We start from the raw sequence: 288,358 nt of genomic DNA, 5'->3' as shown, positions 1-288,358 counted from the left end.
CCCATCCACTTCGTAGAACTTGTGGAAAATGCGCCATGAATGCCTGAAGACAGAAGACCCAAGACACACTAGGCGCTCGAGAAGAATGCGCCGTAACAGGGAAAACAGGAACCCGATTCCTGACAGAATAGCCCAGAGTCATCAACTGTCTGATCCATCCAGAAGAAGGTCGCAGAAGAAGCAGACAGCCCCTTTCTTGGCCTGTCCGTGAGTACAGAGAGCCTGAACTCCAAAAGACTCAGTGGCTGGCAACTAAAACCGAATCCCCCAAACCACATCCGCAGATAAGGCAAATTCCTTGGGATGTGTTGCCAGGGACATAAGAAAGGAAACACAATGTCCTTGTTCAAATGGAAACCCAGGGATGGAACTATAGAAAAGGGCAAAGCACCGCCTAAACCTGGGTAAGGTGAACGAGAAGATAACGTCACCCTTTTCGACAACCTGTGAGCAGAGGTGAAAGCCACCAAGAGGCCACCTTCCGAGACAGAGTAAGCACCTGACCCTTGATGGTACTCGAGGCGCATTCCCGCTAAACCCCCATAAATGGTTCGGAATTGGAGCCACCTAGAAAGAACAAAGATGAATGCCCGGTGATTCACACCAGGATATATGCGCTCTCCACACCCGGAAGTTAAAACCTCCTAAAAGATGGACTCCCTAGCCTTCAACAGTGTCGGAACTGCCGCACCTGGTTCAACACAGCCAGGCCGTTGAAACCAGTGACTCTAAGGCAGGATAGAAGAACGGCCCTGGGGCCATAGATCCTTCCTGAGAGGCAGTCGACAAGGAATTCCGGCGACCAGGCGCACCCGGTCGGCGTACCCAGACCGACTGGACCCATCCGGGGATAATAGAATGACCAGAACCCCCGCAGCCATGATCCTGCGTAAAAGACACAACAAGCTGGAGAGGAGGAAAGGCATAGGCAAATGTCACTGGCCCCATGGGCCACCAGAGCTGCCAAGCAGCCCGTGACCTTACCAGAAACCTTGGTACCATCCAGTTGAACCAGGGCACCAAGAGAACTACCTCATGAGTGTCCCAGTGGGAACAAACCCGAAGAAATACGGCCCGGTGAAGGGCCCATCTGTGGTCTAACCCTAACTGAGGTATCCGCCTGTCAGCATTCCACTCCTGCAATGCATACACCGGAAAAGGGCCGGACAGAAACGTTCTGCTCTCCGGGGAATATTAGCAACAGCCAGGGCCGCCACAGCCTATTTGACCCACCCTGACGAAGGACATAAGCCATCGTGGTTGCCTTGTCCGACTAGAACCGTACCGGGAGCCCCCGCAGTCGATCCGTCCATGATCCAGACTTAGCCTGATCGCTCAAAGTTCCAGGATATTACCTGGTAGTCCGGATTCCACCAGTGTACAATGACCCTGAGCAGAGCTCAGTCCCAGGACATCCTACCCGGACCGACTGGCATTGGTGGTCACCCTGTTTATTACAAGGGGAGAAAGGATTTATCCCGCTGAAGAAGAAGTGAGCCAACAGACCAGGGAACCCTGGTTTCCTGACTCAGCTGAATCTGATTGTCCCGAGACCTCGGGCATTTGTCTCATGCCAGGATTTCCCCGAAGGGAGCTTGTATGGAACTGCGCAAATGGAATCATTTCAAAAAGGTAGAAACTCTCAGATCCAACACCCACACACAGGTCAGCAGAGGGCCTACCTGCCGGACAGAGAAATAAAAAATGCAGCATGCAACTTCTGGAGTTTGTCCAAGAGAAGAAAACATGCTGGCCAGAGCTGAAGCTCGGGCTTAGACAATCCTACGTTCTGGAAGGGCCCAAGCAGACTTCAGATAGTATAGATGCCTACTGGAATCAGTCAAGGTCTGTATAGAAACCACCTTGCCCATTGGGGTAGCCGAGCAGTGGCAGAAGAAGATCGTCCGACAGATGCAACCATGCCCGATCCGGGGCCAACACCTCGCGAATACCCGAGGAGTGGTGGCCAGACTATGGGTTGATCATGCACCGCACCCACAGCAAAAAGGAGGAAGTGCTGGAGTCGGGCACATAACGGAATGCGTAACAAGCATTCGTGATGTGGATAGAAACCAGAAGGGGTGCTGCCGCCATGCTAACAGACTCCATCCTGACCTTCTGTACCCACAGAAGGCAGGTCAGGGCCTTAAACTGTTCCTGACATGGGAACCGTGACACTCTGCAGCAACGGAGCTTGCACATCCCCCCCTGCCAAGCGGTCTGGCAGTAGACGCCCATTGGAAGTATTGACATCCAGGGTAGCCCCCAAAATACCTGTCTAAGCACCACTGAGGAGACCTTAGAAGCTCAACAACCAGGGGAACTACGGCTAAGAGGCGTAGCTGACATACTGCAGTGCCTAGACCATAGGTCCAGCAATGCAGCAAAGGCAGGGGAATACCCAAATGGGTACCTCACAGCAAGCGTTTTTTTTGTTTGTTTTTTTTTAGAAACACAAATGCACTCTAGACCCTCCCAGTCTTCAAGGACAATATTGTCAAAAATTGGGGGCACAGACCGGGGCCCCTCACAGGGGGCACATACCAGGGCCCCACACGGGGGCACAGACCGGGGCCTCTCACAGGGGGCACATACCGGGGCCCCTCACAGGGGGCATATACCGGGGCCCGGTGGGCTAAATTTTGGCCGAGAGCGTGTGGCCCACAGTGGGACCGGACCGCCCGACCGGACAGCCAGTCGGTAGGCCGCAGGACCGCAGCCTAAACTTTCAGACCTCCAAGCCGGTAGGCCGAAAAGCCGCGAGTGCGGTAGGCCGCAAAGCCGCAGCCTAAATTTTCAGCCGCAAGAGCGGCCCCCCAGCTGGTAGGCCGTTCTAAATTATGGCAACCACTCACTCCCAGGCCCAACCCTAAATGCCCCCCCCAGTAACAACCTGAAGGTGGAAAAGGGGGGCCATGTCCACAAAGCCCCTAGGCTGGGAGCCTGGGATGGGGGAGGGGGGAAGGAAGGGGGAGGGGGGTGAAGGAGAACGGAGGGACCGACCACCCAAGGGAGTACCCGCGCCCCACACCACTCTGGGGAAGGAGAGGAGGGGACCCCTTACTTACCTCTCCAGTGAAGAGCACTCCCAGATTCTCCTCGCCACCGAAGTGGGGGGGCTGTCGGCCATGAGGAACGCTGTGACACAGGCCGAGACCCGGTCGTATGCAACCTCGCGAGACTTTAACTCGCAGGGCCAGCCCCTGACCACAGGTCCAGCAATGCAGCAAAGGCAGGGGAATTCCCAAATGGGTACCTCACAGCAAGCGTTTTTTTTGTTTGGAAACTGAAGATAACCAGGTACAAATTACGCCACCCCTGACCTGTATTACCACCTCCGCGCTATGTTTATAAATGTCAGAACCCTACCAAAGCTGCCACTTAACAATAGAATAATGTAAACTGAATTCACCAAAAGGAAATTATGGATGAAATAGTGGCGCTGATCCCCAGTTGGGGAGATGCCAGACACTCTTATCCAGCCAGTGAGCTGAATACAGACGTGACTAGATCAAAAGAGTGAAAAAAACATAAATTACTAGATACCCCAAAAAATGAAAATTAATATTAAATAAAATAAATTATTCAATAAATACAATATGAGCTAGTAAAAATGAAGACACTCAGTGAAGGTGATATACAAATATATAAATCCAAGAAAAAAATGTAAAAAATTGAAAAAAGTAAATATCTATAAAGTCCAGAAACCAATCAATCGTGAAAAAATTAATCGTGAAAATATTTGAAGAAAGTCCAAAAAAGAGTGAAGGTGACTCCAAAACTGCTCAGCTGTGTTTTCAAACATCCACCACACCTCTGTGACGTGAATCCACTCCCTGCTGAAGTTCAAACTCACCAGCTATTAAGGCCTCTCACTCTCGTGTTTGGCCTGACAGAGCCTCTAACCCACTTACATGGGGGTTAACATGCGAACATATACCTCCACTGCTCCATAGGAACACCGCTTTTCTCAGGTTGGTAGTATGACACAAAAATAAAAGTTTCTAAAGAAAAAATTTGCGCTAGGTGTGCAAACAATAACTAAGTAAATATAACCCGTGAAAGAATATCCTGCAGCTAAGCACTATACCTTGATAAGGGCACTACTAAATAGATATAACAAAAAGTGCAGCGCTGGATATATATACAAAAAAACAAAGATTGGTATTACTATTAGAGCACCAACAACTTTCATATGTGATCCATAAATGATGAAAGAAAATAAAATGAACAATAACATAAATGGATGCTTCACTGTAGTGATATATGTGCGTGATTAATACCAATTTTTTATCCACATATTTTGAAAAAGTCCAATGCTTCACTGTAGTGATATATGTGCGTGATTAATACCAATTTTTTATCCACATATTTTGAAAAAGTCCAAAGATACAAAAAAAATATACAAAAAAATGTGTCCAAAAGAGCGATTAAATGTGACTTTCTATAAATATAAATCCGTGACTGTCACCGTGTTGAACTCCCGTCACCTTTTATAGATTGAAGGCTTACCAGACAGCCTCTGATCAGAGGCATAAAGCTAACAGCTTGGGGTTTTCCCTCCACAGCGGCTGGAACTTTATCTGGGATGATGAATGTAGATCAGCAAACGATCACCACAGGCCTACAGACAGCGGTACAACCAGGGAAAAGAGCTCTCACCGATATGGTGACCATATCTGAGGTTCACACTAGGTGGGACATAGCATATCTGGAGGAATATGTTAGATTAAATATGGTCCCTAGGAGCCTCCGATGGGATATTAACCCTCAAAAAGAAGACAGTGAATTAGCCGAATGGTTTAAGTATTTTAACGAAGCAGGAGTAAATTTTTTACAGTTCCTAATAGCAAAAAAGAAACGAAACGAAAGTTGACTGCTCTAGATTTGGATATTAATAATATTAAGAGCAAATTAACACCCTTTAAGAATGAAACTGAATATGTGCAGAGATCTGAGGCTCTAAAAAATATTTTAATCAAGGTGGAATCAGAACAAAGAATAAAGAAGAAAAGGAAATATAACAGAGATATTAAAGACTATAGTGATAATATAGTCTTTAAATGGCAGGTTGTAGCTCCTCCGGAACCATTAAAAGTTCCCACTGGAGTGGATCTGCGCCCCCCCCCCCCCACAGTTAACAGTGGAGTTACCACATATCATGCCTCTCCCAAACCCCCAAGGGGTAGAGTAGGCTTACACCAATCTCAAGGCCATCCCAGGGGAGGAGGTAGAGGTAGACGCTCTCTTTCTCGCCCTAGCTACCAATCACCACCCCCATGGAGGCATTGGGAAGAACAACACCCTCATTCTAATTATAATGGGGTACCTAATCCCCATGAACATAATGATCCACAAGATCAATATGGGGTGGTTACCAGGAACAGATTTATCCCCCTATCTAATAACACTAGAGGATCCAATTCGAGGGTAGGGAGGGGTTATGATGCCCCCCTTCCCCCCTCGAATCAGCAGGATTTTCAGAAGGCCAACAGGGGAGGTCTGAAAAGAAATGGAGACGGAAGAGAGGGAGCAGAGGGGGGAGGAATCTTTACTCCAAAAAGAAGAAGAACTTAGATACTAATGGTATTATTAATCTTAGCAATAAGGAGTTAACTAAGGAAGAACGTCTGACTTTAAGTAAGGGGTTTAAGAACGGAACTTGAATAAGTTCCAAACCTTCATAGACGTCCATAAGTATACAAGGAAACTAAATATCAAAAGGTATCTTATGAGCAATCCAACCAGACAATCAATGAGGGAAACCTCTACTATCGTTCATTCAAACTTGTCCAATGCCTCACTTTTTAACCCCCCGGGGAATTTGGCGCCAAATGTCAATATTTTCCGGGATCTGGTTATTAAGGATTTGGCAAGTTTGAATACAAGAGTTACTCGATCTAAGCAGGACATTAGTGTTGGAATGGAATCTCTCTGTAAGAGGAAGGACATAGTGGTTCGCCCTGCGGACAAGGGAGGGGCCATTGTTGCCTTAGATAAAGAGTCATATTCTAATGAGATGATACGGATCCTCTCTGATTCTGAGACATACTCCCCCTTGCCCACAGACCCCACTTCAAAATTTAAACAAAATTTAAAAGCCTTGGTTCAGAAGGGCTCAGATATGGGCATTCTGAACAAAAAGGAGAGAGAATATTTGGTGCCTTTGGCACCACGGCTGCCAATTATGTATATATTGCCTAAGATACATAAAACCTTGGTTAATCCCCCTGGAAGACCCATCATCAGTGGGATTGACTCAGTTACATCACGAGTCGGTAAGTACATCGACAAGTACTTACAACCACTGGTGATGGGGACCCCCTCCTTCCTAAAAGACACTAAACATGTCATCAACCTACTAGGTGAGATAGAGTGGAAATCATCATATCTGCTGGTAACCGCAGATGTAGCATCACTCTATACGGCCATTTCCCATCACTTAGGCCTTGAAGCGGTGCAGCATTTCCTTTATCGAGACTCCAGTATCTCCATCACGCAGAGTAAATTCGTGTTGGATCTACTGGACTTTTCGATGAAGCACAATTACTTTTTTGGTACAGTGGTACTCACTATCTGCAAATAAAGGGAGTAGCCATGGGAGCAAAATTTGCTCCAAGCATGGCTAACTTATTCATGGCCAAGTGGGAGGAGGATGTGGTTTTGAATGAGAGGCGCGATGAGCTGATCCCATGGAAAAGGTTCATTGACGATGTCCTTTTTATATGGGACGGTGACATCGAATCTGTCATGGCCTTTTTATCATTTTTGAACAATAACGATAGGGGTATTGTCCTTACACATGAAGTGAATGCTTCGCATATTCACTTTTTGGATTTGAAAATAACCATAGAAAATGGGAGGCTCATTACATCTACATACTTCAAAACAACAGACAGGAACGGGTACATTCCACTAGATTCTTGCCATCACCGTTCCTGGCTATCAGCAGTCCCAAAGGGACAATTTTTGCGACTCAGGCGCAACTGCACCAATCTAGAGGATTACAAAAAAGAGGCCTTGGTTCTTAAATCTAGATTTTTGACCAAGGGCTATGAAAATCAGACTCTAGATTTAATAATAGCAGAAGTGGGAAATAGAGATCGCCAGTCCCTTCTAGTTGACAATTCACCACAAGTAGAGAACAGAGAGGATTTTGGTTTGGCCTTTTTGACTACTTACTCCAGTCAGCACTGGGCCATCAAACGAATAATTAAGAGACATTGGCCCATTATAAAAAATGATAGGGTCTTGGGGCCTTTGCTGGCAGATAAGCCTTGCGTATTGTTCAGGGGAGCTTCAAACCTTAGGCACTTTATAGCACCTAACGTCCCGGATCCACCCACAAGACCCACCTTCTTTGGTGATCTAAAAGGTTTTTTTCCTTGTAAAAAATGCCAAGTTTGTAAAATTAACGAGTTTAAGGGTAAGAAATTAACTGAGTTCACATCAACTGGGACAGGTATCACGTATCCGATTAGATCTTTTATCACCTGTACCACAAGATGTGTAGTATATCTTTTGAGGTGCCCTTGCGGGTTAGAATACATAGGGCGTACTACCAGGAAGTTACAGGTCAGATTGGGTGAACATATCGCCAATATACGAAGGGGTTTTGACAAACATAATGTTTCAAAACATTATGACCTTAAGCATGACAGGGATCCTCCCCACCTCTTTTAATGTTTTTTTAATAAAGTTTTTATGAATATTAAGGGTAATGTAATAAAATCCATTGCTCAGAAGCAATATCATGTTTGTCCACAAGATGGCACCATGATGACTCTATGGAGTTTTAATTGTAATAGTTAAAAAGCAGGGGTGTGTGTAATTACCATTCCCCTGTAATGGTAATTGTTTGCAGCTTTAACAGCCTCCTAGTGTAACCAATGGCTGAACCTCTTCGTTTTGCCGCTCGGATATATAAGGTGTTTCGTTTTAAAGCTGTATTGGTTCCTTGCAAGGAAAAGTGTTTTATGGATGCCAGTGTGGCGTTTTTTTAATAAACAAGAGTTAAAACGTTCTACACCATTGGAGTTCTCTCTTTTCTTTTGAATACCTCCATATCGGTGAGAGCTCTTTTCCCTGATTGTACCGCTGTCTATAGGCCTGTGGTGATCGTTTGCTGGTCTACATTCATCATCCCAGATAAAGTTCCAGCCGCTGTGGAGGGAAAACCCCAAGCTGTTAGCTTTATGCCTCTGATCAGAGGCTGTCTGGTAAGCCTTCAATCTATACCAGGTGATGGGAGTTCAACACGGTGACAGTCACGGATTTATATTTATAGAAAGTCACATTTAATCGCTCTTTTGGACACATTTTTTTGTATATTTTTTTGTATCTTTGGACTTTTTCAAAATATGTGGATAAAAAATTGGTATTAATCACGCACATATATCACTACAGTGAAGCATTGGACTTTTTCAAAATATGTGGATAAAAAATTGGTATTAATCACGCACATATATCACTACAGTGAAGCATCCATTTATGTTATTGTTCATTTTATTTTCTTTCATCATTTATGGATCACATATGAAAGTTGTTGGTGCTCTAATAGTAATACCAATCTTTGTTTTTTTGTATATATATCCAGCGCTGCACTTTTTGTTATATCTATAAACATAAAAGAAGCTCCAATAGTGTAATCCCGTTTAAAAGATTTAATCACACATAAAACAACTTGTAATGAACTCACATTTGAAAATAAAACAACAGGCAAATCACTTCACGGCAAATGGAGAAATCCCACAGCGCAGCAAGCAATAGCAACAGGTGGCCACGGCGGACCCAGGCAGTGTGTGTGCTCACGTTCGTCTCACCCGTCCGCAGCACTCGTCCCTTCACTGGAGCTCCGCTCTGTCCCCCTTCACTCCCTCCTCTAGCACTCGTGTGAGATCGCCGTGTAGCCACGCCCCGACATGTTTCGTCATAAGGACTTAATCATGAGGTTAATTTTTTCACGATTGATTGGTTTCTGGACTTTATAGATATTTACTTTTTTCAATTTTTTACATTTTTTTCTTGGATTTATATATTTGTATATCGCCTTCACTGAGTGTCTTAATTTTTACTAGCTCATATTGTATTTATTGAATAATTTATTTTATTTAATATTAATTTTCATTTTTTGGGGTATTTAGTAATTTATGTTTTTTTCACTCTTTTGATCTAGTCACGTCTGTATTCAGCTCACTGACTGGATAAGAGTGTCTGGCATCTCCCCAGCTGGGGATCAGCGCCACTATTTCATCCATAATTTCCTTTTGGTGAATTCAGTTTACGTTTTTTTTTGTTTGTTTTTTTAGAAACACAAATGCACTCTAGACCCTCCCAGTCTTCAAGGATAATATTGTCAATATCGCCACGCAAGACGGCTTATGAGGCATCGGCTCTCCGCTGCAGCCACCGCTGCATCCCCACCTTGAAAGGTTCCTGCACAGATGTAATAAGTGCGATAACCAGCGCTTTTTGTACCCTACTGCAGTCATCCTCACTCCCTGACAAGATAGGGAGCGTGGCCACCACCCCGCAAGGTGGGCCACGTCCTCAGAGCCAGATTAGGAGACAGAGGGGGGAGGGGTGGGCAGGGGTGCCATATACTAGGCTATATGCCTAAGTGCTACCCCAAAAAACACAAGGGGAGGGGTCCACCAACTGGAACCCCCCCTGCCCGAGGTCCACATATAGGATGTTGACCGAGGCCCCTCACAGGGAGCACAGACCGGGGGCCCCCTCACAGGGGCGCAGACCGGGGGCCCCTCACAGGGAGCAAATACCGGGGCTCCTCACAGGGGACAAATACCGGGGCCCCTCACAGGGGGCGCAGACCGGGGGCCCCTCACAGGGGGCAAAAACCAGGGCCCCTCACAGGGGGCGCAAACCAGGGCCCATCAATGCAGCCTCACCAGTGTCCATCAATGCAGCCTCACCAGTGTCCATCAATGCAGCCTCACCAGTGTCCATCAATGCAGCCTGATCAATGGCGATCAATGCAGTCTGATCAGTGGCCATCAATGCAGCCTCAGCGTTGGCCAACAATGCAGCCTCATCAGTAGCCATCAATACAGCCTCACCAGTGGCCATCAATGCATCATCACCAGTGCCCATCAATGCAGCCTCACCAGTGCCCATCAGTGCAGCCTCACCAGTGCCCATCAGTGGAGCCTCACCAGTGCCCATTAGTGCAGCCTCACCAGTGCCTATCAATTCAGCTTCAGTGCCCATAGGCGCAGCCTCATCAATGCCTATCAACGCAGCCTGATTAGTGCCCATCAGTGCAGCCCAATCAGTGCCCATTAATGCAGCCCGATCAGTGCCCATCAATGCAGCCTGATCAGTGCCCATCAGCGCAGCCTCATCAGTGCCCATCAATGTAGCCTGATTATGAATAAACTTGTAGATCCCCAAAGCTTCACTTCCTACAAACACTGAACGCTCCTGGGTGCAGTTAAAACAATAATGACAATTGTGCCACTGACACTAATCAGTGTCACTGAAAAGAGACACATACATACAACAAATCTGATTGCAGATCTAAAAAACAGACCTAGAAACAGCTGCTGCCATAAAGAGAAGCTCAATAATAGAATCAAAATGATCACAAATTAAATATCTGCGAAAGGCAGCGCTATTAGTGTTCTTAAAAATCAACTAGATAGTGTCCTTCTGTTAAGTCAATAAAACAATTCAAAGTGCAATACGTTTCATCCAAAAAGATGATCCCACGCCAAAGCCCGTGAACCCAGAAGGAAGGCCAGGGGAGGAGATGATTGAGCTGCTCCGAGTAAAAGACCGTCCCACTTGTCAGTCATCGCCCTTCATTCACCGGACGCCAGTGGACGCCAGTTAACGGCAGTGATTCCTTAGGATGACAGCTATTTGAAATGAGCCCAGCTTGTCTGTATGCCGTTTACCCATTATGGTCTGGTAAGGTTTGAATCTATCAGAGAATTGCGATATATGTGTGTATTGGAAGCCGAGGGAGCTTATATGTTCCGTTCCATCACTTCAGCCACATCCACTTACCCACAGGGATTTTTTGCACCACAGACTGGGAAGGACAATTTATAACAGCGTTACTATGTCTTTTTGGATGAAACGTATTGCACTTTGAATTGTTTTATTGACTTAACAGAAGGACACTATCTAGTTGATTTTTAAGAACACTAATAGCGCTGCCTTTCACAGATATTTAATTTTTGATCATTTTAATGCAGCCTGATTAGTGCCCATCAGTGCAGCCTGATCAGTGCCCATTAATGCAGCCCAATCAGTACCCATCAATGATGCCTCAATGCAATGCAGTGGAATTGGAGGCATAGGTATTGGGGGGGAGGGGGTTGATGTGGAATTGAAAGCATAAGTATGATTCAGACCTATGCCTCCAATTAACCCCCCCTTTCCTCCCAGCACACATCTTGTTAAATTTCCCATTCAACGCCTTCAACCCCCTCAAGCACATGTGCTGCTTTCAATCACAGCACACTGACAGTTACCTTTCTCCTGCAGCCAAGGTGTCAGGCGGACTGCTCTTACTGAAATGCCCCTCATCGTGAGCCTGTTCAGGGGCGGGGATGAGCGGCAGGAGAGAGGTGGAGAGGGGCGGTCCCAGGTGGTGGACTGCTCCTGTTGAAATGCCTCTCGATGTGAGCCTGTGCATGGGGTGGGTGCAGGGGGGCAAAGATGAGTGGCAGGAGGGAGGTGGAGAGGGCAGTCCCAGGCAGCTGACTACTCCTACTAAAGTGCCCCTAGCTGGGAGCCTGTGCAGGGGGCGGAGATGATCGGCAGGAGGGAGGTGGAGAGGGGCAGTCCCAGGTGGCTGTACAGTTGCTGAAATGCCCGCACTGCGAGCCAATGCGCGGTGGGGGGGGGGCACTGGCTATACATTCCCGGCACAGCACAGCCCTGTCCATACTCGCACTCCTCATAAATTCACTCGCCAAATGCAAACAGGCGAGTTGAAATTTTGAGTGCTACAGTAATCAGTGCTAAAAATATGCACTGTCACTGTACTAATGACACTGGCTGGGAGGGAGTTAAGCATCTAGGGTGATCAAGGGGTTGAATGTATGCCAAGCCAGTGTTTGGTGTACTGTGTAAGGTGCTTTTACTAGGGGAAGTAATGGATTTTATTCCCTGGTTCCCTGGTTTCCCTGCAGGGAAAGAAAATCTATTACTTCCCCGCTGACAGGACAGGGCTCTGCCTTGTTTACATAGTAGTGTAAATTCATGAAGATCGCCTCTTGCTGGTGGTAATCGGCCGGCACCCGATGATCGACATCTGCTGTGTTTAGTCACAGCATAGCCAGGTAGAAAGCTGCTTGTGCGCGCCCCCTACCCAGAAGTGTCAGATCACGTACTAGGTAAGTGATCTGACACATCGAGCCTCCTTGCCACAGTACAGTGGGGACGGAAAGTATTCAGACCCCCTTAAATTTTTCACTCTTTGTTATATTGCAGCCATTTGCTAAAATCATTTAAGTTCATTTTTTTTCCTCATTAATGTACACACAGCACCCTATATTGATAGAAAAACACAAAATTGTTGAAATTTTTGCAGATTTATTAAAAAAGAAAAACTGAAATATCACATGGTCCTAAGTATTCAGGCCCTTTGCTCAGTATTTAGTAGAAGCACCCTTTTGATCTAATACAGCCATGAGTCTTTTTGGGAAAGATGCAACAAGTCTTTCACACCTGGATTTGGGGATCCTCTGCCATTCCTCCTTGCAGATCCTCTCCAGTTCTGTCAGGTTGTATGGTAAACGTTGGTGGACAGCCATTTTTAGGTCTCTCCAGAGATGCTCAATTGGGTTTAAGTCTGGGCTTTGGCTGGGCCATTCAAGAACAGTCACGGAGTTGTTGTGAAGCCTTTGTTATTTTAGCTGTGTGCTTAGGGTCATTGTCTTGTTGGAAGGTAAACCTTCGGCCCAGTCTGAGGTCCTGCGCACTCTGGAGAAGGTTTTTCTCAGGATATCCCTGTACTTGGCCGCATTCATCTTTCCCTCGATTGCAACCAGTCGTCCTGTCCCTGCAGCTGAAAAACACCGCCCACGGCATGATGCTGCCACCACCATGCTTCACTGTTGGGACTGTATTGGACAGGTGATGAGCAGTGCCTGGTTTTCACCACACATACCACTTAGAATTAAAAAGTTCTATCTTGGTCTCATCAGACCAAAGAATCTTATTTATCACCATTTTGGAGTCTTTCAGGTGTTTTTTTTAGCAAACTCCATGCGGGCTTTCATGTGTCTTGCATTGAGGAGAGGCTTCCGTCGGGCCACTCTGCCATAGAGCCCCGACTGGTGGAGGGCTGCAGTGATGGTTGACTTTCCCAACTTTCTCCCATCTCCCCACTGCATCTCTGGAGCTCAGCCACAGTGATCTTTGGGTTCTTCTTTACCTCTCTCACCAAGGCTCTTCTCCCCCGACAGCTCAGTTTGGTCGGACGGCCAGCTCTAGGAAGGGTTCTGGTCATCCCAAACGTCTTCCATTTAAGGATTATGGAGGTCACTGTGCTCTTAGGAACCTTAAGTGCAGCAGAATTTTTTTGTAACCTTGGCCAGATCTGTGCCTTGCCACAATTCTGTCTCTGAGCTCTTCAGGCAAAATCTGCAAAAATGTCAACAACGCTGTGTTTTTCTGTCAATCTGGGTTGCTGTGTTTACATTAATGAACTTAAATGATTTTAGCAAATGGCTGCAATATAACAAAGAGTGAAAAATTTAAGGGTGTCTGAATACTTTCCGTTGCCACTGTATATCTGTGTTATATGGTCGGCAAGTGGTTAAAAGTTATAATAATTTTAAAAAGAGGGAAAATGCCATTAGAAAAGAAGAGTTCAGGTGTTGATAATTGAAGAGCTAGCTATCAATCAGTTGTTGTGAATAGATATTTGTCCTTAGAAAGATTTTGTGGTGTATAGATCTGTGTATGCAGGCAGGACCTAAAAGAAAATGTACCCTAGCATGACAATTTATAGAAGCCAAGTGTAGCAGGCATGTTGTAATGCAATTTCTCTTTTTGGCCACAAGATGGAGACAGAGAGACGCTGACTTGTCCTTCCAGAAAACTCAGAGACAAAGAGCACACTGGGGAAAAAGGGGAGTTTGAGGAAGTGCTGAGGTGACTGAAGAGAGGGTAGTACTGAGGTGATTGAAAGAGAGAGAGAGAGAGGTTTTCCACACAGCACTACAGAAGGAGTGCTGACAGGAGACTGAAGAGAGGTGACAGGCCTGTGTGGTGAATCTCCATCTGAAAGAAGAAGAAAGAGCTACACTGTCTAGCGGCACCTGCTAGCCACGCTTTTCCTGAGACCACTGTGAAAGTGCTGACAGGAGGCTGAGGGGAGCCAAGAACAGTGGCAACACGGTTCGCCACTGTTCAGCCCAGGCACCCTGCTCAGCAACCCAGTGCCACCCAGCAGAGACAATCCACACCACTTAGGGGATCGCAATATCCATCCAGGTGTTTAGTCGGCCACTGTCCGGTCACCTTGCTAGTTTAACTACCAGCCATCCTGATCGGACGACAGGAGGTGATCCGGTGCCTTACAATATTGCTAGGAGCCTGAATCAGCATTTGGAATTTCCATCGTGTCATTGCACAGAGGATGGGTGAGCGGGTGAAAACCCAAAATGTCCTTCTTTACACAGTACAGACACTGCATGCAGACACCTATTCACTTTTCTAGTGTCAGAGGATGCCTGTTTGGTGCTACCACTTTTAGCCATTCTGTTCTTACCAACCATTACCTAACGGTATTTCCTAGAGGATCACTGTCTCACTTTGCTTGATTAAACCTACTTTCTTTTCAAAGGGCCCCAACTTTGCTAGCAGAAGATACTAGTACACTTCAACCGAGGACCCCCCTTACAAAATTGTGCTTACTGTACCTGTTAACCCATTTCTTCTTTTTGTGTTGTTACCCAGAAGGAGCTGAGAAGTTGACCAATCTTCTCTCCTCCCTCTCAGCGTCTGTGTTATGGGCATATAGATTACTGCCCTTTTCTAAATTTACAGTTGCTAAGTATTGAAGGTTGTCTTTTCTCTTGTATTAATTCTTTGCTGAAAGATTTAACAGTGTTGTAAGCTTCCATATGCTTTAAACCGTGATAATATATTCGATTTGTTTATCACTACCAGGTGTGTGTCTATTTTTGGTGATAATCCACAGCCAGGATAACAGTATTTTCCACATGTGTCCTTCAATGTGTTTGCAGTAATTCTATTTAACCAGGTGTACCAGAGGGGCTGAGGTCATTCTAGGAGTTGAGGCGGAGATCAGAGAATCCAAATTCACCAAGCGGCTCCTTCGGGGGTGACGCTACAAGTAGGAGGTAGCTCAGGATCCTCTTTTCTACAAGCAAACCTCCAAGAAAATGTCCCAGAGAGTGTCAAGATGGACCCTGCCATTGAAACCCAGTGGTCTGAGGAGGAAAATGGGCGAACAGGAGTCAAGTGTTGTAATCTACATCCCTGGGGTGACCTGGACTGAGAAATGGATCAGTGAAACTGTGAAGACACTAGTCCCAGATCAGAAGGCGTGGGTGATAGACGTGAAGCCAGTTCAAGAGAACTCCCACATGTATGCCCTGACAGAGTGGAGCAAAGGGATCCTACTTGTATCCAAAGGGCCAGTGTATGGTTGACTGGCGTTGTCGAAGCTCGTCTGATCCAACTGAATGCATTGGATGTGAGCCCAGAAAGTTTGGGCCAAGCAGCATCATCAAAAGGCGCTACCCCACCGGCACCTGTTGCAATGATAGGACCAGAGTTTATTGCTGCCTTGGGAGCCTTCATGGAAAGGTGCCAAAAGAGTAACCCAACATACACTGGGTCCGGATATAGAAAACGGAGGGCTTTTTCAGGAAAGCAACCAGTGCCAGCCAGAAAGCACAGCTTTGAGGAGTGGCTGGACCAAGCCATGCAAGCTGTAGATGAATGGGACGTTCCCAAGACCCAGAAAAAACAGAGAATTACTGAGAGCTTAAGGGGGCCTGCCTCAGAAGTCATTCACAATTTAAAACTCAGCAAACAGGATTGTACCGCTCAGAATTACTTGAGTATTCTGCAAGATGTGTTTGGGCGAACCGAAAAGGCCTCTGACCTTATGTATCAGTTCGAACATGCCTATCAAAATGAAAGGGAGAAGCTATCTGACTATATGAGGCATCTAGACAAGAAAATGCACCAGCTATTACTAAAGTGCTTGGATCTCAGGTCAGTAGATGAGGTCCGGGCACAACAGGTTTTGTGGGGGGCTCAACCCCTAGACCCTATCACAATACGGCTGAAAACACGAGGAGACAGAGGAGTTTTAAAATATCCTGACTTGTTCTGGGTTATACAAGCAGAGGAGGCCATGCTGTAAAGCAAAAAAAAGACCCAGAAGTCAGAGCCTGTTGTAGGGGTTAGAGTAGCTAGTGCGACTGATGGCAACACAGAGGTAGAGCTTTTGAAAACCCAGGTGTTACAATTGATGGAGATGATGACTCTACTGACAGCCAGAACCACGGAACCACTGTCTCACATGTTGGGGAAGTCTCGGGGTCCAAGCAGTCTGCAAATCCTATGGCTGTCCAGGTTGAGAAGCCAATGAATCAAGGGGTTTGCTTCAAATGTGGAGGAGTGGGACACTAACAGCGTGTTTGTCCAAGCCCACCGAAGTCTGAAACCTGGCATCCAAAGCCAGCGGGAAACTTCGGAGGGCCCTGGTGAAGGAGCCAACCGGGTGCTCACCTACAACCGTTAGCTCCATATTTAAAGACGCAAAGAAACCGCAGTCAAAGCCAAAATGTTTACAAAGGGCCCCCGCTGCTGTTTCCCAGTGACTATACAACCCCCTCTCCCTGACCTCAGGTGCTCAGTCACAGAGAGTAGATGCACACCAGCCCTCTGGGGCCCAACAAAGACACAAGCAAAACCCGAGGCCCATCAAGACGGGGGGACAAATACAGACGACAGGATAAAATAACTACCCTACTCTTGGTAGATTCCCTGACAAACTAGTGGGACCTTCCCCCCATCATGTCAATTCAGGTAGAAGGCATCTATACAAAGGCCCTTCTGAACATGCAAGTTACCCTGCTATATAGACTTTTACAACCGTCACCTCAAACACTTACCCCTGCAGAGAGTGGAGAAACTGGAGATATGGGGTATTGGAACCCAAAATTTCCCATATGATGGATACTTACCGGTCAAGTTGACTTCTGACCCCTCTGTGACCGGACAAACAGAAACGTTTGATACCCTAGCTGTTGTATGCCCTCGCCCATCAGGAGCCAACAACATCTCTCCTATAATAGGAATGAACATTGACCTTGTTAGAAGGCTGCTCACTCCTCATGTATTGGAGTCTGACACCCCAAGCAAGGACATACACCCTATGCTGAGATAATCAGAACCTAGTCGAAGAACAGAGAGCCCCAGCTGAAGGAGTGGGGAAGATTTGGCGATTGGACAGAAGTGAGAAGACACTACAACCTGTTGAGGTGGTGTGACTACAAGCTTCAGTTAAGCTCAGTTGGGAACAACAGGGCCCCTTTGTTCTCCTTGAAGCTGACCTCCAGGGAGAGAACACGGGAGTGGAGGTAATCCCAGAAGTCCTATCAATTAAGGCTCTGCAACGGAGTCGTGGGAAGATCTCTGTCAGCATCTGTAATGTTACGGCCTTGCCGTTGAAACGGCGGGCCCGAATGCTGTTAGGACAAGTAAATCCAGCCACCCCAGTCTCACCATTTGATTTAGAGAAGGGAGAGAGACGGATGGAATCTCCATAGAGCAGTTTTACCCACAAAACACCACACTATCACCTGAGTGGAAAGAAAAGGTCAAAGTCCAGCTCCTGAGATTGCAGGATATATTCTCGAAAAATGGGTTTGATGTGGGGTGTGCAAAAAGTGCCCAGCACTGGATTCGCCTTCAGGAAGACAAGCCATTCCGAGTCAGACATATCCCTTTGGGGACCTAGAAGATATACATGAGCAGCTGGCAGAATTGAAGCGATCAGGCATCATCAGGGAGTCTAGGACCCTTATGCCTCCCCCATAGTGGTGGTGCGGAATAAAAATTGGTCCCTGAGGCTGTGCATCGATTATCGGATGCTCAACAGGAGGACCATCCCTGATCAGTACACCACTCCAAGGATAGAAGATGCCCTGCAGAGCCTATGGGGGGCGAAGTGGTTCAGCATGCTGGACCTGAAGAGTGGGTACTATCAAATCCCCATGCACCCTGAGGACAGGGAAAAGACAGCTTTTATCACCCCAGTAGGGTTCTTAGAGTTTGATAGGATGCCTCAAGGTCTCGAGACTGATGGAGAAGACAGTAGGAGACATGAACCTAATGGAGGTATTGGTGTATCTAGACGATATTGTCATCTTCGGCAAAACTCTCTAAGAACATGAAGAGCGTCTGGAGAAGGTTCTGAGGAGTTTCCGTGATGAGGGGTGGAAGCTGTCCCTGGAAAAATGTCAATTTTACCAGCCTTCAGTTAACCACTTTAGCCCTGGAAGGATTTACCCCCTTCCTGACCAAGCCATTTTTTGCTATACGGCACTGCATCGCTTTAACTGACAATTGCGCGGTCATGCAACGTTGTAACCGAATAAAATGTCTATTTTTCCCCACAAATAGAGCTTTCTTTTGGTGGTATTTGATCACCTCTGTGGGTTTTATTTTTTGCGCTATAAACAAAAGAAGAGCGACAATTTTGAAAAAAGCACAATATTTTTAACATTTTGCTATAATAAATATCCCAAATTTGAAAAAACAAATTTCTTCCTCAGTTTAGGCCAGTATATATTCTTCTACATATTTTAAGTGCAATAAGTGTTTATTGATTGGTTTGCGCAAAAGTTATAGCGTCTACAAAATAGGGGATAGATTTATGGCATTTTTATTATTTTTTTTAATAGTAATGGCGGCGATTTGCGATTATTATCGGGACTGCGACATTGTGGCAGACAGATCAGACACTTTTGACACATTTTTGGAACCATAAACATTTTTACAGCGATCATTGCTATAAAAATGCACTGATTACTGTATAAATGTCACTGGCAGGGAAGGGGTTAACATCAAGGGGTTAAACGTGTTCCCTCACTGTGTGTTCTAACTGTGGTGGGATGGGACTGACTTGGGGAGGAGACTGATTGTTGTTCCTATATAATAGGAACACACGATCTGTCTCCTCTCCTTTGATAGGACGTGGATTTGTGTGTTTACACACACAAATCCTGTTCTCGCTCTGTCAGAAGTGATCGCAGGTGCCCGGCAGACTTCACGGCCGCCAGGCACGCGCATCGGCTCCCTAGGGACGTGGCAGGCACACACGCACCCCCTATACTCCTTAAAGCACCCGCCGTACAGCTATGGCAATTTGTGCAGGAGTGCCATTCTGCCGCCGATTAACGGCGGACAGTCGCCAAGTGGTTAATTACCTCGGCCATGTGGTCTCTGCTCAAGAAGTGGCTACTGACCCACAGAAGTTGAAAGCTGTCACTTCCTGGCCAAGGCCTACCAATGTGACTGAGCTTAGGTTATTCGTGGGGTTTTGCTTATACTACAGGAGGTTTGTTGAGGGATTTGCTAGAATAGCCTGCCCCCTTAATGAGTTACTGAAGAACGAGGATGAGGATGACGACCCAGACCTAACGAAGCCAGTCAAACAACATGGAGGGTCCAGGAAGCCTCGGGAGTCAATCCGAGAACAGTGGACTGACCCGTATGAGCAAGCCTTTTGCAGCTGAAGTGGAGTCTAACAACTGCTCCTGTTCTGGCCTATGCCAATCCAGCCAAGTCGTTTAAGCTGCATGTTGATGCCAGTCAAGATGGGCTGGGCGGGGTACTGTATCAGGAGCACGATGGACACCTGTGGCCTGTTGCTTATGTGAGACGAAGTCTTGCACCTGCTGAGAAAACTATCCTACACACAAGTTGGAATTCTTGGCTCTGAAGTGGGCAGTGGTGGACAAGTTGAAGGACTACTTATATGGTGCAGATTTTGTGGTCAAAACTGACAACCCACTCACGTACATACTTACCACAGCAAAACTGGATGCCACCGGGCACAGGTGGCTGGCCGGTTCCGCTTCAGCCTTATGCCCCGTACACACGTCCAGATTTTCCGACGGAAAATGTGTGATGGGAGCTTGTTGTCGGAAATTCCGACTGTGTGTAGGCTCCATCGGACATTTTCCATCGGAATTTCCGTCACACAAAATTTGAGATCTGGATCTCAAATTTTCCGACAACAAAATCCGTTCTCGGAAGTTCCGATCGTGTGTACACAGTTCCGATGCACAAAGTTCCACGCATGCTCGGAATCAAGCAGAAGAGCCACACTGGCTATTGGACCTCACTTTTCTCTGCTCGTCGTACGTGTTGTACGTCACCGTGTTCTTGACGTTCGGAATTTCCGACAAGATTTGTGTGACTGTGTTTATGCAAGACAAGTTTGAGCCAACATCCGTTGGAAAAAAAACATGGATTTTGTTGTGGGAATGTGCGATCGTGTGTACAGGGCATAAGATACCGCCCAGGTATTGGGAACAGAGATCCTGTCGAGGAGACCCTATGACTTGGGGATTTCCTCTGAAGAGTGGACTCAACTGACTCCAGAAAGGAATACAAGCCTTGTGTCAGAGAGCGGAACATCGGGCCAGAGGACCAACTGGGACAGAGCAACTGGGGAAGAAACCATCGGAGTCTCAGTGGCATGTATCCCCAAATATTGCTTTGATTTGTCCCAGGTCAGGGATAATGGTCTACCTAAGCTTTCAGATTTAGATTAAGGGACTTAAGAAAGGACCAGATAGCAGATCCCCACTGAAGGCCCTGGAGGGCCAACGCCCGAAGCTACTGCTAACAGACTCTCCAACAGTAGCACGACTAGCACACAAGGAATAGGATCGACTGCAGTTACACAATGGGGTGGTCTACCGAAAGAGCCCCTCAGATGATCCTGAAGATAAGTGGCAGCTATTCTTGCTGAGGATGCATAGAGAGACCATGCTGACTGCCTTGCACGACAATCATGGCCACTTAGGGCCTGAGAGGACATTCAAACTGGTGCAAGACCGGTTCTATTGGCCCTTATGCGCGTTAAAGTTGAGGGATATTGTCACTCCTGCATACGGTGTATACAGAGGAAGACTTTGCCCCACAGACCTGCCCCAAGGGGTCATCTTCAAAGTCAAGACCACTGCAATTAGTGTGTATTGACTTTCTCTGTCTGGAGCCTGACTCAAGTGGACATGGAAATGTTCTGGTGGTGAATGACCACTTCACTCGGTATGCCCAGGCATTCCCAACTAAAGACCAACAAGCACCTACGGTGGCCAAAATTCTGGTAGAGAAGTTCTTTGTCCACTACGGCCTACCTCAGCGTATTCACTCTGACCAGGGGAGAGACATTGAGTGTAGACTCATTAAATGACTGTTAGACCTGTTAGGTGTTCAGAAGTCAAGAACCACTCTCTATCACCCTCAAGGAGATCCTCAGCCAGAACGCTTTAATCGCACCCTCCTGGATATGCTTGGGACTCTTACAGCTGAAAAGAAGCAACATTGGAGCAGGCACATTGCAGTTATTGTACATGCCTATAATAGCACTGAAAACTATGCCACAGGTTAATCACCATATCGGCTGATGTTCGGAAGAGAAGCTCGACTGCCAGTTGACTTAGCATTCGGCACATCCCTGGACAACACTTTGAGGATATGTGGACCGTTTGAGAAAGAGTCTGAAAGCAGCATATGAGAAAGCTCTGGCTGCCTCAGATGCCCAAGGCCAGCGAAACAAAAGAAATTTTGACTTAAAGGTGAAGGTACATGATCTGCAGCCTGGTGACAGAGAGTTACTAAGGAACTTAGGTGTCCCTGGGAAACACAAGCTGGTTGATCGCTGGAAGTCACAGCTTTATATTATCTGTAAGCAGCTTCCAGGACTACCAGTAAACCAGATCCGCCCGGAAGGAAGTATGGACCCACGAAAGACCTGGCACCGTAATCATCTACTGCCGCTATCAGACGCAGTTCATGTGCCTCAACAACCAGATCCACAGACTACTCAAACTAATGTCCAATAACCAGGTCTCAGTCTGTGCCACTGAACACAGATGAAGAGGACAGTGAGGATGAAGAACTGGGCATGGACTGGCTGTGGCAGTCTACGCTATCAAAAACTGCCACTCTTCTTCCTTCTAGAGAAACAGATACTGGAACCCTCAGACCTGAGGCACCAGAGTTCATACCACAGAGCCAATAATCGACAGGCAAGGAGGATTTTCTGATTTCCCTAACTGTAGAGGACAAAGAGACTCTTCAACCTTCTATTGTGCAAGAGGAAGAGGCTGCTATACCAGAACTATCTGTGCCCAAAGAGCAAAGAGAAAAACAAACACGTCACACACCAAAAAGACTGACTTCTGATACTCTAGGTGAAAGTTCTGAGGAAGCTATCTATACCTCTCAAAGAACTCACAACACGCTGACCATTCCCACTACAAGTTTAGTGGAGGGCGACTCCAACTCACCCCCTGGCACATCTAGGTGGGCCATCCCAATATCGATGGGTGGGGGCAGGGCAACCTCACATCTTAGACAATTGGTGGGAGGTTCCCTTGCAAGGTTCATACGTGCATGCCAATTGCTTGTTTTCTTACATGTACTAACCTGTTTTTGCCTCCCATTGTATTTTGAAAGCATGTAACAGGTTGTGGACATATTATGTTGATAGACTCTGTCCTTCCTTTGGGGATCAAAGGTTCTTTGGTGGGGGGGTTGACTTAGCATTTGGCACATCCCTGGACCATACTTCGATGATGTCCCACAGAGGATATGTGGACCATTTAAGAAAGAGTCTAAAAGCTGCATATGAGAAAGCTCAGGCTGCCTCACATGCCCGTGGGCCGCGAAAAAAAAAGAAATTTTGATTTGAAGGTGAGGGTACATGATCTGCAGCCTGGTGACAGAGAGTTACTGAGGAACTTAGGTGTCCCTGGGAAACACAAGCTGGCTGATTGCTGGAAGTCACAGCTTTATATTATCTGTAAGCAGCTGCCAGGACTACCAGTATACCAGATCCATCCAGAAGGAAGTACGGGCCCACTAAAGACCTGGCACCGTAATCACCCACTGATTGTATAATCGTTTTGACATAATGGCGGTCAAATTTATGGTCCTTGAGGTTGTCAAACAGAGCCCAAGAGGGGGTGACTGGGATAGGGTTATTTTGCAACAAGAAACAATGTGGATCGAATGTTTAAATGCCACCATTCCCCCTGGCTTTAACAAAATTATCTTGTATAAACCCTTCTTATAGAGATGTATCTGTGCAATTTAGATTTTTCTCCCCATTCTTTCTTTTCCCCTACCCTTTCTTCCTTTCCCCCTTTCCCATTCTTTCTTAATTGCTTCCTATATACAGTCCCTATTGACTGAATGTTGGAAATCCCATATTGGTCCACTACATGCTCAGTCCATTGTCCATTACAGCTATCCCCTTATTAGGTTAGAATTCTGTCAAAAATGTTTTATGATACATCTTTAACATTATGTTTATGTTCTTGTTTTATTTAAATGGGAAAGATTTAGTCTCCGGTTATTTTACTGTATTGTTAACTTGTTACCCTTTTTGTATGTGACGGTTTGTAAATGATATTGTATTGAGTTGTTGCTTGCTCTGTACCTTGGTCGTATGGCCCTTAATGATTCCTTCTTCCCCTTAAAAGTGGACATGTAACTTCCCTGGTGGGAGCGGCCCACCCTTGGGAGTGCCACCTCCCACTTGTACTGCCTTCATTCTGGGCCCACCTGCCCACTTGACAATAGGCGATTGTGCGCTTGCGCGTTAGCATGGACCACGCACGCGCGGTGCGGGGAGCCAGTCCCGGTGGCGTCTGAACATCTTCCAGGTTGGGGAGCTCATTTACGTGCCTTTACCCGCTGATGAGAAGCGCGGACATCTTCTCCAGGAGGTTGGGAGGCCAGTTACTTGGACTAAGGTGAGACCTCAACTTTCTGACCATCTTCATGCTCAGCCTTTGGATCTTCAATATTTGACTACTGTTTGTTTTCTAATTTCAGACCTGACAGATACGATCGGGCTGTCTGCTGGTTGTACCAAACTCCTTATCAGGCTTTTCTTTCCTGTATAATATTTGATCCATTAACCTGTCATTGCATAAGAAGCGCTATTCCACTACTACGCTCAGCTGGTACCACCATCGATGAGAAACCCTGTTATCTTCCATGGTAAGGAGCCAAACACCCCCCGGTTCGGTTCGCACAAGAACTTGCGAACAGGCAAAAAATTCTGATGAACACGCGAACACCTTTAAAGCCTATGGGACACGAACATGAAAAATCAAAAGTGCTCATTTTAAAGGCTTATATGCAAAAAAAAAACGCCCGTTATTTTAGGAGCAGTGATTTTAATAATGCTTAAAGTGAAACAATAAAAATGAAATATTCCTTTAAATATCATGCCTGGGGGGGGTCTATAGTATGCCTATAAAGTGGTGCAGTTTTCCCGTGTTTAGAACAGTACCACAGCAAAATTACATTTTTAAAGGAAAATAAGTCATTTAAAACTGATCGTGGCTGTAATGAATTGTCAGGTCTCGGCAATATGGATAAAACGAATTGAAAAAAACGGCATGGGTTCCCCCCCCCAGTCCATTACCAGGCCCTTTGGGTCTGGTATGAATATTAAGTGGAACCTCAAACCAAATATTAAAAAAAAAATTGTGTTGGGTCCCCCCAAAATCCATACCAAGCCCTTCAGGTCTGGTATAGATATTAAGGTGAACCCTACGCCAATTTTTTTTTTTAAATGGCGTAGGGGTCCCCTACAAAATCCATACCAGACCCTTATCTGAGCACGCAACCTGGCAGACCGAAGGAAAAGAGGGGGGAACGAGAGAGCGCCCCCCTCCTGAACCGTACCAAGTCACATGCCCTCAACATGCATTTCCCCCAAGCATTTTGTCCCCATGTTGATGGGGGCAAGGGCCTCATCCCCACAACCCTTGCCCGGTGGTTGTGGGGGTTCTGCGGGTGGAGTGCTTTTAGGAATCTGGAAGCCCCCTTTCACAAGGGGACCCCCAGATCCTGGCCTCCCCCTATGTGAATTGGTAGCAGGTACATTGTACCTCTACCAAGTCACAAAAAAAATGTCAAAAATAGTAAAAAAGACAGAAGACACTTTGGGACAAGTCCTTTATTAAAAAATAAAAAGAATTAAAATGTCTTGCGATGTAGATCCATCTCACGCCGACCGACAGACCCAAAAAGAAAAAAAAGCCGCAACAGCTCCGCCTCCATGAGAGGCTCCCGCCGAGTGATGACAAGGTGATTTGAGGGACTACTCCAAAGTGTGGCCTGGTACGGTTCAGGAGGGGAGAGGCACTCTCTTGTCCCCCCTCTTTTCCTGCGGCCTGCCAGGTTGGGTACTCCGATAAGGGTCTGGTATGGATTTGGGGGACCCCTATGCCATTTTTTTTTTTAAATTTGGCGCAGTGTCCCCCTTAGAATACCATACCAGACCTGGAGGGCCTAATGTGGATTTTGGGGGGACCCCCACGCAATTTTTTTACATTCTTGGTTCAGGGTTCCCCTTAATATTCATACCAGACCCAAAGGGCCTGGTAATGGACTGGGGGGACCCATGCCTTTTATTTCAATGATTTTTATCTATATTACTGAGACCTGACAGTTCATTACAGCCGCGATCAGTTTTAAATTACTTTTTTTTCCTTTAGAAATGTAATATTGCTGTGGTACTGTTCTAAACACGGGGAAACTGCGCCACTTTACAGGCATACTAAGGACACCCCCCAGACACGATATTTAAAGGAATATTTCATTTTTATTGTTTCACTTTAAGCATTATTAAAATCACTACTTCCGAAAAAAACAGAAGGTTTTAAAACTTTTTTTTGCATTGATACATGTCCCCTGGGACAGGACCCAGGTCCCCAAACACTTTTTATGACAATGCATTGCATATAAGCCTTTAAAATGAGCACTTTAGGTTTTTCATGTTAGTGTCCCATAGACTTTAATGGGGTTCCGCGGCTTTCGAATTTGCCACGAACACCGCATATTGTTCATTGATCGGCGAACGTCCGAACGACCAAAGTTTGGCCCAAACTTATTCTCAGGCTGAACCGTTCGCCCATCCCTATTCCCTGGTCTTTGCTCCAATTGTCCCCTGCCCCCACCTCCGGGAATTAGAATTTCTCTGAACGCATGTTGCAGAGTATTTTTATCAGGTAGTTTTCCACAAATTTGTATATATATCCCCTCTTGCTTACTTTGGTAATTAGACTATTACCGCTCCTTCCATTCCCCTCCCCTCCTTCCTTCCCTTTTCCTCCCTTTCCTTCTTCCCTCCCTCCCCCTTTCCCCTTTCCTCTTCCCCTTCCCTTTTTCACCCCTTCCCCCTCCCTCTCCTACCCTGGCCCCTCCCTTCCCCCCTCCCCTCCCACTCCTACCCCTACCTACCTTCCCCCTCTCTTTCCCCTCCCCCCAAGTTGATTATTGTCTATCAGTACTGGAATAGTCCACAACAATTTTTTCCTTGGTAAGAGTGAGAGGACAGCCTCGGCAACTGTCCTCACCCTCTTTCCTCCTCCCTTATTTCTATACAATAATTGGATGATGGTACTTTTTTATGCCTAAATTGTAGGCTGTAATATCTATACTCACAAAATTCTTTATATATCTGGATGTGTAGTGGTTGCAGCTTACCCCCACTAGTTGTCTGTACAGTCTTTTGCTAGGTATATGGTCTAAGCACACATTTGTGTGCTTAGACCTTTACCGTAGGCTTCCAAAGTCTGAAGTGTATATTTTGGACCATAAGATGTACTTTTTTCCCCAAAAAATATGGGGAAAATGTCTCTGCGTCTTATAGTGCGAATATACGACAGGCACCGCCCCCCGGCACTGCCCCCCGCCCCCCTGCTGTCATCATCACCGCCCTCAGTCACCATCACCATGCTAGTCCAGGAAGACAGACATCCCAGGCCCCCGTGAGCACCAAGCAATCTCCTGGCTGGGCCTGATACCTGCTGAGAAGCAGCCCGAGCAATGGCACAGGTCAGCTGCATTAATGGCAATAGTCAGGCTGAATTTATGGCAATAGTCAGGCTGCATTTTTGGCAATGGTCAGGCTGTATTAATGGCAATGGTCAGGATACATTTATGGCAATGGTCAGGCTGCATTTATTGCAATGGTCAGGCTGCATTTCTTTGACACAGGTCAGGCTGCATTTCATGGGCACTTGTAAATATGTTAGTACACCATTTGGTTCACAATTTTTTTTTTGTTTTCCTCCTCTATAACCTGGGTGCGTCTTATGGTCAGGTGCATCTTATGGAGCGAAAAATACGGTATGTTAAGAGATCTTGTCTCTTCATCTGCAGGTTTAACCCACTTTGTTTTTCATGAACAGACAGCTTTTGCAATTGTTCCTATTATGCTGGCTAAGGCTGTGGAACTGTACAAGCCATACATGACAAGCATTAAAGATGGGCCAAACACGCCCCTGGTTCGGTTTGTGCCAGAACTCTCGAACATCACAAAAGTTCGGACCCGAACCGGGAACCCTATTGAAGTCTATGGGACCCGAACTTGAAAAATCAAAAGTGCCCATTTTGAAGGCTTATATGCAAGTTATTGGCTATAGAAATGTTATGGGGGCCCGGGTACTGCCCTAGGGAACATGTACCAATAGAAAAAAAGAAGATTGTTTTTAAAGGAGCAGGGATTTTAATGATGCTTAAAGTGAAACAATAAAAAATTCCTTTAAATAGAGTGTGTGGAGGGTGCCCTTAGTCTGCCTGTAAAGTGGTGCATCTGTACCATTTATAGAACCTGCTGCAGCAAAAATAACTATAAAGAAAAAAAATTTTATTTAAATTGCCAGCACTACAATACCATTGCCGACAATACAAAAATGTAAAAAAAAACACGGTCCTATGGGTCTGGTATGGATTTTAAGGGGGACCCCACACCAAAATGTAAAGAAAATGGCGTGGGGTCCCCCATAAAATCCATACCAGACCCTTATCCGAGCGTGCAGTCTCACAGGTCAGGAAGGGGGAGGGACAAGCTAGAACCCCTCGAACCATACTAGGCCACATGAACTCAACATGGGGGGTCCCTTGGGGCAGGGGGGCTTCACCCCCCCACCCCAAAGCACCTTGTCCCCATGGTGATGGGGACAAGGGCCTCTTCCTGACAACCCTAGGCTGTGGTTGTGGGGGTCTGCGAGCAGGGAGCTTATTGGAATCTGGATAAGCCCCCCTGCCCCAAAGGAACCCCCGTTGTTGAAGGCATGTGGCCTGGTATGGTCCAGGAGGGGGGGTGTTCGCTCACCCCCCTTTCCTGGTCTTCTGGGCTGCATGCTCGGATAAGGGTCTGGTATGGATTTTGGGGGGGACCCCACAGCTTTTTTTTTTTACATTTTGGTGTGGGGCCTGGTATGGATTGGGGGGACCCCCACGCTGTTTTTTTTTCACATATTTGTATTGCCGACAATGTTTTTTTCATTTGGCTGTCAGCAGGGAAGCCCATTAACAGTTAATGACTTATCCGTTGTTAAGGACACAAAGGCCGGCTTTCCGGCCCATTTCTTAACAACCACCTATTCATTATGCCCTGATTGGGCAAGGATTTTCCCAATCAGGACTTAAAATGCACTGTGCAGTGCAAATTCCGGTGTTTGTCGAACGGGCGAACAGGCGATGTTCAGGCCAAACTTTTGCTCAGCTCAAACTGTTCGTCCAGCTGCCAATATCTGTGTGGAGTATTTTAGATACATTGCCAAATTTGTTACCTACGTGGGCAAGCTATTGTTTAAGTTTATCTGGAACTTAATTTTGCTGTGTAACAGGTACAGCACAGTATACCTTAAGTAGACATCAATGAATGGGAGAAAATACCTTTTCTTTTTTGGCGTCTTTAATGGGGCCCCATAGATCTAGGTGAATCAAGTCCAGGGGCTGTTGGGATCTGCTCTTGCTACTTTAGCCAAAATTTTTCCTGATCATTTTTCCCTTTATGCATCTGGTACACTTTATTTGACTGAATAGGTAAATTTTTATGAAAGGCACACCCATTATCTAAACATTGTTTATTCTTTTGTAATACTTTTGTTTTTTTTGTTGTTTAACTAGTCTCTTTTGTTGATTCATTCTAGATTTCTCATTTCCACAGTTTGCCCTTAAAGTGATGTGTCTTTTTTCACACAAAACATTCATGTATTTCATGCTACATATTATTATTAATGCAGTTGTTGATTCTTAGTGAAGATTCTGCCATAGGAATTATTTCCACTTTTGGCACTTTGTTTTTCACTTATATTCATCCATAAGCATACCTTTAGCTTATTCTAGTGTAAGCTCACCATCAAGTGTTCAGCATCAAGAGTTTTTAAGTTTCTCACAGCTGTCTGGGAGACCACTGAGTAGCAGTGCTGCTATATGGAAGTCTTTTATTTCTTCTCCTATAGCTTGCAGGTATTCCACTATTTCAAAAGTAATTGTTCTATAGCCTTACTTATGTTGGCCTTTGATTAGCTTAGTCTGGTATAGCTTTCTAATTAAGTACAGTTCATTGCCAAGATTTTCTCATGTACTTTCTTTTGTAGTTTTACACTTACATATGTGTACAATTTGATCATCATCATGTTCAGAGATATTATACTTAAAACTTTTTGATCTTTCTCTGTCCATTCATCTCCATTCATCTGTGGGTAAAGTCAAGTACCTTTTCTTATTAACAGCATCTTCATTTTATGTTTCAATGTTTTTTATTGAGATTTTCACAAAAAAAACAAAAAACAAAGTGTGAACATTGTCTTTCATACAGTTGAGTTGACAAAGTAAATTAAATAATTTAGTTGAATAAAATGACAGATCAAGATAGCAACAAAGTGAAGGTTGGAAAGAATTCAATTGCTAAATTACCAGGTGAAGGGTGGTATCCACTCCCTCCCAGACACCCCTATGGGATCAAACTGTGTCAGAGAGGGGAGACAACACACCAACCTACATTGTCATCACTCCTTATATAAGCTAGTAAAGTAATGTAGAGACAATTAAGAGGAAAGAGAATGAAAAATAAAGGAACAGGAAATAGATATAGTTAGTGTAGGTAACAAGATACACAGGTTGGTAGAAGAGTCAGTATAACAAAGTACCCCTTGTTATGTTGTCAATATAAACTGTTATAGGCACTTGCACCGGGTATTTATGTGGGTAGGTAAGGTCCACTTGCAGGCTGGGAGGTGAGAAGAGGGGAAGAGTGAACAGGATAGTCACCCTATGTTAGACATTAGATATAAGAAATAAAAAGTATATATAAATGCATGGACTGGGTTATTAGTTCATGGTGAACAAGTTATCATTCTTTGACTGTACATTTTGGCTTCGCAGATATCCTATTTAGCTCTAAATGGTTTGATCTTGAGGTCGGTGATTGCTAACAGTTTCTCCATCTCACATTGGTGGTATAGAGTAAGGATGGTATCAGTAGGAGATGGGGATTCTGCTGTGTTCCACAGCATTGTGATAGTTTTGCTGCTAACAAAAGTTGTGTAATCAATACTCTTAATTTGAGTGAGAATTTGGGTATTGCTAGGTGTAGTATAGCTAGTTCAAGGTTGGGATCTATATGTCAGTCACATATGTCTGACATTATTGAGAAGGTTTTCTTCCAGAAGGATCGTATGAATTTGCAGGACTATAGGATGTGGTACAATGTGCCTAGTTCTCCGCAGTTCCTCCAGCATAGGGCTGTGAGGTCAGGGTAGTATTTAGAGAGTTTGTAGGGGCTAAGGTACCAGGAGTGTACTATTTTTTGCAAATGTTCCCAATGGTTTATACATCTGGAAGATGAGTATTTGGTGAAGAATGTTATTTTTCCAGTAGTTATCTGGAAAGGTTCTACCCAGGTTTTTTCCTATGTATTAATAGTAGTAGTTTTGGAGAAGGAGACTTGGGCATTATAGATGTGGTAGAATAGAGTAATTTCTCTGATCAGAATTGTAGGGTCCTGGAAGAATGTGTATATCAAGGCTGGTAATTCCAGGTAGAAAGGTAGGGGGATGTTTCTGCAGAAAGGTTTGAATTTGTAAATAGAGAAAGTGTGCAAAGGGGGAAGTTAAATCGAGAGGCAAAATAATCAAAATTGTGGAGGGATGTGTCCTGATAGAGATCTATCAGTATGTGTCCTGATAGAGGTAGAAAAGGTTAAGATCCTTTGATTTCCAAAGTTTCAAATCAAGCCTAGGTATGAAATTTTGGATCACTGGGATTGAGGTAGGAATTTTACAGAATGATCTGCTTGGTGAGGAGGAAAGAGGGAGCTCTGACGACAGTCTAGTTGACACCTGTACTGTTGGGATAGGAGAGGTAGGGACTGGGGCTCCTAATTTGATGATAAACAGGACCGATTTGAGGTGTTTGTGCGGCGTACTGCTAGCTTCCATGGGTGTCCAAGATTTTTGTTTGGAAGGGGTCCACCAATATTTAAGCTGGTCTATGACACAGGCTTTGTAATATGCTGTGACATTGGGGACTCCCATTCCACCATGTTTTCTATACTTTAACATAATAATAAGAGAGCAGGTTTGCGGTTCCATATGTACTGGTTGAAATTTTTTTGATCCGAGAAAAGGAAGGTGCGTGGTAGGAGGATTATTAGGGTGCGGAATAAATAGAGGAGTTTAGGGAGGATCAGCATTTTTAAGGCCACTATTTTCCCTGCTGTTGACAGTTCTTGGGTAGTTAGGTGGGGCAGTTGTTGGGATATGGATTCCAGGAAGGGCTTAAAATTGTATCTATAAAGTTGTGAAGAGTGTGGGGTCAGTTGAGTTCCCAGAAAGGACAGAGAGTGAGGAGACCAAATAAAAGGGAATTTTCTGGTTAAGGAGGATTGTATTAGAGTAGGGACATTGATACCTAGTATTTGGGATTTGGTGCCGTTCAATTTATAATATGACACGGCACTAAATTAATTTAATAGTTTCTGTGTCTCAGTCAACGATGACTTGGGATTAGAGAGCATGAGCATGACATCATCTGCAAAAACACTTATTTTATATTCTTTAACGGCTATAGAGAAGCCTGTGATATTATGGTGGGATCTGATACTCTGCTAATGGTTTCATGAGAAGCGTAAAAATGATTGGTGATAAGGGTCATCCTTGCCTTGTCCCATTGGTTATGTGTACCAGTTTGGAGGTAATCCCTGAAGTAAGTGCAATAGCAGAGGGAGTGAGGTAGAGGGATAGATGGGTGTTTGTATCTAACCCGTTATTCCAAAAGTATTAAGTACTGTCTTAAGATATTCCCAGTGGACTCTATTGAACGCCTTCTCCACGTCCAGGGAGAGAAGCAGAGAAGGCGTTCGAGAGGGTCAGGCCTGTGAGATCAGGTTGATCAGGCTTCTGAAAAATAAATAAAAATAAATAATCCCAACAATGAACGTACAAAATAAAGTGCTTCTGTGCTGGTGAAACCAATTTTTGATAATTTCCACTTTTCAAAGGTGATCATAGCATGTGTGTCTTATCCGTGCTCTTATTGTGGCTGCACTCACCGGAATTCCCCCCCCCCTTCCTGGGGTGTGGAGCATTCACAGTATCTGCCACTGTGTAGCACTTTGGAGGCTGGATGTTCCCCGATATAATGGCAGTTTCCACTCTTGTCTCATATACCATAAAAGCATACAGGAAAAAGGATTCCAAATAGTGTAATATTGTTTCAACTAATTTATTGCTTTAAAAGCACAAGAAAGGTACTCACATTCAGTGAAAAACATTAAAGCATTTGTTGCTGACACAAAAAACGGCAACGGAAGTGATGCAGGAGTGTGTGTTGACCCCTCCCTACGCGTTTCGTCACTCTGACGTCCTCTGGAGCGTACAACGCACCTGCCTCATCTCCTTTTTATAATGGATCGTGACCTAAATGATTAGTAGTGACGGTGGCCATTTTGGGTGAGGTATTGCAGACTGAAGTCCGCAGCTGTACAATATGTATATATGTGCTTACCGCGAGGGCCATTTTGGGTGTGGTAATGCAGACCGAAGCCCAGAGCTGTATAGCTTTATTCCATTTTGCGCAGCCATTTTTGGTGTGATTTATGCAAACTGCAATCCCATGCTATATCTGATTTTCTCACGGCCATATTTGGTAGAATAACACAGACCAAAGTCTGGATGGCCTAGATCTATGCTAATTGCGTTCTATCACGGGGTTCATTCTTTGTAAAATTAATTAGAACATAATGTAAATGGTTGGACACTATATACTGCTACTAGTAAACGGTCACGTTGCACTATGGGTCAAACTCTAAAAATATTTATGTATATGGGTTTACATTTTAGTTTATTTATTAAACGATTACCAATAAGAATGATCTGTGTTTAAAATAAAATACCCTACATATAAAAATAGCAAAATGTATTTCTTTAAAATAAAAACATTCGAAAAAAACGCTATAAGAAGAGAGCAAAATTTAGGAAAAAAAGGAGTATTGAGTATAAGGGGGGACCCAAGATTAAAACTAATATAATAAAACATTTTAAATTTTAAACTTGCCACTAAATAAAAAAATAAATAAATAAAAATAAAAATAAATAAAAATAAAAATAAAATAAAAATAGAAATAAAAATTAAATCAAAATTAAAATAAAATTGAAATAGTAGAAGTGACATAAAATTTTTGGCAAGATAGATGTTATGGTCTCGGAGGAATAGGTATACAAGAACTTATCTGGCTATATACCCTACTTAATTCCCTTTCCTCTAAGTAGGGGAATATACCTCTAAAAATTTGTTAAAAAAACTATTTAGATCTACATCAATATTCATTCCTGTGGGTTGGAGAGTGTCTAATTGGAAAATCCATTTCATTTCCTTTTGAGAGATCTTGATTTTCTTATTTTCCCCTCTCCAATGGCCCTTGATTTTGTCTATGCGATAGAAAGTCGTACATGTTGGATCCCTATTATGATGGTCCCTGAAATGTCTGGAAACGCTATGTTTATTAAAACCATTCTTGATGTTATTTATATGTTCCCAGATCCTTACATGTAGTTCTCTTGTGGTCCTGCCCACGTATTGTTTATGGTAGGGGCACTCTAATACATAGGTTACATGTGTACTATTACATGTAATAAACTCTCTTATGTTGTATTTAGTTCGATTTGCCATAGAGGTGAAATCTGTTTTTTTCTTACTAGTTTTTTTGCTAGTCCTACATGGGAGACATTTTCCACATTTGAAGAAGCCCTTAAGCTGACTTGATATCTTTATTTGCTTTGGTGGGTCCAGGGCATTGTGTACCAATCTGTTTCTAAGGTTTGGCGCCTTTCTGTAAATAAAAGTAGGTCTTGATGGTATGATGGTTTTTAAGATTTTATCAGATTGTAAAATTCCCCTATGTTTCTTTATGATCATTTCCAGTTATTTATGCTGTATATTATATCCCGTCAGGAAAGCCATATCCACATTTTTATTTTTATTTTTGTTTTCATTTGGTTTGCCTTCTATCATCATATTCCTATTCATAGTTTTTACTTTCTCCTTCAATAGCTCTAATTCACTTTTCCTGTATCCCTTTTCCATGAATCGTTTTATGATGGTATCTGCTTGAATGTTATAGTCGTTAATATTACTACAATTCCTATACAGTCTCATTAGTTGGCCCTTTGGTATGTTTCTAATCCACTGGCGATGGTGGCAACTATTGGTCGGAATATATCCATTTCTTTCCGTCGCTTTAAAGAAAGTTCTTGTGCTAATGCATCCATTTTCCTTATAAAGCTGTAGATCTAAATAATCTATTATCTGTTTATTCCACGTGCCCGAGAAAGTGATACCATATATGTTCTGGTTAATTTCATCAAAGAATGCCTGTAGTTCCATTTCTGTTCCCCCCCAAACGATCACGATATCCTCAATGAATCTCTGATACATTTTTAGATTACTTCTCTGTACACTAAATATTTGTTTTTCTTCCCAGTGGTTGAGGGATCCAACATGTATGACTTTCTATGGCATAGACAAAATCAAGGGCCATTGGAGAGGGGGAAATAAGAAAATTAACATCTCTCAAAACGAAACGAAATGGATTTTCCAATTAGACACTCTTCAACCCACAGGAATGAATATTGATGTAGATCTAAATTGTTTTTTAACAAATCTTTAGAGGTATATTCCTCTAATTAGAGGAAAGGGAATTAAGTAGGGTATATAGCCTGATAAGTCCTTGTATACCTATTCCTCTGAGACCATAACATCTATCTTGCCAAAAAATTTATGTCACTTCTACTATTTCAATTTTATTTTTATTTTCATTTTTATTTTTATTTTCATTTTAATTTCTATTTTTATTTCTATTTTTATTTTTTGTTATTTTTATTTATTTTTTTATTTTTATTTTATTTAGTGGCAAGTTTACATTTTAAAATGTTTTATTATATTAGTTTTAATCTTGGGCTCCCCTTTATACTCAATACTCCTTTTTTTCCTAAATTTTGCTCTCCTCTTAAAGCATTTTTTTCGAATGTTTTATTTTAAAGAAATACAGTTTGTTATTTTTATATGTAGGGTATTTTAAACGCAGATCATTCTTATTGGTAATTGTTTAATAAATAAATTAAAATGTAAACCCATATACATAAATATTTTTATAGTTTGACCCATAGTGCAACGTGACCGTTTACTAGAGGCGGTATATAGCGTCCAACCATTTACATTATGTTCTTTTTTTTTTTTCTCAAATAATTTCTTTTATTTATATACAAAATCAGCATTTACAGAAAATTTAAAAGAGAAATAACCAAAGAGGATACATGCAACACCAAAATACCATCAACTGAAAGACACAAATTCTTCAACTATAATTCCTAATTATGAAGTATTTGGGCCTGATCTGTGTTTCTCTTAGTACATGTATGTTTTAGTTAACTAATCCCAAACGGTTTGATGACCAAAGAAGCAGTAGATATCTGGGGCTGATGGCATTGTAAAAAGAGGCATTCGTTTATTAGATATCTTTCAGGCCTAGTATCTACTGCTCTGGGAAGTGGAGATGTGGTAAATGTAGGATGTTTATTTGGAACTCAGTGTGAGCTCTGTCGTAGTACAAGATGAAGATGAATGTGTCAGCTTGTGTGAGCCTGTATGGGAGGTTGGTAAATGGGCCAAATATCTCTAAAGAGGAGGGGGCTGGGGGAAGGGAGAGGGAGGAGGGAGAGTAGTCATGCAGTGGGGAAGGGGAAGGGAACTGGAGAACGAGGGGGAAAAAGTGGGGAGGCGTGGGGTCCTCTCTGACCTCCCTTCTCAGTTCATTTGTAAAATTTGTGTAGTTTGTGAAATTTGGAAGCTTAGTTAGAGGTGAACGTCCTATGGGGGAATGGGATGATGAATTAAAAACCAGATTTGGTAAGGTGTTGGCAAACCTTCTGTATAGGATAGTGTTTCAAGTGTGTGTTTGACTATTTTGGTTAGTAGGTTTGTTGAGAATGCGATATTCAGGCGTTGTTTGAAAGTATATCCAGCAGCTCTATTTTCTATTGAATTTGGTAGGGTTATCCTGAGCAATATGTATTAATTCTTCCATTTCTGAAACTTTTCGGATTCTAGTAAACCATTCTCGGATCGTGGTGGTGCGTGTCGAATTCCAGTGTATAGGGATGCATTGTTTTGCAGCATTTATCATGTGCATCGCTAAAGATTTATGGTATGACCTGTGTGATAGGGGGGAAAGATGGAGCAGAAATTGAGCTGGGGAGAATTCTAGATCGTATGAGGTGACCTGAGACATGATTCTGTGTACCTCTTTCCAAAACCTTTGTATAGAGGAGCAGGACCACCAAATATGCAGTAAGGTGCCTTCATCTGCTTGGCATCTCCAACAAATGTCAGAAAATGCGGGGTTAATTTTATGTAAGAGGGATGGTGTACGATACCATCGAGATGTAATTTTGTAACCGTTTTCTTGTGTAGTGACATTTCTCGATCCTTTATGTATATTCATAAATGATTGTTCCCATTGTATTGTTGAAGGTGAAATGGAGAGATCCTTTTCCCATTTTCGGCAGGCTAAAATCTGAGTCGTTTGATTATCTGTGAAAGGAAGGTTGTGTGTGGTAGATAATAAGTGAGATTGGGAGTTTACTTGGTTACAGAGTATTTCAAATGGGGTGAGCGACCTTGAGCATTTGGATTCTTTATCTAAGGATTGCAAGTAGTGGGCTAATAGTAAGTATGTCCATGGGGAAATAGGCGGTTTCCCCTGTTGGGTAGCGATTTGGGAGGCAGTGAGGATTTTCCCCTGATGAAAGAATTGGTGGGCTCTAATGTTATCTTGCGGGAAGTTGTCAGCTAGAAAGTGATTGTGCATTCCCGGAGGGAAGCCTGGGTTTAGTTTCACTGGAGTTAGTGGGCTTGGGATGGAAGAAAGGTTGGTTCGGGAGCAAGATTTTTGGAAGCAATTGAGAGTAGGTCCTATTAACGGGTGGGTAAGGAGTGACGTAGGTATGTGATGTGGATCCATCCAGGGCAGAGAGGCCAGGGGTAGTGTCGTGAAGGATGCCTCCAAGGCAACCCAGTCTTTGTGGCCTGAGTGAATATTCCAGTCCAATATTCTGGTAAGATGTGTAGCCGTGTAATAATTGTGGATGTCACGGAGCCCTATGCCTCCTTGGTGTTTAGGCATTGTGAGTTGTTTAAAATTAATTCTGGGTTTTTGGGTCCCCCATAGAAACCTGGAGCAGGCTGAGTTGTATGTTTTAAAGAAGGACAGTGGGATTAGAATAGGGATTGTTTGGAGGATATACAAAAGTCTCGGTAGGGCATTCATCTTCAGTATAGCTGCCCTGCCAAACCATGAGAATGATGGATTCTTCCAGAGCTTAAAGTCAGAGGTTAGTTTGTTTAGGATGGGTATGTAATTTTTTTGCGTAGAGGTCAGAGAGTTTGGCAGGGAGCTGTATTCCTAAATAAGTAATAGAATCCTTATTCCAGTGAAAGGGAAAATTCTTTTTACATTGTTCTGCTAAGTGTTGGGGTAGGGAAATATTAAGCGCAAAGGATTTTGATAAATTGATTTTGAGATTGGAAATTATTTGGAATTGTTTGAACTCTGATAGTAGGACAGGTAAGGTGACTAGTGGTTGTGTCAGGAATAGTAGAATATCATCCGCGAAGGCAGCGTATTTATATTCTTTGGTGTGCGTGTGTATGCCATGGATATCTGGGTTGAGTCTCAGCTTTTGAAGAAACGGTTCCAGGGTAAGGACAAAGAGAATAGGGGATAAAGGGCAGCCCTGTCTCGTTCCGTTATAGAGAAGGCATCCGACAGAGTGTTGTTGACCCTCACTTTAGCTGAAGGGTTCGCATACAGGGACATGATCAGATCTGAGAAGCAAGGTCCTATGCCTATGGCCTGTATAACCACTGCCATATAGTCCCATGCCACTCTGTCGAATGCCTTCTCAGCATCTAGCGACAGGAGGAAGCCCTTCTGTTTGGATTGGATCATTATGTGGTGTAAATGTATTGCTTTCGCGGTGTTATCCCTAGCCTCTCTGCCCGTGACGAAGCCTACTTGGTCTTTGGAAACAAGAGAAGGAAGGAGAGGGGTAAGTCTGTTTGCCAATATTTTAGAAAATATTTTAATGTCTACGTTTAGTATTGAGCTGGGTCGGTAGTTTCCTGTAAGTGTGGGATCCTTACCCTCTTTGGGGATAACTGTGATATGGGCTTCAAGCATTCCCTTGGTAAGTGGGTTAGATGGAGATAGGGATTTGAATGCATTTAGAAATGGGGTTTGAAGTATATCTGCGAATGTTTTGTAGTAGACAGCCGAGATCCCGTCTGGGCCCGGGCTCTTTCCTGGTTTCAGTTGTTTAATTGCATGTTTCCATTCTTCAGGGGTGATTAGGGATTCTAGGGATGCGGAAGTCTCCGCTGATAGTTTTTTAGGGGAAAGGTGTTCTAGAAAGGCTCTAATGTCACTGGTTCTTTTTGAGGGGTGAATGGACGAGGGCTCTGTTGTGTTTAGGTCATAGAGCGATGAGTAATAGTTTTTAAACTCTTTTGCTATCTCACAGTTTTTTGTGAGTGCTGTACCCGTGGGGGAATGTATTTGGTGTACTGTATTGTTTGCTCTCTTTGTGCGTAGAGCAAGGAGGTGACTACTTTTGTTTCCAAACTCATAGAAAAGTTTCTGTGAGAGTGTATATTTTTTCTTAAGTTTAAGACCTAGCTCTTCCTGGATACGTGTGCGGACGTCAATAAGTTCAAGGTGTGTCTGTCGAGCTAGGTTTCCTTTGTGTGAGGCTTTTAACTTTCTGAGATTGGAAAATAAGTCTTATAGTACCTTCTTTTTCCTTTTTTTTGCCGCCGCAGAAATAGCTATCAGTTTGCCTCTTACTATGCATTTATGAGCTTCCCACTGCGTCAATTTCGAGGTGTCCGTTGTGTCACTTTCAGTAAAATAGTTGGTTAGACACGTGCGCAATTCCGTTTCCGACGCTTTGTCCATTAAGATGGATGGATCTAATCTCCAGATGTGAGTGTAGGTGGTCTTTTCGGGGAAAACAAGAGTGAGTGAGATAGGGTGATGGTCTGATAGTGTCATCGGTTTTATGGTCGCTGTAGATAGAGTTGGAAGGTCCTGTTGTGTGAGAAAGAAATAGTCTAGGTGGGAATATTTGTTGTGGGGGGCTGAGAAGAAGGTATAGTCCTTGTCTTTTGGGTGTAGGGTACGCCAGGTGTCGTGGAGTAGTAAGTCTTGAAGACAGTGTCTAATTTGTTTAATTGCCTTGTATGGTAAGTGAGATTTGCCTGAAGAGGTGTCTATGAGAGGATCTAGAGGCACATTGAAGTCCCCCCTTAGTATCAGAACCCCCTCGTGGAAGGAAGAAAGAAGGCGATTGATCTTGCGAAAGAAGGGGATCTGGGAGGAATTGGGGCTATAAACATTTGCCAATGTAATTGGTTTGTTTCTGAAAGAGCCTTTGAGAAATATGTACCTACCTTGTTCATCAATGAGAGAATCTGTCATTTCGATGGGTACCGTTTTGGAAAGTAATATGGAAACCCCTTTGGATTTTTATTTTGGAGAGGTGGCATGATAACTGTGGGGAAAGAAGTGATTATAAAGTTTTGGTGCTGAATTGGTACGAAAGTGGGTCTCCTAAAGGAAAATTATGTCTGCTTTCATGTTTCGCATGGAAGATAGCAGTTGCGAAAGTTTCTCTGGGGTATTTAGGCCTTTGGCATTAAGGGATAGGAGCTTCAAGGATACGTCCAATGTTTTGGATCTCGGTGGTGTCATAATGAAGGTGTTAGAAATGGTAGAATAATCTTGAGGAAGGGAGGTCAGAGAGGGCGCTTAGTAGGGGGATAGGTGGAGGGTGGGGTGTAATACCACGGAATGTCAGAGGAGGGGGGTAGGGGGTTGGGTTACTAAGTGGAGAATGTGGTGGGGGTGTTAAACCGGGTGTGAATGTGTGTTTACACGTCCACTCAGAATATTAGGGGGGATCCAGTTGGAATCAGCGGTCACTGCCAGAGACCACTGTGTTGGGGTGTGGTAGGTGTCGTTCGACTGGTAAGGAAAGAAGTATGTCACCACAAGGTCAAAAGAAATTAGGAGTGGTGCTTACTATGGTTATGTTCTGAGGCCAGAAAGAGAGGAGAGGTGCAGAGTCTCGTTCTCTTCTTACATTATGTTCTAATTGATTTTACAAAGAATGAACCCGTGATAGAACGCAATTAGCATAGATCCAGGCCATCCAGACTTCGGTCTGTGTTATTCTACCAAATATGGCCACGAGAAAATAAGATATAGCACGGGATTGCAGTCTGCTTAAATCGCACCAAAAATGGATAAGCAAAATGGAATAAAGCTATACAGCTTCGGTCTGCATTACCACACCCAAAATGGCCGTCGCGGTAAGCACATATATATTGTACATCTGCGGACTTCGGTCCGCAATACCTCACCCAAAATGGCCGCCGTCACTACTAATCATTTAGGTCACGATCCATTATAAAAAGGAGACGAGGCAGGTGCGTTGTACGCTCCAGATGACGTCAGAGTGACGAAACGCGTAGGGCGGGGTCAACACACGCTCCTGCATCACTTCCGGTCGCCGGTTTTTGTGTCAGCGACAAATGCTTTAATGTTTTTCCCTGAATGTGAGTACCTTTCTTATGCTTTTGAAGCAATAAATTAGTTGAAACAATATTACACTATTTGGAATCCTTTTTCCTGTATGCTTTTATGGTATAAGAGACAAGAGTGGAAACTGCCATTATATCGGGGAATATCCAGCCTCCAAAGTGCTACACAGTGGCAGATACTGCGAATGCTCCACACCCCAGGAAGGGGGGGGGAATTCCGGTGAGTGCAGCCACAATAAGAGCACGGATAAGACACGCATGCTATGATCACCTTTGAAAGTGGAACTTATCAAAAATTGGTTTCACCAGCACAGAAGCACTTTATTTTGTACATTCATTGTTGGGATTATTTATTTTTATTTATTTTTCGAATGCATATATTAAAATTAGGTTTTCACTAGCACAAAAGCACTTTATTTGTACATTTATCAATGTGATTTTTTATATTTCCATGGAAGTATTGGCACTAATTTAGTCCCATTATCTATTCATTATTTGGGATTGCATATCTTACATGGATATTATATATTTATTTGGTTCTTTTTGTTCTTTTGGTTTGGAATTAAGTTTTCCTTTTTCTTTAACACATATCTGAAGACATGTAGTATAATATGTTAATGCACCTTTATGCACATGCATGTATCAGTGCACAACCTTATTTATCGGATTAGATATATTTTGTTTACATCAGTAGTTCTTTGGCTTATTAAGGATAGCTGCATAATAGAACAGCGTCACATCTACTTCGTTTTCTTTTTATTTTAAGCACTCTACCTAGTGGTAGTAATTAGTAGAGGCAGCAGTTCTTTTAATTAACATTTTCTTTATTAGTACTTATTTCTTTTGCACGGAATCATATATATTTCCTATGATCAGGCTTCTAGTGCCATCAGGGGCTGGATAACCGGGTACAAAACCCATTTGGTCTGGGTGAATGAGGTGAGGTAGAATTTTCTGTAGTCTAAGAGCTAGGGGTTTGGCAAATAATTTTACATCTGTGTTGAGAAGGGATATGGGTTTATAGTTTGCAGGACTAGTAGGATCTTTTGGTTTTGGTAGTGTCACTATCACCGCTCTCAACATTTCAGGTGGAAAGGTTCCTGAGGATGAAGCAAGATTGACGACTGATTGCAGATATGGGGCAGTTTCTTTGGAAAGGTGTTTTACTACTCGTTTGAGAAACCATCATCACCCTTAAACTTACTGTTAGGTAGTTTATTGTTTGCTAAACAGATTTCCTGGGTTGTAAATAGCTGGGAGATAGAATCAAGTTGATCCTTAGTATGGTTAGGGAGTTGCACTTTACGTAAAAATTAATTAATAAGTGCTGGTGATGGTTGAGGGGTAGATCATTGCGGAGGTCATAGACAGACTGATAATAATCTGCAAAAGTATTGGCTATTTCTTTCGGATTAAAAAAGGTGTTATGATTTAGTGGGTGGGTGAGGGCAGTTATTCTGTGCTTGATCTTTTTCGCTTTCACTTTCCTAGCTAACCAAGCTCTCGCTTTGTTGTGTAAGCTGTAATAACTGGCTTTGAGGAAATTAAGGTGGTTTTCATGCTTGCAAAGAAGAAGAGATCTCAGCTGCTATCTGTCCTGGAGAATATTTTGTGTAAGAGTCTGGTTTAATTTTGTTATCTTGTTCTTTTAAGGTTATGGAATTGAGCAAGTCTGCAATGTGCTTCCTCCTCCGTTTTTTAACATATGAATTCATTTTGATAAGTACCCCTCTCATATACACCTTATAAGTATTCCACAATATGAATCTATTGATTTCAGGAGAGTCATTGTAAGTAAAGAAATTCTTATGTTCTTATGTGGCACAGTAGCTTGTCCTCCATAAGGGAGGTGTTTAGTCTCAATGAGTGGAGGGGGAGAGTTATGGAGTTTATCATCAGATTTTAGGGTAATCGGTTCATGGTCTGACCAAGATATTGTGCCAATGTCCGAGCTCAGGACATTTTGGAGAGATCTTTTTCCAGTGAAGAAATATCAATGCAGGAATAAGAAGAGTATACAGCTGATTAGAACGTATAGTTCTTTTCGGAGCCGTGGAAGCCCCTCCATATGTCGTACAATTCATACTTCTCGAGCAGGAGGACAATAGAGTGTATGGGTCTCCTGGCATGGGTAGTGGAGTTCATAGAGGGATTCAAGACTGTGTTAAAGTCTCCACCCAGAATGAGGGTGACCTGTATTACATCTGAGATTTTGATAAAGGAGGGGGCAAGGAATTTCCGCTGTTTAGTGTTAGGAATGTAACGGTTGCTTGGTTCAGTTCGCAGATAAGAATGATATACCTGTTTGGGGATCTGGAATAGTGCAGATGTGATGAAACATGACTGAATTCTTAATAGCAATAAAGACTCCACAGGCTTTTTTGGGGCCATTAGCTGTATACAGGAGGGGGTTGCGTTGGAAGTTCAATTGAGGGCATTTATGGGCAGCAAAATGAGTTTCCTGAGCAAACATTATATCTGCTTTGATGGAATTGGCTTCCTTCAACAGCGCAGCACGCTTAAAGGGACTATTGAGGCCCTTTGAGTTTATGGACATAAACTTCAGAGGTATAGTAGAAGTTGGTTATTTACTGGGATAATGCAATGCAAGGATATATTGTAATACTGAAGGTCAGGAACAGAGTACCTGTAAGATGGAAACCTAGGGATCTAAAGAGTAATTCTGCTTAAGATAACAGTAGTTGAGTAGTTCATAGTTATCTCGATAGGTAGAAAGTCCTTGATATCAGAGATCAACATATGTAGCGCAGTCAATAAACCAGGTCCAGTCATAGCTGGTGAAGCATCATAGGCGGTGACTAGCTGGGCATAGGGTGCTAGAAAAAAAAATAGGTAAGAAAGGAACAAAAACAACATGTGTAAGAATCACCTGTCAAGCACAGGTACAATGGTCAGCTTAAGCTGCTGTGGTAACGTGGGGGGTAAGCAGACCAATAGTGCAATGCACTAGGTACAGGGAGGGGAAGACAAACCAAACCTTTGGTTTCCATGCCTCATGCTACTGAGGAGTTGTAGTGATAGGGAGAGGCTCATTACTGAGTAGGGAGAACGGATTAAGTCCACTCCGTGTCCAGACGTTCTGGGGTGAGTTAAGCAGGAGGCTGTGCATCTGGAGGGAGCAATTGCCATTGTTTGAAGAGTAGAATGCCTTTTTCCACACTGTATATAGGGAATAGTTTGCCATTCCAGGTGACGGGATCCCACTGATTTACAGTAAAAACTAATAATCAGATTTAAATCTGATTTTTACCCAGTGGCATCCAGGGGCAAAGATCTTGATGTATTTCAGAGGTTGGTGGAGGGGGAATTAACTCGCTTGGCTCTTTCCTATACTGTTTGAACATGGTCATAACACCTACACTATCATGAGTCCTTATAAAGAACATTTCATGTTCATTTTTTACATTTTCACGTTTTGTCAGCCATTTTCTATTTCCTCTTGTTTTGTGTTCCGGTCAGATGGTGCCAAAATAGGAGTTTTTTCCATCTATTGACCATTGGGGCCTATGTACAAACATATCCAATCTTATACATGAATATATAATATTTACCACCTTGATTGGTATATATGCCCGACAAGTTCCCCTACTCTGCATACTCAGTATAGTAACTATGGCAGAGCAGGAATTCCCAGGGAACCATGGCCAACAATAGATGTATGCAAAAGGTCATATTAATAATAGCAATATACAATATCTTTTATTGTTTCGCGATATCCATCATGTTCGGGTGTTTTATATACCTGACCAAAGTACAAGTTAATTTTATCTGAGGATGCATATCGCGACAATATTGAGATAAATAGTTTTATTCTATTTCGTTTTCTACACATTTCTGTGTTATTATATCTACCTTTTTTATCGTTTTCTTTTGATAATTATTCATGATTTGTATCATGAGGTTCACAATTTTATCTCATTATTATTACTTTTATTCCAGCTCATTTTTCATTACATAGATATATATGGAAACTTTCATTGTCCTATACATCTTTCTAGTTGTGTAGGAAACACCTGATATATATATTAGGTTTTTACGCAATATGTTTTCACACTTTTTTACCTTATTTTATTTTATTCATTTATTTATTCTTATTTGTTCACATTTTGTACACCCTGTTGTCCATATACATATTTTTTTGGACACCTTGGGATCATAATTCAGATATATTAAGCTTATTTATATGTACATAAACTGACATACATTGTATCGTTTGTGTTTAGTGCTTATTTTGTGAGTGTAATGTTGCAATATGAATATGTAGTTGTTTCTCTTTAGAATGCAGCATTATAACATTTCTTCTCATCGTCTTCATAGATTGGATTCACGTCGATCATTATATGCCTGTTTTCATCTGTTTCACTTGCCGGTGTTAATATATGAGTATTGTATTAGTGGATTCATAAGATGTATTATTCCAATATGTTTTGTTTGGAGGTCTTGGCATTTGCTGACACACATATACTGAGACATGCTTTTATATGAGCCACCCGAGACGGATCACAAACTAACATATTTTAACATTTAGAATCACTACGCTACAAGTCAGTCTACTGGGACCCTGCATATATCACTGCCATTTGACCAGATTAGGGCTACCCTGATCAGCGTGATTTTATGTCTTCGTATCCCAGCCTATAGTATCTTACTTGTTTTTCATTTGTCCCTTTTTGTGATCCCTTAAACTTGGGTGACTGGCCGAGACCTCTACCAACTTTATTACCATCACTATAATTCCATCTAGACATTTAGTGTGACACAGACTAGCGGCGTTCTATTACTTTGAACACCGCTGCTTCATTCTTGAAATTCTACACACACCCTGCTCTCGGCCAGGCTCATCATTTAGAATCATTACGTTACAAGTCAGTCTACTGGGACCCTGCATATATCACTGCCATTTGACCAGATCAGGGCAACCTTTATCAGCGTGATTTTATGTCTTTGAATCCCACAGTTTATTTTTATTATTATAGGGCCCTATATGTACCTTGTTATCAACCGCGGGCATATCACGCATTATTTCAGGTCACATTGCTCTATATTTCACCTGTATTATTCCGGCTTATTATAGAGAGCTTCATCCACTTCACCGGCATATTATAGAGAGTCTCATCATATTTATATATTTTGTTCACATATAGTTTCATTACATTCACTCTTCACATTTACTTTGCACGTTGTCTGAATATTTTTATCAATATATTTTCTCTTTTTTTAATGAGAAATATTTTTTACACATTTTTTCCTTTCACTTAATAGTAACCCCTTTTTTTGATACTTATCACCTTTCATATATACACGTTATAGAAGTACATTCATTATTATATACACGTTTATTGATAGGATTCACTATATATATATACACACATATATATTTTTTGCCTACACATGTACATATACACATCTTTTTTCACATTCTTTGTCATCTATTTACATGTCACGGTTTTGAAAACATTTCTCAATCAGTTAACACACCAAATAGCCAGCAGATGCCGAGACCTCATTAAATTGGCTTCCAGCTGAGACTCAATGACCATCTAATTGGGCAATCATGTGATACTCCATTGAGCTATATAATAGTTTGTCTTTTTAATATTTGTTAGCTATGAGTAAGCACTCAGTCCTGAGTGCGAAACGCGTCAGCTTACCTGTACTTTCTGCATGACAGTCTTGTTGTTTTGATGATCCCATTTTTTCAATAAAGTGAAGTTTTTTTACTACATCCAGTGTGCGGCATCCAAATCTTCTCCTCCATTCAAGCCTCCAGGTGACGGGTAGTTTGGTGGAGAATCCCCAATGGTATACAACACTATTGTTGCGTAGAATCTTTGTGAGTGGAGTGAGCTTCTTTCTGTTTAATGCGGTCTGTTGTGATATATCCGTGTATAAGGAGATAACAGTAAAGTCGTCTGGGACTGCTGGGTTTTGTTTGGCCACCGCTATGACTCACTCTTTCACATAATAATAGTGAATGCCTGCCAGGGTATCTCTGGGTGCCGTGTCTGGTTGAAATTTTGGTTTGGGTATGCGGTGGGCCCTGTCAACGCATAATTTAATATCATTTAGAGACTTCTTTCATGAGGTGTTGAACAAAATTGAGTTAATTTGGTGGAATAGATTCAGTAATTCCTCTAAACGTAATGTTATTCTGCCTTGAGCGGTCTTCTAGATCCGCTATTTTATTTTGAAGGCGCTGCATCTCTGATTCCTGATCAGTATATGTGTCAATGAGGTCATTGTGAGCAGTATAAAGATCCCCCATTTTGTATTCTAGGTACTGGATTTAGTTAGTGTGAGTTTGAACCGTATTGTTTAAAGAAGCAAACATATCTAAAAAGTCATTAAATAGGGTTCTTCTGAGGGACAGAAGCATATATTTCATAGTGCTCGCTGATATGGCTTGATCTGTGGCTGGGAACACATCAATCAAGGGCTCTGAGTGTGTGCTCTGTGTTAGGGTCTGTTAGGTGACATGCTACAGCCCAGGGGAGAGCTCCTCTCCCTCCCTGAGGTACCTGGATTTAGCTGGGCTGCGCATAGTGGGGGTAGAGGGAGGTGAGAGCTCTCCCATCTCCACCTGGTGATTAGAGGCATGGCTCACTGCATTGTGGCGGCCGTGATGCGAGCGGGTCACTCCGCTGGAGCAGAGGCCGGCACCATCTTTTCTGTTTTGCAGTGCCGCCACGGGATAGAAGTCCATGAGGCACTGGGGAGGCTTGTTTCCTTTCTTCCTCTTGGACATGGTTGCTTAGGGTGACCGCTGGATCAGTGAGTGGTTTTAGGGCTCTGGGAACCTCTCCTGGGTGTCGTTGTGCAGTTGTTAAAGCGTGAGGCGGCAGGAGCTCTCAGCTATGCGGCCATCTTCTCCGCTGGCCGGACACGCCCCCAGCATCTTAATTTTAAATTCCCACTGTTAGTAGTTATTAATGTAATTCTGATTCATCAGATTAGCAATTAAAATAATAACTGAACATTTTGATGAAACACTGTCGGAAACCATCATATATGCTAACCTTTTTCTTTTTAGGAGACATATTTTCTGTAATACCCCGTACACACGATAGGATTTTCCGACGGAAAATGTGGGATTGGACCTTGTTGTCGGAAATTCCAACCGTGTGTAGGCTCCATCACACATTTTCCATCGGATTTTCCGACACACAAAGATTGAGAGGAGGCTATAAAATTTTCCGACAACAAAATCCGTTGTTGGAATTTCCGATCGTGTGTACACAAATCCGAAGCACAAAGTGCCACGCATGCTCAGAATAAATAAAGAGATGAAAGCTATTGGCTACTGCCCCGTTTATAGTCTCGACGTACGTGTTTTACGTCACCGCGTTCAGAATGATCGGATTTTCTGCCAACTTTGTGTGACCGTGTGTATGCAAGACAAGTTTGAGCCAACATCCGTCTGAAAAAATCCTAGGATTTTGTTGTCGGAATGTCCGATCAATGTCCGACCGTGTGTACGGGGCATAACAGTACCTGCAGATATGACTCTTACCATTCAAGATGTTGCTGGATTAATGCCTGAGCCCTTCCTGTTTTAATAGAAGCAACAGGAACACAGAGACAGGAAATTACATCATAACCATGTGATTGCAGGACATTACATCATAAAAGGATGAAACATAACACACACTTCCACTTAGTGGTATAATTACTAATCACAGTGTAATATATGCTGCTCTTGCACCTGTCTGTATAATCAGCATGCTGACAGTTTATTAAAGCAAATGTAAACCCAACCACTAAAATGTCATATACACTTTAACAGCTGGTAATACTGATATTAAAGCAATAGTAAACCCCAAAACAAACATTTATTATAATGCAGCTTTTCAACTCACAGGTGTGATGTCTGCATACGTTTTCTCTTTTTTTGTTACATTTTTGGCTTTGGGTTTACTACTGCTTTAAGGCAATTGTTTGGACACTTTGGGTTTGATTTACTAAAACAGGAATGTAAAAACTGGTGCAGCTCTGCATAGAAACCAATCAGCTTCCAGTTTTTTTTTTTTGTCAAAGGCCAATATAAGTTTACTTGAAAAATCTCCTTTCAGGATGGGATTGTTGCCTGTCTGCTGGCTGATCATTCCACAACTTCCAGGATTTCCTGTATACTTTGACACCTTGCTGCCTGCAAGCAGCAATTTCTATACTGACTCCTCTCCAGGGTTGCCAACCTCAGCACATTTTTTTACTGATAACCTGAAAAATGACAGAACTCCGATTGAAAATTAACATAATCAATATTTAAACAGTATAAACATGATATGGAAACCCTGACAATACCCATGACAAAAAAAATTGCCAGATTTACACCTAAAAAGTCAACACAGCATGACAAATTATCAGCTCCTAATTTTTACTGACAGTTGTAAAAAAAAATCACAGATTTTTACAAACTGTCCATAAATTTACTGACAGTTGGCAACACTGCTACTCTCCAGAAAATAAGCACCTTGATGGCAGGCTCTGTGAAATGTACAATGTCAAAGAATTCAAAGATGTAAATGTGTTGGATTCTTCTCAAAGTAAGTGCACATATGTAAAGATTGATTTGATTATCCCTCTCTATCCCTCTCATCATTTGAAGCTCACTGTATAAGTCTATTTGCTCCAATTTCCTTAAGAATTGCTGTGATCTACCGACCCCTGGATCATTATTAACTTTCCTTGATTACTTTTCTGCCTGGCTACCCTACTTTCTCTCTTCTAAAATTCCCACAATCCTTCTCGGCGATTTTAACATCCCTGTTAACACGAACACTCCTGCTACTTCTAAACTTCTTAGTCTAACCACCTCCTTTGACCTGAAGCAATGGCTACAGGCTTTTACTCACTCTGATGGCAACACCCTCAACCTTATATTCTCCTCCCTCTGCACTTCATGCAACCTCTCCAACAACCCTTTTCCTCTCCCTGATCACCATCTTATTAGTTTCTCTCTCTCCCTGTCTTTCACCACCTTTCCCTCCAATCGGCTAACAACCACCCATAGAAACCTTCACCACTTCAACCCTTCTCTTCTCTATTCTGCTACTGAACACCTCTATGACAAAATCTCAACTCTGTCCTGCCTCAATCTAGCCACTTCTGTCTACAATAGATCCTTATCCTCCACCCTGGACGAGCTTGCCCCCCACACTACACACAGAATCAGGCCCCGACCCCTACAACCCTGGCAAACAGAGGAAACCAGTAGTCTCAAAACATGTTGCCGCACTCTTGAGCGTCTGTGGCGTAAGGCTAAGTCTCTCAAAGACTTCAGCCAATACAAATCTGCCCTCCAAAACTACAATTTCTGCCTCATCACTGCCAAGCAGACCTATTTTATCACTATCATCAACACCTTCTCATCCAGTCCCCATCAACTTGTCTCTACCTTTAACACTCTACTTTGTCCTCCACCTACTAACTCACTCACTGCCCAGGAGATCGCCAACCACTTCAAACATAAGATTGATTTAATTTGTGATGAAATCTGCATTCTACAGGTATCTCCCTAACTTAACACCCCATGTCAACAGATACAATCAACACTCCCCTTATTCAAACCTGCTACTATAGATGAGGTTGCTAAACTCATTTCTAACGCCCACCTGCCCCCTGGACCCTGTTCCCTCTCTAATATTATGGTCTTACTCTGACTCTATCCTACATTCTCTAACCCGCATCTGTAATCTCTTCCGCTCTTCTGGCATCTTCCCCAACTCTCTAAAACATGCACTGGTCATCCCCATATTTAGAAAGCTGTCCTTGGACCCTACCAACCTTAACAATCTCCTTGCTCCCCCTTTACCTTTAAACTCCTTGAATGCCTGGTCTACAACCAACTGAGTGACCACCTCATTAAAAATAACCTTCTTCATCCCCTTCAGTCTGGATTTCACCCTCAACACTCCACAGAAACTGCTCTTTTAAAACTCACAAATAACTTACTAACAGCAAAAAGCAATGGACACTATTCTGTATTCCTACCTCTGGACTTTTTGGCTGTCTTTGATATGGTTGACCACCCCCTCCTCCTCAAAAAAACTTTACTCCTTTGGTCTCTATGACTGTGGTCTTTGCTGGCTCTCTTCCTTTCTCTGTCGGGGTCCCCCAATGTTACGTTCTTGGACATCTCCTATTTTCAATCTACACCTCTTCTCTGGGTCAACTGATAGCCTCCCATGGCTTTCAATATCATTTCTATGCTGACGACACCCAAATCTATCTCTCAACCCCTCAGCTGACTCCATCAGTCTCCTCACTCCTCACTAACTTACTAATGGACATATCTGTCTGGATGTCACACCACTTCCTCAAACGCATTTTGTCCAAAACCAAGCTCATAATATTTCCTCCCCCACGTTCCTCTTCCCCTAACTTCTCTGTCAAGAGCAATGGCACAACCATCCATCCATCCCTGCATGCCAGGGTGCTAAGTGTTATCCTGGACTCTGAACTCTCCTTTCAGCCTCATATCCAATCACTTTCCAAGGCTTACCACCTCAACCTCCACAATATCTCTAAAATACGTTCCTTCCTAACCATTGAAACCACAAAGCTCCCTGGTTATCTCTCTCCTCGACTACTGCAACTCCCTCCTCATTGGCTTACCTTTAAATAGGCTATCCTCTTCAGTCTATCATAAATGCTGCTAGCAGACTCATCCACCTTATAAACCGCTCAGCGTTTGCCACCCCTTTCTGCCAATCCCTCCATTTGCTTCCACTCACCCAACAAATTAAATTCAAAATACTAACAATAACTTACAAAGCCATCCACAACTCTGCCCCAGCTACATCACTAACCTAGTCTCAAAATACCAACCAAATCAACCTCTCCGTTCCTCTCAAGACTCTCAAGACCTCCAGCTCTCTAGCTCCCTTGTCACCTCCTCCCATTCCCACCTCCAGGACTTCTCCCGAGCCTCTCCCATCCTTTGGAATTCTCTACCCCAATCTGTCCGACTATTTCCAACTCTATCCACTTTTAGGTGATCCCTGAAAACGTTTCTCTTCAGAGAAGCCTATCCTGCCCTCACCTGTTTTATTTTCTTCATCAGCTCACCCCCCACAGTTATTACCTTTTGTATCACTTGACCCTCCTAGATTGTAAGCTCTAACGAGCAAGGCCCTGTGAATCCTCCTGTATTAAATTGTATTGTAACTCTGTATTGTATTGTCTGTCCTAATGTTGTAAAGCGCTGTGGAAACTGTTGGCGCTATATAAATCCTGTATAATAATAATTATTATTAGGAGTATACCAGAAATAATTGAAACACAATGTGGAAATTAAAATATAATTTATCATTTTGACTATAGGCAGACATTGCTTTGTTACCTATATAATGAAGTATGTCACAAAACACAAATAACTCATATTTTAACCAACCATATTCAGGACAGCTACACACTGTCACACAGCTACACAATGTCAGCAATAAAAGCTTTAAAAGGAGAGGTCAGATTGAACTTACCAGAAAAGCTGTTTCCTTAGATGCCTTTCCTGTTAGAAAGGGTATCCCATTCTTTATCTATATCTAGTAGAATTCATCAGTGATGATGGATTTTTTTCTCTAGTATGGCAACAATTAGCGGGCCATCCCACTGAGGATTCATTACACAAAAATAATTAATTTAATGACAAAATAATTTACTCATCGGTAATAAGGAAATTTAAGTTCAATGGCCTTAGTCCAGATGGTACACAGTAAAATATACGGGCACATTAGTAAGAAGGAATTACGTTAAGTGAAAACAAGTGCATGCAGGGGGCGTACAGAGCTGTATGTCTTTCAAGAGGTCAGACCACAGCTGAGACATAGAACAGGTGGTGAAATCAGTTCGTAAATCTTCAGTATGTAATCTTTTCAGAAGAAGGAAGCAGTAAGTAGAGTAAAATAGAAGCTAGGTAGTATGAAAATGTAGAGAGAACAAACTTCTCTTATAGCAAAAGCAGTAACAGTGACCACATAAATCACTTAGTAACAGGACCTGTATCCCTGCCACCTAGTACCTGTAATTCATTCTGCTATTGTTCCCTTCCCTTCAGCACATATATTGGCATTGACTATTGATGATCAAACCTACCCAGATTCCATTTGCAGTTGTCTGGCAAATCCTGTTTGCTCCACTGAAGTCTTTTGGTAGGAGAGGGCGAATCTTGTTAGTCAATTCTGTCCATTTTTATGGCTAATAGGCTAGCTATCTTAAAAAAGAACGTTTTGGAAAGCTGGGCACTGCCATGGGGGCATGTACTAATCATGGTACTTCAAGACTAACATGTAAAAACACAAATCCTTTAAATTACATGTTTGGGGATGCCTTAAAGTTGTTTGTAGTGTTACAAAAAAGTGTTATTTTAATGGTCAGCCTGGGTGTACTCTGAATACAGCCTCAGAAGCACAGTATATTCCGGCAGCATATATTTGGGCGTGGAATAGATTTTTTCTTTTTCAATTAGCTTGGCTTACATACAGCAGCAGCACCCCAGTCAAATTAGTTTCAGTAAAAAGAAAGTAGTAAAGTATAAAGTTTTAGCATCAACTCATTTTTTTTCATTAAAGCCCAAGTACAACCTAAATGAATAAGCAAAACAAAACCAAAAAATTAGCTCAAGGGGCATAACTTACGGTCAGTCGGATGTGACCTTTGTGCTGATGCCTCTTCTTTTAGTAAAAATCCTCTTCTGTCCATGTCTCTCACCCCTGTAGTAGGCTCCTATCAAAAGAGACTTTGTCACATGTTGCTTTCTAATCTAGTTATGAGGTCCAACCTGCCCCCCACCTTCCCTTCTCCCATGCTGTGATCAATCTAACAAAAGAATGAGAAAGGGGACAGGGAAAGGGGGAGAGAGGAGCACTCAATTTGCCACATCTGTAAATATAGGGAAAAAGGGGTACTACATGGTAACCAGAAAGTCGGACTTTGGAGGCATAGAAACAATGGAGAAGTATTGAAAATATTGATCACATAATTTATTGAAAAAAATTCATAATATTCACATAACAATCAAACAAAAAGAATAAAACCATAGACAAATGATACAATTTGTACAATGAGCCCTTGTGCATCTAACAAAAGCTAGAAGGATGACAGCTGATTCATAATGGTAGCTTAACCCTACTCTGAGCTGCTGTTATGCGTCAGCTGTTGCCTTCCTAGCTGTTGTCATATCAGCTATGACAGGAAGGGGACAGGCAGTTAAGTGTCTGCAGATGATAAAGCAGTATAAAACATGGCCAAAAGCAAGACATTTTTAAATATGGAGAGTATGGCAAAATTTACTAGAGACCAAAGGCACAGGCTGTTTTTTACTTTCAAGTATTAAGACTGTCAAAGCAGAAAGGATATAGTTAAGCTGTGTAAAAATTTGCCAGCCTCAGGGCATGTTTTCGAGCAAGAGTACGCTATATTGTGCTAAAGATGCAGAACACAGGTAAGTGTTTTTTAAAAGAGATAAGAGACCAAAAAGCAGTGGTAAAATTCAATGTAGAGACACAAGATACAGACAGAAGGTTTCATACATGTAATAGGAGCATCAGCCTAGAGAAGTTAGTCAGCATTAGGGATGAGCCGAACAACCCCTGGTTCGGTTCGCACCAGAACCTGCGAACGGACCGAAAATTCGCACGAACGTTAGAACCCCATTGACGTCTACTCGAATTCGATCGAACATTCAAAATCAAAAATGCTCATTTTAAAGGCCAATTTGCATGGTATTGTCCTAAAAAGGGTTTGGGGACCCGGGTCCTGCCCCAGAGGACATGTATCAATGCAAAAAAAGTTTTAAAAACGGACGTTTTTTCGAGAGCAGTGATTTTAATGATGCTTAAAGAAAAATTTAAAAAAGTGAAATATTCCTTTAAATATCATACCTGGGGGGTGTCTATAGTATGCCTGTAAAGTGGCGCGTGTTTCCCGTGCTTAGAACAGTCCCTGCACAAAATGTCATTTTTAAAGGAAAAAAAGTCATTTAAAACTGCTTGCGGCTTAAATGTAATGTCGGGTCCTGGCAATATGGATGAAAATCAGTGACACAAAGGGCATGGGTACTCCCAAGTCCATTATCAGGCCCTTTGGGTCTTGTATTGATATTAAGGGGAACCCTGCACCCAAATTAAAAAAGGAAAGGTGTGGGGCCCCCAGGCCCTATATACTCTGAACAGCAGTATACAGGCGGTGCAAACAAGACAGTGACTGTTGGTTTGTTGTTAAGTAGAATCTGTTTGTAATTTTGAACTGGTACATTTTTAACGTGTTTAGCTCCAGCCAAAAAATCTATTTTAAGCTTTTTGGAAAACCTAGGGAAGGGTTATCACCCCTGTGACATTTGTTTTGCTGTCTGTGCTCCTCTTCAGAAGATTTCACCTCACTTTTTGTCCCAATGAGAAATGTTTTTTGAAAATTTGGGTTTTTTTGTGAAACAAGGATTGGTGATAAAGCATCAGTGGAAAGGAGAAAAGTTTTTTCCCATATTAACTCTTACAGGAAAGAATTTCCCTTCCTAGGGGTAGATTTCATCTCACTTCGTGTTGTCTCCTTCCGTTTGCAAGTAGGAGTCATTTGTAAGTTGGATGTTTGAAAGTAGGGGCCTGCCCTATATACTCAGCAGAAATTTGGGCCTTAGGCGTTGTTGTGGCCACAACACTGTAAGCCCTCACAGGGCCCTGTTGTGAAATATTAGATCAAGAATTGTAATTACATGCCCCTGTTGAACAGGGGCAGAAAAATTGGGCCTTTGGTGGTGGTGGGTGGTGGTGCTAGTGCTACAATACTGTAAGTCCTCACAGATACTCTTGGTGGGCACAGAAACGGGCCCTGCTGTGAAATATTAGATCAAGAATTCTAATTACATGTCCCTGTTGAACAGGGGCTGAAAAATTGGGCCTTAGGCACTGGTGCTGGTGCCACAACACTGGAACCCCTCACAGATACTCTAGTTGGAGCGCAGGAATTAGCCCTGCTACAAAGAATTGCATCAAAAATTGTAATTACGCGCCCCTGTTGAACAGGGGCTGAAAAATTGGGCCTTGGGCACTGGTGCTGGTGCCACAACACTGCAACCCCTCACAGATACTCTAGTTGGAGCGCAGTAACTAGCCCTGCTGCAAAGAATTGCATCAAAAATTGTAATTACACGCCCCTGTTAAACAGGAGCTGAAAAATTGGGCCTTAGGCACTGGTGCTGGTGCCACAACACTGCAACCCCTCACAGATACTCTAGTTGGAGCGCAGGAACTAGCCCTGCTGCAAAGAATTGCATCAAAAACTGTAATTACACGCCCCTGTTAAACAGGGGCTGAAAAATTGGGCCTTAGGCACTGGTGCTGGTGCCACAACACTGCAACCCCTCACAGATACTCTAGTTGGAACGCAGGAACTAGCCCTGCTGCAAAGAATTGCATCAAAAATTGTAATTACACGCCCCTGTTAAACAGGGGCTGAAAAATTGGGCCTTAGGCACTGGTGCTGGTGCCACAACACTGCAACCCCTCACAGATACTCTAGTTGGAGCGCAGGAACTAGCCCTGCTGCAAAGAATTGCATGAAAAATTGTAATTACATGCCCCTGTTAAACAAGGGCTGAAACATTGGGCCTTAGGCACTGGTGGCGGGACTGGCGGCGCCCAGAACCAAAAATGTTTTTACAAGCTATCATCATGATCATTGAGGAGGAAGAGGATAATTACTCAGTATAACAGGATAGTCACTCAGCATCAGCTTAGGCAGTCTTTGAAGGGATCTGACATTTCAAAAAAATTTATTCGGTTACATCAGCATCAGGTGCTTGGTAGCTGGTGGTGATCCAAGACTGATTCATTTTTATGAAGGTCAGTCGATCAACCGAGTCGGTGGACAGACGCACCCTGTGATGGGTTACAAAACCTCTCGCAGCACTGAATGTGCGTTCCGAAAGAACGCTGGATGCAGGACAGGCCAGTAGCTCAATTGCATACTGTGCAAGCTCTGGCCAGTGATCCATCCTCAAGACCCAGTAACTCAGAGGATTTTCGGTGGGAAAGGTGTCCAAGTCAGATCTTGTCCCTAGGTATTCCTGCACCATGTAAAACAGATGCTGGCGATGGTTGCTGGAACCGATCATACCTTGGGGCTGCGGACTAAAAAATTGTCTGAATGCATCGGTCAGACGGCCACCTTCTCCACCGCTCCTTCTTTGACTGACTGAAGCCTCAGCAACACGTTGTCCAGAAACAGGAGTTTGTAACCTCCCAGTCTCTGGGAACGCGTTGCACAGACTTTTCTGCAAGGCCTCCCGAAGATGTTTCATCCTCTGCTCCCTCTGCGACGGCAAGATAAGGTCCGAAACCTTACCCTTGTAACGTGGATCAAGGAGGGTTGCCAGCCATTAACGATCCCCCTCCTTGATACCACGAATACGAGGATCCTTCCGCAGGCTTTGCAGGATCAGGGAGGCCATGCAGCGTAGGTTTGCTGAGGCAATCGGTCCAGAGTCCTTTGGGTCACTAAGGACTACATGATCCACAGCCACCTCCTCCCAGCCATGTACAAGTCCATGTGTTTCTTGGGACTGTAAATGATCCCTTCAAGACTGCTGCTGATGCTGAGTGCCAGGCTCCACCTCCATACTGACACAATCCTCCTCCTCGTCCTCTTCCTGTGTGATCGGCGGGCACGCAGGAACACTGTCTGGATAAAGGGGGCCTTGAGAGCTAAGGAAGACTCCTCTTCCTGCCTCTGTCCATTATTCCACGCAGCGTGTGCTCCAACAGGTGGACAAGGGGGACAGTGTCACTGATGCATACGCTGTCACTGCTCACCATCCTCGTGGCCTCCTCAAATGGTGACAGGACAGTGCATGCATCCCTGATCATGGCCCACTGGTGTGGGGAAAAAAAACAAGCTCCCCTGACCCTGTCCTGGTGCCATAGTCGCACAGGTACTCATTGATGGCCCTCTGCAGCATGGCCAACATTGAGTTCCACCTGGTGGGCATGTCACAGATTAGGCGGTTCTTGGGCAGGTTAAATTCCTTTTGGAGGTCTGCCAGCTGAGCACTGGCATTATATGACCGGCAGAAATGCACACAGACTTTCCTGGCCTGCCTCAGGACATCCTGTAAGCCCGGGTACCTACCCAAGAACCGCTGCACCACCAAGTTAAGGACGTGAGCCAAATAGGGCACATGGGTCATTTGTCCCTGTTGGAGGGCGGCGAGGAGGTTGGTGCCATTGTCGCAAACCACCATTCCTGCCTTAAGTTGGCATGGCGTCAACCACCTCTGAACCTGCCCCTGCAGAGCTGACAGAACCTCTGCCCCAGTGTGGCTCCTGTCCCCCAAGCACACCAGCTCAAGAACCACATGGCATCTTTTGGCCTGCATACTTGAGTAGCCCCTTGAACGCCTACGGAGCACCGCTGGTTCCGAGGACAAAGCACAGGAAGAGGCCATGGAGGAAGAAGAAGAGGAGGGGGCAGAGGAGAGAGGTGTGACAGAATCATTAGTAGTGGCATTTTGGAGGCGTGGTGGCGGAACAACCTCCAACACTACTGCACGTTGTCCTGCATCCTTCCCAGCTGCCAGCAGAGTCACCCAATGCACCGTGAAACTTAGGTAACGTCCCTGTCCATGCCTGCTGGACCATGAGTCAGTGGTAATATGCACCTTACTGCTGACCGCCCTATCCAGCGAGGCATGGACATTGCCTTCCACATGCCGGTAGAGAGCCGGAATCACCTTCCTTGAGAAAAAGTGGCGTTTGGGTACCTGCCACTGAGGAACCGCACATTCCCCAAACTCACGGAAGGGGGCAGAGTCTACCAACTGAAAAGGTAGCAGTTGAAGTGCTAGCAATTTTGCCAAGCTAGCATTCAACCGCTGGGCATGTGGATGGCTGGGCGCAAACTTTTTCGGCGGTGCAGCAGCTGGGGCAGGGAAATTTGCTAGGTACATTCTGACGTCGGTGTACCAAAAGCAGATTGCCCACAAGTACTTGGCTGTGACACACCTAATTTTACACCTTCATTCCTCTCAGTGCAGGTCTCAGAGAGGACTGAAGGTATAGTGGGGTTGGAGATCTCAGCTGATGAGGAGCAAGGAGAGGTCCTCTTTGTTCTTTGGTGTGGGTCTTTTAGATACGCTTGCCAACGAACTGCATGGCAGGTCAACATATGTCTGGTCAAGCATGTGGTGCCCAAGTGGGAGATGTTTTGGCCACGTGAGATACGCTTGAGACATATGTTGCAAATAGCAGCGGTGCGATCTGATGCACTCGTCTCAAAAAAGGCCCACACCAAAGAACTTTTGGAATAACACACAGAGACAGCAACGCCCTGCACATGTGGAGCTTTGCGGTGTGATTCAGTCAGTGTGCTGCCCTTAGGCTGGCCCCTGGAGGGCATCCTGCCTCGGTGATGTGCCTCCTCCTCCTCACTCCTATCAGGCACCCACGTTGAGTCAGTGACCTCATCATCCCCTCCCTCCTCATCACTGGAGCAAACCTGGCAGTATGCTGCAGCAGGGGGAGCATGACTGCCAGATTGCTGTCCTTCTTGGGCACCCCCTCTGTCCGTGCTCAGGTTACTGCCTTCATCTAGCTCAGTATCATCATCAGAGCCTTCTAAACGCTGGGCATCCTCCTGGAGCATGTACCCAACACTGTGGTCAAACAGTTTAAGGGACTCCTCAGGAGGACATGGTGATGCTACGGAAAGAGTCACTGATGCCATTGAGCCGAAGGAAGAGGCCGCATTGGCAGCTGCTTTGCCAGACAAAGTACCCGGAGCATGGGTGAGAAAGGATGAGGAGGATGAGGATGGCTTGGTCATCTACTCGACCAAGTCTTCCGCATGTTGCGGCTCAACACGGCCAGCTGCCGAAAAAAAGGCCAAGCATGTCCCACGGCCACGTGCTGATGAGGATGCACCGTCTCCATGACCAGCACTGTTGCCTCTAGACAAAGAGCCTGCTTGCCCTCTTTTATTGGCTTGTGACTGTCTGCCTCTCCTTGTTGGCCTTCCAGACATACTAATGGCCTGCAGTGAGATGTAGCTGCACTAAGCTGGGATATATATATATATATATATATATATATATATACTGATACTGCAGCTAGCAAAATCAACTGCCTGCCTGTAGTATGAGAACACCACCTTCTACAATCTTCTACAGGTAGCTTTAGATGAACACTGTGCAGAGGTCGCACTACACTAACTTGTAGCTTTAGCTGACCACTGTGCAATAGACGCACTACACCAATGTTAAAATAATGTAGCTGCCTGCGGTAGTGATAGGATCAGGAAAACACCACCAACCTTCTACAGGTAGCTTAAGCTAAACACCGTGCAGGGGTCGCACTACACTAATGTGTAAATAATGTAGCTGCCTGTGGTAGTGATAGGATCAGGAAAACATCACCAACCTTCTACAGGTAGCTTTAGCTGGACACTGTGAAGAGGACGCACTACACTAACGTTAAAATAATGTAGCTGCCTGCGATAGTGATAGGATCAGGAAAACACCACCAACCTTCTACAGATAGCTTTAGCTGAACAATGTGCAGAGGACGCACTACACTAACATAAAATAATGTAACTGCCTATGGTAGTGATGGGATCAGGAAAACACCACCAACCTTCTTCAGGTAGCTTTAGCTGAACACTGTGCAGAGGTCGCACTACACTAACGTTAAAATAATGTAGCTGTCTGCGGTAGTGATAGGATCAGGAAAACACCACCAACCTTCTACAGATAGCTTTAGCTGAACACTGTGCAGAGGACGCACTACACTAATGTTAAATTAATGTAGCTGCCTGCGGTAGTGATAGGATCAGGAAAACACCACCAACCTTCTACAGGTAACTTTAGCTGTACACTGTGAAGAGGACACACTACACTAACGTTAAAATAATGTAGCTGCCTGTGGTAGTGATAGGATCAGGAAAACACCACCAACCTTTTACAGGCAGCTTTAGCTAAACACTGTGCAGAGGTCGCACTACACTAACTTGTAGCTTTAGCTGAACACTGTTCAGAGGACGCACTACACTAACTTGTAGCTTTAGCTGAACACTGTGCAGAAGTCACACTACACTGACTTGTAGCTTTAGCTGAACACTGTGAGGAGGATGCACTACACTAACTTGTAGCTTTAGCTGAACACTGTGCACTACACTAACTTGTAGCTTTAGGTGAACACTGTTCAGAGGACGCACTACACTAACTTGCAGCTTTAGCTGAACACTGTGCAGAGGTCGCACTACACTAACTTGTAGCTTTAGCTGAACACTGTGAGGAGGATGCACTACACTAACTTGTAGCTTTAGCTGAACACTGTGAGGAGGATGCACTACACTAACTTGTAGCTTTAGCTGAACACTGCAGAGGTCGCACTACACTAACTTGAAGCTTTAGTTGAACACTGTGAGGAGGACGCACTACACTAACTTGTAGCTTTAGCTGAACACTGTGAGGAAGACGCACTACACTAACTTGTAGCTTTAGCTGAACACTGTGCACTACACTAACTTGTAGCTTTAGCTGAACACTGTGCAGAGGTCGCACTACACTAACTTGTAGCTTTAGCTGAACACTGTGCAGAGGTCACACTAAACTAACTTGTAGCTTTAGCTGACCACTGTGAAGAGGACGCACTACACTAACTATAAATAGTCTAGCTGCCTGACTGTGGTACTAATAGGATCAGAAGAACACCCGCAATTTTCTTCAGGTAGCTGTAAATACTGTAACAACACAAGCCTGCCTGTCAGTAGGAAGATAATAACAGGAACGGATCTAGCTAAACTGAATACAGTGTATATATATATATATATATATATATATACAACACCCGGGATGCATATATACACAATACACTATAAGTGCAGCTAACTGACTGACTGTCCTGCCTAATCTATCTAACTTAAATCAAATGACACTGTCTCTCTGCCTCTCAACGCCGGAACACACACTACACAGGGTCGCCGTGCAGGGGGCCTTATATAGTGTGGGGCATGTACTAAACCCCCTGAGCCAAATTGGCCAAAGCCACCCTGGCATTGGCCAATTACAGCTCTCTCTACAGACGGCGCTGTGATTGGCCAAGCATGCGGGTCATAGTGCATGCTTGGCCAATCATCAGCCAGCAATGCACTGCGAAGCCGCAGTGAATTATGGGCCATGACGTGACACACGAATTTGGCACGAACGGCCCATATCGTTCGCAATTCGGCGTATTGGCGAACAGACGATGTTCGAGTCAAACATGGGTTCGACTCGAACACGAAGCTCATCCCTAGTCAGCATCAAGAAAGTATATTTACAGATAATATACCTAACTGAATAATGCCTAACTTTTATTTTTACTATTGTAGTGGAGAGCCCATGTACGCATTAAGCTCAGATGCAGGCGCAGGCCCCTTTAACTCCTTTTCATGCCTGGAAAGGGTAAGGTTCTCAGTTTTTGTCTATCAGAAGCTCAGATAGGCCACAACTGATGAGGCAAATGTAGCTGGGCATGTAATCTGTATCCAGTTAAAAAGACTTTCACTGTCAGAACCAGAGTGCAGAACCTAATAGCATGCAGCTTTTCTGGAAGACCCAACTACTGTGGAGAGCCCTTCTCTTATTGCTTCTGCAGTTCCACTGGGGTGGCCCTATGTCCTTGAAGGACCATGGATACCTCTAGGTGTTCCCCTGTGTTACTAGAGCTACCCTGGGCTTTGCTGAGAGGGATGCTGTCTGAAAGGATAATTGCACGTATCTGAGTTTTGTGCTACTTTCCTGGTTTCTCGGCTACCCCCATTGCACCATAGAGACATTACATAGTTAGTCAGGTTGAAAAAAGACACAAGTCCATCAAGTTCAACCAAAAAAAAAAAAAAATACAATCCCATATACACAAACCTACACCCACAGTTGATCCAGAAGAAGGCAAAAACCCCCAGCAAAGCATGCTCCTATTTGCTACAGCAGTGGAGAAAATTCCTTCCTAATCCCCCAAGAGGCAATTGGATTTTCCCTGGATCAACTTTACCTATAAATGATAGTACCCAGTTATATTGTGTACATTTAGTAAAGAATTCAGGCCTTTTTTAAAGCAATCGACTGAGCTTGCCAGAACCACCTCTGGAGGGAGTCTATTCCACATTTTCACAGCTGTTACTATGAAGAAACCTTTCCATATTTAGATATGAAATCTTTTTTCCTCTAGACATAAAGAGTGCCCCCTAGTCCTCTGTGATGACCTTAAAGTGAATAGCTCAACACCAAGTTCACGATATAGACCACTTATGTATTTGTACATGTTGATCATATCCCCCCTTAATCTCCTCTTCTCAAGAGGGAATATATTCAGTTCCTCTAATCTTTCTTCATAGCTGAGCTCCTCCATGCCTCTTATCAGTTTGGTTGCCCTTTCTCCAGTTACCCGATATCCTTTTTGAGAACTGGTGCCCAAAACTGAACTGAATATTCCAGATGAGGTCTTACTAATTATTTGTACAGGGGCAAAATGATATCTCTCTCTCTGAAGTCCATACCTCTCAAAGGACTTTACTCGCTTTGGAAACCGCAGCTTGGCATTGCATGCTATTATTGAGCTTATGATCTACCAAAACCCCCAGATCCTTCTCCACCATTGATTCCCCCAGTTGTACTCCCCCTAGTATGTGTGATGCATACATATTCTTAGCCCCCAAGTGCATAACTTTACATTTATAAACATTAAACCTCATTTGCCACTTAGTCCTCCAATTAGACAATGCATTGAGGTTGGCTTGTAAATTGGAGACATCCTGTAAGTATGTTATTCCACTGCATAGCTTAGTGTTAGTGTCATCTGCAAAGAATGTTACTTTTAATCCCAGACCCTACATCATTTATAAAGATATTAACTGCTTCCGGACCAGCTGCTGCAGTCATACTGCGGCAGGTTGGCTCCCTTGCGTGAGCCGTCGTAGCTGTACATCGGGTCTTTAAGACGCCTCCGGTGGCATGCGCACTCCTGAAGCATGTCCCCGAAGTGGATGTGACCGGTGAGCACCCGCGATTGCTCATTACAGAATGGGGATGTGTGTGTGTAAGCACACAAATCTTGGTTCTCTCAGGGGAGATGAGATAGATTGTGTGTTCATTCTAAGTATGAACACTGATCTATCTCTTCCCCTAGTTAGTCCCATCCCTCCTACAGTTAGAACACACCTAGGGAACACAGTTAACCCCTTGGTCTCCCCTCTAGTGTTAACCCCTTCCATGCCAGAGTCATTTATACCGTAATCAGTGCATTTGTATAGCATTGATTGCTGTATAAATGTCACTGGTCCCAAAAATGTGTCAAAAGTGTCAGAATTTGTCCGCCACAATATCGCAGTCCTGATAAAAATCGCAGATCACCGCTATTACTAGTAAAAAAAAAAAAAATAATAATAATAAAAATGCTATAAATCTATTCCATATTTTGTAGACGCTATAACTTTTGCACAAACCAATCACTATTCACTTATTATGATTTTTTTTACCAAAAATATGTAGAAGAATACATATCGGCCTAAACTGAGGCAAAACATTTTTTTTTTTTTTTTTAAATTGGGATATTTATTATAGCAAAAAGTACAAGATATTGGGGGTTATTTACGAAAGGCAAATCCACTTTGCACTACAAGTGCAAACTACAAGTGCAAAGTGCACTTGAAATTGCACTGAAAGTGCACTTGGAAGTGCAGTCGCTGTAAATCTGAGGGGTAGATCTGAAAGGGAAGCTCTGCTGATTTTATCATCCAATCATGTGCAAGCTAAAATGCTGTTTTTTATTTTCCTTGCATTTCCCCCTCGGATATACAGCGACTGCAGTTCCAAGTGCATTTGCAGCGCACTTTCAAGTGCATTTTGCACTTGTAGTTTGCCCTTGTAGTGCAAAGTGGATTTGCCTTTCGTAAATAACCCCCATTGTGTCGTTCTTCTTTTGTATATAGAGCAAAAAAAAAAAACCGCAGAGGTGATCAAATACCACCAAAAGAAAGCTTTATTTGTGTGAAAAAAAGGATGTACATTTTGTTTGGGTACAGTGTCACACAACCACACAATTGTCAGTTAAAATGACGCAGTGCCGTATTGCACAAAATGGCCTGGTAATTGAGCAGCCAAATCTTCCGGGGCTGAAGTGGTAATAAGTAAAGGTCCCAGCACTGAACCTTGGGATACACCACTAATAACCTTAGACCATTCCGAGTAGGAGTAATTATTCACTACTCTCTGAATTATGTCTTTTACCCAGTTTTCTATCCATTTACAAATTGATCTTTCCAAGCCTGTAGACTTTACCTTACACATGAGCCGTGTGTGGGGAACTGTATTGAATGCTTTTGCAAAGTCCAGGTATAACATGTCCACAGCCACCCCTCTGTCCAAGGTTTTACTTACCTCCTCATAAAAAGAAATCAGGTTTGTTTGACAACTTCTGTCTTTCATGAATCCATGCTCTCTGTTGGTTAAAATCTTTTTTTCCCAACAAGAACTCATCTATGTGGTCTTTTATTAAACTCTCCAGTATCTTCCAGACTATAGAAGTTAAACTAACAGGTCTATAGTTACTTGGTAAAGACTTTGATCCCTTTTTAAATATGGGCACCACATTGGCCCTACGCCAATCCAATGGTACCATTCCAGTTAGTAACGAGTCCCTAATAATTAGAAACAATGGCCTTAATACTTTTAGGATCCTTGGTCGGATGCCATCTGGTTCAGGTGCTTTATCCATCTTAATTCTGTCTAAATATTTCTGGACCATATCCCTTTTCAGCCATTGTGGATCATTCAGGGCTGTGCCAATACCACCCCCATTATGGACATGAGCTCCCCCTTGCTCCTTTGTATATACAGAGCTGAACAAAGTATTTAATAAATGTGCTTTCTCTTTGTCCCCAGTCACCCACTCCAGATTAGTTTCTAAAGGGCCTACATGCTGAAATATTAATATATTTGCAGAATTGTTGGGGGTTTGTCCTACTATCTTTTGCAATCTGTTTCATTTTGAATTTTTGCAACCTTGATTTCCTTTTTACATATTTTGTTATATTCTTTTTAACATTTAAACAATGATAGCATTCCTTCATTTTTATATTTTTTTAAAAGCTCTTTTTTTTATTATTTATAGCCATTTTAACTTTGGCCGTGAGCCACATAGGTTTTATTTTTAGCCTTTTAGCCAACATTGTGGGCAAGAGTCCATGTTTGCATCGCTTTCATAATCTGTTTTGTATTATTCTGTAGTACAGTATATGCTTGCTTTTTGCTATACTGACACTGAGCATGATTTACTAAAACTGGAGAGTGCAAAATCTGGTGCAGCTGTGCATGGTAGCCAATCAGCGTCTAGCTTCAGCTTGTTCAATTAAGCTTTGGCAAAAAAACTAGAAGCTGATTTCTATGCAGAGTTGCACCAGATTTTGCTCTCCAGTTTTAGTAAATCAACCCTACTGCTTTGCATGGTTCTACTTTGCACCTGTTTAGTAAACTGAAAGTTACAGTTACTCTCTGTCTGATCATTCAGTTGATTATACAGGTGCATCCTGTTACTCTATAAGGATAGAGAGATGCGATGAATGTGAGTGAATATATTGTCAGGTGGTTTAGGTACACATCGTTTTTGCACTTATTTACTTGCACTTACTACAAATGATGCAATGGTGTGCAAACAAAAGGCAGATTCAAGATTTTATAGACAGTAATAAGCCGGAGTAGCCAGTCCATAAGGGGCCCAGGGGCACTGCCCCTCTAGTTTGAATGCGGTGTGCTGGACTCATAGCTTGCTATGAGTTTTTTTGGTTTTTTTTCACAAGCACATGATTAGAGCCTAATTGGCTTGAAAAGGGTCGTGCTTGGGGTGCAGAACACTGCACCCTGAACCCACCCACTTGGTACAATAGCGAATCAATATTGGCTATTGGTTTCTGGCTCCTTCTCCTGGCCAATCAAGACCGTGTTGGCCGGGTGGAGAAGTTGGGGAAGCACGAGCGGTGGAGGGTTGAGTGCAGACCTGGGGGGGGGGGGGTTGTTTGACATCCCCCAAAAGTTTAGCACCAGCCGCCACTGGCAATAAGTGAATTGAACTTCTGTAAGAGGCAATGGGGGTTATTTACTAAAGGAAAATCCACTTTGCACTGCAAGTGCACTTGGAAGTAAAGTCGCTGTAGATCCAAGGGGGACATGCAAGGAAAATAAAAAACAGCATTTTACCTTGCACATGATTGGATGATAAAATCAGCAGAGCTTCCACTCATTTCAGATCTACCCCTTAGATTGAGAGCAACTGCACTTCCAAGTGCACTTGCAGTGCAAAGCGGATTTGCCTTTAGTAAATAACCCCCACTGTCTGCACTTAAAGTGGACCTGAACTTAAAAAGTGAGGATTTACTATGATATAGGGAACGAATTGAGATGTTAATCTAATTGTACCTATCAAATACCCTAAAAATCGTTTGTATAGAAATGTATCTGAAAAAACAAACAAACAGTGCACTTCCTGGTATGTGAGTAAATATCTATAGTGTGACATGGAAGATACTGCTGCTTCTGACTGCCAGTCTCAGGAGATTTGGAGAGGGATTTGGTAATGTCACTACTGTGCTGCTAACTGTTCTTCTTGCTGAAGGATCTAATATGAGAAAGCAAAGCCTTGCCTTTACCACATTGTCCACCTCTACACTGTAAAACTGTTAATGACGGACAAGGATTTGGGTGTTGTGGTAGATCATAGGCTTAACACTTTTACTGTCAAGGATATAAGGCTTACTTCTTAACAGAATTGCTTGCAGCTGGCCAGCTCAATATGCCTTATGTCCTTTGCATTTTGTTCTGCTATAAGCTTATGATTGTTACTGTTTCCACTGCTGCCACCCCTGCCCCTTTGGTGTGCCCTGCCTGTCAGTTCCTCTCAGCTGTGTGCTGCAATTCTTCCACTGTCTCTGCATGCCTCCTGTGCCCCCTCTGTGCTTTCGATCCCCACTGCTCCCCCTGCCTTTCCTGGTAGAGACAGTGAGTTGTGGCATGTGGGCATTCAGGGTGAAAATCAGAGAATCAGTAAACATGTCTCATATTTACTGATAATTTCACTTTCCTGAATGAAGGTTGGAGTGCCCACTGCTAAGCGCTCCTAAATTCATTAGTAACTGGAGGAATAGTAAGCAGATTGAGCCCAGGGGAGCTCATCTATCTCTGTACGCAGGTATATGGGGGCAAGATTATCACTTCTTCTTGAGCCTATACTTCAATACAAGGAAATATTTAGCTTGTTCTAGAAGCTGCAGATTGACATTGTATGTGATCATTAACACTTTCAAAGCCAGCCTCTGTTCTCCACTTTAAACCCCATCCAACCCATGCTATAGCCGAATGATGGCTACAGCGTGTTCAACACAGTAGTGTCCAATGACAGCTGATCATGGATGTCAACACAAGCCGGTTATCGGCTTTCCTTTCCTCACGGTGACAGCGTGACTTGTGTTAAATGGACAGTCCTAACAGTGCCCACCAGTGCTGCCAATCAGTGCCCACCAGTGCTGCCAGTCAGTGTTAATCAGTGCTTCCAATCAGTGCCTATCAGTGCCTCCTCATTAGTGTCACCTACCAGTGCTGCCTATCAGTGCCCATCAGTGCTGCCTACAAGTGTCCATCAGTGCCACCTATCAGTGTCCATCTGTGCCGCCTATCAGTGACACCTATCAGAGTCTATGAATGCCACTTCAGTGCTCATCAGTGCGTCCAATCAGTGCCCATCAGTGCCTCCTCATCAGTGACACCTATCAGTGCTGCCTATCAGTGCCCATCAGTGCTGCCTACCAGTGTCCATCAGTGCTGCCAATCAGTGCCCACCAGTGCTACCAGTCAGTGTCCATCAGTGCCCATCAGTGCCACCTATCAGTGCCCATCAGTGTCATCTATCAGTGCAGCATCATCAGTGCCTCATCAGTGCCCACCAGTGCCGCTTCATCAGTGCCCATCAGTGCCACCTATCAGTGCCCATCAGTGCAGCCTATCAGTGCAGCATCATCAGTGCCCATCAGTGCCACCTATCAGTGCCGCCTCATCAGCGCACATCAGTGAAGGAGAAAAATAATACCTCTTTGTAACATTTTATAACAAACTATGAAAAGTATTTTTTTTATTTCCAAATTTTCAGGTCTTTAGCAAAAAATAAAAAACTCAGTAGTTAATAAACACCACCAAAATAAAGCTCTATTTGTGTAAGACAAATGATAACAATTTCATTTGAATATAGTGTTGCATGACTGAGCAATTGTCATTCAAAGTGCGACAGCGCTGAAAGCTGAAAATTGTCCTGGGCAGGAAGGGGGTGAAAGTGCCCCAGTAGGCAAGTGGTTAAAATGTAACTCCACTTTTGCTGAGAAAAAAAACATTTCCACTGGGTGGTATATGTACATTGCAGGGACTTTTAACAAACTTTGCTGCAGATTCCTACCTTTTGTTATACTGAAGAAAGTCATGTGTGTTTCTCTGTGCCCATGTGGGAAAGTGAATCTAATGGTAGTGGTTTCATATTTATCAATAAGCTATGGCAGCTGCAGGACACTAGTGAGAAGAGCTGCTGAGTCTGCATCCCTTTAGACGTGATAAATAAATCATAAAATCTTATTCAAAAAGAAGTGAAATAATAAAAGTCCACTTGTGTCAACACACTAAGAAAAACCGAATGGATGATAGAGGTCCTAGGAGGACTGGCAAGGATGGTGTAAGTCCGTAGATGAAAGGCAGCGTCAATGGTACTTAACATCAATGAGTAGAAAAGGATGGGTACTCTTACTGGATGAGGTGGACTCCCCTGTCTATGACATGGAGTCAGTAAAGCAGTAAGCCCCACCCGGGCTATAGAGGGATGTCCGGAAAACTGGAACTGGCAGGATGCACTTCAACCAACGAACCTCCAAAGATCGTCAGGATGGGTCATAAAGGCAGGAATTCCAAAACCGTGTAACACAGATGGCCAAAAATATCCAATCTCTCTCATCAAGGTGATATGTAAGAGAAAAATCAAAGCTTCCGCATGGTGCAGGTAAAAACAGGGATTTTTATTGCTAAAAAAGCCATACAAATAAATAAAATAGTGATCACTGAAAAAACAAACAAAGGCAGCATGGAGAGGGGGTGACCGACTGACGCGTTTCGACCAAGGGGTCTTCAACTGGGGCATGGACTACCCACTCCATGCTGCTGATATTTATAAATACTGTTAAAATACATGACCTATGAGAGAACGGAATCCAAAACACATCCCATTGGATAAGTGGCATCAGACAGGTCCGGAAATGCATCACTTTATCAGAAGAACCAATGGAAAACAGGGAAGAGTGACAAGCGGGTGTGTTCTCCAATGTCGCAGCCGACCCCGTAGACCGCGCCCCGGAGTCTTCAACCCGCGTGTCAAACAAATAGAAATGACGTGGTGGTATAAGCCCGCCAAACGTCACTTGCTGGTCACGTGGTCGGAAGGGAGGCGGCATCACATGGCCACACAACCAAGCCATGGAGTCGCCCCGACGCACACTGAACAAAAGGAAATGACGTGGCGCCGTCAAATCACCGCACAGCATTTCCTGATCCCGTGATCAGGGAGGGAGTAATGTCATGTGACCGCAGGGGGAAGAGACTAAGCAATCTATTGCGTGTCATCACCACGGTCAGGTGAATGGATCTCAGCCAATAAAGGCCACAGGTACAACATCATAGCAAAATGATTATAAAACCATATGTGTAAAAAACAAAAGTCGTCCATCAAACCAGACAGGATAATGTCGATACTACATACATGATTAATATACAAATATATATGGAATTACCGACATAAAATGAATATGTCCAACAAATGAATGGATGAAAAAATAAAAGGAAATTATCTTAACCCCCCTGGTGGTATTCCCGAGTCTGGCTCAGGGTGGATTTTCAATACCAAAAGCGGTATCCCCCAGCCAGACTCGGGATCGCATTGCAGGATCCAGGAAGAGTTTACTTACCTTGTACCCTGGTTCCTGCGATGTCTCCCCGATGTGATCGGCGAGCCACTGTGTCTCGCTCTATTCACAGTGTCGAGCTCTGTTCCCTGCGAGCGTTGTGACGCACAGGGACGGAGTTCGGCGGCAAATTCAAACAGTAAAACACACAGTATAGATACAGTATACTGTAATCTTACAGATTACAGTACTGTATCAAATAATTTCACATCCCCTTTGTCCCTAGTGGTCTGTCCAGTGTCCTGCATGCAGTTTTATATTGTAAATACTGTTCTTTCTGCCTGGAAACTGGACATTGTCCATAGCAACCAAAACTGTCCCTTTACATCAAAAGTGGCTTTAGACCAGATAGAAAACAGCGATAATAAATTAGAATCACTTGCTGAATTTGGCGATAGTGATTTGTGGGGAAATCCGTCACCAAACACTAAAAGTAACGAAAGCGACAATTCTGCAACTGAGCACATTTCAGTGTTTTTGATTTGATTACATTATTGAATAATTATTATTATATTATTATTTGTTATGATTATTTATAGCTATTTATTATATTATAATTTTTTATTTTGTTTTTCAAACTTTATCATACCCGGGATGTCTACTAGACTCTTGTTTGGACATATTTAAGTGAATTATTCCTAAGAATTACAGGCCTACAATATAAAACGCCAAAGTTCTGTGCAAAATAATGGTACCACTTTCAGCACCTAAAATCTGAAATAATCATACCGCCAAGGAGGTTAAATATATTCCATAATAAAAAATAAAAAATAAAAATGAAATGTGTTAAGGGGAGATTTATGTAGGTTACAAGTAGCTAACCTAAGAAACAAAAGGGGGGGTTTTCCGGTGCTCCGCAACATGTGATGTTTAAGGTAAATAGTACAATGGTAGCTATAATAGCACATTAAAATAAGGCAGGTAAATTCTAGAATGAGGAGGCAGCCATCCTCAGAGGGTGTCCATTACCTCTGTTGATAATCAATGTTGAAAAAAGGAGGGGTGTGGAGGCGCCAACTGTGGTAGCTTGTTTATGCAAAAATAAAAGTTAGTGTAACAATTACACTTACTGGTTCGCAGGGTGGAGGTGTTTCTTTGAGATGGAAAAGTGTCCTGGGATGTGCTGTTATCTTGTTTCCGGCTCGGATTTCATTCCTTCAGGCGTCTGGGTGTGGAGTCTGTACACAGGCTGAACCACTGCATCCAGTGCATGGAAAGCTCCACGCTGACCACTCTGGAGTGCAGAAGAGGAAATGACGTCACTGATGCACGGCAAACGTCCAGGCTGGTGTTGGGGATAATGCAGGGATAGTACAGGCTACGTGCTCGGGGCTCACAGCTCCTTCTACTAGGCCAGTAGAAGGAGCTGTGAGCCCCGAGCACGTAGCCTGTACTATCCCTGCATTATCCCCAACACCAGCCTGGACGTTTGCCGTGCATCAGTGACGTCATTTCCTCTTCTGCACTCCAGAGTGGTCAGCGTGGAGCTTTCCATGCACTGGATGCAGTGGTTCAGCCTGTGTACAGACTCCACACCCAGACGCCTGAAGGAATGAAATCCGAGCCGGAAACAAGATAACAGCACATCCCAGGACACTTTTCCATCTCAAAGAAACACCTCCACCCTGCGAACCAGTAAGTGTAATTGTTACACGAACTTTTATTTTTGCATAAACAAGCTACCACAGTTGGCACCTCCACACCCCTCCTTTTTTCAACATAGCTAACCTAAGAAGCCCCTGAAACCAGTAAGAGGGAACAAATGAAAAGCCCAAAAGGGCATACATCAAATGGGGAACCTGAATAGCAACCAGCTGAAAACAAATAATAAAAACAGCCACTAAGATAATGCCGTGGTACCGTATGTTTACTTTTCCCATCTTTGATTCCGGCCACGTGTTCATTGACACGGATTGAAAAGGTCCTGATAGTGCGACCAACATACTGTTTATGACAAGGACAAGTCAATAAATAAACAATATATTGGGAAGAGCATGTGGCAAACTGTTTCATATGATATATATGGGACGTCACAGTGGATGTGAATGTTAGCATCTTTTGCCGCCCGCCGATGTTGTGATGACACACATTACACCTGCGACACGGATAGTAACCCTTGCAATCTTGAAAAAAGAATACCTTTTTAGGAGGATCGATCACATTCGGGGCAATCTGCCCCTGAATGGATCGTGCACCTCTGAAAATCACTGCAGCTTGCTCAGGAAGAACTGGGCCCAACAATCTATCATTCAGGAGCACTTTCCAGTGTTTTCTAAAGATGTTTCTAATTTGTTTGGTATGTAAAGAGTGGGTGGTTGTGAAAGCCCATTTGAATCTCGAGTCGGAGATATTCTTAGGACGCTCCATCAATGTAGAACTTCTCTCCAGTGACAAAATTGCATTAATCTCCCTGTCCAAAAGATCTGGATTATAGCCTTTTTCAAGGAATCTGTTCTTAAGTAACTGAGACTGGGACAAAAAGTCAGAACTTCTGGTGCAATTGCAGCGCAACCTCAAAAATTGGCCATGTGAGATCGCCTTAAGCCATTGATCTTGATGGCAACTATCGACCGGAATGTAACCATTCCGGTCGGTAGGTTTGAAATAGGTTCTGAATTCCAAGTGGTCTTCCATCGCCAAAATCTCCAGATATGGGAAATGAACTTTAGAGGTGCTAGCCTCATAGCTCAAAGAGATTCCCCTATCATTCGAATTAAGGGTGGTCATGAAGTTATCCAAGGAGATGCGATCTCCATCCCACAGAAGGAGGATGTCGTCTATGTACCTGGCCCAGAGAACCAACTCCGGCCTTCGGTCAGTATAGACGACATCCTCCTCCCACTGTGCCATGAAGAGGTTGGCGAGGCTGGGCGTGAATTTCGTCCACCTCATCCGGTACCCATCCTTTTCTACTCATTGATGTTAAGTACCATTGACGTTGCCTTTTCATCTACAAACTTGCCTGTCCTCCTAGAACCTCTATCATCCACTTCAGTTTTTCTTAGTGTGTTGACACAAGTGGACTTTTATTATTTCACTTCTTTTTGAATAAGATTTTATGATTTATTTATCACATGATTCACCATCAGGGTTAATACTTATGGACTGGATACATTGTTATATATTCACTTTATCTTTATAGCGCTGCATTTTTCCCTTTTTTATTTTCACTGTTTGTCACAACGTATGCGGCTGCTGTTTTATTTTTGTTTTACACTATAGAACGCAGTGTTTTGTATATCTCTATCCCTTTAGACGTGTTCCTATTGGGAGTATCTCACCAAAAATGACATTCTTGTTCCAGGGGATGCCGGAAATCTGACTTGTATCTTAGTGCAGACTTCTTGGGAAAATTGGGGAGCCAATGACACAAGCAGGAGGAGCATTTTGTACACATTCTGTGTACAGAACACCTCCAGGTAGCCATATTGCATTGCATTTTCAGAAAATTATGCAGCTGCAGATTGAAAAGGAAAGGTAATTTTTAATAGAATTCAATTACAACTTGATTTGTGTTGCAATTGTATACGCTATATTGTTTTTTCTTTATTTGCTATTCCCCCACAAAAGTAGAGTTATTTTTTAAACTCAGGTGGCCAGACCATTTTGTGCTATTTTCCACTTTTTTATCATCTTTCACTATTTTTACTTATATATTTGAATGCTTGTATAACACTTCCAAACCATACATTTTCATATCACCAAATGATGTATTACAATATAAATGTAACCATATAAGATAAGATACTCTGTTTATTGGTGTGTTAAAACCAGGGCTTTTTTTTTTGCTGGAATGTGCCGGAACGCCGCTCTACCACCTCTGGCAGCCCTTTCCTCTGCAGCCTGTCACATAACGCAGAAGCCAGTAGAGGAAGTTTTCTAGACCATTAATTTCCTCCACACGCTTCTGCTCCAGGATCCAGGGCATGTTTCCCACATCTGATTAATGGGTGCCCTGGGACTGGGTCCTGATGCTGCAAATGTCTGCATTTAATGGCCGATTCCAGAGGCAGCTATACCCGCCTGCTGCCTGTCAGATCAGTGTAGCACGGAGATGAGTGAAGCTCTCTAAAACTCCTCCTTGGTTCTGTGCTACACTGACTTGACAGGTGGAGCTGCATGGAGGAGACTGCAGTAGGCTGAGAGAAAAAAAAGTCGGCTGCACTGCTCTAATGCCAATGCAGATGAGAGAGCTATGGAGGGAAAGGGGGAGGGGGGCTGGTTGTGCAGAGAGAGTAGAGACTGTGACTGTGGACAAGAGAAGAGAAGGTAACCGGTGTATGGAGTAGGGGGGTGAGCTGTGGAGAGGGAGGGAGACGGTGAGCTGTAAGGGGAGAGGGTAAACTGTGAACCAGAGAAGAGAGGGTAACTTGAGGATCGGGTGGAGGAGGTGAGCTGTGGAGAAGGAAGCGGGGGTGCACTGTGCACGAGAGAAGAGAAGGTAACCTGTGGATGGGGTGGGGGGTGAGTTGTGGAGAGGGAGAGAGAGGGTGAGCTGGGAGGGGGAGAGGGTGAGCTGTGAACGAGAGTAGAGAAGGTGACCTGTGGATGGGGAGGGGAGCTGTGGACAGGGGGAGAGAGGGTGAGCTGTGGATGGAGAAAGAAGGTGGGCTGTGGATGGGGGAGGTGAGCTGTGAACGGGGGGGAGGTGAGCCTTGACTACACCCATTATATGGCAACACTTTACTTCTCTTTCCCGAGGAATGGCAGGGTTGGGAATAGGGGCAGGGTTGTAGGTGGGTGGGGTGGGAAGTTGGCTGGGGAGGGTGAGTTCCTGCACCCATTCTATGATAAAAAAAAGCCCTGGTTAATACACAGTGAAACCTAAGTGTGATGTCACTGCCTCCCACATAGCATATATCACACCCTCCTAGATAGGTGCTAGGACTAGTTAGTGTGATGGACCGCCTGGCACCCTACCAGGGTGCCTCTGTCAAGATACAGCTTCCTCCACTCGGGAACCAGGAACCAGATATTATAGCTGAGAATTGCATCCAAGAACTAGACAACACTAGCTTAGGTGCAAACTGAAACTGTTCCTTTATTGTAAATTCACACAGAATTTCTACCACACAAAATTACATAAGAGTTTGATCACATTATCCTAAACAATGCAAACTTTAAACAGTAACATCATCGGTACATCTAACAGTACATCTAGTGAAACAGTAATCTAATTAACAGCTAGCAGCTAACAGTGATCTAACCATAATATAATTAACAGCCAGGCACCCAAACTTTGATTAGAATTGGAGTGGAACATAGGTATGGAGCAATGCAAATAACAGCATAAATGAATGGGAGAAAAAAAATACTATTAAAAAAAAAAATCCCAGGGAAGGTGACCTTGAAGGCTGCTGGCAGTTTGAATATTTACTCTGAGACACAGAGTTGCTGGGAAAGTGCCTGAGGAGGGGGAAGTCCAGTCTGGAGGCCTTGCTACCCTCTGGGCAGCACTGCCATGTTTTTGCTGTTCATGAGTAGGCAAGAGCTTCATGTTCGAATCGAACGCATGTTCGACACGAACATCGTGTGTTCGGTCATTCGCCGAATTACGAACGATATTGGTCGTTTGCGCCAAATTCGAGTGGCGTGTCACGGCCAATAATTCACTGCGGTATCGCAGTGCATTGCTGGCTGATGATTGGCCAAGCATGCACTATGACCTGCATGCTTGGCCAATCACAGCGCAGTCTGTACAGAGAGCCGTAATTGGCCAATTATGACTCAGGGGGTTTAGTACATGCCCCACACTATATAAGGCCGCCTACACGGCGGCCCTGTGTAGTGTGTTCCGGTGTTGAGAGAGAGATAGATAGACAGAGAGACAGTGTCATTTGATTTAAGTTAGATTGAGTAGGCAAGCGAGTCAGTTAGCTGCACTTACAGTATATTGTGTGTATATATATATATATATACATATATTGTATATATATATATATATATATATATATATATATATATATATATATATATATATATATACATCCTAGGTGTTTTATATATATATATATACACACACTGTATTCAGTTTAGCTAGATCTGTTATTCTCTTCCTACTACTGACAGGCAGGCAGGTGTTTTTACAGTATTTACAGCTACCTGAAGAAAATTGCTGGTGTTCTTCTGATCCTATTAGTCCTATTAGCTACAGTATTTACAGTTAGTGTAGTGCGTCCTCTGCACAGTGTGCACTTAAAGCTACCTGAAGAAAATTAGTGGTGTTCTTCTGATCCTACTAGTACAGTACCACAGGCAGCTGCAGTATTTACAAGTTAGTGTAGTGTGTCCTCTGCACAGTGTGCACCTAAAGCTACCTAAACAAAATTAGTGGTGTTCTTCTGATCCTATTAGTACAGTACCGCAGGCAGCTGTAGTATTTCCAAGTTAGTGTAGTGCGTCCTCTGCACAGTGTGCACCTAAAGCTACCTGAAGAAAATTAGTGGTGTTCTTCTGATCCTATTAGTACAGTACTGCAGGCAGCTGCAGTATTTACAAGTTAGTGTAGTGCGTCCCCTGCACAGTGTGCACCTAAAGCTACCTGAAGAAAATGAGTGGTGTTCTTCTGATCCTATTAGTACAGTACTGCAGGCAGCTGCAGTGTTTACAAGTTAGTGTAGTGCGTCCCCTGCACAGTGTGCACCTAAAGCTACCTGAAGAAAATTAGTGGTGTTCTTCTGATCCTATTAATACCACAGGCAGGCAGCTACAGTATTTAAAGTTAGTGTAGTGCATCCTCTGCACAGTGTGCACCTAAAGCTACCTGAATAAAATTGGTGGTGTTCTTCTGATCCTATTAATACCACAGGCAGGCAGCTACAGTATTTACAGTTAGTGTAGTGCGTCCTCTGCACAGTATGCACCTAAAGTTACCTGAAGAAAATTAGTGGTGTTCTTCTGATCCTATTAGTACAGTACCGCAGGCAGCTGTAGTATTTACAGTTAGTGTAGTGCGTCCTCTTCACAGTGTGCACCTAAAGCTACCAGAAGAAAATTAGTGGTGTTCTTCGGATCCTATTAGTACAGTACCGCAGGCAGCTGCAGTATTTACAAGTTAGTGTAGTGCGTCCTCTGCACAGTGTGCACCTAAAGCTACCTGAATAAAATTGGTGGTGTTCTTCTAATCCTATATTAATACCACAGGCAGGCAGCTACAGTATTTACAGTTAGTGTACTGTGTCCTCTGCACAGTGTGCACCTAAAGCTACCTGCAAAAATTGCTGTTATTCTGCTCCTATTAATACCACAGGCAGGCAGCTACAGTATTTACAGTTAGTGTACTGTGTCCTCTGCACAGTGTGCACCTAAAGCTACCTGAAGACAATTGCTGTTGTTCTGCTCCTATTAATACCACAGGCAGGCAGTTACAGTATTTACAGTTATGCCCCGTACACACGGTCGGACATTGATCAGACATTCTGACAACAAAATCCATGGATTTTTTCCAACGGATGTTGGCTCAAACTTGTTTTGCATACACACGGTCGCACAAAGTTGACGGAATTCCGAATGCCAAGAACGTGGTCACGTACACCACATACGACGAGACTATAAAAGGGCAGTTCAGAACCAAGCGCGGCACCCTTTGGGCTCCTTTTGCTAACCTTGTGTTAGTAAAAGTTTGGTGAGAGACGATTCGCGCTTTTTCAGACTCGTGGTTTTCAGATCGTATTTCTGCTGTTCAGTTTGTGCTTGTGGGTTTGTATCTGGTCTTCAGTGCGTGCAGTGAGTTACCCTTGACTCTGTCATTGTGTTCTTGTTCGTTCGTTACTGATTTTCAGGTCACTCTTCACAGGCCTTGCTGTTCTTCAGTGCGTTCTGTTACTTCGTTCTGACCAGCCGACCGTTTTCTAACCATGTTGTGTATACGTACTCCTCGTAGAGTTCGTGCTGTGCGGGGGCTTGGTGTTGGAGTCCTTACTTTGACACAAGCCCAGTCCATGAACAGGGTGGGGAGGAGTTCATGGACCAAGAATTGGTTACTCCAGCGTGACCAGTTCTGGAACAATCCTTTGCTCCATGAGATCCATGAGAATAATCCTGACGATTTCAGGAACTTTCTCCAGATGACGGACCCTGTATTTCACCGTTTGTTGGCTTTGCTGACCCCCTATATCAGCAGGCAGGATACCTGCATGAGGCAAGCCATCACTCCAGAGCAGAGGCTAGTCACCATCCTGCGGTACTTGGCGACGGGGAGAAGCCTGCAGGACCTCAAGCTCTCGACAGGCATCTCCGCCCAGGCTCTGAGGATCATTATCCCAGAGACCTGTTCTGCCATCATTCAGATCCTGCAGAAGGACTATATTAAGGTAAGATTTGTATCCTTTAACATCACATTTTATTGTATTTAATATTTGATAATATATTGTATTTCTTTCCTCATTCCCTAATTACCATGATTGTAATATGCTGTGAATGTCCCCTTTGTCCTCATGCAGGCTGGATTTTTATGTAATTTTTTTTTGTCCTTCATACATATTTGCATTCACTTACCTCCCCAGCATGCTCTCCTGGGCCTATATTCACCTTGTGTAGTCACTTAACAATGTATTTTGTCAGCTCCATAGTAGTGCTTTATCCTAAACAACCCCTAAAATGTGTAAAAATGTGATGTGTGCTTTAAATTCAGGCCAGAGGTTTGTTTTTTTGGGTCCCAAAATCATTTGGAACCCTCCCTCCCCCCAACTGCTAACTCAGCTGATACCAATCCTCTATCTGCTGACTTTGCCAAACCCATACACACTATACCCACCTCTTTTGTGGTCAGATTTCTGGATGAATTCCCCAAAGCATGTAGTGCAAGGGCCTGCCTGAATACTTTCAAATGGTACTGTTTAAAGTTTTTGTATCCTATTATTACCTTGATAGGTAATAGCAGAATGTAAAAATGTGCTAAAATGTGTACAGTGTGTATTTATATCTTTTTATTATGACACTTCTTACCTGTCCAGTGGGCTGCCATTAGTGTAAGTAAGGAGGAGCTGACCAAAGTAATACACATTATTTATGCATTCATCTCTCAATGAAGTGGAGAGGGTTACCTGTCCAAAATATATCCCCCCCCCATAAAATTTCAAAAATGGCCCATGGGGGGAGGAATCTGATAAGTGGACCTTATACCTTTGTCTTTGAATAGTCCCTAAAATAAATGTTATACTGATGTTGGCCAAGAATGTTTGTGTCTAATCTGCTTTCCATGTTTATGTGCAAAATGAATAATTTTTTATTCTTGCTTGACTCTACAGTTTTCTTCCAACCCACAGGAATGGCAGACTGTGGCATCCCACTTTGCCCAGCGCTGGGACTTTCCTAACTGCGGAGGGGCAATTGATGGGAAACACGTCCACATCGTCCCACCACCCAACTCGGGGTCATACTATTACAACTACAAGGGGTTCAATAGTATTGTGATGTTGGCGGTGGTGTCAGCTACTTACGAGTTCCTGTATGTGGACGTGGGGAAGAATGGCTGGGTGTCAGATGGTGGAGTCATCGCCCAGACGGAGTTCTACAGGCATCTCCAGAATGGCAGCTTGGGCTTGCCACCTCCAGAAGACAATGCGGAAGGACTCCCATTCGTCTTCTTTGTGGATGAAGCGTTTTCACTGGGGGACCATCTTATGCGGCCATTCCCTATGAGGACCCTCACCTCAGACCAGAGGTTTTTTAATTACCGGCTGGCCAGAGCCAGAAGCGTGGTGGAGAACACGTTTGGAATAATGGCCATCCGGTTCCGCCTATTACTTACACCGATACACATGGAAGAGTATAAACTCAATCACATCATCCTGGCTTGCTGTGTTCTCCACAACTTTTTAAGGAGAAATTCTGTGAACTATGCTGGCTCAGTTGGGCCTGAGGCCGGAATTAATCTCAATGAACCAACCCTGACGGCGCTTGAAACTGGCCGTCCTGGCTTGCCCCCCCTGAGTGCCCGCAAGGTCCGTCTAAGATACCTTGAATACTTTGCAGGTAGGGGGGCCATCAATATGCCAGACAATATCTGAGACATTTTTAAAAAAAAAATAACTTTGGAACTTCAAAAATATTTGCTGACATTTACTGCTTATGTTTCTTTTAGCTGACCCTGACAGAAATGTGGGGAGTCGTGAAAATGGCGTGATTGTGTAACATTATAAAGCACTGTTGAGTGTTATTTACTAAAGGCAAAGACACTTTGCACTACAAGTGCACTTGAGACTGCACAGAAAAGGCACTTGTAGTGCAAAGTGGATTTGCCCTTAGGAAATAATCCCCATTGTCACTGAAAACACCAATTTTGCCACAAAAAAACTTTAGTACCATTGAAAGAAGAAGCCACACATTGTTGATTATCAATCTTTTTAATCAAAGCACAATCACATGTGCATTTATAAAAGGTTTTTAAAACAAAACAACATGTTTGTTGTCTAAAATATTTAGAGGTGACATTAACGTGTTTGGTGGGTGTAACCCCTTCCTCTCAGCTACTTTATTATTGAGGAAGGGGTTGCCCCCCCAAAACGCATATATTGATCTTCCGTGATGGCAGATAGCACATGTTGACACACTGTATGCATTTTCAAAATTTGGCTTTTCGAGAATATGTCAAAAAATGTGCAACAAATTTTGGGAATTAAAATCAGAAAAAATTAGGGATTTCGAGAGGTTTTAAACTCTCCCTAAAACATCAGTGATGTTCTTCATTTTGTTTTGAACATCATTGATGTTTTGCTTGATGTTTTCCAAGTCCCTATTACACTCCATGATCTCCCCGATCAGGATCTGGGCACTTTCACTGGTGAAATGACCTTCATCCACAACATCCCTATCACCTAAAAATATAGAAACAAAAACACACCATATATTATAAATATACCGGCATCCATCTTATACCTGAGCCTGTGGTCGCAGACACTCACCCGTTGTGGTGACAATTTCCACCACTTCTCCCTCCTCCTTCTGCTCTGCTTGTCTTTGTGGCATTTCCACTTCCTCCTGAGGTGGGGGGTCTGTTGTCTCCTCGGATGAGTGGTGTCCTCCGATTCTTTTCTCCCCTATGTAAAAAAATATAGATATACTTAGCACACAGGTATTTGATGGCAGAAATAGGAATATGAAACATTGCTTGGAAGTGGGGTACAATTGTCTGTTTTGGTAGAGTTCCAAGATGAAGAAATATTGTTTTCCTTTAACAAACTTGAATACTTACCTGTTTTTACAAGCTTCACAGATGGAGACAACCCTATAGTATACACTGGAGCACCTGTGTGGGCCCCCTAGTAAAAAGGGTGTTCTGGTGTCCCACACTAGTGCTCCAGCATCCAGATGTGTAAACAGCTGCTGAGTGTCCTCTCCTTACACAGAATCTAGTTTGCATTACATTCTAGTTACAAACCCATGTAGACAACTAAATTATTTTAAGAGAAGTAGGCTAGAAAAAATGTATTGAAATGCATCTGGCCAAAACATGGTGTTTTCTAGGCCGAAAGAACAACGTTTCCTACGAACGAATAATATGTCCATGAACATGAAAGATGCCATTTTAAACTGTACAACAGTAAAGAAAAGCACATGGAGCAGCACGAACGTTATAAGAATAAAGAATAGGAACACAGGACAACTACTTACTTTTTTGCATCCCTCTCCTCATCCTTCTGTACTGCTCGTGCTCCCTTAATTTGAGGTCCGACCACCGCTTCCTGAGTTGATCCTTGGATCAACGTACCCCAAAATTCTTCTGCAGACTCTTCACAACTTTCGCCATGATCTTGGCCTTTCTGACATTGGGGTTGGGTAAGGGCCATACTTCCCGTCATAGTCTGCCCTCTTCAGTATGTCGACCATCTCCACCATCTCCACAAAGGCCATAGTTGAGGCCTTAAATTGTCTCCTGCGGGATCGGGACGTTTCTGGCTCCGGGCTTTCCTCCTCCTCCTCCTCGTTGCTATAATTAGAACGCACTTGTTGTGTCTCCGCCATGTGCTCTTCCCCCACTGCACCGAACGAGAAGGGGCGGGGAATAGACTAGAAAGAACGTCAGGGGCGGGCGGAGTTTCACGCATGCGCAGTGTATATAAAGCGTAACGCGCGTGCGTAGTACGTACAATCTGTGAGCGGAGGAAGGAGTCTCTGAAGCGCCGATTGTGATAACGAATGTAACATTTAAACTTGAGCCTATACTGCTTAGAGATTGAGGCCTATATTGGGACAAGATTAGGAGACTTTAGCCTGACATTAGGGTTTGTCTTGTGTATTGCAGATAAAATGGATGGCTTCAATGACCACAGCTTCCTCCCCCTGTTCATAGACAAATACAGGGAGCTGCCCTGTCTGTGGCAGATCAAACACCCGCAATATAATAATAAACAAAAGAGGTAGGCAGCGCTGGAGAAACTGCTGGATTTGGTGAAGCCGGTGGTCCCCACGGCAACCATCCCCTATTTAAAAGCCAAAATTGGTCGCCTGAGGAGCACTTATCTTAGGGAGCGCAAGAAGGTCACGGATTCCCAGAGATCAGGAGCTGCAGCAGATGACGTTTATGTCCCCAGGCTGTGGTACTATGAGAGACTTCGATTTCTGTCAGACCAGACTGAAGTCAGGGAATCCCTCTCCACTCTTCCTTCCACTCTTCCTTCCACCCTATCTTCCAACCCAGCTGAGGCTTCCGATGTCCAACCTGGGACTTCCAGCCAGGAAGAAGTGGAGGAGCCCAGCTGGAGCCAGGCATAGCATTCTTCTACAGATTTCTGGTCAATAAATAAATGAGGTTTCCTAGATGTTATTATTGATCACTAATTGCTTATTTAATAAAGTGTTTTATATATCAATAGACAGCAGTGGGCAAAATAATTGGGACAAGAATGAAAAATGCTGGGCTCAGAATGATAGTCTGTTATATTTGTTAACATTCAATTTGCAACAGTCATGAGGTGAAAATTGTGTGTGATTGATTAAGTAAAAACTAGAACTATGTCCCTTTTTCATACACAGGAAGACCTCAGCCAGGAGGAGGCTGTGGAATGTGGCACACAGGAGGAGGTTGTGGAATGTGGCAGCCAGGAGGAGGCGGGGGTTAGTGGCAGCCAGGAGGAGGCGGGGCTAAGTGGCAGCCAGGAGAAGGCCGGGCCCAGTAGAAGCCTGACAGAATCGCAGGTCCCTCCCCTCCGCCTTCCAAACAAAAGACCCAGGAAAGGGAGTAACGTGCAGGATTCAGCACTCAGGCTGATTCAAGTGGCTTCTGCGTCCCTCAGAGCCTTCCCCATTCGTGAAGAGGCCTTTGCCTGCATGGCTGCCAAAAAACTGCAGGGCATGCAGGAGGGCCAACGCCTCACGTGTGAGAAAATCATTTTTCAAACATTAAATAAGGGGTTGAGGGGCGAAATCACACCCAATACCTACCTGAGTGAGTTGCATCCTCCTCCTCCTCCTGCCACAACTCCACCACCACAGACACAGCGTGGAAGGAAGCGTGGAAGGAAGACAAGAGAGTGATGGCCTGGGTTCAGTCTGGTCTGACAAAAGATGCAGGCTCTTGTATGACCACACCCTGGGGACATTGACGTCATCTGCTGCTGTTCATGATTCTCTTGGACTTCTGGACCAGATTGCACTCCCTTATATATGGACTCCTCAGGCCACCAATTTTGCAGTAAAATAGTTGAGGTGTGCCCTGGGGGCCAAAGGCTTCGCCAATTTCTGCTGTTTCTCCAGCGTTGCCTCCCTCTTTCTTTGGTTAGGACCCCTTAATACATTTTTGGTTTGATTTATTATACTCGCCTATGTGTGTTTTCCTTCAAAAAGGACAGGTTGTTTGTGAGGAGGCACGTACATTTCTAAAATACAATGTGAAATTAACAAGAGACACCAACACCAAGCAACCTCCTTGAGATTAAATAATACAAGATAATAATGGTGTTGTGGTAACGTGACACACAAAACACACCCAAAACTATTCTGGAGTAAACAAAACTAAAAAAAATAAGAATAAAACACAAGATCAGGATTTTAAAAACTAAAAAAAAAAAAAAAAAAAATTAAGCTAAAAACATCACAAAAATATTATTTTTTCAGTAGATGTGACAAATAAAAATATTATATTGATGAAATCACTATAAATAATTAAGAAAGAAGTATGTGCGAAGTCTGTGTGAATATGAGCAGAAAAACTACTTCTTTCTTCTAGCATTATAAAAAAGAAGAGAGTGCGCTGCATTAAAGAATTTAAAACATTGCAGAGTGACGAAAGTGCTATATCCATTACGAATGCTAATTTTACTAGACCCAGCAGTTCCGTCTCGCAATTTATTCTGAGCATGCGTGGCACTTGTGCGTCGGAATTGTCCAAACACGGTCGGAATTGACGCGATCGGATTTTGTTGTCAGAAAATTTTATAGCCTGCTCTCAAACTTTGTCAGAAATTCCGATGGAAAATTTTCGATGGAGCCCACACACTGTCGGAATTTCCAACACCAAGCTCCGATCGCACATTTTCCGTCGGAAAATCCGACCGTGTGTACAGGGCATTAGTGTACTGTGTCCTCTGCACAGTGTGCACCTAAAGCTACCTGAAGACAATTGCTGGTGTTCTCATACTAATAATACTACAGGCAGGCAGTTGATTCTGCTAGCTGCAGTATCAGTATATATATACATCCCAGCTTTGTGCAGCTACATCTCACTGCAGGCCATTAGTATGTCTGGAAGGTCCAACAAGGAGAGGCAGACAGTCACAAGCCAATAAAAGAGGGCAAGCAGGCTCTGTGTCTAGAGGCAACAGTGCTGGTCGTGGAGACGGTGCATCCTCATCAGCATGTGGCCGTGGGACACGCTTGTCCTTTTTTTCGGCAGCTGGCCGTGTTGAGCCGCAACATGCAGAAGACTTAGTAGAGTGGATGACCAAGCCGTCCTCATCCTCCTCATCCTCTCTCATCCAGGCTCAGGGTACTTTGTCTGGCAAAGTAGCTGCCAATGCGGCCTCTTCCCTCGGCTCAATGGCATCAGTCACTCCTTCCCTAGCCTCACCATGTCCTCCTGAGGAGTCCCCTGAACTGTTTGACCACAGTGTTGGGTACATGCTCCAGGAGGATGCCCAGCATTTTGAAGGCTCCGATGATGGTACCCAACTAGAGGAAGGCAGTAACGTGAGCCCAAAGAGAGGGGGTGCCCAAGAAGGACAGCAATCTGGCGGTCATGTTTCCCCAGCTGCATCATACTGCCAGCTTTGCTCCAGTGATGAGGAGGGAGGGGATGATGAGGTCACTGACTCAACGTGGATGCGTGATAGGAGAGAGGAGGAGGGGGCACATCACCAACGAGGCAGGATGCCCTCCAGGGGCCAGCTTAAGGGCAGCACACCGACTGCATCACACCGCAGAGCTCCGCATGTGCAGGGCGCGTTATTCCAAAAGTTCTTTGGTGTGGGCCTTTTTTGAGATGAGTGCATCAGATCCCACCGCTGCTATTTATAACATATGTCTCAAGCGTATCTCGCGTGGCCAAAACATCTCCCGCTTGGGCACCACATGCTTGACCAGACATATGTTGACCTGCCATGCAGTTCCTTGGCAAGCATACCTAAAAGACCCACACCAAAGAACAAAGAGGACCTCTCCTTGCTCCTCATGAGCTGGGATCTCCAACCCCACTATACCTTCAGTCCTCTCTGATACCTGCACTGAGAGGAATGAAGCTGTAGAATTGGGTGTGTCACAGTACTTGGGGGCAATCTGCTATCTGTACACCGACGTCAGATTGTGCCAGGCAAATTTCCCTGCCCCAGCTGCTGCACCGCCGAAAGAAGTTCGCTCCCAGCCATCCACATGCCCAGTGGTTGAATGCTAGCTTGGCTAAACTGCTAGCACTTCAACTGCTGCCTTTTCAGTTGGTAGACTCTGCCCCCTTTCGTGAGTTTGTGGAATGTGCAGTTCCTCAGTGGCAGGTTACCAAATGCCACTTTTGCGATTCCAGCTCTCTACCGGCATGTGGAAGGCAACGTCTTGGCCTCACTGGACAGGGCGGTCAATGGTAAGGTGCATATTACCGCTGACTCATGGTCCAGCAGGCATGGACAGGGATGTTACTTATATTTCACCGTGCACTGGGTGACTCTTCTGGCAGCTGGAAAGGATGCAGGACAGGGTGCAGTAATGTTGGAGGTTGTTCCGCCACCACGCCTCCAAAATACCACTAGTGGTGATTCTGCCACACCTCTCTCCTCCACCCCTCCTCTTCTTCTTCCTCCATGGCCTCTTCCTGTGCTGATTTGTCTTCAGAACCAGCGGTGCTCCGTAGGCGTTCAAGGGGCTACGCAAGCACGCAGGCCAAAAGATGCCATGCGGTGCTTGAGCAGGTGTGCTTGGGGGACAGGAGCCACACTGGGGCAAATATTCTGTCAGCTCTGCAGGGGCAGGTTCAGAGGTGGTTGACACCACGCCAGCTTAAGGCAGGTATGGTGGTTTGCGACAATGGCGCCAACCTCTTCTCTGCCCTCTGACAGGGACAACTTAGGGCTTACAGGATGTCCTGAGGCAGGCCAGGAAAGTCTGTGTTCCTTTCCTGCAGGTCATATAATGCCAGTGCTCGGCTGGCTGACCTCCAAAAGGAATTTAACCTGCCCAAGAACCGCCTAATCTGTGACATGCCCACCAGGTGGAACTCAACGTTGGCCATGCTGCAGTGGCTGCACACGCAGCAGAGGGCCATCAATGAGTACCTGTGCGACTATGGCACCAGGACAGGGTCAGGGGAGCTTTTTTTTTCCCCACGCCAGTGGGCCATGATCAGGGGTGCATGCACTGTCCTGAAACCATTTAAGGAGGCCACAAGGATGGTGAGCAGTGACAGTGCATACATCAGTGACACTGTCCTCCTTGTCCACCTGTTGGAGCACATGCTGCGTGGAATAATGGACAGGGCACTTGAGGCAGAACAGTGGCAGGAAGAGGAGGACTTCCTTAGCTCTCAAGGCCCCCTTTATCCAGACAGTGTTCCTGCGTGCCCGCCAATCACTCAGGAAGAGGACGAAGAGGAGGAGGAGGAGGAAGAAGAGGATTGTGTCAGCATGGAGGTGGAGCCTGGCACTCAGCATCAGCAGCAGTCTTTAAGGAATCATTTACAGTCCCAAGAAACCCATGGACTTGTACGTGGCTGGGAGGAGGTGGCTACGGATCATGTCATCCTTAGTGACCCAGAGGACTCCGGACCAAATGCCTCAGCAAACCTACGCTGCATGGCCTCCCTGATCCTGCAAAGCCTGCGGAAGGATCCTTGTATTCGTGGTATCAATGAGGGGGATCGTTACTGGCTGGCAACCCTCCTTGATCCACGTTACAAGGGTAAGGTTGCGGACCTTATCTTGCTGTCGCAGAGGGAGCAGAGGATGAAACATCTTCGGGAGGCCTTGCAGAAAGGTCTGTACAACGCGTTCCCAGAGACTGGGAGGTTACAAACTCCTGTTTCTGGACAACGTGTTGCTGAGGCTTCGGTCAGTCAAAGAAGGAGCGGTGGAGAAGGTGGCTATCTGACCGATGCATTCAGACAATTTTTTAGTCCGCAGCCCCAAGGTATGATCGGTTCCAGCAACCATCGCCAGCGTCTGTTTTACATGGTGCAGGAATACCTAGGGGCAAGATCTGACTTGGACACCTTTCCCACCGAAAATCCTCTGAGTTACTGGGTCTTGAGGATGGATCAGGCTCTCAGGAATTGGATTACCAGTGGATGTAATGCCCATCTAGTGCCTGTTTTGGCCGACAAGACGGATACTTGTACCTTAAGGGTACTTGAACTTAGGCCTTTGTCGATTCCTGACTGAAGGAACTCTAAGATTTGAGAGGGTTCTGGAGCAATGGGGTCCCATCCCTTCTGCTGTGCCATGGAAAAGAACTTGTTCCAAATTTTTGTATAGGTGGTGTTGGTGGTAGTCTTCCTGGCTTGCATCAGGGTTGATATTACTTCCTGAGAGCAGCCTTGTTCCCTTAACCTAACCCTTTCAACTTCCATGCTGTCAGATGCAACTTCTCTGAAGCTGGGTGTAGAAATTGGCCTTGAAATAGCAGAACCGGGGTTACCGGAAGAGGGATTGGAGGTTGAAGGCTGAGCTGCAATAGGGTCGTGAACCATGGTCTTCTCGGCCAAAGAGGGATTACTGTGATTACTGTGGCTGAGGATCTCCGAAGCCTGAACAGGAATCTTGCAATTAATGGAGTTGGCGGGAATATGTACCCCAACTTGAAGTTCCATGGGTGAATTAGACAATCTATTCCCTCGGCTGAAGGGAACAACGCTCTGGACAGAAACCTCAGACACTTCGTATTCGCAGGTGTGGCTGCTAAGTCGATCTCTGGCATTCCCCATGTTGCCGTAAGAAGTGAAAAGGCCTGGAGGCTCAGGGACCATTCGTTGTTCGAGAGAGTCTGTGCCTGTGCCCATTCCAAGATAGGACGGACTTCCTCCATCAGTGTGAGACTCTTGGTACCCCCCCGCCTCTGGATGTAGGACACTGCCACCTTATTGTCCATCCGGATAGGCACGTTCTTCCCTCTGAGGGCTGGTGCAAATGCCATAAGAGCCTGGAAAGCTGCCCTGAGTTCCAGTATATTTGATACTATATCCTGGGCCTGGAACTGCCATTGGCCCTGCGCTGCTTGATCTTGACAGTGAGCTCCCCAGCCGCTCTGACAGGCATCCGAAGTGACTATTACAGGGTCTGGAGGAACTATCAGCTTGTATTTTCTGAGGTTGGTCGAGTGTGTCCACCACCATACTGATTGCTTCATTGGTCTGGACTCTGGAAATGGTAATGGTCTGACGCATCGATACTCCATCCCACTGCCTTAGAAAGGAGTTTTGCAAGACTCTCATGTGCCATTGTGACCACTGCACCATGGGTAGAGTTGTAGACATGGAGCCTAGCACACTCAAGCAGGTTCTGGCTGGTAGATGCCTCACTGATAGTAATCTCCGCATCTTCTGTATTAGAGGCTGAATCTTCTCCTGAGGGAGTTGTACCCTGTTCAATTTGGTGTTCAGATCCGCTCCCAGGAATACCATATTTTGTGTGGGTTGTAGACTGCTCTTTTTCCAGTTGATTAGCCAACCAAAGTCCTGGAGCGTCGTGAGTAGGATCTTTCGATGACACAGCAAAGTTTCTCGATCCTCTGCCAAGAGCCGGATGTCGTCCAAATAATGGTGGACTCGAAGACCCTTTTCCCTCAGGAATGCAACCAAGGGTAGGAGGACCTTGGTGAATGTCCTGGGAGCCGACGAGATGCCGAAAGGGAGGCACTGGAATTGAAAGTGGCTTTTGTTGATGGCGAATCTTTTGAAAGGCGGGATGAATCAGAATATGTTGGTAAGCGTCCGATAAATCTACTGACAGCATCCAGTCACCCAGGTTCACTGCCAGAATTATGGATTGAAGGCTCTCCATTTTGAAGGCCTCTATTTTTATGTTCCTGTTGAGATTTTTTAAATCCAATACAGGGCGTAAGTCTCCGGTCTTCTTCTTTACCAAAAATAGGGGGGAATAGAAACCCCTCCCCTTTTGACCTGATGGAACCTCCAGAATTGCTCCTTTTTCCTTCAAGTCTACTATATATTTTAATAGTAACTTCCTCTTGATTAGTGAAGATGGCAGTCTGGTTGATTGGAAGTGATTTCCTGGAAGTCTGCCCATAAACTTCCACTTGTGTCCAAATTTGATTGTGGATAGAGTACACAGATCCTTTATATGGCTTGACCAGATCTGTACGAAGTTCTTGAGCCTGGCGTCCACCTGTGCTGGGTGGGCAGGCGAACCTTCAAAAGGACTTCTGCTGCTCCCCTGCCGGGGTAGGCTTGGACTTCTGCAGCCTTAGGAAGGAAGGTTTCCTATTTCTCCAGTCCCTTCTAAACTCCCTACCGGGGCGGTAGGATCTCGCTTCCTTGTATTTATCGGGAAGGTTGCGTCTGTAGGACAGACCCTTTTGGGCCTTAGGTCTTCTGTCTGAGGGAATTAATCCCGACTTCCCTCCTGTTACCTTGGAGATAGCGGCGTCCAATTTAGATCCGAACAGGTTTGAGCCATCGTATGGAATTCTGCACCAGTTTGTTTTATATGCAGTATCGGACATCCATGGTTTCAGCCACGGGGCCCTTCTTGCCGTGACTGAGGCTAACATTGATCTTGCTGAGGATCTTATAATATCGACTGAAGCTTCTGCCACGAAGTCGCCTGCCAACTTTATCTCCTGAAGAGAAGAGATTATTTTGTCTACTTCAATGCCATCTTGAAGATCCTTCTCCACCCGGGTTGCCCAACCTGATATGGCTTTAGCCACTGCTGCTGTGGTAATTGCTGGCCTGCAAGCGCCCCCAGCCGTGGAATATGCTTTCTTTAATTCCAAATCCAATTTCCGATCAAGAACGTCCCGAAAGGAAACTGTGTCCTCAATAGGCAGAGTGACATGCCGTGCAAGACGCATCAAGGAGCAGTCGACTACGGGGGCGTTCATCAATGAATTAACTTTCGACTCTTTCAAAGGATACATCTTTGCCAGTCTATTTGTGAGACTGGACCGCTTATCAGATCTTTCCCACTCATCTTTAATTAGATCTTCCAGTTCACCTATAAAGGGGAAGTTTTCAGGATCTTTTCCTAAATTTGGGAAATATTTCCTAACTTTCTGCGGTTCCACTTTATCTTCTTCCCAGCCGATCGCTTCCTTAACAGACTTTGCAAAAGGCTCTACAAGGGAAAAATCAAAGCCTGCTGACATCTCCTGATCCTCATCTCCTGAGGAGGATTCTGATGCCTGGGGTTGATGGTCATCCGCTGCCGATGTGCTGGGAGTAGGCCTATCCATTAGTGGTGCCGTTGTCTCCCTTATGGATTCTCGTACAGACTCTCTTATGACCTCCGTAGCCACTCTTGCGTCTAGTTCTTTTTCCTTTGTTGCTTCATTGAAGCAGGATCGGCAGACTAGTTTATCTGGCAAGGGTTTGCTGCAGGGCAGGTGTGGCGGCTCTGGCGGTGTGATGAAGGTGACCATCTGCGGTGCGACCGACTATGACGGGAGGGTATCTATCAGTCTATCTAGCTGTATGTGAAGGGACGCTTTTGTTGCTCTAAATAAGAAGCCTCCAGGGCCGGTCCCAGGCGGGTGCACGGGGTGCAGTGCACCCAGGCGCCAGAGAGGTGGGGGCGCTGAAGCGCCAGAGTGCTCCCCTCCCTCCTCCGTGTCCAGAAGTAGCTCTGTCCGCAGCAGCTCACCGCCGCGGAGCGGCCGCGCCGGCGCCGCTGTGCTTTACATTGCTAGAGCCTGTCCCCCCTCCCTCCTCCTCCTGTCAGAGGAGAGCAGCCGCCGGAGATCGGAGCGGCTGGTCTCTGTGTTGAGAGAGACCAGCCGCGCAGTGACTTCGCTGGGGGGAGGGGGGGCGGCCCGTGCCTGCAGCCTGACACAGGTTCTCTCTCTCCTCCGCTGTCTCTCACTCCCGCTCGATCTGTTCTTCACCCGGGCGGCGCGGCTGCACACTGTCCTCTCTAGCTGCTGCCCGGGTGTTAATGTGTCTGTCTGTACTGATAGAGGGAGGTTTGTCCCTGGGGCGGTCTGTACTAATGGGGGGGTTGTCCTGGGGGGGCAGTCTGTACTAATGGGGGGGTTGTCCTGGGGGGGCGGTCTGTACTAATGGGGGGGTTGTCCTGGGGGGGCGGTCTGTACTAATGGGGGGGTTGTCCTGGGGGGTCTGTACTAATGGGGGGTTGTCCTGGGCGGTCTGTACTAATGGGGGGGTTGTCCTGGGGGGTCTGTACTAATGGGGGGGTTGTCCTGAGGGGTCTGTACTAATGGGGGGGTTGTCCTGGGGGGTCTGTACTAATGGGGGGGTTGTCCTGGGGGGTCTGTACTAATGGGGGGGTTGTCCTGGGGGTCTGTACTAATGGGGGGGGTTGTCCTGGGGGGTCTGTACTAATGGAGGGGGAGTTGTCTTGGGGGGGTCTGTACTAATGGAGGGGGGATTTGTCCTGGGGGGTCTGTACTAATGGAGGGGGGATTTGTCCTGGGGGGTCTGTACTAATGGAGGGGGGATTTATCCTGGGGGGTCTGTACTAATGGAGGGGGGATTTGTCCTGGGGGGTCTGTACTAATGGAGGGATTTGTCCTGGGGGTCTGTACTAATGGAGGGGGGTTGTTCTAGGGGGCCTGTACTAATGGAGGGGGGGTGTTTGTCCGGGGGGTCTGTACTAATGGAGGGGGGGTCCTGGGGGGGGTCTGTACTAATGGAGGGGGGTTTGTCCTGGTGGGGGGTCTGTACTAATGGAGGGGGGTTTGTCCTGGTGGGGGGTCTGTACTAATGAAGGGGGGATTTGTCCTGTGGGGGTCTGTACTAGTGGAGGGGGGGTTCTCCTGGGGGGCCTGTAGTAATGGAGGGGGTTTGTCCTGGGGGGTCTGTACTAATGGAGGGGGGGGTTTGTCCTGGGGGGGTCTGTACTAATGGAGGGAGGGTTTGTCCTGGGGGGTCTGTACTAATGAAGGGGGGATTTGTCCTGTGGGGGTCTGTACTAGTGGAGGGGGGTTCTCCTAGGGGGTCTGTACTAATGGAGGGGGTTTGTCCTGGGGGTCTGTACTAATAGAGGGGGGTTTGTCCTGGGGGTCTGTACTAATGGAGGGGGGTTGTCCTGGGGGGGTCTGTACTAATGAAGGGGGGCTTTGTCCTGGGGGATCTGTACTAATGGAGGGGGGGTTGTCCTGGTGGGGGTCTACTAATGGAGGGGGGGTGGTTTGTCCTGGGGGGGTCTATACTGATGAAGGGGGGTCTGTACTGAGAGAGGGGTTTATACTTAGTGGGGGTCTATACTTAGTGGAGGGAGGTCTGTACTGAGGGGCGACTAAAGTTGGTGCAAGGAGGGTGACACCATGTTATACCGCACTTGGTGACACCAACCCTAGTGACGTCACTGCAGCTGCAGGCTCTTCTTTCGCCCCTTCCCCTCCCTCTCCCTCTCCTCCGCACGTGCACTGCTATACTAGTGAGCGGCGCTGACCAGCACAGCCTCCCACTATGTTTCTTCCCCCGCCTTCATATCAGCCAGGGAAAAATAGAATAGAAAAAGGAGAAGAGGATTGTGGGACATGTAGTCCCGAGGACTGGCAGCCCCACTGTAATACGGAAACTGCAGTCCACGCAGCATGCTCGGCTAAATGGGAGAGAGAGAGATACAGGAGCCTGGGAAAGCTTTCAGGGAAGTGCACCCAGGACTCCAGAGGGAGAGGGCAGTGCTCAGGGAACACCATCAGAGAGGAAACCCCGCTGCCCTGCGCCACCAGAGGGAAAGCCACACAGCCTGGTGCCATCCCTGGCGGAGAAAGGAATGGAGTCATTGCCAGAATACAGATCTGGGTGCTACCCAGCGGAGTCACCACGGGCAATTCAGAGTGAGCTTACTTCTGATCAGAGGAACCATCGCTGGGTCAGGTGAGAGGGCCAATCGGCCATTATCTACTAATGTCCATAGGAACTGCAGTCTCTGACCATCTCCTGTATTATATCTGCAGTCTCTGACCTTCTCTTGTATCATGTCTGCAGTCTCTGACCATCTCCTGTATCATGTCTGCAGTCTCTGATCATCTCCTGTACTATGTCTGCAGTCTCTGATCATCTCCTGTACTATGTCTGCAGTCTCTGATCATCTCCTGTACTATGTCTGCAGTCTCTGACCATCTCCTGTATTATATCTGCAGTCTCTGACCTTCTCTTGTACCATGTCTGCAGTCTCTGACCTTCTCTTGTATCATATCTGCAGTCTCTGATCATCTCCTGTACTATGTCTGCAGTCTCTGACCATCTCCTGTACTATGTCTGCAGTCTCTGACTGTCTCTTGTATCATGTCTACAGTCTCTGACCATGTCCTCTACTATGTCTGCAGTCTCTGATCATCTCCTGTACCATGTCTGCAGTCTCTGATCATCTCCTGTACTATGTCTACAGTCTCTGATCATCTCCTGTACCATGTCTGCAGTCTCTGATCATCTCCTGTACTATGTCTGCAGTCTCTGATCATCTCCTGTACCATGTCTACAGTCTCTGATCATCTCCTGTACCATGTCTGCAGTCTCTGATCATCTCCTGTACCATGTCTGCAGTCTCTGATCATCTCCTGTACTATGTCTACAGTCTCTGATCATCTCCTATACCATGTCTGCAGTCTCTGACCATCTCCTGTACTATGTCTGCAGTCTCTGATCATCTCCTGTACCATGTCTGCAGTCTCTGATCATCTCCTGTACTATGTCTGCAGTCTCTGACCATCTCCTGTACTATGTCTGCAGTCTCTGATCATCTCCTGTACCATGTGTGCAGTCTCTGATCATCTCCTGTACTATGTCTGCAGTCTCTGATCATCTCCTGTACCATGTCTGCAGTCTCTGATCATCTCCTGTACCACGTCTGCAGTCTCTGATCATCTCCTGTACTATGTCTGCAGTCTCTGACCATCTCCTGTACTATGTCTGCAGTCTCTGATCATCTCCTGTACCATGTGTGCAGTCTCTGATCGTCTCCTGTACTATGTCTGCAGTCTCTGATCATCTCCTGTACCATGTCTGCAGTCTCTGATCGTCTCCTGTACTATGTCTGCAGTCTCTGATCATCTCCTGTACCATGTCTGCAGTCTCTGATCGTCTCCTGTACTATGTCTGCAGTCTCTGATCATCTCCTGTACCATGTCTGCAGTCTCTGATCGTCTCCTGTACTATGTCTACAGTCTCTGATCATCTCCTGTACCACGTCTGCAGTCTCTGATCATCTCCTGTACCACGTCTGCAGTCTCTGATCATCTCCTGTATTATGTCTGCAGTCTCTGATCATCTCCTATACCATGTCTGCAGTCTCTGATCATCTCCTGTACCATGTCTGCAGTCTCTGATCATCTCCTGTATCATGTCTGCAGTCTCTGATCATCTCCTGTACCATGTCTGCAGTCTCTGATCATTTCCTGTACCATGTCTGCAGTCTCTGATCATCTCCTGTACTATGTCTGCAGTCTCTGACCATCTCCTGTACTATGTCTGCAGTCTCTGATCATCTCCTGTACTATGTTTGCAGTCTCTGACCATCTCCTGTACTATGTCTGCAGTCTCTGATCATCTCCTGTACCATGTCTGCAGTCTCTGATCGTCTCCTGTACTATGTCTGCAGTCTCTGATCATCTCCTGTACCATGTCTGCAGTCTCTGATCGTCTCCTGTACTATGTCTGCAGTCTCTGATCATCTCCTGTACCATGTCTGCAGTCTCTGATCGTCTCCTGTACTATGTCTGCAGTCTCTGATCATCTCCTGTACCATGTCTGCAGTCTCTGATCGTCTCCTGTACTATGTCTACAGTCTCTGATCATCTCCTGTACCACGTCTGCAGTCTCTGATCATCTCCTTTATTATGTCTGCAGTCTCTGATCATCTCCTGTATTATGTCTGCAGTCTCTGATCATCTCCTGTACCATGTCTGCAGTCTCTGATCATCTCCTGTACCATGTCTGCAGTCTGATCATCTCCTGTACCATGTCTGCAGTCTCTGATCATCTCCTGTACCATGTCTGCAGTCTCTGATCATCTCCTTTACTATGTCTGCAGTCTCTGATCATCTCCTGTACTATGTCTGCAGTCTCTGACCATCTCCTGTACTATGTCTGCATTCTCTGATCATCTCCTGTACTATGTCTGCAGTCTCTGTCCAGCTCTTGTACCATGTCTGCAGTCTCTGACCATCTCCTGTATTATATCTGCAGTCTCTGACCTTCTCTTGTACCATGTCTGCAGTCTCTGACCTTCTCTTGTATCATATCTGCAGTCTCTGATCATCTCCTGTACCATGTCTGCAGTCTCTGACCATCTCCTGTACTATGTCTGCAGTCTCTGACTGTCTCTTGTATCATGTCTACAGTCTCTGACCATGTCCTCTACTATGTCTGCAGTCTCTGATCATCTCCTGTACCATGTCTGCAGTCTCTGATCATCTCCTGTACTATGTCTACAGTCTCTGATCATCTCCTGTACCATGTCTGCAGTCTCTGATCATCTCCTGTACTATGTCTGCAGTCTCTGATCATCTCCTGTACCATGTCTACAGTCTCTGATCATCTCCTGTACCATGTCTGCAGTCTCTGATCATCTCCTGTACCATGTCTGCAGTCTCTGATCATCTCCTGTACTATGTCTACAGTCTCTGATCATCTCCTATACCATGTCTGCAGTCTCTGACCATCTCCTGTACTATGTCTGCAGTCTCTGATCATCTCCTGTACCATGTCTGCAGTCTCTGATCATCTCCTGTACTATGTCTGCAGTCTCTGACCATCTCCTGTACTATGTCTGCAGTCTCTGATCATCTCCTGTACCATGTGTGCAGTCTCTGATCGTCTCCTGTACTATGTCTGCAGTCTCTGATCATCTCCTGTACCATGTCTGCAGTCTCTGATCGTCTCCTGTACTATGTCTGCAGTCTCTGATCATCTCCTGTACCATGTCTGCAGTCTCTGATCGTCTCCTGTACTATGTCTGCAGTCTCTGATCATCTCCTGTACCATGTCTGCAGTCTCTGATCGTCTCCTGTACTATGTCTACAGTCTCTGATCATCTCCTGTACCACGTCTGCAGTCTCTGATCATCTCCTTTATTATGTCTGCAGTCTCTGTTCATCTCCTGTATTATGTCTGCAGTCTCTGATCATCTCCTATACCATGTCTGCAGTCTCTGATCATCTCCTGTACCATGTCTGCAGTCTCTGATCATCTCCTGTATCATGTCTGCAGTCTCTGATCATCTCCTGTACCATGTCTGCAGTCTCTGATCATTTCCTGTACCATGTCTGCAGTCTCTGATCATCTCCTGTACTATGTCTGCAGTCTCTGACCATCTCCTGTACTATGTCTGCAGTCTCTGATCATCTCCTTTACTATGTCTGCAGTCTCTGACCATCTCCTGTACTATGTCTGCAGTCTCTGATCATCTCCTGTACCATGTCTGCAGTCTCTGATCGTCTCCTGTACTATGTCTGCAGTCTCTGATCATCTCCTGTACCATGTCTGCAGTCTCTGATCGTCTCCTGTACTATGTCTGCAGTCTCTGATCATCTCCTGTACCATGTCTGCAGTCTCTGATCGTCTCCTGTACTATGTCTGCAGTCTCTGATCATCTCCTGTACCATGTCTGCAGTCTCTGATCGTCTCCTGTACTATGTCTACAGTCTCTGATCATCTCCTGTACCACGTCTGCAGTCTCTGATCATCTCCTTTATTATGTCTGCAGTCTCTGATCATCTCCTGTATTATGTCTGCAGTCTCTGATCATCTCCTGTACCATGTCTGCAGTCTCTGATCATCTCCTGTACCATGTCTGCAGTCTCTGACCATCTCCTGTACTATGTCTGCAGTCTCTGATCATCTCCTGTACTATGTCTGCAGTCTCTGACCATCTCCTGTACTATGTCTGCATTCTCTGAGCATCTCCTGTACTATGTCTGCAGTCTCTGTCCAGCTCTTGTACCATGTCTGCAGTCTCTGTCCAGCTCTTGTATCATGTCTGCAGTCTTTGACCGTATCCTGTATTATGTCTGGGGACTCTTTCTAACAGAAGCCCTCTCTGTGTGCATCAGAGAGGTTCCCCTCCAGGTCTCATTAGTGTTCTCTCTTCCTGTATTTTCTTTATTGTTAAGGGATCATGGGAGGATTTCAGGGTAACAAAGACTTCTTAGGGGAGCAGCTCTGTATTTGAGTCGTTGCCACAGAATCATTTGTAAAGGGGTGGAGTTGGTAAGATGACCACGCCCATGTGGGGGCGCCAGAAATATTTCTGCACCCAGGCGCCGGTGACCCTAGGATCGGCCCTGGAAGCCTCTGATCCTTTAAATGTTTCTACTACAAAGCCAAGTCCATAGTTAGCTTGTGCAAGGACTTCTGATTCAGCTTTACAGAATGGGGTTTACTGTTCTCAAACTGTACATATTTCTCTTTTTGGAGTATCCCGCTTAATTCCCTCAACCCTATCCAGGTTCTCCAAAAATTAAAAAAACAAAAAGAACACCCTAGACTGGTTATTGAGGCAAAGAGTGAAAATAAACATGTGCCTAGCTGTGGGGCGATCCACTGGGAAAAGAACCTGGGCCATTTCCAGGCTCTTCTTCGGAGGTATTGCTACACATAATACAGTCATAATAAATAATTCAAATTAAAAGTTAAAATGAAAATATAAGGAGGAAGAGGATGACCTTATTGGCAATAGTGTTTTTGACACAGAACACAGAAATGGTGTTTTATATGTATTAAGGGCATGTTTATTTAGAGTAAAAAAGTCTTCTAGTCCAACCTCCCAAACTGGACATCCCCCCCACCAGGTTGCTTAGCACTGTATGACACAGTCTCCTTCTCAATCTCATTGGGACCAGAATCTACTTTAGAGCTGGTCCTGGCTGTACAGTGAGCCCTAACAGATTTTAATGGTGGCAGTCTTGGAATATGGCCCCATTAGGGTCTATAATGGTATACTATGCAGGCACAGCCAATGCTGAAGAAAAATGCCTGGATGGGATATGTCTTAGCACCAGTACTACTAATTTCTCAAACTTCTGCATCTGAACTGACAAGAGGCAAAAGGCAGCTGCAGTTTCATAAGTGGCAAAGCTACTCACTTGAGGAGCAGCCCCACTTCCAAATAAATTTGTTAATTTTAGAAATATATCACCACAGATCACTGCCCTCCCCTTTGGATTATCTCTCTCAGTTCGTCTATACATATGGATATTTTTTTTTCAGACACAGCAAAGTTTGGTTTACTTAGCAAGTATCAGTTTCCTTGTGGGAACATCTCTCAAACATACCATTGTTAAATCAAGTAGTGTGTGTGCCCAAGACTGGCTTTGCTGTCCTTTAAGCATAGTTGCCAACATTGTAAAAAAAAAATGTGGGACACTTTTGTGTCTGTGGGCGGAGCCGTCCAATAATTAGGGGGCGGGGCATTCGTCTGTAGGTGTGGCTTAGCAAAAATATACAAGTGCGGCGCGCGAAAGATGGGCGTGGTTTACGTGACATAGTGGACGTAGCTTAAATGGGCGTGGCTCAAGAGGGTGTGGTTAGAGTCTGAGATGAATGAGGGATGGAGAGGGAGAGAGGGGGAGAGGGGGAGAGGGATTAGAGGGGGAGAGGGGGAGAGGGAAATGATGGGACAGCAGCCCCAGATCCTACACAACAATAAAAATATGTGTATTCTAGAAAGTTTAACAATCAGCAGATAAAGATACTCCAAACACCTGGTGTTAGCACTTCAACCATCCCGGCACCATGGTTGTTATGGTGTCAGGATGATTGAAGTGCATTATTTCTATTATTACATTGTAATATAAAATGAAGTCATTCAACTCACCATAATGCAGAATCAGTGGGATCCCTGAGCGTGTCACTAGCCACGTCGCCTGCCATCCGTCCTTGCGTCAGATGTCCCAGCAGAGTCCGTCCTTGCATCAGGGGCCTCCAGCGGAGCCCCCCCTTACATCAGATGTCCCCAGCCGAGCCCCCCCTCACACCAGGAGTCCCTGGCGGAGCCCCCCTCACACCAGGAGTCCCCGGCGGAGCCCCCCTCACACCAGGAGTCCCCGGCAGAGCCCCCCTCACACCAGGAGTCCCTGGCGGAGCCCCCCCTCACACCAGGAGTCCCCTGCAGAGCCCCCCTCACACCAGGAGTCCCCGGCGGAGCCCCCCTCACACCAGGAGTCCCCGGCGGAGCCCCCCTCACACCAGGAGTCCCCGGCAGAGCCCCCCTCACACCAGGAGTCCCCGGCGGAGCCCCCCTCACACCAGGAGTCCCCGGCAGAGCCCCCCTCACACCAGGAGTCCTTGGTGGAGCCCCCCTCACACCAGGAGTCCCCTGCAGAGCCCCCCCTCACACCAGGAGTCCCCGGCGGAGCCCCCCCTTACACCAGGAGTCCCCGGCGGAGCCCCCTCTCACACCAGGAGTCCCCGGCGGAGCCCCCCCTCACATCAGGAGTCCCCGGTTGGAGCTCCCCCTCACACCAGGAATCTCCGGCGGAGCTCCCCCTCACACCAGGAGTCCCCGGCGGAGCTCCCTCTTACACCAGGGGTCCCCGGCGGAGCCCCCTCTCACACCAGGAGTCCCCGGCGGAGCCCCCTCTCACACCAGGAGTCCCCGGCGGAGCCCCCTCATATCAGGAGTCCCCGGGGGAGCCCCCCTCACACCAGGAGTCCCGGCGGAGCTCCCCCTCACATCAGGAGTCCCCGGTGGAGCTCCCCCTTACACCAGGAGTCCCCGGCGGAGCCCCCTCTCACACCAGGAGTCCCCGGCGGAGCCCCCCCTCACATCAGGAGTCCCCGGCCGGAGCTCCCCCTCACACCAGGAGTCCCCAGCGGAGCCCCCCCTCACATCAGGTGTCCCAAACGGAGCTCCCCCTCACATCAGGAGTCCCCGGCGGAGCCCCCCTCACATCAGGTGTCCCCAGCGGAGCTCCCCCTCACATCATGTGTCCCCAGCGGAGCTCCCCCTCACATCAGGTGTCCCCAGTGGAGCCCCCCTCACATTAGGTGTCCCCAGGGGAGCCCCCCCTCACATCAGGTGTCCCCAGTGGAGCCCCCCCTCACATTAGGTGTCCCCAGTGGAGCCCCCCCTCACATCAGGTGTCCCCAGTGCCCCCCCTCACATCAGGAGTCCCCGGGGGAGCTCCCCCTCACATCAGGTGTCCCCGGCGGAGCCCCCCTCACATCAGGTGTCCCAAACGGAGCTCCCCCTCACATCAGGAGTCCCCGGCGGAGCCCCCCCTTACATCAGGTGTCCCCGGCGGAGCTCCCCCTCACATCAGGTGTCCCCAGCGGAGCTCCCCCTCACATCAGGTGTCCCCAGTGGAGCCCCCCTCACATTAGGTGTCCCCAGTGGAGCCCCCCTCACATCAGGTGTCCCCAGTGGAGCCCCCCCTCACATTAGGTGTCCCCAGTGGAGCCCCCCCTCACATCAGGTGTCCCCAGTGCCCCCCCCTCACATCAGGTGTCCCCAGTGCCCCCCCCCACATCAGGTGTCCCCAGTGCTCCCCCTCACATCAGGTGTCCCCAGTGCCCCCCCTCACATCAGGTGTCTCCAGTGCCCCCCCCCTCACATCAGGTGTCCCCAGTGCCCCCCTCACATCAGGTGTCCCCAGTGCCCCCCTCACATCAGTTGTCCAACAGCGGTGCGTGCGCCCCCCCACCTCAGAGGTGTCCTAGTAGTGTGTCCGCAGCATCATGACTAGAACCCCCGCCCCTTTCCATATCAGACTGGCAGCGGGGTGGGGGGGTAGGCGGGGCGAGGCGGAGCGGGGCGGGGGGTAGGCGGGGCGAGGCGGAGCGGGGCGGAGGGTGGTGGCGACGCAGAAGCTCCGTCTAGCCCCCCCCAGCTGTCTTCCTGAACTTCAATAAAATGGCGGCCAGGGGAGACAATGTCTCCGCCGGCCGCTGACCTCTAGCGGCGGCGGCGGCGGCAGTTTCGAAAATCGAGAACCAGATTTTTCGGGACATTTCCCGGGACACCACAAATTCGGGAATGGAGTCCAAGTCCCGGGAATGTCCCGGGAAATCCGGGACAGTTGGCAACTATGCTTTAAGGGTCAATTCACACCCTCAAAACGACAAATTGCAGATCAGCCAGAGCCATTTACCGCTCTGGCCTCTGTGATGCTGGCTGGCTAGGGGGCAGTGTGGTGCATAATTCAGTGCACCTCACAGCTTCCCCTTTTTTGTGTGCTTGAGCTATACAAAATGTACACTTCATACACTGCAGTGTTGAGTCAAATAATGCACTGCGCTGACATTGCAGTGCAATTCGGACCGGTATGCTGCAATAAAATGCAGCATGTATGCATTTTATCGCAGCGCGCTGCAGCACATCACTAGGCTGTGTTGTAGTGTGAATGGAACACATAGGAAACAATTGTTTCCTGTGTGTCCCTGCGGTGACAGACATTTTACACTGCAGTAAACCGTCTGTCATCGCACATAGTGTGAATTGGCTCTAATACAATGAGAAAATATATACAATGTGTTAATTAGGATGTGGGCAGTGTAAACTATTGTAACAAAGTGTTGCCTAATGCAGCTCAACCTCCTCAACACTAACAATACTTAACAACTAGAGCAAATCCCTGACTTCTGGACTGACTTCTGGAAAAAATAGTTAATTGAAAAAAAAAAAAAGAAAAAAATAGAAGACTGTGGTGTGTATATATCGGAATACTTCACTATTGTCTTTTTGCAGATAATAACATTATGATAATACTGGATAAAATGATACAAAAAGCAGGAGACATGGTCAATTTATACAGAAAAGAAGAGCATATTAAAACATTTTAAACTTAAACATATAAATAGACCATGAAAAGCCCATTGACTATAGCATGACAAAGGAGAGTGCCTTCCGCGCATGCTCACAAACGCGTCGCTTTGCGGCAGTACAGCCAATACCTTGAACTCTGCACCCCAGCCCCCTTGTGACTGTCTGGCCGCGCTCCAAGCCTCGCTGTGGATCTCGCCGTATCCCGAAAGTGCACTGTGGATCGATACCCCGACAGCAGAGAGGAACAGAGCTGAAATTCCATTTAAGCTGCAGAGATCATATATGGTCTGAACTGGACTACCTTGTGCCTGACAATGTTTTTTTTACATGTGAGCGATTTAATGCTATCTGTTATTAAATGCAAAACAGTTTTACTAAGAGGCGCCTGTAGCTGTGTTTTTCTCTTTTACATATCTGGAGTGGCTTCAACTCCCCCCACAAGGCTGCCCTACTGTACAGACTGTTCATCTTCACACAGAGCAGTAATTGCTCAAAGGACTCTCTTATGAACTTGCAATACTTAATCCCATACTTTGACCTGCACCGCTATCCATTGTTGTTTTCCTATTTATTATATTGCAGCTTACCAATTCTTAGATGTGATGGCTGCTTTAGTTTTCTTTTTTAGCTATATGTTGTCTATTTTCACTGGGTGATCTGGCCAGTGAGTCTGCTGTTTTTCAAAAGAACAAGCTTTCTTCCACATGTATCAGTTTACAAGGATGAGACAAACCATTTACCACTGACGGGGGTGCTTACAATGATCAGCTTTTGTTTACTTATGTAAAACCTTCATCCCTAAAAGGAGAAAGAAACAGTTGCTGTAACTGCTAATAGAATGTGAGTGCAGCTTTGATTGTTAGTGTATCTAAATCAGCTAGCACATCTAATACTAAAGTCACATGTTGTGCTAATTCCAATACATCAGATAAAAATAAAAATGTGACTTAACTGAGATAACCTAGTAAAACAAAATTGATCTTACAGAAATGCGTGTATTAAAGTGCAAACGTGAAAAAAAAAAGTTTCCAAAATAGAAAGGTAAAGAAATTGTGACCACATCCACCAACGTAAGAGCTTCAAAGTACAGGTATCCTAAAGATAGCTGAAAAAAGCTCCCACCAGAGAACACAATGCAGGCTTAGCAGATAGCCATGACCTTCTAACTAAAGAAAGGTCAAGGTGCACATCAACATAAAGATTCCATGACAGTCTCCTCTTGCATAATCCTCAAAATCTTAATTAAACTCCGATCACCATCAACACTACCAGAACCTGAATTTCCTTTTTTACCCTCTTTACAAGTAAAACAGGCGCAGTGCAGTGCAACCTCTATAGAGTATACCTTGATAGTCCAGGGGGGTCGGAAACTATATATGATGATTATATATATATAGAGACTGGTCTGTCAGGGCTGCCACCGATGGGACCAGAAGCAAGGTCCAAACAGGCCTCAACCTGATGCTTGACAAAGGAGTGCTGCTATGCCGACCATCCATAGCCTGTATACTCGGAAACGCGTCGCACATTGGTGACGTCACAGGTCCATGCCACGCTTTGCTGTGCATGCCAAGCCTCTTTCTGGTTCCCTCTCCACGGCCGTGCTACCAGAGGAGACTGACAACATCACGGTAATGTTTGTGACAGGACCTCCTTCCCCTTCCACTGGAACCCACACATGCCTGGATGCTCCTACATACCATCACATCTCAGTTCTGCGTGCCAAGGAGAAGAACCGCTGTGCCCCACCACCTCACATCATCCTATGTGGATTTGCCAGCCGTTTGTGGACATGCTGAAGCTTGCAGTCCCTCTCCTCTCATCCAGAGACATGCCTGAATGCAGATATGCTATCTTCCATGCAGGCCCGGATTTACTCCCTTTGCCGCCCCAAGGCCGGGTCCTTCAATGCCGCCCCCCCCCACCCCCACACACACACACCACCATTCTCGTCCTTTATCGATGACTGCTACAATAGATCAATTAAAAACATATTTCCACACACGAGAACACTGAAAATTACTGGCTTTAATTGTACAGACTGAAAATACTCTGTAATGGCGAAAATGCCCCTCACCTAAACACACCTCACACCTAAACATATCTCATGAAATTACACTGTTAAATGTTTTATGCAGAATTAAGTTCCAAAAATAAATATCAACAACAACTTTAACAATATCAACATAAAGCATATCAGTACCCATCAGGGCAGCCTCATCAGTGCCCATCAGTACAGCCTCATCAGGGGCCACCAGTGCAGCCTATCAGTGCCCATCAGTGAAGCTTATCACTGCAGCATATCAGTGCAGCCCTATCAGTGCAGCTTAAGATTTCCGCCTCATCTGTGCCTAACAGTGCAGCCTTATCAATGCCCATCAGTGCAGTCTGATCCGGGGCTACCAGTGCAGCCTATCAGTTGCCATCAGTGCGTCCTCATCAGCCTCATCAGTGCTGCCTTATCAGTGCATCGTAAGAGTGCTGCCTCATCTCTCCCCAACAGTGCAGCCTTATCAGTGCCCATCAGTACAGTCCCATCAGTGCTGCCTTTATCAGTGCCCATCAGTGCCGCCTACCAGTGCCCATCAGTGCAGCCTACCAGTGCTCATCAGTGCAGCCTACCAGTTCCCATCAGTGCAGCCTACCAGTGCCCATCAGTGCCGCCTATCAATGCTCATCAGTGCAGCCTACCAGTGCCCATCAGTGCAGCCTACCAGTGCCCATCAGTGCAGCCTACCAGTGCCCATCAGTGCAGCCTACCAGTGCCCATCAGTGCCGCCTATCAGTGCTCATCAGTGCAGCCTACCAGTGCCCATCAGTGCCGCCTATCAGTGCTCATCAGTGCAGCCTACCAGTCCCGAATATTAGTGCCTATCAGTGCAGCCTACCAGTGCCCATCAGTGCTGCCTATCAGTGCTCATCAGTGCAGCCTACCAGTGCCGCATATTAGTGCCCATCAGTGCCGCCTATCAGTGCTCATCAGTGCCGCCTATTAGTGCCCATCAGTGCCGCCTACCAATGTCCATCAGTGCAGCCTACCAGTGCCGCCTATCAGTGCTCATTAGTGCAGCCCATCAGTGCAGCCTACCAGTACCCATCAGTGCAGCTCACCAGTGTCGCCTATCAGTGCCGCCTATCAGTGTTCACCAGTGCAGCCTACCAGTGTCCATCAGTGCTGCCTACCAGTGCCGCCTATCAGTGCTCATTAGTGCAGCCCATCAGTGCAGCCTACCAGTGCCGCCTATCAGTGCTCATTAGTGCAGCCCATCAGTGCAGCCTACCAGTACCCATCAGTGCAGCTCACCAGTGCCGCCTATCAGTGCCGCCTATCAGTGTTCACCAGTGCAGCCTACCAGTGCCCATCAGTGCCGCCTATCAGTGCATATCAGTGCAGCCTACCAATGCCGCCTATCAGTGCTGCCTAGGAGTACCGCCTCATCAGTGGCAATCAGTGCAGCCTTGTCGGTTTAAAAATATCACAGCTCTTACTATTGTATATTAATTGTGTTTTGATTATAGCATGGAGCACTTTGCAGTGCATGATTTTTCACTGAATGTGGATTGTTTAATGGGTTTGCATTGATTTCAGCATGGAGCACTGTGCATATGCTGGAATCTATGCAAAATTATTAGACAGTCCACATTCAGTGAAAAATCATGCACTGCAAAGTGCTCCATGCATGCTGGAACCTATGCAAACCTTTTAAACAGTCCACATTCAGTGAAAGTTTATGTACTGCAAAGTTTGCAGTACATGAACTTTCACTGAATGTGGACTGTTTAATGAGTTTGAGCATGCATGGAGCACTTTATTGCAATATGCTCTGAAAATTTGCATTCAATCCATGCTGAGCAGTGAGCACTGTCACTTACAAAAATAAATGCAACTTACCTGCTGTCCTGGCCACCACTTGCGGGGGTTCCCATCCTCCTCCTCTCTCTTTTCCTCCTACAGTGACGGAGAGACCCCACCCCCCGGGACAAGGAGAACATGCATAGGGATGTGCCGCGCGGAGGAGGATAGGTGGAGCATTAGGCTCCGCCTCTGTCACTGGAATGACATGCACCCAGTCTGGCCAGTCACCGCCGGGCGTTTAATGGGGGCGTCATTTGCTCCCTCCCCCTGGCCAAGTCCGCCCCGTACTTAGATTAGCAAGTGCACGCTATCGGGAGGGGGTTTTCATGAGGTGGAGGGGGCGGCTTTCATGCGGCGGGGGGGCCGTCCCTGCACCACTGCCGCCCCGAGGCCTGGCCTCGGTGGCCTTGTCGGGAATCCGGCCCTGCTTCCATGTGAGTGGATATTATTTTTTCTCATAAATGTTTATTGATACATACTCAGAGGCGCCCCATTTTCCTTGTCTTTTTTGACCCTCCATCACTATGACTCTCATGGGGAATAGAAGTAAAAAGCCCAACATAGTGTAAAACCATTAAAGTGCAGCTCCACCCAAAAGGGAAAGTTCTGCTTTAAGCACTCCTCCCCACTCTCCCCTGCCACATTTGGCATGTGATTATTATTTTTATTTTTTTTTATTTGAGGGGGTGCGCGTACCTGATTTTGACAGGTACCCGCTCCCATTTCTGCTCGGATCACCTAGGCCAGTGATGGTGAACCTTGGCACACCAGATGTTTTGGAACTACATTTTCCATGATGCTCAAACTACTCTGCAGAGTGCATGAGCATCATGGGAAATGTAGTTACAAAACATCTGGGGTGCCAAGGTTCACCATCACGGACCTAGGCGATCCGAGCTGAAGTTATCTTCTCCCCCTACCTCCCTGCAGTCTTCTAGACTGCCTGACCATTCAGCATGGGCAGTGCACACCCGGCTGTGAAGCTGCAAGCTGTCACAGCCAGGTGTTCACAGTTGAAATGCCGGCGCCATGGAGAGGAGAGGGAGAGAAGCGATGGTTCGGGTGACCACATTACTAGACTGTGGGACAGGTGAGTGTGTGTTTAGTAAAAGTCAGCAGCTACACTTTTTGTAGCTGCTGACTTTTAATAAACACAAAAACGACTGGAGCTCCACTTTAAGACAATCTTTATTTTAAAATAGTAATGTGCTCACAATAATAATGTCGCAGTTGCTCTTTAAAAACATAAATTCTGGCAGGTAAGAAAATCGATTCCCACGGACTACCGGTTACGTGAAGACTTCACAGCAGGCTCCGTCCTACGCATTTTGTCACACCTGACATCTTCCGGGACACTTACATATTCTATAAGTAATACATGCATTTCTGTAAGATCATTTTTGTTTGAATTGGTTATCTCATTTAAGTCACATTTTTATTTTTATCTAATGTATTGGAATCAGAATGTGATTTTGGTGTAATTGAACTGTATAAAATCTCATAGTATGATTACAGCACTTTCCATTTAATACTCAATATTCACCTAAGCACGGTTCATGTCAGTTTACATCTAACACTGTTATCCCCTCCCCAGTTGGACAATGCTGCTGTCTGCTGTGCCCCCTCTGCTAATTCATCCAGAGTGGGGGCACGCTAATACAGGAGGTGTGTTACTGGCCAGATAACCAGATGAAAACAAAGGGAAAAAGCCTAAAAAAGAAAATGAATGCAGCCACCACATCTATGATTGGCAAACTGCAATATATTACATTTTTTGTTTTGCATTTAATACAGCTTTAAATGTATTTCCACTTTTGCATAAAATTGGAATAACACTGATTTATATTTGTTACATATTCACATAATGTCTTAATGTCTTAAAAAAAGATTGAAAACATTTAAGCTTACGTTTTTTAGAGGTTTTAGAATTTTTACTATTTTTGGTTGTTTTATGAGGGGGCTGGGCAGCTCTGTTTGCCATAATTAATCTTTTCTGTACTGTGCAGGCTGATCTTAATTATCGGTTGTAAATTAGGTTTTAACATCGACTGTCCCAACAAATGGTAAATGATTACAAACTTCTGTTTGGACATGCTGGAAAACTTTTGTTGACCAGTGTATTCTGACAGTGGAGAATTCTGCTGTCAGAATACAATGTCCCAGAAGGGGGAATTCTTCCATTCACTTTGCTTGTGTGGGTGGAGGAATCTGTTGGTGGTGGTTCACATGGTGGAGAAGTGTACTATTGGACCAGAACTTACCCGTATACTGTATATACATTAAAAGGATACACAGACAAGTTTTTCACTTCATTTTTTTTTCATTTTTCACCTTTTATTTATTTTAGGTAGATAACTGGTGTCTGCACTACTCCCTGTTGGCTATGGTGGTTTCCTGTAGCGGAGGAGCCTTCCCCTCCTACCCATCTGCACAGCAGCAGTGCTGATCGTGTCCACCCATCCACTCTTAGAAGCTACACCCGCTGATATCCTCTGAACTATCCCTTCCCTGTGAGAGCAATTTAAATGTTTTTATGTGTTATCCATACGTTTACCTTACTACGCTATGTGACTGCCTGACACCTCTCCCTTTCCTTTGTGTTTTAAAAAATCACTGCTCTGAGCCTAATGGAATTCAAAAACATTTATTTGGGTACATGTTCCTCAGGGCAGTAACTCCCCCCTGTATGCTTTTTTGACAACCCCTTACCTATAAGTCCAAAGAATGGGCAGTTTTGATTTGAAAGAATCAGCTCCTTTTTATTTCAATTGGGTTTGAAATTTGAACCCCACTGAAACTGAACCCAGGGCAGTTCAGCTCTTTGTCAGGGCTGGGCTCAGCCCTTTCTTCTCAGAGCTGGCCGCTCAGCTGTTGGCTAATTGCCAGCTCCCATCTCTCTCCACAATTACTCAGCTGTTGATCATATGCTGCTCATCAGTCCTGCCTACTTAAGCCGTCCAGTCCAGAGGAGCTCTGCCTTCACCTTGGTCAACATCACAACAAACCATCTCCTGCATTCCTGTTTAAAGACTGGCTTTGCTGAAATTCCTTCTGGCTCCAGATCCTGCTTGCTGTTCCTCTACATTGATCCCTGACTTCTGGCTTGGCTGACTATCCATTCCAGTTACTGAACTTTGTCTATGTTTTGACTATGTTTGTTCTTTTTACTTTTGTTATTAAACAAGTGTGATTTAACTGTACTTCTGTCTCGGTTTGATTTCATGGTTTCTGACACTCATTTCTAGTCATTAGTTTTACATATATGCCAGTTCTGATGACAGAGTCAATAATGTGTTTTCTTTCATGAGCTCCCCAGCCTGGTTGTAACAAGTCCACACGCCACATGGTTGTCATGAGCTGTTTTGCTCATATAGCAGAGATTCTGTGCAATGGACATATTCAATTTTAGATATGCATGTAGCCCATGATTGTATGATAGATAAAACATATTCCTCTGATCTTTGACATAATGATTTTTTTTTTTTTTGGTAGATGGTACAGTCATCTGTGTGCCCAGTTCTCTTCCCCTGCTGGGTTCCAAGTTGATATGTCTGCAGATTTACTTTGAGGATTAGTAACATGACAGTTTGTTTATCCTTTACTATGGCTACAAGGATGACAGAGAATTATTCGCATCTAGGTGTTCATTTTCTCAACCTTCAGGCTCAAGATCTGTCAATTCAGATTTTTAAATTGTGACCATTTACCTACTACTGGCCGCTAAATTAAAAGAATACTGTATCATTGTTGTAAGCAACGTTGCTGTTGTTGCTTACTATAAAGACATAATGCACCCTGGGCATAGTGCATCAGATCCCAGCGAAAGTTAATAGAAGTTATGGAATAGAGATGAAAAGTACTATCACCAGCAACAAGAGTAGCAGTAGACGTAATAAGATAGAACTGCTTTTTTCAAAGCTGTTCTGACAGCAGTACCTCATGAATAGGGGCCAAATGCCCAGTATGCATGAGGCAAAAATTGTCACAATAATGATAATTTATGATAAATTGAAGCCAAAATTAGCCATGCAGCTGAGAAGGTTAGATGTCTGGTTGGAGCTAAATAGGATACTGGTACATTGTAACAGCTTTTAAGAGGGCAATTCTATCTCATTACATCTGTCGCTACCCGTGCTGCTGGTGACAGTAATTTCCATCCTTATGCTAAAATTTTTATTTACCTTTCTTCATTCCCTGATATGTTTTAGGGTTCCAAGAGACGCTAAAATACTTATTTTCAATGCTTTTTTCATGATAACCTTCTTACTTAAGAATTCTGATTTTGCAGTGTACATGGCCCAACAGTAAAGCAAATTAATTAATACAAAACACTAGGGCTGCGGAAATTACAATTCATTCCTCGATTAATTGTTAATTTTTTTGATCGATCAAAATGTTTTTGATTGGTAGGCTGCCTGCCCTGGGGCCGATTTGGGCCAAGCTGTGGCTGCAGCGCAGTGCTCCACTCCCTCCTCCTCCACTATATGTCATACACAGTCTGTGGGCATCTCCCGCTGTGTGTCTCAGAGCTGAGTGTGAAAACTTTGGCCGCGCTGTGAGAAAAGTCCCGCCCTCCTCCTAGATCAGCTTGTGTGATAGACGCAGTTTTCTCACAGTGTGGCCAAAGTTTTCACACTCAGCTCCGAGACACACAGCGGGAGATGCCTGCAGACTGTGTAATCCAGGCACAGGCACTGACTACAGTGAGGCGGCGAATATGGGCACGGTGAGACAGTATTATGGGCAAGGTAAGACAACATTATGGGTGACAGTGAGGCTGCGATTATAGGCACGGCGAGGCTGTGATTATGGGTACGGTGAGACAGCATTATGGGCACAGTGAGGCTGCGATTATAGGCACGGTGAGGCTGAGTTTATGACGTGTGATGTCCTAGCTATGCGATTATGAGGCTGCGATTATTGGCACGGTAAGTCTGAGATTATGGGCACGGTGAGACTGCATTATGGGCACAGTAAGGCTGAGATTATGGGCAAGGTGAGGCTGAGTTTATGACGTGTGATGTCCTAGCTATGCCCCGCTATGTCCGGCTTTGGCCGTTGCCATAACAACGGTGCTAAATCAGCTAAAAGTAGTTGGATCTGTATGTGCGTTATAATTAATCGAAATTAGTCGATTAATCGATTTAAAAAAAAAAAACGATTAATCAAACACAAAAATTTTAATCAGTAGTAGCCTTACAAAACACCAATAGTAATGTAACGCTATATTAGATATTTACAACTATCTATAATTTTCCAACATACATAAAACAAATTCAATGGAGCGTAGAAAGTGAAAAGGCAGTATTTGTGTTAACGCTGCATTCTGAAAGCTATATTAGGCTTGAGCTAAATAGGTGATGATGGCTTTGTTGCTGGCAAAATAATTTGTGATGACACTTCATACTAATGAGCCTTTCATTGGTGTGCATCCTATTTAGCCTTTGCAAGGATGTAGTAACTGGTAAATGTACTTATGCCACTGCTTTGTGATGGTCTATTGACTAGCACAAAAGGTAATACATTTTTCAGGAATTTCTGGGTTTATTGCTAAGAAGAGCATATTGCTTGTATTAATAATCTATGATATTACAGTTATCCAGAACTATGCTTGCACATAGTCTTTCCTGTTTTCTTAGTTCTGACTAGTCCAGTGTCAGATAACAAACTGCTACTGGACTTGAACTGCTACTTGCATGGATTGATGACAACTGTTCTAAAACCATTAATTCTAACATTTCAGTATGCTTTTTTTATTTTTATTTTGTCAGTAAAACAACATTAAAACTTTTCTTTACCCAGACATAAAAACGCAATGTAATACATAGATTACATTGCCAGGTACCCAGGTCATAATCCCACATCTTTCGCAGTTTGCACCGTTGCCCAAGGCTACGTCCATCCAAGTTTTATTTTTACATGTTTTACAAGGCTGCAATATAAAACTGTTAAGAAAAAGGAGAGAGTGATAACTATCTTTTATGTAGTGCTGCAAAATCATTGTCCAATCACAGACTGGGGCATGTCTTAGACCAAGGCTTTTTTCCTCATGAACTGTGGTATAGTCTGTATGGAGGACACGGGTAGCCAAGTATACAGTTGAGTTATCCAGGAAAAAAAAAATTATATACAGTATCTATCTATCTATCTATCTATCTATCTATCTATCTATCTATCTATCTATCTATCTATCTATCTATCTATCTATCTATCATATTTTAGCTGATAATTTAGCTGTGCGCCTGGCATTCAAGTTTAACATTAATTAACAATTAATCAGATAATATCCTTAAAGAAAGTGTGGTGTATAATTTAATATGTAAAGTTTAAAAAAAGGCAATTTATTCTTCAAAATCTATATGCAGTGGTAAATATAAATAATCAACTATATGATTAGGGAGCAAAATCTCTAATCCACTCTGAGAATAACAGACAGAAGAGATATACTGTATATACTATTGGAGGTTGAATCTGGTAAATATCATCAGACTCAGAGATCACATTTTTTATTTAGACCCCATTCACACTGGGGCACATGTAACTTGCCCTGCTCTCACGTAATGTGCCCTGCCTCCTTGAAATGTACCCTGCTCCCACGTAATGTACCCTGCTCCCACGTAATGTGCCCTGCCTCCTTGAAATGTGCCCTGCTCCCACGTAATGTGGCTTGCCTCCATGTAAAAGTTTACTTTAAATGTAATAGTAATGCCTTCTATTACCTCCAGTCTATCAGCCTCCACCTTCTCTGGGTTCAGATGCTGATCTTCCATGCACAGTCTTTAAAGTAATTTAAAAAAAAAACAAACATGGTATACTTACCTGCTCTGTGTAATGGTTTTGCACAGAGCAGCCCCGATTCTTCTCTTCTGGGGTCCCCCACTGATGCCTCTGGCTCCTCCTGCCTTTAGAGTGCCCCAACAGCAAGCTGCAAATTATAGTGTAGTGTGCCCCTATAGCAAGGTAAAAAAAACTTCTGCTTTTAGAACCACTCACTTCCTGCCCAGGACTACATGTTCCATGAGGCATTGCTCCTCACACATTCACAATTTCTCAGGCACTTCTTGACATGTATGGATGGTGTACTGAGCTGTTTGTGTGCTGCACTGTATTTCCTGATATGTAAACAAATAATGCCTTCTGTATGCAGGCCAAATAATCGACTGGCCGATTAATCGATTATGAAAATAGTTGACGACTATTTTCATAATCGATTAGTTGTCGATTAATCGATTAGTTGTTTCAGCCCCATTGCTTTACAATGCATTTATTTCACTAAAAACAAATTCTGTCTTCTTTATTTTCAGTAGCGGAACAAACTATTAACACCTCTTAGAGACACCTCTGAAAAAGTTGTCTCTAACCACCCAGGCATGTTAATCCACTGTGCAAAATTCACTTACAATGCAATCATGGATTCCATGTTCCTCATTTAGACCCATTTCCCTATAAAATGCTAATGCTAATTTCCCTATAAAGTGGCAGCACACAAGAACAGGGTAAGGATGTCTCAAAGCAATGCCTAATCAAGGGGTGGGCAACCAGAGAAAGAACAAGCAAAACAACTGAGAACCCCCCCAGAAGAGAAATAAAGAACCTCAAACAGCCGCCTGCAAAACACACAACTTTTTAAAACATAGTAAAAGTGTGATGCTGAAAGCCCAAGAAGCACTAACTGCCCTGCTGGAGTGAATGTCCTCATTCAGATGAAAATCTGATATCACCTTCAGCAAGGAGGAGGGATGCACACAGAGAACCACTTTATACCCTGTGTAAGACCAAATAGGGGGCCTTCTGACAGAGTGACCTTCCAAGAGAGAGTCGCCAAAGGAAAATCCTAACATTCTCAAAGGGTGACTTCTAAAGAACTGAAAGAACTAGGTTCAGGTCCCATAGCAGCAACGGAGATCACACTGGAGGAGCTACTTGCTGAACCCCTCAAAGGAAGGTACAAAAGAGTGCATGGCCAGAGGGCGTTTAAAGAAAATTGCAAGGGCAGAATCCTGGCTCTTATTGGTACTCCGGGAAAGCTTCTGATCAAAGTCCTGTTAGAAAAAGGTCAAAATCTGTGACACAGAAAAGGTATGTGGATGAAAATCCGCAGCCTTGCACCATTAAATGTAAGCATTTCCAAGGTCTATGGAAAATCTTCTGAGAGGTGGATTTATATGCCTTCAACATGGTGTGATTAACAGAGGCTGACAACCCTCTGTCTCAGAACCTGGCTCTAAAGAGCCAGGGGGCGTCCACAACAAGGCACACCACATCAGCGTACCAGATTTGACAAGGCCTATCTGGAGCCACCAGAATGTCCAGAATCCTTTTGGCCTCTATCCTGTGCAACAAAGGAAAAGCTTGAGAGAAAGAAAGACATAAATGAGATGATAATGGCTACACTGTGCCACCAGAGCATCTATTGAACCTGCCAAGGGATCCCTCTTTCTTGCCACAAATCTCAACACCTTCCTATTAAGGCAGGATGCCAGAAAATCCATACATGGGGTGCCTCACAATATCTAGAACTGGAGAAAAATGTCTGGGTGCAGGGACCATTCTCTTTGGTCCAGAATTTTATGGCTGCGGTACTACAGAGACAAATCATTGTAGAGTGGTTGTGTTTGCAGGCGCATCGCTTGCGGTCCGAACAGCGCACTGTCCAGTTGTCCTCTGGTCCCCGCCAATAAAAAAAAAAGGACAGGAGCCAAATCATCTACAAATCATTGTAGAGTGGTTGTGTTTGCTGGCACGCGAACACTCCCTAAACACAGGCAAATTAGCTTCCCAGTTGCAATCAGCTGATTGCAAGCTGGGAAAACTTCCCATAGACTGCTGTATCCAGCGCCTGGACACTCTTAAAGTTTTTTTTGTGAAAAGCTTGGGGAGCCCTATTTTCGGGCCACCACTGTTCCAGACACCTGTTTGGGGTCAGAGCAGACTTCTTGAAGTTCAGAATCCACCCAAACTTCTGTAGAGTATGAATGGCGATGTTCATGTTGTCCTTCAGCGAAAAGTAAGACTGCACCCCAAGGATGATGTCATCCAAATAGTCTACCACAGCAATCCCCTGTTGTAATGCCAGGACTGGTGCCAGCACCTAGGAGAACACCCCTTAACCAAAGGGGGAGCCACAAATTGGTAATATGTGTCCCCTAATATAGAGCTTAGATAGGAACGTGTAAATAGACGCCCTTGATGTTTATGGAAAGCAGGAAATTCCCCCTGATGAAGAGAGGCCACCACAGACTGGAAAGATTCTATCTTGAACTTTTATACCTTAACAAAACAATTGAATACAGTGCCTTGAAAGAGTATTCATACCCCTTGAAATTTTCCATGTTACAACCAAAAACATAAATGTATTTTATTGGGATTTTATGTGGTAGACCAACACAAAGTGGCACATAATTGTGAAGTGGAAGGAAAATGATAAATGGTTTTCAAAATGTTTTACGAATAAATATCTGAAAAGTGTGGCATGCATTGTATTCAGCCCCCCCGAGTCAATATTTTGTAGAACCGCCTTTTGCTGCAATTACAGCTGCAGGTCTCTTTGGGGATGTCTCTACCAGCTTTGCGCATCTAGAGAGTGAAATTTTTGCTGGTTCTTCTTTGCAAAATAGCTCAAGCTCTGTCCAATTGGATGGAGAACATCTGTGAACAGCAATTTTTTAAGTCTTGTCACAGATTCTCAATTGGATTTAAGTCCGGACCTTGACTGGGCCATTCTAACACATGAATATGCTTTGATCTAAACCATTTCATTGTACTTCTGGCTGTGTGTTTAGGGTCGTTGTCCTGCTGGAAGGTGAACCTCCGCCTCAGTCAAGTTTTTTGCAGAGTTTTCTTCTAAGATTGCCCTGTATTTGGCCTCATACATCATCCCATCAACTCTGACAAGCTTCCCTGTCCCTGCTGAAAAATAGCATTCCCACAACATGATGCTGCCACCATCATGTTTCACATTGGGGATGGTGTGTTTAGGGTGATGTGCCATTTTATTTTTCTGCCACACATAGCGTTTTGCTTTCAGGTCAAAAAGTTACATTTTGGTCTCATCTGACCAAAGCACCTTCTTCCACATGTTTGCTGTGTCCCCCACATGGCTTCTCACAAACTGCAAATGGGACTTCTTACGGCTTTCTTTCAACAATGGCTTTCTTCTTGCCACTCTTCCATAAAGGCCAGATTTGTGGAGTGCACCACTAATAGTTGTACTGTGGACAGATTCTCCCACATGAGCTGTGGATCTCTGCAGCTCCTCCAGAGTTATCATGGGCCTCTTGGTTGCTTCTCTGATAAATGTTCTTCTTGCCTGCCCTGCCAGTTTAGGTGGATGTCTTGGTAGGTTTGCAGTTATGCCATATTCTTTCCATTTTCGGATGATGGATTGAACAGTGCTCCGTGAGATGTTCAAAGCTTGGGATACTTTTTTATAACCTAACCCTGCTTTAATCTTCTCCATAACTTTATCCCTGACCTGTCTGTGTGTTCCTTGGCATTAATGATGCTGTTTGTTCACTAAGGTTCTCTAACAAACCTCCAAGAGCTTCACAGAACAGCTGTATTTATACTGAGATTAAATTACACACAGGTGGACTCTATTTACTAATTAGGTGACTTCTGAAGGCAATTGGTTCCACTAGATTTTAGTTAGGGGTATCAGAGTAAAGGGGGCTGAATACAAATGCACTCCACACTTTGCAGATATTTATTTGTAAAAAATTTGAAAACCATTTATCATTTTCCTTCCACTTCACAATTATGTGCCACTTTGTGTTGGTCTATCACATAAAATCCCAGTAAAACACATTTATGTTTTTGGCTGTAACATGTCAAAATGTGGAAAATTTCAAGGGGTATGAATACTTTTTCAAGGCACTGTAGTTACCTGTCGTTGGTGTCAATGGAGGAAATCATGCCCTGTTGTTCGTGTCAGTGGAGAGAATCATGCCCTATCTTTGGTTTCAGTGGGAGGAATAGTGTTCCATCATTTAGATCAGTGGAAAGAATAATGGACCATCATTGGGTGTCAGTGGGAGGAATTGTGCCCCATTGTTGAGTGTCAGTGGAAGGAATAGTGTCTCATCGCTGATGTCAGTAGGAGGAATGGTGCCCCAAGAGCTGGATAAATTCAAACAAAAGTTAGCGCATTCGGTGGAGCGTGACAGCTTGTGTGACATATTGTTAGGGTTCCCACACAGAGGTAATGAGTGCAGCCACCAGTGCCTTTTCTTGCACAGAAATAGTGGCAGAGGAACTGTCCTCTCTATCAAAGGGGCCTCATCCTCTGGGTCCACAGAGAACCTGACCCACAGTGGCAGAGATGGTCTCCATCTCAGAATTATCTGAGGATGAAAGACTGGGTAGGGGGCATTTTTTACTTGTCTTGAGTCTAAGTAATACTTCCAGCCAAGACACCAATGATTCAAGAATCACGAACAGTGTGTCCAAAGAAATAGAAGGACCAGAAGTCCTCGTTGCCTCCATGAAGGGGTCTGCAGGAGATGCCTGCTTCTGAGGTTCTATTTGTTGGCACAGCCCCAACCCAGGAACCACCAGGAACAAACACCCATGTGTCTGTGCAGAGGGAAAGGAAGGCAACCCCAACAGGCTGCTGCAGATGGAGGGAGACCCCAGCATGACTCACCAACAATGTAGAAGAGCTGTCTGGGATACTGGGCTGTGTTCTGTCCTAACACTTGGGAAGGCAATGTGGAGCACACAAGGTGTGCAAGCTAGGTGGCCCCAAGACCCCTCCCCCACCATGTGGCTACACAAAAATAGCCACTGGGCATGTCCTTGACAAAATAGCTGCTGTGAAAAAGGTTCCTGTCACAATGGTCACCTGGGAGGGGCCCAGGTCAACAGACTTCCTTAAGGAAAGCCCCAAGATGGCCACAAAACTATGCCAAAATAGCTGCCCAAGAGCCCTTGGCAAAATGGCAGCCACCAAGCATGGCCCTGCCAAAATGGCCACTGTGAGCTACACAAAAATGGCTACCAGCCACCCTGCACATGGCAGGCACCACTAGAGACAGACGGCAGCAAGCCACACCACATGCCCAGTAACTACCGAACACCAGGAGATAGGGTTACCCACACGGAAGGAAAGGATGAGGGGCTGCAGAGGTATACGTACTAGTCCAACAGATGATAGTGGGTAGCACTCCTGAGACAGACTGCCTCCCACAGAGGTGGGGGATCATTGTAACATGAACACAGATGCCCGTTCATATGGTTCCCTGTGAGAGAAAACTTGCTGCACACCCCAGTCCTAAATGGGGTTGTCTCAGCTGACCCTGCACCTAGCTAGGGGGTCTACATGCACTTGCTTGCAAAGCAGGGATTACTACTGGATCTAGATTATGAAGCTTGTCGCTCAGGCCAGCTGTTGTTTGAAGATATTCACAGGAAAATTCCCAAGAAAAGGTAAAGGAAAAAAACCCATGCAACTAAGAGTCCCAGCAGGGAATTAGGTCCTCACTTCTGTACTAGGCAGGAAAACTGAGCTGCCTATCTCCGATAAGGGGTTTGACTACTATTTAGGACTGCCCTTAGGCGCTGCTGTGTTTTTTGTCTGCCTAGTGCCTTACTCCTGAAGGTGGCCCTATAACCCTATGGTCAAATGCTGACAATGAATGGAAGAGAAATCCAGGGGCTGCACCCTGAGCCCATTAATAGGACTTCAAAAGGTAGGGAGGTTTGATATTGATTTTTTACAGCTGGCGATTTTGGAAGCAGCTACTTAACAATAATAGCAAAAATGTATTAATAAAATAAGCAAAGCAATACAAAATATGTGAAAGCATCCTGGCTCTTCCACCCTCCCTCCCCCCACACACACCCCTAAATGCAAACACATGCATAGGCCTATATGTGTAAACATACATTTTCACCACTGGAGTGAGTGCAAAAATTCTAGGGCCATAATTCACTGTTACCCCTAAATTAATAACATGTAAACGCTTTTAAAGTGTTATCTAAAAGGGTATGCTACTGGCGCAAAAACTGAAAATGTGAAATCACCAACCTAGTTTGCTGCAATCATAAATACATGCCACCCTAAGGATAGAATGTTAAAAACAGTTTGTTAAATGGATTGCTCTAACTTCTGTAAAAAATATATTACCACTCTTAAAACATATATATGAAAAAAATGTATATATATATCTTGTGCCAACTATTAATCTATATGTGTGTCCAAGTTTTAACATCACATCATGATCCTCATGATAACAATACCACCGTTGAGAATACCTTGTGGCATTGCCAGCAGCTGATCATTAAAAACGTGCAAGTGCCAAATATAAAAAAAAATATATATATAAATATATATATATATTAACCAAAAAAAATGATGTGCCAATATTACTCTCTATCCATTAGATCTCAAATTATCAACATATATGTGTGCAACACAGTGCAAGCAATGTCCTCAACATATATGTGTACACCACAGTACAATGAATGTCCTCAGTGAGTGATCACTCCTGTGCAATAAGGACGTTCCGTCTCAATAGTTAGTGCTTCAACTTCCACCACTTAACGTGACTTCACCACCACCTAGTGTAATGGCCACTCACCAAATATATCATAATATGCGCCTTTGGTTCACTTGTTTAGGATAACCACTCCGTTTTTGATGGATCCAGCAGCTGCCTTCCCAAGCAGTATACTAATGCCTCTTGCCCTATTAGTTCTCATAAAAACATATGGATAGCCATCATAGTGTAGTATATAACTATTATTTTATTAAAAAAGTTAAAAAACACACACAGTTAAACTTACGTGTTATAGTGCCTCTAAGCCGGCACCAAGCTGATCCAGCCGTGTATATGAGGAGGGGTGTCTCGATCTATCTCCCACTCTATCCCTGTGTCTCCTCTGTAATCTTTTGCGATTTCATACATGCATGCTGCAATTTTTAGGCTTGCCAAAAAAAATTGTGTTTGCACTAAAATCTATTTTAATGTATTTTTTTTTAGTAGACATATGTGTTTGGCACCATTTTTTCTTCAGGGCCTCTGCTTTCAGAAAATATAAAATCGTTTAAGGGTTTAAAACAATTTCTATCAAAAAATTCCAATTTTAACATATGTGTGAAAAATGAAAACATTAAGAGCCCTTGCACACTGGGGCGGTTTGCAGGCGCTATTGCGCTAATAATAGCGCCTGCAAACCGCCCCAAAAGTGCCGCTGCTTTCATTCCAGTGTGCAAGCCCTGGGGGCTTGCACACTGGAGCGATGCGCTGGCAGGACGGTAAAAAAAGTCCTGCTAGCAGCATCTTCGGAGCGGTGAAGGAGCGGTGTGTATACTGCTCCTTTACCGCTCCTGCCCATTGAAATCAATGGGACGGCGCGGCTATACCGCCGGCAAAGCGCCTCTGCAGAGGCGCTTTGCGGTGGTATTTAACCCTTTCTCGGCCGCTAGCGGGGGGTAAAACCGCCCCGCTAGCGGCCGCATACCGACGGTAAAACGCCGCTAATAATAGCGGCGTTTTACCGCCGACGCCGCCCCCCGCCCCAGTGTGCAAGGGCTCTTATTTGGTAGGAAAGTGGTTAAAGGGGAAATTCATACCCCTTTTTTTGCTGTGTTTTTCTTCATAAACATAAACAAGCCCAGTGAATCCAGCAGTGCTCTGCAGTAATTTGTGGTTTTGCTGCTGCTCACCCAAACTCATACCGCCATCTTCCTCTTTTCCAAAAGAGGAAGGTCCCTGATGATGTATATGCACCATAGCATGCTCAAGACTCATGGCCACTCATTCAATTTAGAAGAAAAGAGGTTTAACCTTAAACTACGTAGAGGGTTCTTTACTGTAATGCCCCGAACACACGGTCGGACTTTGTTCGGACATTCTGACAACAAAATCCTAGGATTTTCAAACTTTGCAAATATAAACTTTATTCAACTCCAAACAGGGGTGAGGGCCCCGTGGTACAAAAATAAATGAGTATTGGTGTTTTAGTACACTTGCTATACAGAGGTCACATAAATTCAAGACAATATATCATGTATCTGTGCGCATGAGCCTTTCAAGCATATGAATATCTTTGGTGTGACACTTTATTAATGTAAGATATCTTTATGCAAAGTTCTACAGCATCAGGGTGTCCCTCACCTACTTTTTCCACTTTTCTTTTAGAAAATGGGAATTATATTCCCTGAACAGATAGAGGGGTGAGGGTAGGGAGAGGGGATGTAGAAGAGGGGTTGGTGGGGGCGAAAAGGGAGGAGAGAGAGTTAGGAGGGAGAGAGAAAAAAAAAAAAAAAAAAAAAAAAAGGGGGGGGGGGGCTGGGACAAAGATAGGGACATGGCGGTATCTAGATTCATATTCCTTTTAGACAGTGTAATCCTTATAATTATGGAAATGTTATCATGACCCAAGTAAGCGCTGGCCTTCTTCGGAGTAGATAAATGCGTTCCAGATGTCCCAGGTCTTTTTATGTATTTCTTGTTTATGTTGTGCGGTGAGGATCAGGTCTTCCATTTTCTTTATTTCCTCCACCCTCCGTAGCCATAATGAAGTAGCAGGAGGGAGAGTTTGTTTCCAGCAGAGTGGAATACACGCCCTTGCTGCATTGAGCAAATGACGTGTGAGGGACTTCTTATATTTTTTAATGGGGATGGAAGAAAGATGCAGGAGGAAAAAAGCGGCCTCATCAGGGATATTATATTCTGTGCATTTTTGCGTTATTCGCCTGACCTCTCCCCAAAAGTCCAGCAGCTTAGAGCAAGACCAAAAAATATGAATCAGAGTACCCTCCTCCTCGTCACAGCGCCAGCACCGATTCGAGGAAGATGGAAAGCTACTTCGTAACCGGGATGGAGTCAGGTACCAACGGTTAAGTAGCTTGAAGTTAGTTTCCTGTATTCTAGTACAAGACGAGGATTTAAGAGCTAGTATGATTATGCGTTGCCGTTGTGCTGCTGAGAATGTACAGTTAAGGTCTCTCTCCCATCTGGCCAAACTGAGTAGAGGTGTTTGTTCTTTTGGCGTGTTAATTCATGAATATGTTTGGGACAGAATGTGAGGTAATGGGCCCTCTCCCGTACAAAGATTCTCAAACGGTGTTTGCTGTTGGGAAAAGGTTTGTGGTCTTGGAAGGGAATGGAGGAAGTGATGTAGCTGAGCTGCCTTCCAAAAGGTAAGTTGGAAGTCTCCTGTAGGGTTAGTCAGTTCTGATATGGATGGCCAGGTTCCTCCAATGGAGAATTTGGCTACATGGTCCTTGCCCGTGTCTCTTAGAGTGGAGTAGTCTGTTGTCTGTAACCCAGGGGTAAATTTTGGGTGACCCAGAATAGGGAACAAGGAGGAGTTTTTAGTTGTAATGGAAGCCTGTATGGCGATTTGGTGGCTATGTCTTAAGGTGGTGCCAATTAGGGGGTGTGATTTCATTCCATGAGGAAGGTCATCATAGCACCATAACGCACTTTTCAGAGGTATTAGGGTTTGGGATTGTTCAAGTTGAACCCAGAGTTTGGTTTCGCCATTCCTCCTCCAGTCAAGGATGCGTCCCAGATGTGAGGCTAGGTAGTACTGTCGAATGTCAGGTAAAGCTAGTCCCCCTTCGCTTTTGGGAAGTGTTAATTGTGAACGTCGTAGTCGGGGTTTTTTGTGGGCCCACACAAATCTTGTGAAAAGGGATTGGATCTGTTTGAAAAAGGAAGGTGGGATGTGAACAGGTAGTGCTTGTATGAGGTAGATAAATTTAGGGAGTATGCACATTTTCAGGAGATTACATCTCCCGAACCAGGAGTGAAAGCCTGTGTTCCATTTTTCTAGTAAGATCCGGGTGTTTGTTAGCAGGGGCGGAAAATTTAGATCAAATGTGTGTGTCAAGTCAGAGGGGATTTTCGTACCTAGGTATGTTAGGGCTGTATCAGTCCATTTAAAGTTAAAATTAGATTGCAGTTCTAGTAACGCACCAGGGGGTACGGCGATGCCCATTGCTTCTGATTTGGAGAAGTTAATTTTTAGGTGAGAGATTGCTCCATATATTTTAAATTCTCGCATAAGATTTGGTAGTGATATTCTGGGGTTGGTAAGGGAGAATAAGAGGTCATCAGCATACGCCGAAATTTTACATTGGGAATCTCTTGTCTGAAGTCCAGTTATATCTGGGTTATTTCTAATAGTGCAGAGGAACGGCTCTAGGGAGAGGGCAAAGAGTAGAGGGGAAGGGGGCAACCTTGCCTGGTGCCGTTGGTAATAGCGAAGGGGTTCGACAGTACACCATTTACTTTTACTTGGGCTGAAGGATTGGAGTAGATGCTGTATATCCACTTCAGCATTCTGTCCCCAAGTCCTATATGACGGAGAACTGAGAACATGTAGTTCCAGTTGACCCTGTCAAAGGCCTTTTCAGCATCGGTATTCACGAATACGCAGGGGGTCTTGTTGGCGTTTGCTATGTGTAGGAGGTTGAGGGCCTTAATGGTGTTATCCCTCGCCTCTCTGGAGGGGATAAAACCGACCTGGTCAAGGTGGACAAGGTGTTGAAGATGTTGTGCTAATCTGGTGGCAATAATCTTTGAGAATAACTTTAGATCTAAATTTAAAAGAGAAATAGGCCTGTAGCTACCACAGGCCCCTGGATCTTTCCCCTCTTTGTAGATCAAGGAGATATGGGCTTTTAGGGTCTCTCTCGGGAAGTTAGCCTCTGCTCCTAGTGCATTAAAAAACGCAACCAATCGTGGGCCTAAAATGGGAAGAAAGGCTTTATAATACTGGACTGTGTAGCCATCTGGTCCTGGGGCTTTGCCTAGTTTCATAGTGTTTACTGCTACCTGTAACTCTTCCAAAGTTATGGGTTCGTCTAAGATTGCCTTGGTTTCAGCTGGTAAGGACGGGAGTTTTGAATCGGAGATATATTTGGTTATGTCTATCTGAGCAGGAGGCGAGTCGGGAAGATTATATAAGTCAGAGAAGAAGTCTTCAAAACCCTTAGAGATTTGTGTCGGGATGGTGGCTCTTTGGCCGTTAGGGCAAATGATCTGTGGGATATAAGCGGCTGATCTGACTTCTTTTACGGATCTGGCTAGTAGTTTCCCGCACTTGTCTCCTGACTCATATGACATTTTACGGCAATACTGCAAGGCTGCCTTTGCCCTGTACTGTAGTAAGTCTATGATTTGTGTGCGTAGTGTCGTCAGCTGCGTCTCAAGGTTTGGAGTGGGTGTCTGTTTGTGTTGTATTTCTACTGAGGCTAATGTGGAGAGTAGTTTAGTGAGTTGTTCGTTTCTTTTCCTTTTTATAGTCATCCCATGTTTGATGAGGACCCCCCGGAGGACACACTTGTGAGCTTCCCATAGTATTCCAGGGTCGCATCCCTGTATATCGTTTTCCCTGAAATAGAGCTCTAGTTCTTTAGTTACGTCCTCCATCACCTCAGGGATCTGCAGGAGACTCTCGTTCAGGCGCCAGAATAGGGATCTGGGCGAGGGTCTCTCCGTGAGTCTATATGTGATAGAGATAGGAGCGTGGTCCGACCATGTAATCAGACCTATTGATGAGGAGCTCACAAGGTGCAATTGGTCATGGGGTATCAGAAACATGTCGATCCTAGAGTAGACCTTGTGCGGGGGAGAGAAAAACGAGTAATCTCTTTCTCCTGAGTGCTGGAGACGCCATACATCTGTCAGTTGCGCATCATGAAGGGCCTGTGCTATACGCTTTCTGGAGGTTGGGGATGTGGAGGAACTACCCGAGGATGTGTCTACTGAGGGAGTCAGGGGGACATTAAGATCACCCCCTAGAATCAGTTGACCCTGCTTGAATGTCATGAGTTTGTCTATTAAGTGTCTCAAAAATTTATCCTGGCATTCGTTAGGAGCGTAAAGTGTGGCCAACGTGAATTGTAACCCTCCTATTAAGCCTTTAAGGAATATGTAACGCCCCTCAGGGTCTACCAGCATCTCCTGGAATTGCCATGGTAGTCTGCTGGAGATCAAAATAGAGGTCCCTTTGGACTTAGAGTGGGAGTTGGTTGAATGATAGGCTCGGGAGAAAGCTCTGTTCTGTAGTATCGGTGACTTATCCGTTTTAAAATGGGTCTCCTGAATGAAGGCAATGTCGGTATGTGATTTTTTGAGGTCATGGAGTAGAATACGTCTTTTCTCAGGCGTATTTAGGCCTCTAACGTTGAGAGATGTTATTTTAAGGGAATCTACCGCCATGTCTCAAGAATGAGGAAAAAGTGTAAAAAAAAAAAGGGGGGGGGGGAGGGGTATGGGGGGGAGAAAGCTGGAAGAGATGGAAGATGGGGGGAGGGGGGGGGTAATTGAAGGAAGGGTTTCAAGTCAGAGAAGTCTGACCTAGCGTCAACTAAATGTGTAAGTTTTATCAACTTATTATGTATACAAAACCGGAGCCCCGGATGTATACAAAGGCCTATTTGGGGTGTGGGTGGTCAGTAACCTGTAACCTGTAAGTGAGAATCCAGGTCTCCCACCCATCCCGACATCACAACAACAATAACTATTCCCCTTCCTTCCCCTTCTTCTCATAAATAAAAGAAAAAGGGGGGGAGTAAAGGAAACAACAAAACACAGAATGCAAAGTGATAACTAAAATAGTAACAGATGTCAGCGATGAATACATTTTGTATGACAATCTTCAGCAGGCCACCCGCCCCTGCGCTCCGCGCTCACTAGCAGCCATCTGGAGATATGTAACTAAACAATGAGTCCATACGCTTCGCATGATGTAATATGAGCTCAAGCCCCACCCCCAACATAGGCTGACCTCGATGCCTACTACCCGGAACATATTAGTTTATGTCACCAGAGCTTTTCCCGAGAGACTGGTCTGTTATCTTGAGGTCTCCTGTCAAGTATGCCAAGACAGGGAGTAAATTTAAGTGACAGGGAAAACCTAATCTTTCATATATAGCACAATACCAGCCGGTCTTCTCATCTTGTTCCTCCACGTCAACCCTGAGGGTCTGTTAGAACGGGAGTCCTGGGATAACCAACATTGCTCTGAAGGGCGGTATTAGTATTGTTCCTCGACAGAAGTCATTCCCTGCGGTGGCTCCTGTATAGTTTCTGTTCCTGAGGGGGGGGGGTGGGGGAATCTCCTTCAAGGATGAGGAGTAAGCATTGTTCCATGTCATCTCCCAAAGCACCCCACATCCACTCAACTGTAGGATAAGGGGAATATCAACAAAACTGGGATAAATAATAGTCAAGGTGGAGGACTTCGGTGGTTGTCTGTATTACGTATATGGGTGTTAGGGTCTAAGGGAGCCGTCCGGGTTACATTAAGGTGGAGACTGCTGAGGGTGAGGCTCGGTCAAAACGGGTATGGGAGTCTCATCAGAAGTGCATGGGCCTCTGGTATCAGTACTCACGATTCCCGGTGTTCATCCTGGGATAAAGAGCGGGGTCGACGACCATTTCTCTGCGGCCTCTGAGGCTGTGGAGCCTGTCCCCTCGATGCGCCTAGGCGTCCCGGGGCACAAGGAAGATAGTCCAGCCAATTGGGGATGGTGATTGGGTCTGAGCCAAGAAAATCGAAGAGAGCCGGCAGGGAATCCGGGGACCGCAGGAGGAAGGATTTCTGTTCCTTGAGGAAGGTGACCGACAGCGGAAAGCCCCATCGATAAGTGGCGTTGCAGCGTCTGGCCAGGTCTAGCAGGGGTTTCAAAAGGGAGCGACGGTGCAATGTCGGCCTGGATATATCTGGTAGGATCTTAATAGTTGCACCATCGAATTCCACATCTCCCGACTCCCAGGCCCCACGGGCTATGGCTTCCTTGTGGATGTAATGATGTAACCGACAGATTACATCCCGCGGTCTGGTAAGGTCAGATGGGCGGGGGCCCAAAGCTCTGTGGACCCGATCAATCTCCACACGCTCAGGGAGGTGATCGCCCGCTACCCGCTTGAAAACATCCGTAACCGTGGCTAGTAGATCCAATGGGCCTGTTGCTTCTGGGAGGCCCCGGAGCCGCAGGTTGTTCCTACGGTAAGTTGTTGGGCTTCGGGAACCCTCCGACGATTCCGGATCTACTATGAGGTCTGAGGTCTGTGAAAGAGAGTCACGAGGACCCGCCATCTTGAGATCTGGGGAGCCGGACTGCGATCTCCCAAACAGTCTCTGAAAATCACTGGCAACAGGGGTGTTAATGGCCGGGCTGGCTTTCTTCTTATTCCTCCTGTTACCTCGCTTCTTAGCAGATAGCATCCTGTGTTTAGGCGGTCTATAGATGCCAGGAAGGGCGAGAGACGGCCGAGAGCTCAGCGGTAGCACGTCTCTACACGGCCATGTCCAGACCACGCCCCCCGTTGGCTCAAACTTGTCTTGCATACACACGGTCACACAAAGTTGTCGGAAAATCCGATCGTTCTAAACGCGGTGACGTAAAACACGTACGTCGGGACTATAAACGGGGCAGTGGCCAATAGCTTTCATCTCTTTATTTATTCTGAGCATGCGTGGCACTTTGTCCGTCGGATTTGTGTACACACGATCGGAATTTCCGACAACGGATTTTGTTGTCGGAAAATTTTATATGCTGCTCTCAAACTTTGTGTGTCGGAAAATCCGATGGAAAATGTGTGATGGAGCCTACACACGGTCGGAATTTCCGACAACAAGGTCCTATCACACATTTTCCGTCGGAAAATCCGACCGTGTGTACGGGGCATAAGAGCGTCAAGGATGTGGAATTCCCTTCCACAGGCGGTGGTCTCAGCGGGGAGCATCGATAGTTTCAAGAAACCATTAGATAAGCACCTGAACAACCACAACATACAGGGATATACAAGGTAATACTGACATATAATCACACACACAGGTTGGACTTTATGGACTTGTGTCTTTTTTCAACTTCACCTACTATGTAACTATGTAACTATGCTGCAAGAACTGGTAAAAGATAGCAGGCTCTGATGACTTGCCACACATGGCACATGCACTGTGGATTACTCTAAGGCCCCTTTCAGATAGAATGGACTCTGTCAAGTGCCGAGCAGGCGGATGACAGGTCCATGTCTGCTCTGCATATCTGTTCTCAATGGGGTGGTCAGATGGAAACGGACCGGATGTCCGTTTCCATGCGACTGTCATCCAAACCGCTGGATGGATGACGAACATATCCCAATCCGTATGTTTTTTAGTGGACATGATCAGATACAGGTGGACATGTGACTACTGGCATCCTCTGCTCCATAGGAACAATGGCTAGACCAATTGGGTCCACCTAAAAAATGGACAAGTGAACCCGATCGGTCCGCTGGTGTAAAAGGGGCCTAAGCCCTCATGGAATACATGATGTGAATATTCCAGGAGGCTGTGGGCAGCAGGAGGACATCATTCTTGCCTAGACAAGGCACAAAGTGTGGGAGGTTTTATAAAAAAAAGTATGTGCAATGATGTGAAAGGAGAAGGGCAGGAGTAAAACTATAGAAAGTGAGTGAGGGGTGTGAAGGTCCACTTTAAAAGGCGAATTTTGATTTGAATAGCATACTTCATCATTTTAGCATAGAGCACTAAAAGGTGTAATGTAATCAGTTACACCTTGATGTAAATTATAAGGCACTCTCAAAGGAATTCTAGGCCATAAAAGTCAATACTGCACAAAGGAAACACAAAGTCATACATAACTGCCTTACATTATAATAATACATTTGTAATAAAGGCACAAAACAGAGGAAGTTTTATAAATATAATATAAAGTACGTATATCACACTTACAAGCTTACCTCAGCAGTCTGTGACCTTTGTGTGTAGAACACATATTGTAGCATACATCACTGTGCATTTGTAACCACTCAATGTCACATATATCAGCCTCCACCCCCCTTGTTGTACTGTGTGCTCATTCCAGAAGCAGGACAGTTAGTGTGTCAAACATGAAAACAACTTGTATTAATGTCTACTGAAGCATCATGTGACAGACAAGCATAGTTGAGGATGTACAGTAAGTTGCAACTCACGGGTATATGTTGGACTGTGATGTATGCAAAAAGTTACAAGTTATTGCAACATGTTTTTAATCACGGTGTTCTTTGTATTACCAGTTATAATCACAGATTCCACATGAACCACGTCACTCTGTTGCTGCTGTGCAGCTTTTCATATGTTGTGTGTTTGCTCTCAGTCCCAGCTGTGTATCCCACCATGGAACACTTCCAAAATGAGTCATGTTAATATAAGTGTCCAGGGATTTTTCTAGACAACAGGCAAACAGAATTAGATAAACAAAAGTGCGCCCTGACTTGAGTACGAAACACTTTATATGGGCAGCAGGATAAGACCCGCAATTCCTTAACTTTAATCACATAACAAGATGTCTTCTTCTGCAGTCATCACAAAACTCTACACCTTACATAATTTTGATATTTTACTTAGAATATTTATATTATAAACTAATATTTAGTAACAGTTTTATAAAAAAAAATAACAGTACAACAGGCAAAGTATGGGCAGTTATGAGGTGCAAAGTGCAGCAAGTCACAACCACAAAATAGAAATCATCTTTCTACAGTGACATAACGAAAATTACATTTATTGTTTTGTGTTTTTGTTTTGTTTTTTCATTTTTTCGTGCTGTTCATTTTTTAAGAATTCTGAATTTGTATTAGGTTCCTGTCATTTCCCTGTATAGCAAATTCTGGTAGAAAGGGTCTGCACCCTGAGCCCATCAAAACTCTATTGTTTAGCTCCGTGCAAAAAGGCTAATGCTGCAAATATGCTTACACAAGAGGGGAAAGCGCATAAATGATCTCCACAGCATATTGCTGCTCCTTTTTTGTCTGACTAGTAGGATAGGGTTAGGATCTTGACCAAATACGCCTACTTAAAGTGGTTGTAAAGGCTCAAGGTTTTTTTTTAACTTAATGCATTCTATATAATGAGGTAAAAAACCTAGGTACAGCCCCCCCCCCCCATACTTACCTTAACCCCATCTCGATCCAGCTATGGGCATGAGAGCAGCAGTTCTACTGGGTCTCTCGCTATCTCATCATTGGCTCATACATCATCAATCACAGCCAGTGAGACAATGAGGAGAGAGTGGGGGGCAGAGTGTGGCTCAGGAATGAGATTGCTTAAGTGCCCCCAAGCAAGAGGCTTGCTACTGGGGGCACTCAACAGGGGGGAGGAACCAGGACCGCTGGCTGGGGACCCAAAAAGAATAGGATTGGGGCTGCTCTGTGCAAAACATTTCACAGAGCTGGTAAGTATAACATTTTTGTTATTTTTTTTTTATTCTTTCCTTTAGAATCACTTTAAAGAAGAAGTTTTAGAAAAAATTGTGAACAAGTAGCATTTTTGGCAGAATATACTCTGTATGTCTCTTCTGCATTAAATGCCTGGTAGCATTTTTTTCTTCATATTGTGCACTGAACAGCACATGTGCAGATCTGAGTATAATCTTAGCATGCCATGGGTTACAGGACAAAATCACTCCAACTCCCGCTCAGTCCTGAAAAGCTAATTGGGAAGAAGTAATGGTAGAGGGGTGCTTTACACAGATTTTCACAGGTCATCAAACTGCAGACTAAATCTTTACTTAAAGGGGTTGTAAAGGCAGAAGGTTTTTTACCTTAATGCATTCTTCTGGGTGCAGCTCCCCCATAAACCCCCCCCCTTATACTTATCTGAGCCTCATCTCAATCCAGTGATGTGCACAAGAACAGCGGCTCTCCTGGGTCTCTCTCCTCCTGCTTCTGTCAATCACAGCCAGTGAGCCAATGTGGGTGGGACCAAGCCACGCTCTCTGTGTGAATGGACAATCTCCATTCACAGAAGCGTGGTTTGGAAGCAAGCCTGCTTGAGTGCCCCCATAGCAAAAGGCTTGCTATTGGGGACACTCAGCAGGGGGGTAGGAGCCAGAATCACCAGCAGGGGACCCATAAAGAAGAGGATTGGGGCAGCTCTGTGCAAAACCATTGCACAGAGCAGGTAATTATAACATGTTTGATATTAAAAAAATAAACAAGCCTTTAGTATTACTCTAAGTGTAATTGTCAGTATTCGGCAGCTCGTCACAAAAATCAGGTCCCCCCAGGAGAAAAAATTACACCAATTTAGAAATCCAAGTGCAATAGGTCAAAGAGAGCAAAAAATAAAAAATGCTTAGGAGTCCAAAAACATGTGTGCTTACATATAAAAAAACTAAACTTTTTAAAAAGTGATCACATAACCTCTGTTCTCACCTGCAAAAGAGGTATGGGTGGAGACTGCAGGGGGTTTGTAACAGCAGATGCAGAGAATTAGTAATACACAGATCTTCCTAGTGAAGAGCTGGGGGGCGCATGTCAGCACAGGTCTTGGCCATTGGAGGACAGATGGGCTGAGATTCCAGCACAGCCAGAAAACTGACCATGCTGAGATGGATGTGCTTCTATGCCTAGCGTGGTCAGTTTGAAATAAAAAAGCAAAGGGACTGGCAGGATCACCAGGCATCTTACACAAAAGAAAGAAATACAAAGAGAACAGGATACTTTCTCATACAAGTACATGGCACAACAGACACATATTACGAATAAGAAATGTTTTAGTAGCAAACACTTTAATCTCTTCATGCCGAGCACACGCAAATATGTGGCCTCTCGTTGGACGGGCCTTGTCGCAGAGCGGCTGCATATTTGAGTGCATTAGCGTCGACAGTGCTGTGCCAAGATCGCGCGCCTTGTGTGCTCCCGGCACAGTGACTGGCGGCTCACGGAAAGTTTTCCAATCATGTGACTGCTGTGACAGCAGCCGATCATAGTTACATAGTAGGTGAAGTTGAAAAAAGACACAAGTCCATCAAGTCCAACCTATGTGTGTGATTTTATGTCAGTATTACATTGTATATCCCTGTATGTTGTGGTCGTTCAGGTGCTTAATAGTTTTTTGAAATTATCGATGCTCCCTGCTGAAACCACTGCCTGTGGAAGGGAATTCCACATCCTTACCACTCTTACAGTAAAGAACCCTCTATGCAGTTCAAGGTTAAACCGCTTCTCCTCCAACTTTAGTGAACGGCCATGTGTCCTTTAAATTCCCTTTCACAGAATAGTTTTATCCCTATTGAGGGGTCACCAGTACGGTATTTGTACATTGAAATCATATCCCCTCTCAAGCGTCTGTGTGACCGCCGTGACAGCCAATCATGGCAGTTACATGGCCACAAGCCCCACCCTGCCTCCCGGCATAGCCAACCCCTTGGAAAGGAGAAAGAAATGGCTGCACATCCAGAACTTCTGATTGCCTTTTATTTTGTTTCACAAAGATAACACCAAAGACATCAAACTGTGGTCACGTAGACGCGTTTCACACATACATCTTGTGCTTAATCATTACCACTGATGATTAAGCACAAGATGTATATGTGAAATGCGTCTACGTGACAACAGTTTGGTGTCTTTGGTGTTATCTTTGTGAAACAAAATAAAAGGCAATCAGAAGTTCTGGATGTGCAGTCATTTCTTTCTTCTTTCCAAGTTTCCCACGGAGGCGGGCCTGGGCTAGCACGCTGCAAGATACTCCAATCAGCCTTATCTCTATACATTGGAGCAGCGGTTCTTTTTCTTGTATACTAGCAAACCCCTTAAAGGGCCGGCAGTAGCCGGCTACAAGGGGTTAATATCTGTGTAACGTTGCTCTTATGATCTGTGCATTTAACCACTTGCTGACCTCTCTATAGCAGTTTTACTACTACAGGGGGGCAGATGTACGCCAGATCATGTGTATATATACGTGATCTCGCATTCCACCTGCAAGGGGCGCGCTGCTTCTGCACCCGCTGATCATCACTAAACAAGGCAGATCCCCTTTCTGACAGGGGGGAATGGATGGATTCTGTGCTCCTGCAAAGCAGGGACTAGAATCCATCTCTTCCCCTAATAAAAGCAGCACACATAGAAAACACAAACACTGTCTAGGCACACATTTAACCCTTTGATTGCCCTAGATGTTTAACCCCTTCCCAGCCAGTGTCATTAGTTCAGTGACAGTGCATATGTTTAGCACTGATCACTGTATTGGTGTCACTGGTTCCCGTAAAGTGTCAAAAGTGTCAGTTAGTGTTCAATTGTCCACTGCAATATCACAGTCTTCACTAAGTCACTGATTGCCACCATTACTAGTATAAAAAAATAAAAATAAAAAAAATTCCAGAATATATCCCTAGTTTGTAGACGCTATAACGTGTAAACCAATCAATATACGCTTATTGGGGTTTTTTGTTAGCAAAAACATCTAGCAGAATACATATTGGTCTAAAATTTTAATTTTCTTTTTTTTATTGGATGTGTTTTATAGCAGAAAGTAAAAAATATTGTTGGTGGTTTTTTTTGTTTATAAAAAAAATATTAAAAAACAGTGGTGATCAAATACCACCAAAAAAAAGCTCTACTTGTGGGGAAAAATGACAAATATTATTTGGGTACAGCGTTGCATAACCATACCATTGTCACCTGTATATAATCCCTATATATAATGCAAACATCTGAGCTTTTGAAAGACTCTGTCTTATGTTTGGTAACATTATATTGAAAACAAAAAAAAAATAATGACCAAGTATTCCTCATTAATTAGCAAATATGAAAGCAACCAAACAGTTAACATGTCATGCAAGAGAAACTGAGACTCAACATCTCTTCAGCCCACTGGCAAAAGCAGTAGTGCTGGTCAGTAAAACTGGCAGGGAACCAGAATGTACACTTAGGAAGATAGATTGAAGTCACTTTCAGAAACAGACACACAACAGCACAAGCCAACCAAACGCACAGTCTGCTCTTCACGTGAAAAGGTGAGGAAATGGAAAGTCAACAATTTTGTTTCATTTTTATGTAAATGTTTAATGATGATCTAGTAAAAAAAAAAAAAATGTTCTTACTTTTATACTCATACGTAGGAAAATTATGTTAGCAAACAGCAGGATGTTTTAGAACGCACTTTGTCATGAAAGATTTAATATACTGCAATAAATGTTTTAAATTTCATTTGACCGTAGCAATATTCTAAGAGAATGATATCAATGTTCTAACAGAATGATTCATTCGTAAAATATGTAATAAAGAGACTTTATTCTAAAGCCAAAATTGCTACTGTATATCGACTAAAGCATTTGCATCCAAATTATATATAATGTTTAGCATGCTTTGCTGAATTGTTACTCCTTATAACATGAACTAGACAAAATGATATAGGCTAGAGAAGGGAAAAAAAATGTGATGATGTTAGCTAGCGGGAGTTCCAAGGTTTTATGTGTACTTGAGTCTCTTGATCAAACATGACATTATGCCTAATGAAGAGCCCTCCAAAAAGTAGCTTCAAAAGCTTGCAACGTAAATCTACTACTTAACTAATGAAGGTATCATTTTACTTCTACATTTTTCCTTCTTCTTCAAGTGACTAACAAGATACAAGTATTTGCTTTAGAAATTAGCCTCGAAAAGCTGCTGATCAAGGTCACACTTTGATTTAGATGACGGCTAATTAATAATCAATGAAATCTGGACGAGATTTGTTTAATTTTATTCTTCATACATTTATTTTATGACAAAGCAATATAAGGTGTTTTGAATGATTGTGCATACATAAACACATTTGTATCTTTTCGATACCTTTGATTTAAAAGGCATACAAATCATAAATAAAAATACAAACCAGACTACTACGGCAATAAATAGAATACAACTGCACAAACCTGCAACCCAGGGAAAATGATTCTATTAAATGGATAGATTAAAGCATGTCACCTAGTTTAGTTTGCTTAGATTCTATATTATACTATACTATACTATACTGTACTATACTATACTATACTACACTAACTTTACCATTATTATTCCTACTTAATTGTTCTAATAAAGTCATGTTGTAAAGCTTCTTATGTAAAAAGGGTTATTATTTTTTGTTCTATTTGGGCAAAAAGACTTTCAGAGATTTTTTTAATTTATTTTTTATTTGACATGCAAATTCTATGTACAGTGCATTTTAGACAAGTGTCCTCCAATCTCGAAACAATGATGCAAACTATTAATGTCTACAAGGACTCTGTTAAAAAATTCCTTTCTGCCAAGCTCATTTTTTTTTAACTGGCATTGGTGAACTATTAAAACTAATAGTTAAACGATTTACTTTTACTATATATAGCTGCAAACTTTTTGCATCATATGACAAAAAGGCTATGTGTACCGGAAAAATGATAAAAGTCTAGTTGCATATTTACAAGTATTTCATTTATTTCAATAGTGATGTAAGGATCCTGCCCTATGCGTTTCGCTAGCCTAAATTTAGTACTGTTGGGCTGTAGTCAGCATGAGTTCTAATTGGTAGTTCTGCTTGTCTCAGGATCTTTTTTAAACCAAGTGTTGTTATTTGACTCTTCCTGCTATTAGGGAGCATCCTATGGAAATAGCATAATTTATTAATAGCATAGATTTATTAACCAGAGTTATGAATTTTCTCCCTGGCCAACCACTAGGAGGTTTATTGCCAGTGGTGCATGCTGGTCAAGGATATAAATATTTAGGAATGACCTTGGAAAGTTATTTTTCCTCCCAGGCTTTGCCTGATGAGGGTGTGTTTTGCTGCTGATGTTTCTTAAGCCACCCAGGTTTGCTGCCTGGGGAGGGTGCAGGGCTGGTGCAAGGATTTTTGACACCCTAGGCAAAACTTCATTTTGCTACCTCCATTGGCTCCACCCCTGACTCCACCCCCTTTGCCCTGCTCATGTATACCCCAACTTTTTAATGAAGCACCTATCAAATGCAGCCTCACCAGCACCCATCAAACACAGCCTACCTGCACCCATCAATGCAGCCTACCAGCGCCCATCAATGCAGCCTACCAGCGCCCATCAATGCAGCCTACCAGGACCCATCAGTGCAGCCTACCAGTGCCCATCAATGAATGTTTGCTTGCTTTCATTCATTCGGGAGTCAGGACACAGACACAGTCCTCCACCGCCTCTGCGCCTCTGACATTATGTGGGAATGGAGCGGCGACTGCCTGCTGATGTTAAGACTCAGTTGCTTGCTGCAGAGAGAAGAGAGTAGGAACACCAGTGGTCGGGCGCCCTAGGCAGCAGTGCACCCTAGGCGGCTGCCTAGTTTGCCCAGTGGTAGCATCAGCCCTGGGAGGGTGTACTGTGCTACAGAGGCACTCACACCTGGGACCTGAAGCTTCCTGCTGTCCTGCTAGAGGGTATATCCAGGGGAAGCAGATTAGGAAAGTGATTACCTGGATTAGAGCACCAGGGTTGAAACTTATGCTAATGGACATTAACCACTTGTAGACCAGGCCTTTTCTGGAACTCTTTGGTTAAAAGTTTAAATCAGTTTTTTTTTCTAGAAAATTACTTAGAACCCCCAAACATCATATACTTTTTCTTTTATCAGAGACCCTGGAGAATAAAACGACAATCGTTGCAATATTTTATGTCACATAGTATTTGCCCAGCAGTATTTCAAACTGAATTTTTGTGGAAAAAATACACTTTAATGAATTAAAAAAAAAAAAAAAAAAAACACAATATTTACTCCAATTTTTTTTGTATAGTGTGAAAGATGTTACACTGAGTATAACCTTTCATGCTTTAAAATTGCGCATGCTCGTGGAATGGCGTCAAACTTCGGTACTTAAAAATCTCCATAGGCGACACTTTAAAAAAGTTTACAAATGACCTGTTTAGAGTTACAGAGGAGGTCTTGTACTAGAATTATTGCTCTCGCCCTAACGTTTGCGGTGATACCTCACATGTGTGGTTTGAACACAGTTTACATATGCTTGCGTGACTTACGTATGTGTTCACTTCTGCATCCGAACACGGGGGGATGGGGAGCCTTAAAAAAATTTCCTATTTTATTTTACTTTTTATTTTTTATTTTTACGCGGTCACTTAATTTTTTATTTTTTTGATTACCTTTATTCCTATTACAAGGAATGTAAACATCCCTTGCAATAGAAATAAGGATGACAGTTCCTCTTTATTGAGAGATCTGAGGTCAAAAAGACCCAAAATCCTTCATTTGCATTTAAAAGCAAAAGATAAAAAAAAAAAATTATCTTTTGCTTTAAAAAATAAATAAATAATTTACTTTGGCCTGGGACATCAGCCGTCACCCTGGTCCTCCACGGCTATCTTGGCCTCACTCTTCTCCATACCCAGCTACCACCTGCATCGCATCGCTCCCGGGTTGCACCGATCAGTCAGGGAGGCCCAGAAACGCCTGGGGCTGGGGACAGCCCTCCTGCCACTTCTAAAAGTGATCCCGCAGCGAATCCGTCCGCAGGGACACTTTTACCTGACAGAGAATTGGCTATAGTAAAAAAATACCTTGGTATTTACTGTCAAACAACAAACTTTTGCTATGGGCTGGTCGGCAAGTAGAATTCTAATGTTTTCATCCAAGGGGTAAGCCTGCTGACTACAAGCTGCTCTACAGTCTGCATTTTACAAAGTGCCAATCAGGCTTAATGGTCCTTTTTCTATATTGACGGAAAGTTTATTGAGCTTAATAAACTCTGATAAACCTTCCTAAAGTGACTGGCACCCTTTTCTTACACCTACAAACAGTCAAGGATTCCCTAATTGCCGTCAGAGGGTAGGGTGGTGCTACATAGTGTTTATATGAAGGTACGTTTTAGGAACTTATACAATCTTTACACAATCTCCTGCTCAGCAGAAGTCAGGGTGGTGAGTTGAGGTGATGCTCTGTGAATCAATTTTGGGCATAGGAAGTTGCAGTAGGAGGAGTTTAGCTAGCTAATAAATGAAGGGAGCATCGCAAGGACCTCAGCAGTGTAATGGTGCTCTTTTACAGACCAAAGAAAAGGCACAATAAACAATAAAGCTGCTTTAGTGGTGGAACTCTGATGCCCATGCAGTGCAGAAGATGTATATGAATAACAAGAATACCTGAGCATAAAAATATAGTTTATTATAGTAAACCTTGGTTTTGCCCATGGTGGAAGAGGTTTCCTTTCCTCCCATGTTCCTATCTGCACATACCTTTCTTTCACTCACTTCACCACTCCTATTGGCTGACAGGAGCAAAGAGATTTGTCTTTGCTCCTAGCAGCCAATAGCAGCAGTGGGGGTGTGAAGGAAACTGACACTCATGAATATGGGATGCACATGACTCACTCCCTTCCCTCCCTCCTATGTGACAGCGCCGGTACTGACTGATTGTCAGAGTACTGTCACATGGGGCAAGGATAGAGTCAAATAACCTGCGTAAGATCTGATCCATGACTTGGAGTTTAGATAGAGCCTCCACTCTTCACTTCCTGTAGCTGGATGGAGCGGCAGGAGGGCAAAGAAGGGTAAGTATATGCTGTTATGGAGGGAGAAAGTTGAAGGAACCTCCTTGATTTTTCCTTCATGTCCAATAACAGGTGCACTTTAAAGTGGACATGGTTTTAAAATACGAAGCAGCTGAAATTGCAAAGTATAACCAGTTAACATTTTCACCTAGTTATCTTGCAGTGGGACAACAACTTATGTGCAGTCAAGTGTTTGATACCCTTGCCACTTCAGTCAATCCCCTGCACTGCAATATGCCAAATAACTGCACACACAGGCTCCACACATTAATGATCAGAAAGCTTACATTGCACTACAAGAGCTAAGGTTTTCCTCTTAGTTGTGACAAAGTACACACAAGAACAAAACATAGGCTTCTTCTTTTACATAGGGGTTTGTATGATGTGGGTAAAGCATTACATTCCTTTTGCAGAAAATATATTTTTTTAATAATAAAATGGCTATACTAGCTGGCCTCCATGCCAGCCTACTCACTTTTTCGGTAATCTGGCATCTAAACAATTTTTGCTTACCTGTTTGGAATGGAGAATAGATATTTTCTAAATACATCCATTGCAGACTTCTTACTATTTCTACTTTATGAAAAGCCTTATGTGAAGAGCTGGACCCTGCTTTAGGTGAGCCTTAGGTGAATGTATAGAAAAGAGCCTCAAGGTGTTGCTGACAGTTGAGATACAGTTTATACATCACAGTAATCAGGTCAAACAGCCAAAATGTTTTTTGAGGGGCCCCATTCATCAGAGCTACATGACACTGAACTGGAAGGAAAGGTGTGGGCAAAAAGTCTGGGAATTTTGGAATTATTATTTAGAAAACAGCAAGAGGTGTGCTTTGCTGATTTAGCAGTAATTGTTAAATCATTAAGGAGGAGGCCACTTAGAACCATGAAACACAATGGCTGTTTTTAAAAAATGATTGTGATAAATAAACTTCATCTGGACTGTGAACAATATCTTGGTACGCTCTGAATTCCCATTCACATCACAAAAATGACCTCCAGATCCATTCTGGGTGTGTTTCTGCATGCACGTTTTTAACGCGTTTTTGATGTGCTCCAGTATGCTTTGTTGCATTTTTGATTCATTCCAGATGTTTTTTTTCTTCTTTTTTCCTATATATTTTTTTTTTTTTGTACTGTTTTTTTTAGTTTTTTTGTTTTTATGCATTTTTGATGCTTTTTTACAACGTTCCAGTACAGTTCTGTGCAAGAAAAAAGCAGCATGTTGTACTTTTTTTCTGCAACAAGAAAAGCACTGGGACACAGTACACTGGTGTGAACTATACCATTGGAACCCATATAACCTACTTTGCATGAGTTTTTGATGCGGAAAATAAGCACTTCACCGCATGTGGTGTGAACAGGTCCTGAAACAAACCTTGTTATGTTAGTGTCAGTACTGATGATACGTCAAACCGCGAGAAAAGAAGTTACACAGCACAGATATTTAGAAAGCAATCCCACCCCACATGTGAGGAGCTTTATGATATATTGCAGATACCTACAATAAGGTAAACAGATGACCGTAAACCTGCAATAACATAAATATGCAACTGCCATTGTAGTTGCTTGGGTGTGGGCTTTGCAGCTCTGGATCCCAAAGTGTTTGGTTTCCTAAGTGTTTGGTTTCCTTATGTAGCACTGACCCCATAAGGCTTGCTGAGTGTTGACTTCATGGCCCTCTCTCTGGGTACCCGCAGCTGGGTTTCCACTTTGGTTGCTAGGGGTTTCCACTTTGCCTCACCCTTACTTCCCGCTGTTGCTCGTTACTCAATGACCAGTACAGGGTATTTGGATGGGAGAAGGGATTAGGAGGATACTTCAACTGAAACTGTTCACAATGGATAAGGAAAACTCTCGCTTGGACTCTCTGGATTATTTGTGGAAGTAGTGACACTGCTTTAACCATACAGCCACAGGTATGGAGAAATTAAGTCTTCTTGCTCTCACTAGCAGCAGACTTAATGCACTACATTATCTTTAGGACACTCTCTAGCATCCCCTTTACTAACACCGTCCACTGATTCTTCTAGCTGAAGGCGTGACCCTTACGTCACAGGCCCCAAAGACACAGATCTGTACTCACAGTAGGCAAAATCAAATCCTTCCTTGTGTCTCCCTTCCAGTCAGCTCTGCAGGACCTCTGGGTTCAGCTTCTATCTCTCTCTAGGCCCTTGGGTCGACCACCCAAGGCCGCACGACCACCTCCATAGAGGAGAGGGCAGTCGCCCCCTCACTCCTGAACTCTGTTTCCCAGCTCAACTAACTCTGAGCACATGTACCCTGGGCTTACAGTGGGGACGGAAAGTATTCAGACCCCCTTAAATGTTTCACTCTTTGTTATATTGCAGCCATTTGCTAAAATCATTTCAGTTCATTTTTTCCTCATTAATGTACACACAGCACCCCATATTGACAGAAAAACACAGAATTGTTGACATTTTTGCAGATTTATTAAAAAAGAAAAACTGAAAAAATCACATGGTCCTAAGTATTCAGACCCTTTGCTGTGACATATATTTAACTCATGTGCTGTCCATTTCTTCTGATCATCCTTGAGATGGTTCTACACCTTCATTTGAGTCCAGCTGTGTTTGATTATACTGATTGGACTTGATTAGGAAAGCCACACACCTGTCTATATAAGACCTTACAGCTCACAGTGCATGTCAGAGCAAATGAGAATCACGAGGTCAAAGGAACTGCCTGAAGAGCTCAGAGACAGAATTGTGGCAAAGCACAGATCTGGCCAAGGTTACAAAAAAATTCTGCTGCACTTAAGGTTCCTAAGAGCACAGTGGCCTCCATTATCCTTAAATGGAAGACATTTGGGATGACCATAACCCTTCCTAGAGCTGGCCGTCTGGCCAAACTGAGCTATCGGGGGAGAAGAGCCTTGGTGAGAGAGGTAAAGAACCCAAAGATCACTGTTGCTGAGCTCCAGAGATGCAGTCGGAGATGGGAGAAAGTTGTAGAAAGTCAACCATCACTGCAGCCCTCCACCAGTCGGGGCTTTATGGCAGAGTGGCCCAACGGAAGCCTCTCCTCAGTGCAAGACACATGAAAGCCCGCATGGAGTTTGCTAAAAAAACACCTGAAGGACTCCAAGATGGTGAGAAATAAGATTCTCTGGTTTGATGAGACCAAGATAGAAATGTTTGGCTTTAATTCTAAGCGGTATGTGTGGAGAAAACCAGGCATCACCTGTCCAATACAGTCCCAACAGTGATGCATGGTGGTGGCAGCATCATGCTGTGGTGGTGTTTTTCAGCTGCAGGGACAGGACAACTGGTTGCAATCGAGGGAAAGATGAATGCGGCCAAGTATAGGGATATCCTGGATGAAAACCTTCTCCAGAGTGCTCAGGACCTCAGACTGGGCAGAAGGTTTACTTTCCAACAAGACAATGACCCTAAGCACACAGCTAAAATAACGAAGGAGTGGCTTCACAACAACTCCGTGACTGTTCTTGAATGGCCCCCAGCCAGAGCCCTGACTTAAACCCAATTGAACATCTCTGGAGAGACATAAAAATGGCTGTCCACCAACGTTTACCATCCAACCTGACAGAACTGGAGAGGATCTGCAAGGAGGAATGGCAGAGGATCGCCAAATCCAGGTGTGAAAAACATGTTACATCTTTCTCAAAAAGACTCATGGCTGTATTAGATCAAAAGGGTGCTTCTACTAAATACTGATCAAAGGGTCTGAATACTTAGGACCTTGTGATATTTCAGTTTTTCTTTTTTAATAAATCTGCAAAAATGTCAACAATTCTGTATTTTTCTGTCAATATGGGGTGCTGTGTGTACATTAATGAGGAAAAAAATGAACTTAAATGATTTTAGCAAATGGCTGCAACATAACAAGAGTAAAACATTTAAGGGGGTCTGAATACTTTGCAATGCAGCACTTTTCCTCTGCCCATTACCAGAACTGTAACAAAGCCTATGCACTCACTTGTCAGGTCCCCTCCCACTGTCCAATATGCCTTCCTATTAGACCAGTGAGGGACAGTCAAACAAGTTGAGCTGCACTTGAGTACAATGCGCAGACCTAACCAATAGATCCTGCTCTCTGGTAGGCAGGGAGCACTCTAAGTTTTACCTGGCCATCTTCCTGGTAAGCAGAAAGACCAAAAACTCTACTCTCTTCTAGCACCTACCTAGGAGGGTGCTACACTTAAAACAAGCCCATAGGGTCAATATACAGCATTGCAGTATAATAACTCTGGTGAGACTACTCTTAGACCATAAAATGCATATAATACAGAAGAAGGAGAGCACCAGACTACTACTTAACATCAAAATATGTCATCTTTGTGACAAATTTCTGTCACAAAGACAGAGAAGGTACAGTGCCTTGCAAAAGTATTCACCCCCTTGATATTTTTTGTGTTTTGTTGCCTCACAACCTGAAATTAACATGGATTGTTTGAGGATTTGCATCATTTAATTTACAGAACATGTCCACAACTTTGAAGATTTTTTTTTTCTTTTATTGTGCAGCAAACAACAAATAGGACAAAATAACAGAAAAAGTCAATGTGCATAACTATTCACCTCCCTAAAGTCAATACTTTGTAGAGCCACCTTTTGCGGCTATCACAGCTCCAAGTCGCTTTGGATAAGTCTCTATGAGCTTGCCACATCTTACCAATGGGATTTTTGCCCATTCCTCCTTGCAAAACTGCTCCAGCTCCTTCAAGTCGGATGGTTTGCGCTTGTGATCAGCAATCTTTAAGTCTGACCACAGATTTTCTATTGGATTGAGGTCTGGGTTTTGACTAGGCCATTCCAACACATTTACATGTTTCCCCTTAAACCACTCAAGTGTTGCTTTAGCAGTGTGTTTGGGGTAATTGTCCTGCTGGAAGGTGAACCTCCGTCCTAGCCTCAAAATCACACACAGAGTGGTACAGGTTTTGCTCAAGAATATCCCTGTATTTAGCACCATCCATCTTTCCCTCAACTCTGACCAGTTTCCCAGTCCTGACTGCTGAAAAACATCCCCACAGCATGATGCTGCCACCACCATGTTTCACTGTGGGGATGGTGTTCTTTGGGTGATGAGATGTGTTGGGTTTGCGCCAGACATAGTGTTTTCTTTGATGGCCAAAAAGTTCAATTTTTCTCATTAGACCAGAGCACCCTCCTCCATACATTTTGGGAGTCTCATGCCTTTTCGCAAACTCAGAACGTGCCATTTTGTTTTTTGCTGAAAGTAATTGTTTTCTTCTGGCCACTCTGCCATAAAGCCCAACTCTATGGAGCGTACGGCTCATTGTTGTCCTATGTACAGATATTCCAGTCTCTACTGTGGAACTCTGCAGCTCCTCCAGGGTTACCTTAGGTCTCTGTGCTGTATCTCTGATTAATTCCCTCCTTGCCTAGTCCGTGAGTTTTGGTGTGCGGCTGTCTCTTGGCAGGTTTGCTGTTGTGCCATGTTCTTTCCATTTGGTTATGATAGATATGATGGTGCGCCTAGGGATCATCAAATATTTGGATATTTTTTTTATAACCTAACCAATTATGTGACTTCTGAAGGTAATTGGTTCCTCCAGAGCTTTTTAAGGGGCTTCATAACAAAGGGGGTGAATTCATACGCACATGCCAATTATCTTTTTTTTATTTCTGAAAAATAGTTTTATGCATATAATTTTTAAAATTTTTATTCACCAACTTAGACTATTGTGTTCTGATCCATCGCATATAATTCAGATAAAAAAAAACATTGAATTAAAGGCTGTAATGTAACAAAATAGGTAAAAAGCCAAGGGGGTGAATACTTTTGCAAGGCACTGTATACAGCTGATGAATACGTTCCCGGGCGCATTGTTTTCATGTGGAGGGGGCATGCTGTCTAGTGAGCTCTGCACTTCATAGGTGTTGCTAGACATGAGCACAAGAGTTATGCGCCCTGTGTCCAGCATGACGGCTTACAGAGTGACTGTCAGTGACTTGCTCTATTCTATAAAGGAGGGATATCCAGCCTGATTTGTGCAGCTATAGTTTCACTCCCAATGTCCCAATGTCATTCTGCAAGACTTCCTGGAAGAAGAGGCGTCGGAACTGCTACCAAGCTAAGTACATGTACACATTGCTCCCAATGGCCACCAATGAATGAGAATGGGCACTGGGCAAAAGCCACTGACCACCATTGTAATAAAGGTCTCACTGACCACAATAAAATGGGTACACACTGATCACAACAAAGCAAGCACACAATGACCACAAAAAAGGGGGCACATGCTGTCCACAATAAAAGAGACATATGTTGATCACAATAAAGGGGCAAACACTGGCTACCATAAAAGGAGCACAAGCTAACCACTGTGAATGGGGCATGCATTGACCACAATAAAGTATGCACAGGCTGCGCACAATAAAGGGGCACACACTGACTACCATGATGGTAGAACACACTGACTGCCATAAAGTGAGCAAACTGACCATCATAAAGAGTGTACACTGACAACTATACAGTGGGAATACACAAATCTTCATATAGTGGTCTATAATTTTTATCATTGGTGTATTTTAACTGATAGAGACAGAATACGAACCAAAAATCCCTCCAAAAAACGCATGATACAAATGTTATAAATTTAGTTGCAGTTCAGTAAGTAAAATAAGTATTTGATCCCTAAGCAAAACACAACTTAGTACTTGGTGAAGAAACCCTTGTTGGCAAGCACAGAGGTAAGACGTTTCTTCTAGTTAGTGACCAGGTCTGCACACATCTCAGGAGGGATTTTGGTTCACTCTTCTTTACAGATCTTCTCTGAATTCTTAAGGTTTCATGGCTGTCGCTTGACAACTCGAAGTTTCAGCTCCCTCTAAAAGTTTTCTATAGGATTAAGGTCTGGAGACTGGCTATGCCACTCCATGACCTTAGTCTGCTTCTTTTTGAGCCACTCCTTTGTTGCCTTGGAGGTATGTTTTGGGTCATTGTCATGCTGAAAAACCCATCCACGAAAAAAAAATGCTGACTATGACCCTAAGAACAACATCCCTAGGAAACACAGTGGAAACACGATGCTTTGGGGTTGTTTCTCTGCTAAAGGTACAGGGCGACTTTGCCGCATTGAGGAGCCAATGGACGGGGCCATGTATTGTAAAATCTTGATGAGAACCTTCTTCCCTCAGCCAGAACACTAAAGATGGGTCGTGGATGGGTTTTCTAGCATGACAATGACCCAAAACATACCGCCAAGGCAACAAAGAAGTGGCTCAATGAGAAGCACATTAAGGGCATGTAGTGGCCTAGTCAGTCTCCAGATCCTAATCCTATAGAAACTTTATGGAGGGAGCTGAAACTTCGAGTTGCCAAGAGACAGACAAGAAACCTTAAGGATTTAGAGAGGATTTGTAAAGAAGAGTGGACCAAAATCCCTCCTGAGATGTGTGCAAACCTGGTAACCAATTACAGGAAATGTCTTACCTCTGTGCTTGCCAGCAAGGGTTTCTCCACCAAGTACTAAGTCATGTTTTACTTGGGGATCAAATAATGATTTTACTCACTGAACTGCAACTTAATTTACAGCATTTGTTTTAAGTGTTTTTTTTTTCTGGAATTTTGATTTTCTGTCCCTATCATTTAAAATACATCTATGGTAAAAATTGTAGACCCTTCATTTCACTTTTAAATGGGCAAACTTACAAAGTCTGCAGGGGATAAAATCATTATTTTCCCCACTGTACTATTTTGCACATTAAACAGCCGGATTGCTGTGCTCTAGGTGCCATAAAGTCCTGACTGCTGGACTGTATATGCAATGTTGTACATTACGTAGTCCTGACCGTACACTCTATATGTTACATAGTCATGACTGCTGCACTTATACGCTGTGTTGCACATCACATATATATGATCATACTGATACACTGGCTTTATCACTTTGTGAGTCACTGACCCAGAACAAGTATCAAGTCAGAACAGTTGTTCAGGTTAGTAATTCTGAAGTAAGTGACAGCCAGTCAAAGTGCATTTTTAATAGCAATAAAGGGCAATCAGTGCAAACTAAACCTGTAATGTTATGCAAGCTGAACACTAAAAGCTAACACCGACCTCCAAAAACAATCTTAAAACAAAATAAGTGCAGCACAAAGTGTGAAATATAGGTAAATGCAGAGTCCAATAAATATAGAACAATAAAAAATATAATCAGAGTTCCACAGGATCCAATCTGAAAGCACACTTCTTCTGGGGGCACACAGGTTAAACTCTTTCCAACCGATGTAGTAGGAGAAGCATATCAATGAATGAGATTGCGCTTCCCAGATTCGGTGGACCCCTTAATTACAGGGCTTCAGGGACAGCATGGGTAAACCAAAGGCACACTGCTGGGCTGGTAGTCATCTGCTGGAGATAATCATCCAAGGGACAGGAGGGACCGTCAGACTCAGGGAGCACTCCACTTTGGGCCAGTGCTTGATCCTAGCTTGTTTTAACTGAAGTGTAAATTATCCACCGTACGTTGACCACACATAGACTTTTGGATATGAGGACATATGAGGAGCTGTGGGTGCTAAAGTGAAGCCATCCACATTGAGGAATCCTGTGGTCTGTGTGACCAGGATAAAGAGCAGAGGTACTGCTAAAGAGAGCCAGATCTTGGCTGAATTGTTTACGCTATTCCAGCAAAATGCATCAAGGAGTTTCTAGTCATGCCACTGTTTGCGCGGATTCGATTTAAAAGAAGTGTCCTCATATCCAAAAGTCTATGTGTGGTCAACGTACGGTGGATGATTTACACTTCAGTTAAAACAAGGTAAGATCAAGCACTGGCCCAAAGTGGAGTGCTCCCTGAGTCTGACGGTCCCTCCTGTCCCTTGGATGATTATCACCAGCAGATGACTACCAGCCCAGCAGTGTGCCTTTGGTTTACCCATGCTGTCCCTGAAGCCCTGTAATTAAGGGGTCCACTTAATCTGGTAAGCGCAATCTCATTCATTGATATGCTTCTCCTACTACATTGGTTGGAAAGAGTTTAACCTGTGTGCCCCCAGAAGAAGCGTGCTTTCAGATTGGATCCTATGGAACTCTGATTATATTTTTTATTGTTCTATATTTATTGGACTCTGCATTTACCTAAATTTCACACTTTGAACTGCACTTATTTTGTTTTTGTTTTAAGTGCATTTTTAGATATAAAGGTCAGCATGGGTAGCCTTCATATTTATTTTTTCACAGATTTCTTTTAAATACGTGTAGTATATTTTCAGTGTGTGCATATTTTGAACTATTATAGCAGTGTTTGACCTAACCTATTCTAAATTATTTAATATTTTAAATACAAAGTATACATAGAAAAAAATAAATATTAAAGTGTCAATAAACCCGACTGTGAAAAACACCCATTACATGCTATTTAACAGTGTTCATGCTCACAAGGCCACAAAACCGTTCATTTTGTGTAGAGAAAATTATACCTAGTTGATCCTGCCTTCAGCTGTCCCTCCCATATTCTCTATGTCCCCACTGCCATCTGAGATTGTGTAGACCAGCTGGTGTTCTCTACGGAGCATGCTCAATTTCAGTTTCCTTCTAAGCGCATCATTTCCTCCTTTTTCTTATTTGTGCAGCCCACATAATTATAGAGTCACACATGTGGGCATATACACAGTGGCAAATGACACTCCCCTCCCTCCCTCCTCCTCCTCCATGTCCTCCTATTGCTTAACGCTATGGGGGTGGGCTATAGCATACTGATTGAATAAATTCACTAAGAGACTGACCAAAAAAGCCTAGTTTTAATATAAATCAGAATTGAATATATCTAATGTAATTGCTAATACATGTAAAGTAAAAATAGAACCTTGAATGCTGATGCCGTCTGAACAAAATAAAAGCCAGTGTCAGTCATCTATGCCTACACCATATTAATGCATAAAAAATACACATTTGATGTTCAATTGAGATTTATAGGGAGCTATAAAACAGTTGTTTGATATGTATAATCTAATCTGAATCATTCTTCTGAAACTATCAATACTGTCAGCACGCATTGATGCCTGCTCTGCAAACTCATACAGTATGCCTCCTCTGTAAACTCAGAGGAGCAGATAGCCAGAGAATTGTGTGTATAAGGCATGTAAAATTCATGTTAGTGGTCCGCAGGATTCAAAATTGTGAGTTTAGTGGTCTGCGAGGTCCAAGAGGTTGTCGACCACTGATATATATGATTTATGTGAATGAATTATGGCAATTAACACTTCTCTGTTTAGTATCACTTTAATATCATATACATCAAACTGATCTCTATTACATTTTTTAACCCCTTGTCTAGGGATGAGCCGAACACCCCCCTGTTCGGTTCGCACCAGAACATGTGAACAGGAAAAAAGTTCATTCGAACACACGAACACCGTTAAAGTCTATGGGACACGAACATGAATAATCAAAAGTGCTAATTTTAAAGGCTTATATGCAAGTTATTGTTATAAAAAGTGTTTGGGGACCTAGGCATTGCCGGTCCGACAATACACATAAGTTTATTGATAAAAACGGCATGGGAATTCACCACAGGGGAACTACGAACCAAAATTTAAAAAAAAAATGACGTGAGGGGTCCCCCTAAATTCCATACCAGGCCCTTCAGGTCTGGTATGGATATTAAGGGGAACCCCGGCCAAAATTAAAAAAAAAAAATGATGTGGGGGTCCCCCTAAATTCCATACCAGACCCTTATCCGAGCACGCAACCTGGCAGGCCGCAGAAAAGAGGGGGGATGAGAGAGGGCCCCCCCCTCCGGAACCTTACCAGGCCACATGCCCTCAACATTGGGAGGGTGCTTTGGAGTAGCCCCCCAAAACACCTTGTCCCCATGTTGATGAGGACAAGGGCCTTATCCCCACAACCCTGGCCGGTGGTTGTGAGGGTCTGCGGGCGGGGGGCTTATCGGAATCTGGAAGCCCCCTTTAACAAGGGGACCCCCAGATCCCGCCCCCCCTGTTTTTTTGAAAAAACTGTCAAAAATGTTAAAAATGACAAGAGACAGTTTTTGACAATTCCTTTATTTAAATGCTTCTTCTTTCTTCTATCTTCCTTCATCTTCTTCTTCTTCTGGTTCTATTGGCTCTTCTGGTTCTTTCTCCGGTGTTCTCGTCCAGCATCTCCTCCGCGGCGTCTTCTATCTTCTTCTCCTCGGGCCGCTCCGCACCCATGGCATGGGGGGAGGCTCCCGCTCTTCTCTTCATCTTCTTCTCTTCTTCATCTTCTTCTCTTCTTCTCTTCTTCTCTTCTTCATCTTCTTCTCTGGGCCGCTCCGCATCCATGCTGGCATGGTGGGAGGCTCCCGCTGCTCCTCTTCTGACGGTTCTTAAATAATGGGGGGGCGGGGCCCCGCCCCCCTCTGACGCACGGTGACTTGACGGGACTTCCCTGTGACATCACGGGGAATGCCAAGGGTCAGGGTTGTGGGGATGAGGCCCTTGTCCTCATCAACATGGGGACAAGGTGTTTTGGGGGGCTACTCCAAAGCACCCTCCCAATGTTGAGGGCATGTGGCTTGGTACGGTTCAGGAGGGGGGGGTGCTCTCTCATCCCCCCTTCTTTTCCTGCGGCCTGCCAGGTTGCGTGCTCGGATAAGGGTCTGGTATGGGTTTTTTGGGGGGACCCCACGCCGTTTTTTTTTTAAATTTTGGCATGGGGTTCCCCTTAAAATCCATACCAGACCCAATTTACGGGGACCCCCACGTCATTTTTTTAAAAATTTTGGTTCGGGGTTCCGCTGTGGGGAATTCCCATGACGTTTTATGAACTTTTATGTGTATTGTCGGACCGGCAATGCAATAGCTGCGAGTAGTTTTACATTACTTTTTTTTCTTTGAAATGTCATTTTGCTGTCAGACTGTTCTAAACATGGGAAACATGCGACCCTTTACAGGCATACTATAGACACCCCCCAGCTACGAAATTTAAAGGGATATTACACTTTTATTGTTTGACTTTAAGCATTATTAAAATCACTGCTCCTGAAAAAACTGACGTTTTTATAACTTTTTTTTGCATTGATCCATGTCCCCTGGGGCAGGACCCAGGTCCCTAAACACTTTTTATGACAATAACTTGCATATAAGCCTTTAAAATTAGCACTTTTGATTTCTCCCATAGACTTTTAAAGGGTGTTCCGCGGCATTCGAATTTGCCGCGAACACCCCAAATTGTTCGCTGTTCGGCGAACTTGCGAACAGCCGATGTTCGAGTCGAACATGAGTTCAACTCGAACTCGAAGCTCATCCATACCCTTGTCTACGAAGATACATTTATACATGGCATGGTAAACAAGGAGTTAGTATAGTATTGATTTTACTAGCCTCTGAAGGTTTTCAGATAAAAGTGACCACTTTTATGGGGCTCTTCCCTTGGACAAATGAACCCTGAAGCAACGTGTATTATGCCACTTCTGGGGTCACAGCTGTCATTCCTCGACTACTGCAATCAAGGATGCAGCTAATTGGGCACAGGCTGTGGTTGATTAGCTGTAGTGGAGTGCATGGAAGACATTGTGTGTCCAATAGACCCTGATGTCTCCATAAAGAGAACTTGTCACCTGCCCATGCTATCGCATAAGAGGGCTTGTTAACTCCCTTGTGATAGCAATAAAAATAAATGTAAAAACTAAATAAAGTGTAAAAATATTAAAATTTTATTATAATAAATAAAAATATTAAAGAAATTGCGCACACAGGTTCCGCAACTGTATGAAAGCAGTGATTGTACAACACATGTGAGGTATTTCTATGAACTTTGGAGTGAGTGCAATTTTTCTAGGGCCATAAATCATAGTTAACTCTGATAACCTGTAAAGACTTTTAAGGCTGGGTGAACACTATTGCGAATTTGAAGCGGAGAAACCCGCATTTCTCTGCTTCCAATTCACATGTCAGGAGATTGTGACCGGGTCTGGTTAAAATTCAGCCAAAAATTCAGCCTGAAATCGGACCTGAAACAATGAACAGGGACACACCAGACCCCTGCTGTGAGCCACTCCATACGGCAGTGTGAACCCATCCTTAATCATCCCCTATGAAACATTATAGGTACCGTAGTTTGTCACCTTTTCATGGCTGTGCACAATTTTGAGTCTTGACATGTTTGGTATCTACAGTATTTACTCAACATAACCCCATCTTTTATATTTTACTAAACTTGGTTATGGTATTTTTGTTTGCACAAAAATTAATTTTAATATAAGTTGTTCTGAAAATATGAGTTTAATAAATAGCTAGGCAAATATCGTGTGACATAGAAAATTGCAACTGCCTCTATTTTATTCTCCAGGTTCTATGCTTTCAGAAAATATATACTTTTAGCGGGGTCTAAAGTACTGTATTTATTGGCGTATAACCCTCACTTTTTTACCATGAAAATCGGGTGCAAATAGCGTGTGCGTGTTATACGCCAATACTTTAATTTTAGCTGCCTCGGAGGGAACAAGGAGGGGGGCCGGACAAGCACTGTCAGATTACATACAGCGAGAATCTCCTGTTTACTTGGCAGCCTCTGTAATAGGAAGTCCTGTCTCCTGGGCCGCCATTGGACCACTGTTCTGTCTATCATAGGAGATTCTCTTTGTATGTAATCTTTCGGCACTCATCCCGCCCCGTCCCTGTCCCCTCTAGGCTGCAGGTGGACGTCAATCAGGCTGCACTGATTGCAATGGTGAGGCTGCTGCATTGAAGGCAATCGTGAGGCTGCATTGATGTGGATTGATGAGGCTGCAGATGGGCACTGACCCTTATTTTGCTCCAAAGTTCTTTATTTAAAATTTTTGTTTTTTTCCTGAAACTTCCCTCTTAAAATGAATGTGTGTGTTATACGCCTGTGCGTGTTATACGCCGATAAATACGGTAATTTCTAGCAAAAATGCAAATTTTGACATGTGTACGAAAATATAAAAATTGCCTCTATAGACAAGTGGTTAAAAAGCACTGGAAAGAGATAATACATTCCCATTAAAAACTATAATTATACTCAATCTAGCAACACTCACAAATCAACTTGCTACATGTGCATTACTATTATTTCTTTTTTTAGCTGAATACAGCTAGTCTAGCCAACCTGTATTTAGGGGGTGTCTAGTAGACTTATCTTTCCTGGATAGTAATTTGCCTAGGGCAATTTGTAACTTCTCATTTGGCTTCCCCCCTATGTTCTAGGTTTGCTGCAGTACCCTACTAGGTGTCACCGTCACACAGGGCCAAAGTACTGGGATGGTAGCAAGTTTTGTGCTTTTGAGTCTAAGTTTCTTCTGGCTCCCACTAGTAGTTTTCTTTGGTGGGACATGATGGGGGAGGCTATAAAAGCTTGGGGAGTGGCCTAGTGGGGTCACTTTCCCCCAAGGCCCAATCTAAAGAGGATGTGTGCAATTGTAAGTACTTTGTAGGACTGAGTCCTATGGGCTCTAGCATAGAGTTCTTCTGGCTGTCCCCTCTGGTGGAGGTGGGTGCACCTTACAAGGTGGAAGAGCCCGATGGATGTCTGCTGGAGGGGGATCAGTGTCTGCCCTTGGAGGATCTTGGCAATCCCTTGGACTAATAAAGTCTGGAAGCTCTTGTTGCTAATGTAGACCTAACCCTGACCCTCTCCTTGTGAAGCTGAAGCAATAAATCTTGAAAAGACTAAAGTGACTGGCGCCCTTCTTTGTCGTGTGATGCTCTCCACTGTGGCCATGGAACCACCCCAAAATAAATGCTAGCCTTCTCCCTGCTGGAGGTGAGTCTGCTCTTCTACCCTATGCAGGAGGGGTACTACATTTTCTTTCTGTCTCTGTGCTCTGCCTTTATTGTGGTGCGAGGTACAGAAGCTGGAAGGTACACAATAGGCTGGTTGCACTCATGTGCCAGTGCACAATCAACCAGTAATCTGTACATCCTAGGGTGACAACATTGCTCTTGTAGAGCACTGTATTCTGTCAGCATAATCATCATAGGACAGAAATGTCCTTACTGGCAGGATTAACTGGTCAAAACAGAATAAATAAAAGGATGCCAAGAGAAAGCAGGTCCCTCAACGCTATCAATGAACGGTATGCTATCAGGATTTTTTTTTTGGTGGGGGGGGTTTACATGCCCTTTAAGGTAAATTAAGCAAACTTTCTGATGTAAGCTGGCTGTCAGTAGCACTTCACTAAAGAGTTCCACTTGTTCCCTGGAATTGCTCTTAAAAAAATAATCACACACTTGCACAAACATGTCATATATAGCACACATGTAAAAATAAAAAATGAAATATTGAATTCTGCAGAACATATAAAATGTGTATGATGAAAGATTCAATTTATAGCCCTTGCATTTTGCTAAGTGCGTAAATTAAAGATATGATATTTTTTGGCACTGAAGTTAACGGTAGTGTTATGTTGAGTGCTGATTGCATGCACAGTAGTGCACTGACATTACAGAAGACTAAGATCCCTGACCCCAGTGCCAAAACACATCCCTCATTCACAGTATACCCTGCTTTAAAGTCCAAGCCAGGACACCAAATGTTATGACATCTCAGATGCCTTTTTTCCACTAACAACATGCTAAAGCTGCTAGAGAACAGAATGAGTGAATTGTCGGGAAATATGGAACCTTAGCTTTACATAAAATAATCAAAAGTACAATATTTTTCAGAACTGTAAAATAATTTCCTGATTTTGTCTCTTAAAATGCATATTTAAGTTTTAGTTTCTAATCTAAAATGGTGAAATGCAAGTAACAATATTCATGGTTATGCAAAAATGTATTAAACTGGATCTTTTACCATAATATTTATCCATAAGTACAAAAATGTGCTTAAAATTGAGCTCCAGGAAATCGGCTAAATGCACAACTGAAAAACAAATGTTTTACTTGCCGAAGGATTTGCATTTCTGTCTACATAGCGTGCCAGACAGCAAAGCAAGACTAGTGACCTATTTTTTTTTCTTCTCCAATTAAACTACATAGCTAAGTAATTTCCCTGAATCATTCTTTCAATGAACTAATGTGTGAAGGATGAGTCTCTAAATGGTCCAGTAGAAATGTATTAATCTTGATAGCAAGTCAGTAGGTACAGCCAATGCATTTTGGAGGCTCACAAATTTCACTTCAGGGCTAAGAAACAGAACAACATAAACAATATCAACAGATTAATCTAGAAGTAGCCAAATGCATAGTTTATTTATTCAATGTACCTTGTGATTGGACAGTGAAGGAATAGCAGTGGACTGCTCAGGTCATCTTTCTGTGCCCATCTTCTGTCAGCATGTTCCTTGTCGTCAGCAAATATACACTACAGCTCACTTGACTGGCTCCAAGTGCTGCCACTTCCTCTCCCAGTTTGAGTACTGCTGTACATGAGATTAAAGGAGGCTGAAGTAAAGTCACATTTGGGTATTTATACTAGTTATACTTCAGGTCCCGCCCATAGTCAAATGACGTCCGCAGGAGGGATCTCCCATCCTGGGCGGGCGTCATATGACGTCCTGGGCTTCCTGACCACCTGGGAGGCACGCGTGCGCCCCCACCTTGCCACTCGGGAGCCGATGCACGTGCCCGGCGGTCGCGATGTCCACCTGGCACCCACGATTGCCTGTTAATAGAGCCGGGACGTGGATCTGTGTGTGTAAACACACAGAACCACGTCCTGTCAGGGGAGAGGAGACCAATCATGTGTTCCGTGTACAGAGGAACACTGATCGGTCTCCTCCCCTTGTGAGTCCCCTCCCCCTACAGTTAGAATCACTCCCTAGGTAACACCACCAGATGGCAAATCCAAAATTGTACAGTTGTCACAAGAACAGGAATAGAAGGAAAATCTTCCAGTGGGAACACCCATTCCTGTGACAACCAAAAGGGGACTTCCCCTAATTATGGAGAGAGTTATTTCATATTGTGTTATTGCACATATTGTGTCTCTGGGGCAGGAGTTGAAGGAAAATCTCCACAGATGGATACAAATAAGCAAACCATACATAGATCAAAATGTGACTGGTTCAGCAGGGACGGGCCGAATTTTAATCCATGTATGGGCACTGAGGTTGTACAGCAGTCGATTAAACCGCTGGTTGAATAAAAAAAAAACTGACTGCTTTAGTAAAAATAAAATAAAAGCTGAACAGGGTTCTAACTATTCTCTATCTATTAAAATAAAAACTGTGGCTACAGATGCACTTTGATAAATAACTGTGTAGGGAAGTGCAGCTTACCCTCCCCTCTGTTGACTGACCACTGCATAGAGGGAATAGAGGATGAAAGAAACATTGTTCCTCTGCAGACTCCAAAGGTGTCACCAGGGGAGCATTCAGGGCCATCTTTAATGCAGGGCAAAAGGGTAAGCTGCGCAGGGCCCATTCATTGTTGTGGGGCCCACAGCAGCTGCCCCTTGAGCTTACACTGCCTGCAAATAGTTGATACAGTAGGAGAATTTGGGTGGGCCCAAGAAAATGTTTGCCCAGGGTCCAATCAATATTAAAGACAGGCCTGGGAGCAGGGGTCCAATTTGATACTGCAACACTGAGTGACTGGGGCGACCATCTTTAGTGTGGCAAAGCTAATAAATAGCAGTTCCTCGCGTCATTTGGCAGGCGTTTTTGAATGGCTAGCATAGGGAAAGGAACCCTGCTTGTCAGGAACAGTGATTTAGCCTTAGGGAAAGCTTCCTGTTTGAGGAGGGGCAGATTAGGGACACCGGTGGCCGCTCTGCTCCCCTCCAGTCTCCAGTGCTCTGACATAGGTCTTACACTGTTCTTCTAAGTGCTACTTACACTGCCATCCTGCCTAACAGCCATCCTCTACACAGATGCTGTGGTTACGTAAGCCTTACCAAAGTGACAACCTTGCTGCATCTAACATTGCTGAGAATGAGAACTTCTGCACCTGTCTCACCAGTGTTATTGTGTCAATGATACCCTACTGTTTGGAACTGTTGTGCTGAGCAACTTGCTGCTGTAACTGCAGACACATTACTAGTGCTGATGATTGTGATTGTTGCTTTACTTGTTATCTGTGGACCTACAACTTATCCAAGTAATAATTGTGCAACCTTCCTGGCCCCGCCCACAATCGGACAACACATTAGCGGAAAAAAAAAATGTTTTCAACTTACACTTCAACAGAGGGATATTTTGCAGGTAACCACCCATTTTCTTCTGTTTTTCATATGCTAAGCACTTTCAGAGGTTGTCCAAGATAAACTGTAAAATAAAGGATTATTTTCCTATATGTCAAGTACTTGCAACTATTGTATGCTCTAACGATTCTATCTGCTGCCACAGTTAAAGCCTAACTCCAACTTCCTCCTCCCCCATTTGCAGCACTACCCCATCCCTGTTTTGAGCACCCCTCGATCCTTTTTTTAACTGTAAGAAAAACATTTTTTCCTCCTTAGGTCTGGCATGACATCAGGGGTCCTGTTTTATCTCTGTCAGTGGGCAGATGCCAAATGCTGCATGCTGTTGATGCATCACCAGGGGGAAGGTTGTGTATGCTCTAGGTTCCAAAAAAAGTGGGTTGAAAGCCATTGGGTATCTTTCAACCCGGAAGTGGATTGTAGGGTGGTGAGTCTGAGAGACAGATAGGAGGAGTATTACAGAGAGAACTATTTTTTTCTTTATTTTAACATGTCACAGGGAATTTATTTTTATTAATAACCTGGACAATATGCAGAGGGCAAGGGATTCCCACTGCAACTTTATTTAATATTGTTCTGTCACTGGGCTGCCAGTGCCTTCTACAGTTGTTTAAAACCGGCAGCAAACATTTCAGAGGTTTAGCTTTGGAGCAAATGTGCAGAACACAGCACCGATGCCTCCAGATCCATTCACCACAAGTAATTTGGATTAGCTCCACCAATTGAAAACACCTGCAATGTGTTGCTGCAAGGCAGATCAGGCAACATTTCATATTGATATCCTCCAGTTAAAAAAGGGGAAGATCTTTAACCACTTCCCGCCCGCCGTATGCAGAATGATGTCCGGGAAGTATTTGTGTTTTCCTGACTGGGTGTCATATGACGTCCAGCAGGATAACATGCTGGCACGCGCCCATCGGTGGTGTGGTGTGTCAATCTGACACACCGCTACACCGATCTTGGTAAAGAGCCTCCAGCGGATTCTCTTTACCACGTGATCAGCCGTGTCCAATCACGGCTGATCACGATGTCAGAAGGAAAAGCCATTGATTGGCTTTTCCTCACTTGTGTCTGACAGACGCGAGTAGAGGAGAGCCGATCGGTGGCTCTCTTGACAGGGGGGGTCTGCGCTGATTGTTTATCAGTGCATCCCCCCCTCAGATGCCCACACTAGATCACCAGGGAAGCCGCCAGGACCACCAGGGAAGGGAGCAACATGTGGATGGCCAGGTATGTACCCCATGGCCATCCACATGTGCAAATTATGCCCAATCTGTGCCAATAAGCGCCCACAAATGGGCACTAAATGGCACCATTATATATCAGTGATGCCCAGCAATGCCACCCATCAATGTCATCAGTGCCACCAATCAGTGTCATCAGTGCCACCCATCAGTGTCCATCTGTGCCACCAATCAGTGTCATCAGTGCCACCCATCAGTGTCCATCTGTGCCACCTATCAGTGCCCATCCGTGCCTATCAGTGCCCACCTATGAGTGCCCATTAGTGCCCATCTGTGCCACCTATCAGTGCCACTCATAAGTACCCATAAGTGTCACCCATAAGTACCCATCAGTGCCGCCTAAGTGTGGCCATCAGTGCTGCCTATGAGTGCCCATCAGTGCCACCTATGAGTGCCCATCAGTGCCGTATACCAGTGCCGCCCATCAGTGCCACCTATAAGTGCCCATCAGTGCTGCCTATCAATGTCCATCATCAGTGCCTGTCAGTGCCACCTCATCAGTGCCACCTCATTGGTGCCACCTCATCGGTGCCTCTCAGTGCTGCTTATCAGTGCCCCTCAGTGCAGCCATATCAGTGGCCATCATTGAAGAAGAAAACTTACTTATTTACAAAAACTTTTAACAGAAACAAAGAAAAACTTGTTTTTTTTTCCAAGTTTTTGGTCTTTTTTTATTTGTTGCGCAAAAAATAAAAAAGCTCAAGAGGTGATCAAAAACCACCAAAAGAAAGCTCTATTTGTGGGAACACAATAATAAAAAATTTGTTTGGGTACAGCGTAGCATGACCGTGCAATTGTCATTCAAATTGCGACAGCGCTGAAAGCTGAAAATTGGCTTGGGCAGGAAGGTGTCTAAGTGCCTGGTATTGAAGTGGTTAAACTGTTTGTGTGAAATATTACTCAAATCAGCATACTTTCATATATTTTTACACACACAGTGAAATTATATCTAAACCCAAAGCATGTTTCTTTTTACTTTGGATATAGAGGGCAATAGATAAAACCCCGTTTTTTTTGCCTCCTATTTCCTATTGAGCAGATCTCACTTTAATTAGTTACATAGTTAAATAGTAGGCGAGGTTAAAAAAGACACAAGTCCATCAAGTCCAACCTATGTGTGTGATTTTATGTCAGTATTACATTGTATATCGCTGTATGTTGTGGTCGTTCAGGTGCTTATATAATCGTTTTTTGAAATTATCGACGCTGAAACCACTGCCTGTGGAAGAGAGTTCCACATTCTAACCGCTCTTACAGTAAAGAACCCTCTATGCAGTTTAAGGTTAAACCTCTTTTCTTCTAATTTTAGTGAATGGCCGCATGTCTTAAATTCCCTTTCGCTGAAAAGTTTTATCCCTATTGTGGGGTCACCAGTATGGTATTTGTACATTGAAATCATATCCCCTCAAATGCGTCTCCTCTCCAGAGAGAACAAGTTCAGTGCTTGTAACCCTTCCTCATAACTAAGGTCCTCCAGTCCCTTTAATAGTTTTACTGCCCTTCTCTGGACTATCTCCAGTTCCAGCACATTCTTCCTGAGGCCCGGTATCCAGAACTGGACAGCATACTCCAGGTGAGGCCGGACCAGAGTCTTGTAGAGTGGGAAAATTCTTGTTTTATCTCTGGAATTAATCCCCTTTTTAATGCATGCCAATATTCTGTTTGCTTTGCTTCCAGCAGCTTGGCGTTGCATGCCATTGCTGAGCCTGTCATCTACTAGGACCTCCAGGTCTTTTTTCCACCCTGGATTCCCCCAGAGGTTCTCCCCCTAGTGAGTAGATTGCATTCATATGTTTGGCACTCAAATGCATTATTTTACATTTGTTTACATTAAACCTCATTTGCCATGTAGTTTCCCACCCCATTCATTTGTTCCGATCTTCTTGCAAGGTTTCCACAACCTGCGGAGAAGTTATTACCCTGCTTAGCTTAGTATTGTCTGCAAATACAGAGATTGAGCTGTTTATCCTATCCTCCAGGTCATTTATGAATGAATTAAATAGGATTGGTCCCAGGACAGAACCCTGGGGGACCCCACTTTCCACCCCGGACCATTCCAAGTACTCCCCATTTAGGACTACCCTCTGAACTTGCCCCTGTAGCCAGTTTTCAATCCATGTACTCACCCTATGGTCCATAACAACGGACCTTACTTTGTACAGTAAACATTTATAGGGAACTGTATCAATTGCTTTTGCAAAATCCAGATACACCATGTCTACAGGCCTTCCTTTATCTATATGGCAGCTCACCTCTTCAGGAGGTTGAGGAGGTGGAGGTTACTAGATTGGTTTGGCAAGAACGATTCCTCATAAATCCATGCTGATTACTGCTAATGATACCATTGTCATTACTAAAATCTTGTATATAGTCCCTTATCATCCCCTCCAAGAGCTTACATACAACTGATGTTAGGCTAACTGGTCTGTTTATCCCTGGGATGTATCTTGGCACTTTTTTAAATATTGGTGCTACATTGGCTTTTCTCCAATCAGCTGGTACCATTCCAGTCAGTAGACTATTCGCAAAAATTAGGAACAATGGTCTTGATTGAGCTCCTTAAGGACCCTCGGGTGCAAGCCAACTGGTCCAGGTGACTTTTTAATGTTAAGTTTTTCAAGTCTAATTCTAATTCTGTCCTCTGTTAGCCATGAGGGCGCTTCCTGTGACATGTCATGAGGATAAACATTGCAGTTTTGGTTACTGAAGCCCCCCGATTCCCTTGTGAAGACTGAGGAGAAGAATAAATTCAATACCTTTGCCATCTCTCCATCTTTAGTAACCGGATTCTCCTTCAGCATTCTTTATGGGACCAATATGATCTGACCTCCCTTTCTTAATATTTATGTACTTAAAGAATTTCTTGGGATTTCTTTTACTCTCCTTCTCTATGTGCGATTCGTGTTCTATCTTAGTCGTTCTGATTGCACCCTTACATTTCTTGTTGCATTCTTTGTAAAGTTGGAATGCTGGTGATGATCCCTCAGCCTTGTATTTTTGGAAGGCCTTCTCCTTTGCTTTTATATGCATTTTTACGTTGAAATTAAGCCACCCAGGACTTTTATTAGCTCTTTTAAATGTATTTCCCATTAAGATACACTCGCTAATACCCTTATTTAATATGCTCTTAAACCATACCCATTTTTCCTCCGTGTTCTTTGTTCCTAAGATTTTATTCCAATTATTATCTTCTAGCAAGGATCGTAGTTTAGGGAAGTTGGCTCTTTTGAAATTCAGTGTCTTTGTATTCCCCTTATTTTTTCTATTTGTGTGATTTATACTAAAGCTAATTGACCTGTGATCACTTTTTCCTAAATTGCCCGTATTTCCACATCCATGATCAGGTCTGTATTGTTGGTAATCAGTAGGTCTAGTAACACTTTGTTTCTAGTTGGTGCATTTACCATCTGACCCATGAAATTGTAGATACACCTAAAGTGTTACTAAACCCACAACATTACAATAAGTCTGTATATGCAGTAAAGCATGCTTGTTATACTCACTGTGCAACCTAAGGGATTAATCCTCTGCATTGTGTAAAATGGCTTTTTGATCCTGTCTTCTGTGATCCTCCCCTTCTTCCATGGTGCCCAGACCATTTCCTGATAGAACAGTGCCTTAAAGGGCAAGCTGCACATGATCAGTTTGGTGTGTATTGCTAGAGAGTTTTTCTTTTTCTTCGGAGGGTGCATGTGTTCAGCACAGTTCTGTGTACTGTGGGAGACCAGATATAGTAAATGCAGGGTCCTAAGTTTAGTAACACTTTAACTCAGTTACCACTGCATAAGAAGTAACTATTAAAAAAATTATAGTTAAAAGTTATAATCTATATCAAAGTAATAGATACATGGCATATGTACATAATGACATGGCTTGATTTGTTGATGTATTATACAGTTCTTTACAGACCCCATAGAACCATTCTCACTAGATCCTATTCCTTTGTGGAGCTTTCAGTTTAGGGTCTTTTTCACATTTATCTAGGACCATTATGGACGAAGCTGATTAATGTTTTTGAATAGTGAGAGGAAATTAATTAAACCTCAGTAAAAAACATGTTAAAACACAAACACAGAGAGAACATAGAAACGCCATGCAGATAATGTCAGATAGATATTTAAACCCAGAGCTGGAAGAGGCCAACCAGCATATTGCACAGCAAACATATATTTGTGTAATGCATATCAAGGTCAAGGGGTAGCTTTAGACATCAATGTCAGCTATTTATTAAAACCCTGTTAATGTTACTACAGCCAAGCAGATGTTCTCCTTCTGCTGAGGCTCTGTCACCATTGATTAAGACCCGATCTGCATTTTCCAAGTGTTCATTTTACTTTTCGGTGCTCATTTGGCTTGTCCAGCAGATTTTAGTACTAATTAGCCAAGGTACAGAAAGTAACTGGGGAAATTGCATGCTTGCAATACTAGAGGTTCCTTTTAACCATCGTTACCAAGCGGAACTATGCAACTAGATGCTTTCAACATACAGACTAGTGATGTTTAAAATAAACAAACTCAAGTAATGAAGGACACCAGAGCTCTCTATAGCTACTGGAATACATATGTCCTCACTGCTGGCATTCAGTAGGGTATTATTCTGCTTTTTAAAGCTAATCCTCAGGAAAACAGTTAAATATGCAATTGAAAGTTTGCAAGTGAAAGTTTGTCAAATATCAAAAGGGTTGTCAGCCATTTTTATGATTCATATACTAGAAAGAGGATGGCAGCACTGTTACTGCATTAAGTCTGATTTCTGTTGAGGATAACAAGAAGCCGATACTAAAACAATTTCAAGTACCTATGCTACTCATATATAGAAATTCATTTAAAACAACCCTGTCATTAAACAAAAAAGAAAAAAAAATGATAACCAGAACTAAATTGATTTTCTTAAATTATAACTCGTTAAAACATTCACCCAAATGGTCATATTATGCTATTAAAGAATATTTATGAAACTGAGGTTTCCATAGCTGAGAATGTTAGCTGTCTGAGTTTTAAGGTGTATATGAAGACAAACCTTTTTTTAACATTTTGGATAGAGTAAAGAAGCCTTGTCATTTTTTTATTGCTATCTCTCCACTGGGGAGATTCAACTTCTTTATTTGTCCTGGTGACAAAGGTCACCCAGAATGAAAGTCATGGGAAATCCAGCATATTACAATTGTCACCATAAAAGAAAGTGAAGGGTAATCTTCCTATGAGGACACTTGTGACGATTACACTCTCACTTCATTCTAAAATTTCCTGGCTCATGGGACAAAAATCTAAGTAAAGTACTTGAGAGTGATTATTACTTGGGCAGGTAGCCGGGGCAGGGGCAGCCTTGTCAATTTTTTATTGCTATCTCTCCACTGGGGAGATTCAACTTCTTTATTTGTCCTGGTGACAAATGTCACCCAGAATGAAAGTCATGGGAAATCCAGCATATTACAATTGTCACCATAAACGAAAGTGAAGGGTAATCTTCCTATGAGGACACTTGTGACGATTACACTCTCACTTCATTTTAAAATTTCCTGGCTCATGGGACAAAAATCTAAGTAAAGTACTTGAAAGTGATTATTACTGGGGCAGGTAACTTTGCAATTAACCCTTTACACTCACAGACATGGTAGCTGCCATCATGTGTTTAAAAGCTGATCTCAGGGCTGGTCCAAGTGAACTATTACCTTTCACAACTAGATAAGTCCTCTGTGTCCTCTGTATAAACTGTATGTAGCATCACCTACATACAGTATACATCGCTATGTTCTGGCAGTGGGTTAGCTGGAGCGAAGTTTAAAAATTACAGTTTTAAGTGCAAATTTTAATATTTAGTCTACAAATGAGTCCACTATGCAATTAGCAATGTGATTTAAGGTAGATATTAAAGCGGAGTTCCAGTCTTTAAAAAAAAAAAAAAACACCCTTGCATAATACATTCTGGCATATTTATTGAATGAACTCTTTTTTGTTAGATGGTTGTTGAAATTACTTAGTCGCCTCCGAAGTAAGCGAGCTCCCATCTTCAGTGAGGGCATCTGAAGCCCACCCGTAGCTCCTTCCTGGATACCCGATCTTCCGATCTCATACATGCGCAGTGCAGACCCAGCGTGGTGAACTTGTACTGCAGAGGCTGTCCATTGATTCCTGGGATTGATGACACATATATCCCAGGAGCCAACAGGCAGCCGGATAAGACGTACCTTGCCACAGCGAGGTACAGAGGAAGTACACACATTTACTGGTCAAAACAGGTAATAGGAGCTGAAAAAAAAACATTCCGATTATGTATGGCACTATGAACAGCAACATGGGGAGCGAACTTCATAAATCGGGTGGAACTCTGCTTTAAGGCAAAAAAACATATTTCTTATTTTTTTTTAGATATAGTAAGTTAGTACTTCAGTGACAGGAATCAGGAGGGAAAAATTAGAATGGGCAAGCACATGAGCATGAAAGCTACTCTCACAGTGACACTGACAGCAGTGTACAGCAGCACAGATGATGATGACACCTCACCGACACGACAAGTCCCTTCCTGAGTCACAATGACAGTCTCTCTCAATGCCAGGTGGTCCCTTTAATCCACAGTCCAAACAGCATTGACAGTCCCGCTCCCGGCTTGCCTTGTTCCTATCCTGCAGACCCTCACACAAGGCTCCGGCGGCTCCGCTCCTTTGCACCATGACATTACACAACACACTTAGGCACTGCCTCCCCCAGATCCACCCATCTGCCAAACATGCTGTAGCAGGCACTCAGATGATCTCTGTCGGCCAAGTGTCACAGCCAAATTTTTTTACTGGAAACCTTTTCCTGTTACTAACATTTACTGGCAGGAGAAAACTGACTGTTTTTTACTGGCTGCCAGTAAAAATACTGACGGTTGGCAATACTGATTCGCAAGGAGTTTTGTATTCTATCAATGAATATAAAGTTTCCTCTGATTGGCTGAAGCAGAGAGGCAGGCTGTTGACTCAATAATGTCCAAATCAGCCAGTCAGAAGAAACTTTGTATTCATTCATAGAATACAAAGCTTCCTGTGAATGGCTCAGCAGCACTTACCCCCACTCAATTTTGTTCCAGGAGTGGGACAGGAAGTACCTGTCTCAACGCCAGAACACAACGCTGTATATGGTATGGAGCAGAGGCTACATACAGTTTATACACAGAGTGGGCACATCTGGTAGTGAAGGTAATAGTTTGTTTAGACCAGCCTGGTCCAAACAAACTATTTAAACTTCACTAAAAGCTGGAGATCAGCTTTAACGGAAATGCACACTGCTCATAGCATCTGATGTTGCAGTTCTGACCTTTAAAAAAAAAGTCTGTATCAGTCACTGCCATGCCTAGACAAGATTTTTATAGAATTTAAACTATGGTAGCTCTTCACAGAGGCAAAGTTTTTTTCTTTAAATTTCTGTGTAGAGCATTCACAGATTCGTTTTACCATTTTTTAAATATGGTTTTAATAAAAAAGGACCGTCCAATTTCATACATTTTCTATAATTCTAATGCCCCGTACACACGGTCGGACTTTGTTCGGACATTCCGACAACAAAATCCTAGGTTTTTTTCCGACGGATGTTGGCTCAAACTTTTTTGCGTACACACGGTCGCACAAAGTTGTCGGAATTTCCGATCGACAACAACGCGGTGACGTCAAGCACGTACGACGAGACTAGAAAAGGCCAGTTCAGAACCAAGCGCGGCACCCTTTGGGCTCCTTTTGCTAATCTCGTGTTAGTAAAAGTTTGGTGAGAGACGATTCGCGCTTTTTCAGACTCGTGGTTTTCAGATCGTTTTCTGCCGTTCAGTTTGTGCTTGTGGGTTTGTATCTGCTCTTCAGTGCGTGCAAGCAAGTTCCGCGTGACTTAGTCATTGTATTCTTGTTCGTTCGTTACTGTTTTTCAGGTCGCTCTTCACAGGCCTTGCTGTTCTTCAGTGCGTTCTGTTACTTCGTTCTGAGCAGCCGACCGTTTTCTAGCCATGTTGCGAATGCGTACTCCTCGTAGAGTTCGTGCTGTGCGGGGGCTTGGTGTTGGGGTCCTGACCTTGACACAAGTCCAGTCCATGAACGGGGTGGGGAGGAGTTCATGGACCAAGAATTAGTTGCTTCAGTGTGACCAGTTCTCTCATATGCCTTTGCTCCGTGAGATCCGTGAGAATAATCCTGATGATTTCAGGAACTTTCTCAGGATGACGGACCCCGTGTTTCACCGTCTGTTGGCTTCGCTGACCCCTTATATTAGCAGGCAGGATACCTGCATGAGGCAAGCCATCACTCCGGAGCAGAGGTTGGTCGCTACCCTGCGGTATTTGGCGACAGGGAGAAGTCTGCAGGACTTGAAGTTCTCGACAGGCATCTCCCCCCAGGCTCTGGGTATCATCATCCCAGAGACCTGTTCTGCCATCATACAGGTCCTGCAGAAGGAGTATATGAAGGTAAGATTTTTATCCTTTAATATCACATTTTATTGTATTTAATGTTTGCTAATATATTGTATTTCTTTCCTCGTTCCCTAATTACCATGATTGGAATATGCTGTGAATGTCCCCTTTGTCCTTATGCATGCTGGATTTTTATGTAATTAATTTTTTAGGTCCTTCAGACAGATTGTCCTTCATTAACCTCCCCAGCATGCTCTACGGGCCCTATATTCACCTCATGTAGTCAATGTATTTTATCAGCTCCATAGTAGTGCTTTACCCCAAACATCCCCTAAAATGTTTAGAAATGTTATTTTAGCTTTAAATTCTGGCAGAGTGGCAGAGGCTTATTTTTTGTGGTGTCCCCAAATCATTTTTAGTAACCCTCCCTCCCCCAACTGCTAAGTCAGCTGATCCCAATTCTCTATCTATCCTCAATCATCTATCTGCTGACTTTGCCAAACCCATACACACTATACCCATCTCTTTTGTGCTCTGATTTATGGATGAATTTCCCAAAGCATGTAGTGCAAGGGCCTGCCTGTATACTTTCCAATGGTACTGTTTGAATTTTTAAGATACTATTATTATCTTGAGTCAGGTAATAGCAGAATGTTCAAATGTGCTCAAATGTGTACAATGTGTATTTATATCTTTGTATTCGGACACTTCTTACCTGTCCAGTGGGCTGCCAATAGTGTAACTGAGGGGCTGTTCCAAGTAATACCCTGTATTTAGGCATTCATCTCTCAATGAAGTGAAGAGGGTTACCTGTCCAAGATTTCCACACCCCCCATAATGTTCGAAATGGCCCATGAGAGGTGAGGGGGAGGGGGAATATGACAGGTGTACCTTATACTTTGGTGTTGTTAAATTCCCCTTAATAAATGCTATCTGGAGGTTGCCCCAGAATGTTTGTGCCTAATCTGCTTGCCATGTTTCTGTGCAAAAATATTAATTTATTTTTGTTTTCCTCAACAGTTTCCTTTCACCCCACAGGAATGGCAGACTGTGGCATCCCACTTTGCCCAGCGGTGGGACTTTCCTAACTGCGGAGGGGCAATTGATGGGAAACATGTCCACATCATCCCACCACCCAACTCGGGGTCATACTATTTCAACTATAAGGGGTTCAATAGTATTGTGATGTTGGCGGTGGTGTTGGCTAATTACGACTTCTTGTATGTGGACGTGGGGAAGAATGGCCGGATGTCCGATGGTGGAGTCATCGCCCAGACGGAGTTCTACAGGCATCTCCAGAATGGCAGCTTGCACTTGCAAGCTCCAGAGGACAATGTGGAAGGACTCCCATTCGTGTTCGTTGCTGATGAAGCGTTTGCTCTGGGGGACCACCTGATGCGGCCATTCCCGATGAGGACCCTCACCCCGGAACAGAGGGTTTTTTAATTACCGGCTGGCCAGAGCCCGAAGAGTGGTGGAGAACACATTTGGAATCCTGGCCAGCCGGTTCCGCCTATTTCTGACTGAACCATATTATACTGGCGTGCTGTATTCTCCATAACTTTTTAAGGAAACATTCGGCCAACTATGCTGGCTCAGTTGGGCCTGAGGCCGGAGTGATACCTGAAACACTGACGGCGCTTGAAAGCGGCCGTCCTGGCTTGCCCTCCCTGAGTGCCCGTGATGTCCGGTTACGATACCTGGAGTTCTTTGCGGGTAGGGGGGCCATCAATATGCCTTCAAATTTGTGAAGCCTTTTTCCAATTAAAAAAAAAATTCTTTGTGGACATTTACTGCTTGTGTTTGTTTTAGCTGATATATACAAAATAATTCTGTGCTACCCAAAAAAAGGAAACGAAAGCAGCTAATACGACCAACAAAGTATAAATGTGAAAAACAACGAAAAAGTGTAGCGCTAAACAATATCCAACATAAAACGACAATAGGCCAGTCAGTATGCAGTGAAAGGGATCAGCTGTATCTGAGAAATGAACCTTATAAATAGGTAGTCCTCATGTAGACATATTGACTAAACAATAAAAGTGGGTAGTCCTTATGAAAACATATTTTAGACAGAAAATTAAAAAAAAAAAAAAAAAAAAAAAATAATAATTTTTTTTAAATTTTTGGCATCCCAAATGCAGACCAGCTCACTCCCACCGAGAGATGAAAAGGCTTACCGGATGGGGTGGACCCAAAGGGGCATACGCCAAATTGGGTCAGATAAGGCTTGGGTGGTGAGTGGCTGTGTTTGGCTCAAAGAAGGATGTTATCTCGCGGATTACTGTATTCCTCCAAGTAGCACCCGGGTCCTGAAGGGTGTGGGCAATCTCACGGATATGGATGGTCCTGTAGGTCCTAGAAGGGTGGGGTGTTCCGTGGGTGAATCCCTCAAGGCAACATTCCATGGACCTTTCCTTCTGTGTTCACCTTTAGCTGACCCTGACAGCAATGTGTGTAGTCCTGAAAATGGTGTGATTGTGTAACCTTATACAAAGCACTGTTGGCTGTTATTTACTAAAGGCGTATACACTTTTTATACTACAAGTGCTCTTGAAACTGCAATGCAAATGCTCTTGTAGTGCAAAGAGGATTTGCCCTTAGGAAATAACCACCATTTTTTACGAAAACAGCAATTACATCACCACAAAATGCTGTCGCGTTGAGACAATAATCCACACATTCTTGATTAACAAACGTTTTAATACCTGCACAATCACTTGTGCATTGATCGGACATTCCGACAACAAAATCCTAGGATTTTTTCCGACGGATGTTGGCTCAAACTTGTTTTGCATACACACGGTCACACAAAGTTGTCGGAAAATCCAATCATTCTGAACGCTGTGACGTAAAACACGTATGTCGGGACTATAAACAGGGCAGTAGCCAATAGCTTTCATCTCTTTATTTATTCTGAGCATGCGTGGCACTTTGTGCATCGGATTTGTGTACACACGATCGGAAATTCCGACAATGGATTTTGTTGTCGGAAAACTTTATAGCCTGCTCTCAAACTTTGTGTGTCGGAAAATCTGATGGAAAATGTGTGATGGAGCCTACACACGGTCGGAATTTCCGACAACAAGGTCCTATCACACATTTTCTGTCGGAAAATCCGACCGTGTGTACGGGGCATTAGTCACATCACTTATCTGTGAAGTATATTGTTTGTTGGACAGATATCTGGATCTTGGAGAAATCCTATCCTCTGACTATTCAGTGCTGCAATAGTTAAAAGCATTGGATCTACAGGCAGAACAGCAGTAAAGATGATCCAGCAGGAACTCACCCCTCCTGCTTCTTCCTCCATTGAGAAAAGTATTTGCATTAATTTCACTGCCTGTAACATGGCCTGCAAATGGGGGGGGGGTCTTATGAGGCACAGGAAACTGTGGGCAAAATACATTTATATACACTTTATGCAGTACCCTCTATGTAATTATGCCTGTAGCCTCCCTGGCGGTATTCCCGAGTGTGGCTCGGGGTTAAAATTCAGGACCATTAGCGGTAACCCCGAGCCACACTCGGGATTGCATCGCAGGATCCTGGTGCCTCCTTACTTACCTTGTCCCTGGGATCCTGCGATGTCCCCCGCAGTGTCCGTGGGCTCCGTCCTCCTCCGAAGCCTCTCTGTGCCAGGCTCCGTTCCCTGCGAGCGTCGCGACGCATGGGGGTGGAGCCTGGCGGCAAATTAAAAAAAATGTAAAAAGCATAACACATACAGTACTGTAATCTTACAGATTACAGTACTGTATGAAATCATTTCACATCCCATTTGTCCCCAGTGCTCTGGCCCATGCCCTGCATGCAGTTTTATATTGCATATACTGTTCTTTCTGCCTGGAAACTGGAGATTGTCCATAGCAACCAAAAAGTGTCCCTTTATGTCAAAAATGGCTTTAGACCAGCTAGAAAACAGCGATAGTAAATTAGAACACTTGCAGAATTGAGCGATAGTGAATTGTGGGGAAATTTATTTTATTACTATTTATTTTTATTTTTTTTAATTATTATTTTTTTTTTATTATATTATAATTTATGTTTTTGTGTTTCAAACTTCATCATACCCGGGATATCTACTAGACTCTTGTTTGGACAGATTTAAGTGTGTTATTGTTAAGAATTACAGGCCTACAATATAAAACGCCAAATTTCCATGCAAAATAATTGTACCGCTTTCAGCACCTAAAATCAGAAAGAATCATACCGCCAGGGAGGTTAAAACCAGTATAGCACAGTTAGGTAGAAGCACAAAATAATGTTTAAAGTACCGGTAGTACACAATGCTATAATTGTTTCTAGTTCTATAAAACATAGGGATTTTTTATTATTTATTATTTATACTCTTTTGTGTGTCTTGTTTCTATTAAATAAAATGTTGGTTATAATAGTACATGTGCATATTAGATGCCTCTCATGAATATTTCCAATTAGAGGGATTCAGGCTAGTACTATGTTCTACAAAAGAACCCTACTATGTCTGAACATGCAAAGAATAAAATGAAGTAATTAATGGAAAATCTATTTGAGGAAAACATCTTTGTTCATCAACGGTGAAGTAACATTTTATTCCAATAGAAGCTAGAGGAAAATTCCTGGAATGCTTTTACCATTCCACCCCTGCACAATCCAAATATATGTGTCACCACTTCATAAACACAAGCACATTCATGTATAACCTTGTCTAATTAGATTGAAAACACTTTTTTTAACAATACCTTGTTGATATAAATTATATGGATGTAGCACCCTCATCCTAGAATAGGGCTACAGGTAAATTTAGTTATGCTGGGTGATAGCCAGCCTGGCTAATTTGTAGTGTTTAGTGGTCAAATGACGTCTGTCTTAATCCAATGCAGTTGTGGCTTCTTTTTGTCAGTAGGTGGCACTGATGCCTCTGATATTAGTATGATGAGCTAAAGTACATTCAAGTTATGGATAAACATACTTTTCTCAGCCAATCCGATTTGTTGCTATGAATGCTGGGAGAAGATATTTATTATGAAGAAGTCAGGTGATCTTAGTCTTCCCGCCCAGGGCTGCATCTGGGTGGATATGTGTGAAACAGTTCCTGGCTGCTAGGCCTGAAGCCTGAGGCCTATCCAGATGGTCTCCTGGTTGCTAGGCCTATCCAAGGCCTATCCAGGTGTTCAAGGTTCTGCTGAGAAAAGCCTGCCAAAGATCCTGAAATGATTCTGAGAGGGATGGAGTTCTAAGTGGAGGCTATGAAGTGGCTGGGAGGACTTCAAGAGAGAACTTATCCAAGGGAATCTGCGTATGACACTGTGAGTAAAGTTCAGTTACTAGAGGAAACAGCCTATCCTACAAAGTACAGATGTGCTAGTTCAGCTTAAAGGCTTTTTTTCCTGTACTGCTGTCCACCTTATCTCACCTATTTTTGTCTAAGGAGTCTGCCAATCTTCCTGTTGCTGATCGTTACTAAGGATGTCCTGTGCCCTATCCCCTCTCTCCCACATTTTCCTGTTTGAGAAATAAACTTCTCTCTTGTTTAAGCATAAAAGTGACTGGCGCCCAACATCTTTCTTGTTCATCACCCACCATGCCTAGTAACCTGCACCCTGAGGAATTATGTCAGCCCTCCCTACCTCCAGTAGTCACCATCAGGCTCACAGAAAATTGGGGTAGGTGCTACGTGGAGATAGAATGGAGCATTGTAAGGTAAGGTAGGAATTATTAAGGTGTGCTGCAGATCTGTGTAAATCTCAGTACTGGGTAACCAGAAATACAAATCTTTTGGCAAGTAAAAGGGCTGTTATATAATTTTTTTTTAATTTGTCTGTTTAGCAGTTTAACTAGAGTTTAGCTTTATTTGCCTTAATCGTACTTGTATATCATTTAAAGGTAACTGGCTTTTTATAGGGTGTTAGGCTCAATTCACACCTATGCATGTTGCTTTTGAGTGTTTTTGGAGGTTTTTTTTTCATGCTTGGCACGTTTTTGAGCAGCGTTTTTGTAGCGTTTTTGCGGCGTTTTTGCCGCGATTTGCGTTTTGCGTTTTTTTTTTTTTTTTCATTTTTTTTTACAGTCTTAAAAAAAAATTACAAAAAAAAAAAAAAAAAACGGCAAAAACGCACCAAAAACGCACCAAAAACGCTGCAAAAACGGTGCACTTGCGTTTTTGATGCTTGTCCATTGAAATCCATTACATGCAAAACGCTGCTTTTTGCATGAAAAAAAGTCCCCGACCCTTTCCAAAAACGCAGAGATACAAAAAAGCATTGATGTGAACATGTTCCATAGGAACCCATGTTAAAAAATTCCCATGCATTTCTGCAAAATGCAAAATGCATCAAAAAACGCGCTAGTGTGAATGGAGCCTAAGTATGGGGATTCAGCCTTTTGTCACATTACTAAAGTGCATTCACATGGCTCAGACCATGATTTTTCTGAAATATCAAGTAATAAAAGTAAAACAACTTGAAAGCAGGGGTAATGTCAAATGATGTTTCTTATACATCCACTTAGAAATGATACATACTTTATACAGACATACCCCACTTTTAAGTACACAATGGGGTTTATTTACTAAAGCTAAAAAGTGCAAAATCCGGCTCACTTCTGCATAGAAGCCAATTTGCTTCCAGGTTTTATTACCGAAGCTTGATTGAACAAGCTGGGGTTAGAAGCTCATTGGTTTCTTTGCAGAAGTGAGCCTGATTCTGCACTTTCCAGCTTTAGTAAATAAACCCCATTGTGTACTTAAAAGTGGGGTATGCCTGTAGATATAATGCCGCGTACACACGAGCGGACATTACGGCGGACTTTGCCCGGCGGACTTTTCGATGTACTTTCCGACGGACTTTCTGAATGAACGGACTTGCCTACACACAATCCACCAAAGTCCGTCGAATTCGTACGTGATGACGTACGACCGGACTAAAACAAGGAAGTTCATAGCCAGTAGCCAATAGCTGCCCTAGCATGGCTTTTTGTCCGTCGAACTAGCATACAGACGGCGGACTTTTCGACCGGACTCGATTTCAACGGATAAATTTTAAACAAGTTTCAAATCTAAGTCCGTCCAACTTTTGAGAAAACAAAGTCCGCTGGAGCCCACACACATCGAATTGTCCGACGAAATCCAGTCCGCCGGGCAAAGTCCGCCGTAATGTCCACTCGTGTGTACGCGGCATTAGGCATATTTATAAAGTAGAAAATATGTTATAATTTATGCACGTCTACCTGTAAGGCCACCTGTCATTCATCTTAGATACAAAGCACATTGAATTCCCTTCTACCACATTGTATGTCAGATCTAATTTCATTAGTCAACATTTGACACACATCTTGATTTGCCCTTCTTCAAACAGAAAATTCAGGTCTCATCCATTATAAGATGGGCAATGTTGCACCTGCTAAACTTGATCCTGTTCCTTGATCCTGTATATACTAAAAATTCACATTCCAGATGAAAGGCAAATTTTGTTTTCAGAAAAGGCATCCTAAACTGTTTGCGAGCTACACTTTTGAAAGCGTTTAAGAAGCAGGGACTAGTCATTACATGACCAGAGCTGCTCAGAAAGCCTATAAGTGTAGCTTTTCCATCACTTCTATTGCTCTACCCACTGGTGAATCCTCTTTACCATTTTTCAGTTTTGAAACTCACACTCCAAATTCAATAACTTATAGTTTTTGAAAAAGTAACCAAAAAAAAAAAATGAAAATGCTGGAAGCAGAGTCTGCATAGTTTGATTTGTTTAAAGTGTAAGCATTAGTTATTAAAAAAATGGTAAACAGTTTCAATGAAAGACAATGAAGTCTAGTACACGCGGCCGAATGTCGGATGACATCGGCCAGTTCAATAGAAACCGGCCGACATTCGGCCTGTGTGTATGCAAAAAGAAACAGGAAGGCTCTGCTAAGTGCAGTATTCCAGCAGTATTTTATTGCATAGGAAAAAGCCGACCAGCAGCTGCAGAAGGAGGAGGAAGTGAGGAGGAAAGATGGAGGAAAGATGGCCACCGTATTTCCAGAAGTAAGGCAGCCATCTTTCCTCCTCGCTCCCTCCTCCTTCTGCTCTGCTGGTCGGCTTTTTTCTTGTGGAGACTATGGTTAGAGCCAGGAAACGAGATTATACTACTCACATTTCTGTTTATCATTGGATCTTGTAAGTGTTTTTTACCGTTTATGCAATAAAATACTGTTAGAATACGGCACTTAGAAGCGCCTTCCTGATTCTTTTTATTTTCATGGCAGAATTGCTTCTCCTCACTGAAGTGCTGCTCCAGTGCTATTCCAGTTCTCACATATCGTACCTATGACATTTCCCTGATACAGCTTATTGGAAGCACCCCATTCCCCCACTCCTTTCTGGCCTGTATGTATGGCAGCCGGTCCGACAGAGCCTGACCGTTCAGCTGGCTTCTATCGATGGGTCATGACCGAAAGTGGTCTGCCTGCCGGCTCCCTATCAGCGCTCTCAGCCTGACAGGAGTGTTTTAGCGAGGGGGGGCTTTGGAGGGGAGACCGTTGTATTAACATTGGTTTGTTAGTACAGCGACTCCAACCAGAGCTGTAAGGTTTTTTTTTCGTTTAACCCATTGGGTTGAACTTAAAAAACTAGTAGTGTGTACTAGGCTTTAAATGTATAGTTTCTGAAATCCCATCCAACAGTTCATTCTATTACGTAAGCCTAATGCTGGTCAGTTTACTTAATGCTATGTACATGTCCCACAGCAATTGATCTCACAGATTGTCTATTTGCTCTGGAAAGTAGCATGTTGGCACTATATACATAAAGAAAATAAATACATAAATCAATAATCTTGCCTTAATGCCTGCACATTTGTGCCTATAGAACTTCTTCGTACCTGCATGTCACTGTACTAGAAGTCACTGCTTTAGGACCTGGAAGAGGAATTGCACTGTGTTGGAGCTTTCACCTGAAACTCTGGGCTGGGTGCCAAGAGTTAACTAGGATTTGCTCCTCATACACTCCTATAACCTCTTGGCCTCTTGATTGCTTTTAATCGTGTGCTTTATTTGAACTCTGATTAAGTTGACACCTTTCTCAAATATAATTTAATAAAAAACACAATATATCATTTGTGTACATTATTGCCTTTTATATACTTATATGTTCTTTTAGATGTTGTTTTTGTGCCACATCCATATATTATATTTGTAGTCACTAGACCAGTTTTAAACTATGTTTTGAAAGTTTGCCTTTACATACAAAAACCTGCATTATTCTGTATATTTATACAAGCTTTGTATGGCCTTGTGTAAAACCCTAGTATGTCTTCATATAGGGTGTTCAGCATGGATTCCTTAACCTACTGAGAGCCCCCGCTCCATCCCCTACCCCCTACCCTAAGCACTAAGCCAGGATTTAATAAGTACAGCTAAGCAAACTATTTACTTCTCTTTGCACCTTGGCTTTCAATAATGAATGTCTCACTCTATATGCTCATTAACACTGCTTCCCTGGCAGGCAGAGGCTAGGAGACAGGCCAGAGCATGGTCCAAAAGTAACACTAGCAATGGATTAATCCAAGCTCATATGTACAAGACATGTTATGTCATTGGTAAATTCATCATGTACAGATTTGTAAGATGGGATGTTATAAAATCTTACTTTGGAGCTAATTCATTAAAGGATAAGGGATATTGTATTTTACATGGACCATGTAAATTTATCACAATATACATGGTATTTTATCAGTAATTTCAGTGTTTTGAGTGTAAATCTCAATGTGTATAAATTATAAGCAGGGTTAATAAAAATATAAATTCATAAACATAAATACATAGACATACATAAAGTGCAAACGTGCTAAAGTGATTGTGCAAAAAAACAGCCTGTAAAAATACAGACAAACAGATCAGTGTAAAAAGTTCATATATATCGCAAACAGTCCTTTAAATCAGATGAAGCAGCATGCAACCATCTGGCACTGTGCAATGTAAATGAAAAAAGGATCCACCACCAGCCAAAAACACTCGGAGTATGCCTCTTACCGAATGTGTTGGACCATAAATTATAATTGTCATAAACGTATGTCATAGAGAACTGGTCATCAAATTAAAGCGGTTGTCACTTGACACCAGATCCCAGCATGTAACCCAAAAAATTGAAAAAATAGACTGCTATAGTAAAGCCCATCAAACATTTAGTATTTACTGTAATAATATGTAGTAAAAAGTACCTTCACATGGCTTGTATTCATACGAAATAGGAAATCCAGCAAGCTGTTGGCTTGTGAAACCCAATTAGCAAAAAATGATCAGGGGATTTTACGTCTTAAAATACCAATAGCTTCTGACTAGCATTAATTATTTGATTTGGAAAGAATAATTTTCCTACACCTAAATATATCCATGATTACAACAACTTGAGTTAAAAATAGTTTTAATTTTTGAAGGAATTAATCTGGCTGACCATGGAGGTTAGAAAAAATCATTTTACCTCATGTGTAGTGAAATTGGTAACAGTTGCCCAGGGTTTTGTCCTGCCTTTATCCAGGCCAAAAGTGCAGGAAATGCAAGGAGTTAAACTTGATGGACATCAGTCTTTATTTGACCTTATTAAAGAAGTATTAAACCCTCCAAAAAAAAAAAAAAACCCAAAAACATATAGTTTAGCAGCCTTCAGCACTTACTTTGTTTGCTGTGGGTCTTTCTTTATAGTTTGTCGCTCATTTGCATTCAGTCTTTGACAATGGACTGTGTTTTCATCTTTTAGGTGGCCACTCTGTCTTGCAAGGCACTATGGAGCCCCTACATAGCCACCCCCCTTAAAAGTGCACTTATGATGCCTGGCTCTATGTTCTGCAGCCTAGGACTGCAAGCCACTTCCATGCCCCTTATCCTCCCTAATTTGCCAGCACTCTAACAACCAAAGGTGAAGGCAAAAATTTAGGTGGCATCTAGAGTGCCCACTGAAAACATTGTAGCAGATATCATAGCGGCCTTTGAATGTTTCTAGGGGAGGTGGCCAAAACAGCTGCCTTAGGCTGTAATCAACACAGGCATGCTGCTGACTGTGAATATAATATATATAATATATATTTTTTTTAGCAGAGGCCCTAGTGAATAAAATGGTGGGCTTTGCAATTTTTTATGTCACATGGTATTTGCGCAACTGTTTTTCAAATGCAAATTTTGGGGAAAAAATACACTTTAATGAATTTTAATGCGCACAAACACAATATAATAACCATTTTTATTTTTGTAAAATATAAAAGATGGTGTTACGGTGAGTAAATGGATACCTAACACTTTAAAATTGTGTTTGCTTTTTGAATGGCGATAAATTACATCACCATAGGCCACCCTTTAAAAGTCTTTACAGGCTACCAGTTTAGAGTTACAGACGAGGTCAGATTACTTTTATTGCTCTTTTTGGAGAGAGATCTGAGGTCTTTTAGACCCCAGACCTCTCCTCTGTCCTAAAAGCTCAACCCCTCCTGCCGCCTGTAAAAGCCATCCATCAGCTAATTTTAGAAAAAAGCCAGCCGTCGACTTTAAAAAAACGATACTGGGATGGTGCGTGATTTGGCGTTAAGTGTATATAAAGAATATCAATATGATCTAAGTTTTCTTAATGGTCCTGAATAATTTCCTTTGAATAAAGATGAGGGTTTAATTACACTTCAAAGGTCTATGTCAATAGGGATGTAAACCCCACTCGAAACAGGTCAATTGCAGGACAGAAGGAGGTCAACTGCAAATCAAATGTACCTGTCAAATAATTCAGAATGATCTCAGAAGCATCTCAATCTTGGTGACACAGGCTTTAAAGTCTAAGTGCAGTGAAAATCACAAACATAAAAATCAGCATAAGGGACATAACTTACAGTCAGTAGGATGTGTCCCTTGTGCTGATTCCTCTTCCTTTAGCAGAAACGTTACTCCGTCCTGCCCCCACCCCCGCCACTGTAATCTTCTTGTATGGTGGGGGTTAATACAACTAAGGGGTTGTCACAGGCTCCCAACAAGACAGCCTGACTATGCCCACCCTTTCTGCCCAGATGCTCCATTCATGGAAGCTGTGCGAAAGCGTATGAATAGAACATGATCTAGAAATAGAGGGTGTGGAACTATCAATCATCCACCCGTCGTCTATTTATAGATCGCTTTCTATTCAAAGAACCTATAGTATGACTTCTATGAATGGCAGATCTAGACAGAAAGGGCAGGCACAGTCAGGCCTTTAATGATGTAACTACATAAATAACATAAATACCCATATTGACAAATTGTATACAGTATGCAGTATGTTTACAGTGGTTAAAGAGCTATTTTACTCAAAGAAATAATGAAACAAATCACATATACTTGGTATGAAAATGTAATGTTTTGATGAGAAAACTATTGCTGTATATTGAAGGGCACAGGGAAAATAACTCATGTAGCATAGGGAATTAAACTCTTTGCACATATGCCATGGATACAGTATTCTTTCTATTTTGTTGGAGTTTGGTACATTTGTTCTCCAATAGGTCAAAAAATATCTTTATACTATGCTAAAAAAAAAAAAACGCCAAGTAAATTTTGGGACTACAATTAGACCTTAAGCCCCCGTTAAAACTGGTGTGACTTGTCATGCGATTTGACATTTCCAAAGCGCATGACAAGTTTTACCCTATAGTTGGAAATGGAACTGTTCAAAATGGTATGACTCCGACCAATTTGAAAAAAAGGTTCCTGCACTATTTTTTGCAATGTCAGGCACAACTTGCAGAGGCATCTGTGCAGGAAGCCACACAGATGTCAGGCAAGTCACACCTGAAATCACACTGACCTGCAGCTTTGAAATCGTGCTCCTTTAAGTGAAGTAGAATGATTTCAAAGTCACATTCAGTGTGAACGGGGGCTAAATCAATTGTTGTACACTTAATCCATGAGATGTGTCTGTGTTATGTAATTATTAGGTGACTAGAGCACCTTATAACCAAGGCATGGTGGTGGCTGCTTTACCTCCATATGCGAAAAAAAAACAGGATGAAAACATGCAATGAGAAAATGTTATTATGAGGTCTTGCAAATTTTGCAACCATCACCTTGATCATTCTGCTGACTATGGAATACATTAACCGCTTTCCGACCAGCCGCTGCAGTTGTACTGCGGCAACATGGCTCTGCCGCGCGAATCAGCGTCGTGTTACGTCGCTTCTATTTGTGGCCAATAGGGACGCCCGCTGCTCGCCCCCGGAGCCGATGCGAGTGCCCGGCGGTCGCGACGACCACCGGGTTCCCGTGATCGCTCGTGACATGGCAAGAACCGGGATCTGTTGTGTTGACACACAGATCCCGGTTCTCTGAGGGGAGAAATTACAGATCGTCTGTTCATATAAAGTATGAACACTGATCTATCTCTTTCCCTAACTAGTCCCATCCCCCCTTCAGTTAGAACACACCTAGTGAACACAGTTAACCCCTTCATCGCCCCCTAGTGTTAACCCCTTCACTGCCAGTGACATTTTTCCAATAATCAATGCATTTTTATAGCACTGTATGAATGCCAATGGTCCCAAAAATGTGTCAAAATTGTCCGATGTGTCCGCCATAATGTCGCAGTCTCAATAAAAATCGCAGATCGCCGCCATTACTAGTAAAAAAAAAACAATAATAAAAATGCTATAAATCTATCCCCTATTTTTGTTACCAAAAACATGTAGAAGAATACATATCGGCCTAAACTGAGAAAAAATGTCCTTTTTTAAAAAAAAAAATTGGCATATTTATTATAGCAAAATGTACAAAATATTGTGTATTTTTTTCAAAATTGTTGCTTTTTTTTGTTTATAGCACAAAAAATAAAAATCGGTGAGGCGATCAAATACCACCAAAAGAAAGAAATTTGTGGGAAAAAAAGGACATAAATTTTGTTTGGGTACAGCGTCTCGCAATTGTCAGTTAAAGTGACGCAGTGCAAACTTTTTAGGCAGATGTGCTGTAAAGAAAGAATGCTTTCAAAAATGTGTGTTTTTATTGCTTATTTTTAACAATTCACAAAATGCAAAGCGAGCAAACAAAAGAAATATCTAAATCAAATAAATATTTGGTGTGAATATCCTTTGGCTTCAAACTAGCATTAATTGTTACACTTGCACACTTTGTACACTTGCACAAAGTCAGGGATTTTGTAGGATCAGAATCAGATATATGATTAACCAATTATACCAAGCAGGTGCTAATGATCACCAAGTTCATATGTAGGTTGAAACACAGTGGTTAACTGAAACAGAAACAGCTGTGTAGGAGACTTAAAACTGAGTGAGGAACAGCCAAACCCTGCTACTAAGGTGAGGTTGTGGAAGACAGTTTCATGTCACAGGCCACACACCATGGCAAGACTGAGCAACAAGATACAAGGTAGTTATAGTGCATCAGCAAGGTCTCTCCCAGGAAAAGAATTCAAAGCAGACTGGAGTTTAAAGATGTGCTGTTCAAGCTCTTTTGAAGAAGCACAAAGAAATGGGCAATGTTGTTGACTGTAGACTCAGTGGTAAGCCAAGGAAACTTAATGCAGCAGATGAAAGACACATCGTGTTTACTTCCCTTGAACATCAGAAGATATCCAGTAGTGCCATAGCACAGAACTGGCAGGAATCAGTGGGACCCAGGTACACCAATCTACTGTCTGTAGAAGTCTGGCCAGAAATAATCTTCATGGAAGAATTATAGCCAAAAAGCCATACCTTGGAAACAAGGGTGAGTGACTCAGCTATGCGTGAAAACATAGGAACTGGGGTGCAGAAAAATGGCAGCAGGTGCTCTGGACTGATGAGTCAACATTTGTAATAATTGTCTGTAGCAGCAGCCAGTGTGTTCGCTGAAGGGCTGGAGAGTAGCTCAATGCAGGCAACAGTGAAGCATGGTGGAGGTTCCTTGCAAAAAAACAAAAAAGTATAAAAAAAGTAAATAAAAACATGACAGTTTTTGACAAGTCCTTTATTAAAAAACAAATAAAAACTCCAAACATGTTTTTCCTCAAAGTATGGAACATCAATCACAATGCCCGCCGCTACTGCTGACCCGAAAAAAAAAAAAGATCTCTTCACCCGACAAAAGCTCCAGCTGTCTGACCTGACAGCTCCACCATCTGACAGTTATTAAATAAGAAAAGGGCGGGGCCAACTGATCTCATTGGGTGACCCCCGCCCCTTGTGACATCATCACCCCAACATGCCCCCGGTCCCTGATGTCATAAGAAGGCGGGGGTCACCCAGTGATGTCATCGGTTGCCCTGCCCCTTAATTATTTAAGAACTGTCAGACGGCAGAGCTGTCAGACCCGGAAGCCTTCATCAGGTTGGGGCTTTTTTTTTTGGTAGCCTTAGGCATCGTGATTGACGCTGGATCTACTTCGGGGGACATTTATTTATTTTGTTTTTTTAATAAAGGACTTGTCAAAAACCATTGTGTTTTTATTTACTTTTTACACTTTTTTGGTGAATGAGTAGCGTAATGAGACTCATTAACATAGGGTGGGTTGAAATCTGGTGGCCCCCTTGTTAAAGGGGGCTTCCAGATTCAGACAAGGCACCCCCCACACTCCCACAACCACCAGGCCAGGGTTGGGGGGTAGAGGCCCTCAACATGGGGACAAGGTACTTTGAGGGGGCAGGGCCCCCTCTGCCCCAAAACTCCCCTCCCCATATTGAGGGCATGTGGCCTGATATGGTTCAGGAGGTGGGATGCTCGTTTGGCCTGGTATGGATTAGGGGGGACCCTACTCTGTTTTTTTTATTAATTTTTCATTGCCGGTATTCTTTTATTTACATTCATCTGTCAGCAGGGAAGCCCTTAACAACCAGCTAAATTCATGGTTGTTACCACTTGCCTACCAGGCACTTAAACCCCCTTCTTGCCCAAGCCATTTTTCAGCTTTCAGCACTGTCGCACTTTGAATGACAATTGAGCGGTCATGCTACACTGTACCCAAACAAATTTTTTATCATTTTCTTCACATAAATAGAGCTTTCTTTTGGTGGTACTTAATCACTGCTGAGTTTTTTATTTTTTACAAAAAAAGACTAAAAATTTTGAAAAATAAATGTTTTTCACTTTTTTTCTGTCAGTAAATTTTGTAACTAAGTAATTTTTTGCCTTCACTGATGTGCGCTGATAGGCTGAACTAGTGGGCACTGATGAGGCGGCTCGGGCGCACGAGAGCGGCCATTCTGGGGCGCCATCATATGACGGCATCCCAGAACAAGAGCCGCACCGCCCCGCCGTCATTTGACAGTGGGCGGCAACCAGTTAAGGAGCTTGCGGCCGCAGCATCCTTAACAACCATGGAACAAATGAATTGCCGGCATTTATAAATGAAAAAAAACAGAGTGGGGGCCCCCTAATCTATACTAGGCCCTTTGGGCCTGGTATGGATTTTGATGTTGATGAGGTCTCTTCCCCACAACTGTGGGCAGTGGTTGTGGGAGTCTGCAGGCAGGGGGCTTATCCGAATCTGGAAACCCCCCAGATCCCGGCCTCCCCATGTGATTGAGTATGGAGTAAGTCCTTTATTCAAACCCCCCCCCAAAAAGTTCTCTAAAGTAGATCCAATGTCAATCATGATAAATGCTGGCTGCCGACCCAAAAAGAAAAATGCCCCGTTTTGATGCTTGGCTCCCGCTGAATGACAGCTGCCCTGCCTCCCTTCACAAAATAAACTAGGGGTGGGGCCACCTGATGATGTCGCTGGGTGACTCCATCCCTTATAATGCCATCACCCGGGCCCTGCTGGTCTGATGACATCATAAGGGATGGGTCACCCAGTGATGTCATCAGATGGCCTTGCAAACTGGCCACAAAATCGCTAATCCATGTGTTTATGGACCTTGCTTTGTGCACTGGTCCAAATTTAGCAGGGGGATATTATGCTGTGGGGTTGTTTTTCAGGGGTTGGGCTTGGCCCCTTAGTTCCAGTGAAGGGAACTCTGAGAGCATCATCATACAAAGACATTTTGGACAATTTCATGCTCCCAACTTTGTGGGAACAGTTTGGGGCTGGCCCCTTCCTGTTCCAACATGATGGCGCACCAGTGCACAAGGTCATAAAGACATGAATGGGTGAGTTTGGACACAGTCCTGACCTCGAGCTGGTAGAACATCTTTGGGATGAATTAGAGCGGAGACTGTGAGCCAGGCCTTCTCATCCAACATCAGTGCCTGACCTCACAAATGCACTTCTGGAAGAATGGTCAAACATTCCCATAGACACACTCTTAAACCTTGTGGACAGCCTTCCCAGAAGAGTTGAAGCTGTTATGGCTGCAAAGGGTGGGTCAACTCAATATTGAACCCTACGGACCAAGACTGGGATGCCATTAAGTTCATGTGTGTTTAAAGGCAGGTGTCCCAATGCTTTTGACAATATAATGTAAATTTATTCCACCTTTTTAGACAGCTGGAACATTGTATGCATTTGTCTCATAGACTGTTGTAGACTGGTGCCAGACAGTCTGAGGTGGTGGTGGGATCACTGTTTATGTTGTGTGTTTATTGCTAAGTGAGTCCCCCATTGTTTCTGTCTGTCTGCATATCTCTGAGGCCACCATGGGTGCCGCGGCATCTTGGCAGAAAAAGGCTGTCGCGTGAGACCGAGCGTCCCGATCCTCAGCCGAACTGTCAGTCGGCCCTTCAGGAGCTCGGGGAGACTGTGTTTACACCTTCTAAAATGAAAGCAAGGGAAGGAAGATGTGTGTTGTGCTCTCTACCCCCCTACAGTGCAGTACCCAGCAGGGAGAGTGAAAGTATGTAATGCAGATTTTTCAAAAGGCTATTTGTATGTGTGTGTGTTTTATACTGTATATATATATGTGTGTGTGTGTGTGCGTATGTATGTATGTTTATACTGTATATATGTGTGTGTGTGTGTTTATATGTTTGTACAATGCCTTGAAAAAGTATTCATACCCCTTGAAATTTTCCACATTTTGTCATGTTACGGCCAAAAATGGAAATTTATTTTATGTGATAGACCAACACAAAGTGGCACATAATTGTGAGGTGGAAGAAAACTTATATATTTTTTTTAAGTTTCCAAAATGTTTACAAATAAATATGTGAAAAGTGTGGCGTGCATTTGTATTCAGCCCCCTCTACTTTGTAGAACCACCTGTCACTGCAGTAACAGCTGCAAGTCTTTTTGGGGATGTCTCTACCAACTTTTCACATTTAGAGAGTGACATTTTTGCCCATTCTTCTTTGCAAAATAGCTCAAGCTCTGTCAGATTGGATGGAGAGCCTCTGTGAACAGCAATTTTCAAGTCTTGCCACAGATTCTCAATTGGATTTAGGTCTGCATTTTGACTGGGTCATTCTAACACATAAATATGCTTTGATCTAAACCATTCCATTGTAGATCTGGCTGTATGTTTAGGGTCTTTGTCCTGCTGGTAGCTAAACCTCCGCCCCAGTCTCAAGTACTAACAGTTTTTCTTCTAAGATTACCCTGTATTTGGCTTCATCCATCTTCCCATCAACTCTGACCAGTTTCCCTGTCCCTGCTGAAGAAAAGCATCCTCACAACGTGATGCTGCCACCACCATGTTTCACTTGGGGATGGTGTGTTCAGTGGGATGTGCAGTGTTAGTTTTCTGCCACACATAGCGTTTTGCTTTTAGGCCAAAAAGTTCAATTTTGGTCTCATCTAACCAGAGCACCTTCTTGCACATGTTTGCTGTGTCCCCCACATGGCTTCTTGCAAATTGCAAATGAGACTTCTTATGGCTTTCTTTCAACAATGGCATTCTTCTTGCAACTCTTCCATAAAGGCCAGATTTGTGGATTGCATGACTAATAGTTGACCTGTGGACAGATTCTCCCACCTGAGCTGTGGATCTCTGCAGCTCCTCCAGGGTTATCATGGGTCTCTTGGCTGCTTCTTTGATTAATGCTCTCTATGCCCAGCCTGTCAGTTTAGGTGGACGGCCATGTCTTGGTAGGTTTGCAGTTGTGAAATACTCTTTCAATTTTTGGATGATGGATTGAACAGTGCTCCATGAGATGTTCAAAGCTTGGGATATTTTTTTATAAACTAACCCTGCTTTAAACTTCTCCACAACTTTATCCCTGACATGTCTGGTGTGTTCCTTGGCCTTCATGATGCTGTTTGTTCACTAAGGTTCTCTAACAAACCTCCCGAGGGCTTCACAGAACAGCTGTTTTTATACTGAGATTAAATTACACACAGGTGGACCCTATTTACTAATTAGGTGACTTCTGAAGGCAATTGGTTTCACTAGATTTTAGTTAGGGTTATCAGAGTAAAAGGGGCTGAATACAAATACACGCCACACTGTTCACATATTTATTTGTAAAAAAATTTGAAAACCATTTATCATTTTCCTTCCACTTCACAAATATATGGCACTTTGTGTTGATCTATCACATAAAATCCAAATAAAATACATTTATGTTTTTATTTGTAACATGACAAAATGTGGAAAATTTGGAGGGTATGAATACGTTTTCAAGGCACTGTATGTGTGTGCATGTATTTATGTGTGCGTGTGTTTATGTGTGTGTGCGCGTGCATGTATGTGTGTTTATATATGTATCTGCATGTATGTGGGTGTGTGCATATATATGTTTGTATGTGTGTGTATTTATATGTATGTGTGTGTGTGTATGTACAGTATATGTACATATGTGGGTATGTATGTGTGTGTGTTTATATATGTGTGTGTATATTTGTGTGTTTATATATGTGTCTGCATGTATGTGCATGTGCATGCATATGTATGTACGTGTGTGTGTGTGTATATATATATGTATATGTGTGTGCATGTGTATGTATGTATGCATGTGTGTGCATGTATATGTATGTATGTGTGTTTATGTGTGCATGTGTGTGTGTTTGTTTATATATGTGTGTGTGTGTGTGTTTGTGTGTTTTATATGGGTGAGTGCAAGCGTGCATGTGTGTATGTATATGGATATGTACAGTATCTCACAAAAGTGAGTACACCCCTCACATTTTTGTAAATATTTTATTATATCTTTTCATGTGACAACACTGAAGAAATTACACTTTGCTACAATGTAAAGTAGTGAGTGTACAGCTTGTATAACGGTGTAAATTTGCTGTCCCCTCAAAATAACTCAATACACAGCCATTAATGTCTAAACCGCTGGCAACAAAAGTGAGTACACTCCTAAGTTAAAATGTCCAAATTTGGCCCAAAGTGTCAATATTTTGTGTGGCCACCATTTTTTTACAGCACTGCCTTAACCCTCTTGGGCAAGGAGTTCACCAGAGCTTCACAGGTTGCCACTGGAGTCCTCTTCCACTCCTCCATGAAGACATCACGGAGCTGGTGGATATTAGAGACCTTGCGCTCCTCCACCTTTGGTTTGAGGATGCCCCACAGATGCTCAGTAGGGTTTAGGTCTGGAAACATGCTTGGCCAGTCCATCACCTTTACCCTCGGCTTCTTTAGCAAGTCAGTGGTCGTCTTGGAGGTGTGTTTGGGGTTGCTATGTTGGAATACTGCCCTGTGGCCCAGTCTCTGGAGGAAGAGGATCATGCTCTGCTTCAGTATGTCACAGTACATGTTGGCATTCATGGTTCCCTCAATGAACTGTAGGTCCCCAGTGGTGGCAGCACTCATGCAGCCCCAGACCATGACACTTCCACCACCATGCTTGACTGTAGGCAAGACACAACTGTCTTTGTACTCCTCACCTGGTTGCCGCCACACACGCTTGACATCATCTGAACCAAATAAGTTTATCTTGGTCTCATCAGACCACAGGACATGGTTCCAGTAATCCATGTCCTTAGTCTGCTTGTCTTCAGCAAACTGTTTGTGGGCTTTCTTGTGCATCATCAGTATGAGAGAGTGAGAGCGATAACACCAAATTTAACACACCCCATTCACACCTAAGACCTTGTAACACTAATGAGTCACATGACACCGGGGAAGGAAAATAGCTAATTGGGCCCAATTTGGACATTTTCACTTAGGGGTGTACTCACTTTTGTTGTCATCGGTTTAGACATTAATGGCTGTGTGTTTAATTATTTTGAGGGGACAGCAAATTTACACTGTTATACAAGCTGTACACTCACTACTTTAAATTGTATCAAAGTGTCATTTCTTCAGTGTTGTCACATGAAAAGATATAATAAAATATTTACAAAAGTCATGAGGGATGTACTCACTTTTGTGAGATACTGTATGTGTGTGTTTATTTATGTGTTTGTGTTTGTATGTATGTGTGTGTTTCCATGTATGTGTGTGTTTATATATGTGTGTGTGTTTATATGTGTGTCTTCCTCTGAAAAGAGATTCATGTTCAGATCGCTTTTCAGAGGCGTTTGACAGGCAGTGAAGAGTTAATATGTTGCCTCCTCACCTCCTGTTTAACCACCCACATGCATCATCAGTTGTGGGATAGTTGCAGCATAGCCCTATTCACCTGGGGGTATACTTCCAGCCGCAAGGGGGAGGGGCAGTTGGGGGTGGTAAAAATGCACTTAAATCATGTGGTTTAACCGCCCCTTAACCGCACATGTGAACAAGCCCTTGGTTCACATCTGTGCAGCTGCGTGCTGATAGGGCAGCAAATTCATTTCAGTTGGCTGCCCTGCAGAAACACAGGGAAAGCTTTTCCTTTTTTTTTTGCTCTCTAATTGCACTGTACCGAAAATGCACCACGTTTGCCAATGCATGAGGGTACCATTAGGAATTAATGATATGCCTCTGTGTCTGGTAAAGAGCAGTGTGTTTGCCTGCATGTCAGGAACGCGTGTGATTTTGCACTCGTTCTGTGAATCGCAGTAATGTGAACCAAGCCTTAGACTGGGGTGCCTCGAGACTGAAAACTTTTCAGGGGCGCCCCAACTTTAAATAGCTTGAGAAACACTGGTCTAGACCTTAGGTGCTCAACTATAATACCTGGTTCCAGACTGAAGGAAGCTATATCTTCACGGAGGCAACCAAGATGGTCACATTTGGTGGCAGCGGTGGGATGCTTCCTGCAGTCTGGGACATCCAAACCACCACCGGGATCTGAGGTCCGGTTAGCTGAAGAAAAGAAGTACAGATGCCAGCTGCCATGCCATGAAAGAGTAATTTAAAAGAAGGCTGAGAGAGATGCGGATGCAGCACAAAGGACCAGTGCTAACGTAGGTCCTGCTGGGATGGTATGAATCTGTCTGCCGGTAACTCTGGAAGGAAGAGCTGAACCCAGAGCAGCGCTGCCAGGAAAATATTCTCCCCTCCATCCAGAAAAAATACTGGTCACAGTATGAAGTGCAGGTGCTGTTATTGGGGGAACAAATGCACAAGAAGTGGACAGCTGAGTTAAGCAGGCTGGTCTGGGCAGAGATGCGGTTGGATGACAGTTACAGAGCCCTCAAGTGGCATTTAGCCCAAGTGTGCCCTTGGACAGAGGATGACAGCCCGAAGGCTTTGGCTATGGCAGCCTGGGGCTGTTGCGTTGTATGGGAGGTTTTCACAGGACCCTGACTTTGGGAGCGATCTGGAGCGGTGTTTGGAGGAAATTATGGAGTACAGAGACCAGATGCTGAACATCTCGGAAGTGCACTGGGCATAGGAAGATTTGAAGCTTCTAGCCATTCAGTAGGGATGAGCCGAACACCCCCTGGTTTGGTTCGCACCAGAACCTGCGAATGGACCAAAAATTCGTACGTTAGAACCCCATTGAAGTCTATGGGACTCGAACGTTCGAAATCAAAAGTGCTAATCTTAAAGGCTAATTTGCATGGTATTGTCCTAAAAAGGGTTTGGGGACCCAGGGGACATGTATCAATGCAAAAAAAAGTTTTAAAAACGGCCGTTTTTTTCGGGAGCAGTGATTTTAATGATGCTTAAAGAGAAAAAAAAAGTGAAATATTCCTTTAAATATCGTACCTGGGGGGTATCTATTGTATGCCTGTAAACTGGCACATGTTTCCCATGCTTAGAACAGTCCCTGCACAAAATGACATTTTTAAAGTAATAAAAGTCATTTAAAACTGCTTATGGCTTTAATGTAATGTCCGGTCCCGGTAATATGGATGAAAATCAGTGAGACAAACGGCATGGGTACCCCCCCCCCCCCAGTCCATTACCAGGCCCTTTGGGTCTTGTATGGCTATTAAGGGGAACCCCACACCCAAATTAAAAAAAGGAAAGGCGTGGGGCCCCAGGCCCTCTGAGCAGCAGTATACAGGCAATGCAAACAAGACAGGGACTGTAGGTTGGTTGTTAAGTAGAATCTGTTTGTAATTTTGAACTGGTACATTTTTAACGTGTAGCTCCAGCCAAAAAATCTATTTTTAAGCTTCTTGGAAAACATAGGGAAGGGTTATCACCCCTGTGACATTTGTTTTGCTGTCTGTGCACCTCTTCAGAAGATTTTACCTCACTTTCTGTCCCAATGACAAATGTTTTTTGACAATTTGGGGTTTTTAGTGAAATAAGGATTGGTGATAAAGCATCAGTGGAGAGGAGACACGTTTTTCCCATATTAACTCTTACAGGAGAGAATTTCCCTTCCTAGGGGTAGATTTCATCTCACTTCCTGTTGTCTCCTTCCGTTTGCAAGTAGGAGTCGTTTGTACAAGCTGAAAAATTGGGCCTTAGGCACTGGTGCTGGTGCCACAACACTGCAACCCCTCACAAATACTCTAGTTGAATGCAGCAACGAACCCTCCTTGCAAAATATTGCATCAAAAATTGTAATTACACGCCCCTATTAAACAGGGGCTGAAAGATTGGGCCTTAGGCACCGGTGCTGGTGCCACAACACTGCAACCCCTCACAGATACTCTAGTTGGAGCGCAGGAACGAGCCCTGCTGCAAAGTATTGCATCAAAAATTGTAATTACACGCCCCTGTTAAACAGGGAAGAAAAATTGGGCCTTAGCCACTGGTAGCGGCGCCCACAACCAAAAATATTCTTACAAGCTATCAGCATGATCATTGAGGAGGAAGAGGATAGTCACTCAGCATAACAGGATAGTCATCCAGCATCAGCATAGGCAGTCTTGAAGGGATATGACATTTCAAAAAAAAATTTTCGGTTACATCAGCATCAGGTGCTTGGTAGCTGGTGGTGATCCAAGACTGATTCATTTTTATGAAGGTCAGTCGATCAACCGAGTCGGTGGACAGGCGCACCCTGTGATCGGTTACAAAACCTGCAGCAGCACTGAATGTGCGTTCCGAAAGAACGCTGGATGCAGGACAGGCCAGTAGCTCATTGGCATACTGTGCAAGCTCTGGCCAGTGATCCATCCTCAAGACCCAGTAACCCAGAGGATTTTCGGTGGGAAAGATGTCCAAGTCAGATCTTGCCCCTAGGTATTCCTGCACCATGTAAAACAGACACTGGCAATGGTTGCTGGAATCGATCATACCTTGGGGCTGCGGACTAAAAAATTGTCTGAACGCATCGGTCAGATGGCCACCTTCTCCACTGCTCCTTCTTTGACTGACCGAAGCCTCACAACACGTTGTCCAGGAACAGGAGTTTGTAACCTCCCAGTCTCTGGGAACGCGTTGCACAGACCTTTCTGCAAGGCCTCCCGAAGATGTTTCATCCTCTGCACCCTCTGCGATGACAAGATAAGGTCCGCAACCTTACCCTTGTAACGTGGATCAAGGAGGGTTGCCAGCCAGTATTGATCCCTCTCCTTGATACCACGAATACGAGGATCCTTCCGCAGGCTTTGCAGGATCAGGGAGGCCATGCAGCATAGGTTTGCTGAGGCATTCAGTCTGGAGTCCTCTGGGTCACTAAGGACAACATGATCCGCAGCCACCTCCTCCCAGCCACGTACAAGTCCATGGGTTTCTTGGGACTGTAAATGATCCCTCAAAGACTGCTGCTGATGCTGAGTGCCAGGCTCCACCTCCATTCTGACACAATCCTCCTCTTCCTCCTCCTCGTCCTCTTCCTGTGTGATCGGCGGGCACGCAGGAACACTGTCTGGATAAAGGGGGCCTTGAGAGCTAAGGAAGTCCTCCTCTTCCTGCCCCTGTTCTGCCTCAAGTGCCCTGTCCATTATTCCACGCAGCATGTGCCCCAACAGGTGGACAAGGGGGACAGTGTCACTGATGCATGCACTGTCACTTCCATCCTCGTGGCCGCCTCAAATGGTGACAGGACAGTGCATGCATCCCTGATCATGGCCCACTGGCGTGGGGAAAAAAAACAAGCTCCCCTGACCCTGTCCTGGTGCCATAGTTGCACAGGTACTCATTGATGGCCCTCTACTGCATGTGCAGCTGCTGCAGCATGGCCAACGTTGAGTTCCACCTGGTGGGCATGTCACAGATTAGGCGGTTCTTGGGCAGGTTAGATTCCTTTTGGAGGTCAGCCAGCCGAGCACTGGCATTATATGACCTGTGGAAATGCACACAGACTTTCCTGGCCTGCCTCAGGACATCCTGTAAGCCTGGGTACCTGCCCAAGAACCGCTGTATCACCAAGTTAAGGACGTGAGCCAAACAGGGCACATGGGTCAGTTTTCCCTGTCGGAGGGCGGAGAGAAGGTTGGTGCCATTGTTGCACACTACCATACCTGCCTTAAGCTGGTGTGGTGTAAACCACCTCTGAACCTGCCCCTGCAGAGCTGACAGAACCTCTGCCCCAGTGTGGCTCCTGTCCCCCAAGCACACCAGCTCAAGCACCGCATGGCATCTTTTGGCCTGCGTGCTTGCATAGCCCCTTGAACGCCTACGGAGCACCGCTGGTTCCAAAGACAAATCAGCACAGGAAGAGGCCATGGAGGAAGAAGAAGAGGAGGGGGTGGAGGAGAGAGGTGTGGCAGAATCACCACTAATAGTATTTTGGAGGCGTGGTGGCGGAACAACCTCCAACACTACTGCACCCTGTCCTGCATCCTTCCCAGCTGCCAGAAGAGTCACCCAGTGCGCGGTGAAAGATAAGTAAGGTCCCTGTCCATGCCTGCTGGACCATGAGTCAGCGGTAATATGCACCTTACCACTGACCGCCCTGTCCAGCGAGGCCAAGACATTGCCTTCCACATGCCGGTAGAGAGATGGAATTGCATTCCGTGAGAAGAAGTGGCGTTTGGGAACCTGCCACTGAGGAACCCCACATTCCACAAACTCACGGAAGGGGGCATAGTCTACCAAATAAAAAGGCAGCAGTTAAAGTACTAGCAATTTAGCCATTCAACCGCTGGGCATGTGGATGGCTGGGAGCGAACTTCTTTCGGCGGTGCAGCAGCTGGGGCAGGGAAATTTGACTGGTACACTCTGATGTCAGTGTACCAATAGCAGATTGCCCCCAAGTACTTGGCTGTGACACACCTAATTCTACACCTTCATTCCTCTCAGTGCAGGTCTCAGAGAGGACTGAAGGTATAGTGGGGTTGGAGATCCCAGCTGATGAGGAGCAAGGATAGGTCCTCTTTGTTCTTTGGTGTGGGTCTTTTAGGTACACTTGCCAACGAACTGCATGGCAGGTCAACATATGTCTGGTCAAGCATGTGGTGCCCAAGTGGGAGATGTTTTGGCCACGCAAGATACGCTTGAGATATATGTTGCAAATAGCAGCGGTGGGATCTGATGCACTCGTCTCAAAAAAGGCCCACACCAAAGAACTTTTGGAATAACGCGCAGAGACAGCAGCGCCCTGCACATGCGGAGCTCTGCAACGTGATGCAGTCGGTGTGCTGCCCTTAAGCTGGCCCCTGGAGGGCATCCTGCCTCGTTGGTGATGTGCCTCCTCCTCCTCCTCTCTCCTATCAGGCACCCATGTGGATTCAGTGACCTCATCATCCGCTCCCTCCTCATCACTGGAGCAAAGCTGGCAGTATGCTGCAGCTGGGGGAACATGACTGCCAGATTGCTGTCCTTCTTGGGCACCCCCTCTCTCTGGGCTCACGTTCCTGCCTTCCTCTAGCTGGGTGCCATCATCAGAGCCTTCAAAATGCTGGGCATCCTCCTGGAGCATGTACCCAACACTGTGGTCAAACAGTTCGGGGGACTCCTCAGGAGGATATGGTGGGGCTAGGGAAGGAGTGACTGTTGCCATGGAGCCGAGGGAAGAGGCCACGTTGGCAGCTGCTTTGCCAGACAAAGTACCCTGAGCCTGGGTGAGAGAGGATGAGGAGGATGAGGATGGCTTGGTCATCCACTCTACCAAGTCTTCCACATGTTGCGGTCAACACGGCCAGCTGCCGAAAAAAAGGACAAGCGTGTCCCACGGCCACGTGCTGATGAGGATGCACCGTCTTCACAACCAGCACTGTTGCCTCTAGACACAGAGCCTGCTTGCCCTCTTTTATTGGCTTGTGACTGTCTGCCTATCCTTGTTGGACCATCCAGACATACTAATGGCCTGCAGTGAGATGTAGCTGCACAAAGCTGGGATGTAAATATATACTGATACTGCAGCTAGCAGAATCAACTGCCTGATTGTAGTATTATTAGTATGAGAACACCAGCAATTGTCTTCAGGTGTAGCTTTAGGTGCACACTGTGCAGAGGACACAGTACACTAACTGTAAATACTGTAGCTGCCTGCCTGTGGTATTAATAGGAGCAGAACAACAGCAATTTTCTTCAGGTAGCTTTAGGTGCACACTGTGCAGAGGACACAGTACACTAACTGTAAATACTGCAGCTGCCTGCGGTACTGTACTAATAGGACCAGAAGAACAACACTAATTTTCTTCAGGTAGCTTTAGGTGCACACTGTGCAGAGGACACACTACACTAACTTGTAAATACTACAGCTGCCTGCGGTACTGTACTAATAGGATCAGAAGAACACCACTAATTTTCTTCAGGTAGCTTTAGGTGCACACTGTGCAGAGGACACACTAAACTAACTTGTAAATACTGCAGCTGCCTGCGGTACTGTACTAATAGGATCAGAAGAACACCACTAATTTTCTTCAGGTAGCTTTAGGTGCACACTGTGCAGAGTACGCACTACACTAACTGTAAATACTGTAGCTGCCTGCCTGTGGTATTAATAGGATCAGAAGAACACCACCAATTTTATTCAGGTAGCTTTAGGTGCACACTGTGCAGAGGACACAGTACACTAACTGTAAATACTGTAGCTGCCTGCCTGTGGTATTAATAGGATCAGAAGAACACCACTAATTTTCTTCAGGTAGCTTTAGGTGCACACTGTGCAGGGGACGCACTACACTAACTTGTAAGTACTGCAGCTGCCTGCGGTACTGTACTAATAGGACCAGAAGAACACCACTAATTTTCTTCAGGTAGCTTTAGGTGCACACTGTGCAGAGGACACACTACACTAACTTGTAAATACTACAGCTGCCTGCGGTACTGTACTAATAGGATCAGAAGAACACCACTAATTTTCTTCAGGTAGCTTTAGGTGCACACTGTGCAGAGGACGCACTACACTAACTTGTAAATACTGCAGCTGCCTGCGGTACTGTACTAAAAGGATCTGAAGAACACCACTAATTTTCTTCAGGTAGCTTTAGGTGCATACTGTGCAGAGGATGCACTACACTAACTTGTAAATACTACAGCTGCCTGCGGTACTGTACTAATAGGATCAGAAGAACACCACTAATTTTCTTCAGGTAGCTTTAGGTGCACACTGTGCAGAGGATGCACTAAACTAACTTGTAAATACTGCAGCTGCCTGCGGTACTGTACTAATAGGATCAGAAGAACACCACTAATTTTCTTCAGGTAGCTTTAGGTGCACACTGTGCAGAGGACGCACTACACTAACTTGTAAATACCGCAGCTGCCTGCAGTACTGTACTAATAGGATCAGAAGAACACCACTAATTTTCTTTAGGTAGCTTTAGGTGCACACTGTGCAGAGGACGCACTACACTAACTTGTAAATATTGCAGCTGCCTGCGGTACTGTACTAATAGGATCAGAAGAACACCACTAATTTTCTTCAGGTAGCTTTAGGTGCACACTGTGCAGAGGACGCACTACACTAACTTGTAAGTACTGCAGCTGCCTGCGGTACTGTACTAATAGGATCAGAAGAACACCACTAATTTTCTTCAAGTAGCTTTAGGTGCACACTGTGCAGAGGATGCACTACACTAACTTGTAAGTACTGCAGCTGCCTGCGGTACTGTACTAATAGGATCAGAAGAACACCACTAATTTTCTTCAGGTAGCTTTAGGTGCACACTGTGCAGAGGACGCACTACACTAGCTTGTAAATACTACAGCTGCCTGCGGTACTGTACTAATAGGATCAGAAGAACACCACTAATTTTCTTCAAGTAGCTTTAGGTGCACACTGTGCAGAGGACGCACTAAACTAACTTGTAAATAATGCAGCTGCCTGCGGTACTGTACTAATAGGATCAGAAGAACACCACTAATTTTCTTCAGGTAGCTTTAGGTGCACACTGTGCTGAGGATGCACTACACTAACTGTAAATCCTGTAGCTAATAGGACTAATAGGATCAGAAGAACACCAGCAATTTTCTTCATGTAGCTGTAAATACTATAAAAACACCTGCCTGTCAGTAGTAGGAAGAGAATAACAGGAACGGATCTAGCTAAACTGATTACAGTGTGTGTGTGTATATATATATATATATATATATATATATATATATATATATATATACACAACACTTAGGGTATATATATATACACAATACACTGTAAGTGCAGCTAACTGACTCACCTGCCTACTCTATCTAACTTAAATCAAATGACACTGTCTCTCTGTCTATCTATCTCTCTCTCAACGCCGAAACACACTACACATGGCCGCCGTGCAGGTGGCCTTATATAGTGTGGGGCATGTACTAAACCCCCTGAGCCATAATTGGCCAAAGCCACCCTGGCTTTGGCCAATTACGTGAATAGGAAAAAGGAAAAAAGAAACTGTGCTCTGGTGGAAAATAAGTGATAATGAATAATTATGTGAACTGAAAAGCAGCAATTCTCCTACGCAACATGAACACAGTGTAATACAAATGGTAAAAAATAGAATCGCGCTGAAAAAAAACTAATGTACATACATGTGATTAGTGACTCATCAACAAATATCTAAATAAGTATCACATGCAATGTGAACAAATTAAAAAAATCATGACACCAAAATAATTGAATAATTGATGTTGAAACAATTAGAAATAAAAGTGAATCCAAAAGCATATCACTGTATCACCCAAGTGATAAAAAAATGAATGAATGAATAAATAAATACAGAAAAAATGTCCATCAAAAATTGTGCAATCCTTGATCATATAGAAAAATAGTGCTCGATCCACCACCAAGAAATGTAGATTGGCCGCTTACCAGAGACCCATGACCCCCCACTACAGAGGATCAGGGAGGTGACGCATCGCTTGCGTCACCTCTCATCGCTGCTGTCATAAATTATATTTATTTATTCATTCATTAATTTTTGTATCACTTGGGTGATACAGTCATATGCTTTTGGATTCACTTTTATTTCTAATTGTTTCAACATCAATTATTCAATTATTTTGGTGTCATGATTTTTTTAATTTGTTCACATTGCATGTGATACTTATTTAGATATTTGTTGATGAGTCACTAATCACATGTATGTACATTAGTTTTTTTTAGCGCGATTCTATTTTTTACCATTTGTCCAGTTACGGCTCTCTGTACAGACGGCACTGTGATTGGCCAAGCATATGGTCATAGTGCATGCTTGGCCAATCATCATCCAGCAATGCACTGCTATGCCGCAGTGAATTATGAGCCGTGACGCACCACTCGAATTTGGCGCAAACAGCCCATATCGTCCGTAATTCGGCGAACGACCGAACACACGATGCGTTCAATTCGAACATGAAGCTCATCCCTAACATTCAGGAATGGGAGCTGGAGAACGCTTACAGATGACTGCTCCACTCTGCTTAGCAGCTGGGCTTGGCTCCCTTTGCCTGGGACTACCTGAAAGTACCAGACAACAGCTCTGAAAACCCGGCTGAAGTGTCCACAATGGGGCAGAGTGACAGTGTATTTTGTCCACCTCCAGCTATGGAAGCGGAGCTCTTATGGCGGATGCAGCATGTGTTAATTAACCTTGAAGAACCTGTTTCTGGGTGAGCTTGAATAGAGGAATGAGTCTGTCCAGCAGCCAGATGATGTTATGGGAGATGGAGCAGCCGGCCCATCTCCCCAATAGCAGATCAAGGACCAGGGAAAGGAGGTGGTCATTCTGCCTCCCCTGCGGCAGTCAGAGATGAAGGGAGGGGAGGAAGCCGTCCTCACTCCACAGCGGCAGTCTGAGATAAAGGGATGGGAGAAAGCCATTCCTCTTTCCCAACTGCAGGCCAAGGACCAGGGAGAGGAGGTGGTCTTCCTCCCTCCCCAGCAGCAGATGCACAGTCTGGGAGTGGAGGAAACCAGCCTCCCCCCACAACAGTTAGCTAGAGAGGATGATGCTGGGTCCGCAGCAGAAGCATTGGCATCAGGGCAGAGTGCTACCAACCTCTGCCGAGCACCAGGGCAGGTGGCCCCTCTCCCCACAATGGGCTGATGTAGTGAAGCCTCTAGTCCACTGGCCACTGGCCTCTGCCTAACACCTACAGTGTTGCCACAGCTCCAGGGAGCCAGAGCAGTTGGCCCCTCTCCCCAACAGCAGACCATGCCCTGGAATGGTAGAGACATCCCAGCTGGCAGCTATACAGAGAGTTCATGACCTCTGCCCCACATCTACTGATGACAACTATTCCCTGTGGCCAAGAATGGAAATCATATGGACCAACCATGTGGGTTCACTCTGCCTGACTAATGCTTGTCCAGACCTGTTGGGTGTCTGGGACCTTGTTGGTCTACTTTTGATGGGGGAGAAATGTGACAGACTGAACCGGGACAGGGGCTTTTGAAGGGGACTAGGGGAAAGCCTCCTGCCCACTGATTATGACCCATGGAGCAGACCAGGGATTTTGTCTGCTTCTTTCAGTCAGATCACGGTGAAGAGTTCAGTTCAGCCTCTGATCCCATGGAGCGAGAGCAGATCATAATGATGTGATCATCATGTGATGAACGCTGAGAGTAAGGCTTGGATTAACCTCTGAATAAGGACAATAAAGCTTCTCTTCTGGAGTGGATGGAAAGGTGTAATATTAATCTTATACAGATTAATGGTCAGAGGGAATATGGAGGACCTGCAGATTGGGTCTGAAAAGCTCCTCCACTTGGGACAGAAATATTTATCAACAATATCCCTCAAGAAATCTATGAAAATAAATAAAGTCCACCTTTTCAGACTGCTGGAACATTGTATGAGTTTGTCTCATAGACTGTTGTAGATTGGTGCCAGACAATCTGAGGTGGGGTGGGATCACTGTTTATGTTATGTGTTTATTGTTGAGTGAGTCACCTATTGTTTCTCTCTGTCTGCTCATCTCTTGGAGATGTGATTAATATTGTGTCCACTTTACCTTGTTATGAAACCATCGTGGGATGTTTATGTGTTTGTGTTTGATAATGTGTAATGTACTTTGTGTATCCAGGTTTGTGGGCTTGTCGCCAGACAGACAATCTGGGCACCTAGGCTTGTTTAAGTGACTAGTTGTTCAATAGCTTACTGTTTAATTAGCTTCATTTTAATGTTTATGTTGGCTGTTCCTTAGCTATCTTAATTATATTCCTGTTTACAGCTTGCATTGTTAGGGTAATGTGACCAGGCTCTATATGATCTTGTATGCTTTATATTCTGTGTGAATTTTCAAAAAAGTGAGTTCCAGTTTGCACCTAAGCTAGTGTAGTCTAGATCTTGGGTGCTCAGCTATAATATCTGGTTCCAGGTTCCAGACTGAAGGAAGCTATATCTTGACTGAGGCACCCAAGCTGGGTGCTGGACATTCCGTCACATTTGATAATACTCCAAGTAAGGCTTGATCTTAAAGGCCTTTCATTAGAAAGCATAACTCCCAACTGTCCCTTATTTTGAGGGACTGTCCCTGATTTGGAAGAAAGTCCCTCTGTCCCTCTTTCCTTCTCATTTCTCCCTCAGTTTGGTCTGATCTATACAGTTGTATATAAAATGCACTATTTATCTTTCAAAAATTGTTTCACACTGTTAAACCTTTTGTTTAATTTCTAAATTGTTGCATTTGTAAATTACAAAAACCAGTATAAAGGAATAGTAGTGGTAAAAGAAGCACTTGTGGGTTTAACTAATTTTTGTGTGTGTGTAATTCTCTTTTAATGGGGCATGGCAGGGGGTATGTCTTATACCTACATACTTTTGCTAATAATGAGGTGTCCCTCATTCCCATCTCAAAAAGTTGGGAGGTATGAGAAAGTATAGCTTTAAAACAATGATTAATATTAGAAAAATATTGAAATGTTGTGTTTGTTGTCCTTTGAGTGCACCAGTCAGTATTAGCATATGCTGGACCCTATTTTTTTAATCAGTTTTGACAATTCTGAAGTAGATTTAGACCTGGGAATCTATCTGGCATCCCCAGGGATTATGGAGATTTGTCCTAAGTTTCTTTGTCTCACTCAATAACTTGCAGCAGTGTGAACAAAAACTTTAGCTTTAGTGACTTCATCTCTTCTCCCCTAGGAGAGCAGCTACCTCAGGCCACCAGGAAAATATGTAAGGTGTGCTATGTCACATTCCACAGATATTAGGTGCAACTAACAAAACTATGTGTCCCATGATTCTGTAAACCTCTAGTAGCAGCAATTATAGATATTGGCAAAATGTTAGGGCTACAATTTGCATAGGCTGACTCTATGTAGAGTAGAGCACAAGGGAACATCAAATGAACAAAAGCCACAAATAACAATAGGGTAACACAAGGCAGCCAATGTGTTTCAGGGCCAAACACTACCCCTTAATCAGGGTTTTAACAGTATCACAGCATCTAATGTATTCAAGCTGAAAACCTGGATGTATCGATCAAAGCCAGGAGGGTGAATAATGAATGAGTGAGTGCGGAAGACAGAGAGGCTCAGAAGGAAAACAGCAAACTAGGTCCAGCTTCTGCAGGCACTGCCCTGCAAAAACTATCCATGAGCATTCTAGTTGCCCGACTCAAGAAGAGAACACCATGGTGATCAGTCTTCAGAACTGGAAGATGCAGCCAGTAAGACTTATCAAGCACAACTTCAAGGAGGGTTAGTCAAGGAAAGCTGTTGTATTTGAAAATAATCACTGAAGATTTAGATTAATATAAGGGGTTGCTATATGAATCAGGGTTATTTAATCTGCCTGGAGTTCTGTTTTCAGTAGTGGGTGTCCAACATCTAAAGCTTTAGCCATACATCCATATTACCAAAACTAAAAAATCTGTGTCTTCCACACAGACTTAAGCCTGGTTCATTCAGGCAGTTTTTTTAATTTAATCCATCGGGCTGAACAAAAAAAAACAAAGGAGCGCGCTGTACTAACTATTAATTTTTTGGAACAGCGATCTCCTCGCTGTACTATTGTGCTCTGACAGGTGGACCGCCACCACCAGTACATACCGGTCAGCGCTTATACAGCCATTAATTGCCAGCGCTGATACCGATCAGCTGTTGGTTTGACAAACGTTTGCTACGGGGGCAGACCATACACAGAACAGGAGGAACCAAGATCACCATTGGGGCACCCCAGAAGTGGAGGTTGCTCACAACAAGTGAAAATAATTTTTAAATTATTTTAATTAAAAAATATGCCTTTAAAACCATTTTAACCTCTTGCTGCCCCTGTAACGCATATGTGAAGTGGCTGAGATGGTGGGATTAAACACCCACCCACTGCACCTATGCATTCATGGACAGCCGAGGTTTCTATGTCTCTCCCAGCACAGTGACCAAACTGTCCTAGACACCTCTTAGTCTCTAGTCACGATTATGAACTGGTGGGACAGGCTCCAGATCATGTGACCGCATTGAAAGTCAAAAACAGATAAAACAGCCACAGTACAATATCAGCTTTTCTTGCTCACAAGCAAGACAGGAGTGGTGAAACGCATCAAGAAAGGTTGGCTTTTGGGTGGAGACATGATTTATGTAGTAAATTTACTATATAGGTTATACTCCCGCGCTGTCAGCAGGTGACTAAACTACTCTGCCTACCGCAGCAGGCACCTAGTTAACTGATCCTTGACAGATAAGTAGGTTATATAAATAATAATGGTTCTGCACTCCTTCTGTGGTGCAGTGTCCCTGTTTCCTGTAAAAGGGCAAAAGCTCTCTCATCAAATCCTGTGGTCAAACGAAACATCCTGGAACAGCAGGCTCTCCTGCCGACCCGACTGGTCACCTTACACTGGAATGCTTCACTGTCAGTGCAGATGCCCCTGAAGGTTCACCTGGGGTCCCCCTCTCTCAGACTGGATGTCCCGACTGGCGGCGAAGGCCTGAATTGCGCGGTGAAATCACCTGAGAGATAGCATCTCTCCCTCAGGTCTGATCTCTTCCTCTGCCTCGTGCTGACTGAATTCTCCTCAGGAAATCAAAATGGAGTCTCTCCTTTCTTGCCAGCAGAGCATGCTGGGATTTGTAGTCCTGCCTCTTTAAAAGTCAGTGAGGCCCCTCGGTGCTGAGAATTCATATTCCAGAGTCCTTTGCAGCTGCTTCCTGCAGCTTAGTACAGTCCCTCTGATTGGCTGCTGTAACTGTGCCTTTAATTGGCTCCTCTCCTGCCAAAAGGAGCACATGGGAGGAAGACAGAGAGTGGGCAAATGCCTGGGTTAACATGCAGTAAGTGGAGAGAAAAAGGGAGGGGGAAACTTACAGGCGGCTCTCCCTCTGTGAAAAGCTTGTGTACTCGCGACGGCCAGCTTGGCGGGGTCGCGGAAGAAACGAGACACCCGCTACAAATATAAATATCAAATAGATGTTTAACAGCTCCATATAAATCTTTATTGAACATGAAATGTGTATTTTTTTGTACATTCATATGGTGTAGGCAGAGTCAAAGATGATTGACACTAGCTTTCATTTTGTTCAGACGGCAGCTGCATCCAAGGTTCTTTTTTGTCCTTTTTTCCTTTTTTTACAGGTATTGCCAATTACATTTAATATATTTAGTACTGATTTAAATTGTATTAAAACAAAGTGTTTTGGGAGTTTCTTATTGAATGTAATATATCAGCTTTAGATTTATAGGTGTCCTTCGCGCTGGTGGATATCTATATTGAGGTACTATGTGAATATAATAACCATAATAAAATAGGAGTATAGATAAAAATAAGAATAAGAAAAAATAGGAATAAATATTGCTACAAAATGAGGGTGTTCACACCAACACTTAATAGTAATATTAAAGATATATATTTCGCGCAATATTAAAAGATGTGTGCCGAGATAGGTGATGGTTGCTGCAGCTAATTAATACTAGGATCTATGATCTCTACTTATATTATGAAGCAATCCCTGCTATTAGCTGGTGAAATGACACTGATAAATTTAAACGTGAATAATTACAGATGAATCAACAGTAGTAAACCATAATACTATACTATTGACGTGCCTAAATAACGTGAATAAAGTGCATGACTGTGAATAAATAACTCCTGTGAATAAAAAATTGATCTCCTAAAATTATTAATTAATTTGCAATAAATTATAAATAATACCATAAAATAATATAATATTCATACAATAGTGACCATATAAATCAATAGTAGTCCACTTCTGTGCTATAATAAAGTGCAGGTGCTCTAAGCAGGGTATGGTATGTGAAGGGTTAATATAGCATATGGAGAGTCTATAAATAATTCTTCTAGTGAATCTTGATATAAGTGGTGTGATGAATATGTTTCCTTCTGCTGCTGGTGTCTCCTAGTATGGTCTCACAGAACCCTCACCTTCAGTCTGTGGTATTCAGGCATTCAGTGGTGTGGCTTTAAGATGTGGGAGTGGTCTCTGAGGGCTTTTCCTTCTTTGCTTATTTATTCTCCATCATTATCTCTATGTTGTTCCGCTCTGGTAAACTCAGCAAGGGGGAGATAAAATAGAAAAGAGGCTCCACTAGTGTATTAAAGTTTTCAAATTGTAAAGGGGGATGTTTATTAAGTAGTGCTCTTACATTTAAAATGTTAAAAACTGGCAAAGTATTGCATAAAACGAACTGGCGTTCTCAGTGCCCCCTCACTTGTGCTTCAGATGTGTGTGTATCGCTCCAGCCAATCCCTACGCGTTACGACACCGTCACGTGTCTTCATCTGGGGACCCCCAGATGAAGACACGTGACGGTGTCGTAACGCGTAGGGATTGGCTGGAGCGATACACACACATCTGAAGCACAAGTGAGAGGGCGCTGAGAACGCCAGTTCGTTTTATGCAATACTTTGCCTGTTTTTAACATTTTAAATGCACATCTGAAGCACAAGTGAGAGGGCGCTGAGAACGCCAGTTCGTTTTATGCAATACTTTGCCTGTTTTTAACATTTTAAATGTAAGAGCACTACTTAATAAACATCCCCCTTTACAATTTGAAAACTTTAATACACTAGTGGAGCCTCTTTTCTATTTTATCTCCCCCTTGCTGAGTTTACCAGAGCGGAACAACATAGAGATAATGATGGAGAATAAATAAGCAAAGAAGGAAAAGCCCTCAGAGACCACTCCCACATCTTAAAGCCACACCACTGAATGCCTGAATACCACAGACTGAAGGTGAGGGTTCTGTGAGACCATACTAGGAGACACCAGCAGCAGAAGGAAACATATTCATCACACCACTTATATCAAGATTCACTAGAAGAATTATTTATAGACTCTCCATATGCTATATTAACCCTTCACATACCATACCCTGCTTAGAGCACCTGCACTTTATTATAGCACAGAAGTGGACTACTATTGATTTATATGGTCACTATTGTATGAATATTATATTATTTTATGGTATTATTTATAATTTATTGCAAATTAATTAATAATTTTAGGAGATCAATTTTTTATTCACAGGAGTTATTTATTCACAGTCATGCACTTTATTCACGTTATTTAGGCACGTCAATAGTATAGTATTATGGTTTACTACTGTTGATTCATCTGTAATTATTCACGTTTAAATTTATCAGTGTCATTTCACCAGCTAATAGCAGGGATTGCTTCATAATATAAGTAGAGATCATAGATCCTAGTATTAATTAGCTGCAGCAACCATCACCTATCTCGGCACACATCTTTTAATATTGCACGAAATATATATCTTTAATATATCAGCTTTATTATATCCTGCTCCTATAGTGTTTAGCAAGATTAAGACATGGGGGAGAAGGGAGGGAGGGGATTGTCATTTATCACTGTACATATGCCCACATGTGTGACCCTATAGTCATGTGGGCTGTACAGATAAGTAAAAGGAGCAAATGAAGAGCTTAGGAAGGGAACTGAAATTATGCATGTTCCATAGAAGTCACCAGCTTGTCTACACAATCTCAGCCTGCAGTGGGGACACAGAGAAGATGGGAGGGACAGCTGAAGGCAAGACCAACCGGGTATATTTCACTCTACACAAAATGAATCTGTTAGTAACTTTGAGAACACTCTGTTGTATAGCATGTAATGAGAGTTTTTCATAATCTGAATTTTATGACACTTTAAATAGCATTTTTGATTTGTGTTTTTTAGAGACAGTGGAGTTCCTCTTTAATACAAAGTAATTCCCAACTGTCCTTTTGTCAGCCAGTAACTGCCAATAACAGCAGTAGATAAGCAGCAGCAGGTGGATATGACCTGAATGTAAGATATACACCCTAGAAACTTTGTTAAGGTTTTTAGGGTGGACATTTTAGGGTGTATTCCTTTGCTTAGAGTCCTCAAAGTCTTCAAATGTTACAAGAAAACAATAAAAGAACAATAAAAACATATTTAATTGTTTTCTTGTGTGTATTAAGAGCTTAAAGATTTTCAAAAGAATCTCCCAAACAATACATTTTCTGATCGATGGTAATGTTGATTTTGTACTTTGCAGGAATGTTGTGCAAATGAAACAAGATTTTTAATAGCAATACACTGAAATCATCAGTAGTGGACACAAACACAACATTATGTAAAAAAAAAAGTCCAACTAAATATAAAAAATAAAACTATTATACCATCTCCAAATTGTTATACCAGACCATGTTTTTAAAATATTTCCTGAGTTTTAATAACTATTCGGATATGCAATTTTTTATTTTTTAATGTTGTTAGGGTAGTTGCATGGTGCCATGATTTATCTAAGAAACTATTGGCAAATTAACAGAGGTTTAAACAATATTTGTTTTCATTGGATTTTTTTTTTTTCTCTTTTTTTTTCTCAGGCTTGGTGTTTTAAGAGTTAGACATGAAGACTGCAAAGTGTGGAATAGATGCTTTATGCATAGAATAGTGGTACTATGTACATGTTCAATGTGATTGGAAATGAAATCTTGTCATAAGATGAAAATTTCACTTGCCCAGCTCTTGCAGACTGACCCTACCTGTGGCCAAGTGCAAGAAAAACACCAGTCCTGTAGCAGCCTCCACTCTCCAGTGCCCAAACTCCTTTAAGAAGGAGAAGCCATCCTCACCAAGGATGGGATCTTTTCTAGTGCCAGTAAGACCTCCAGCATCCGGTAACTAAGGAAATGCCACCCTGCCACTGGTGGTGCAATTACAAGGAAGGGCAATGCAGGGAGCTGATGGTTCATGGGAACTGGTACCCAACTGGCCACCAAGGAGAAACTATAGGATAAGGTCTGACTGAACAAAGGGCACTTTGGGCACCTTGCAAGTGCACTATTTAGGCAGCTCTAACTTGCTTGGGCACCATGGCACTCCTGACATGGAGGATTCACCTCTGACCACCTGGAGAGGCTAACCCAGGTGGGAAGGTATGGCATCTTCAAATCTCTTTAGAAACATTTTGAACAGCAGAAATAGTTGTCCCACAGCAAAGACAAAAAAGGAACATTATGGCAAGGGGAGTACTTTTATTTTAGCGGGGGGCTGTCCTGTGGGGTCAGAGGGTTGGAGTTGACCCAGTAGCAGGCTAACATGATTAATCCTATGAAATTGTAATTGTGTCTAAACAGTACCCTGGAAACTCTACCTTTTTAATCTTCAATGCCTTCTTAAAAATAACAGTGCACTTTTTAGGTCTAGCTTTTCCTGTGCCTACAGCATAATAGCTGTATATAGGCAGTGTGCACTTGAAGACATTGCTGTCCCCAACTGTCTCATTTGAGTGAGATTTGGTGATGCCACTACTGTGTTGCTCACTGTTACTCCTTACTGACAAGGAAGTTGTACATAAAGACTTGCAGTGCAAGTCCTGCTTCTGCTTTATACTGTATATTCTATAGATCTGTGCTCTTCGAACCTCCCCCTCTTACTTCTTGTTAAAAAAAAAAATATCCCCCCTCTTGTCATCAGATCAAAAATCATTGGGGAGGATGGGGGCTCTGACATTAGAAACAAAGACCTGCCTCATCCAATATGTCCACCACCATACAGAGACTCATTGTGGAAAATTACATAGTAATTTAGTAACAGGGAAAAGATCAATTGCAAGTGTCACGTACCTGACTGTGAAGCCCGAGATGAGGGTGGCTTCTGATGCAATTCCTGTCCACATTTAACCGTGGTAGTAGAGAGAGAGACTGCTAGCTCAGTGGAAGGGCGCAAGTGCCAGGAAGCTGTAGTAGTGATCTGCAGCTTGGAGATACAGGAGTCCTTCCAGTTGTGGTATGGAGTCTGGTCACAAGCCTTGTTCAGCGGCAGCCAGGCAGACAGGTGCAGGGTCAGGATCAGGTTCAAGGTTGGGAAAAGGCAGAAGTCAGTAACATGCTGGTGGTGGGGTACCAAATCAGGAAGCAGAGATGTAGTCAGAAATCCAAGCTGAGGAATGTAACATAAGCAAGCAGCAGATATAACAGGCAGAGGTGATCCAAGAGAGGTGTCAGACTTACCCAAGTCAGAAACAAGGTTAGCAGACTTTCTGGAATCTGGAACACAGGAACCAGAGCTGAAGACAAGTTAGCACTGATGCCAGGTAGACTCTCAGTTTAAATAGGCTGCTAGGTGCCAGTATCTGTGGATGCGTGCGCACGCCTATATGTACACCCATATACCCACATGTCTGCGTCAACACGCATTTGTGTGCGCATTCTAGTCCTTGCTCGTCTTGGGTATGCTCATTACTCTGAACATGCACATAAAAATGAGCACCTGCCATACGGGAATGAGCACCTGCTGCACAAGATCCCTGACAGCAAGGAAACCACAACAAACAGTTATTCCTATTTGTGCTACTTTGACAAAGTGATGACAAAGTTATTGTTGAATGAACAGGCCAAAAACAGAATCACCTTTCCTGGTGTATACACTGTGTGTGTGTGTGTGTGTGTGTGTGTATATATAGTTGTGCTAATAAGTTTACACACCCTGACAGAATTTATGATTTCTTGGCCATTTTTCTGAGAATATGAATGATGACACAAACATTTATTTCACTCATGGTTACTGTCTGGCTGAAGCCATTTATTATCAATCAACTATGTTTACTCTTTTTTTAAATCATAATAGCAACAGATCCTACCCAAATGACCCTGATCAAAAGTTTACATACCCCCTTTAACATCAATGACTCAGATGGTAAAGCTGCCCATTCCTCTTGGCAAAAAGCCTCAAGTTCCTGTAAATTCTTGGGCTGTCTTGCATGAACTGCACGTTTGAGATCTCCCCAGGGTGGCTCAATGATATTGAGGTCAGGAGACTGAGATGGCCACTCCAGAACCTTCACTTTATTCTGCTGTAGCCAATGATGGGTCAACTTAGACTTATGTTTTGGATCATTGACATGTTGGAATGTCTAAGTACGTCACATGCGCAGCTTCCTGGCTAATGAATGCAAATGTTCCTCCAGTATTTATTGATAACATACTGCATTCATCTTGCCATCAATTTTGATCAAATTTCCTGTGCCTTTGTAGCTCACACATCCCCAAAACATCAGCGATCCACCTCCGTGTTTCACAGTAGGAATGTTGTACCTTTCATCATAGGCCTTGTTGACTCCTCTCCAAATGTAGTATTTATAGTTGTGGCCAAAAAGCTCAATTTTGGTCTCATCACTCTAAATGACTTTGTGCCAGAAGGTTTGAGGCTTGCCTCTGTGCTGTGTGACATTTGCGTAGTAATGGTTTTCTCCTGGTGACTCGACCATGCAGTCAATCTTTCTTCAAGTGCCTCCTTATTGTGCATCTTGAAACAGCCACACCACATGTTTTCAGAGAGTCCTGTATTTCACCTGAAGTTATTTGTGGGGTTTTCTTTGCATCACGAACAATTTTCCTGCCAGTTGTGGCTGAAATTTTAGTTGGTCTACCTGGCCGTGGTTTGGTTTCAACAGAACCCCTCATTTTCCATTTCTTGATTAGAGTTTGAACATTGCTAATTAGCATTCTCAATTCCTTGGATATCTTTTTATATCCCTTTTCTGTTTTATACAGTTCAACTACCCTTTCCCGCAAATCCTTTGACAATTCTTTTGCTTTCCCCATGACTCAGAATCCAGAAACGTCAGTGCAGCACTGGATGAAAGATGCAAGGGTCTGTCAGGAGTCCAGAAACTAATTGACCTTTTATACACACACTAATTATAAGCAAACAGATCACAGGTGAGGATGGTTACCTTTAATAGCCATTCAAATCCCTCAACTTGTGTGCATGTTATCAGGCCAAAATCACCAGGGTATGTAAACGTTTGATCAGGGTCATTTGGGTAGTTTCTGTTGTCCATTATGATTTAAAAAGAGTAAACACAGCTGATTAAAAATAAATGTCTTCAGCCAAACACTAACCATGAGTGAAAGAAATGTTTTTGTGTTAGCATTCATATTCTCTGAAAAATGACCAAGAAATCATAAATTCTGCCAGGGTATGTAAACTTATGAGCACAATTGTATGTGTGTGTGTGTGTGTGTGTGTGTGTGTGTGTATGTATGTATGTGTGTGTGTATATATATATATATATATATATATATATATATATATATATATATACACACATATATATACAGTGGGGCAAAAAAGTATTTAGTCAGCCACCATTTCTCCCACTTAAAAAGATGAGAGAGGCCTGTAATTGTCATCATAGGTATACCTCAACTATGAGAGACAAAATGTGGAAACAAATTCAGACATCACATTGTCTGATTTTTTAAAGAATTTATTTGCAAATTATGGTGGAAAAAATAAGTATTTGGTCACCTACAAACAAGGAAGATTTCTGGCTCTCACAGACCTGTATCTTCTTCTTTAAGAGGCTCCTCTGTCCTCCACTCATTACCTGTATTAATGGCAACTGTTCGAACTTGAACAGTATAAAAGACACCTGTCCACAACCTCAAACAGTCACAATCCAAACTCCACTATGGTGAAGACCAAAGAGCTGTCGAAGGACACCAGAAACAAAGCAGTTTGGTGTGAAATCAACTGTGGGAGCAATAATTAGAAAATGGAAGACACACAAGACCACTGATAATCTCCCTTGATCTGGGGCTTCACGCAAGATCTCACTCCATGGGGTCAAAATGATCACAAGAACGGTGAGCAGAAATCCCAGAACTACACGGGGGAACCTAGTGAATGACCTGCAGAGTGCTGGAACCAACGTAACAAAGGCTACCATCAGTAACACACTACGCCACCAGGGACTCAGATGCTGCAGAGCCAGACGTGTCCCCCTGCTTAAAGTGGATGTAAACCCGAAAAAAAAAAATTGATGTCATGATGTAGAGTATAAGATTTCCTATCATTTGAGCCCAGTCTTGCCACAAAGAGTTAATCCAGCCCTGAGCAATCCTCTTTTATTGTTCAGTGAGATAAACTTGACAAACAGAGAAAAACTTTGTCAAATCCTCCCCCTTGCTGTGAGTGACAGGTGATTTACATGTCTCGGACACTAGCCTAAGACATGCATTATTTTTTAATTCCCACCCCCACTCCTTTCTTCAGCAGCTCTGCAAGGATTGTCTGTTCCACACCTCAGCATGATTTTGCAGGCTGAAGCCATGTGGTTACTGTTAGAGATCATAGCAGAAGTTCAGTGTAAGAAATACACAGGAGAAATGCATATTGACAAGGAGAGTGTAGAGGTGGGCGGGGAGTCTACTGACATCACGACTCCACCCAGCGAGCTCCAGAAAATAGACTCACCCACAGAGCCTGCAGTTTTTCAGGTCCTTTAACAGACAGAGGGGAGACATTTGATAGGTAAAGATACATGCAGGAGGCATGTATATCCTTATAGATAACCCCTATGGCAGTAGTTTAGAAAGGATGACATTGTGTTTACATCCACTTTAAGCCAGTACATGTTCGGGTCCGTCCGAGGTTTGCTAGAGAGCATTTGGATGATCCAGAAGAGGATTGGGAGAATGTCATATGGTCAGAAGAAACCAAAGTAGAACTGTTTGGTAGAAACACAACTCGTCGTGTTTGGAGGAGAGAGAATGCTGAGTTGCAACCAAAGAACACCATACCTACTGTGAAGCATGGGGGTGGCAACATCATGCGTTGGGGCTGTTTCTCTGCAGAGAAGAATGTTTCTCAGAGAGAATGCTGAGTTGCAACCAAAGAACACCATACCTACTGTGAAGCATGGGGGTGGCAACATCATGCTTTGGGGCTGTTTCTCTGCAAAGGGAACAGGACGACTGATCCGTGTACATAAAAGAATGAATGGGGCCATGTATCGTAAGATTTTGAGTGCAAACCTCCTATCATCAGCAAGGTCATTGAAGATGAAACGTGGCTGGGTCTTTCAGCATGACAATGATCCCAAACACAGCGCCCGGGCAATGAAGGACTGGCTTTGTAAGAAGCATTTCAAGGTCCTGGAGTGGCCTAGCCAGTCTCCAGATCTCAACCACATAGAAAACCTTTGGAGGGAGTTGAAAGTCCATGTTGCCCAGCAACAGCCCCAAAACATCACTGCTCTCAGGAGATCTGCATGGAGGAATTGGCCAACATACCAGCAACTGTGTGTGACAACCTTGTGAAGACTTACAGAAAACGTTTGACCTCTGTCATTGCCAACAAAGGATATATAACAAAGTATTGAGATGAACTTTTGATATTGACAAAATACTTATTTTCCACCATAATTTGCAAATACATTCTTTCAAAAATCAGACAATGTGATTGTCTGGATTTGTTTCCACATTTTGTCTCTCATAGTTGAGGTATACCTATGATGACAATTACAGGCCTCTCTCATCTTTTTAAGTGGGAGAACTTGCACAATTAGTGGCTGACTAAGTACTTTTTTGCCCCACTGCATGTATATATACATATATATATATATATATATATACATATATATATATATATATATGTATATATATATATATATATACAGTTGCCATAAAAAGAAGTATGTGAACCCTTTTGGAATGATATGGATTTCTGCACAAATTGGTCATAAAATGTGATCTGATCTTCATCTAAGTCACAACAATAGACAATCACAGTCTTAAACTAATAACACACTTATTTTCTTTTGTTTAAGCCATTCTGTTGTTGATTTACTTCTATGCTTTGGGTCGTTGTCCTGTTGCAACAACCATCTTCTGTTGAGCTTCAGCTGGTGGACAGATGGCCTTAAGTTCTCCTGCAAAATGTCTTGATAAACTTGGGAATTCATTTTTCCTTCGATGATAGCAATCCATCCAGGCCCTGATGCAGCAAAGCAGCCCCAAACCATGATGCCCCCAGCACCATACTTCACAGACGGGATGAGGTTTTGATGTTGGTGTGGTGTGCCTCTTTCTCCACACATAGTGTTGTGTGTTTCTTCCAAACAACTCAACTTTGGTTTCATTTGTCCACAGAATATTTTGCCAGTACTGCTGTAGAACATCTAGGTGTTTTGTAATGTCTTTAGCTGACACTCTAGGATTCTTTTTCACCTCACTGAGCAGTCTGCGCTGTGCTCTTGCAGTCATCTTTACAGGACGCCCACTCCTAGGGAGAGTAGCAGCAGTGCTGAACTTTCTCCATCTATAGACAATTTGTCTTACCACGGACTGATGAACAGAAAAGCTTTTGGAGATACATTTATAACCCTTTCCAGCTTTATGCAAGTCAACAATTCTTAATCGTAGGTCTTCTGAGAGCTCTTTTGTGCAAGGCGTCATTCACATCAGGCAACACCTCGAATCTCATCTCATTGATTGGACTCCAGTTGGCTGACACCTAACTCCCACTAGCTCTTGGAGACCTCATTAGTCTAGGAATTCACATACTTTTTCCATCTGCACTGTGAATGTTTACATGGTGTGTTCAATAAAAACATGGTAACATTTAATTTTTTATGTGTTATTAGTTTAAGCAGACTGTGATTGTCTATTGTTGTGACTTAGATGAAGATCAGATCACATTTTATGACCAATTTGTGCAGAAATCTATATCATTCCAAAAGGGTTCACATACTTTTTATTGCAACTGTATATACACATATATATACTGAGTAAAATTATAAACGCAACACTTTTGTGTTTGCCCCTATTTATCATGGGCTGAACTTAAATATCTACGACTTTTTCTATGTACACAAAAGGCCTATTTCTCTCAAATATTGTTCACAAATCTGTCTAAATCTCTGCCTCACAGGTGTGGCATATCAAGATGCTAATTAGACAGCATGATTACTGCACAGGGGTGCCTTAGGCTGGCCACAATAAAAGGCCACCCTAAAATGTGCAGTTTTATCACATAGCACAATGCCACAAATGTTGCAAGTTTTGAAGGAGCATGCAATTGGCATGCTGACTGCAGGAATGTCCACCAGAGCTGTTGCCCTTGAATTGAATGTTCATTTCTCTACCATAAGCCGTCTCCAAAGGTGTTTCAGAGAATTTGGCAGTACATCCAACCAGCCCCACAACTGCAGACCACTTGTAACCACACTAGCCCAGGACCTCCACATCCAGCATCTTCACCTCCAAGATTATCTGAGACCAGCCATCTGGACAGCTGCTGCAACAATCAGTTTGCATAACCAAAGAATTTCTGCAAAAACTGTCAGAAACCATCTCAGTGAAGCTCATCTGCATGCTCATCATCCCCACCAGGGTCTCGACCTGACTGCAGTTCGTCATCGTAACTGACTTGGGTGGGCATATGCTCACATTCAATGGTGTCTGACACTTTGGAGAGGTGTTTTCTTCATAGATGAATCACGGTTTTCACTGTACAGGGCAGATGCCAGACAGCCTGTATGGCGTTGTATGGGTGAGCAGTTTGCTGATGTCAATGTTGTGGATCGAGTGCCCCATGGTGGCAGTGGGGTTATGGTATGGGCAGGCGTATGCTATGGACAGCGAACACAGGTGCATTTTATTGATGGCATTTTGAATGCACAGAGATACCGTGTCAAGATCCTGAGACCCATTGTTGTGCCATTCATCCACCACCATCAGCTCATGTTGCAGCATGATAATGCACGGCCCCATGTTACAAAGATCTGTCCACAATTCCTGGAAGCTGAAAACACCCCAGTTCTTGCATGGCCAGCATACTTACCGGACATGTCACCCATTGAGCATGTTTGGGATGCTCTGGATCAGCATATACGACAGCTTGTTCCAGTTCCTGTCAATATCCAGCAACTTCGCACAGCCATTGAAGAGAAATTGACCAACATTCCACGGGCCACAATCAGCAACCTTTTCAACTCTATACAAAGGAGATGTGCTGCACTGTGTGAGGCAAATGCAGGTCACACCAGATACTGACTGGTTTTCGGACCCCCCAATACAGTAAAACTGTACATTTTAGAGTGGCCTTTTATTGTGGCCAGCCTAAGGCACACCTGTGCAATAATCATGCTGTCTAATCAGCATCTGGATATGCCACATCTGTGAGGTGGATGGATTATCTTGGCAAAGGAGAAGTGTCCCTTCTCAGATTTAGACAGATTTGTGAACAATATTTGAGAGAAATAGGCCTTGTGTGTACATAGAAAAAGTCGTAGATCTTAAGTTCAGCTCTTGATAAATAGGGGCAAACACAAAATTGTTGCGTTTATATTTTAGCTCAGTGTGTATTTATACCGTATATACTGTATATAAATTTGTCATATGTGTCCAGGCAATTGGAAACAAATTATGTGTCAATATTGTTATGCTAACTTACCTTGATGAAGCAGTAGCCTCTAATAAGAGTTCTTGTTTATTTCACCCATAATTAGAATATACTGATAACACTTATTCTCTTGCATGCCCTAAAAACATATTCCTGACTCCCAATCTGTGCAAACCCTAGGAGTTGAGAACAGATTCTGGATTCCTTTGAAATTGGGAAGCAGGGAGAAGGATTAGTCTCCTTGGGACATGTGAAAAGATAAGGTTGGTGGAGTCATTACTGACTGATCTTAAAATATTTTCAGTGCAGGACTGTAGTGTGCAACCCAGAATTGAATGGCAGTCTAATGTATGTCCACCTTCACTTACACTGGGGTTTAATGGCTGTTGAAACAGGTGCAGTTGTGGGATTTGGATCTGTATTTGGATCAGCTGCAGGCCTTGAAAGACCTGGAAAAACATCTTTATGTCTTTGCTTGGCATGCTGCTGACAAACATCTGTGATAGAACACTCAATTCACACCAGGGATAATGTGTCAGTTCAAGATAGAATATCTTTCTAGCTTTGTATCAAGAGGGTGAAAATTCAATTTGCCTAGCTTACCAATGCAATACTGTCAGAGTGGTAGCATTGTCCAGTATCAGACTTGAGTTACCTGAAGTGCACATAGAAGGATTTAGATGCCCCATTAAAACACCAAAGGTGCCAAATATGGAGCAAAGCTGTAGGACCCCTGTAGTACCCCTAAAGAGGAGGCTTGTGATCAAAGAAGTTAAGAAAGCTGTGTCTCACAGCTACCTGGGAGGATCCGATGGGGATTTTACTTTTAAAATTGCAGAAGGTTATGAGACTTAAGAAGGATTTTTTTCCTGCAGTAAAGCAAATTGGACATGCTTTAAAAAAGTTGTTTTCCTTCGCTGTGGGTACAGTGCTCTGACTATGTAACTATGTAACTTATACTGTGAAGTGTTCAATTAAGGTTGAGCAATATGAGAGTTCATCATTAACAATGGAGCTTGCTTAAACATATGGATTACTTTTATGTACAAAGAATGTTAGAACCTTCTCTGCTAGTTCAAACTGTATTATTTAATACAAAAAGTGTTTTGGATGCATCTTGTGATGGCTTTTGCCTCCTATTGTACACATTTTGGAGATGAATCTGGAACTGTCTGAACTCAGGTGATATTCCTACACTCAGCCACAAGAATAAAGGAGGGATACTTTTTTATTGAATGCAAACATCTTTTTTCTTAGGTTATATAATAAAATAATGTTGACATCCAATTGAAAGACAAGACAGGACAGGACAGTCCCTGCAACTTATCCTTGAGGCAGGCCAATAATAACTTAAGCTCATGTTGAATCAGTTCCACTGATTACAACCTTTTGAACTGTATTCATCAGCCAGTTATCTACCCACGTACATAGTTTTCCCCTAGTCTTAGTGTGTTAATCCCATGTAATATTCTCTGTTTGTGGAACAGTGCCAAGTTCCCCGTGCAAGACCCAAATAAATCACATCCAGTGTGTTACTAAAATACAGCCAATATCAAATATTCACTAAAATCCAATTTTTATCTAACCAGTTTTAGCACTCTAGCAATTATAGCACTAAACCAATTTTTCTCATTTACATTTGTTAAAAACTGACATCACTAATACATTATCGATATTAAAAATTAGTAATTTTGACTGAAGTGATGAGCAAATTAATTCTTCTAAACTGGGATTTGCCCAGATGAGACTGATATCATGAAGGTGGAAATATATGAACTGTTGGTGCGTCTGTACCATTTTTGCAACCACTTATGCTGTATGAGGACATTCAGTCCTTTGAAGAGTTTTTTACAAGATACCACCATAGTTTGCACTAAAATCAGTGAGCAATGAAAAATATGCTGCATACTTCTGCTTAGCATAAAATAAACAAAACATAAAATAAAATGTAACCACTTGCCGAACGCCGATATACATCCTCAGTTTGATGACAGATATCGTGTTATGGCAGCAGGTAGCTGCCATAAGCCCAGTATCCCCGTGTTTGACCAGCGGTCAGCTACAAGATAAAAGTGGTCTCTGTGGCGGAATCACCGCAAGATCACTTTTATCGGCTGCGGGAGAGGGGCCCCTCCGCCCTCCGCCGCTTACCGGAGCTGTCGGCAGCAGCGGAGGCGATCTAGTCCTCTCACTGGCTGTGCATGGAGATGAGTGAGGGGAAGATGGCCCCCACCCGTCTCCATGACACTGCAGGGCAGAAGCGATGTCAAAATGTCACTTCCGCCCATAGCCCTGAAGGGGCCATTTTTTTAAATAATTTTTTTAAATTACATTTTTTTTTTTATTGCATTTCAGTGTAAATATGAGATCTGAGGTCTTTTTGACCCCAGATCTCATATTTAAGAGGTCCTGTCATGCTTTTTTCTATTACAAGGGATGTTTACATTCCTTGTAATAGGAATAAAAGTGACACAACTTTTTTTTAAAACAGTGTAAAAATGGAAAATAAAAGGTAAAATAAATAAGAATAACATTTTTTTTAAGCGCGCCCCGTCCCTCCGAGCTCGCGTGCAGAAGCGAACGCATACGTGCGTAGCGCCCGCATATGAAAACGGTGTTCAAACCACACATGTGCAGTATCGCCGCAATCGGTAGAGTGAGAGCAATAATTCTAGCCCTAGACCTCCTCTGTAACTTAAAACAAGCAACCTGTAGAATTTTTTAAACGTTGCCTACAGAGATTTTTAAGGGTAAAAGTTTGTCGCCATTCCACGAGCGGGCGCAATTTTGAAGCGTGACATGTTGGGTATCAATTTACTGGGTGTAACATTATCTTTTACAATATAAAAGAAATTGAGTTAACTTTACTGGTGTCTTATTTTTTAATTCAAAAAAGTGTATTTTTTCCAAAAAAGTGCGCTTGTAAGACCGCCATTATATTCTCTAGGGTGTTAGAAAAAAAAATGTATAATGTTTGGGGGTTCTAGGTAATTTTCTAGCAAAAAAACTGTTTTTAACTTGTAAACAACACATCTAAAAAAGAGGCTCGGTCCTTAAGTGGTTAATAGTGATCTCCTAATCTGATCTGGTCTGCTAAAAAAAAAAAAAAATGGAAGGGGATCCATCCTCTTCCCTTTAGATGCGTCAGATTGGAGTGTAGTAGGGTGTAAATGGACAAGCGGAGTATGTTTACTCCCGGCCACCCATAGATCAGTGTGGGCTCTGTATATATCCGCTCGGCAGAAACTGAGCCTACACAAATGTGTCATCTGCCCACTTTCCTCCTATCAGCAGGGGATCTGTGAGATGATTACCTGCTAATTGAAACAAATTCTGCACGGAATCTGCCCCATGTGAACGGGGCCTTATATCTGCTATTCATGCAAGTTCCTCAGATAGTTGCCTCTTCTGCATATAATGTTCTACCTAACAGCTTGCTGCTCTACAATATTTTGTGAATAACAGCAGTGTCTGTTTCATGCTGTGCTGTCTACAGTATTGTCAGGGCTGGGCTCAGCCCTTCCTTCTCTAAACTGGCCGCTCAGCTGTTGGCTAATTGCCAGCTCCCATTTCTCTCCACAGTTACCCAGCTGTTGTTGATTCTGCTCTTCAGTCCTGCCTACTTAAAGTCGTCCAGCTCACTTAATCTCTGCCTTCGCCTTTGTCAACATCACAGAGACTTTTCTCCTGTGTTCCTATTGAAGACTTGCTTGGCTAATGCTCCTGATCCTGCTTGCTGTACTACTACGTGTATCCCTGGCTCTCTGACATTTGCTTGGCTGACTACCCGATCCGGTTACTGAAATTTGGCTTGTTTTGATTATGCTTACTCTGTTTACCTTATTATTATTAAACAAGTGTGATTTAACTATACTTCTGTGTCAGTCTGATTCATGGTTCCTGATAGTAGGCGAAGGCCATGAATTAAGAAGATACAGTCAATCCACTTGTTGGTAATATTTTTTCCAGATTGGATGAGCAAGATCACCGCATTGATCAGTTTGCCATAGTGTTACAAACAATCCTGAGTCGCATGGCTCACCTGGAAACTCCCACTGTGGCTGCTCCGGTACAACCTGAGTTGCAGGCCATCCCTGCTGCTGTGCCAGTCTCTGTGCAGGCACCGGCCTCAAGTATTACCCCTATAAGAGGTATCTCTGGTTCCACTCAGCTTCCCCAGTGATTTGGGGGAGATCCAGTTCAATGCAGACGGTTTCTCAACCAGGTTGAGATTTACTTTGAGATGCTGCCCCAGGCGTTTCCCATGAACAGAAGCAAAGTAGGTTTTGTGATATCTTTGCTTTCTGAGAGAGCCTTGGCCTGGGCAAACCCTCTATGGGAGATGCAAAAACCTGTTGTCTTGAGTTACCCTGACTTTGTGGCCTCCTTTAAAAGGGTATTTGACGTTCCCGCACACTCTGCTTCTGCTGCTAAGTGCCTCATGTCCATCAAACAGAGTACGAGAACTGTTGCCGACTAGACCATTGAATTCCGTACTCTGGCAGCAGTTGTTGCTTGGAACAATGAGGCCCTCATGGCTGCTTTTTCTGATGGTCTCTCGGATTCCATCAAGGATGAGATAGCAGCCCGAGATATACCAACTGAGCTGGAGAGGTTGATCATGTTTGCCATCCTCATTGACTCCAGACTCAGAGAAAGACTCTCTTTTAAGGAGCGCTTGTGGAAGCCTCCTGTACGTTTGCCCCCGAGCTTTGCAGTCCCACCCGTGCCTCCCTCACCTCCCATGCCTCCTGGTACCGAGTCGTTCAGTGAAGATGAAACCATGCACTTGGGCTCCACGCGTCTCTCTGCGGATGAGAGAGCCTTTAGGAGGAGGGAGAGATTGTGCCTTTATTGTGGCCAGGCAGGTCACTTTTTGATGTCTTGTCCTACCCATCCTGGGAACACCGAACCATGAGGTCCTGTCATGGACAGACCTTAGGTTGCATTTTTTCATCCCCAGTTATCCAGAAGAATAAGCCCCTGGTTTTGGTCACCCTTTCTTGGGCTCAGTTGTCCGTCAAGACACAGGCGCTAATCAATTCTGGGGCTGCAAGCCTGTTCATTGATGCTGCACTTGATTCCGCTGCAGCTGCTTGACACTCCACTTGCCATTGAGGCTCTTGATGGGAGACCTCTACAGCCTGCCCATGTGACTCATGAGACGGTTCCGTTGTCCATGGCCGTAGGGGCTCTTCACCATGAGATAATCCAATTCCAAATTATTTCCTCACCTAGGTTTCAGCTGGTTATTGGTTATCCTTGGTTACAGAGGCACAACCCCTCTTTTGATTGGCTCCGTGCTGAGGTTCTCTCCTGGTCACCACAATGCAGTGAGACATGCTTCCAGAAGGTAGCCAAGGTCCTGTGCACCTCTTCACTCTCCTCCCTGCCGGAGGAGTACCGCGATTTTAGCGATGTCTTTGACAAAGGTCAAGCCAGTAGTTAGCCTCCACACCGGCCTTATGATTGTGCAATTGTTCTTCAACCTGGTGCCATACCCCCTCATGGCCGGGTTTACCCTCTGTCGGTCTTGGAGGCTAAGGCCATTGAGGAGAATGTTGCAGACGCACTTTCTCGTGGTTTCATCCGCAAATTCTCTTCTCCTGCTGGTGCTGGTTTTTTCTTTGTGAAGAAGAGCAATGAACTGAGACCTTGTATTGATTATAGGGGTCTCAGTCATTTCACGATTAAGAATGCCTACCCGATTCCATTGATTACAGAGTTATTTGACCGCCTCAAGGGAGCAACGGTTTTCACGAAGCTTGATTTTAGAGGGGCATACAATCTCATGCGGATTAAGGAGGGCGACAAGTGGAAAACTGCGTTTAATACCAGAACAGGCCATTATGAGTACCTCGTAATGCCTTTTGGCCTTTGTAACGCCCCGGCAGTTTTCCAGGAATTTATTAACGATGTCCTCCGAAATTTGTTGCAGTTATGTGTGGTAGTTTATCTCGATGATATCCTCATATTTTCCAAGTCCCTGGAGAGCCACCACACAGATGTCTGTCATGTGTTTCAGAAACTAAAGCGGCGTACACACGGGCGGACTTTTCAACCGCACTGGTCCGACGGACCGAATCCGGCGGACAATACGACCGTGTGTGGGCTGCATCGGACTTCCAATGGACCGTTTCGGTCGGAAATCCGATGGACTTTAGATTAGAAACTTGCTTTAAATCTTCCCGCCGGAACTCCGCCAGACTCAGTTCCTATCGGAAAGCCTGTTCGTCTGTGTGCTGGTCCGACGGACCAAATACGACTCAAGGGCAGCTACAGCACCTGCCCACGAGAATGTTTCCAGCGCGATCCTATCACGCTGGTTCTCGGCGACAGGGTGCTACATCTCACGCTCGCTGCAATAGGAAAAACTCATTTTCCTATTGCAGCAAGCGCGGCGGGAGGCGACAATGTCCCTTAGGTCTGGTATGGATTTTAAGGGGAACCCCCTACACCGAAAAAATGGCGTGGGGTCCCCCCAAAATCCATACCAGACCCCTATCTGAGCACACAGCCCGGCCGGTCAGGAAAGGGGGTGGGGACGAGCGAGCGCCCCCCCCTTCCTGAACCGTACCTGACGGCATGCCCTCAACATAGGGGGGTGGGTGTTTTGGGGAGGGGGTGTCCTGCTGCCATGTTGATGAGGACAAGGGCCTCTTCCCGACAACCCTGGCCGTTGGTTGTCGGGGTCTGCGGGCGGGGGCTTATCGGAATCCGGGAGCCCCCTTTAATAAGGGGGACCCCAGATCCCGGCCCCCCACATTATGTGAATGAGTATGGGGTACATCGTACCCCTACCCATTCACCTATGGAAAAAAGCGTCAATAAAAAAACAGTACACAAGGTTTTTAAAGTAATTTATTAGGCAGCTTCGGGGGTCTTCTTCCGACTTCGGGGGGTCTTCTTCTGACTTCGGGGGTCTTCTTCCGACTTCTCCACCCTCTCTGGCCTCTTCTCCCGGTGTTTGGCCTCTTCTCCAGGTGTCCGGCTCTTCTGCTGGGCTCCTCCGCTATCTTCTACCACTCTTTTGCTAGCGGTGGCCCGGTCTTCTGCGTCGTCTTCTTCCCTCTTCTCTTCTTCCGATGTTGACAAGACGCTCTCTCCCACTGTAATGCTGTGTGGATGGTGCGTAATGACTTATATAGTTATGGGGCGGGGTCACTGGGTGATGTCATCCGGTGACCCCACCCCCTTATGACCGGGGCACGCTGGGACTGTGACATCATAAGGGGCGGGGTTACCGGATGACATCACCCGGTAACCCCGCCCAATGCCTATATAAGTCATTACGCACTGTCCACACAGCATTACAGCGGGAGAGAGCGTCATATCAACAGCGGAAGAAGAGAATGGGTAGGGCTACGATGTACCGCATACTCATTCACATAGGGTGGGGGGCCGGGATCTGTGGGCCCCCTTATTCTGATAAGTCCCCCACCCGCAGACCCTGACAACCAACGGCCAGGGTTGTCAGGAAGAGGCCCTTGTCCTCATCAACATGGGGACAAGGTGCTTTGGGGTGGGGGGGCCTGGTTTGAGGCATGCGGCCTGGTTCAGAAGGGGGGGCTCTCGCTTGTCCCCACCCCCTTTCCTGACCGGCCGGCTGCATGCTCCGATAAGGGTCTGGTATGGATTTTGGGGGGACCCCCACGCCGTTTTCTCGGCGTAGGGGGTTCCCCATAAAATCCATACCAGACCTAAGGGCCTGGTATACCCTGCGACGAGGCCCACAAGGTGTCAATCTCGCCGATAAAAGCAGCGAGATTGACTTCCTTTTCTAGTCCCGTCGTACCCGAGTCACGTTCAAAATGAATGGACTTGTCTGTGTGTGGGCAAGTCCATTCATTCGGAAAGTCAGCCATAACTCCGTCGATTGTCCGTCGGGAAGACCGGCGGACCTAGTCTGCCGAAAAGTGCGGTCGTGTTTAGGCAAGTCTGTCCGTTCAGAAAGTTTTGGAAGTCCGCCGGAAGTCAGTCGGGAAGACTTTTGGACCTAGTCTGCCGGAAAGTCCGCTTGTGTGTACGCTGCATAAGAGAAAACAATATCTACTGTAAACTGGAGAAGTGTGAGTTCCATTGTGAACAGGTTAAATTCCTGGACTATGTCATTTCCACTGCTGGTTTTTCGATGGACCCAGAGAAACTTTCGGCAGTCCTACAGTGGCCCGATCCGTGGGGTTACGTCCTCTGCAGCGTTTCCTGGGCTTTGCCAACTATTATCGGAAGTTTATTCGTAACTTCTCGTCTCTGGTCAAGCCCCTGACTGATATGACCAGAAAGGATGATAACCCACAGTGTTGGTCTCCGGAGTCCATTAAGGCCTTTGAGAGTCTCAAGGCTGCCTTTGTTTCTGCTCCTGTGTTGGCACATCCTGATCCTACATTGCCTTTTATCCTAGAAGTTGATGCTTCTGAGACTGGAGTTGGCGCCCTTCTGTCTCAACGTCCTAACTCTGAGAGCGCAATGCATCCGTGTGGCTACTTCTCCAAAAAATTGAATAAATATAACATAAATTGATGCGCTCTGATAAAGATCCAATCAATGTGAAACAAAAATTGTGCTAAAACACCATAAAATTGCTACCTAATCGCTAAAAAATGTGAAATCGCAAAGACTGTATCACTCTAATATCACAAGTCCAACAAAAGTTGTGTTCATGTGCAATATCTCCAGAATGAGATAGGCAACAGATATTAAAATTATGTGTAGAGAATTGTACTTGCAATAAAAAACTTTTAAAATAGTCACTCCAATTAGTGCCAAAAAAAATTATTATATAACAGTATTCACTCCACATTAGTGCCAATAAATGAATAAAATAAATTCCCTGTGCTAAGTGCTACATACTCCATAAAACTATCGTTAAATAATAAACTACAATAATATATATAATAAATGAATATAAATAAATAAATAGTGCCGGTATGGTGCAATTAAATATAGATAATTAAGTTCATGAGATGGAATTAGTAATAGGCAGCAGTTCAATCCTCAGTAGCCTGGGATCTCTGGATTCATGCAGTGCTTATATGTTCACACTATAAGCTTTTCTTTCCACAGCCACAATGAGTAGTGATTTTCTCAGAATCAGATGGTTTTATGTAAAATAAAGAGAAAAAACATTGCGCAATATTGTAACAATGAAAGTCCACAGGCAAAACAGCGCAGTGATACACTCACGTGTGCCTGACTTGTTTTAGGCATACAGGTAAAGCAGATAGGCAGATCTCAGCTGGCTCGTATGGACGCTGCTGCTGTTTGAGACAATGTATTCGGCAGACTACGTCCTAGGCTCCTCCCACGCGTTGCGTCACTGATACGTGACTTTCTCAAGGCTAAGCATGAGATGCCAGCGTCTCTGTATTTAGGCATTTCGGTTCCTATGGTGACGGCGCTGTGATCATCGGATTTATCACGCTGCTTACTGCTGATATTTATATATATATATTTACTTTTAAAAAAAATATTTATTCATTCAATCTAAAGCAAATTGTAATATCCATATCAGCCTGATACAAAATTAGTTCAATTAAGAAGATCACAGAATAAGATTATTAGTATAATATATCCCTATAGCAATGGGCTCCCTCCAGTGGCGTATATCAGTACAGCACACTCATGAATGTATATACATGTCACTTTGTTTAACTATGTATTGGTCTAGGTGCTAAGATCTTATTGAATCACTGATTATGTTCTTGTGACCTAATACTAGGTCTAGATAGTGTATAATATACATATAAACACTCACATCACATTAAAACATTACAAAAATATAGAGAATAAATAATATAACAAAATACATATAAATACACCAGTCCTGTATAGATGATATTAACAGATTATAGATATTAATCATTATCAATTGATATAAAATTGTTTATGAGCCTGATGCGGTACAGTAATATTTATACCAATAAAAATAAAAATATAAAACTATAAAGAATAAAAATATTATAAAAAAACAGATAAAAAATATTAAAAGAATATTTTTTAAAAGAATATTGATCCTGTCTTGGGGGGGGTCTTCGTTCTTGTGATATTCTAAAAAAGTCCGTTACACACCACTAATATATATGAACCGTTAAGAAACTATATTGATGAAGAACAAACACGGTCTTTTTTAGAATATCGCAAGAAGGAAACCCCCCCCCCCCCAAGACAGGATCAATACACCAAAGAAAGAAACCCAGACACAAAAGGGGATGCCGAGCAGGACGGAAAATCAAAAAGAAAAAGAGAACACTAGGAGAAGGTATATACAACCTCAGCGGAAGAGAACTAACACAAGAAGAACTAATTACATTAGATAAAGGCCTCAAATATGCTCCCGTGAGAAATTTAAACAAATTCCAAATGTATGTTGACATTCAGAAATATACTAGAAAACTATATACTATATTACAATATAAAAAAATACATGCTATCTAAACCTCCCGTCATTCACAATACTGAGACGGAAAATCCAGGGGGAATTGCTCACAGCAATTTGAGAAACAAATCTCTGTTCAATCCACCTATCTCAAACAATGAACACATCAAAGTATTCAACAGAATGGCGACTAATGAGTTGGAGCAACTTAAATACAAAAAAACGCATGAATCCCAAACCATCCAAATGGGAATAAAACAGCTAGAACAAAATAAGCAAATTGTTGTGAGACCAGCTGATAAAGGAGGAGCAATTGTCATATTATCAAAAGAATACTATAACAAGGAATTGGTAGAACAACCGAGTAACACAAATACATATATCAAATTAAAAGGTAACCCCACGAGGGAATACAAACGGGAGCTATCAGATTTAATCCTAAAAGGAGTTGGAAAAAATATCCTGACCAAAAAAGAATCAAAATATTTGGTTCCGGACACGTGTAGAGTCCCCATCATTTATACAGTGCCTAAAATACATAAGAATGCTGAGCAACCACCAGGGAGACCCATTATCAATGGCATCCAATCAATCAATGCCAGGGTGGGAGAATATGTTGATAGATTTTTGCAACCCCTGGTACCCCAAACCAGAGCATACCTCAGAGACACCAAACATCTGATACAAATATTGGAAAATTTGATTTCAAAACCGAAGAGAAATATATTATTGCAACAGCTGATGTAGCGTCCTTATATACAGTAATAGAACATAGTGATGCGATAGAGGCATCAAAATGGGCTATGGATAAGTTTAGTAACCTTATTTCAAAACAAAAAAGGTTTATCTTAAGAAGCCTAGCATTTGGAATTCAACATAATTATTTTTGGTACAATGAGTTGTATTATAGACAATTAACTGGAATCGGAATGGGAGCCAAGTATGCCCCAAGTGTGGCCAATATTTTCATGGCTAAATGGGAGGAAGAAGCAATTTTTGCAGATGAACCAGAAAATATGGTTTTATACAAAAGATTTATTGATGACTACATAAGTAGTATGGAGAGGGGATGAACCAAGTCTAGTCCAGTTTTTCAATCAATTAAATATCAATCAGAAAAATATCAGACTTGAGTATGAGATAAGCGATAAATCAGTCCACTTTCTAGATTTAGAAATACAGCTTGAGAACAACACCATCAGTACCAAAACTTTTTTCAAACCAGTTGAAAGGAATAGTTACATACCCACAGACAGCTGTCATTACCATCCATGGTTAATTAATATCCCAAAAGGACAGTTTATATGACTGAGAAGAAATTGCTCTAGTAATAAAGATTATCTAACACAAGCTCAATGGATGGGGAAGAAATTTGAGGATAAAGGCTACAGCAAAGAATTCATTTTGGAAAAAATCAAAGAAGTCAATCAAATGCCAAGAGAAGTACTTATTCAAGACAAAATTAAAGCGAACCTAGATAATAATGACATACCCTTGATAATGAATTTCAGTGCTCAACATAAAAAAATGGAAAAAATCATAAGGAAGCACTGGTCTGTTTTGAAAACAGATAATACCCTGGGTAAGATCCTACCTGATAAACCGCGCTTCATATATAAGCGAGTACCAACATTAAGAGATCTGATAGCAAAGAATGTACCGGAACCACCAAAACGTGTTACAGAATTATCCTTCTTTCAAGGGAAAGGGTTCTTCCCCTGTAAGAGGTGTTATGCGTGTAAAAACACCCAACAAAATGGCCAAAAATGCCAGAAATTAATATCAACTAGCACCAAAAAAGAATTTGACATCAAGGACTTTATATCATGTAGGACGGAAGGTGTAGTATATGTCCTGCAGTGTTCTTGCTTAATGCAATATATTGGCAGAACCAAAAGGCCTATGTGGAAAAGAATAAGGGAGCATATTCAAAACATAAAAAAAGCTTTTCCGAAGCATAGTATCTCTAAACATTTTGCTACGCACCACAATAGAGATCCCACAGAATTAAAATTTTGGGCAATACAGAGATATAAACCTCACTGGAGAAGTTCAAATAAGATCAGAGAACTAAGTCAAGCTGAGTCAAAATGGATATATGAGATGGGTACTCTTGCGCCAAAAGGCCTTAATATTGAATTTGATATCAATTGCTTTATATCAGACTATTAAATATGGTTTTATGAAGAAAAAATATTCTTTTAAAAAATATTCTTTTAATATTTTTTATCTGTTTTTTTATAATATTTTTATTCTTTATTCTTTATAGTTTTATATTTTTATTTTTATTGGTATAAATATTACTGTACTGCATCAGGCTCATAAACAATTTTATATCAATTGATAATGATTAATATCTATAATCTGTTAATATCATCTATACAGGACTGGTGTATTTATATGTATTTTGTTATATTATTTATTCTCTATATTTTTGTAATGTTTTAATGTGATGTGAGTGTTTATATGCATATTATACACTATCTAGACCTAGTATTAGGTCACAAGAACATAATCAATGATTCAATGAGATCTTAGCACCTAGACCAATACATATTTAAACAAAGTGACATGTATATACATTTATGAGTGTGCTGTACTGATATATGCCACTGGAGGGAGCCCATTGCTATAGGGATATATTATACTAATAATTTTATTCTGTGATCTTCTTAATTGAGCTAATTTTGTAGCAGGCTGATATGGATATTACACTTTGTTTTAGATTGAATGAATAAATAGTGTTTTTAAAGTAAATATATATATATAAATATCTGCAGTAAGCAGCGTGATGAATCCGATGATCACAGCGCCGTCACCACAGGAACCGAAATGCCTAAATACGGAGACGCTGGCATCTCATGCTTAGCCTTTAGAAAGTCACGTGTCAGTGGCGCAACGAGTGGGTGGAGCCTAGGACGTAGTCTGGCGAATACATTGTATCAAACAGCAGCAGCGTCCGTACCAGCCAGCTGAGATCTGCCTATCTGCTTTACCTGCATACCTAAAACAAGTCAGGCACACGTGAGTGTATCACTGTGCTGTTTTGCCTGTGGACTTTCATTGTTACAATATTGCGCAATGTTTCTTCTCTTTATTTTACATAAAACCATCTGATTCTGAGAAAATCACTACTCATTGTGGCTGTGGAAAGAAAAGCTTATAGTGTGAACATATAAGCACTGCATGAATCCAGAGATCCCAGGCTACTGAGGATTGAACTGCTGCCTATTACTAATTCCATCTCATGAACTTAATTATCTATATTTAATTGCACCATACCGGCACTATTTATTTATTTATATTCATTTATTATATATATTATTGTAGTTTATTATTTAACCATAGTTTTATGGAGTATGTAGCACTTAGCACAGGGAATTTATTTTATTCATTTATTGGCACTAATTGGAGTGAATATTTTAAAAGTTTTTTATTGCAAGTACAATTCTCTACACATAATTTTAATATCTGTTGCCTATCTCATTCTGGAGATATTGCACATGAACACAACTTTTGTTGGACTTGTGATATTAGAGTGATACAGTCTTTGCACTTTTTTGCGATTTCGCATTTTTTGCACTTGGTTTTTTTGACTTGGTAGGAATTTTATGGTGTTTTAGCACAATTTTTGTTTCACATTGATTGGATATTTATCAGAGCGCATCAATTTATGTTATATTTATTCAATTTTTAGGGGATACTGATCACTGTACAATTGATAGCAGTTTGATATTTTTAATTTTTCAATCTAACACAGTTTTTATTTGCACGTGCGTTCACATATATTTGATTGACACTTAACTGATTGTACATGTTACGATAGAACATTATTACGCTTGGTGTTTTTTGTTTATTTACTTCTCAAAAAAATTGTCACCTGCAGAGTGCAATTATGAGATTGGTGACAGAGAGCTGTTGGCGATTATTTTAGCCCTGAAAGAATGGAGACATCTCCTTGATGGTACAACTGTGCCGGTTCTCATTCTTACTGACCATAAGAATCTCACATTCTTGTCTGAGGCTAAGCGCCTCTCTCCCAGAAGGGCGCAATGGGCTCTCTTCTTGTAGAGTTTTAATTACATTGTCTCATTCTTACTCGGTACTAAGAATGTAAGGGCTGACGCCTTGTCACAACAATTTTCCTCCACTTCCAAGTTGGAGTCGGTTCCGGTTTCTGTGATTCCTCCTGATCGTATTCTGGCTACGGTTCGCACCAGTCTTACTTCTCCTTTGGGTGACAAAATTCTTGCTGCTCAGGTCCATGCTCCTCCTGAGAAACCCTGTGACCGCTGCTTTGTCTCAGATAGTCTCCGTACTGCCGTGCTCCAGACTTACCATTCTCCCAAGGCAGCTTACCACCCTGGGAAGAATCAACTTGTTTGGGTCATTTCCCAACAATTCTGGTGGCCTAGTCTACAGGCTGATGTAACTGCCTTCGTAGCTGCCTGTTCAGTGTGTGCTCAGAGTAAGACTCCACGACACCTTCCAGTGAGCCTCCTAGAACCCATTCCCAATGAAGAGAGTCCCTGGACCCACCTGTCTATGGATTTCATTGTGGAGTTACCCAACTCCCAAGGCAACACTGTTATCCTTATGGTGGTTAACCGGTTCTCAAAGATGTGTCATTGTATTCCACTTAAGAAGCTGCCCACTTCTAAGGAACAAGCTTCCATTTTTGCTCGGGAGATCTTTCACTTACATGGGCTACCCGAAGTGATTGTCTCAGACAGGGGTAGTCAGTCTGTCTCCCGGTTCTGGCAAGCCTTTTGTGCACAGTTGGAGCTTCCTTTCTCCTCTGCGTATCACCCGCAGTCTAATGGGGCCACAGAACGAGCCAAGCAGTCCTTGGAGCAATTCTTACGTTGCTATATTTCTGACCATCATAACAACTGGTCAGACCTATTACCGTGGGCAGAGTTTTCTCACAACAGTGCCTTGAATTTGGCTTCCCGATTGTCCCCTTTTATGGAGAATTATGGCTTCCAACCTTCCATGTTGCCTGACTCGTTTGTTCCACAGAGTATTCCTGTGTTAGAGGAGCATCTCCGTGGTCTTCATTCCACTTGGGCACAAGTTCAAGTCTGGCTGTCGTCTCGCAACCTCCGACTTTGTGTTCCTTCTTTGAAGTTCGGACCTCCTTTTATTGGGCCTTTCCGTATCCTTCGCAGGATTAACCCAGTGGCTTACACCTTGGACCTTCCTCCTAGTATGCGCATCTCAAATGTGTTTCATGTCTCCTTATTGAAACCTTTGGTCTGCAATCGCTTTACCACCTGGGTGCCACGTTCTCACCCTATACAGGTTGAGAACCATGAGGAGTATGAAGTACAATCCATTGTTGACTCCCGTAGGTTTCGTGGGTGTATACAGTACCTGGTGCATTGGAAAGGGTACGGTCTGGAGGAACGCTCTTGGGTCTCATCCTCGGACGTACATGCCCCTGTCCTCCTCCGTGATTTCCATAGATGTTTTCCCCTCAAGCCCGGTGGTCCTCCAGGGTGGAGGGGTTGTTGAGGAGGGGGTACTGTCAGGGCTGGGCTCAGCCCTTCCTTCTCTGAGCTGGCCGCTCAACTGTCAGCTAATTGCCAGCTCCCATTTCTCTCCACAGTTACCCAGCTGTTGTTGATTCTGCTCGTCAGTCCTGCCTACTTAAAGTCGTGCAGCCCACTTGATCTCTGCCTTCGCCTTTGTCAACATCACAGAGATTTTTCTGTGTTCCTGTTGAAGACTTGCTCGGCTGACGTTCCTTCTGGCTCCTGATCCTGCTTGTACTACTACATTTATCCCTAGCTCTCTGACATTTGCTTGGCTGCCTACCCGATCCAGTTACTGAACTCTGGCTTGTTTTGACTACGCTTACTCTGTTTACATTATTATTATTATTAATAAACAAGTGTGATTTAACTATACTTCTGTCTCGTTCTGATTCATGGTTCCTGATAAGTATTTGTGCACTATCTACCGCATTGCCAACCCTGAGCCAAAAGTGCACCACTTCCACCTGTAGAATGGCGCAAGGATGCAATATGCCTGAGTGCACAGCTCTAAACCCTGCCAACCCTCCACTCCCATCCATTTCAAGCACTTGTGTGTCACATCATGTGGGATGGAGTAGATAGAAAGGCCAGTGAGGATCAGTGCACCAGAATAGGTAACAGAACAAGGGTGCACACACCGCTTCAGGCAAAAAATGGACACACCCGGTCCAAGATGCTAATCCCAGCTCATCACCATAGGCAATATCAAGAAGAGAAGGAAATATTGATCGCAAAGATCACAAGGAACAAGCACGGTTCTTTTCATGTGAAACGCGTCAACTGATCATCATTGCAATTTTGTCTGGCTCATGACAATAAAGAAATTTCTACAGCATCTTTTGGATTCAAGTGTGCGATCAATCTTCTCTTCTCCACCAGAACAGGTAGATATGGGACAGCAGCTTCTCTGTGCTACTCTGCATGTGGAAGAAACTGCTTCTGTACCATAAACTGTGCGCCCCCTCCATACTGTGCCCTTCCAACTTCCTGATCCCTTGCTTTGCTGACCACTGTCCTCTACCCTGCTGACCCCACTCCACTGCCCTGCTGACACAAAGTCCTCTGCTCTACTGATGCCCAGTCCTTTGCTTCTTCAGACCTCTGGACACTGCCTTACATACTACTGACCTCTGAACACCACCCTACATACTACTGACCTCTAGACACTGCCTTACATACTGTGAAACTCTGGAAACTGCCCTACATGTTATTGATCTTGGTACACTGCCCTACATACTGTTTACACTGGCCAGAACTTAGAGGATAGAGCCAGGCCTTAAACTAGTTGAGCAAGACAGCCCACAGTACCAGATCTTCTACCTTCATTATGGACTCCCGCAGGGAGTTGGGGTTTGGGGGTTCAAGAGGGCCCCCTTCATCAGAGCTTGTTTGACAACAATGTGACTAGACTAGAAGTGAACTGACCCTTTAATGTTATTTTTTCCAGTGTGATTGCAAGCACAGGCCTTGTCGGCAGCTGGTTTGGCTGTGTTCAGTGTGAAAACAGCACAGTTACCTTGACTGAATTATTAGATCATGTTTTGCTAGCCTTACTTGGGGTGTATTTATAAAATTGTGTAGAGATAGCCATCCTGAGAAACAACATTTGCATTCATTTTTGAGAATAGTGGCAAAATTGAATGTTAGTCTATTTTTAGGCCAAAGTAATCAATTCAGTTCCACTGGCTACAGCAGAGCCCAAAAATAACTAAACTTACCTACAAACTACCTATACTAGCACCTAACTAGGAGGGTGTTACAATATGTTAGCAATGTAATTGGTGTTTATCACTGTATTCTCTGCAAGAGCTGTTGGGTTGCTGCAGTTTAAAGAGACTGTATTGCTGTAGATACAGTAGCTAAACAAGTACATAAATGGTTTTACATATATATCTTCTTAGCTATGTTTCCTGACGGCTTTATGTCAGCACACCTGGGGGCGGGGCCTAAATCCAGCTGTGCAGCCATGGAGCTCATCAGGTAAATTACAGTAAGTATCTGTCATTCCGTTTTACGTTTTCTGTCCTTATTATGAGATATCTTCATGTATATACTGTATTTTAAAAATGAAAACTTATGTACAGTATGTAAAGCACTGCATAAATTATAGGCGCTATATGCATGCCTACAACAAATAAATGAACAGGTTAATGATATGCTTCCTGTAGAACCATGCCCATTTAAACAAATGCCCCAACCTTAATTTACATTCTCCACCTACAATGGCTTGCTGGTCACACAGCAAAAAAAGGTGTCCCTAAATTTTTTTGAAATGTTGGCAACCATGAAATAATGGTGAAATAAATGTAAAGAATCCTGTGGGATCTATTTATTGAAGATTGATTAGGCAATTCAGCCCAAGATTCACCAGGATTCACTCATCAGTTTCTGCCTGCATTTGCTTGATTTATTATGTGGGCTGCTGATGGGTGGATCGTTTTAAATAGAATGTTGCTCAGGCAAATGTAATTGAATATCTAAAGTACAGTAGAGGCAATTTTGATATTTCTGTTAGAATCTTTGGTTGTATAAATACAGTTTCAGCACCACAGGGAGTAATTGTTGTCAGAATGCAATTTTTAAAATGAGAAGTAGGGCCAAAGCTTTTTTGGCCCAACTTTTTCTATGGATCTTTGTTTTCAGTTGACAGTGGGCTAAAGTCTGCTGTCAGCTGATGTCACTCAGCTGGTCAAGGCCCTCGAAAGATCTATTCAAATACCTGAACCAGCTACTGGCTCAGCGAGCTGCTGGTAGACTGGCCCAGTCGCTCCCACCCCCTGCACAGCTTGACGCTCCATTGAGCACTGGAGGGCAGAGCTGAGAGATGGTCACTGACAGTCACTGGCTCGCTGCTCACTGAAGACTGAGAACTAAGCAATCAGCAGTCTTTGATTGCTCAGTCTCAGTCTTAGAAGCAGCGGGAGACAGATGCAGCATTGGACTGATGCTGTATCCACCTAGTTAAGTATATATATTTTTAAAGAACCCTATACTTCTCTTTTAAATATTGTCTTTCCATTTAAAATAGAAATAAGGCATAGCTCCCCCCAACCTCTAGAGTGAACCAGCGCAGCATGTCGGGCTATGGGCTGGTATCCACATAGTAAGGGAGCAGTAAGCCTCCCTGCTATTAAAAAAAACATTCTGGACCACCTCTGCCCCTTCTTTAATGTGAATACAACCTGGTACACCAGACATGCAGGCTGGTGAGCAAGGCTGGTTGACATTTTTTTTGAAGGGGGGGGGCTGACCATTTTTTAAAATATAAAATAATAATAAAAATTTAAAGACAATAAATCCACAAAGCTTGAAGCACTTTAAAATACCAAGAACCCCAACTCCAAACAAGGGAATGGTTTGAATATTGTGAAAAACAAACAATGTGCAAATGAGTGAATTTCAGAATGAATGCAAAATTCGGAGCAAAATTGGAGAAATTTTGTTTAATTTTGTTTTCACTCATAAAATGTTGAGAGAGTCACCTGAGATTAAATCTAGGTGAAAATCATTGTGATAAATAGAGTAAATGCATAACATCAAAATTTCCAAAACAAATCAATGATAAGTTCGCTAAATTAAAAATCAACTACAATAAACACATAAATACATAAATAAAAAAAAACCCACACCCTCTAAACATAACGATGTATAGAAATTTTTTTCAAGCAAATTTTAGGGTTAAAGTTAAAGCTGTAGGATAGGCACAGGTGTGCACACTGGGTGTGTCGGGTGTGCCTGGGCACACCCTAATCACCCGGAGCTGTATCCTGAGATCTGCTCTGAAATGTTACATCCAGTCAGTGTGTAGCCCGCGCTGCCTGTGAAACATTCAGCAGATCGTGAGGTGAGAGTCGCTCAGTTTGTGAAACTGTCAGCTAATGTAATGGCTTGCAGAGAGAGAGAGACCAGCTGTCACAACTCGGGAGTGATGTCGGGGGTGGGCGGGACCGAAAGGACAACAAACACCAGCCAATGGGATGGGGTCTAGGCGGGCCGCTACATGTATGTGGCTCCTCCCCTTTCTTAAGCAGTCTAATCATTGGCTGGTGTTTGATAGCTGCTCGGTCCCACCCACCCCCGACATCACCACGGAGTTGTGACAGCTGATCTTCTCCCTGCGTGTAGTTACATTGGGTGACAGCTTCACACACTGAGTGGCTCTCGCCTCACGATCTCCTCTGTCAGTGCCGCTATCAGTGCCACTATCAGTGCCCATCAGTGCTGCCTGTCAGTGCCGCTATCAGTGCCAACCAGTTCTGCCCATCAGTGCCATTTAATGCTGCCAATCAGTGCCCACCAGTGCTGCTATCAGTGCCAATCAGTATTTGCCCACCATTGCCAATTAATGCTGCCAATCAGTGCCTATCAGTGCCAACCTATGCTGCCCATCAGTGGCAATTAATGCTGCCAATCAGTGCCCATCAGTAATGCTATCAGTGCCTATCAGTATTTGCCCATCAGTGTCAAACAGTGCTGCCAATCAGCGCCCATCAGTACCGCTATCAGTGCCAATCAATGCTGCCAATCAGTGCCACTATCAGTGCCAATCAGTGCTACCCATCAGTGCCAATCAATGCTGCCAATCAGTGCCCATCAGTGCCACTATCAGTGCCGCTATAAGTGCCAACCAGTGCTGCCCATCAGTGCCAATCAATGCTGCCAATCAGTGCCCATCAGTGCTGCTATCAGTGTCAATCAGTGATGCCTATTAATGCCACCTATTAGTGCCCATCAGTGCTGCCAATTACTGTCCATCAAAGCTGCCAGTCAGTGCTACCAATCAGTGCAACCTGCCAATGCAAATCAGTGCTGCCTATCAGTGCCCAGCAGTGCTGCTTATCAGTGCTGCCTATCAGTGCTGCTAATCAGTGCCACCTATCAGTGCTGCCCATCAGTGCACTGAGTGCAGGGATGGGGAGATGAACTCTGTAGCCAGGCACATTATTCATGGAGGGGGGGGGCTGGTGGGGCACAACTGCTATCTGTCATTGTTTATTAGTGCCACATGCCAATCTTTAGTGAAATAGTTAATCACCACACTACTATTTACAATAAACTACTGGAGGTAAAGTAAAAAAAAAGTGTCCGTAAAAGGCTTGCTGCTAAGCACTGTTATGTGTTCCCACACCACAAAACAAAAAGTGCAGCGCTAACTTACTGATCAATAACTTAACAATAATGGTGGAGCCCTCTAATGTATGGAAATCTCGATATTACCACAATACCGGTCTCTGTGATACGCAACTTCACATATAATACACATCAAAGTGAAAACAAGACATAACAAATGAAACTTAGAAGGGAAGATGGAAACCCCTCTTCAGATAATTGCAAAACAAATTAACTTCAAGTGCAACAACTTTTTAGTTGGGATGTTCACACCATTATAGCACTTTGGAACTTTTATTATTTGGATTGTTACACTTAATTTTATATGTTTTAGTTACTATTATAATGTGAATGATTGCACTTGAAGTTAATTTTCCTCCACCCCAAACTCATTCATCCATGTCTTTATGGACCTTGCTTTGTGCACTGGTGCGCAGTCATGTTGGAACAGGAAGGGGTCATCCCCAAACTGTTCCCACAAAGTTTGTATTGTTTCATTTGTGTGGAATACTTGGTGTTCCTGCCAGTCACTCTGCTTTTCTAATAAAAACTGACCACACTAGGCACGAGAGCACAACATGGTCAGTGTTCTGTGCTATGAGCTCAGCCTGCTCTCCTCCATGACCAGATTGGTGCTGACATGCCCCCTTGCACAGCCATATACTAGGAAGACAGTAGTTAAATAGTGTGCTGCTATCCCCCCCCCCCCTCTCTTAGGTCTATACGCAGCTGAGAACAGAGGGAATGTCATCACTTAAAGGAGAAAAAAAAAGGCTATTTATAATATTTATCTCTCTGAAGTGGGCAATATGCAGATACCATAATGATTGATAACTAGTCTTGAGTGCTGTGTGTACACTAAAACATTAGGATGCTGCTACTTTCTGAATGTATGAACAGTTTATTATGACTTCTTAAACTTTGTAAATTAAAATTTAATTTTTCATTTGTTTTGCAATTAGGACAAGATGTCAGTCATGGACTCAAATATCGGCTTGACAGCAGCTAGCATGCTTGAAGAGATGACAGAAATCACTGGTCAAAACTTGGTTAGAATGGAAGTTGAAGATCATTACAAATTCATCAAACAGCTCGGAAAAGGGAAATATGGCCAAGTAACCTTAGTTATCCATCGTCAGAGAGGTAATTACAAGTCACAGATAATTTCAGATAATTATATTAGGGGAATTGTCACTAGTCAATGTCAGTTCCCCTGATTATTTCCAGATCTGTGCAGATTTATCCATCTTTCCACCTTTATCCACCTGACTCCAGGCATTCATGATTCATGTATGATTCCTTGCACAATCGACAGGTTATCTCATAGGTAGATTTAATCCCATCTTTTGTTCTGGAGACAACTATAAAATGTTTTATTTTTCATCCTTTTCTCTCTCAATGACAAGGTCAACAGGACAAACACAGATAGCAATACAAACTTTCAAGGGGATACATCAAAGAGGCACTGAGAGTTTAATACTTATTGATACAGAGTAGTAAAAGGAAAATTGACAATTGTTCAAAATGCTCACTGGATCTGGCTGGACACACAGGAACCTCAATCGATCCTTTAAAGAAGAGTTCTGCCTCCCCACCAAAAAATTAAAAGTCAGCATCTATGAATACTGTAGCTGCTGACTTTTAATATTAGGACCTTTACCTGTCCAGGGATCACGCAATGTCGGCACCCCAGCCTATTTTTCAATTGGCTCTCGGGTGCTGCCGCTGCCATTCATGGTAAGGGAAACTGGCACTGGAAGCCTTTCATCTTCACAGACGGTTCCCTACTGCGCATGCATGAAGCACGTTTCACTTTCTAACTGGCCCGGCGGTGGAGCAGGGGGTTGAGGTCGCCGCGGTGAGGTCTCCCGGAAGTAGGGGATGGGTATCTGTCAAAAACAGGTACCTGCTCCCTCCCAAAAGGTGCCAAATGTGGCACTGGAGGAGGGGAGGACGCAAACAAGCAGAACTTTTCCTTTTAGTTGGAGCTCCGCTTTAAACTCTATTAAAGCGGAGTTCCACCCAAAAATGGAACTTCCGCTTTTCGGAATCCTCCATCCCTCCGGTGTCACATTTGGCACCTTTCAGGGGGGTGCAGATACCTGTATAATTCAGGTGTTTGCTCCCACTTCCGGGCATAGATAGCTGCAGTATCCGCAGATATCTTTGCCATATCCGGGGACTCCTCCGTCCCCCGCTGTCTTCTGGGAGACACACAGGTCCCAGAAGACAGCAGGAACCAGTGGGATTTCGCAGCGCGGCTCGCGCATGAGCAGTAGGGAATCAGGCTGTGAAGCCGCAAGGCTTCACTTCCTGATTCCCTTACCGAAGATGGCGGCGCCTCCACCCGAGAGCCGAGGGACAGATCGGCTTCGGATGAGGACATCACAGGTGCCCTGGACAGTAAGTCTCCATACTTTAAAAGTCAGCAGCTGCAGTATTTGTAGTTGCTGACTTAAAAAAAAAAAAATTGGCGGAACAAATGGACTTTACATACATTGTAATATGAATCTACTGAAAATAATGTGTGTGTCAAGTAACCTTTTCCTTCTATGCCAGGAAAATTACTTTAGTACTTAAAGTAGTGGTTATGGGTCCTCTTACCTGATGCCGGTTTCCAGACAATGCGGTTTTTATTTAAAATTAGATTTTGCCCAATCTGTCCTTACAGTCATCATATGCTGCATGAATACAGCAAATACTAGGAAGAATGTATGGGGTGTGATGTGTAAGAGGATATGTATTTTCTGTATATACAAATATACAAAATAATTCCTAAAATTATTTAAAAGCTAGTCTTACCTAACACTGTAAATAATCTTTGAGGTTTCACTAACAAGATGGATTTAGTGAAGGCACCATAGTGTCCACATACCGCTATCACGCATGGCTTTCACAAATTAGAAAGACTAATGGCTTCCAAGCACGCACTCACTCCTGTCTACTGCTGTGCTTTAAAGGAAGAATTTAAGATCAGTTTGCAATGCACTAACTCAATTCCTGTCACTAGAATTCCTCTGTATTTCACAGTCACTGTCCAGTCCCTTCTGTGTGAAGTTACATTCATGGCCAAAAGCAAACTAGCAGCACATGTTGGAAACAGTTTCATCAGTATTGGTACATCAATAGAAGTATATGTATGGGACCTTTTAATGCTCACCAATTCTATCTGTTGCCTTTCATAACACAGTGACTATTTCCTCAGTGTGATCTTATAAAGCAGCTTGAAGTATAGAGCCAGATTTATACAGCGTAATATGAAATGTTGACTCTGATTAAATTACACTCTGACATGTAGAAGCAGATCCTAATTTGTGTAAAGGTCTTATAGGTCAGTGCCTCGATCAACAAGGCCAGCAGGGCCTGTGCTTTTAAAATACATTGGCCCTTTTTAATAATAAATATCAAGGGGCACAATGCAACATTACAAATATAACCTCTTCATCTTTACTTTTTATTTCTCTGTGGTTTGGGAGCTGTAATCAAGGGTCCTAGTGAGTGTAAAATATTGTTTCTATTACATTCTGTCTGTACTTATCAACAAGACAGTGTAGGGAGACATATCTATACTAATCAGGAATAAAAACAACATGGAAGGCATCTGCTCCACTAACCTGTTTTTTTCAATATCTCTTATATATCTCAATATTTCTTTCGCAGGAGGAATACATGATAACTTTGTTTTTACAGTACATTGCTCATGATTTTTTTGAAAAAATATATTAGAAAGTGAAACTAAGATTGCACTGATACCGATACTAGTATTGGTGCCGATACCGAGAATTTGCACGAGTAGCATGAAGAGACATCGCACTAGGGAGTTGGAGGTGTGTTGTAGGCATCACATGCTCATTCCCAGAAGTCAGTGGGCGGAGAAGACAGAGGGAGTCAGCGGTGTGTTGAAGGTGTCAGAACCCCGTGACAGCCATCTTGGTACACCCCATATACACAGCACTCACCCGCAGTAAGGCTTGTTAGTTGTTACACACAGCCAAGTTATGTTACACACAGCCAAATCAGTGCTGCCTTTCAGTGCCCATCCGTGCCTGCCCATCAGTGCCTGCCCATAAGTACTGCCTTTCAGTGCCACCTATAAGTGCCACCTACCCCATCATTGCCCATCCGTGCAGCCTCATCAGTGACCATCAGTGCAGCCTATCAGTGCCCATAATTGCTGCCTATCAGTGCCCATCAGTGCCACCTATCAGTGCTCATCAGTGTTGCATATCAGTGCCACCTAACAGTGCTGCATATTAGTGCCTCCTCATCAGTGCCACCCCATCAGTGCCCTTCAGTGCCGCCTCATCAGTGCCCATCAGTGCCGCATATCAGTGCCCATCAGTGCAGCCTTATCAGCGCACATCAGTGAAGGGGAAAAATTACTTATTTACAAAATTGTGCTTTGAAAACTGTCACATTAACTGACGTAAAAAAAAAGTATTGGTAATCGGTATTGGTGAGTACTTGAAAAAAGTATCAGTACTTGTACTTGGTCTTAAAAAAGTGGTATCGGTGCAACCCTATTAGAAACTTCTAAAACAGGAAAACCCCTGCGCATGTTTAGGTTGGCCCTGCTCAGTCCTCATCCCTGTGCTGTCAGTTGTGCTTGCAGCTCCATCTCTTCATCTAAACATTTATGTATTTTATATGGTACTGATGGTCAATGCAGACTGTCAACATACTGTATATTAAAAAAAAGAATGTTTACACTGTTGCAGACCTAAAATGACAGGTTTGAAACTACATGGAAAGAAAAGAAAGAGGTAAAAAGTCATATTTGCAAAATGGCTTGTTGTCCTTGGATATATTAGAAGAGATGATAAGATTAATTTACTAAAGGAAAATAGGCTGTTAACTCTGCAAGGGAGATTTCAATTGCCAATTAAATTTTCCTTTAGCTTAGTGAATGTGGTGAAAATCCACTTTGCAAGAATATCCAGTCATGTGCAAGGAAAATAAATAAAAAACAGCATTTTTGCTTGTACATTAATGGATGATTGTCAGCAGAACTTTACCTTTTTCACTAACTAAGGGAAAATTCCCTTGCATAGTGAACAGCCTACTTGTCTTTAATAAAATGTGTTTCAAATAGTTATCTTTTTACCTTAAGCATTGAGGTGCTAGTATCCTATGGGTTTGATTTACTAAAAGAGGAGGGTGCAAAATCTGGTGCTGCTGTGCATGGTAGCCAATCAGCCAATCAGCTTCTAACTTCAGCTTTTTCAATTAAGCCTAGACAAAAAAAAATTGGAACATGATTGGTTTCTATGCAGAGCTGCGGCAGATTTCACACTCTCCATGACCAACCCCAATGACCAACCCCCATGATTTTTTCACACAAGCTTATGGAAGAAATTCAAGGAGATATGACATTGTTTATATTAATCACTTCCCACCCAGCCTATTGTCAAATTCATCGTTCTGGGTGGATGTTATATGATGTCCTCCCAGAACGTACCTCACACACGCCCCATGGAGTGTGCTCCGGCGCAATCTGTCACTGGCTGTTTCCACCAGACACAGCCAATCTCTAACCAGTGTAACGGCCTGTTGCCAGTACCATGTGATCCCTGTGACCAATCACAGCAGATCACATAGCAAATGTAAACAATGAATTGCTTCCTTTCATGCTAGCTGTGATTGGTCACAGTAATCACATGGTACAGACAAGGCCAATCACAGCCCATCTGTACCATCTGTACCATGTGATTAGCTGTGGCTAACAGCTAATCACAACAAAACACACTGAATGATTCAGTTAAATTTAGTAAAAATGGTTGCTTATACAAGAGAAATTCACTGGTATAAGCAATCATAATGTGTAAAAGAAAAAAAAATCATGATCACTTCCCCGGAGTAGTACAGTGTCAGTATGGTAACACTGTATTGCTCTGGTCATGATGTATTTAAAAAAATTGTGAAAAAAATAGAAAAAAAATTCTTCTTTTTTTTTTTTTTACATACTGTCACCAGTCAGTGTCCCTGATCACCACCACACCAGTTATATGATGACACTGTACTGCACTGGTGACCGTATGTAAAAAAAACAAAATTGTGAAAAAAACTTTTTTTTAATTTCTTCATACTACATACAAAAAATTTTGACAAAAAATTACAACTTTAAAAAACTCGCCATGCCTCTTACTAAATATCTTGTACTGCCTACTTTACAAAAAGGGGTAATTTGGAGGATATTTGTACTGTCCTGGCATTTTCTGGCCTCAAGAAATTAGATGAGTCTGGGCACAGATTCAGTTTAAGTACAAACTATCCTTCAAGGGGTAACTTCACTTTTTTGGGAAAAAATATAGCAAATTAAAAAAAATAATAATATAGCATATAGTATACAATTGCTACACAAGCCATATTATATTTTAATCTTATTAAAAATTTCCTTTTCAATCATTATCATCTTCATTTTATGTTGAACTTAATGCAATATGGCAAACTGGAGGCCTTCTATACACATTTGGTATACAGAACATACCCAGAAATCTAATTTCCTGCTTGTGTGTTGCCTCACAGAGTTTCCCAGAAGTCTGCACTTAGATACAAGTCAGATTTTAGGCATCATCTACAACAAAAATGACATTTTTGGTGAGATACTCTCAAAGTGTTAATCACTTCTAAAAGGATGCATACACTGCACCTTTCCTCACTGGAAGATGATTAAAGGATAAGTTCACCTTCAGGAACAAGTTACCTTACACCCATATTTAGGATGAAATACATGGGGATGGGCGAACAGTTTGGCGCTGAACAGTGCATTGCAAACCCTGATTGGCTGAAGCAGTGAAAGCTTCAGCCAATCAGGGCACAGAGCACTGTCAGAGTCATGATTGGACGCTGTCATCATGACTTTATCCAATCATGGCTCATTCCCGCCCCACAGTATAAAAGTATTCTTTCAACGGCAGCCATTTTCAGTGTGATTTCGGGGTGAAGAGAGATAGAACAGGGCTCTGTTCAGTGCTATCAGCTAGTTAGTGTGCTTATACTGTGCTATTTTGCTTCAATTGTCAGTGTAAAATATTAGTTTAGTGTCAGTTTAGGGATAGTGTGAGTGTAGTGAGGAGGACATCATTCAGCTTTGCATAGTGTGCAGCTAGAGCAGGGACAGCTCAGATAGTTTCACTGTAGTGTAGTGAGACCGTGTCATTCATACATACATTAGTGTGAAGTAGGGACAGCTCAGATAGTTTCAGTGTAGTGTAGTGAGATCGTGTCAGTAATCTTGACATTAGTGTATAGCTAGTGTAGGGACAGTTCAGATAGCATCAGTGTACTTGAACACCATCTATTTGATTGTGTTACTGCCAGTTTAACGCCATTTACTTCTGTGTGCATTAATGCTAGTTTAACACCATTTACTTCTGTGCGCGTTACTGCCAGTTTAGCGCCATATCGTTTAGCGTGCGTTACTTCCAGTTTAACGCCATATTGTTTTGTGTGCGTTACTGCTAGTTTAACTCCATATCGTTTTGCATGCTTTACTGCCAGTTTTATGCCATATAGTTCTGTGTGCGTTACTGCCAATTTAACGCCATATAGTTTTGTGCATTATTGCCAATTTAACGTCATTTATTTCTGTGTGCGTTACTGCAAGTTTAACGCCATATCGTTTTGCGTGTGTTACTGCCAGTTTAACACCATATAGTTCTGTGTGCATTACTGCCATGCCAGTTTAACGCCATATAGTTTTGTGCATTACTGCCAGTTTAACGTCATATAGTTCTGTGTGCGTAACTGCCAGTTTAACGCCATATACTTTTGTGTGCATGACAAAAAACAAGGGGTTAATATGGCGCACTCTGGATGTGGCTGTATACTAGCAGCTGAAAGGGGGGCATAAAAAGGGAGAAGGGAACTCGGTGGTGAATATGGGTATTTCAACACAAATCCATAATAAATATGTCCATGTAAGGATAATAGTTGCTGAATATATAGAAGGCTGCCAGTATCATAAAAGCTAGAAGAGGCTCTGGAACAAGACAAAAGAAAAGAGAACAGCCCTATAAATGCAGCGTGTTTTACAATATGTTTAATGTAAATGGATTAAAACACTTACATGGGAGCAATGATTTTCTAGCATTATTAGAAATACAGTGGTTCATCCGCATAGTTCCCGAATGGTGTTAAATTCACGGGCCGGTGGAAACTATCATCAATCCTGTGGCTGTCTGGTCTTACTGCATGCACACAACGCTTCAGGGAGGCTGGGAAATAGATTGTGGATGCTCCGTGATGTTGTGATGTCGTCACATCCGGGAACGGGGTCGGCTGGCGGTGCTTCGCGTTCGGAGCATGCGTGCTCCTTCCTCAGGCTTTGCTCTTGGCAAGAGCACCTAAAAGCCACCTAAAAGCTACACAAAAGGGGCACAAATCTGTCCCTCCTCCTTACCCACTTCAGTCTGCCCCTGCTATACCGAGTCATTACCACTCAGCAGCCTCCACTGACAGGGATGATGGTATAGCACAGGGTGTCCCAGGTCCTAGCAGCATATCTGCCAGCAGCACACCACCAGCTGTAGACTGTAGCCAGCAAATTTCTCTGCCCCTTCTGCTGCAGCGGAAAAAAAAATACAGTCCCGGCCACAAACATGCCAAGCGTCTGAATGCAAGCTTGTCAAAGCTGTTGGCTCTCCAACTTCTGCCTTTCAGCCTGGTGGATTCTGCCCCTTCCGTTAATTCACACATTGTGCTGTACCACAATGGCAGGTTCCCAGTCGCTACTACTTTTCATGTAAGGCCGTTCCATCTCTCTACCATCTTGTGGAAGGGAATGTTCTGGCATCGTTGGGCAAGGCAGGCAGTCGTAAAATCCACCTTACTGCTGACACGTGGTCCAGCAAGCATGGGCAGGGACGATGTATTTTGTTCACAGCACATTGGGTAACGCTGCTTGCAACTCGAAAGGATGCAGGACAGGGCTCAGTGCTGCAGCTTGTTGTGCCCCCACGTCTCCAAACAGCTGGTGGTGATGATGCCAGACCTGTGAGCTCTACCCCGTCCTCCTCCGCCACCTCTATGCCCTCCTCTGCAGAATTGTCCTATGAACATCAGGTACCCCCTAAGTGTTCAAAGGGCTATTCCCAGAGTCAGGCTAAAAGGTGCCATGCAGTGCTTCAGCTGGTATGTTTAGGGGACAGGAACCACACCAGAGCAGAGATTCTTGCAGCTCTGCAGGGACAGGCCCAGAGGTGGTTCACACCACGCCAGCTGGACCCAGGAATGGTGGTGTCCGATAATGGCTCAAACCTCCTGTCAGCCCTTAAACAGGGAAAGTTGACACATGTGCCATGCCTGGCACATGTCCTCAATTTGGTGGTGCAGCATTTCCTAAGTACTTACCCAGGGTTGCAAGGTGGAATAAAACAGGCCAGAAGAGTCTGTAGCCATTTACAGCCAGTGCTCAGTTGGCTGAAATTCAGCAGGAAATCCACCTGCCCGTAAACCGCCTGATTTGTGACATGCCCACCAGGTGGAACTCAACTTTGGGAATATGACCAAAATTTGAGTATAACCTCATATACTAGTAGATAATATATGATATAGAAGTATCATCATCCAAATTGTCATATGAAATTTGCCCCTGGATGATGTGACTCTATCACGAAACGCCGCGTAGGGCAGAGCGACGTGTTCTCGTCACCTCCCATTGCTGCTGTTGTTTCCAGTAGGACGGGCTGTCTGTGAGCTTCCGGCCGGCGCTCCAGACTACACTACATGCCTACTATTGTCTACTAACATGTGAGTTTAACTTTTTACTTATCCAATAAAGTCAATGGTTTTACACTATATGGAGCCTTTTTTTCCTTCTATGACCGTATCTGCAATGCTGTGGGCTGATGTCTGAGTACCTGTCGGTGTGAACATCTTTAGCCTGACCCTGCAGTCTTTGATGTCCCATCTCGGTATAAGGTCTCTGATCCATTGGTCGTGGTTCGAAGCAGTATTAACAAACAGCTTTCTCTGATCCTCTGTAACGGGGGATCATGAGTTTCTGGTAAGCGGCCAGTCTGATTTCACGGTGGTGGAGCAAGCACGCTTTTTTCTTCTCACAGCAGGAATTTATGTTTTTTGGAACTTTTTTAAGATACTTTCATATCACTTGGGTGATTTATTTTTTATACATGGACTTTTTATTATCACTTTGAACATTTTATTTTTGGATTGATTATTCATTTGACATGTGTTTTGTATATTATGTATACACTAAAGGGGAACTCTTCACTTAGTTCTAAATATTTGGTTTGGTGATGATGTGTATGATCACCAATCTGTTTTAGTGTGATTCAACCCCCCTTTTTTTCATATGAAATTGGGGAGGTGGAAATATGACGGCAGTTGCTGACGCTGACCAACACATATAACCACCTAAAGTGATTGAATGGACTATCTTGGTACTGATACAATGACAAGATTAATATGATAAAAATCTAATTTTATTACATAATTTTAATAAAATTAGATTTTTATCATATTAATCTTGTCATTGTATCAGTACCGAGATAGTCCATTCAATCACTTTAGGTGGTTATATGTGTTGGTCAACTTTGGGAATGCTGCAGTGGCTATACATGCAGCAGAGGGCCATCAACGAGTACCTGTGCCTGTACGGCACGGCGACGGACTCAGGCCACCTCAGCTTTTTTTCCCTACGCCAATGGCTGATCATTAAGGATGCATGGACTGTATTGTCACCATTTGAGGAGGCCACAAGGATGGTGAGCAGTGACAGTGTATACATCAGTGACACAATCCCTGTTGTGTTCCTGCTGGAGCAGACTCTGCTTGGCATTATGGACAGGGCACTGGTGGCAGAGCAGCAGGAGGAAGAGGAGGACTTCCTTTCCTCTCAAGGCCCAATTTATCCAGACACCATCATTCCTATGTCACAGAACACACAGGAGGAGAGAGGGGATGAGGATGAGAAGGAGGATTCTGGCACTTTCATAGGCTTCGAAGAAGAGGGAGACATGTGTCAATCTGTAAGCAATGGCTTTCCAACCCCATGACCCTTGGGAGTAGTACGTGGCTGGGAGGAGGAAGTTCCAGATGCAGTCATTCTGAGTGGCCCCGAGGAGTCTACTTCTCAAGCCTCAGCAAATTTGAGGCGCATGGGCAACCTCATGCTTCAAAGCCTGCGAAAGTACCCAAGAATACGTGGGATAAAGGAGAAGGATGATCACTGGTTGGCAACCCTCCTTGACCAGGGGAAGGTCTCAGAACTCATCCCGTCCCCCAGAGAGTGCAGAAGAGAAAATCTCTTGAGGACACGTTAAACAGGATTTTATTGAACGTTTTTCCTGACTCCAGTAGGTTTACAGTGTGGTGAAAAACATCCTAAGTGAGGCACTTTGGAATTTTTTTAGTCCTCGTCGCCCAGGGCTGTCAGCTTCCACATCCCATCGGCAGCGTATGCATCACATGGTGGACGATTACCTCAGGGCCAAAACAGAGATGGAGAGCTTTCCAGCTGACGATCCACTGACTTACTGGGTCATGAGAATAGACCACTGGCCAGAACTTGCCCAGTATACTATAGAGTTGTTGGGCTGCCCTGCATCCAGCCTGCTTTCAGAACGGGCATTCAGTGCTGCAGGAGGTTTCATTACTTATCATAGAACGTGTCTGTCCACAGACTCCGTGGACCTTTGAATTTTATAAAAATGAATCAGTCCTGGATTACCAGTTATGAAGCCCCTGATGCCGATGTCACTGATGAAGTCTTTTTGGGATTGGAATCTCTGCAGGACTTCGAGGCTGCCTAGCTTTGAGGGTGTTCAATCATTTCATCTGAAAGAATGTTTTTGGTATAGGTTTCATGGGCACAATTAACACCCAAAGACCAATTTTTCTGCACCTGTTTGACAGGTGCATATCATTGCATTTTTTTACAGCAAGGCCAATTCTTGCTTTCATCAAGATTACCTCTATAGCAGTGGTTCTCAACTCCTATCCTCAGGACCCACTAACAGGCCAGGTTTGCAGGATAACTGAAATACATCACAGGTGATATCATTTGCTGCTCAGTGACTGCAGTATTCTAGTCTGCATCTCCCCAAGGTAATACATAAAACCTGGCCTGTTAGTGGGCCCTGAGGACAGGAGTTGACAACCACTGCTCTATAGGGTTACGGTGGGAAGGCGCAAGACCAATTTTTACGTTCCCGTTACTTCTATCCAAAGTCAAAGTGACACCAGGATGTATCCAAAAAATCTCTAATCTTATTCCCAGTGCACTATATTGTGGCCTCATCATACACACTGGCTCCCCAGCTGTTGCTGAGCAAAATAAAGGCAGCTTGCAGGGAAAATGTAATTTTTTTTGGCTTTATAAATTATTGCTGCAGCAGATTATAGACATGGTACAGATCTGCCACTTTACAGGTAGACTAAGGGGACCCCCAGGCACTATATTGGAAGGATTTTTTTATTTTTATGGTTTCACTTTAAAAATCAAAAAATCACTGCTCATTTAAAATGAAATTTTTTACAAACTTTTTTTATTGATACATGTCCCCCAGTACAGGACCCAGACCCCTATAACCATTGTATACCCAATTACTTGCATATAAGCCTTCAAAATGGGCACTTTTGATTTTTGACGTTCGGGTCCCATTGACTTTAATGGGGTTCGTTATTCGGGTCCGAACTTTCGTGGTGTTCGGAAGTTCTGGTGCAAACCGAACAGGGGTCTGTTCAGCCCATCCCTAGAAATATGTATGTAGAGTATAATATGGATGCAATATGTAATACATTCCTGCTTCTGCTCCCCCTCCTCCTGATCCCCTACCCCTGTGACAGCAAGTGGAGATTCCCTCAGCCGCTGTCAAAATTAAAATTGGCACATGGGGCTCCACCTGCACAGTTGCATCCTTCATTCATAGGGATCTGTGAATGATTAACTACAAGTCCACCACCATGGAAAATGGACTTGTAGTACTTAATGGACTACAAGCACACTGATGAGCGTGCTCATAGTCCATTCACTTTTCCTCCAGCTTTATAACCGCATGGTTGCACGGTAGAGTTTGGCAAACTCATGCTCGGGCTGAACATAGGCTGTTCGCATGTTCGAAGAACACCTGAATTGTTAGGGCATTCAACTCTTTGTTCAGCCCGCTGAACGACCACAATGCACTGCGCCATTGCACAGTGCATTGATAGCCCTGATTGGCTGAAGCAGTGAAAGCTTTGCCCAATCAGGGCACAGAGCACTGTCAGAGCCATGATTGGAGAAAGTAATGATGTAATGTAATGAGTAATCCAATCATGGCTCATTGCTCTTAGTCCCACCCCGCATTATAAAAATATTGTTCCTATTGCGGCCATTTGCAGTGTGATATTGGTGTGGAGAGAGATAGAACAGGGCTCTGTTCAGTACTGCTAGCGAGTTATACTGCTATAGTGTGCTAATGTGATTCTATTGTCAGTGTAGAATCTAGTAATAGTGCAGTGTGAGTGTACTTTAGTGTCAGTTTATTTTGTTAGGGCAGGTATCCTGCAGTATATTTCAGTGCTTTACTGCACATTTACAGCAGTATATTTCAGTGCATTAGTGCACGTTTAACGCAGTATATTTTTAGTGTAATAGTACACATTTAACAAAGTATATTTCAGTGCATTACTGCATGTTTAACGCAGTATATTTCAGTGCGTTAATGCATGTTTAACGCAGTATATTTCAGTGCGTTAGTGCGCATTTAACGCAGTATATTTCAGTGCGTAACTAGATGTTTAACACAGTATATTTCAGTGTGTTATTGCTTGTTTAACGCACATTTAAGGCAGTGCATTTCAGTGTATTACATTTCAGTGCAGTAAATTTCAGTGCGTTACTGCACGTTTAACGCAGTATATTTCAGTGCATTAGTGCACATTTAATGCAGTATCATTCAGTGCATTATTGCATGTTTTACGCAGTATATTTCAGTGCAGTAAATTTCAGCGTGTTACTGCACATTTAACACAGTATATTTCAGTGCGTAACTGCACGTTTAACGCAGTATATTTCAGTGCTTTAGTGCACGTTTAACGCAGTTTATTTCAGTGCGTTACTGCTTGTTTAATGCAGTATATTTCAATGAGTTAGTGCACTTTTAATGCAGTATATTTCAGTGCATTACTACACATTTAACACACTATATTTCAGTGCATTACTGCACGTTTAACGCAGTATATTTCAGTGCATTACTGAATGTTTAACTCGTTAACACGTTAAGCCTGGTATCTTTCAGTGCCTTAATGCATGTTTAATGCAGTATATTTCTGTGCATTACTGCACTTTTAACGCAGTATATTTTAAGTAATTGGTGCACATTTACTGCAGTATAGTGCACGTTTAACACAGTATATTTCAGTGCCTTGGTGCACGTTTAACCCAGTTTATTTCAGTGCGTTACTGCTCGTTTAATGCAGTATCTTTCAATGAGTTAGTGCACGTTTAACACAGTATATTTCAGTGCATTAGTGCCTCTTTAATGCTGTATATTTCAGTGTGTTACTGTATGTTTAATGCAGTATCATTCAGTGCATTACTGCACATTTTACTCAGTATACTTCAGTGCGTTACAGCACATTTAACGCAGTATATTTCAGTGCGTTGGTGCATGTTTAACACAGTTTATTTCAGTGCATTACTGCTCGTTTAATGCAGTATATTTCAATGAGTTAGTGCACTTTTATCGCAGTACATTTCAGTGCATTACTACACGTTTAATGCAGTATATTTCAGTGCATTACTGCACGTATAATGCAGTATATTTCATTTCATTACTGCATGTTTAATGCAGTATATTTCAGTGTGTTACTGAATGTTTAAGTCAGTATATTTTCAGTGTGTTTCTGCACGTTAAACGTGGTATCTTTCATGTTTAATGCAATATATTTTATTTTCATTTTTAGTGCATTAGTGCCCCTTTCATGCGGTATATGTCACTGCGTTAATGCACGTTTAATGCAGTATCATTCAGCGCATTACTGTATGTTTTGTGCAGTATACTTAAGTGTGTTACTGCACGTTTAACACAGTATACTTTAATGCAGTAAATTTCAGTGTGTTACTGCACATTTAACGCAGTATATTTCAGTGCGTTGGTGCACGTTTAACATAGTATATTTTAGTGCATGTTTAACGCAGTATATTTCAGTGCGTTAGTGCACGTTTAACGCAGTTTATTTCAGTGTGTTACTGCTCGTTTAATGCAGTATATTTCGATGACTGCACTTTTAACGCAGTACATTTGAGTGCATTAGTACACGTTTAACACACTATATTTCAGTGAATTACTGCCCGTTTAACGCAGTATATTTCAGTGTGTTAATATGTTTACGCAGTATATTTTCAGTGCATTTCTGCACGTTAAACGTGATATCTTTCAGTGCCTTACTGCATGTTTAATGTAGTATATTTCAGTGCATTACTGCACATTTAACGCAGTATATTTCAGGTCATTGGTGCACGTTTACTGCAGTATATTGCAGTGCAGTATATTTCAGTGTATTAGTGCACGTTTACAACAGTATATTGCAGTGCATCAGGGCAGTTTTACTGCAGTATATTGTAGTGTGACAGTGGAGTGTGTCTGTGTAGTGAGTACTCAAGTTAAAGTGCACTGAACACCACTTTTCATTGAATAAAGTGCATCCACGTACACATTTCCACACCTTTATTACATTTTATTATTAACCCCCCACATCATGTCTGGGAAGCCAACAAGGAGAGGGAGACATTCCCATGGCACTGTGAGGGGGCCAGCACGGTATGTGTTCACAAGCAAAGGTGCACGTGGTCCATCCTCAAGCAGGGCATCATTTCCTCTGTTTAGTCATTTTGCCTGTGCTATCCAGCCACAGCAGGTAGAGGAGGTGGTGGACTGGCTTACTATACCATCCACATCCTCCTTCGTAACCCAAGCAGTGTGCATGCTACTGTAGCTGCCAGAGTGGCTTATTCTGCTTACTTGTCCACAACTACTCAGGTCATAGCTCCAGCATCAGGCATGGAGGAGTCAGCTGAGTTATTAGAACAAAGCATCAGCCACTTGATCCTTGACAGCCATTATTTGATTCAGATCTTGGTTCTGAGGTTAAGGAAGGTGGGAACATGAGCCTACATAGAGGGGGGAACACTGGTAAACAACAAATTGGCAGTCATGTTCCCCAGCTGCAGCGTACTGCCAAGTTGTCTCCAGTGATAATGAGGATGGAGGGGATGATGATGATGAGGACACTGTCATGACTTGGGTGCCAGATAAAGCAGAGGAGGAAAGTGAGGGTGAGGCACAACCCTAAAGAGGCAGCCATTATGGAAGAGTAGAGAGCAGCCACCCTATTCCAACAGATTGTGGAGCTGTTATCCTCCAGCCCGCTTCCCACAGCTCAGCTGTTTGGGCCTTATTTAGCACGTGTGCAGTCGATCGCACTGTTGCAATTAACAAACTTTGCCTCAAGCACATCAAGCGTGGCAACAACACCAGCCATTTGGGTACCACATGCTTGACAAGGCATTTAACCTCCCACCACTAAGCCCGCTGGCACCTGAAAGCCACACAAAAGGAATGCAATTCTGCTCCTCACTCCTCACCTTTCCGGTCTACCCCCGTTATACCTCATGACCTCTCAGCAGCCTCCACTGACAGGGATGATAGCATAGCACAGGGTGTCTCAGGTGCTGCAGTGAAAAAAAATAGTCACTGCCACCCACATGCCCAGCGTCTAAATTCAAGCTTGTCAAAGCTGCTGGCTTTACAACTCCTGCCTTTTTGTCTGGTGGATTCAGCCCCCTTCCGTGATTTTGCAGAATGTGCTGCACCACAATGGCAGGTTCCCAGTCGCTATTTCTTTTCACGTAAGGCCATTCCAGCTCTCTACTATCACGTGGAAGGCAATGTTATGGCATCATTGGGCAAGGCAGTCAGCTGCAAGGTCCACGTTACCGCTGACACGAGGTCCAGCAAGCAAGGTCAGAGATTATATATACCATATATGTTTCGTTCACAGCACACTAGGTAACTCTGCTTGCAACTTGGAAGAGGACAGGGCTTAGTGCTGCAGCTTATACTGCCAAGTCTCTATACAGCTAGTGGTGACTATGCAAGATTTGTCAGCTCCACCCCCTCCTCCTCTTCCTCCTCCTCCTCCTCCATGCCCTCTTCTGCTGAATTGTTCTATGAACCACAAGTACCCCCTAAGCATTCAAGGGGCTATTCAATAAGTTGGGCTAAAAGGTTCCATGCAGTGCTTCATCTGGTCTGTCTAGGGAACAGGAGCCACACCAGAGCATAGATTCTTGCAGCTCTGCAGGGGCAGGCCCAGAGGTGGTTCACGCCACTCCAGCTGGAGCCAGGAATGGTGGTGTGTGATAATGGCACAAACCTCATGTCCGCCCTTAGACAGGGAGAGTTAACATATGTGCCATGCCTGGCACATGTCCTTAATTTGGTGATGCAGCATTTCTTAAATAGGTACCCAGGGTTGGAAGATCTGCTAAAAGCAGGCCAGAAGAGTCTGTAGCCATTTCAGGTGGTCATACACAGCCAGTGCTCGGTTGGCTAAAATTCAGTGGGAATTCCACCTGCCTGTAAACAGCCTGATTTGTGACATGCCCACCAGGTGGCAATGCTGCAGCAACTGCACATGCAGCAAAGGGCTGTCAACAAGTACCTGTGTGAGTATGGCACAATGATAGACTCAGGCCAGCTCTGCTGATAAAGAATGCGTGCTCTGTACTGTCACCATTTGAGAAGGTCACAAGGACAGTGAGCCATGACACAATCCCTGTTGTGTTCCTGCTGGAGCAGACTCTGCGTGGCATTATGGACAGGGCACTCAAGGCAGAGCATCAGGAGGAAAAGGAGGACTTCCTTTCCTCTCAAGCCTGCTTTATGCAGACACAATTCTTGCCATACCACAGAACACACAAGAGGAGAAGGAGGAGGATTCTGGCAGTTTTTGGAGGCATTGAAGAAGAGCAAGACAAACGTCAGCCCTTAACAGATGGTTTTCCATCCCTAAAAACCTTGGGAGTAGTACGTGGCTGGTAGGAGGCAGTTTCAGATACTGTAATCCTCAGTGACCCCGAGGAGTCTGCTTCTCATGCCTCCACAAACTTGCGGTGCATTGGCTTCCTTCATTCTTCAAGCCTGCGAAAGGACCCGAGAATTTGTGGCATCAAGGAGCAGAATCATTTTTGGCTGGCAACCCTCCTGGACCACCATTACAAGGGGAAAGTCTCGGAACTCATCCCATCCCCACAGAGGGACCCGAAGATTAAATCTTTTGTGGACACCTTAAAGAGGAGTTTATGTAACTCCTTTCCTGGCTCTAGGTTACAGTCTGGTGGAAAATGTAGTTTTGAGGCTTCTGTTGGTCAAGAGAGGAGCGGTGGATGCATTTCAAAATGTTTTTAGTCCTCGGCGCCCAGGGATGTCAGCTTTCACATCCCATCGGCAGTGTCTGCATCATATGGTGGGAGATTATCTAGGGGCGAAAACAGACATGGAGAGCTTTCCAGTTGATGATCCACTGGGACATGAGAATAGACCACTGGCCAGAACTTGCCCAGGATGCAATTGAGCTGCTGGGCTGCCCTGCATTCCAGTGTGCTTCCTGAACGGGCATTCAGTGCTGCCAGAGATTTTGTGACAGATAAGAGAGCACGTCTGTCCACATACTCCGTGGAGCAGCTGACATTTATCAAAATAAATCAGTCCTGGATTAGCAGCAGCTATCAAGCCCCTGATGCCAATGTCACTGATTAAGTGCTTTCTGGATCTTGAATCTCTGAAAGACTGTCTAGGCTGCCTAGATTTGTGGATGTTGATTTCATCTGAAAGAATGTTTTTGGTGTAGGTTTCATGGGCACAATTAACACCCAAGGACCAAATTTTCCACACCTGTTTGACAGGTTCATATCATTTAAATTTTGGACAGCAAGGCCAATTCTTGCTTTCATCAAGAGTACCTCTATAGGGCTACGGTGTGAAGGCACCACCGAGACCCAAAGACCAATTTTTCTGCATCTGTTTGACAGGTGCATATCATTTCAATTTTTGACAACAAGGCCAATTCTTGCTTTCATCAAGATTACCTCTGTAGGGTTATGGTGTAAAGGCACCGCCAACACCCAAAGCACAATTTTTCTGCACCTCTTACTTCTATCTAAAGTCTGCAAAAGAGACACCAGAATTTATCCAAAAAATCTCTAATCTCGTTTCTGAGTGCACAAAATTGTGGCTTCATCATACAGACTGGCTCCCCAAGCTGGTGTTTATAAAATAAATAAAGCTTGACTGGAAAATGTCATTTTTTGGCTTTATAAATGTCATTATTGCTGCAGCAGGTTCTATACACGGTACAGATGTGACACATTACATGCAGACTAAGGGAACCCTCCAGGCACTATATTTAAAGGAATTTTTCATTTTTATTGTTAGTCCTCATTTTTATGGTTTCACTTTGACCACTTCTCCCCAGTACGACGTCATATGACATTGCGGGCTTTGAGTGGTGATAGCTGAATGATACATGCAGTTACAGGCATTATTCAGATATCTTCTTTTAGAGCCGGCAATTTCCTTTACTGTACGAACAATCATAGCAGCTGTTCAGCTGGGTTCTGGGTAGAGAAAGGCTGGATCAATCTGTTTTCATGAAATAGCAAACAAAACTATTAGTGGCTCTTATGCAAATTAAAATTAAAATAGGTCTTTTTTATTAATACTTTGGGGCCATTCACACCACAATGCAGTGAACATTGAATAAGGCATCAACCTTCAAAAACATATTTAACAAATTGTTAGTGATACAACAACTACTATCCTGCAGAAACATGGGCACCCCTCAAATACATGTAATCCCTCTAGATCATACAAGCTATATCAGGTAAAATGAGTATGAACTTCCATGTATAAACCGCAACAGCCAAAAGTAATGTCAAAATATGTTCTTATGCAACCCTGTGCTCTTTAGCTTACATTTGTAAACATTTTTTTTCTTGAAAAGGAGCTCTGTATTTTAAAAACTTACAGCTGCTATAAATCAAATTAGTTATTAAATAATATAATAAGCATAACATTTTTCCCTCTTATGAAGAAGCCAGTTTAGCCAACATGACATTTTTCCCAGTTTATTTCAGAACTAATTCTGCTTCAAGAAATGCAATGTCAACTTAAAGAACAACTCAAGTCTAATTGAAAAGCTGAATATTGTCCTGAAGAACATAGTTAGTCAATCCAGGGTGACCAGATCAAGAAAATATTTCCATAGGAATCAGTTAAGATAGCTGTATGTTTTTTGTTGAAGAAGTATGGACTTGGGAAAAAAAATGAACATACATTCTTAGTTTCTTACCTCCAAGTTGCAGCACTGGTCTGATGCTGCAGCTGCCCCTCCCAGGCTCTAAGCCAGAGAACTGAGTGAGCACATCCTGCTGATCGCTCAGTTCTTGGTCTGCTCAGAGTGGAGAGTTGGGACTGTCAGTTGCGGTTCTCCACTTGCCCTTCCAGGGCTCACAGCAGCACAGGGCTGGGGAGGGGGTGAGCACAGCTGCCTATGCTGAGAGCCAAAACCAGCTGTCAGTCAGGCAGCTGGGTGGATCCTTACAATATGGTCTCCCTCTTTGCAGAGCCTGGAGCATCTCTGCGACATCAGCTGACAGTGGGCTTTAGTTGATTCTGGGTCACAAGAAAACAAAAGTAAGTACATTCCTGTGACCCAGAATTGAAGTATGGCCAAAAAAGCTTTGGCAATGCTTCTCTTTCAATAAGAGTGATGGTAATCCTCTGTTTGACCGTAAAATTGAGGGTGGGTTGTTTCCATATTATTGATATTGTTCTTCATGTAGCTAGAAATTCAGAAGTAGCTAATTCTGCCCCAAACTTCAACAAGGATTATGACTTTCTATTTAAAAGTTCCTCCCATGTGTTTCATAGGAGGCTGCAGTGCAAAGCATTCTAAAGAGACTAAAACACAATTTTTAAACTTTGGGGCCACTAAATATGTAGCATGGATCTATGAGACCCCTGAAGCAGCTGAGGGAAGCATCAGGAACATATTTTGCAATTCTGTCCAATAGTAGGTACCATCACATTTGAAATGTTTAAAGAGCTAAAGTGTTTGAAAAACGTTTGGCAATGGTTTGCCATATATCATTCCATTCATATTTAGCATGCTCCCTTAGCCCTGGGTTACAGTGATGCGATTTTTGGATGCGTTTTAGAATGTATGGAATTGCACGACAAGTGAAATAACATAAACTATTTTAAAGCGGAGCTTAATTCATCTAAGAAATGAAAACAATCTCACATAGGTCATTGGAGGAATAATGAACACACACAGTCAACAAGAACTGCTGTTGTTCCTTATATTGTTCACTTTGGACTTTTACTGCTCCATATTTCATTCACTTTGGACTATTATGAATTTATGGTTGCACTTGCACTTTCATTTTACAGGTTTTGCACTTTATTTTTGTATATGAATTGTATTTACTTTTGTGTGAGATTGTTTTAATCTCTTAGATGAATTTAGCGCAGCTTTAAAATAGTTTATGTCTGACACGATCGGTATCATAATTGCACAGTAGCACGAGACCCAGCACCCTGTGCTGGGTCTCGTGCACAGGATCGCGCGTTTCTGGCGGCCACACACATTGTGCAGTGGGCGCACATGCCCTCTGGCGACTCTTAAAGGGTAGGACGTACCCATACAGGGTTTTGCCAAGGAGAGCCATTGTGCTGCAGTATAATTACGTGAGCCAGTTGGGAACCGGTTAATGCACTTATTTGTGTGGTGGAGATTTTTGTGTGATTTTGAGATTTTTGTGTGATTTTAAGATTTTAGGGTCTCCCTCATAGCACTGCACTATATAATTGTTTTATATTTTTGATTTTATTTTGTGTGAGACAATTTACGTGTGTTGAGCTGGTTGATATAGATATATGTATAATGTGATTTCACTGCATGAACCTTTTGTCTGTTAATTTTCATAATAAAAATGCTCAATATGGTTAAAGTATATGGACTATCAAACCTACCAGTATGATCAAAAGAATGTGCACACCATTACAAATGATCCATTCCAGGTATTTCCAGTGTAGGATACTGTTAAGGCTAGAGAATACAAAGAAACTGTTGACAATTGTACACTTCCAACTTCATGAAAACAGTTAGGGGTAGCCCTTTTCTGTTCCATCGAGACTGTGCTCTAGTGCACAAAACCAGCACCATAAAGATGTTTTGACCAGTTCGGCTTCAGAGCAATTTTTTAAAATTTTCACATACATGTAAAAATCTTAATTTTTGGCAATAAAATTACTTAAACCCCCAGAACATTACATATTTTCTGAAAGCAGAGGCCCTAGAATAAAAAGGTGGTAGCTGCAACTTTTTATGTCACATGATATTTGAGCAGCTGTTCATTAAACTAAATATAAATAATACATTTTCAGCAAAAAATATAATAAAATTAATTTTAGTGCAAAAACACACCATATAATACCCATTTTGGTTAAAAGATGAAGTTGCATCAATTAAATAGATACCAAACATTCCATGTCTTAAAATCATGGTTATGGGATATCCAGAAAGCTCATAAAGATGTGATGGTCAGATGTCTGCAAGCATTTGGCCATATAATGTACATGAAATACCCCTCAGGCAACAGAAATAACATAATATTTTGTGATATTACAATAAGAAATAAAACTAAAAAAAACTTTTTCTAACCAGGGTTTGTATATACAGACATACCCCACTTTTAAGTACACAATGGGGTTTATTTACTAAAGCTAAAAAGTGCAAAATCCGACTCACTTCTGCATAGAAACCAATTAGCTTCCAGGTTTTATTACTGAAGCTTGATTGAACAACCTGCGGTTAGAAGCTCATTGGTTTCTATGCAGAAGTGAGCCTGATTCTGCACTTTCCAGTTTTAGTAAATAAACCCCATTGTGTACTTAAAAGTGGGGTATGCATGTACTTAGTTGCATTTACATAGGATGAGCTGGTATAGTATTGAGCTGCATGTCCATCTCTGTCTGCTACAGGCCCCATAAATTGCTTATACTGTACATTTTATATGTTTTTTTTTACATGTAGTCTAAGTAAGACTTTAGCTAGGTTACAAGTTAGTTTATTACTAAGGTAGCAAAAAGAGCAAATGTATTGTGCATTAGTTTATAATATCTTTTATATCTATATATCTTTAAAAAAAAAATCTCACTTTTTATGTATATTTATTTTACAGGAACACCTATGGCTTTAAAGCTTCTTCCAAAAACTTTTACCAAGAGACAGAACTTCCTGTATGAATACTGTGTGGCTCTATCCCTATCTACTCACCCAAATATCATTGGCATGTTCGGCATTGCATTTGAATCTTCTGAGCACTATGGTTTCCTGTATGAAGCTGCCCTGCAAAAAGATCTTATTTCCATTATAAAACCAAGCGTAAGATAATATTATATTTCTGATGTAACATTTTTATTGTGATATAATATGGATTTTATTTGTAAAATATTATAATATGATAAAGGATCATATGGGCAATCGAGAAAAATTGGGTAAACTACAGGCAGAAACAATAATATGTAATCAGGGATCCATTTACACTATATTACCAAAAGTATTGGGACACCTACCTTTACACGCACATGAACCTTAATGGCATCCCAGTCTTAGTCTGTAGGGTTCAGTATTGCGTTGGCCCACCCTTTGCAGCTATAACAGCTTCAACTCTTCTGGGTAGGCTGTCCGCAAGGTTTAGGAGTGTGTCTATGGGAATGTTTGACCATTCTTCCAGAAGCACATTTGTGAGGTCAGGCACTGATGTTGGAGAGAAGGCCTGGCTCGCAGTCTGTGCCCTAATTCATCCCAAAGGTGTTCTGTCGGGTTGAGGCTAGGACTCTGTGCAGGCCAGTCAAGTTCATCCACCCCAAACTCGCTCATCCATGTCTTTATGGACCTTGCTTTGTGCACTGGTGTGCAGTCAAGTTGGAACAGGAAAGACCAACCCCAAACTGTTCCAACAAGGTTGGGAGCATGAAATTGTCCAAAATGTCTTGGTATGCTGATGCTTTAAGAGTTCTCTTCTCTGGAACTAAGGGGCCAGGCTCAACCCCTGAAAAACAACCCCATGCCATATCCCCCCCCCCCTCCACCAAATGATTTGGACCAGTGCACAAAGCAAGGTCCATAAAGACATGGAGGTGGATGAACTTGACTGGCCTGCACAGAGTCCTGACCTCAACCCGATAGAACACCTTTGGGATGAATTTGAGAGCCGGCGGTGAGCTAGGCCTTCTCTCTAACATTAGTGCCTGACCTCACAAATGCATTTCTGGAAGAATGGTCAAACATTCCCATAGACACACTCCTAAACCTTGTGGACAGCCTTCCCAGAAGAGTTGATGCTGTTATAGCTGCAAAAGGGTGGGCCAACACAATATTTTTAAACCTCAGATATGAAAAATTAACAAAGCACATCCCACTATAGTGTGTAATGACCTGAATCCAAAGCACCAAGTCTGGTTCTTACTCTGCTATTTGCATGACTCACTCCTAATAGATTAAGCTGACACCTCTGCCTCCTGTGAGATGATCCATCCCTCCTCCAGCACATAGTAGAAGACTCATACCCACAGCTCTATGTTTCTCTGAGCCTGTGGGGGGGAGGTGGGTGTAATTTTTCTTCCAATCAGCTCTCAAATTACACTCAGCTCTGTGCCCTAGCTCTGCAGTGTGTGATGCCAGATCTGTACCCCCTGTTTTCTGCTGCTGAGAAAAATCCTTTCATCTATGTATTATAGAAGGCTGTACAGGACAGATGGCAGCAGATAATCAGGTGCAACTTATGTAGGAGGATTTCTTGCATCATTTGAGGCTATTCACTTCACTGGGTATGTGTAAGGGTTTACAACCACTTGAAGGTCAAAAGTAGTAATATTTCATAAATGAAAAATATTGTATGAAATAAAAACAGCAAAAAAAAAATCAAGTTATCAGAAAACTGCAGTTAAAAAACAGATTGCGTAATGATATTAAAGCAAAAGCACTTTCAGCTTTAAACATTCTAAAAGGAATATGTTTGACAATACCAAGCCCCAAAAAAATAACTAGGGGAAAAAATAAAGTCAAAACATGAATTGTTACTAACATAACACATTAAGAGGTCCAATATAGCATAAAAGTATTACAGCACACTGTATTCAAATCCGATGTGAAGTAACTGAAAGACAGTTAGGCTTCAGTTCAAATCCCCACCCATCAGTCACGCCCTACTAACACGTTTCACCCACATTGGGCTTATTCGTAGAGGACATAGTGGACACATAGAGGACACAAAAAGGTCCAGTTACACCTGAATAAAAATACCATAGATAAAGAACCTAGCCCAGATGGCATCCAACCTTGTGTACTATATTAGTTAAGAAATAGAAAACCAGTCTCAATTTTCATAGATCTTCAACTAGGGAACCCCAATAGGCTGGAATACAATTAGTGCCATGCCATTATTTAGGGAGTGTAAAAAGCTAGAAAAAGATAACTACTAGCCAGTAATCCTGACTCCGGAAACATAGATCATGTTTACCTACCAGGATCATGTTTGGCAATATTATTGATTTAATTAGACTTTGCAATAGTATTGCTCCTCATAAAGGCTTGGTACCAAAGTTGAGGATGCAAATATAAGGGAGGATTTTGTACTTAAAGTGGTGTTCCAGCCGAAATTATACTTTTTAAATAAAAATACCCCTATAATACACAAGCTTAATGTATTCTAGTAAAGTTAGTCTGTAAACTAAGGTCTGTTTTGTTAGTTTATAGCAGTAGTTTGTTATTTTATAAACTTACAGCAGGCCGTGGCCATCTTAAGTGTGGGCATCTGAAGCCAGACTGTATTTCTTTTTTTTTTCCTGGATCTCATCCTTGCAGATCTCGCACATGCTCAGTGCAGCACAAGCAATGTAATAGGTTTCAGGTCAGGTTTCCATAGCAACGGCAGTTTTAGAGGAAGTTGCCGCCCCACATGCTCAGTGCAGCACAAGCAGTGTAATGGGTTTCAGGTCAGGTTTCCATAGCAACGGCAGTTTCAGAGGAAGTTGCCGCCCCTTCCCAGAAGGCATTGCAAACAGGAAATGATGCGATGGGCCGCAGCCAGGGAGGAGGAAGTGAAAAATGAATACAGCAGATATACAGTAAGTGCTGAGAAAAAAAATATATATATATCCAATTTGTTTACAGTGCACAGTTTAGTGAGGGATGGTGAAGAGTTGTAAAAGTGGGTGGAACTCCACTTTAAGTAAAGGAAATGATAAAAAGGAAGAAGAAAAATATTAGGTTTTAATGGAATATGTTTATGCTGGGCCATGGGACATATTTTACTGGTCCTAGCTGTTTTCAATCTACTATTGATCTAATAAGTTTAACAAGAAACTGAGTGCTGAAAGCTGTGCGTAAACAAATGCAAGCAAAAAGCAATTCACCGATCACCAGCTTATTGGTAGTCTTAAATACATATGCAATGCATATGCAATGGACTTTAAATGAGAAATAAATAAATGAAAGTCCAACTCCAGCTAATGCTTGTTTGTTTTTATTAGAAAAAAAAGGTTTAGGCCATATAGATAAAAACTGACCATTATGAGCATCCCCAGCAGTGTAGGGGTTTGATGGGTGTACTATTTAAATGCTGCATTTAGTACATTTATTGAACCCTTACACTGGTGGGGATGCTAACAATGGTCAGTTTTTTTTCATATGATGGAGTTGGGCTTTTATTTACATTGTAGTTGTTTCTCATATAAAGTCCATGACATATGCATTTAAGAGTACTCACAGGCAAATCTGGTGATCAGTCAATTGCCCTCTGCTTGCTTTTATAGGCACAGCTTTCAGAATTCAGTTTCTCTTTAATGGCCCGTACACACGATCCGAATATCGTACGACAGATTGTACAACTTTTTTTGCTTAATAGTCGCAAGTAGAAATTGAATAGGTAACTAATGTCACGAAAATTCTCGTATGACAAAAGAAAAATCGGAAGTGATGTCACGTGTTGTAATGTATTTGTATTGTATTTTCGAACGACAGCTATACTGACTAAACGAAAATCGTACGATCTAGTATCGTACGAGGAAAATTTTCGTGATTGTCCAATCAAATAATATCGGATGAACTGTCGTGATCGGCTCTCAAAAGTAGTGTACACGCGATCTGAAAATCGTACGATTCTACATTGGACATCAGTTTTCGTACGATATTTGGATTGTGTGTATGGGCCTTTAATTCATTAGATCAATAGTAGATTGAAAACAGTTAGGGCCTTCGGATAGCCCAACATAAACATGTTCCATCAAAAATTACTCTTTGTCAGGAACTACAGCCTTTGACAAGATACGGCTGCATTTGACCTGCTTTTCTGATTTCCAAATACACTGTAAATACACTGTAAAAGGCCAAAGCAACACAGAACAATGCAAACCAGATTATATGCAGCCTCCGAAAACTGACATTTGTACTGCTTAATTATAATTCTTGGGATTTTGCTGGCCTGGGTTTGACATGTATTCCAAAAAATGATGCCCATCAACAGAGCCAGATTAGGGTAACAGATGCCCTAGCCAAAACTAAACAATTTTGAGTCTCTCTTCCCCTCCATTGCTTAACTGACAAGACTTTAAAGGCTCAAAAAGTGCTGCAAGTGAAATAAAACTTTCAGAATTCATAAACCTTCTCCCAAGGCAGCTCCAGGCCAGATCCCAAAACTATAATACACAAAAACATTTTAATTTTATTTGTTTAACAGTTTGGGCATGGATCAAAAGCATGTAACTGAGTGTGGCGTTTGTTAGCTCAGAGCAATGGGACAAAAAGGATAAAAACATTTTATTTTAAAGTGTGCCTATCATCACTGGAGGAGGGGGTGTTGCTTAGAGAATGAACCCCCAAAGTGTTTTGTGATTGCTGGAAGAATATTAAAGTCCAACCATTTACCCTACTGGTCATGATATACATGTGATTCAATTATATAGTTTTAAGTTTGTAAGAAATTTAAATTTCCTATATCTTATTTGTGTGTACACTTTATGGTAGAGATTTCCTCCCGATCTTCCAGGTAGAGTGTTAGAGAAACAAGTTCAGAAACTTGGCTGAGAAATGGAAAGATCTGCAAGAGTGATGAGTGCTACATATGCTCTAACAGACAGACAGAACTCTCAGACCTTACTATCATTTCTAAAACATTGAACCATACAGTGAAATGTCCGCAACTAGTATTTCAATTTCAGAAGATCACAGGAGAGATTAGACCTTGGCATGAATCCCAAGGTAGCTCTTTGAGAAAAAAAAACGACAGCCTGTCAATAACAGACAAGTTGAATTAACGAAAATCTCATGCATGTGGCTCTGCTGCCAACCATTGCTGGTCTTTCTGTGTGTAGATAATTACTCAGTAGACATAAATAAAAACTCTACTGCAGATGTTGATGGAACAATAGAAATGGAATTTAGCTTCCATTTTTCTTTTTAATAAATTGTGTGTACCCTCAATGACCTAATGTATTACAGATAGACATCCCATTACATACTGTACATGTTCAGCTGTACATGCAAATAAACAGTACATTTTATATTTAGGGGTGGCAAATCTGTACAGTTATAAATCATGTATGGGGGATAAGTCTAATAAGATATATGCACCCATTAAAGCAAAGCGACAACTACCATTTTTTTTAATGCATTTACTGGTACAGACATACCCCACTTTTAAGTACACAATGGGGTTTATTTACTAAAGCTTAAAAGTGCAAAATCCGGCTCACTTCTGCATAGAAACCAATTAGCTTCCAGGTTTTATTACCGAAGCTTGATTGAACAACCTGCGGTTAGAAGCTCATTGGTTTCTATGCAGAAGTGAGCCTGATTTTGCACTTTCCAGCTTTGGTAAATAAACCCATTGTGTACTTAAAAGTGGGGTATGCCTGTATATACTATAGGCACCTAAACACCTAAACATACACCCATGTAGAATAAAATGCAATAGTCAGGCAGTCAACAGTTCAGAGGTTCTTAGTTATGTATATATAAAAATATATATGTGTATTTATATATAATATATATACATATACACACATAGTATATACAGTATATCACAAAAGTGAGTACACCCCTCACATTTTTGTAAATAATTTATTATATCTTTTCATGTGACAACACTTTGCTACAATGTAAAGTAGTGAGTGTACAGCTTGTATAACAGTGTAAATTTGCTGTCCCCTCAAAGTAATTCAACACACAGCCATTAATTTCTAAACCTCTGGCAACAAAAGTGAGTACACCCCTAAGTGAAAATGTTCAAATTGGGCCCAATTAGCCATTTTCTCTCCCTGGGTTGTGTGACTCGTTGGTTTTAGAAGGTCTCAGGTGTGAATGGGGAGCAGGTGTGTTTAAATTTGGTGTTATTGATCTCTCACTCTCTCATACTGGTCACTGGAAGTTCAACATGGCACCTCATGGCAAAGAACTCTTTGAGGATCTAAAAAAAGAATTCTTGCTCTACATAAAGATGGCCTAGGCTATAAGAAGATTGTCAAGACCCTGAAACTGAGCTGCAGCACGGTGGCCAAGACCATACAGCGGTTTAACAGGGCAGGCTCCACTCAAAACAGGCCTCGGCATTGTCAACCAAAAAGTGTACATGCTCAGAGTCATATCCAGAGGTTGTGTTTGGGAAATAGACGTACGAGTGCTGCCAGCATTGCTGCAGAGGCTGAAGGGGTGGGAGGTCAGCCTGTTACTGCTCAGACCATACACCTCACACTGCATCAAATTGGTCTGCATAGCTGTCGTCCCAGAAGGAATGATGCACAAGAAATCCCACAAGCAGTTTGCTGAAGGCAAGCAGACTAAGGACATGGGTTACTGGAACCATGTTGTCCTATGGTCAGATGAGACCAAGATAAACTTATTTGGTTCAGATGGTGTCAAGCGTGTGTGTGTCTTGCCTACTGTCAAGCATGGTGGTGGGAGTGTCGTGGTCTGGGGCTGCATGAGTGCTGCTGGCACTAGGGAGCTACAGTTCATTGAGGGAACCATGAATGCCAACAAGTACTGTGACATATTGAAGCAGAGCATGATCGCCTCCCTTCGGAGACTGGGCCGCAGGGCAGTATTCCGACATGATAATGACCCCAAACACAACTCCAAGACGACCACTGCCTTGCTAAAGAAGCTGAGGCTAAAGATGATGGACTGGTCAAGTATGTCTCCAGACCTAAACCCTATTGAGCATCTGTGGGGCATCCTCAAATGGACGGTGGAGGAGCGGTCTCTAACATCCAAGAGCTCCGTGATGTCGTCATGAAGGAGTGGAAGAGGACTCCAGTGGCAACCCTTGAAGCTCTGGTGAACTCCATGCCCAAGAGGGTTAAGGCAGTGCTGGAAAATAATGGTGGCCACACAAAATATTGACATTTTGGGCTCAATTTGGAAATTTTCACTTATGGGTGTACTCACTTTTCTTGCCAGCGGTTTAGACATTATGGCTATGTGTTGAGTTATTATGTGGGGACAGCAAATGTACACTGTTATATAAGCTGTACACTCATTACTTTACATTGTAGCAAAGTGTCATTTCTTCAGTTTTTCCACATGAAAAAATATAATAAAATATTTACAAAAATGTGAGGGATGTACTCACTTTTGTGAGATACTGTGTATATATATATATATATATATATATATATATATATATATATATATATATATATATATATATATATATATAGCCAATATACTATCAGCTCTAGTTGTGTGTTGTAGTTATCCACGTGACTAATAGCTTGCACATAAAGCCACCAAATGTACTCACCCTCTGAGTAATTTACAGTGAAATAAGTTTGCCTGCATGTAGCAACTTGTTCCACTGGGTCCTTCTTCCCACTCTGCCACATCTTTATGGTCTGCCAAACTGGCTTCCCCCATAGTTGTTATCAACACTGTGGGTAAAGCCAGTATAGTGCTCCCTTATACCTCCTAAACTTTGGATCTTTTTATATCTATGCAACAGGCCATTATAAATAGAGTATGAATCCAATATTAGCTAGGAAGATGAACATCCAGAGACTTGTGTTTATTGTTGTTACAATATATCTGTGTGCTATTTGCCCCTATAACACAATGTACAGTAACACTGTACAGTGAATGTGTTAAAACTTCAAGGTGAACTGCAGCCTGTGCATTTATTACTACTCTCATCACAAGGTTTATGCAGATGTACAATTGGCCAATATTTGCACATTTGGTGGAGTTGGCAATAGATTATTAGTTACTTGAATGACTACAACACATAACTAAAATATTTCTCAGCTGTTTGCTGTCCCATAATATGAGTCTTTACAATGTTGTGATGTGAGCAGGCCAGGGCCGTCTTTAATATTGATTGGACCCCGGGCAAAAATTTTCTTGGGCCCCCCCCATGCAATTTCGATCTCCATCTACTCTGAGACATACTATAAATAGAAGCTAGACTTAAAATCAGTTTACTGTACCTGATCAGGCAGCAATTGCGATTGGTTGTCAGAGGTTGCAGCATATTCTTACTGCTTAATTGACTGGTTGCTAGAGGTTGCAGCACACATTACAGCTTACTGATTAGTTGCTAGAGGTTACAGCAAATTATTTCTGCTTGTTAATTGGTTGCTAGAGATTACTGTACAGTATTACTGCTCACTGATTGGCTGCTAGAGGTTACAACACATCATCTCCTCACTGCAGGGGGGCATGATATACATATATATGCCCCCTTTATTTATATATCAATGCCGCCGGCCGCAGCTATTTGCTTATGAGCCGCTATTTATATATGAATGCTGGTTATTTACATGTAAACACAGGGTCTGCAGGTGAGTCATCTGTACACAACAATAAGGCAGAGCTGGGCAGCATTAGTACCAGCACTTCACACTGAGATATCGGGACACAGCACAGGACTAAAACTTCAAAGGACAAGGGAATTTAAACTGGGATAGTTGGCAAGTATGAGGCAGCTGCTTTGGGCCCCACAACAATGACTGGGCACAGGGCAGCTGCCCCTTTTGCCCTGCCTTAAAGACGGCCCTGGAGCAGGCTTGTACAAAAAAAGCATTAGACAAAGTTGAACATTCATATACTATATGCAAATGCATAAGAAAGAACCCAGGAAAGTTTTAGCATGCTTATTACATGTTATTCTACAATACATGTATATATTTAAGCACTTAAATACCAGTAAAAGCATTGATACATAAATCTTCAAGTTGTCACTTTAATGGGCACGTACTGTATATCCCTTAAGCTGGATAAGTTACTTTTAAGCTGGATAAGTTACTCATAAGCCTATTTTGCTTATGAACAGATAGTCTAAAACATTTCTAGCATTACAGTTATAAATCACCCTGCTTTAGAAAAAGAGTATGTCCAGCTCAAGAGGTGATTTTTCCCTCGCTTTGGAGAAATATTCCGTAATTTCCTGGTATGCGTCCATGTCCATGACAAGACATGAAAGGAAATCTCCCTAGTAAAACGCAGACATCAAAAAAACCTAATAGGTGTTTTACCATTCCTTTATCTATCAAAACAATGGTTTGGCTTTAGATATATTTTTTTAAATTATTTTCAGTCTAATGAACTAAAGTTTTATGCATGTTTAAATGTTCATATATATTTCAAATGGAAAATGAGCAGAATTTTCAGATTTAAAAAGTGAACCAAGTCTGATTGATAATTGTATTTAGCACCCTCCAAGTATTGTCAACTTACCTTCATTTGTGTTGTTTGTATGTTTTATCAGGAAGGAGTACCAGAACCAACTGCCAAGAAGGTCACTAGTCAGCTGGTGAGCGCCCTAGAATTTATCCACAGCAGAGGCCTGGTTTATCGAGATGTAAAACCTGAAAATGTGCTTCTTTTTGGTACGGATTGTCAAAGAATCAAACTTACAGATTTTGGACTGACTCGTCCTAAAGGCACCTTGCTTAAACTTGTGTCTGGTATAATTCCTTACACAGCACCTGAATTAAGTAACTCTCAGAATGGAGAGGCAGTTCCCATTGATTTCACTCTAGATACATGGGCCTTTGGAGTTCTTCTCTTTTGTTTGATGACAGGATACTTTCCTTGGGAGAAAACACTACGGTCTGACCCATTTTTTGAAGATTTTATAATGTGGCAACAAACTGGCAGTCATGAAGAGCTATCTTGGCATTGGAGGAAATTGACATTTGAGGCCATGGATATGCTCAGGCAGTTATTGGCACTGAACCCTTCCGAAAGGAGTCCAGTGAACAAAGCCTTAAGATACCTGAACTATCCATGGATAGTGGATAACTGGAAATCATTGCAAGAATTAAAATAATTTTTCTGCTTTATACATATCTTGAAACAGGCTTGATTTATGATAGCATAATGACATAAATGTCAGAAATATAGTTAGTAGAGAATACTAACATCTATAATTTCTCAGTCTACGCCATTTCTTATTTTGGGTTCTTTAGTCTTGACCAAAATCCACCAATTTTTCCAGCCACAGACAAAACTTTAGTTGTAAAACTGATCTTTTACTCGCTGGAGCGTGAAATACATAGAGTTTACTGATTAGTGAACGTGCCCCTGAAATATTTTGGATGGCATTGTTATTTTACTGTATGTCAACCAAGATAGTGCCTGTTTCTTAGTCACAAAGATCCTTTTGGTAAAAGTAAAGGAAATCCTATTAGTGAGTGTATTGATGCAGTAGGTGGCTGATGCTGCTGGTGGATTGTAGACTGAAGGGGGACAATACTCAATTACTGTCACTACTTTCAATAATCACCATCGAAGAACAATAGTTGTAGGAAGTCATAGCACTCCCCACTAGTTTATTACAGAATGGATAATTGTGATAGGTATATTACAGACATCAAAACAGTGGACCAGAAAGCACGGCAGGAACCATATTTTTATTTTCTTAAGGATGGTAATACCAAATGCAGTTTTCTTTCCATTTTCACATATCTTTGAATGATTATATAGACAATATTGTACACTAACAGTAGCTTTGCCTGTCTACCAAGTTCTTTTGTAGAAAATAGTGATGTGTTTAGAAATTTGACTAGAGTTCCCATTTGGCTGACAGTATGTATGTCAAATGTCACCTGGTAAAATGTTTTGTAACATTTGAAATTACCTAATAAAATGAAGACATGCATTACATTTTCATGTCTTTTTAGTCATTTTTCCTGTAATCCAAGTTACTAAATTAAAATGGAAATAGATACAAGTGTTTAGTAAATCACTATCCATTAGGTGACAATAAACACTTAATAGACTCCACAGTTCTGTCTAGGGATGCACCGATGCCACTTTTTTGACACCGAGTACGAGTACCGATACTTGACATCATATACTCTCCGATACCAATTACCGATACCTGATTTTGGTCATGTGACCATTTTTAAAAAAAAATAATGAAAAATTTCATCATAATATGAGGAATTGAAACGCAGTCAAAAGATTATGAAAGAAAACATGTTTATTTGCTGGTCACAAAGCTGTTAAAGCGCAAATTGCACAGAACATAATATAAAATAATGTCAATGTCATCAATGACATGTACATTGCAAGTTCACAATGTTTAGGCATGAGGAGAAGCAAGAACAATACAGTACCTCAGTCAACTCACAACACAAGACATTGTTTATAAAATTCCAAAAAACAAAAAAAACACAACATGTGTTCGTTTCCAGTTCAACTTACACATGTGTAAGAGAAACACATTTCACAGACAGAACATTCCAGGATGGCAAGGATGTGTGTTAGGTTGGCATGTAGGCTGCAGTAAGGCCTCACGCACAGCTCAAAGCAGCTGCTTCTCCAGGTGTTTTAGCTCTTTTGAGCTTTTTTTTCTCTACCTGTTAACTCTTCCCCTCCATGTTAGCCTATGTGTTCATTCAAGGCCATTGGCCAAGGAACACTATGCGGTTTCAGAAGTTTAGTGGCAGGGCAGCTTACAGGCAGCAGGCAGAAAAAAAATCCAAAGAAATTGGAAATGGAAATCTCTGTTTTTTTCTGCCTGTAAACATTCCTGCCACTAAACTCCTGAAACTAGTGTGCAATGGGCTGTAATGGAGGGGAGGTGTTAACAGGCAGAAAAAAAGCTCAAACTCCTTGAAGAGCAGATGCTTTTAGCTGCATTGTACAGGCATTATGCCTTGAAAATGAAAAGCTCAAATGTCACACAGAACATGAAATATCATGATTGTTGATGATGCCAGGTATAAAACAAGCATCAACCAACCCAAGCGCAATACAGTTAAATAATGTTAGGCCTGAGGAGGAGCAACTGAACAGTACCTCAAAACTAAAATTATTTTGTAAACAGTTTTTAAATAATAAAAAAGTGCTAGCTTCTAGTTCAACTTCTTATGAAACTCGTGAAAAAACATTTTTCACAGACCAAAATTAGAGTCATTCCAGGATGGCAAGGCCAAGGAACCAAGGACTTAGCAGCAGTAAGGCCGCATGCACAATAAAGCTCAAAGTAGCTGCTCCTACAGGCGTTTGAGCTCCCTGTTTTTGAGCCTTTCGTTTGCCTGTAGTGTTAACTCTATGCCGCTCCATATTAGGCTATGTGTCCCCCCATGCATTGCATGTTGAATCACCTATAGTGTGCAATGTGCACAGCATAGGTGATTCACTTTTTCACTTAAGGAAAAAGGTTGTGGCATGGAGTTAAAAAGGCATATTTTTTTTTTTTTTAAAGGCCAACATGGAGGGGAGTTAACAGGCAGAGGAAACGCTAAAAAAAAAACGCTCAAGGTCATGCCAGGTGGAGCAGTTGCTTTGAGCTGCAGCGTGCAACTGTGCATGATGCCTTACAGTAGGACAGTAACAGGCGGTAGATTACTTTTCCAATTCAAACGCCAGTTGCAAGTTTTTTTAAGAAACAGAAGAATCTCTGCATGTTCAGTTAGAAGTCGGTTTCTAGTGTCAGTCAGAATGTGTGATGCTGCACTGAACAATCTCTCACTTTCCACACTACTGCAAGGAGCTGAAAGATATTTTTGTGCCATTTGGGCTAGAGTGGGAAATCGCAGTTTATTGACTGCCCAATACTCAAGAGGTTTGTCCGAACGAGGCACAGTGACCTCTCCAAGATATGCTTCTAGTTGTATGGTAGCAGCTGTTGGAGCACTGTTCTCAAATGTAGATGAATAAGCAATTTCTTGAAAAACACTGTCCACAGTCACACCGGTACCTGGCTGTTGCTCAGTGCGAGGCCTTTTGGTAGCTGGTTTCTCAAGCACCTCAGGTGTAGCTGCCTGTGCCTGTAGTACCTGTACAGAAGATTTTTGTTGCATTTCCAGCACAAACATCTCTTTGGCCTGCCTGCCAGCATCTGCATTTGAGAAGAACCGATCTTTATACCTAGAAGAAGAAAAATACAAGACATTAGACAACATCATGCAAGGAAAGCAACAACTGTGGAAGCTTGCTGTGGGGGCACTGCTAGAAGGAAAGGTGACGTCGGGGCACACGGCAAAAACAGTTGTCTGGCCTGCTCTGTGCAAAATCATTACACAGAGGCAGAGCAGGTAAGTGTGTTTGTCATTATCGATTTTGTGTTTTTTATGAAGGTGAGATTTACAGTGTTATCACTTGCATTACAAACATTTTTTTTTAATGCAAGCACGTGATAATAACACTGTAAAATATCACCTTCATCCAAAAAACAAAAAACAAAATCATATCATCAATATTCAATTAAAAACAATGCAAAATAGCAGCCAGCAATAATTGATTACCTTGGATCGAGTAGCGATGCAACAAAGTGGATTTTGCTCCATGTCAGAGAACCGTTTCTGCAAAGCACCAAGCAATGTCTTCTTCATTATTTTAACACCGTGGTCCTCATCCACTTCTTTAGATAATAATCGCTGTAGCATAGTCACTGCAGGAATTACATTTGAGGCAAAAGAATCTGAACAACTCACATGCCAAGTCAACTCTTCAAAGGGAGCCAAGATGTTGATCATCTTCTCCATGAGATTCCATTGATTTGCAGTGATTGTTGCAGGCAGCTCATGTTCTGACACATATACTCTAATGGCCTGTTTTTGCTCTATCAGAGACTGCAGCATGTAAAAAGTGCTGCTCCAGCGAGTCTGAACATCTTGTTGAAGTCTTTTAATGGGTTGACCAAGCTGGATCTGAATATCTTGCAGCCTAGAATATGCCAGGTTTGAATGTTTAAAGTGCCCAACTATTTTGAGCCCAAGTCCCACAGCCTCCGTAATGCTGCGCTGTGATAAAAGCCCCTCTGAGACAGCCAGCTGCAGTGTATGTACCACACATGAAAGATTCTGAAGACCAGTATCTTGTACACCTTTTATCATATTTCTGCCATTATCACGGACTGCCACATGGACAGAACTTTTGGGAATCGCCCAAGTGTCAAGCATTTCTTCTAGTATGCTTCTTATAGCTTGGCATGTGTGAGAGCCTTGAAATTTCTTTGCATGCAGCATGACTTGGTGCAGAGTGAAATTGGCATCAATCCACTGTGCAGTTAAGCTAATTACAGACACGGGACTCACACTACTGCTCCAAATGTCCGTGCTGAAACTGATAGCCTTTATGTCCTCCTGTAGCATGTTGGTAATGTGTTTTTTCACTGTGTTGTGTAATTGTGGCAACATGACATCTGTGACATGACGGCGGCTGGGAATTTCGTACTTTGGCTCCAAAAGATTCATAAGTCGCCGAAAACCCACATTGTCAAATATTGATAGTGACTGATCATCAAGAACGATGAATTGGGTAACTACTTCAGAAATTTTTTAAGCCCATGGGTTATCCATGGAAAATTTTTCACGTCTGGCAAGGGTTTGCTGCAGTGTCAGCTGCTGAGTGCAAGAGCTAGTGACAGCTGTAAATTCGCCATGCTCAGTCTTGTGTTTTATTTTGAGGTGTTTTATGAGATTACTGGTATTATAAGAACTAACTTTTTAACCTCCTCTGGATATTTTGGCAAAACAGAGTTTGCAGTCTGCAATGCGTTTGTTGGTTTCATCAATTTTAAAAAACTTCCAGACAGCTGACATTTTGCTGGTGGCAGTGGCATCCGTTTGCATTGCACTTAAAGCCAGAAATAAGTAAGTCTCTCCACCTTAAGGGGGGAAAAAATTAGGAAAATTGGGAAAAAAATTTGAGCCCAAATGTTTTGTTTTCTGATTTTTTCACACATGATGACACCTACTATTTTTTAGATTAATGAAGCTGCTCTCGCCGGTGCTTGTTGTTTGTTCCTGCTGCATCCAGCATCTTGGTATGGCCAAGTAAACCAGTGGGGATAATGACATCCATCTGTCGGGTACAACGGCCGGTATCTCTACAATACAAAAAGCAGAGGATGGTCTCAGAAAGGCACATGCAGGAAAATGTTAGGCAACAGACAATGATGATTTATGTAACAGCAGCAGTCATTTGCCACCATGATGGACATGTTAGGCAACAGAGACAATGTGGGACACTAAGTTATGTAACACACACAAACACAGGCCGGCTGCCATGCATTATGTATTATGGCAAGAGAGAGAGACAATGTGGGACAAACTAAGTGTAACACAGGCCGGCCGCCATGTTAGGCAAGAGAGAGACAATGTGGAACAAACTAACTTAAGTGTAACACAGGCCGTCCGCCATGTTAGGCAAGAGAGAGACAATGTGGGACAAACTAACTTAAGTGTAACACAGGCCGTCCGCCATGTTAGGCAAGAGAGAGAGAGATAATGTGGGACACAAAACTAACTTAAGTATAACACAGGCCGTCCACCATGTTAGGCAAGAGAGAGAGAGACAATGTGGGATACAAAACTAACTTAAGTATAACACAGGCCGTCCGCCATGTTAGGCAAATGAGAGAGAGACAATGTGGGATACAAAACTAACTTAAGTATAACACAGGCCGTCCACCATGTTAGGCAAATGATGATGTAAGCTAGTGGTACTGTACAGCAATCACCAGCCGCGGGACACATAAGCAGAAAGCAAGCAACAGTTAGAAAAATAGAGAAGAGCACATCACCGGCCGCCATGAGGGGACCTGGTGTAAGGAGGATGCTCGCCATGTGGGGCAGCCATGTAGCAGGCGCAGCAGCAGAAAAATACATGTCTTTCATGAGGGAAACAGCACTCACTGCCGTGTGGAGAGGCCACAACCTTGTCTGGTTCCCGAGCTCCGCCCAAGCTGACGTCACTTCTGGTATTGGTTTCTGGTATCGGTGAATTTTAACGAGTACCAATACCCCTGAAGATGCCAAGTATCGGCACCGATACCGATACCGGTATCGGTATAGGTGCATCCCTAGTTCTGTCTACAGCAAAACAAAAATGAATTTACAGCAGAATCTTGTAACACACAGGAAGGTGTGAGTAATGGGGTTTCTACAACTGCAGGTACAGTATGTGGTACTGGTTGACTCTCAAGCTTACATAGAAACTACCCAATCACTCTGACTTCTTCTAAAGGTAAATATTTTATTATCTATGGTAACCAAGCAAGACGATTAGCTGACATACATGTTTACAGCAAGTTGCAGAGCACAGCTTAACAATGCCTCATATGTTTTCTTTAAACTCAACATGAGTAAAAAACTTGGGCTGATTTACTAAAGAATAAGAGAATCTTCACACAATAAATGGAATATTTACTTAAATTTTAAGTGAGAAGCAAATTCCTGTTCACTTTAAATATCCAATCATGTGCAGATAAAATAAGTAAACATACTGAAATGACAAGTTAAAACACTCCAAAGATATGAGTATATGTACACATCTTTCCCAAGCCAGGCTGTATGCATTCATAGACACACAAGGCACTGCTCAGCTATGCTCTCCACTCCTTCCTCACTGGATTTGAAAGACAGCAGCAGCAGGGGCAGGAGGCGGAGCCTAGCAGAGCAGACATGCATTGTTAGAGCTCCACACCGCTGAGGAGAGAAGAGAAGGACAAAGCGGAGCCTGCAGGCTCAAAAGGTATCCATTTGAACCTTTTTGCCCCAGGGAACAAACTGTGAAAGTTTGGGCAGGAAATATGGTACTGGGAGGAAGCCGTGGCAGAAATAAAAATCACCTCACAAAGAGCTCACAGGCACTCACTGCAGCTGAAGCAGCTCCAGTCACCTCACAAGATACAGCATCAGGGCGCTCTCACAGACAGAAAATGTCACAGCAAGACTCTCCATTTGAGTCAGATACAGAACAAATCCTCTCACAAACTTCTCCACAAGCCTCCTCAGTATCCCCAGTAATATTATTACAATTTGAAAAGATGCTTCATAAGGCTTTAAAACAAACCTCAGACCAAATAACAAAAAGCCTAACCAAAGAAATAAGAGAGCTGGGAAATCGCACCGCAGCCTTAGAAATAAAAATGGATGAAATTGAAATTACAACCCAAGAAAATATAACAGAATTGGAACAATTAAAAAAAGAGAATTTAATACTTCAAACTAAGCTCGAAGATTACGAAAATAGAGCCAGACGTTCAAACTTGCGCATAAGGGGAATACCTGAAACTGTGACAGACCTGCAATCTACTATTACTGCTCTATTACAAGAACTAAAGCCAGATATCCCTATTGAACGTTTAGAACTGGACAGAGTACACAGAGCCCTCACAGCCAAAAAGAAAGATGGACCCCCACGTGATATAATCACAAAATTTCATTATTACAGAACAAAAGAACAAATACTAATTGCTGCAAGAGAAAAAAAGGAACTTAATTTTCAAGGACACAATTATCAAATTTTTGCTGACCTATCCCAACTTACTATTACTAAAAGACGATCCATGAAACCCCAACTAATGGAACTGCAACGCCACAACATTATGTATCAATGGGGCTTCCCCTTTTCAGTCAGATTTAACTACCAAGGTACAATTTACAGAAGCAGATCAGCAGATGAACTACAACAAACCCTTTTAAAATTAAATCTGACAGAACCCACAAGCAGCAACACTCCCACACACAGAAGAATGGCATCATCTTCACCTTCAGGCAGCACCCAGAAAATTTCAGAACAAAATGGGAATCATCATTCTCACAAAAGAGGCCGTTATGCCACATCATCCATGGACCAAGAAGATTCAATGGACTGACATCCTAATTCCTGATATCTCTTCATTTATTATACTAAGAGATGGTTCTCTATAAAAAAACCTATATTTATAACTGAATGTAACTGCATTCTGATAGTCACACACTGTGTGGTATCATGTTACATTCCAGTTATATTTCTTATTACTTCTGATTCATATAGCCTTAGAATATATAAGTGAAATAAGGAAATTCTTGTTCAGTTATATATTATCAAGTAATAACAATAGATTTATTACTTTTTAGGACAAATATATTCAATAATCCAGAAGTAATGGAAGCTTTTTCTTTCTTTTCTTAAAACAAATCTATTATTACCTAACTAGTTCCTAGAATTATGTTTTTGTTTATTCTAATCTGAAGCAATACAACCTCTATTTTATGAGTTAACATATCTAAACAGTTACATATGAATAAAATATGTAATTGTTTACTCTAAAAGGGTTAAAATCCCAAAATAATTCAAACTATCTTCATCAATACCAAAGTTATTAACAGTACCTTTCTAACTGAATTATTTAGCCTAGGGCAAGACTAACCATATACAACCACCCTGGAATAAATAATTTCAACAAAAACTATATTCTGCACTCCAATTAATGAAACATCATTTTGATGTCTTTTGACATAGCACTTCTCTCCTGTAAGCGGAAGATCCGTGTACCCCCATTAGCCCTCCTCATTCTCCCAACCATATTATGTGGGAGTGTGACGAAGGCACTTATTCCCCTGAGAGAGATATTTATTCTCTTTCACGGGTAAATTGTGATTACTTGCAAAAAATAATTTATACAATGTATCTTCTAATCTCATATGTTTTTTGTTTACACTTTACTCCAGAATTCACTGGTTTCTTTTCTATCTATTCATCTCTTCAGTCCACACAGGTTGATCTGCGCAGTCAGCTCTGCATAACAAAAAGTAAGTCAAAACTATTTGATCTATTGCCATGGCACCACTGAATATACTTTCCCTGAATGTTCAGGGAATAAATGTCCCTCAAAAAAGGACCAAAGCCTTCCGTACTTTCCATAACAAGAAGTCTCACATAGTATGCCTCCAAGAAACACACTTCACCAAAGATTCTACTCCAAAATATATTTCTCCTTTTTATCAACAAATTTACACGGCTTCTGCCTGTACCAAGCAAAGGGGAACTCTAATTGCATTTCACCGATCCACACCATTCACCTTATCATCAGAAATTAAAGACCTAGAAGGTAGATACCTAATACTCATGGGTTATATAATGGATACAGCAATCACTGTGATTTCCTACTACGCTCCTAACAAACAACCTACACCATTCCTCTCACATATATTACAAGCGATTAATACACACAAAATAGGAACAGTGATAATGTGTGGGGATTCGAACCAGGTCCTCCTCCCATTTCTAGATAAATCACCTTTTACACCATCCAAAATAACCTCTAGATTACCTTTTTCTCAACTTCTTTCCAAATACAATCTGGTAGATTCATGGAGAGAAAGTAACCCAATGAAAAAGAAATTCACTTATTTCTCGCACCCTCATCAAACCTTCACCAGAATAGATCATATTTTTCTAACAATAGGAATGATACCAGAAATTATTGCATCAGATATAATTCCGATTCCGTGGTCTGACCATAATGCAGTATACACTACTATAGCCTCAGCCATACCAAAAGCGCATGACCCAACGTGGTACTTACCGGACATAATGCTCAAACACCCACTACATCAGATGGCCATTGAACAAGCTTTAAAGGAATACATATCAATTAATAATACAACAGACATTTCCCCAATAACACTGTGGGAAGCTCATAAGCCTGTCTTGCGTGGTACAATACAAAGACAAATGGCACTATTTAAACGGGAACGCAAAAATCTAGCAAAAAAACTAGAACTCAATTTTAATGCAGCCTACATATCATTTCAAGATAATCCATCTCAGAGTACAAAATCTCATCTGGAAAAATCTAGATTGGAATACGATCTATTTCTCACTGAGTCAGTTGATAAATCCCTCAAACGCTCCAAACACAATTTCTACATGAATACAAACAAACCAGGTACATATTTGGCTCGGGCATTAAATTCAACTAACAAATCTTTCAAACCAATACGTTTGAAATTATCAAAAAATGTTTACACTTGTAATCCAGTTAAAATAGTCCATAAATTTCACTCACATCTTGCAACTTTATACAAGACAAACAATGAATTTAATCCTACAGAGGCTGAATCCTTCTTCTCAAAAATAACCTTACCTGAGTTATCTCAGAATCAAAAAAGCAGTTTGGATGAGCCTATAACTATAGATGAAGTTGCTAACGCCATAAAAGACCTAAAACTTTCTCACTGAAACTTTTAACAAACTTCTAGATGGACATTCTTTTCGGCAAGAAACACTAATGGCAATTGTTTGTATGATCCCAAAACCCCTTTCTGATGATACTTCCTGTGTGAATTATCGGCCTATCTCTCTGTTAAACCTCGATATTAAATTATTAGCAAAAATAATAGCAAAACGCCTCAATAGCATTATAGGAAAATTAATACATAGAGATCAAGTAGGCTTCATGCCAAATAGACAGGCAGGCGATAATATACGCAGGGCAGTGTTATTGGCACATATTGCTAAAAAACGGAAAATCCCTTTATGTTTTCTATCTCTCGATATTAAGAGGGCATTTGACACAGTATCCTGGCAATATATGCAATATTCATTACAAAAATGGGGTTTTGGACCCCACTTTTTAACATGGATCAAAGCATTATATAATAAACCCAAAGCCTATATAAAATATGCTGGATACAAATCTGAAGCCTTTAATATCGAAAGAGGTACCCGACAGGGTTGCCCATTTTCTCCCTTATTATTTGCCCTTATACTCGAACCCATGGCCCAATACATCAGAACAAACCAAACTATAACTGGCATTGAAATAGGAGGTATTACACACAAATTATGTATATTTGCAGACGATATATTACTTTTTCTATCATCACCACAGGTCTCTGGTCCTAACTTAATACCAGCTCTTGATGGATTTGCAGCCCTATCCGGCCTTATGATTAATCCTAAGAAATGCCTAGTGCTTAATATTTCACTCACAAACATGGAATTGATCCCGGCTAGGGCTGCACTCCCATTCACATGGGCAGAAAAATCAATCCCATAGCTTGGAATTCATTTAACAGCATCTCATTCTGACTTATTCTCAACCAATTATCCTCCTGTATTAAGACAGATCACAAATCTAATAAAACAATGGTCGCAACTTCCTTTATCCTGGATAGGGAAGATTAATGCAATCAAAATGACTATTCTACCCAAATTGCTTTATCTATTCAGAGTCCTCCCTATTCCAATTCCTTCCTATTTTTTGAGAATAGTACAAAAAAGGGCAACTTCGTTTATATGGGGCTCTTCTAAACCACGTATACCTATACACACACTACATCTTCCCAAAAATAAAGGAGGCCTGGGATACCCTAATTTTACTAACTACTACAGAGCAGCACATTTGGCCAGTCTGTCCAAATACCATGCAAAACAGGAAATCCCATTATGGGTATTTATAGAGGCTTCAGAAAATGACCCTCTATTAATATCAAATTTATTATGGCTTGATCCTAAAGACCGCTTTAAAATTCATAATCCCATAACTAAACACTTCTTATCTCTCTGGGATAAACTAAAAACCAAATATCAGTTACAATCTCCACACAATCCTCTCCTTTCTTTTATCAGAAATCCGGCCTTTTATCCGGCATGGATCTACCCAAATTCTTTTAAAGCTTGGACAACATCAGGCATTCAGACACTAAATGACTTCATAGCATCTAAATCATTCCTTTCATTCCCATCGCTTAGAGAAAAATATGATCTACCAAACTCTGAGATATTCAGATATCTCCAAATCAAAAATTTCTATACACCATTCCTAAAGGGGGATACACCATTATCCCAATTATCCATTTTTGAATCAATCTGTACAAAAGATCCATTTGCTAAAGGTACAATTTCATCACTTTATAATCAATTATATGGAGTAGCAAATCTTAATAGACCCTCTTACGTTCAGAGGTGGGAGGAGGACCTGGGACGAACTTTAGAAGACACGGACTGGTCTAACATATGGCTCACATCTAAGTCATCCTCACCCAACATCTTAGCACTGGAGACAAATTATAAAGTCCTAACTCGCTGGTACCTTGTACCCGCTAGAGTGGCAAAATATTCACCTAATACCTCAGCTCTTTGTTTTCGAGGATGCCCAGAAATAGGTACATATTTACACATATGGTGGACGTGCCCAGTAATCCAAACCTTCTGGAAGGAAGTCTTCGTGATTGCATCTAAAATATTAAAAAAAATAATACAACCAGATCCATATTTAACTTTACTTAATCTAAAACCGGAATGGTTAACACTCTCTCAATTCAAACTTATGATCCAACTAATAACGGCTGCAAAACAAACAGTGGCCAAGGCATGGAAATCTCCTACATTGGTACTAGCAGACACAATTCACAGAATGAATAATACAATGTCCCATGCTAAGATGGTAGCCATCGATCAAAATCAAATTCCAAAATTTGAAAAACTTTGGCATCCTTGGATAAAAGAACAGTTCCTGTCAAACTTCAATGACTCTGTCCTGTTGCCATGGTAACAGATTAAATGACTTACAGAGACACCCATTCTAAGGCTTCAAAGAGAACTAAAAAGAATAATAAACTGACGAGCGGGACAACCTTGTGGACCATACCTCTACCTTTCAACCCTTTTTCTTCTTTCTCTTTCCTTTTCTCCACCTTACGATTAAAGCTCATTATCAGAATTTATTTGACCTATATACACTCTACTTGTAAACAATATGTATAGTAGGTATAAATCATTTAAATACCTACAAAAGTAACTAAGGAAATGATATATATCTTTAATTTAGGTTTATGTGAACCCAATGTTTAATATTTGAAATTTCATGATATTTACCTATATAAACCCTACTGTAAAACAATGAGCTTACTTTATAGATCCTTGTAAACTTACTTTATGTATCTTTATAACATTGTATACTCAATAAACTTCTTTTGACAAGGAAAGACAGCAGCAGGAGCCAATGGTTCCCACTGCTGCCTGTGTGTCCTGTGATAAGTGGAAGAGGAGAGCGGGAGGTGCAGACGTTACAGCGCTGGACCACTGAAAGGCTCAGGTAAGTGTTTTGGAGGGGTGAGGGGAAGGAGCAGCCATTGGAAGTTTTTTTTTTACCTTAATGCAGAGAATGCATTTAAGTGGAACTAAACCCATCAATGTAATGGTTTTAAAAAGCAGTTACCTTCCCGGCATGCTGTAATGCTAACTGTCACATATAATGAATCTGCAGTAATGTTTCATGCCCTGTCTGTCTGCTTACCTCTGGTCTGTGTATCCACTTAGGGACCGCACTCTCTCACCTGCATGTTTAAGTAATCTCCTCTCAGCATGGCTCCACCCAAGCCTCTAACAGGAAACACTATTTAACACAGTGCACTGCAAGCCAGCTTTGCCTGAGCAATAGTGTGTTTATTAGGCTCCTCTGTGTGTTTCTTGCTGTGTGCTCTACGTTTGATTCCGTCTACCGACTTTGGCATGTTCTCCTGACCATCCCTGTCTGCTTGTTACCCTGACCCTTGGCTTGTCCTTCTGACTATTCCTTGTTGCCCTGCACTGCTGCTTCCTCTCTATCCACCAGAGCCTGCCGTGAGTGTGAACTGGGAGACCCTGGGGGCCGCGACCTGGAGTCAGCTGCAGCGAAGGCCATCCTCACCATCAGAGGCTCTTGTGAAAACCTGTTGGCACTTAGACTCTGCGGCCTGGGGAATCTTATGCTCTAGCTCCCTGTGCGATCCATGTTGGTGCTCAGGTGGAGCTGCTTTCCTGAACCACCCAGAGCTCCATCCACAGCACGCAGCCAAAGAAACCACAAGCTTAGGGCTGCGCTCCTGACTCCAGTGGTGTGCATCTGTCACCTGGCCTCAGGTGACCTGATATCACATTTTCCTGGGTTCTCAACCAAACTGTTAAATCTTTAAATGGCTGGTGTCATATCTGATCAGATGTGCAGCACCATGGCAGTTTCAAATCGAACAGAGGCTAAGATGGCAGTTTGCTAGGCAAAAAAGGATAAGAGGGTTTGGTTCTGCTTTAAGGTAAAAACATTTTGACTTCAGAACCACTTTAACTCCTCATTTAAAATATATAAGACCTCTATTGATTATTCTAAACTTTACCCACACATAATGGGGCAGATTCATTAAAGAAAGTGACAATCTTCACTAAAAAGTGTTTGACTATTTCCTTCAGTTATCCAATTATGTGAATTTATAGAGATAAAGTATATGAACCTCTGAAGGAATTTTTAAGGCAATGGAAATTATTAATTTAAGTAAAATTCAATTTTTATTATTGTCCATCCAAGTTAATAAATACAAAAGTACAAAAAATAAATAATGGATTGAACTACAAAAATCCAAGAAATACCATATATAAACAAAGTGAGGATATCACATTACAATGATTAAAAAAGTGCATTCGCTTATGAGAAGAGAATTTTTAGAAGAAAGTGATACATCACACTACACGATGCAATCACCACAGATAGACCGCCGTGGCGTCGAGTAGTGGAATTCCAATGCGTTTCAACATGCTTATTTCAAAGAAAAGTCTTCTTCAGGGAAATGCATCACAATCTAAAAAAACCAAAGCAGTAATATTATAAACTGTATATATGTATGTGTACATTTTCCCGCATTGTGAGGCTGTCACATTACTTACATTCTCCTAGAGCACTTCGTGGGTTAATGTAATCTCCAATGTCAGGGTAAGGAGTCCTAATCCTCCATGGGTTTAATAGTGTCCTATAACCCCTACAAGATGGCTGGATAAGTAGATTTAATCCAAGTGTTAGCGTTTCAGCATCAAGTTTCTGATGGCTGTCTAAAACAGGGCAAAGATAGGGAGTAATAAGAAAAGGACCATAGTGGGAAAGTGGGGGCTATAACAAGCCCCCCCCCCACACACCAGGGAGGGTCCTGTTCTGGTGTAGAAGTGTAAGACAAAAAGCACTTACTTTAACAAAAGAAGTGGGTCCAAGTGGCCTGAAGCAGTTCGTGTGCCCTGATATCCCTTGGTGATCCCCGAGGGAGGAGTGACACCATTAGCCGTCTCTGGCGTCCTTTTATGTGGTATGGGTGGGGATAGGCCGCCACGCCAGCCAATGGCGTGGCTCGCCTGCTTGGGCCGCCGACAGGTCCATCCCATGTGAGGACGCCGGGCATCACCATGACACCAAATGCCGCCGCGATGGCATGCTTCACAGCAACATGAAGCAGCCTATATGGGCCAGCCGCCATGTTGGAAAGGGGCCGTGCCCATAGTTGGATCTAATAGGGCAAAACTGAATCCAGCGGCCGAGGACAGCGCCGTAGATGCGGTGTCCTAATAAGGGGAAACCCCCCACATAGATCCCCTAGATGGAGAGGGCTGAAGGAGCCGTTTGACAGGATGGTGGGTCCTGGCTAGCAGACAGGCCAGCTGGGGAGGAAGATGGATTGTACCTACGGGGGGGAAGGTGTACCTGGGCCTGTTATACCATGAGCTGTCCCCTGTCTCACTCATAACAGATCGAGTGGGAGAGGGGAAGATAAGGACTAGTAACCACCGACACAGGGACCCCCGCTTGAATGGCACTTCAAGCATAGGGGTAAAGAATGCCCCAATGTATGATATAACATCGGGGCCCCCCTGTGTCGGGTAGGGATGGGACACATAGGGTATATACCCACCCAGGGGGAGGTACAGTCCATCCTCACATGGTACAACCCCAGAATGCAGAAGGGGATGATTGAATGCAGGAAAAAGACAAATAATAATAATAATGAAAACAGCAGAAAACCAAAAAACAATATTAAAACCCCTTCCCGCTGACCGTACGCAGATATGCGTACTCGGCTTTCCGGGGTTATACCGGGATGATGCCCGCAGCTGCAGGCATCATCCCGGTACCGTTGTTTACAGCAGGCGATCGGCTACCTGTGTATAACAACCGATGCGGCTAAAAGCCGCTCGGCTGTTATACCGGAGGAGCGGGAGGGGACATCCCCCCCTCCCGCCGCCTCCCGCCGCTGTTACCGGGCCTCCCGTGCGATCGGGAGGCCCGGTGTCCGTTCGGCTGCCTTCGGCGACTGGGGGCGGGCTGGAACGAAGCTGTGAGCGGCTTCGTTCCAGCCTTCTTGTTGTAAACGCGGAAGCGACGTCATGACGTCACTTCCCGTTTACTCGGCTGCCAATGGCGCCGAATTTAAAAAAGTACACAGTATTCAGAATCGCCGTTTTCAGCGATCTGAATACTTTGAAGTGTAAAGGAGGGATGGGGGGTCTTTTAGACCCCCCATCCCTCCATAAAGAGTACCTGTCACCACATATTACTGTCACAAGGGATGTTTACATTGCTTGTGACACCAATAAAAGTAAAAAAAAAAAAAAAAAATTTTAAACACAATTTATAAAGTACGAAAATAAATAAATTAAATAAAAAAAAAAAATTTTTTAAAGTGCCCCTGTCCCCGCGAGCTCGCGCAGCGAAGAAAACGCATACGGAAGTCGCGCCCGCATATGGAAACAGTGTTCAAACCACACATGTGAGGTATCGCCGCGATCGTCAGAGCGAGAGAAATAATTCTAGCCCTAGACCTCCTCTGTAGCTCAAACCTGGTAACCGTAAAAAAATTTTAAAGCGTCGCCTATGGAAGTTCAAAGGTACCGTAGTTCGTCGCCATTCCACGAGTGCGTGCAATTATAAAGGGTGACATGTTTGGTATCTATTTACTCGGCGTAACATCATCTTTCACATTATACAAAAAAATTGGGGTAACTTTACTGTTTGGATTTTTTAAAATTCATGAAATTGTCACTTTTCCAAAAATTTGCATTTAAAACACCGCTGCACAAATACTGTGTGATAAAAAATATTGCAACAATCACCATTTTATTCTCTAGATTCTCTGCTAAAAAAAATATATAATGTTTGGGGGTTCTAAGTAATTTTCTAGCAAAAAATACGGATTTTAACTTGTAAACACCAAATTTCAAAAATAGGCTTAGTCATGAAAGGGTTAAATCACAAAGCTCCACCTGGAGATGGCCTGAAAGTACTGGCCCATACCCGGTGGTTTTTGGTGACATAACAGCAAATCACAAACTTAATTGCATACAAACAATTGTCTAAGTATTTATTTATCTAAAAAAACCCTTAGGTAGAAAGTCTCTTGTCTTGTACTTATATGCGAGCAAGGGGTTCGTAGAGGATACCCCATGGAGCGGAGAGGTTAGAATAGTGAGGGAGGTATTAGGCCTGGAGTGATAGATAAGGACAAAGGGGGATGGGTGAAGAGTGACTTTAGTCGGTTTTACCCAAACCAAAGCCATCTAAAAAGGGCCTGAAGCTTTCTGTTTCATTTAAACCAGGGGGGGGGTGGCCCTAAGGCGCCTAATCCAGTGCATCTCGCGCTGGAGTAGGACCTTGTTCCAATCACCCCCCCTAGTTGGTATATGGAGTCTATCCAGGACTGTGAAGTTGACTTTGGGCATCCTGTAGTTATATTGTTTAGCTACATGTCTACCTAATGGTAGGTAAAGGTTTCCGATGCCCATGCTATGTATGTGTTTTTCAACTCTCTTGGCGAATTCCTGTCGAGTTTTCCCGACATAGAAGGCCCCACATTGGCATTGCATCAAGTAAACAACCCCCCGTGTCCTACAATTAGCAAAGTGGCGTAGCTGGAAATTTTCCCCATTGGGTAATGCTATCATGGTTCTCCTTCCAATGACTCCACACTGTGTACATGATCCACATGGATAAGTGCCCCAAGTTTTGCAGGGATCTATTCTTGCACTTCCTTTATATTCGCTCTGTGTGAGCATGTTCCCTATGGAGCCTGATTTTTTTGTAAGTGATTTGAGGTCTAGATGTAACTAGGCTACCTATGATCGGGTCCTCTGTGAGGATTGACCAGTGCTTGGAGATGATCTTTCTTATTTGGCAATGTTCGTTAGAGAATCTCATGATGATTCTGGTCGTTGTGTCTTCTTTCTTCGGATCTTTTTTCTTGAAGATTATATTTCGTCTGTCTGTGTTTTTGACACGATTGAACGCTTTCTTGAGAGCTGACTTTATGTATCCTCTCTCCATTAATCTGGCGATTAGTTCGTCGGATTCTCGTTGGAAGTCTTCATATGTGCTGCAGTTCCTTTTAAGTCTCAAAAATGGAATAGATTTTTTGAGTGGCTCTGGGTGGAAGATGTCTGCGTGTAGCAGTGTGTTACCAGCTGTCTCCTTTCTATACTGCTTACTCGAGAGTAGATATGAGCCGAACACCCCCCTGTTCGGTTTGCACCAGAACATGCGAACAGGAAAAAAGTTTGATCGAACACGCGAACACCGTTAAAGTCTATGGGACACGAACATGAACAATCAAAAGTGCTAATTTTAAAGGCTTATATGCAAGTTATTGTCATAAAAAGTGTTTGGGGACCTGGGTCCTGCCCCAGGGGACATGGATCAATGCAAAAAAAAGTTTTAAAAACGGCCGTTTTTTCGGGAGCAGTGATTTTAATAATGCTTAAAGTGAAACAATAAAAGTGTAATATCCCTTTAAATTTCGTAGCTGGGGGGTGTCTATAGTATGCCTGTAAAGG

The 288,358-nt window shown here is 43.2% G+C and overlaps 1 protein-coding gene across 1 annotated transcript; it reads left to right on the top strand.

The window, feature by feature from the left end:
* The first annotated feature begins 135,028 nt into the window (after positions 1-135,028).
* Positions 135,029-270,676, top strand: LOC141110059 (serine/threonine-protein kinase SBK2-like). The gene is made up of 4 exons (XM_073601292.1): positions 135,029-135,184; positions 237,403-237,583; positions 259,695-259,897; positions 269,277-270,676. Exons 2-4 carry the CDS (start codon positions 237,409-237,411, stop codon positions 269,838-269,840), a joined length of 942 nt encoding a protein of 313 aa, XP_073457393.1. The 5' UTR covers positions 135,029-135,184; positions 237,403-237,408; the 3' UTR covers positions 269,841-270,676.
* The last annotated feature ends 17,682 nt before the right edge of the window (positions 270,677-288,358 follow it).

This window comes from Aquarana catesbeiana, linkage group LG10, assembly GCF_042186555.1.
Source record: "Aquarana catesbeiana isolate 2022-GZ linkage group LG10, ASM4218655v1, whole genome shotgun sequence".
Lineage (NCBI taxonomy): Eukaryota > Metazoa > Chordata > Amphibia > Anura > Ranidae > Aquarana > Aquarana catesbeiana.
This window is presented reverse-complemented; position numbering and strand designations above follow the sequence as displayed.

Coding starts and splice junctions, on each gene's coding strand:
- LOC141110059 (XM_073601292.1), top strand. CDS start 237,409: ATGTCAGTCATGGACTCAAATATCGGCTTGACAGCAGCTAGCATGCTT. Junction 237,584..259,694: donor AGTTATCCATCGTCAGAGAG/GTAATTACAAGT, acceptor TTTATTTTACAG/GAACACCTATGGCTTTAAAG. Junction 259,898..269,276: donor TTTCCATTATAAAACCAAGC/GTAAGATAATAT, acceptor ATGTTTTATCAG/GAAGGAGTACCAGAACCAAC.